At 41.9% G+C, this 227,066-nt stretch overlaps 2 protein-coding genes across 10 annotated transcripts; one reads left to right on the top strand and one right to left on the bottom strand.

The window, feature by feature from the left end:
• Positions 1-7,853: 7,853 nt before the first annotated feature.
• On the top strand, positions 7,854-193,928 carry HELZ (helicase with zinc finger). Of its 9 annotated transcripts, none has more exons than XM_059149520.1 (34): positions 7,854-8,001; positions 29,653-29,708; positions 30,636-30,728; positions 34,960-35,016; positions 57,752-57,979; positions 60,578-60,614; positions 72,022-72,146; positions 73,766-73,822; positions 78,940-78,991; positions 80,609-80,684; positions 82,737-82,935; positions 83,380-83,487; positions 84,541-84,838; positions 92,708-92,975; positions 106,422-106,755; positions 107,637-107,767; positions 113,431-113,610; positions 114,174-114,278; positions 120,291-120,469; positions 123,290-123,408; positions 124,621-124,766; positions 126,470-126,617; positions 129,667-129,850; positions 134,224-134,452; positions 142,031-142,235; positions 148,893-148,944; positions 149,724-149,914; positions 151,681-151,888; positions 158,634-158,713; positions 163,124-163,694; positions 164,099-164,339; positions 165,546-166,062; positions 182,807-183,059; positions 188,905-193,928. In XM_059149520.1, exons 5-34 carry the CDS (start codon positions 57,770-57,772, stop codon positions 189,237-189,239), a joined length of 5,838 nt encoding a protein of 1,945 aa, XP_059005503.1. In that variant the 5' UTR covers positions 7,854-8,001; positions 29,653-29,708; positions 30,636-30,728; positions 34,960-35,016; positions 57,752-57,769; the 3' UTR covers positions 189,240-193,928. The 9 variants fall into 9 exon arrangements, with proteins under 9 accessions (XP_059005503.1, XP_059005505.1, XP_059005506.1 ...); XM_059149525.1 differs by lacking the exon at positions 7,854-8,001 and adding an exon at positions 28,215-28,271 and having other exon boundaries at positions 114,177-114,278; XM_059149519.1 differs by lacking the exon at positions 7,854-8,001 and adding an exon at positions 28,215-28,271.
• Positions 193,929-205,501: 11,573 nt separating this feature from the next.
• CACNG1 (calcium voltage-gated channel auxiliary subunit gamma 1) lies at positions 205,502-217,960 on the bottom strand. The gene is made up of 4 exons (XM_059149915.1): positions 217,535-217,960; positions 208,356-208,430; positions 207,342-207,479; positions 205,502-207,034 (listed from the first exon to the last, which is right to left on the bottom strand). The coding sequence occupies exons 1-4, from the start codon at positions 217,767-217,769 to the stop codon at positions 206,808-206,810; spliced, it is 675 nt and encodes a 224-aa protein (XP_059005898.1). The 5' UTR covers positions 217,770-217,960; the 3' UTR covers positions 205,502-206,807.
• Between the last annotated feature and the right edge of the window lie 9,106 nt (positions 217,961-227,066).

Raw genomic sequence — 227,066 nt, 5'->3', positions numbered from 1 at the left:
ATAAGACTTCTTGTAGCTTAAAAAATTCATTAGGGGGGCACCTGGGTGGCTCAGTGGGTTAAAGCCTCTGCCTTTGGCTCAGGTCATGATTTCAGGGTCCTGGGATCGAGCCCCACATCGGGCTCTCTGCTCTGCGGGGAGCCTGCTTCCTCCTCTCTTTCTGCCTGCCTGTCTGCCTACTTGTGATCTCTGTCAAACAAATAAATAAAATTAAAAAAAATTCATTAGGTAGTTCAGGGGCTGACCCTCACTCCTATGAGCTGTCTAAGAACCTACAAAAAGATTTGAGAGCTAAAACGAAAGGATTGGCTTTAAACTGTAAAAACTTACTGAAAATCTAATGCTGACAAAATATGCCAATGCCAACGAACCCATGAAAACCAACTCACGTAATGCTAATGTAAATATGTATCAATTGATGTAATTATGGGAAGTGGGTGTATTTCCCATTGGGCACAATGCCGAGGGAGACCTCCCCAGGTAGGTGCTGGGACCATGAAGGTCTTGGGATGGGAAGACTGACTACCAGCCAGTTCTTTCTTTCATTTTTATTTTTATATATTCGTTTGTTTTCACTTCTTTCTTTCCTTAAAGTGAGATCTTAGCTAAGTCTTCTGTAGTTCTCTCCTGTAGTCTTGCCCCGGGGTAAGTTATTTTAATTTACAGTGTTCGTGGAGACGGTCACTATTTGCCCGGATTTTTGCTTTCATGTTCTAAATTTCAATTCTTTCTTTTCTTTTCTTTTCTTTTTTTTTTTTAAGATTTTATTTATTTAGGGGCGCCTGGGTGGCTCAGTGGGTTAAAGCTTCTGCCTTCGGCTCAGGTCACAATCCCAGGGTCCTGGGATGGAGCCCCACATCCCGCTCTCTCCTCAGCAGGGAGCCTGCTTCCCCCTCTCTCTCTGCCTGCCTCTCTGCCTACTTGTGATCTCTGTCTGTTCAATAAATAAATAAAATCCTTTAAAAAAGAAAGAAAGGGGGCACCTGGGTGGCTCAGTGGGTTAAGCCGCTGCCTTCGGCTCAGGTCATGATCTCAGAGTCCTGGGATCGAGTCCCGCATCGGGCTCTCTGCTCAGCGGAGAGCCTGCTTCCCTCTCTCTCTCTCTCTGGCTGCCTCTCCGTCTACTTGTGATTTCTCTCTGTCAAATTAATAAATAAAATCTTTAAAAAAAAAAAATAAAATAAAATAAAAAAGAAAGAAAGAAAGAAAGAAAGAAAAATGTGGATTGTAAAACTATTTTTTTAAAAAGTTTTTATTTGTTTATTGGACAGACAGAGATCACAAGTAGGCAGAAAGGCAGGTAGAGAGATAGGAGGAAGCAGGCTCCCCGCTGAGCAGAGAGACCGATGCGGGGCTCTATCCTAGGACCCTGGGATCACAACCTGAGCAGAAGGTCCAGGCTTTAACCCACTGAGCCACCGAGGTATCCCTAAATTTCAATTCTCTCTCTCTCTCTCTCTCTCTCTTTTTTTTTAATTTCAATTCTTGTACATAAATCAAGTGGGTTCGAAAGCAAATAAATAAAAATTAAAAAAAATTTTTTTTGATTGTTCTTGGAAAAGAAAAACTTACGAAATTACTGTTGGGCAACCATCAGAGTAATAACTGATTCATATAAGAACCATCAGTGGTGTTAAAAAAAAAAAAAAAAAACCATCAGTGGATGCTAAACTTAGTGGGGAAAAGCTGGAGAATTAGCAGGATATTTAGTCTATTTAGTCCCAAAGTATCTTTCCATGAGATATTTATTAATTTTTCAAAGAGAAAATAATAACTTTGTGGTGGGGAAACCCAGTGGACACAAAACTAACCAGGGGTCCATGTTCACATTACGGGTGACAGGACAATTGCTACCATGTGACTCCTGATGTGATGTGCTGAGAATAATAGAACATTAGGTCTATGAACCTAATCATAGAAAAGCATTGGATGTTCTCAACCGGAGGGACATGTCACAAAATAACCAACTCCTCAAAAATGTCAAGGCTATGGAAGACACGGTAGGACAGATTTTTTTCCAGATTAAAGCGGAATAGAAAGACACGCAGCAGATGCAACATGGGATTTGGGATTATCTTTTGTCATAAAAGACTTTACCTGGGCAACTGGTAGAAACTGAGAAAAGTCTATTGGTTACGTAATAGTGTTGCACAAGTGTTAATGTTTTGATTTTGATCTTCTTACTGTGGTTATGTTGTCCCGTAAGCCCTATTTTTAGGAGATACAACTTAAAGTACTTACTGGTAAAGGGACAGCGTGTCTGTAACTTACTCTCGGATATTTCAGGAAAAAAATTGACATCCAGAGAATGATAAAGTGAATGTAGTAAAAGGTTAGCTGCTTCTTCTTCTTCTTTTTTTTTTTTAACGTTAACATTTGAGGAATGTGGGTGAAGGTTGTATGATAGTTCCTTGTACTTGTTTGTTTATTTATTTATAATGTGGGGCTTAAACTCATGACCCCAGGGGTGCCTGGGTGGCTCAGTTGGTTAAGTGCCTTTGGCTCAGGTCATGATCCCGGTCAGGTCGGGCTCCCTGTTCCTTGGGGAGCATGCTTTTCTCTCTCCCACTTCCCCTGCTTGTGCTCTCTTCTCTGTCAAATAAATAAGTAAAATCTTAAAATAAATAAATAAACTCGTGACCTTGAACTCAAGAGTCGCTTGCTCCACTGACAGAGCCAGCTGGGGGCCCCTCCTGGTACTACTCTTACAATTTGTTGCTATGCCTGCAATTATGCACCCCCAAACCCTGCCCCCAAAAGGTTATAGAACGTTAAAATATCTTCTGCTCTGGACATAAAGGCCATATTATTGCACTTCATTTGTGACACTGAGGGCATCTGATAAACCTAAGAAAACTGGTGAAAAGAATTTTGAGTCATTAGAATTTCTTACCTTTATATTTGTTCTCCCCGCAAGGCCCATCCTTTTGCATGGGTCTACATACATTTGATTTATATGCAACATGACTTTATAAATTCCATATGTTAGGGGCGCCTGGGTGGCCAGACATGAAGCGTCTGCCTTTGGCTCAGGTCATGATCCCAGGGTCCTGGAATGGAGCCCCACATCGGGCTCCCTGCTCGGCGGGAGGCCTGCTTCTCCTTCTCCCACTCCCCCTGCTTGTGTTCCTGCTCTCGCTCTCTCTCTCTTTCTCTGTCAAATGAAAGAATAAAATCTTTTTTTTTTTTTAAAGTTTTATTTGACAAAGAGAGAGAGAGGGAGAGCACAAGTAGGCAGAGCGGCAGGCAGAGGGAGAGGTAGAAGCAGGCTCTCCCCGCAAGCAGGGAGCCAGATGTGGGGCTCGATCCCAGGACCCTGGGATCATGACCCGAGCCAAAGGTAGCCGCTTAACTGACTGAACCACCCAGGTGCCCCGAAAAATAAAATCTTAAAAAAAAATCCCATATGTTAGAATGTACATTTGGCTAAACATATCTTTGAAAAATAATAGTGACTTAAATATGATAGAAGTTTAGCTTCTCCCTCGGCCATCAGTCCAGGGCTAGAATGGAGGCTCCCCCAATCAACAGAGACCAAAGACCCTCCCCCACCAAACCTCCAGTCTTACTGCTCTGATGCTTGGTGATCAGCTTCATGATCCAACCTATGGCTACTCAGGCTCCAGAAAACACATCCATATTCTAGTCAGTAGGAACCAGGAAGGAGCAAAGAAGGGTGCCCCATGCCACCCTTTGAGGAATGTTTTCTAGACATTCCACACAGCCGTTCTGGTTCCACCTCTTTGTTCAGGGCAACTTCCAGCCGCAAGAGAGGCTGTGAATTGGCCTCTGAGCCCGCATGTTCCATCCAAATTTCAGGAGGAGGAGAATGGATATTGGGGCGTGTGATAAGCCTGCATTCCAAAGCAAGGAGAAAGTAATCCGTAAGGAATATCCGACAACCCAGACTCAAGGGGTCGTCTAGGGACTCCCTGGTGGCATCAGGGACACTAGATTTGGGAGTGGGTGGACTCGGACATGTAAAGGGTGACAGGAGATGTTTGGAAAGAGAAAGAAATGGGAGCAATCCTTAGGATGTTCTGGAGAGTAGGACGGAGGACAGTTCAGACCTCTGGTTAGGAGCGGTGGTGTAAGTAAGACTCCAGCCGCACAGGGAGGAAGGGGGAGAAGGAAGGCAAGAAGAGGGGAGAGGCAGGCAAGAAGGGATGACAGCCACCAAGCAAGGGAGAGACGTCAGGAGTGACAAGGGAGAAAGTTCAGCTGTTCTAGTTGGCCTGAGGCTGGCTCCTTGGTCTCTGGGGCTGTGGCTTTATCTGGTGCTGTGAACCACCATCAGGTGAGCAGACTTGACACAAGGATCAGAAAAAAAACAAAAAAACAAAAAAACTCAAAAAACTAGACCACACCGAAAAGAAATCTAACTGTGTGCTAGTAGGAATTTTAATAACGACTGAGAAATCAACCTGTGGCCCGGCTGCTCAACCCCAGGGCTGTGTATTATGGTAGGTTCCATGGTTGTGGCTCCTTGGAGGCTGGCTGAGTACCGTGAAAGCTGGTGATAAGATTTTGGGTCCAGAAGTGGTTTTTTTTTTGTTTTTTTTTTTTTAAGTTCCCTTAAAAACAAAAACAAAACCTGCCTTACATCCAATATCGATGTAGTTCCTTTCTTGTGAGAAGAATCACAAGGGATATGATACCCAACCTATGGAGCAAAAAGAGGCATTGAGGTAAAATTAGGTTCTTGAAGTTTCTGAGGGAATGGGCAAGTGTGTTCACAGAACACTTCATTTATAGTAAATGTTTACATTATAGCATCCCAGAGCTGAAAGGGACCCTTTTCTTTGGGTCTAAATATTTCTACAGAAGGCTGCAGGGGGAAACAAAAGAGAGGGGGTGCTGCAGAGATGGGAGTTTGCTTTGTTTATAGAAATTTACTCTACCCCTCTCATGAGAATTTCACGATTGCAGACACGTGCCTGTGCCAGTAATTTCAAAATCTAAAACTGGTGAATTCTTGCAAGTTTTGCAAAATATTTTGCAGGGCGGGATGCGAATTCCTTTGAAGAGTTTCGGTCATGGTCAAGGGTCTCAGGAACTCACTCTCCTGAGTCCCCCAGATGGTTCTTTAGAAAGGCAGAAGCAAAGCAAGATACTAACCAAAGCAATGACAACACAGTGGGAAAGTTCTGGTGTCTCTGAGTCCAGACCCAAGCATTGTCATCAAATAAACTGCTTGGCCTATTAAAAACACACTGAAGGCAACACATTTTTGTTTCGCAATATAGGAGAGGGCAGGTTGCCAAGTACTTGGTTATGAATGTGGAATCCATAAAAAAAAAAAAAAAAAAAAAATCTCTGCACTTTGTCACTCTCCTCGTACTGGATTAACTCATTGCCATCAGCAATGGCAGAAGAAATTTACTCAAGATGTTTGAATGGGGAGCTTTCTTTCTTTGCAGTGGCTTTATGTGAAAATGGGAAATCAGCTCCCAGCAAGCCTTCTCTTGATAACTGGCCTTAGATAAAAAGTTTGAGGAACCTTGGACCTTTCTTCTGAAGAGTTACCTGCTGGAGAGAAAGATTACAATTAAGTAGAACAGAAAAAGCCTAAAGGTTGTTTTTTTTCCCTTGAAGCGAAGTTTGACTTATAATTAAAACACACTGTGTTTTTTGTTTTGTTTTTTTAAAAGGACTTGAGGGGCTTTTTATTTATTTTTTTCCCAGCTGGTTCTTAGACAAAACCCTCATGACTACCTTCCTTTTTTTTTTTTTTTTTGGTGGTGGAATTAGAGGAGTGCGATCCTTATTCTTTGACCTAAAGATCAATTAGTCCAACACCCTTATTAACATTTTTTTTCCTTTTTTCCTTTTTTTAAGATTTTATTTATTTATTTGAGGGAGAGAGAAATCACAAGTAGGCAGAGAGGCAGGCAGAGAGAGAGGAGGAAGTAGGCTCCCTGCTGAGCAGAGAGCCGGATGCGGGGTTCGATCCCAGGACCCTGAGATCGTGACCTGAGCCTGAGGCAGAGGCTTAACCCACTGAGCCACCCAGGCGCCCCCTTATTAAAAAATTTTTAAAAAAAATTTTAAGTAAACTCCACACCACATGTGGGGCTTGAACTCACAACCCTGAGATCAAGTGTCACATGGTCCCCCGACTGAAGGAGGCAGGCCTCCCTCCAACACCTCAACTTGATAGTCAGGAAGGCCCAGGGAAATGAGTAATCAGTCCAAGGTCTCATGGCTTCTCCAGACCTAAGCCATCCATCTCTGAGTGGGCACTTTTCCCAGGCCCTCCTTACACTTCTAAAGACCAGGCTTGCTCCATAAGGATTCATCCCTGAACTGTACATTCTTTCTTTGTCTTTGTATTTTTAAATTTTTCTAAATTTTTTATTTTTTATTAACATACAATGTATTATTAGCCCCAGGGGTATAGGTCTGTGAATCGCCAGGTTTGCACACTTCAAAGCACATATCTTCCCCAATGTTCATAACCCCACCACCTTCTCCCTACCCACCTCCCCCCACGGCAACCCTCAGTTTCTTTTGTGAGATTAAGAGTCTCTTATGGTTTGTCTCCCTCCCGATCCCATCTTGTTTTTCCTACCCCCAAATCCCCCACAGTTATCTTTCTATTTTTAAATATTTTATTTATTTATTTGAGACAGAAAGTGTGTGAGCATGAGTAGGGGGCAGAGGGAGAGGGAGAAGCAGGCTCCCCACTGAGCAGAAAGCCTATGTGGGGCTCGATCCCAGGACCCTGAGATCATGACCTGAGCCGAAGGCAGTTGCTTAATCCACTGAGCTCCCTCCACCCCCAGGTACCCCTGAACTGTACATTTCTTGCCATGTCAGCTGAAGGACAGACTCCACTCTGAACATCCAACTACTAGAATATGGGACTTGGGCTTGTGACCCTCAATTCCAGTTGCAACAGGCTCGGATGAAAATGTCCTCAGACCTCACCCTATCCGGGTGCCCTTTCCCTATGGAAGGAATCTTGGTTCCATTGCAAATGCCAAAAGTAGGCCAACAGGGTTTTTCTGGTTTGCTTCGTTTGTTTGCTCACTTGATATTAATTATTAACTGGAACAGGAGTGAGGAAGGCAGGAAGAAAATAAATGGGTATTTTCGAATTCCCTACTTTCAAAATGAAACCTTTGAGGGGTGCCTGGGGGGGGACTCAGTCGGTTAAGCGTCTGCCTTCATCTCAGGCCATGATCCCAGCCTCCTGGGATTGAGTCCCACATTGGGCTCCCTGCTCAGCGGGGAGCCTGCTTCTCCCTCTGCTCCTCCCCCTCATTGTGCTAACTCAGGCACAGACTCTCTCTCTCTCTCTCCCCCTCCCCAAAATAAATAAATAAACAAATCTTTAAAAAAAAGAAAGAAAGAAAGAATGAAAATGAAACCTTTAAAAGTAATAAGAGGTAACCCTGTTACATACAGACTTACTCTAATCAGCCTTATGGATTGAGATGCCTATTATACTCACGGCCATCAATGGGAAAGGCTACTTCATCATTCCCATTTTACAGATGGGTTAACTACAGCGGAGAGAGGCTAAGGGCTTGCCCAGCCAGTGTCATTTGATCATAGGAAATGGCACTGCTGGGGTCTTGCTCTGGAGTCTGTGCCTCTATCCACAGATGATGGGACCCAAGCATAGCAAAGTTCACTCTTTTCTGCCCTGTCCTAAGAGGTGTGGATTCTGCTTTCAAGTTGTCTTCTTAGTCTCTGACAGTTCTGTGGCCTTTATTTCCTTCCTGCTCTGCTGATTCAGGACCCCAGGAAGCCTTGCTTCCTGTCCTGATCAGTTTGAGGACTGCCTGCAGAAATGCAGACTCAGCAAAGCGGGGCTCACTGCAGAGAGAGCCTGCCAAAGGTCAGAGAACTCAAGGCAAAGGCGGCCCCACAGAGGAGCCTGTGCATAGCCATACACTAACTCATGGAACATACCTGACTGGCAGAGAGAAGGGAAGGTGCTGGAAGCAGGACTGAAAAGCAAAAGCAACATGGGAGAACCTGGAGGGCGTTACGGTAGGTGAAATAAGCCAGACACAGAAAGATAGATCCTGTGTGAGCTCGCTCATATGTGGAATTTAAAAAAATGCTAGACTCCTAGAACCAGAGTGGAATGGTGCTTGCCAGGGACTGTAGGCAGGGTGGGGGAAGTGGGGAGATATTTGTCAAAGGGCATAAACTTTTGCAAGTTTCTTAAGATGACTAAGCCCCCGGGATCTGATGGATGGCGTGGTGGCTATAGTAACTAAGACTACAAAGTGTTATTTGAAATTTGCGGGGCACCTGGGTGGCTCAGTGGGTTAAGCCTCTGCCTTTGGCTCAGGTCATGGTCTCAGGGTCGTGGGATCGAGCCCCACATCGGGCTCTCTGCTCAACAGGGAGCCTGCTTCCCATCTTCTCTATGCTTGCCTCTCTGCCTACTTGTGATCTCTCTCTCTCTGTCAAATAAATAAAAAAAAGAGAAATTTGCTAACAGAGTGTATCTTAAGTGTTCTCACCACCATTGCCCTTCCAAAAAAAAAATGGTAACTATGTAAGGTGGTAGAGTATTAGTTAACTTGATTATGATATTCATGTCACAATGTATACATATATTAAATCAACACAGTGCACACTTAAAAAAAAATCACCTTATACAGCCTTTAAAAAAAAAAAAAGCAAATTGGTAGGTTTAGGGATGCCAGAAACTTTAATTTTATTGATTGATTGATTATTTGTTTAATATTTTATGTGTAAGTGATCCTTACCACCCAACGTGGGGCTCAAACTCATGACCCTGAGGTCAAGCACCGACTGAGCCAGCCAAGGGTTGCCAGAAACTTGAAAAGTCTATTTATTTCCTTTTAGAAAGTTCTGTCTTTATTCCAAAGGAAAAATACGATCTTTTGCTTGTTTGTTAAGTATGTCCACTGAGTTTTACATTTTTTACTTATTTAAAAATTAGGATAAAATTGACATAAGATTAACCATTTTTAAATATTTGTTTCTTTATTTGTAAGATTATTTATTTTAGAGAGAGAGCGAGCGAGAACACAAGCAGGGGGACCGGCAGAGCGAGGGAGAGGATCTCAAGCACACTCCCAGCTGAGAGCGGATCCTGACATGGGGTTTAATCCATGACCCAGATATCAGGACCCACGCCAAAACCAAGAGTAGGCCGTTTAACCCACTGAAACTCCCAGGTGCCCCAAATATTTGGTTAAAATATTTTATTTTTTCCTAACTTAAAAAAAAAAAAACCCACCAGGCTTTATTTATTTTTAATTTTTCAAAGATTTATTGGGGCACCTGGGTGGCTCAGTGGTTTAAAGCCTCTGCCTTTGGCTCAGGTCATGATCCCGGAGTCTTGGAATGGAATCCCGCATCGGGCTCTCTGCTCAGCAGGGAGGCTGCTTCCCCCTCTCTCTCTCTGCCTGCCTCTCTGCCTACTTGTGATCTCTGTCTGTCAAATAAATAAATAAAATCCTTAAAAAAAGAAAAAAAATTTTTCAAAGATTTATTTATTTGAGAGAGAGACAGAGAGGGTGAAAGAGAGCGAGCAGAAGCAGGGGTAGGGGAAGAGGGAGAGGGAGAAACAGACTCCCCGTGGAGCAGGGAGCCCAATGTGATGCAGGGCTCTATCCCAGGACCCTGCTACATGACCTGAGCTGAAGGCAGACGCTTAACCGACTGAGCCAGCAGGTACCCCAAGATTCTATTTATTCATTCGAGAGAGAGAGAATGAGAGAGAGAGAGAGAGCACAAGCAGGGGGAGCAGCAGAAAGAGAGCTCTCGGCTGAGCAGGGAGCCTGACTTGGGGCTCAACCCAAGACCCGGAGATCTCGACCTGAGCGGAAAGCAGACACATAAAGTACTGAGCCACACAGTCGCTCCTAAAGATTTTATTTTATATTTTTCAATTTTATTTATTTATTTGACAGAGCGAGAGAGGAACACAAGCAGGGAAGTGGGAGAGGGAGAAGCAGGCTTCCCGCAGAGCAGGGACCCGGATGTGAGGCTTGATCCCAGGATCTTGGCGGAAGGCAGACACTTAACGACTGAGCCTCCCAGATGCGCCAAGATTTTATTTTTAAATAATCTGTACACCCACTGTGGGGCTTTAATTTACAACCCCAAGATCAAGAGTTGCGTCTTCTACTGACTGAGCCAGCTTACTGGTTTTGTCCAACATTTGGCTATTACAAATAAGGCTGCTATGAACACTCTTGCATATGCCTTATGTCTTTTGATAAAAACATATGGTCTTTTTTTTTTTTTTAAGATTTTATTTATTTATCAGAGAGAGAGAGCAAGCACAGGCAGACAGAATGGCAGGCAGAGCAGAGGGAGAAGCAGGCTCCCTGCGAAGCAAGGAGCCCGATGTGGGACTCGATCCCAGGACGCCGGGATCATGACCCGAGCTGAAGGCAGCTGCTTAACCAACTGAGGCACCCAGGCGTCCCAAAACATATGGTCTTTAATGATAAAGACACATTAGGTCACTTCTTTCTTTCTTTTCTTTTCTTTTTTTTTTTTTTTTTTTTAAAGATTTTATTTATTTATTTGAGAGAGAGAGAGACAGTGAGAGAGGGAACACAAGTGGGGGAAGTGGGAGAGGGAGAAGCAGGCTTCCCACGGAGCAGGGATCCTGATATGGGGAACAATCCCAGTGAGGACGCTGGGATTGTGACCTGACCCCAGGGCAGATGCTTAACAACTAAGCCACCCAGGCGCCCCAGTTCACTTATCTCTGCAGTGGGGTACTCCTGAAGTGAGATTGCTGGGTTATTGAGTTAGATTCAACTCTAGCAGATACTGTCAATTTTTCAATGTGGTCATACCAATTAAACTCCCACCCAATTGTGTCTGAGAGCCTGTCCCCCATTCTCACTGCTGTGTGCACTAACGATTTTTTAGATTTTAGACATATGTCTGGGTGTGTGATGATGTCTCATTACGATTTTCATTTGCATGTCCCTGACGAGAATGAGATTAAGGGCACCTGGGTGGCTCAGTGGGTTAAGCTGCTGCCTTTGGCTCAGGTCATGATCTCAGGGTCCTGGGATCGAGTCCCACATGGGGCTCTCTGCTCAGCAGGGAGCCTGCTTCCTCCTCTCTCTCTCTGCCTACCTCTCTGCCTACTTGTAATCTCTCTGTCAAATAAATAAATAAAATCTTAAAAAAAAAAAGAATGAGGTTAAAACACTTTTTTTTTTTAAAGATTTTATTTATTTGAGATCAAGAACAAGCAGGGTAAAGAGCAGAGGGAGAGGGGAAAGCACACTCTGTATTGAGTGTGGAGGTTCTCCAACAGTTTTTTTTTAAGTTTATTTATTTATTTTTAGTAATTTCTACACCCATGGTGGGACTTGAACTTTTTAAGTTTATTTATTTATTTTTAGTAATTTCTACACCCATGGTGGGACTTGAACTCCCGACTTCAGTATCAAGAGTCTCATGCTCTTTCCACTGAGCCAGCCACGAACCCAGTGGTTGAACACTTTTTTTTTAAAGATTGTATTTATTTATTTGACAGACAGAGGTCACAAGTAGGCAGAGAGGCAGACAGAGAGAGGGGGGAAGCAGGCTCTTTGCTGAGCAGATAGCCCAATATGGGGCTCCATCCCAGGATCCTGGGATCGTGACCTGAGCGGAAGGCAGAGGCTTAACCCACTGAGCCACCCAGGCGCCCCCCCCAAACACTTTTAAACATGTTTATTGGTCACTTGAATATCCTTTTTGGTGAACTGCATGTTGAAGTCTTTTATTTACTTTTCTTTTGGGTTGTTTGTGTTTTTCTTATTGATCTATGGTTTTTTGTATATTCTGGAAATTAGCTCTTTCTTTTTTTTTTTTTTTAAGATTTTATTCATTTATTTGACAGAGAGAGAGGCAGCAAGAGAGGGAACACGAAAGAGGGAACACAAGCAGGGGGAAGTGGGGGCAGGAGAAGCAGGCTTCCTGCTGAGTAGGGAGCTAGATGCAGGACTTGATCCCAGGACCCCAAGGCCAAGACGATGACCTGACCTGAAGGCAGAGGCTTAACCCTTTGAGCCACCCAGACACCCTGCCTCTGTGCTTTTTTAATGACATCTTTAAATGTACATAAATTCTAGGGATGCCTGTGTGGCTCAGTCAGTTAAGCCTCTGCCTTTGGCTCAGGTCATCCTGGGATGGAGCCCCACATGGGGTTCCCTGCTCAGCAGGGAGCCTGCTTCTCCCTCTGCCTCCCCCCTCCCACCCCGCCACTACTCATGCTCTTTCTCTCAAATAAAATCTTTTTTTTTTTTTTTTTAATTTGACAGAGAGAGAGAGAGATCACAAGTAAGCAGAGAGACAGGCAGAGAGAGAGGGGGAAGCAGGCTCCCTGCCGAGCAGAGAGCCTGATGCAGGGCTTGATCCCAGGACCCTGAGACCATTACCTGAGCCGAAGGCAGCAGCCCAACCCACTGAGCCACCCAGGCACCTCTCAAACAAATAAAAATCTTTAAAAAATATACATTTTAGGGGGCACCTGTGGGGCACCAGTGGGTTAAAGCCTCCGCCTTCAGCTCAGGTCATGATCCCAAGGCGCTGGGATCGAGCCCCACATTGGGCTCTCTGCTCAGCAGGGGGCCTGCACCCCCCCCCCCACTGTCCCCTGCCTGACTCTCTACCTACTTGTGATCTCTCTCTGTCAAATAAATAAATAAAATCTTTTTAAAAAATTTAAAAAAATACACATTTTAGGGGCGCTGGGTGACTCAGTGGGTTAAAGCCTCTGCCTTCGGCTCAGGTCATGATCCCAGGGTCCTCTGATCAAGCCCCATATCAGGCTCTCTGCTCAGCAGGGAGCCTGCTTCCTTCTCTCTCTCTACCTGTCTCTCTGACTACTTGTGATCTCTGTCTGTCAAAAAAATAAATAAAATCCTTAAAAAAAAATACACATTTAAAAAAGTGTACATAATTCTTAATTTTAATTAGCTAAAGTCAGTGTTTTCCTTTTGGTTAGTGTTTTTTTGTGTTTGTGTCCTGTTGAAGAAGCTCTTCTTATCCTTGGGTTGTAGAGAGAGTTTTGGGGGTTATCTTCTGATTCTGAATTGTCTGATATGGTAGCCATTTGTGACTATCGATATGAGACTTAATTAAAATTTTTAAAAAATGAAGAAAAAAAAATCTGTCTCTTTGTTCTCTATCAATCTGCCCCATTGAACTTCTTGTTGGAGCTGGTGTCCTTCTGACTTGCACATTCCTTAAGGCCTGGTAGACAGTGCGTCTTGTGAGCCTTTCTGGTGAGTGTAGCTCTTCAGTGTTCCTACTACCCTCAACCTTTCAATTCACTTCACCTTCTATCTTGGCAGTTCTGGATCCTTACCAGAACATTCCATCCTGTGTCTCAGCAGAGGCACTCTCAAGTCAATAGACTCCTCGTCAGCCAATTTTGTATTTCTGGTCCCTTTGATCAAGCACTCCTTGAATGCAGCTCCTGGCTGCTGCCAGCGACTCCTGGTGAGGTCTTGCCACCCACTTGTGGGGTGCAGTCCCTTTGCGTGTCCCTGGCTGGCCTCGGCTGTGGTAAGCTAGTTACACGCAACATGGCTGAGGAGGCGCGGTTTTCAGAGGGGCTTCTACTGTGGTGTTCCAGCAAGCAGGAGTGCTAGCTCTTCCAGGGGGGTTGTTGGGCATGACTGGCCACTTTGGCAGGATCAGAAGGTTCACAGGATCAGAAGGTTCACTTTGGCAGGATCAGAAGGTTCACAGAAGGTTCATAGGTCGAAATCCTCAGAGCCATTGTCTGGATGTCTTCATCTCCACTAGTATCTTGACATAACAGACTTGGCCTTTGTTGTGTGTTTAATGTTCTGTGGCTTGGTCCTTGGCTTTCTCTGCCTTGATGCCTCAATGAGAGTTTCCTTGCATGCAACCCAGGGGGCTGGTTTCCACACCGGGCTTTCCATTGCCTCTTACCTTCTTTTTTTTTTTTTTTTTTTTTTTTAAGATTTTATTTATTTACTTGAGAGAGAGATAGTGAGAGAGAGCATGAACGAGGAGAAGGTCAGAGAGAGAAGCAGACTCCCCATGGAGCTGGGAGTCCGATGCGGGACTCAATCCCGGGACTCCAGGATCATGACCTGAGCCGAAGGCAGTCGTCTAACCAACTGAGCCACCCAGGCGTCCCTGCCTCTTACCTTCTGCTGGTTGTCGTCTTCTTGTGGAACTTTCACGATGCTTGTGAGTCGGCATCCAGATCTGTTTTCTCTCTAGCAACCATCTCCTCTGGAAGTCTCAAGTGCCTGAGATACCTCCTGCTAGTGCTTTCACTTTGACCTGGACACACTTCTCCTCAGGTACCAATATGAAGGCCGTGAGCCACTGAACCAGCAGCTCGTGCCAAGGGCAGTCTTGAGACCCACCAACTTCACACCCATGATGGGGACCTCCTCGCCCGCAGGTTCCCAATCCGTCTTGTTGCCTGCCCTCGAAAAACCCGGGTGTCTGCTGTCATGGGTCAGATTCTTGGGAAGCAGAGGCAGGGTCAGAGTATGGGGTGCGAGATGTTTATAGGGATTGATTCTTGTGGAAGGAAGGGGAGGCAACAAAATCAGGCAGAGGAAGGGCTCTGACGAGTGATACCGACCCAACAAAGCTTCAGTCAGTAATGCGGCCGGGAGTTGCCTTCAGCCCCCAAGGACTTTGGAGTGTCCTGTGTGAGGTCTTAATAGCGCTTTTATGTTCCTGTCTCATTCAGTCACTGGATGTGTGCTGTTCTGGGACCCGTGTGTGCCCCGAGGCGAGGCAGCTGTGCTGCTGAGACAGATCCTGAAGGAGCTGGAAGCTGGAGGGTTTGTGTGGACCGCATCTGCATGGCTGAGCAGAAAGTTCCTTCCTGAGGGCGTCTGGGTGACTTTTCCATGTCCGCCACACATCGTGTACTCCAATTTATTTAGGCTTTCCTTTATTTCTTTCAATAATGGTTAGTTTTACATAGAGCTCTGGCATGTTTTTCATTAGATCTGTTCCTAGGTACTTGGTATAATATGACACAGTGGTATCTTTTAATCTTATTTTTAAAGATTTTATTTATGGGGCGCCTGGGTGGCTCAGTCGTTAAACATCTGCCGTTGGCTCAGGTTATGATCCCAGGGTCCTGGGTTAGAGCCCAGCATTGGGCTCCCTGCTCAGCGGGAGCCTGCTTCTCCCTCTCCCACTCCCCCTGCTTGTGTTCCCTCTCTTGCTGTGTCTTTCTCTGCCAAATAAATAAAGTCTTTTTAAAAAGTTTATTAAGAAAAAATTTTTTTTAAAGATTTTATTTATTTATTTGACAGAGAGAGATCACAAGTAGGCAGAGAGGCAGGCAGAGAGAGAGAGAGAGAGAGAGAGAGAGGGAAGCAGGCTCCCTGCTGAGCAGAGAGCCCGATGCGGGACTCGATCCCAGGACCCTGAGATCATGACCTGAGCCGAAAGCAGTGGCTTAACCCACTGAGCCACCCAGGCGCCCCAATTAAGAAATTTTTTAAATTTGTTAATATATTTGAGAGAGAGAGCATGTGTAAGAGGGAGCATGGGTTGGTAGGGGCAGAGGGAGAGGGAGAAGCAGGCTCCCCACTGAGCAGGGAGCCCGATGTGGGACTGGATACCAGGACCCTGGGATCAGGACCTGAGCCGAAGGCAGACCCTTAACTAACTGAGCCACCCAGGGGCCCACGTGATATCTTTTTAAGCTTTATATGCTTCCCCCGATTATTGCTTTAAATGATATATGCTATTATGTAGAAATGCAATTAAATGTTAATATAAGCCACCTTCCTAAACTCACTTATTAATTCTAATTATGTGTTTGCGAGTTTTTCTACATACATAATCAGGTTACCTGGTGAAAAAGGATAGTTCTTCCTTTTCAGACTTACAACTTTTACTTTTTTCTTTTACTACTCACTGCCCTGACTTTGTCTTTCATTATGATGCTGGACAGGAGTGGTCAAAGCAGAGACACCTGGCTGGCTCAGTTGATGGAGCACACACCCCGTGGTCTTGGGGTTTTGAGTTCAAGTTCCACGTCGGGTGTAGAGCTTACTTAAAAAAAAAAAAAAAAATAGAAGTGGTCAAAGCAGTCATCCTTGTTCCCAATTCAAAGGGAACTCTTACAACATTTCACTACTTGGTATAATGTTTATAGGTTTTGTACACCTACACTTGGAGGTTTTGTATAAGCTTAGGTCAAGTTGAGAAAACTCTTTTCTATTCCTACTTTGCTAGTACATATATTTTTAAAAAGTCATAATTGGTGTTGAATGTATTCATTACATCTATTAAGGTGATCATAGGATTCTTCCCTTTTATTTTATTTATTTATTTTTTAAAAAGATTTTATTTATTTATTTGACAGACAGAGATCACAAGTATGCAGAGAGAGAGGAGGGAGCAGGCTCCACGCTGAGCAGAGAGCCCAATGCCAGGCTCCATCCCAGGACCCTAGGATCATGATCTGAGCTGAAGGCAGAGGCTTTAACCTACTAACCCACCCAGGCACCCCAGCTTTTATGAATTCTTATTGTGCCAGTTTGGTAAACTGTATCTTTAAGTAATTTGTCTATTTTAATCAAATTTTTAGATTTATTGGCATAAAGCCGCTTATGGTATTGTCTCATTATCTTTTAATGATTGAAAAATCTGTAGAAATGTTCCCTTTTACATTTCTTGACATTATTTGTGCTTTTTAAAATTAGTCTCACCAGGGGTTTATTAATTTTATTAGTCTTTCCAAAGAATTAACTTTTGACCATGTTTTCATTTATTTGCACTTTCATTGTGTTTAATTAGCTGTTCTTTTTCCAATTTCTCATGACGAATACTGCTTATTCTTGTCTTATTTTCCATTACATGCATTAAAAAATATAACTTTCCACGTTAGCATGGCTTTCACTACGTCTTAATTTGAGGATGTAGTAGTTCAAAAACATTTCAGTTTAAGATATTTTCTAATTCCCATTGTGATTTAAAAAAAAAAAAGATTTTATTTATTTATTTGACAGAGAGTGAAATCACAAGTAGGCAGAGAGGCAGGCAGAGAGAGGGCGGGAAGCAGGCTCCCCACTGAGCAGCCCCTGACCTGAGCCAAAGACAGAGGCTTAACCCACTGAGCCACCCAGGCCCCCACCCCCATTATGATTTAAAAAAAAAAAAAATCTACAAGTTATTTAGGAACATATAGTTTTCAACTCTGTACCTTTTTTTTTAACTTACCTTTTTTCTTCTCATTTTGTAGCTTAATTGCATCATTGTCTGAGAATGTACTTTGTATGATTTAGAGCATTTGAAATATGTTGAGACTTGCTATATTGCCTGGCATTTTCATAAACATTCCATGTTCACTTAAAAAGAATTTGTGATCTGCAGTTGTGAGTGCAGTATCCTCTATGTATCTGTTAGGTGAAGTTTGCTTATCCAGTTGTCCAAATCTATGTCTTACTACTTTTCATCTGTATGTTCTAACAGTTGCTCATACACGTATCTTCTGCTAGAATTGTAGTATTTTCTCACAATTCTGTCTATGCTTTTGCTTTATATATTTTGATGATATGTGTATTAGGCTCACAGAAATCTACAACTGTTATATCTCCTTGGTGAATTAAACATGTTATCATTATGAGTTGTTCCTCATGAAGATTTCTAGTAATGCTTTTTGCCATAAAGCCTGCTTTCTTTTGGCACGTTTTTGCATGGTTCGTCTTTTTAAATTTGTTATTTATTTATTTTAAAAGCTTTTATGTATTTATTTGAGAGAGAAAGAGAGAGAAAGGACAAGCTAGGGGGAGAGGGAGAAGAAGACTCCCTACTGAGCAGAGCTGGTGCAGGACTCGATCCCACGACCCTGGGATCATGACCTGAGCCAAAGGCAGATGCTTAACCATCTGAGCATCAGTTGCCCCTTAAATTTGTTTTTATTTAAAAAATTGTGGTAAAATATACCTAACATACAATTTCCTGTCTTAGGGCACCTGGGTGGCTCCGTCAGTTGGTAGAGAAAGTGACACTTAATCTCAGGGTTGTTAGTTTGAGCCCCACATTGGGTGTAGAGATGACTTTTTTTTTTTTTTTTAAGATTTCATTTATTTATTTGACAGATAGAAAGAGATCACAAGTAGGCAGAGAGGCAGGTGGGGGCGGGGAGCAGTCTCTCCACTGATCAGAAAACCCAATATGGGGCTCGATCCCAGGACCCTGAGATCATGATCTGAGCCGAAGGCAGAAGCTTAACCCACTGAGCCCCTCAGGCACCCCTATCCATTCATATGTTGACAGACACTTGGAATGCTTCACTGTTTTGGCTCTTGAGAATAATTCTTGTGTGAACATGGGTGTAGAAATACCTGTTTGAGGGGCATTTGGGTGGTTCAGTCATTTAAGCATCTCAGTCTTGATCTCAGAGTTTTGAGTTCAAACCCAACACTGGGCTCCATGTTGGGTGTGGAGCCTACTTGCAGATGATAGTAAGAGCAAAAAAGCTGTTTTTGTTCTTGCTTTTTGCTTTGGGTATATACCTGGTAGTGGGATTGCTGGGTCATATGATAATTGTTTAGTTTTTTGAGGAACTGCTATGGTGTTTTCCATAGAGGCGGCACCATTTTACATTCCCATTAGCAAAGCAAAGCACATGGTTCCTCATTTCTCTACATTTTCTCCTACACTTGTGATTTTTTTTAAAGTAATTTCTCTGCCCAATGTGGGGCTTGAACTCACAACCCAGAGATGAAAAGTCACATGCTCGGGGCACCTGGGTGGCTCATCAGTTGTGTGTCCATGTTTTGGTTTCAGCTCTGGTAGTGATCTTGGGGTTGTGAGATTGAGCCCAAATGGGGTTCTATGCTCTGCCCCTCCCCTGCTCTCTAAATAAATAAAATATTAAGAAAAAAGTCATATGCTTCACTGACTGAGGCAGTCATGCAACCCTTCTATACTTGAGATATATATATATATATATATATATTTATACACACACACATATATGCATATATATATTTTAATATATATTTTTAGGATTTTCTTTATTTATTTGGCAGAGAGAGAGAGAGAGAGAGCACTAGCAAGGTGGGGGGCAGCAGGCAGAGAAGGAGAGGGAGAAGCAGACTCCCTGCCAAGCAAGGAGCCTGGCTCAGGGCTCTATCCCAGGATCCTGAGATCATGACGTGAGCTGACACAGACGCTTAACCAACTGGTCCACCCAGGGGGCCCTGTATGTGTATTTTTTGATAATAGCTATCCTAAGGGGTTTGAGGTGATACCCTTGACTCAAAGAGTTGCCAAAAGGAAAGGGCTGTAGCATACAACAACTCTAAATTTCAGAATTACTTCCTTTTTCTGTCTACCCTGGTGTTTTCCACTTTTGTCAACCTTCCAGATGTGTTCAAGTAGATGTTTTTATGTATTGTCCATTTTGTTTGGGTTGTCCTCAATGGAGGGCAGAAGCAGACAGCAAGATTCCAAGAATTTACTTTTTTTTTTTTTTTTAAAGATGTATATATTTATTTTAGAGAGAGAGCATGAGTGGGGCTGGTGGGGAGGGGAGGGACAGAGAAGCCTTCTGCAGACTCTGCTGACTGTAGAGCCTGACACAGGGCTCAAACCCAGGACCCCGAGGTCATGACTTGAGCTGAAATCAAGTCAGTCGCTCAATCGAATGAGCCACCCAGGCGCCTGGATTTACTAGTCATTTTTTTACTCCATGTTACCTCCCACTTCTCTCTCTCCATATTTATTTATTTATTTATTTATTTATTTAATTTTTTAAAGATTTTATTTATTTATTTGACAGAGAGAAATCACAAGTAGATGGAGAGGCAGGCAGAGAGAGAGAGGGAAGCAGGCTCCCTGCTGAGCAGAGAGCCCGATGTAGGACTCGATCCCAGGACCCTGAGATCATGACCTGAGCCGAAGGCAGCGGCTCAACCCACTGAGCCACCCAGGCGCCCATCCATATTTATTTATAAAGATTCATTTTATTTGGGGGGGGAGGGGCAGAGGGAGAGGGAGCATCTTAAGCAGACTCTGCGGTGCCTGTGAAGCCCGACTTGGGGCTTGATCTCCCAACCCTGAGATCAGGACCAGATCGAGTTGGATGCTTAACAGACTGAGCCACACAGGTGCCCCTCCCACATGTATATTTTGGGTGAAAGACATCCTAAACTGAGTGCTCACTGGTCAAATCAAAAGGCAGTAAATTATTTTTTTTTTTGAATTAAGTTTTAAATTTTCACTTCAGTATAGTTAAACATACAATATTAAAAAAGTTTCAGGTGTACAATGTAGTGATTCGGCAATTCTATACATCACGCAGGGCTCAGAAGTGAACTCTTAATCCACATCACATTCCCCACCCACTTCCCCTCTGGTAACCATCCGTGTGTTCTCTATAGTTGAGTCTGTTTCTTGGTTGGTCTATTTTTACTTTGTTTTGTTTCCTAAATTCCACAGATGACTGAATGCACAAGGTATTTGTCTTTGTCTGACTTATTTTGCTTAGCACTCTACTCTCTAGCTCTACCCGTGTGGTTGCAAACGGCAAGACTTCATTTTTTTTTTTTTTTTTTTTTTTTTTTTTTTTTTTTTAAGATTTTATTTATTTATTTGTAAGAGAGAGAGAGAGTGAGAGCGAGCACAGGCAGACAGAGTGGAAGGCAGAGTCAGAGGGAGAAGCAGGCTCCCTGCGGAGCAAGTAGCCCGATGTGGGACTCGATCCCAGGACGCTGGGATCATGACCTGAGCCGAAGGCAGCTGCTTAACCAACTGAGCCACCCAGGCGTCCCAAGACTTCATTTTTTTTTAATGGCTAATAATATTCCACTGCATCTACATATCATCTCTTCTTTCTACATTTATCTATCGACAGATGCTTGGGCTGCTTCATAATTTGGCTATTGTAAATGATGCTGCAATAAACATATCCCTTTGAATCTGTTTTTAATTTTCTTTAAAGCTTTTATTTATTTGTCAGAGAGAGAGAGAACACAAGCAGGGGGAGTGGCAGGCAGAGAGAGAAGCCTGAGCAGGGAGTCTGATGCGGGGCTCGATCCCAGGACCCCGGGATCATGGCCTGAGCCAAAGGCAGACGTTTAACCAATTGAGCCACCCAGGTAACCCCGTTTTCATAATTTTTGGGTAAATACCCAGTAGGACTATTTTTGGGGGGAACCTCTATACTGTTCTCCAGAGTGGCTGTACCAGTTTGCATTCTCACCAACAGAACACAAGGGTTCCTTTTTTCCCACATCCTCCCCAACACTTGTTTCTTGGGTTTTTGTTTTTTTTTTAGTCATTCACAGGTGTGAAGTAATATCTTATTGTGGTTGCGATTTGCATTTTCCTGATGATGAATGAGGCTGACCATCTTTTCACATGTTTCTTAGCCACCTGTATGTCTTCTTTGGAGAAACTTCTGTTCCTATCTTCTGCCCATTTAAAATAATTAATTAATTAATTAATTAGACAGAGAGAGGAGAGATCACAAATAGGCCGAGAGGCAGGCAGAGAGAGGGGGAAGCAGGCTCCCCCGCTGAGCAGAGAGCCTGATGCGGGACTCCATCCCAGGACCCTGAGATCATGACCTGAGTCAAAGGCAGAGGCTTTAACCCACTGAGCCACCCAGGCGCCCTGCCCATTTGTTTTTTAAGATTTATTTATTTGAGAGAGAGAGAGTGGGAGGAGGGGCAGAGGGAGGCAGAGAGAACCTCCAGCAAACTCCCTGCAAAGCTTGGAGCCCAAAGTGGGGCTTGATCCCACGATCCTGAGACCATGACCAAAATCAAGAGTCCGATGCTTAACCGACCAAGCCACTGAAGCACCCCACTTGTGCCATTTTAAAATTGGATTATTTTTGGTATTGAGTTTTATCAGTTCTTTTTAAATTTTAGATAGTATCCCTTCATCTGCTATGTCATTTAAAGTATTATCTCCTGTTCAGTAAGTTGTCTTTTAGTTTTGTTGTTTCCATTACTGTGCAGAAGCTTTGTATTTTGATATAGTCCCGATAGTTTATTTTTGCTTCTATTTCCCTTGCATCAGAATTCACATCTAGGGGCACCTGGGTGGCTCAGTGGGTTAAAGCCTTTGCCTTCGGCTCAGGTCATGATCCCAGGGTCCTGGGATCGATCCCCGCATCAGGCTCTCTGCTCCGCGAGAAGCCTGCTTCCTCCTCTCTCTGCCTGCCTCTCTGCTTACTTGTGATTTCTCTCTGTCAAATAAATAAATAAAATCTTTAAAAAAAAAAAAAGAATTCACATCTAGAAAAGTTTTGCTATGGCTGATGTCAAAGACATTACTGCCTATGCTCTCTTCTACGACTTTTAAGGTTTCAGAATAGGCAGGAAATTCTTGCCAGATTCTGTGGGAAGAAATAGAAGACCATTCATGAAAGAGAAAGGGAGGGAGAGAATGAGGGAGGACTTGGGAAGAGTAGAGGAGAGAGTAGAGATGGATGAGGGTGGAAAAGTAGGAGTAAGAGGGCGCCTGCGTGGCTCAGTGGGTTAAGCTGCTGCCTTCGGCATCAGGTCATGATTTCAGGGTCCCGGGATCCAGTCCCGCATCGGGCTCTCTGCTCAGCAGGGAGCCTGCTTCCTCCTCTCTCTCTGCCTGCCTCTCTGCCTACTTGTGATCTCTCTCTGTCAAAAAAATAAATAAAATCTTTAAAAAAAATAAAAAAAGAAAAGTAGGAGGAAGAAAAGAAGAAGAAAAAGGTGAAAACAGGGAACAAAATGAACGGGAACTCCTCGTGGTATTTTTGTTTTTTTTTTTTTTTAAAGATTTTATTTATTTATTTAAGAGAGAGACAGTGAGAGAGAGCATGAGCGAGGAGAAGGTCAGAGGGAGAAGCAGACTCCCCATGGAGCTGGGAGCCTGATGTGGGACTCAATCCCGGAACTCCAGGATCATGACCTGAGCCGAAGGCAGTCGTCCAACCCACTGAGCCACCCAGGCGTCCCACTCCTCGTGGTTTTATCCACGCCTTGTAGCCAATGGTTCTCTCGCAACCCACAGTTTCTGCTTCTTTAGTCAAAACAAGCTAAAATGTCTTTCCTATTGTCCTTTCTTTGTCAATCATCTGCTAATTTTCATGATGGGTTGTGGAAAAAGGAATTCATTCACTCAACAAGTACTTATTAAGTACTTACTGTATGCTAATTCTTGTGGGCACGAGGAATAAACATACAAATGAACGAAACATATAAAAATGCTTTCCTTCATTGAACTTGCATGCTAGTGGGCTAGAGTAACCACGGTGTAGTCATTAACATGCTAGATGGTATGGCTCAGCTATGGATGCTAGAGGATTAATGGAATAAAGGTCTAGTGTCTGTTCGGCTTAGTGTCAGATGCGTGTATTTATTGTTATTATTATTTTTAGAGAGAGAGTATGAGAGTGCGAGTGAGCAAGACACGGGTGGGGCAGAGGGAGAATCTTTTTATTTTCTTAATTTTTTACAAACATTGTATTTATTTATTTGAGAGAGAGAGAGAGAGAGAGAGAGAGAAAAAGAGAACAAGCAGGGGAGGGGCAGAGGGAGAGGGAGAAGCAGACTCCCTGCTGAGCAGAAATTCCTGATGTGATGTGGGGCTCCATCCCAGAACCCTGGGATCACGACCTGAGCAGATGGCAGATGATTAACGACTGAGCCACCCAGGTGCCCCTTTTTATTTTATTTTTTAAAAATAGTTTATGTATGTGTATGTATGTATTTATTTATTTTAAAATATTTTATTTATGACAGAGATAGTGAGAGAGGGAACACAAGCATGGGGGAACTGGAGAGGGAGCAGGCTCCCAGAAACCGGATATGGGGCTCTATCCCAAGACACTGGGATCATGACCTGAGCTGAAGGCGGATGCTGAATGACTGAGACACCCAGGTGCCCCTAAATATTTTATTTATTTATTTGATCGAGAGAGAAAGACAGCACGCAGGCACAAGTAGGCAGAGTGGTAGGTAGAGAGAGAGAAGTAGGCTCCCCACTGAGCAGAGAGCCTGATGCGGGGCTTGATCCCAAGATCCTGAGATCATGACCGGAGCTGAAACCAAGTGTCAGATGCTTAACTGACCGAGCCACCCAGGTGCCCCATGATGCATGTATTTTTGATCTTGCCGGTTTCCACAGTCATCCTTTTGCTCGGAGTTCATCTGCAAGATGGAGTCACAAGGCCACAGTCAACTTCAAGGGCATGGCTGGGAAATTGGTTCTCAGCAGGAAACCTATGTCTTCAGTGATCAGCAAGCTGACTCCTCCCATGGATAGAAATAGACAAGAAACTGAGTAACTAAGCAAATTACCTATCGTATTAGGTGGTGATGAATGCCATGGAAGAAAAGTGGGGAAAGAAATAGAGAGTGTGTGTTCGAGGAATATTGAAATTTGAAGTAGGACAGTGAGAAAAGGACTCTCTGGGGTGAGCAAAGCCTTGAAGGAGGTGCGGGAATCAGCCAGGTGGATGTATCAGGGAAGGAGGGAACGCTCAAAAAGGAGGCCATCCAGGCAAAGGCAGAGCAAGGGTGAGAAAGGTGTGGGACTAGGTCAAAGAAAGGAGAGGAGGCCGATCGTGTGGGACTCTGGCTTTTCTTCTGAATGAGAGGCATGGAACTCAGAGGGTCATGTGCACAGGAGAGAAAAGGTTTGATTTGCATTTTATCCGGACCAGGTGTGGCAGCTTCCCTGAGAATGCACTGGAAGGTAGGAAAAGGAAGATGACTGTGGCGTGGACCAGAGTGGCAGCGAGGTGGTGATGATGAGACCAGGCAGGATTCAGGATACGTTTTGAAGGCAAAGCAGGATTTGCAGATGGATTGATGGGGGAGTCTGAAAGACAGGAGGGACTGCGGCCTGAGCAGTTTCTAGGATGGACTTGCCAAGAATGGAGCTGGGGAAGACCGTGATGGAGCGTATTTGTCGGGTAAGATGTTTCTGAGAGATCCAAGTGGGGAGGCAGAGATCTGAAGTAGGTTTAAAGTCCTACTTCAGGGTAAAAATGGTATTTAAAGCCTTATGACCGAGAGATGGGGGGGGGTCAAGGGAGTGTAGCTGGAGAGAGCTCTAAGGATCCTCTCGGGGTTGAAATGAGGGGTTGGCCAGTAAGAGGGATGCAGAGGAAGGGGTGGGGGAGTGGTTAGGGACTTAAGGTGGGGCAGTGTGTTTATCAGATCAGAATCACAATGGAGCACCATTAGGAGGTCAGAATGGCCTCAAAAGATGGAAGGCAGGGCCCTCAGCCCCTCATTCCATGCTCCAGCACTTTCACCACCACTGCCCTGCTCTGATAAATGTCTGCTCATTCAGGGGTACCTGACTGGCTCAGTTGGTAGGGTGTGACTCCGGATCTTGGGGTCATGAGTTTGAGCCCCATGATGGGGGCAGAGGTTACTTAAAGAAGAAAAAAAAAATCTTTAAAAAAATGTGTTGTCATTCATTCAACATCTTATATATGTGTCAGGCCCTTGTCTAGACATTGAGGGGACAAGCCAGATGAGGCCTGTGTCCTTGGGCAGCTTAGCTTATACTCTAATGGGGTTGGAACCCACAACAGACAGACATGATCATTTCTAATGAGGGTAAGAGAACAGTGAGTGACCTCTTTTGGTTAAGAGGATCAGGAAAGTCCTCTTGGAGGAGGTGACCTTGAGCTGGGAGCTGGAAAGATGATGCTTGTGAGATGCAGGGCGACCAGGTTCTCACTGGAAGGAAGTTTGGGGTGCTGCAGGGGAAGACAGGGCCAGCGTGCTAGATCATGGCGAGGGAGGGAGGGGGGCCGGACCTCCCCCTCTCCTTACACAGGAGTGTGTAGGCCACAGTGAGGGATTTGGATCTTCTTCCAGCTGTGAATGGGCCACCTCTGATGGGGTTAAGCATTAACATTTCAGACACGCCAGGGGGTTGGTCAGAGGGAGAATGGATTGCAGGGGGCAGAGCAGAAGCAGGGAGAAGAGTGAGGAGGGCACCTAGTTCAGGCAACGGGTCGTGTCTTGGACAAGGATGGACCAGAAGGCACCCTGGAGGAGATGAATGGGCCGGCAGTTACACAGTGTGAACTTCTCTGGGTCAAGGCCTCTGGGAGGCAAGAAAACGTATGTACTAAAGAACCCTTGGGGAGGCCTAGTTCTTGGTCGCTTGAGCCTGCCCGCCATTCAGTGGGTAACTACAGACAACTGAGACCACACACCTAAAATGCCCTGTAAGGACAGAGCAACCATTACATAAGTATATAAGGGTGTCGTCAGTGCACAAGGAGAACGGGGAAATGAACAACTAGGATGCCCTGTGAAAAGGACACTTTGGAACCTTCTTTAGATGGGAGGAGCAGCCCATGTTTCAGGGGGCAGCAGCAGAGGGTCCTCTGAGTCCTCTCCCTCTAGTGCACAGGTTCTGCGTGGCTGCATGTGCTGGAAGCTAAGAACCTGGCTGCAGGCTCCGGGTTTCCCAAGTGCAGGGTGACTCAAGGGAGGTCCCTCCCCAGCACGCCTAGTTCTGTGCTGGCTAGGAGTGACTCATTACCTTGTTCCCTCCCTCAAAGCTAACCCCGGGCCAATCCCTTAATGAGTCTACACCTCACTTTACTCCTTCAGTCCGCAGGGACAATTGCCTGGTGGATTTTTTTTTTTTTTTTTTTTTTTGTGCTCCCCGGGGGGCAGGGCTCTGGTCAGCAACCCCAGGTTCCTGGAAGGAAAGGCAGTGCAGAGGGACAAGTTGTCATAGGGTCTGGAGGGGAGCAGAACCTTAAGGATAGACCTAGGCCCCCGAAGAGGGGTGCTTTAATGCCCATGCATTCTTGTAATTTCAGAACCCTTAAACAACATTTAGTAGTGAACAGAGTTTCGCAAGCAGTGATGTCCTAGAGGATTTTCCCTTGGACACCTCCTTGTAAAAGCTTGCTTGGAGGGGGGGGGGGCGGGAAGCTACCAGAGCAGACTCCCAGTCTGCAAAGCGGGAGTACCAGAGTCCTTGGGAAGGGAGGGAGTTGGGGGACTGACCAAGCGGCTCTAGGGGTCATGGGACCACTGCTGAGGGTGCGGGCGAGTGCTGTGCTCGCCCGGTGCAACCGAAAAGCCCGCGGTGGGTATCAGGGAGAGCTCTGCGCTTTGCAAAGGGCCCGCGGGAGGGAGCAGAGCGCCGGGCGGCGTGCGTGGACTGCGGGCTTGCTAGCCCCGCGTCTCTGCGCCCCCTACTTACAGGGTACCCCGTGGCAGACAGGCGACTCCGGGCGTCCCCCGACAACTCCCAGGCGGGAGTGGCGCGGATAATCCTCCCCTTGCCCAGCCCCTAAGGTTCGCCTCCCCGCCGGGATCCGGCAGGTGGACCCAGGTGGGCGCACCCTCCTCCCAGCCCCGCACCCTCTCCCCTCTCGGACTCGCCTTACCCGTCCGGGTCGGATGCAGCAGCCTGAGCCCCTGAATTACCTGCCCCGGGAAGTTACAGTCCACATTCTGCCTGGAATGCGAACCGGTGGGCTCGGCAGTGACCAAAGCCACATTCCTAGGGGAGGGGTCTCCACCTAGAGGGTCGCGGATCCCGTTACCGGCGGAGGGGAGGAGCCAGCAGGAGGGCGATCAAATGGGTAAAAGTTGCATTTAGCTTGTTACTTCTTTCCCCAACCCCCAAACGCGCGTTGACGCCGGTTGACTCGGGGACAGTGTCCGCCCAGGTCCTGGAGCCCGACGGCCCCGGAACGCTTTGCCAGGGTAGAGGCACTTCTCCGCCCGCGGATGCGGGAGTCCGAGCGCCGACGGGTCTGCGGTGCTGCCAGGCTCCCGGGCCTTGCAGGCGACCCCCGCCTGCCCCGGGGCAGGGAGCCGGCCGCAGAAGCCCGCCGCCGGGCACTGAGGATCTAGAGCAATAACAGACGCATAAATGCGCATAAATAAATCAATGAGCAGCTCTCTGCTGCCAGCAGCAGGGAAACCTCGGGCTGATTAAATGCAGACGTGGGGTGTCTGCCAGGGCAGGAGGGCGGCGGGGCAAAGGGAACAGGCGTGGAGGCGAGGGGTGGGGGGAAGGGAACCCTGGGGCAGGAGCCAAGAGGAAAACCCAAAGCCACATTTTAAAAAATGGGGATGAATTTTAAATGCAAACAGCGAGGAGGAGGGGAGGGGGCCGGGCTGCAGGCGCCCGGGCCCGCCAGCCAGCCGGGGCAACTTTCCGGGCGGGAGGTGCGGCCGGAGGGGCGGCGCCGGCGGCGGGAGGCGGGAGTCGGGGGCCGAGGGGGGGAGTCACTTTAAAGGCTCTTTCTTACCCATAATGCTTTGTGGGGACGTTGACAAGTGGATCCAAGATGGCGTAGAAAGTAATGACAGGTAAGTCCTGACTTCCCCCTTCTCCGCTGCTGGGACCGCTCCGCGAGCTGCCGAAGCCCTCCGGGGAGGAGACCTGACTCCACTCCGGTCCCCGGGGCCCCGGGAGGGGCGGCCCTCGGACGGGCTGGGGACCCAGGCGGCCCGCGGCGGGGCCTGGGAAGCGGGGCTCTTCGAGGCGAGGCCCGGACGCTGGGGCTGTTTACAGCTTCTTCCCCTCCTCGGTCCCCTTCCCCTCCGCTGGGGGCCGCGGCGCCCGGGGCCCAGGCGGTGGAGGGGGCTTTGCAGACCCCGGCCGCGGGCCTGCGGGAGGTTTCTCCAGCCGCGGGCACTCCGGAGCGGGGTTGGGGGGGGGGGGGTCGAGCCGCCCTGCACGCTCCCCTTCTCCGGGTCGCGGCTGGGGGTGGGGAGGGTGCGGGCCTCCCACGCCCCGCTTGATCGCCCCCTCAGGGCTCGGACTTGCTGCGGTGGGGCGGGGGCCGAGGGTGGGCGTCAGCAAAAGTGGGTCAGGGGTGCGCCCCCTCTCTCCCCCGCCGGGGGCTGTTGCCAGAGCTTCACTTTTTCCCCCCTTTTCTCCGCCCCCTCCTCGGAAATTCTCATTGGCCCACAAGCGCATCAACAAAAATAAAAACAGACTATCTTTTTCTGGGAGATCTTTTAAGACTCCCCTTTTCTAGGGCTAGGGGACTGCAGTTTTATTTAGGGAACTTTGGTTCTTCTACCCCCAGATTATTTGAGCTTTCTGCACCCTCTTCTTCTCTGAGGATCCTTCAGACAGGGCTGGAAGCCCGGGTCTTAAGGTTCTTGGATTCAGATCCTCAGGTTCTGTTTGAAACTCAAAATTGTTATTGCTTCTCTCTCGCAGCTTAGACTTTTCAGGCAAATCGTTAATAAAATGTGTATAACTCTAGGGACAGTGGATGCCGGGTGTGGGTGGGGGTGTAGGGTTGAGCCGGGGAGGAGTTGTCCTGGCTAGTTTGTTCTTAATTTTGCCCTCTCTAAAACTTAAATTAATGAGGTTTCTTGTCCTTCATTTCTTTTCTTTTCTTTTTTTTTTTTTTTTCTTTTCTTTCTTTCTTTCTTTCTTTTTTTTTTTTTTTTTTGGTTTTCTTTTTTGAAAGTAAGATCAGTCAGTGCTGAAAGAGAAAGCTTTTTTAATGTTTTGGATCTTAAGAGCATTTTATAGTCTGTTCTTCCATCACACAGAAAGGAAATGTTTTTATTCGAAAGCAGAACAGTTCATTTACAGAACTGCATACTGTACCATTTTGGTAACTTTTTCCATTTGAAATTTAGAAGCCCTCTCACTTGGGACTGATGTAGTATTTGCTACTGATTGTTATTGGTGTTGTACAGACACATTTTACTTTTCTGTTTGCCTCAGGAATTGGATGAAGTAATTGATCACTAAAGAACTACAGTGCTGGTGAGATGTGTAAGGTGAGACTGCAGTTAAGAATGATTTCCCTTTTTCCTTTATTTTAATCAGTGCATAAGGGTCAGGCTGGGACTAAGTAATTTAATGGGACCCTCTTTATTTTCCAAGTATCTCAATCAGTCAAATGGGTCTGTAGGTAGGGCTAGCTTTAGAAAGGAAAAATGTGTCCAGCGTACAAAACTTTTAGGTTATTGCAGTGGTTCTCAACCATAGTGGAGCTCATCCAGAGCCAAATGTTATTTGCAGCTATCCCTGATCAGTATCTTTACCACCGGTAATTATATGTAAATTTCCTTGTGTAACTTTAATTGGATGTCTTAATTTCATATGTGTATTGGTGTCTATCACATACTCAACATTGAGTGTTAGTGATTGCTTATGTGGGTTTTCTATGTCCGAGTTACTGGGACTCTTGTTAAGAACACCCGTTCCATTGGAAAGATTGATTATAGGCATCAGTCATTCCTTTTCTTTTCTGAAAAAGTGGAATAGTATTTGTCTTTCCCATAGTTATTTTGAAATAAGAATGATAGTGTTGAATTTTGTTTAATTTATTAGGGATAAGATGGGTTTGTCATTATTTTCTGTTCATGTGGTGTGGGAATTTAAAGTGCTGCTTTAATCTAACTTCTAATGCTTTGGATTTGAAGGACATTATTGATAAAGTGTTAGTGTACAGTTAGTATTCTATAACAGGGAGGAGGAGAGGTTTGTTAATTTTACATTTTTCACAAGCAGTTTTCTCAGCTTTAAAAATATTATGATTTATTGAGAAAATGTAAAGTTATTAGGCCCGCTGCAGGTGTGTGTGTGTTTTTTTTTCCAAACAGGTATGGGTAACCTTTGGATTTTGAAATCCTCTCACAAAATTTTCCTATCTATTGGAACATCTGATTAAGAAGAATAAGCTGTGCTTTATTTTTTTCCAGATTGAGGCATTCTATTGACATTTGCCTTCCCCAAAACAAAAAACAAAAAACAAAACTTGGGAGAGGAAGGTGGACGTAAATCAAGATCCTTTTGTAAGTGCATATGCCACATTTGCTTGTGTTTGAAACTCAGTGCTTATGTGTATTATATATTTTTATTTTTATTTTTGGCAGAGCAGATGTGGATCTTAAAATTTATTTATTTCAGTGGCATATTCAATGCCTTAGACCTTCCAATCAGAACCTTTCCTTTTTATTTATTTATTTATTTGCTTAAATTTACAGATTACTTTGTGGAAAGGAACCAGTGATCTACTTCTTAGCCTATGGAGATGTTTATTTGTAGTCCAAAAATGAAATAATTAGAGGCATCTGCCTGGCTCAGTTGGAAGAGCATGAGATTCTTGATCTCTGGGTTGTGAGTTTGAGCTCCATGTTGGGTGTAGAGAATACTAAAAAAAGATAAATAAAAACTTAAAAAAATTGAATATTTAGAAATTGGTAATCTCTTGTGACTAGTGTTAATTTGGGTTGAATTATGTCAAGATATTTTCCACAATTTTTATGCATGTAGACCATGTGAAGTATTAGTAGTCACTTGAAAATGAAGTTAGTGGTTGGTTATCAAACAAGTTTGTACAAAAGTATTCTAAAATAGGAAATACCATATTATTAAAGGTTAGGGCTAGGTTGAAGACAGTGTCTTGTAGCCGAATAAAGACACAGCTTTTTTAGTCTATCCTTTTGGCTGAGAAGCTAGGACACTATTTTTAGGTAAGGCTGTAGTTTTGGGGCATCATTAAGTACCTCTCTGTCCGGTGGCAAACTTTGACTTTTGCCACTGTCAGGAAGATTTTTCATTTTCTAACATCAAAATTACTCAGTCCACATTGGAAAGTCAGTGTATATTTATGGACTGTCCAGTTTTTATTGAGGAGGGGAGCGATGCCGAAACAACAGGAGAGATCATTGCTACTTGCAGAGGGCCTTGTGTAGTTTAAAAATACATAGCATATTCATGAAAGGCTAAGAATATTACAGAGGGATCTACACATAAGTAGACCAGATCTTTTTTTTTTTTTTTTTTTAAAGATTTTATTTATTTATTTGATATAAAGAGCAAGAGAGCACAAACGGGGAGCAACAGAGGGAGAGGGAAAAGCACGCTCCCATTGAGCAGGGAGCCTAATGCGAGGCTCCATCCCAAGACCCTGGGATTATGACCTGAGCAGAAGGTACAGGCTTAACCAACTGAGCTACCCAGGTGCCCCAGTAGACCAGGTCTTATACATGCATTTTTATTCCCTGTTTATGAGGTAGTCTTGATATTAATATTCAATAAAAGTTAGTTTATAATTGTCAGACTGCATTTAAGATTCAGATACTGGCTCAGCACAAGAAGTATGGTTCTTTGCCTATTACTTCAGATGCATAGAGGATTTTGGGTCAAGTATATCAACTTGTTGATAAACAAGATAGGGTGAGGAACTACTTAAAAATTATAAGCCGCTGCCTTCGGCTCAGGTCATGATCTCAGGGTCCTGGGATCGAGTCCCGCATCGGGCTCTCTGCTCAGCAGGGAGCTTGCTTCCCTCTCTCTCTCTCTCTCTGGCTGCCTCTCTGTCTACTTGTGATTTCTCTCTGTCAAATAAATAAATCTTTAAAAAAAATTATAAGCAAATTGTTATGGTTATTTTCATAAACTTAGATAAGTGTACATTCAAATATAATTTGACTTCTAAGTAATAATTTGAGATGTTTTCTAGGAAAGAACTATGTTATGTGTGGAGAATGTGGCCACACCAGCTTACAGTTCATTTAAATTGATGGGTGTAGTCAGGATTTATGTAGCATTGGCTAGAAGCAACGTAAAATATAGTGAACCACTTCAGGAGTGGCTGAGATAATACTTTTGAGTAATCCTGAATTCAACAGAGTTAATATTCCTCTTTTAAAAATAATACTGTAGATGTAACATGAAGACTATTATATATATTAAATATATAAGTATGTATAATATAATTTTTAAAAGCTATCAATTGTCTAAAACAAATTGAAAGTTTTTCAACATACTGCCAGATAGTCATACCAACTTGTTTCCTTGTCTAAATTATACTGGGTCATTTTCTCTAAGAGCAGGAAGTTGTCTGGTAAAACCAGAGTTTGTATATTCATCTTGCTTTTGAGCCAGAAACCCCCTGATTCATCATTAGATCTTCAGAGAATGCATGGCATATTTTTTGACTGAACCATTCTGAAGTGTGAATGTTTGTGATTTTTTGTTATTTCTGTGCCATATTTTAGGTGTTCTCAGCACATCTGAATTTGCCTTTTTCCTTTCTTCTGTGGAAATTCTCCTTGTGGTAAAAATATTCCTGTAAGGTGAGCTTCCTGTCACTAGGCAATATGTATAATTAATATAGTTTTAAACAATTTTTTTATTTTTAAAGATTTTAATTACTTATTTGAGAGAGAGTGAGAGAGATCACAGAGGGAGAGACAGAAGGGGAAGCCAACTCCCCGCTGAGCAGGGAGCCCAACACAGGGCTTGATCTCAGGATTCCAAGATCCTGACCTGACCTGAGCTGAAGATAGACACTCAACCGACTGAGCCACCCAGGAGCCCCTTAAACAGTTTTTTTTTTTTTTTTTTTTTTTTTTTTTGGTGTGTGTGTGTGTGTAAGATTTTATTTATTTGACAGAGAGAGATTGCAGGTAGGCAGAGGCAGGCAGAGAGAGAGGGAAAAGCAGGCTCCCTGCTGAGCAGAGAGCTCGATGTGGGACTCGATCCCAGAACCCTGAAATCATGACCTAAGCTGAAGGCAAGAGGCTTAACCCACTGAGCCATCCAGGCACCTCTAAACAGTTGTTTTTAATACAAAAACTGATGTATGCTATGGTAAACAAAATTGAACAGTACTTAAGTACATAAAGTTAAAAAGATTTATTTAATATTTTTAAAGATTTTATTTATTTATTTGAGAGAGAGTGAGAGAGGGGAGGAAAAAGAGCATGAGGAGGAGGAGCGGCAGGCAGAAGGAGAGAGAGAACGGACTCCCTCTTCAGCAGAGAACCCCGTGCGGGACTGGATCCTGGGATCCTGACCTGAGCTGAAGGCAGTGCTTAACCGACTGAGCCACCCAGGTGTCCAGTAAAAAAAGATTAAAAAATAAGACTTTGTTCTTCTTTCCCCATCTTTAGTTGTGCTCCTCTGAGCTGACCATTAGAAAACAGTTGGTGTCATTTGGCTTCTGGAGGGTCTCTCTGTTGTGGTGTACACTAGTATTAGTGAAAGCAGAGGGAGAAGTCAAGGAAGGCCTGGGCAATGAACTAGTTCAAATGTTACGCAGGGTCCATTCTGCTCCTATTTCCTACGATGTTAAGTAATACTGATAATCTTTTTTTTTTTTTTTTTTTTTAGTAATACTGATAATCTTAAACTACCATCAGTTTAAGATAACTGTAATTAAGGGGCGCCTGGGTGGCTCAGTGGGTTAAAGCCGCTGCCTTCGGCTCAGGTCATGATCTCAGGGTCTTGGGATTGAGCCCCGCATCGGTCTCTCTGCTCAGCGGGGAGCCTGCTTGCTCCTCTCTCTCTGCCTTCCTCTCTCCCTATTTGTGATCTCTGTCAAATAAATAAATAAAATCTTTAAAAAAAAAGATAACTGTAATTGAATTGTTAGTGAAACAGTTAATTCCATTGTCAGATTGGTACAGGTTTGATTGTTGATATTTTAAGGAAATAAATATTTGAGAATCGAATTCGTATAATGTTAGGGCTGGGGTAACGGTGGTAATTACTGTCTGTAGAATTTTATGATAAACTGCACAGTATGTTTACTATAGGCTTTTTATAACTCATTATCTCTCCTTTAATTCTCATAACAACCCTAAGAGAGTTGTTATTTCCGTTTTGCAGAGGAGGAAATTTAGGCCAAATGTGAGCTAGCTAACAAATGTCATAAGACTGGTAAGTTGTGGTGCTAGTGTTTTGTCTTGGAGAGCCTGTGCTCTTTCCATTGTAATGTATTCTGCTACTTCTGTCTGGTCTGTTTTATTTTCCACATGAGGAAATTTAGGCCTGCAGAAGTCAAATGACTTGCCCAAGGTCACACAGCTAAGTAATAGCAACAATAAACCAAACTTCTATCTCTGGTCTCTTATCTCAGGACTTTTGGTCCGACTGGCTATGCTACATTTTACTGAAATACTATGGACCAAAAGACCATATGCCGTGAATACTGGATACAAGTGCTTCAGAACTGATACATCAGCAAAGGTGTTTTCTACTATGTATTTAAAAGCTTCCTTTTCTCTCTTTCAGAAATTATAAAGAGCTCTGATGGGCTATTTGGGTGATCCCCAGTGCAGTGAACTGCAGGTGAGTAAGGTTTAGGAGAGCTTTATTTAGAAAACAAGACCTTGGTAATGCCTGAGAAGGCAACAAGAGAGGCTTAATCTAGAGGGTGATTCCGTCCAGAAAGAATAAGGTGGGGGGGGGGTGCCGGTGATGCTGAGCAGTAGTGAGATGGAGGAAACCTGAGGATGCTGGTCCCGATGGATGGAATTGGCCACTCCTGGAACAGACTGGATGACGCTGAACAGAAGAGACTGTTTGCCGCTTTGTGGGAGTTTGTTTGGAGAGAAGTGAGGGTGGGTTAATCTTCCACTCTTGTTCTGAATGAGTAACCACATAGGGGCTCATCCGATCTGCATATGATTGGATCTTGAGAGGCCCTTCAGTTTTTGTGTCAACATTCTGAGTGGTAATCACCCTGTGCTCTGATGAACTTGGTTAAGTATGAATAGTTTGTTTACCCTGGTATCTGCTGCGTGTGTATTGTCATGAATGATCATATATATCTGCATTTTTGATACTGAGTCTAGATACTGAGAACACAGCAATAGAAACACAAGGTTAAACTTTTTTCCTAATGGTTCTATTTATTAGTCTTTCAAATTATTTATCTTTTGCTGAAATGCCCTTCTAAGAAAAGCAATGTAGTCTCTATTATTTCTGATTCACAGTAACTAAGTTTTTTGGTCCATTATTGTATCTTGGTCTTTCATTATTAAACTTAGACAATGGTGATAATACAGAAAAAACAATGAGAAGACTGCTTTAATGGCATCCTTGTGGGACATCAATGCTAAAAATTATGTTTTGATATGTTTTAATATTTAATAAAATGACTTGCTGTCCTGGCTTACGGACTCTGACTGCATGAGACTCCTGAGACACGGCCAGCTGCTTTTTACCCAACTTCTTTGTAGTTAAAGTAACTTTTCTTTTTTCTTTTTAACTGTACCTTGGTCTCCTGGCCCTTAGTTCCTTGATTTGTCTGTGATTCCATACTGCTTTTTAATTCTGGTATAGTCCACTACTCAGCAAGTTGGCTTTGAGAATCCTGGAAACCTTAATGTGACAGTACTATATACTTTCAGGGTTTATAATTGAATTTGGGCTTGGCTATTTGCTGATTGCTAAAGTAACACACAGTTGTAGGCATTCTTTGTTTTAGAGTTTATGTTATTGTTTTGCATGATTTGGGAGTTGAAAACAGTTGAGGTGGTTTGTTGGCCTTGGAAAGTGGGGGTCTGAGGGTGTCATAAAGAGGTCATTGTGATAAGGAATGCATGAGAGTTCTCAGTTAAGGCCAAAATGAACTGTAAAAGGGAGGGGTGAGCCTCTTCTTGAGGCTCTGCCAAGCTTGTATCATGGAACCCCTCTGTTTCCTCAATATAGCAGAACTTTCTTTTTAAAAAGTTCAGGAGAATAGGGCACCTGGGTGACTCAGTTGGTTGAGCGACTGCCTTCAGCTCAGGTCATGATCCTGGAGTCTGGGGATTGAGTCCTGCATCGGGACACCCCTGCTCAGCAAGGGGTCTGCTTCTCTCCCTCTGACCTTCCCCCCTCTCATGCTCACTCTCTCTCATTCTCTGTCAAATAAATAAATAAATAAATCTTTAAAAAAAATTTCAGAAGAATGCCTATTAAATAAATTGTTAAGATATTTAGATTATTACCCTAAAATGGTTGATTTTTTGTTTTGTTTTCCATTAAAATACATAGTTTTATATGTAAGCATATATAGGTATGTATATACACATATGTGTATTTTTTACTCATGTTAATTATGGTACATGTAATTTGAATTTTTTCTACTTACTAGATCATGGAACGTTTCCATGTTATAGGTGCCACAATTTAAATTTATATGCTTGCTTTTTTTTTTTTTAAGATTTTATTTATTTATTTGACAGAGATCACAACTAGGCAGACAGGCAGGCAGAGAGAGAGGAGGAAGCAGGCTCCGTGCTGAGCAGAGAGCCCAATGCGGGGCTCGATCCCAGAACCCCAAGATCATGACCTGAGCCGAAGGCAGAGGCTTAACCCACTGAGCCACCCAGGTGCCCCTATATGCTTATGCTATATGATTTATTTGTTGGAGAGACAGTGTGTGCACACATGTAGGCACGGGGAAGGGCAGAGGAGGAGGGAGAGGAGCAGACTCCCATTCATGTGAAGCCTGACCTGGGGCTCGATCTCACAGCCCGGAGTCACGAGCCAAAATCAAGAGTCAGATGCTTAATCGAATGAGCCACCCAGGTGCTCTTGTAGGAAAGGCTGCAAAATATTTCATGAAGTCATGCTCCCACAATTTACCTAATTCTTTCAGTGTTAGGTATTTATGTTGCTCCCTGGTTTTCACTTAATACTTTGCATTATTGTACATACTACTGGTTTTATTTTTTTCACTAATTATATTTCTAGGGTACATTTCTGAGTGTATTGTGTTAAATGGGATGAATGTTTTTATGGCTTTTTGTATATGTTGCCATACAGCTTTTCAAGAACGTTGTACCAGTTTTTACTTCTAACAGATAAAGGGATATACCTGTTTTGCCAGAGCTGGACAGAGAAATACAGTTTTTCATAAAAAGTTTTTGCTCATTTAGTAGTGTAAAGTGGCATTGCATTTCTTTGTTCTGTAATGTTGAATTTTACTTTGAGTCTCTTTGTGGTGCATTGTTTGTGCATATCCTCTGTTATTTTATGCACTACGGTGTTGATGTGAGCTTTGGATGGTAAGGCAAGTGTAGCCAGCTAATAAACCAGTGGTTATTAAAAAGATAACCAGAACACATTCAGTGGAAACGTTCAAAGAGGTCTAGATGGTAAGTGATCTTGGAGGTAGTGGTTGAAAGGGAACACATGGGTTATTCTCACTTCAGTTCAGCAACTGTTTATTGGGCATCCACTGTGTACAGGGTGCTGTGTTGCGTCCTCTGAGTGTGTCCAAGTTATCATTGCAGTGTGTACCTGGTTGAAGGAGGAGCCTACTTGAGAATGCTTGAGGGCTGGCCGAGATAGCTCAGTTGGGAGAGGGTTAGACTGGAGAATGCTTGCGACTTGACTGGTGGGGACTCTGCTCTGGCTGCTGAAGGCCCTTTGTGACTGCTTGGAGGGTTGATTACAGCCTGGAACATCTTTAACTTGCCACTGTGCCTTTGCACAGTCTTTGAGAAGCTCTGTTCTGAGGAATACAAAGATGAGTAAGACGTATTTCCTACTGACAAGGAACGAATTATCTAGTAGGGAGATTAAAGGCACCAGAAAATGAAAGGACTAATAGGTGCTATAAAAGAGGTTCAGCCCCAGTGCTTAGTGGTTAAGGAGAGGGTGTTATACTGCCCCCTTGGGGAAATAAAGAAACACTTCAGCTGAAGAAGTGGTATTTAAATGGCATCACCTTGAAGATGAGAAGCAGAGGGAAGAAGAGGGCATTCTGGAGAGAAAGAGAGCTTGAGCAGAGGTGGGGGACTGGTGTTGGAAATGAGGTTGACCTCAGGAAACTGCATGTCCAAACCACTTGGACCCTGGGATGCATAAGGGAACATAGTGGATGTTGAGACGGCTAAGAGGTTGGGACTGAGTTTTGGAGGGTCTTAAGTGCCAGACTGATGAGTAAGATGGATTGGCAGTGAGGAGAGATAGAGAGGGTTTTGTTTGTTTGTTTTTTAAAGATTTTACTTATTTGAGAGAGAGAGAGAGAGAGACAGACAGAGCGTGCGAGAGAGCATGAGAGAGGGGAGGGTCAGAGGGAGAAGTAGACTTAACACCTGAGTGGGGAGCCTGATGTGGGGCCCAATCCTGGGACTCCTGGGACTCCGGGATCATGACCCAAGGCAAAGGCAGACGCTTAACTGACCGAGCCATCCAGGCGCCCAAGAGAGGGACTTCAGTTGTATTCATGGTAGTAGTCCAAGTAAGGGGTTATGAGGGACTGAATTGAATCTGTGGCATTGGGGATGAAGAGGAGTTAGTGGATTAAGGAGATATTTTGGAGGCTGAGCAGAGAGACGTGGTAACTGATTAGATAGGAGGGGAAGGGAACAGTCAGTTCCATGTCTCAAGTCAGAGATGATGTTGAGGTGTGCATGCTCAGGCGGCTGGCAGAATTAGGCATCAGGAATAGGGAAGTCAGGAGGAAGAACAGGTCTTCGGGGTTTGGAATAGAGGAAAGATGAATTTGGTTTTGTTTGTTGAGTTCAGGGAGTAAGGAGAAAGCTGAAATCAGAATTTTAATCTTAGAAGGAACAGAGGAGGAAGTTTGGGGCCCAGAGGTACTAGAGGAACCAGTGAGGTCTCCTGCTTAGTAAAGCCAAGCACGAAGGAAGCTTCCCGATTCCCAGTCCGGTGTTCTCGTCCCTGCCTCTCACTGCAAAGTGCTGAAGATTCTCACGTGGCGTGTTTTCCTCACACTGGGATGTGCTCAGTAGAAGCTGGAAGTGGCAGAGTTTATGTTGCAGAATGAGGACTTTATCTTTTGGAAAATTTCTTTTCGAAAAAATTTTTTTTTTTTTTTTTTTTAAGATTTTATTTATTTATTTGACAGAGAGAAATCACAAGTAGATGGATAGGCAGGCAGAGAGAGAGAGAGAGAGGGAAGCAGGCTCCCTGCCCCGCTGAGCAGAGAGCCCGATGTGGGACTCGATCCCAGGACCCTGAGATCATGACCTGAGCCGAAGGCAGCGGCTTAACCCACTGAGCCACCCAGGTGCCCTCGAAAAATTTTTTAAAAAAGATTTTATGTGTCTGAGAGAGAGCACAAGGGAGGGGGAGGAGCAGAGGGAGTCGGGGAGGCAGAGCCCCACGTGGGGCACAGGGATCATGACCTGAGCCAAAGACAGACATTTAACTGACTGAGCCACCCGGGCGCCCCTTAGTTAAAATTTTTTATTATGGAACCTTTCAAAGGTTCCACATGAAGTGGAAAAAGAGTATAATCAGTCCCGCGGTACCCATTGCCCGACTCGAACAGTTGTTTGTGTTATGTCATGTTTCTTCCCTCCCCATCAGTTACTTTATTTTTTATTTTTTTAAATAATTTTACTTATTTACTTGACGAGAAAGATCACAAGTAGGCAGAGGCAGGCAGAGAGAGAGGGGGAAGCAGGCTTCCTGCTGAGCAGAGAGCCGGATGCAGAGCTCCATCCCAAGATCCTGGGATCATGACCCGAGCTGAAGGCAGAGGCTCTAACCCACTGAGCCACCCAGGCGCCCCCCTATCAGTTACTTTAAAGTAAATGGGAAGATGAAGTGTGTTGGTAACCTTGAACTTGGTGCATTTGCAGGTAGGGAGAATTTGAACAGTTTCGTAGGGTATGTTTTGAGCTACGTGGGTATGGTCTAGAGGGAAAAGAAGTAGGATTAACTTCCAGAATTATGTTCTGCCTCAGATTTTGTGTTTTGGGCAAATCACTTAAGTCTTTTGATTCTTGGTTTGTCTGTGATATGGAGATAAATGATACCAGCTTTGCAGAATCACCTGAGCTAAGATAGGTGTTAAAAAACCCCCAATGCTCTATGAACTCTAAACTTTGAAGCTAAACTGATGCAGGTTTTAGTTGTCAGTAATAACAAAAAGGTAGTGCTGTTTTACTTTGGGATTCTGTGTTGCTGGCATAAAATATCTCATTCAACAAATTTTTATTTTTCAGCACATACTTATGTCAGGAACCTGGGGCTTCAGCAGTGAACAAAATAGACAAAATCCCAGCTCCCATGGAGCTCATATTCTAGATTTGTGAGCTAATGCTTTTGTTCCCCCCAAAGATTTTATTTATTTATTTGACAGAGAGAGACACAGTGAGAGAGGGAGCGTAAGCAGGGAGTGGGAGAGGGAGAAGCAGGCTCCCCGCTGAGCAGGGAGCCCTATTCGGGGCTCGAACCCAGGAGTCTGGTATCATGACCTGAGTCATAGGCAGATGCTCAGCGTCTGAGCCATCCTGGCGTCCTGTGAGCTAATGCTTTTATTATAGTGGGCCAGGCACTGTTCTGAGTACTTTTTTTTTTTTTAAAGATGTCAGTTTTTAAAAAAAAAGATTTTATTTATTTATTTGACAGACAGAGATCACAAGTAGGCAGAGAGGCAGGCAGAGAGCAAGGAGGAAGCAGGCTCCCTGCCAAGCAGAGAGCCCAATGTGGGGCTTGATCCCAGGACTCTGGGATCATGACCTGAGCCAAAGGCGGAGGCTTTAACCCACTGAGCCACCCAGGCGTCCCTGTTCTGAGTACTTTTATAATTCAATTTATTTTAATTCTTGCAAGAGTCCTGGGAGGTGGAGATTGTTATTATTCCTATTTTACAGATTTGGAGATCAAGGCAAATTTTTATGTAGATTGTCTCTGGTTGCAATGCCAGAATTGAAATTTAGGCAGATCTGTTTTTAAGCCTGTATACTCTTTTTTTTCTTTTTTTAAAGATTTTACTTATTTATTAGACACACAGAGAGAGATCACAAGTAGGCAGAGTGGCAGGCAGAGAGAGAGAGAGGGGGAAGCAGACCCGATGTGGGGCTCTGTCCCAGGGCCCTGAGATCATGACCTGAGCCGAAGGCAGAGGCTTTAACCACTGAGCCACCCAGGCGCCCCAGTTGTAGTCTTTCATAGGAAAATATTTTTCCTCCTGACTTATCATAGGCTTGATATTATCACTTTTCTTGGTTTCTTTGGATACAAATGACTGCCTCAATGGAAAGAAGTTATTTTTCTGCTGACACTTGGGCAGAATCCCTTCTTCAATGAATCCCCTTCTTAGAATTCTCTTTTACCTTTTCCTCCACTTCCCTTCCCTTATCCCAGAAAATTCTCTTCTCTGATCTGTCCTTTCCATTATTCCCAGTTCTCACCAACTGTGCTGTCCTTACTAGTCTCATCAGCTCCTCTGTCCTGAGAGAGTCTCTGCTTTCTGCCTTTGCCTTCTCCTCCCTAGCCTGCCTCTAGCCAACTGCTCTAGACTTGCACCCATGTTTTGGCTTTTCTGAATTTATGTAGTGGGACTAATTTTCCACCTTTGGATCTGGCTCTGAGCTCTCAGTTCCTCAGTGGTGGGGCATACTGGGAAATGGGCAGTAAGGAGTCCTTAGGTTTGCATCTGGATTAGGATATGGGCCTCAGTGCTTATAAGGAGGGTATCAAGACTTGTGTGTGTGTTTTCTGTAGAAATTTTGGCTAAACAGGCGTAAAATTACCATGTTAGCCATACAGGTCAGTGGCCGGAGGTACATTCACATTATTGTGGGACTGTCCCCACCATCCGTCTCCAAAACTCTTTCATTGCCCCAAACTGAAACTCTGTACCCATTAAACAGCACCTCTCCATTTCCCCCTCCCTCAAGCCCCTGGCAACCAGCATTCTACTTTATCTCACAATGAATTTGGGTATTCTAGGTCCCTCCTGTACGTACAGTCAGACGTTGTCCTTTTGTGTCTGCCTCTTTTTCACTTAGCATAATGTCTTCAAGGTTCACCTATATTATAGCATATGTCAGCATTTCCTTGCTTTCTGAGGCTAAATAATAAGCCATTTTATGTAAACGGCACATTTTTAATCCATTCATTTTTTTTTTTTTTAAAGATTTTATTTATTTATTTGAGAGAGAGGGCATGAGCAGGGGACAGGGAGAGCAGTCTCCCTGCTGAGCAGGGAATCCCACCCTGGGCTCAATCCCAGGACCCTGGGATCATGGCCTGAGCGGAAGGCAGGAGCCTAATGGACTGAGCCACCCAGGCGCCCCTCCATTCATCTGTTAATAGATACTTGGGTTGCTTCCACCTTTCCGCCAATGTGAATAATGCTGCTATGAACATGGATATACAAGTATTTGTTTGAGTCCCTGCTTTTAGTTCTTTTGGGAATTAACCCAGAAGTGGAATTGCTGGGTCCTGTGGTAATTCTGTTTTTAATTTGTTGAGGAATCACCATACTGATTCTATTTCCATAGTAGTAGCATCATTTTATGTGCCACTAGCAATGTGTTTCTCCACATCTTCACCAACACTTGTTATTTTCTGGTTTGTTTTTTCTTTTTGGGGGAGAGTGCATGTGCGAGTGAGATGGTGGGCAGGGGTGGGGGAAGAGGGGTAGAGGGAGAGAGAATCTCAAGCAGGCTCCACACCCAGAGTCCACCTTGGAGTTGATCTCACACCCTGAGATCATTTCCTGAGCTGAAACCAAGAGTTGGATGCTTAACTGACCTAACCACCCAGGTACCCCTGGATTAGTTTGGGTTTCAAATCACTTTTTTTAAGTTAAAGAAAACCATTAGTTTTATTTATTTCATAGAAATGTTTATGCGTATAGGAAAGTTGAAAGACTGGTATAGTCAACATTCAGTTGTTAGCATTTGCCCTAATTTACTTTCTCTCAATAGAAGTTTTTTTTTTTTTTTTTTCCCAGAGCCAGTTGAAAGTTAGTGGCAGACATGTTGGATGGTACTTCATTCATATGGGTTTGAATTATGCAGGTCCATTTATACATGGAGTGTTTACAGTAGAGTAAACGTATTCTCTGTCCCTTCTTCTTCCTTCTTTTTTTTTTCTTTTCTTTCTTCTTTCTTCTTCTTCTTCTACTTTTTTTTTTTTTAATATTTTATTTATTTATTTGACAGACAGAGATCACAAGTAGGCAGAGAGAGAGGAAGGGAGAAACGGGGAAGCAGGCTCCCCGCTGAGCAGAGAGCTTGATGATGATGACCTGAGCCGAAGGCAGAGGCTTTAACCCACTGAGCCACCTAGGCGCCCCCTTCTTTTTTTTTAAAGATTTATTTATTTAAGTAATCTCTACACTCAGCATAGAGCTTGTGATCGAGACTGGCATGCTCTACTTGACTGAGCCAGCCAGCTGTCCCTCTTGTGATTCTTTTTTTTTTTTTTTTTAAATTTTATTTATTTATTTGACAGAGAGAGACACATAGTGGGGGAGTGGGAGAGGGAGAAGCAGGCTTTCCCCCTGAGCGGGGAGCCTGATGCAGGGCTTCATCCCAGGACTGGGATCATGATCTGAGCCAAAGGCAGCTGCCTAATGGCTGAGCCACCCTGGCACCCCTCTTGTAAATCTTATATTTATTTTTATTTTAAAAAAAGATTTTATTATTTATTTATTTGTCAGAGAGAGAGAGAGCGAGCGAGCACACAAGCAGGCAGAGTGGCAGGCAGAGTCAGAGAGAGAAGCAGGCTCCCTGCTGAGCAGTGAGCCCGATGTGGGGCTCGATCCCAGGACTCTGGGATCATGACCTGAGCCGAAGGCAGAAGCTTAACCGACTGAGCCACCCAGGCGCCCCACTTGTGATTTTTTTAATAATCTCTTTTCTCTAGTTTACTTAATTCTAAGAGTACATTGTATAACATACAAAGTATGCATTAACTGACTGTTAGCAGTAAGACTTCTGGTCAGCACTAGGTTATTAGGAGTAAGGTTTTTGGGGAGTAAGAGTTATACACAGATTTTTGACATCATGGGGGTCAGCAACCTGATGGTCAACTGTATCTCTAAAGTATGAGGACATTTTTCTTCATAAACATTATATCATTATCACACCTAAGAATTCAGTAATGCTAAGGGTTTTACTATCAGATATCAAGTCTATGGATGTTTCCCCATTTGTCCCCAAAATGTATTTTATTTCTTTAGGTTACTGTGTCTCTTTAGTTTTTTTTTTTAATTTTTATTTGTTTATTTGAGAGAGCATGTGAGAGCTGGGGGAGGGGCAGAGAGAGAAAGAGAGGGAAACCCAAGCAGAGCTTGGAGCCTGTTGGAGGGGATGATCCCAGGACCCTGAGATCATGACCTGAGCTGAAACCAAGAGTTGAGACACTTAACTGACCATGCCACCCAGGCACTTGTTTAGTTTTTTTAAAATCTAAAATAGTTACTCCTCCCCTTTCTGTTTTTCACGACAGTGAAGCATGGTCCAGTGTTGGTGACATAGTGGTCAGCATAGCTGCCTTCAGTGACAGTGAAGCATGTTGCTTGCTGAAAAATGCTGCTGAATAGAAAAATCCATAATCCACCAGAGATACCCACTTTATTAATTTTTTACTTTATTGTTATTATTATTTTAAGATTTTATTTATTGGGGCACCTGGGTGGCTCAGTGTGTTAAAGCCTCTGCCTTCTGCTCAGGTCATGATCTCAAGGGATCGATCCTGCATCAGGCTCTCTGCTCGGTGGGGAGCCTACTTCCCTCTCTCTCTCTGCCTACTTGTGATTTCTCTCTGTCAAATAAATAAAGTCCTTAAAAAAATCAAGATTTTATTTATTAATTTGACAGAGAGAGACGCAGCGAGAGAGGGAACACAAGCAAGGGGAGTAGGAGAGGGAGAAGCAGGCTTCCTGCAGAGCAGAGAGCCCGATGTGGGGCTTGATCCCAGGGTCATGAGACCATGACCCGAACTGAAGGCAGACGCTTAACGACTGAGACCCAGGAGCGCTCACTTAACTAATTTTTAAATAAACTTAAAATTTTGGAATAATTTTAGATTGACAGCAAAGTTGTAAATGTAGGCCAGAGTTCTCATGTACTTTATCCAGTTTTTCCCATTGTTTTTTTTTATTGTTTTTCTTTTAGTTTATACTTAAGTGGAGATTGCTGCTTATCTAAAATCAGGGTAAATATTCTAATTCACAGTCACTGTTCCTGTTATTTCTCTTTTGCAAGTCAAAATTTTCCTAAGAGGTAGTTCTCCCATTGTTAATGTCGTACATTTCTGTGGTACATTTGTCAAATCTAAGAAACCTTCATTGGAACATTAGTGTTAATTAATAACCAGATTTTATTTGGATTTTCCTAGTTTTTCTGTTCAAAGATCTATCCAGGATCCATGTCGAACATGGTTTTCATGTTTCCTGGGCTATGACCGTTATTCAGAGTTCATTGTTTTTTTTTTTGTTGTTGTTGTTTTGTTTTGTTTTTTTTTTAAAGATTTTATTTATTTGTTTGACAGAGATCACAAGTAGGCAGAGAGGCAGGCAGAGAGAGAGAGGAGGAAGCAGGCTCCCCACAGAGCAGAGAGCCCGATGTGGGGCTCGATCCCAGGACTCCAGGATCATGACCTGAGCCGAAGGCAGAGGCTTTAACCCACTGAGCCACCCAGGCGCCCCTCAGAGTTCATTGTTGAAGAGTCCTGGTCTTTCCTTCTTTCTCTCCTCCCTCCCTCCCTTCCTCCCTTCCTTCTTTTTCCTTCCTTTTTTTTTTTTTTGAAGATTTATTTATTTGAGAGAAAGTGCACCAGGGGTCGGGGAGAGGGAGATGGAGAAAAAGAATCCCCAGCCGGCTCCACGCTGGGTGCAGAGCCCTTCGAGGGGCTCCTTCTCACGACTCTGAGATCAGGACCTGAGCCAAAGCCAAGAGTCCAACACGTCACTGACTGAACCACCCAGGCCTTGGTCGGGTATTTCATAGAGTGTTACAGAGTCTGGGTTTGTCTGATAATTTTCCTCATAGTTAGATTAGACTGGAGCTAAGGGTTTTGGGAAAGAAGATAGTCACTTTTGATATTTTGTTTCATATCTTGGCCTTTTTTTTTTTTTTTAAGATTTTATTTATTTGAGAGAGAGAGAGAATAAGAGCGAGCGAGCATGAGGGCGGGAGGTCAGAGGGAGAAGTGGCATCCTGCTCGGCTGGATACCGGGACTCCAGGATCATGACCTGAGTGGAAGGCAGTCGCTGAAGCAGCTGAGCCAACCAGGCGCCCCTTATCTTGGCTTTTTATGTAACATATTCAATACATGTTTTATAAAATGGGATTATATACTGGATTATTTTATAATCTACTTTTTTTTTTTTTTACTTACCAAGACTGTTTTTTTCTTACATATGGGAGTAGGAAACTCCGTACTGAGTTTCAATCACCGACTTGAAAATGCAGTTTTAGAACATAGACTGTTGGTGTAAATTAGAGACAGCTTTTAAGAAGGATGATGGTGGTGGTGGTGGTGGTACCATTTTGTTTTAATTACGCAGTTGGCTTTTTTAAAATTGATTTTTGTTTTGTTTAAAAAGCTCAACTGTTTGGGATTATGATGTGTTTACAAGTCTCCACAGATAATCTAAAAGGGAAAATAAAGAAATACAAAGAATAGAAAATGTTTTTAGTAAAATTTTCTCGGTAAGCAGCGAACTTTTCTAGAAAGTCAGTCTTTTGATTTGATTGCTTCATAAATATGGGATTTAAGATATATGCATTTTTATTGATTAGTAAGCATGTTAGATGATTTGGGAGGAGGCTCAAAATTTTTAAGAAATAATTTGGAATTCTTGAAAGAAGTCTGTCTCCAGAATTGCTGGTAGTTCTGAAATATGGGTCAGGGGTGCCCTGGGTGGCTCAGTTAGTTAAGCGACTGCCATTAGCTTAGGTCATGGTCCCGGCGCCCTGGGATGGAGCCCCGCATTGGGCTCTGTGCTCTGCGGGTAGCCTGCTTCTCCCTGCTCCTGTCCGCTCTTCCTCTCTCACTGTCTCTTTCTTGCTCTCGCCAATAAATAAATTAAATCTTTTTTTTTTTTTTAAATTTTATTTATTTATTTGACAGACAGAGATCACAAGTAGGCAGAGAGAGAGGCAGATTGAGAGGAGGAAGCAGGCTCCCCGCTGAGCAGAGAGCCCGAAGCGGGGCTTGATAGAAGGACCCTGGGATCATGACCCAAGCCAAAGACAGAGGCTTTAACCCACTGAGCCACCCAGGTGCCCCAATAAATTAAATCTTAAAAAAAATATGGGTCAGGAAAAGTCAAATTAATAGATGGGAAAAACCCCCTCAATTTTAGCTATTGATACAACTTTTAAAATTTAGTTTTTTGGAGGCACCTGGGTGGCTCAGTGGGTTAAAGCCTCTGCCTTCGGCTCCGGTGTCCTGGGATCGGCCCCCGCATTGGGCTCTCTGCTCTGCGGGGAGCCTGCTTCCTCCTCTCTCTCTGCCTGCTTCTCTGCCTACTTGTGATGTCTGTCAAATAAATAAATAAAATCCTTAAAAAAATTTTTTTTAGTTTTTTTTGTTTTTATCATTTTAGTTACTAAGACAGATGGTAGAAGGTCCATTAGGATGTTTCTTTTACATATTTAAGACATTTTGCTTTGCTATATTGAATTCCATGCATTCTGGAATTTAGGAAAATTTACCTCTTCATGAAAGAGATTACTCATAATGGAATACGATTGATGATCTTAGTTTCTAGTTTTCTTCTCAATAGGCTTAGTCTCTCTTCTAATGCTTCTTGCATGCTCAGAGATTTTATAAGAGTTTTAGAGAAAAATGCAAGTCTGGGTGAATATTAAATATAGTACAATGAATAAAACTTTCTTTACTTTGCAGAATATTTTGCTTATATATCCCATAGAACCATGGCAGATTCTAGTTTTGGATAAAAATAGATAAATTTAAAGATAATACAGCATTCCTCTTTATGACTTGGAATTCTGATGAGTACTGAATTTGGTACAGACAGCTCAGTTCTTGGAATGCTTGGCATTCAGGTTATTTTAGGCCATCTCTTTGGGAAATTCAATTAAAGCATTTATTGAATGGCGTTAGTGAATTGAATGGTTGTCTTGGGGATATCAATGATATAAAATATGACCCTATTTATAAGATGGTTGTGTGGGCAGCCAAAGCATCTTATATGTTTAATTCAAAATAATAGATGATTTAGAGGCCAATCCTTCTGTAGGAAGTAGTGCTGGTTTAGGAGGGAGAACATTTTAGAGAAGTTAAGCCTGGGATCATTCATTTAAAACCGACTAGGAGTTAGGTTCAGAGAGAGGAGGGGAAGGACATTCAGGCGGTGGGAAGGGGCAGAGACTCAGAAGCTTGACTGCCCTTCAGGCGTGGTGAGAAAATTAGGCTCTAGACAGGCCGTGGGTGGCCTGGAGGTCTAGTAGTGAGCCTGGACACTAATTTACCGGCATTTCAGAACCACCGTGCTACCCCTGGAGTAATGGTTCCGAACTTTTTGTTCCCCGAGGAAGCATAACACACTTCTGCTGGCGTCACTGTCTCCCCACAGCTGGGCTGCTGGGTCTGGAGAAGGGGAGATGCTCTCATATGCTTTCCTTAATCCAAGGGGCTAGGTCATATGGGTTATTTTAATAATGTATCAATCTGGCTTTTCCTCTCTTGTCACAATACATGTACTTTCCAGTAGAGTCTTGTTTTCAGAATAATAGAGTTTCTCCTGGGAAAAGAACAATGCATGAGGCTGATTAAAGGCAAATAATTGACTTTGTAGAAAAAAAAGTGAATCTCTAATTCTTTCCTAGCAGTTCTTCCTTTGTTTAAATTTTTGTTTTGTTAAAAAAAAAAAAAATTTTTTTTTTTTGTTTTGTTAGTCATGTAAAGAAAAGTATTTTATTGTATGCATCTTTCAAGTTTTCCTATGGTTTTATTGCTTATATAGCTTAATAAATTAAGGCCAACTTGGAGTCTAATCGAGACCTGATTGTGTGGCTGTTCGTGATTTCTGTCAGAGTTAGTAGATAGTGTTATAGAGATAGAGTAGATGTTCAGCACAGCTCTTCAGTCTTCTCAGATCTCGACAAATGCAGTCCGATTCCTTCTACCCAAGTTACCTATGAGGAAGATATTTTTTGTTTGTTTGTTTCTAATGGGAACAAGTGTATAAGATAGAGATACAGAAATTCTCTTCAGTTTAGATTGAAGAAATTTTTTTTACTACTATTGGCTCCTGCTGTTTGCTCCAGTTGATTTTTCTTCTTTGAAGTCTGTTTGTAATCAAATAAGCTTTAGCTCTTTTGAAGTAAAAGAGGAACATAGCTACATTAACAAGAAAAGTTAATTTAAGGAAGATAACTGATTTTTTTTTTTTTTTTTCCAGTAAACCACATTTCATGACTTGATTTCATGGTGGTCGGATGGTTATTCTCATACAGTTACAAAACGAAGTCCACAGTGGGAAAAGAATGATTCTTTTAAAAATCACCTTCCTTTTTATCATCTGTTACTGAAAATGTCTTAGTCCAGGTCTGTCTCCCTAGCACCTTTGTGGCGCACTGTTGATTTCATTTTTCTCCATTATTTACTTTTGGTCCTGGACAAAGTACCTGGTGATAATGGAATTCTTCAGAAGTATCCTATATTTGATGCCAAGTGAGCTCAATGAGTGCTCAGTTTGGAGACTTTCTTTCTAAGCCTCCGTTCTTGCCTCTGAAACATACGTGGATGGAAAGGGTCATGGGCGTAGGTTTTCCATTGATTAACATACCCTTCCATATCTATTTCTTTACAGTTTTTAAAAACATGTTAATTGTGACATTGCGATTCATATTTTAAAAGTGATTTTAAAATTTTACTTTTAAATTATCATACTGTAAAAGTGGCTTTATTTCTTTTGGTAAGAAAATTTTTTCAATTTAATACACGTCTAGTTTGTGTAGCTTTCCCCACAGTCTGGATACACGCTATTATCATCCCAAAAAACTCCCTCATGCTCTCCTTGTGTAATTATCCATCCCCATCCCATAACCCCTGCAACCACTGATTTTTCCAGCCCTATAGTTTTGGCTTTTTGAAAATATAATACAAATGGAATCATACAGTATTAAACTTCTGAGACTGGGCTCCTTTACTCTGTCTTTCAGATTCATCTAAGGTATTATATATATTACAAATTTATTCTTTATTTATTGCTGAGTAGTTTTCTATCGTTACTCATTAAGGGACATTTGGATTGTTTCCAGTTTTTAGCAGTTATGAATGGAGCTACTGTAAACATCTGTGTACAGATTTTTGGGTGAACATAACGTTTTCATTTCTCCAGGTTTGCTGTCTGTGGGGAGAGGGATTGCTAGGTCATATAGTGAGTATATGTTTAACTTTTTAAGAAACTGCCAATCCTTTTTCTGGAGTGGCTGTACCATTTTATATTCCCACTAGCAGTGTATGAGAGTTCTGGTATTCCACATCACTGATAATATCAATATTTGCAATGTAGTCATTCTAATAGGTATCTAGTAGTAGTGCCTAATCATGGTTTTAATTTGCATTTCTCTGATGACTAAAGCCATTGAACATCTTTTTATGTGCTAATTTGCCATCATCATATTTTTGTGGAGTGCGTGTGGAAATTTTTTATCCAGCTTTTAATTTGGTTATTTTCCTATTACTGAGTTTTGAGAATTCTATGTCTGGATACAAATCCTTTTCCAGATATGTGATTTGCAAAAAATTTTCTCTTAGTCTTTATCTTTCTCTTCATTCCTTTAACGTGGGATTTTAGAGGACAGAAATGTTTAATTTTGATTAGGACTAATTTATCATTTTTTTCCCCTTTTTTTTGGTTGTACTAAGATTGATAGATTTTAAAACAAGTTTCTTTCCTATAAAGGTAGTGAAAACTAACTTAGTGTTAGGAATGGTCTCATAAAGTTGACTTTGTGGAAGGTGCAAATGTTATCATTTTACGGAAAGGTGGTGTTAATTAAAATACTCTGTAGTCTTAGGAACATCTGTGACTTTTGATTAACCGAAAGAGTTGATTGGCTTAGATTTGGGAAGATTTTCCTACTTTCTCTTCAATGGTAATCTCTAACATGGTTAATATACAGATACTTTTATGATGCAGAACTATGTAGGAAATCAGTCATTAAGACTGTGAAGATACTTTACATTCACATTTAATATTTTTGGAAGTGCCTGGGTTTGAGTTTCCACTCTTGGAAAGCATGGGAACCTCCATTGTGGGTTCAGAGTCAGTGTCATGGCTAAAAGCATGAACCGTGTCATTCTGTCTGAATTTGAATCCTGCCTCTGTTGTTTACAGTATAACTGTGGGTAAGTAACTTTTCTGTGCTTCAGTTTCCTTCTCTGTAAATGAGATTGGAAAAATAATAATATCCACCTTGTAAGGTCATTATGGGGATTAAATTGGATTATGTAGCTCATTTTCAACAGCATCCATCACAGAGTAAGCGTTCAGTAAATGGTTCTTATTATTGCCGAAGTAGCTTTATGGTGAAGTCATTTAAACACATGTTTTAGAATTATATTTTCAACATGCAGAATAACCGAATATCACACTTTTTTTCCTCCTTACACTTACTGTTATTAGTAATCAATAACTGTGGCCAGTGCTATTAGCAATCATGTGCGTAGATACTGTTTTATGAGACAATTACCAGCTCCTCTGTCTTTTACTTCCTGTAAAGTACTAATTAGATGTACATATACATCAGTTAGTTCCAATTGCCTGAAGCATCAACCTGAACTGTCTTAAACTAGAAAGAAATTTCTTGGCTCACCTAACTGCAAAGTTCAGGCATAGCTAGATGGAGTCAGGCTCAAGTCGTGACATCGAGACCCAGTTTCTCCCCTGAATCAACTCTGCCTTTTTCTAAAGTATAAACTTCAGTTGTAGGCACTATATGGTAGAAAAATGGCTGCAGCACAGTCATCCCCTGGAGCCTCAGATTTTAGGTTCAGCAGGGAAGAACACCTATCTCTTTCCCAGAAGCCTCAGCAAAAGTCTCATGTCTCATTGGTTCTGATGGGGTCACATGTCTTACCCTGAGCCAATCTTGGTGTTTGGGGCTGTGAGGCTTGGATTGGCCAGTCATGGTCACATGACAGCCTTAGCTTCCTTGGTGCAGTCAGCTCTTCAGGAACCACATGGATGGCAGTAGGGGAGAGGTGAATTCTCAGAGGGAGAGTACGGGCTCCTGTTACCAGGAAGAGGAATGGGTGCTGGGTGGCCAAACAACTAATGATATTAGTCTCTTTTATAGGTCAGCAGTGGATTGCAGGAGTTCATGGATGTGGATTGGAACCTTGGTTTCTGATTCCCACTTTCTTGCCTGGGAAGTTACATACTCTCAAGCTCATGTTCCCCACACGGGTTGGAGTTTGTAGAAAATTAGTGTTTTATGTTCTTTTTTTATGTTCTTTTTTATGTTTTTATGTTCTTTTTTAAGATTTTATTTATTTATTTGACAGACAGAGATCACAAGCCGGCAGAGAGGGGAAGCAGGCTCCCTGCTGAGCAGAGAGAGCCTGATGTGGGATCTGGTCCCAGGACCCCAAGGTCACGACCAGGCAGAGGCTTAACCCACTGAGCTACCCAGGCACCCCACAACTTGAATGTTTTTAACAGGAAGAGAAGAATCAAGGCTGGTAGAGGGTAGCTCTCACAGTAGGCAGATGGGGTGCTTCTTCCTATATTGATGTGATTCATGTGACTCAGCTCCTTTCCCTGGACCTCCCTGTCCCCATGGGAGAGGCTCTCCTAGACCCAGCTTGGTCAGTGTCTGCCCTTGGATCAGGCCGTTCTGGCCAGGCAGTGGATCGTATGCTATTGATAAGGCTGTATCTGTATCCCAGACAAGAGGGTCTGTCACCCCTACAGTGAGGTGTAGCTGGGTGCTGGCCTCTTCTAGTAGGAGTAGTTCCAAATCTCTTCATACATGGGGGTATAGCTCAGTGGTAGAGCATTTGACTGCAAATCTCTTCATACATATTTTCTACAGTCCATTTTAGCATGGCCTGAGACATTATCTCACTTTGACTGGCAGTTTTTATTTTATGTTTGAGAAAGCACTTCATCTTTAGGAGCATGTGTAACAAGGTCATGCTTTTTTCTGAAAAACCAAAGAAAACAGTTGAATAAGACCTGCTTCATCCTGATCCACTCTACAGCCAAGTACCCTAAGAGGTTCAGGTAGGACTTAGGTAGAAACTAATGATCGGGACCTGATTAATGAAGGTATTTGTGATAGAAACTTTCACATCCTCTTCTGAGGTTGGCACTTGAACCTAATGAATCAGATGTTAACTCCTTAAGTCATTGAGCTACAAAACTTCTGCCTCTAATCTCTACTTACATGTTAAATGTTACTGAGATTTCCCTGGCGAAAATGTTTGGTGGCTAATGTTGGTAGGAGTCTTTGTGATCTCCCTTTGTAGTCCCTTTTAGGGGTTATCTCATCTAAATCAGTGACATACAAACTTACTTACTTCTCCATAATCATCATCATTTTATTGAGATGGATAAAAGGGATGAAAATAATACCTCTGTTAAGTAAGTAAAGTAGTTAGGTAGAGTGCTGTTTTGTTTTCTATAAATACATTATTGTATGTTGAGATCAGTGCAGTGATTCTACTTCATTTAAATTGAAAACTTGGAATTTTATTTTATTTTAAAAAAAAAAAGATTATTTATTTATTTATTTCACAGACAGAAATCACAAGTAGGCAGAGAGGCAGGCAGAGAGAGATGGGGAAGCAGGCTCCCCGCTGAGCAGAGAGCCCGATGCGGGGCTTGATCCCAGGACTCTGGAATCATGACCTGAGCTGAAGGCAGAGGCTTTAACCCACTGAGCCACCCAGGCCCCCCGAAAACTTGGAATTTTAGGAAAATAACAATAGCAGACACTTAACTGAGCACATACTGTGCCAGGCATTTTTATAAGTATTCTATACATATTAATTTATCTAATCCTGCATTAACCATTGGAGGTAGGCATTAGTTGTTTTGCCATTTTAGAGGTAAGTTGAGATATAGGAGGTTAAGTCACTTGCCCCAGGCCATGCAGCTGGTGAGTGTCTGAGTGACAGAGTGACAGGACTGATGGTGAGTGGGGAGGCGGGGGTTGGTTAGTGAGAGGGGCTGGTGAGTTAGTGAGGGGAGCTGGTGAGTTTTGAATGCAAGTCCTCTGGCTCTAAGCCTATGCTCTGAATCACTGTGCTGCATTCTTTTCCTAAGAAAGATTTTAGCTTGTGGATTCTTAGTTTTTCTTTTCTTTTTACTTATTTTTGTAGTATTTTCTAGATGTGTGCTGAGAGTTTTATAGGAAAGATTTGCTCATTCTGGGGCCTCTGCCTCAGAATGATAACCGTGGTTTATCTACTTATTGTTGCTGTTTTCTGGCAAGCAAACACTATATGCTTGTTTGTGTCGGTAGTTCTCAATCAGGAATGATTTTACTCCCAGGGGACATTTGCTCCTGTCTGGAGACCCTTTTAGTTGTCATAGGGTGGAAGATACTACTGGCATCTAGTGGGTAGAGGCCAGAGATTCCATTACACATCTTAACAAAGTACAGGGCAGCCTCCAGAAACAAAGAACTATTTGGGCCATAGTGTCAGTAGCATTAACTGAGGTCTGTATAGTAAGTTAGTGGTTATCTTGTCATGCCATTCTTATGCTTAAGGGGCAAAGTCACTGTAGTAATATAGAAATCATTATTTTTGATTTTTGTTTGATAATTGGTTTTATCCAAATTAATGCATGTTTGTATAAGGGACATGAATACCAACTAGATCCTACATGTTTCAGCTCCCCTAAGTCACACTGGGTCTTGTGGTCCACTGAAGGAGGGCTGAGGTAGTTGAAAGGGAGGCAGTGTAGAGACTGAGGACACAGGACTCTAAATATCTATTGGATTATTTATTTATTTAAAGATTTAATTATTTCTTTTAGAGAGAGAGGAGGAGAGAGAGAGAGGGAATCCTCAAGCAGATTCCTGCTGAGTATAGAGCCCGATGTGGGGCTTGATTTCATGATGCTGAGATCATGACCTGAGCTGAAATCAAGAGTTGGACACTCAACCGACCAAGCCACCCGGGCGCCCTTATTTGTTGGATTATCTTGTGTAATTCACAACAAATACGGGTGTTTTTGTTTTTGTGGTTCTTGGTAAAAGTTAATTTTTGTGGTTCTTATTAAAAGTTAATTTGTTAAACGTAAACATTTAAAATATCCTGTAATTTTAAAACCGTGCTTTGGCATTTTTTTACTTAAAATTTCAAACGGAGGAAAGTAGAGAATATTGTATCCCATGTGCATACCAGCCATTTTAACAAATGTTAACAAAGGCTGAAGTCCTTTTTGACTCTTTCTTGGTCCATTCCTCGGAAGTTTCTACATTTTTTGACATACAGGTATCTCGAAGTTGAAGAGGCCCAGACCTCTGTGATGTCTGTTCTCCTGCCTTACTCGCTGCACCACTGTGTTTTGGGGGCCCATCTGCAGGTGTCTCCCCTCGGCTTTTGCTGCAGCGCAGAGGCAGCATGGGGCTGAGGAACAGCTGGGAGAGCGCGGGGCCAGGTGGTCATCAGAGCTGGAGAGGCCAGGCAGGAGCGCATGTGTGGGCTGGAGAGAGAAGAGAGGGACAGAGAAGTCCCTGGGGCCAGTTGGTAAGGTGAAGGTAGGGAGGAGCAGGAGAGCGAGTGGGGGGAAGCGGGCAAGAACAGCAATCTGCATGCTGACGGAGCTGGTGGCTAGAGGTCAGCCAGACCGACCCTGGGAAGCAGTATCGTGATTGTCGGGTCACGGGATTTTAGGTCTTGTCTGCCTGGCTTTTGTGCTCTTGCTGTGTGAGTGGTCCAGCCAGGGAGAGGCTGCACTTGAACCCTCAGTCTGTCTTCCTTGGACTGCCTCCTAGTGATCCCTTATCAATGGCAGTGCCTGCCAGTTCTTCACACGACTTCTATATGAGAGTCCTTCCTTCCTTAATTATTTTTATTTTTATTTTTAAAGATTTATTTAGTTGAGGGCGTAGCCAGAGAGAGGGAGAGAGAGAGCCTTAAGCAGGCTCTGCACTTAGTGCAGAGCCTGACACGGGGCTTGATCTCACGACCCTGAAATTACAACCTGAATCGAAACTAAGAGCTGGATGCTTAACTGTGCCACCCAGGCACCCCAGATTCTTTCCTTATTTAAAAATCTGTCATGCCCCATCGCCTGTGGAATAAAACTCTCACTTCTTGTGGCACGTGAGGTCATTCATCTCTCCTCCTCCTCTTCCCCTGACGCAGCTGGAGTTTAAGTCACATAGTTTCTCCTCTAGTCATTTCACTCGAACTCTTTTCTCTCTTAAAGAGCCCACATATACTTTTCCTATCATCTCTGTGTGGTGAACTTCTGTTCACCTTTTGAGGCCAGCTCATGCCTTTCGGCAGATGGAATAAGTCTTTCTTGTAATTGTTCATTTGTGCTTTGCTGCTCTTGCTAGAATCGCAGTTTCTTGAGAGCGGTGATGCCGGGCTCCCATCCCTGACTTCAGTGCTCTGAGCACGGGGCTTGGCCTCAGGAAATCCTTGTTGAATTGAATTAATCAGCAGTTCAAACTTGGACTTTAGCCTTTTTTTTTATGTTGGTGGAGAAAATCCTGCATGGTAGAGATTTCGATGCTCTGCAGTCACAGTCACAGAATTACAAGACTGAAATCGGGAGGTTTTGATTTGAAACATTTCTGTACCTTCTGGTTAAAAAAAAAAAAGAAGCCTTCATGGTTTGTCGCACTCTGCAATATTCAGAGTCAATGTGTCATTTATATATTTGCCTCATGTATACATTTGATGCATTGTTTGTATGATACTGACTTACGGTTGACATTTTGCTTGGATCTTGGTAAAGACTTCGTAAAATAGAAAAGAGAAGTACAGATTGTGTGGCATCAGTCACCCTGCTCAGCTGCAGCTTGATCAGAAGGTGGATTCAGAGTAACTTCTTAGATAGATAATTAAACCAGCGGAGGTAGGAATGAGGTTACAATTTAGTAAGATTTTATTTTTTTTTTAAATAAAAAACTTTTAAAAAAGATTTTTATTTATTTGACAGAGAGGGAGAGCACACAAGCAGGGGGAGCTACAGGCAGAGGAAGAGGGAGAAGCAGGCTGCCCGCCGAGCCGGGAGCCCGACGTAGGGCTCGATCCCGGGACCACAACCCGAGCCAAAGGCAGACCGCCAACCGACTGAGCCACCCAGACACCCCTTTTAGTAAGATTTTAAAACCTTCTCTGACTTGTTCTTTCTTCCTGTAGGATTTTTGTCCCTGAGTCATGGAAGACAGAAGAGCTGAGAAGTCATGTGAACAAGCGTGTGAATCACTTAAGAGGCAGGACTATGAAATGACCCTCAAGCACTGCACAGAGGCCCTCCTTTCTCTTGGCCAGTACTCCATGGCTGACTTCCCAGGGCCATGTCCACTGGAGATAGAAAGCATCAAAATTGAGAGTCTTCTTTATAGAATTGCCTCATTTTTGCAACTGGTGAGTAAACACTGTTGATAAGCCAGTTATGAACCATGTAAAGGGGACTTTTTCACAGAGTGGGGACAATCGTTGGTCGTAATCACCTAATTCTGGGCTGAGGAGATGAGTGACCTGGCTAGTGATTGCTGAATATGTTTAATTGCAACAGCAGTTTTTAAGCCTTTAACATTGTACTACTGTGTAACATTTTGGATTATTCACTCATTCAGCAAATATTTATTGAGTGTATACTATATGCTGGACACTGGTCTAGGTACTTAGTATACATTGATGAAAAAGAGAAAGATCTTCATGGTAATTTTTGTATTAGGGGACAGACAATAAACAACAGATATTATACGTAGGTAGACACTTTAGATTATTAGAAGGTAGCAATCTGCTTGAAAAAAAAAGATGGACAGGGCAAGGGTGATTGTGGATACTAGAGTTAGGGACGGTTTGCAGTTTTTTTTTTTTTTGGGGGTTGCAGTTTTGAATTGAGTGGTCAAGGTTGGTTTCACTGATCAGGTGATGTGAAGGAGGTAGGGGAGTGAGCCTTGTAAAAGGTAGGGGAGGTAGGGGAGTGAGCATTACAGGCAGAGGAAATAGTCCGTGCAAAGATCCTGAGGCAGAAGCCTGACTGGCATGTTTGAGAAATAGCTAGGAGGCCAGTGTGCTGGAGAAAAGTATGTAATGGGGAGAGGGTAACAGAGCTAGATCTTGTGGGGCCCTATATATATGTTTTTCTCCTACTTAAGACAGGGAGCTCTTGTGGTTTTTTAATTTTTTTTTTTTTTTTTTTAGATTTTATTTATTTGTCAGAGGGAGGAGCACTAGCATGGGGAGTGACAGCCCAAAGGAGAAGCAGGCCCCTCACTGAGCAAGGAGCTTGATGTGGAACTCTATTCTAAGGCGCTGGGATTGTGACCTGAGCCAAAAGCAGATGCTTAAGTGACTGAGCCACCCAGACATCTCTCTTGTGGTTTTGATTAGAGGTTTTTATTAGAGGATTTTGATTAGAGGAGTGGTATAATCTGATTTGGCAGGAATTCTTTGGCTTTTGTTTTGAGAATAGGCTATTGAGGGGTAAGTGTAAAGGCAGGGGACTAGTTTAGAGGCTGTTGGAATAATCCAGGCCCGAGATGATAGTGACTCAGACAAAAGGGTGGCAGTGGATCGAGAAGTGCTTTGGTTCTGGTTCTGAGATGAAGATAGAGCTAGTAAGATTTCTTAATACATGAATGGAGGGAGTGAGAGAAAAGGAGCAGACACAGTTTCCTTACCTCAGTGTTGTTTTGTCTGAGCAATAGGAAAGTGGGTTTTCTTCAATTGCGATGAGAAGGCTGAAGATGGGGAGCAAGTTTTACTGGCGAAGATGGGAGCTCAGTTTTGGACCTACTGAGTCGGAGATGTCATTTAGATATGTAGCTGGAGATGTTGAGTGAGCAGTCAAATATGCAGGTGTGGATTTTGGCAGAGAGGTCTGGGTCAAAGACACTGACTTCAGAGTTGGTGGCCAGTGGGTGATATGTATGTAAAGTCTTGAGCCTGGGTGAGATCACCAAGGGAACGTGTGTACACAGAGGAGAGGAGAGGACTGAGGACTTAGGTCTACGTGTTAGGACGTTGGGGAGAAGAGGAGGGACCAGCAGAGCAGCCTGAAGAGTGATGGAAGGGGAAGGAAGCTAAGGGAGGACGGTGTCTGGTAGCCATGTGAGGAAAGTGGAGCCAAGTGAGGGAGTGTTGAGCAGTGTCGGTCGCTGTGGATCGAGTAGTGGGAGTTGAGAGTTGGCTGGGGTGTGACAGTGTATCTGAACGGGAACATGGAAATGTCGTGTGTGTCTAACTGGATACGGTTCAGGTCACTGAAGACCTCCATGAGAGCAGCTTCCATGGAATGGTGGTGACTAAAGAAAGTTTAAGACCGAGTCACGGGGAAGGACTTGGCAATACATGAGTAAGACAGTTCTTGAGTTTTGTCCCAAAGGGGCACAAAAAGTGGGAGTGGTAGCTGGTGGGAGAAGTGAAGTCAAGAGAAGGATTTTTTTTTTTAAAGGTGGGTTGAAATAGCACTGTTTGTTTCTAGGACTGAACCAATAGAAAGCAAAAAAGCCAGTGATGTAGGAGAAATAGAGACAGCTTGCCGGAGTGATGTTCCTTGAGTGGGCCATAGAGCAGGTATGTGCAAGTGGAATGATAGGTTTGAGAAAGGAGACCTGGATGGCTTGTCTGGTGACAGAGGGAAGCAGGGTGCTGGGAAGCAGGAAGACCTGATGTGACAGTTCATGGAGGTTCTCGTCTCATGGCTTCGGTTTTCTCAGTGAAGACTTTAGCTGAGGGTGATCATGAAGGAGGAGGTTCTGGTGATGTGGAGCTAGAGAAAGTGAGAAGTGGTAGTGAGTAAATGGATGGGGAAGTGCAACGTTACAATGTTTATTTGTAAAGTGCTATGTAAACCTCAGAGAGCAGGTGACTTGGTTTTGCTCTGTGAATGTTACATTTGAAACATTAATAATTAAACTTTGAAACAAAGCTGAGCTTTTTTTTTTTTGGATAAAACCTGCGTTAAGCAGCCCTTGAACTACTTAATTTTATCTTGTATCTTTTATTTTGCAGAAAAACTATGGGCAAGCTGATGAAGATTGTAGGCATGGTATGTTTAAAAATGGGACTGTTTTCTACTTTGAGTATTTTGAGTTACTTAAATTGAGCGTTGTTTGAGATTTGATTTTTTTATATGCTAATTTCAAGAGAGATTGTAATATTTTAAACACTCCGCCTTACTGTGGTGCCTACTAATTCTGGATGACAATTTCCTTGTCTTGATGGTTATACACTCAAACATTGTTCCTAGTCATGAGTGGGAACATTGATAGTGTCCTTTTCAAGTTTGTATATTTTCAGTCAATAAGAGCTAAATTTTAAAACTGTTAACATGCATCAGTTAAATGTTAAGCTTGGATAAGTTGAAATACTTGCCTGTCCCTCCTAAAATGTGTTTTTCCCTTCAGTACAAAATTTCCCTTAGAGAGGAAAGACTAAGCAGGGTGCTCCTTGTGCTTTTTTCCTGTTTTCTTTGGGCAAGAAATTAATTAAAAAGATTTTTACTCTTTGGGTACTCATAGGATGGGAATCCTTTTCTTCATAATTGCTGCCAGTTCACTGGAGTGAATCACGAGGAGGAAGTGGGAGAAGGGGTTGAGCGTACATGCTCACACATCCTTGGTGGGATTTTTTGCACAGCTCAGTGATTTGAGTAGTGTAATGTTTCAGTTATCCAGAATTTGGAGGAGGGGTGCTGAGTTAAACGGAAGTTAAGCTTTTTATTATGCTTTTGTATCAGAACTTTTAAAAGTATTAACTGTTTTTGTTGTAAACTTTAAAGAACTATCTTACTCCTTTGGCATGTTGGATATAATTTAACCGTTCATTTAAGAATGTGAACCTTCTTTAATAAAGTCTTTACTACCTGTGGACATTTAAAGTTACCAACAAGCCAGATAATAAGAAGTCAAGTGATAACAGAGGACTATGAAGAAGGGAACCCTCTCGCTTCCCTTTTTACCCCACCTGAAGAGGTCGTTGTTATTAGTTTGCTCTATCTTTAGTACTTTTCTCTATAGTGAGAAACATAAATAATGTAGATACAGGTTTTCCTTTAAAAATTAAAAAAGATATATGTGATGAATACAAAGCATATTTCCTACGTGTCTACAGATCATGGGTGTCTTTTTAAGTTCCACTTGCCGCTTAATATTCCATATGATAAATGTTTCATATTTACTCAAAAATTCTCCCATTGGTGGGCATTCAGCTGGTTCTAGTTTTCTAGGTTGTTCATTATAATTCATCCTGTAATAAACATGTATTCTTTCTTACTGTTGTTTGTTTCTGTAGGACAGTCTTAAAAGTTGAATGTCTGGGCGAGGAGGTTTTTTTGTTTTTTTTTTTTTTTTGTTTTTTAAAGATGAATTTAGGAGTGCGTGGGTGGCTCAGTGGGTTAAGCATCTGCCTTCGGCTCAGGTCATGATCCCAGGGTCCTGGGATCGAGCCCTGCATTGGGTTCCCCGCTCAGTGGGGAGTCTGCTTCTCCCTCTCTGTCTGCCTGCTGCTCCCCCTGCTTGTGCTCCTCTCTTAGACAAATAAATTAAAACAAACCTCAAAAAAAAAAAAAAAAAAAAAAGAGATACAGGGATGGCTGGGTGGCTCTGTGGGTTAAAGCCTCTGCTTTCAGCTCAGGTCATGATGTCAGGATCCTGGGATCGAGCCCCGCATCGGGCTCTCTGCTCAGCTGGGAGGCTGCTTCCCCCTCTCTCTCTCCCTGCCTCTCTGCTTACTTGTGATCTCTGTCTGTCAAATAAATAAATAAATAAAATCTTAAAAAAAAAAAAAAGAGATACATTTATTTTTAGAGAGAGTGAGAGAGGGAGGGGGTCTGAGGGGTGGGTAGGGGCTGGGTTAGAGGGAGAGGGACAGAGAATCTCAAGCAGAGTTTTTGTTGAGTGTGGAGCCTGCCCTGAGATCGTGACCTGAGCCAAAATCAAGGGTTGGGCACTTAACTGACTTCACCACTCAGGCGCCTCTGGGTGAAGGAGTTTTAAAAGTTGGATATCTGGGTTAAAATTATATGCTTATAGTTTTTTTTTTTAAACTTTTTAAAGATTTTATTTACTTAATTGACAGCGACAGAGAGAGAATGAGAGAGAGAGAGAGAGAATGCACAGGCAGGGGAGCAGCAGAAGCAGGCTTCATGTTGAGCAGGGAGCCTGACACAGGGCTTAATCCCAGGACCCTGGGACCTGACCTGAGTGGAAGGCAGCCACTTATCCCACTGAGCCACCCAGATGTCCCAATATATGCTAAGAGTTTTAATAGACATTGTCAGATTTGTTTCTGATGCATACACACTGCAGCAGTATCTGAGGATGCCTGCGTCCATGACCTCAGTAACACTGGAACCCATCAGTCTTGACATTCTGCTAGTCTCATGTGTTAAAAACAGAGTCTCTTTTCTTTAATTTTCACTCCCTTGAGTAGTGAGGTTGGTACAGTCTTCTCATTTTGGAGGCATACAAAGTCCCAAAAGGTTAAATGACTTCTGAAAAATCACAGAAGAGTAATTGCTGTTAGTGAAGGAGCATATGGGAAATTTTTCTGTTGTTTTATTTAGCATTTTGAAGTTAGATACTATTTTACAACTACTGAATTCCTAAAATAAATGTTTAGCCAGGAAACATGGATATGTTTATTACCTATGTTGTGATGATAGTAACATGTGTAGACATGTGCAGTTGCCAAATTTATACATTAATTATATGCAGTGTTTTGTATACCAATTATTCCTCTAAAATGTTGGGGGGAAAAAGTATAACCGATGTCTAGGATAAAGTTGTAATGAAATGAGTATACTCTTATATTCGTGGAGTGTGAGGGAGAATGCAGCTTGGTAATATGTTTATACTTTTGACCCACTAATCTCATTTCTGGGATGCTATCCCAAGTAAATAATCCAAAAGAAGGAAGAAATTGTGTGTGGAATGGTGTTCATTGCAGTGGTGTGTGTGAAAATGAAAAATCAGTTGGCTTCCAGTAAGGGAGGACATCTTTAATTAAATTCTATGCATTCCTTGTTACCATTTAGGTGATATAGAAGAACATGGAAAATGCTTACTTTCATGTGAAAGCAGTATATATAAAGTTGTTTATTTGAAACAGATACTTGGGAATATTGGCCAAGTTTATATATATGTATTGCTAGTTGTAGAGTTCTGCTATTAGAGATGAATTTTTTTTTTTCCTTTTCAATTTTTTTTTCCTTAAGTAAGTAATCTTACTTAAGAGAAAATACCATGGTTAGGCAGTGAGTTAGTAATAAAAACAAGTCAGGAATCTCAGGCTGGGGCATCTGGGGGTGTGCTTCTCCCTCTAATCTTACCCCTCTCATGCTCGCTTGCTCTCTCTCTCTCAAATAAGTAAATAAAATCTTAAAAAAAAGAAAAAGAATCTCAGTCTGTTAGGTATTACACGGCTTTGTAATGTTGGAGAGCTCTGGACTAGCTCCTGTCCTACTGGCCCCAACCCTATGCTTCCCTTTTCTATACTGTATTGTGTTGATGTCTGTTCCCTTCCTGACAGGCTGTCAGTTTGCATTCCTTGCAACTCTCAACATGCCTCATTTTAACTACCTTTTCCCTCATTTCTGTTTGCTGCTTTGACTTTCTGATTTCACTTTCTCAGGCAGGGTTAGGAAATCAGCCAGCCAGTATTTGTTACAGAATTTAAAAATATTAAAAGTTTTTTGTTATGAAGAAATTAAAATATTTTCCCATTCATATTCTCAAAACCTAAATTGTAAGATTTTACCATGTTAATTTTTTTCTGAGATATTTGAAAATAATGACAGACATCATATTTACCCCTAAATATGTTAGTATCATCTCCAAAAGGAAGACCATAATTGTATAATCACAATTTTATTATTAACCAAATAAAATTGACAGTGATTCTCTAATATTACCTTAAGCCCAGTCTATAATCACATTTACTTGGGTTGTCCCCGAAATGTTTTTTTATGGCTGATTTTTTTCAAGCCAGAAATTAATTAGAATCATAAAATAATAAAGTTGGACTTTTACTTCAAAAAGAGTAAGGACATGAGGGTATCTTAAAAACTAACTACGTAGGCTTTGAATTCACGGACCTTAGTTCTGAGTTTGGTGTTGTGCTGTAGAGAGTGACAGTTGCCACCCTTGTGAGCACTGGATAAATGATGTAGGCAAGTCTGTTTCCATTATCTGGACATAAGTTTTGTTTGGTGTAACAGGATGCCTGTGAAATATTGATTATATAGGAAACTTACAGTTTTTATATTGACAAAATAGAATGATACTGTATTTTAACTAACTGGAATTAAAATTAAGACTTAAAAAGAACCAAAATAGGGACGCCTGGGTGGCTCAGTTGGTTAAGCCACTGCTTTCGGCACAGGTCATGACCCAGGGTCCTGGGATCGAGTCCCACCTTGGGCTCCTTGTCCAGCAGGGAGCCTGCTTCTGTCTCTGCCTCTGCCTGCCACTCTGCCTGCTTGTGCTCTCTCTCTGACAAATAAATAAATAAAATCTTAAAAAAAATTTAAAAAAAGAACCAAAATAGAATGAAATAAATGGCAAAAGTGAAATCAAAAGAAAATATTATCGACCAAAATTATGCTACAAATTCTGTCATCATAAACATCAATGAATGTTTTTCATAAGGCTGCCAGATTTTTAAACCCTAGCTGAGAATGTTATTACTGTTTTTTAAGTACTCGCTATATCCAGTGTGGGGCTCAAACTGGCAACTGTAAAGTCAAGATTTGCCTGCTCTACTGACTGAGCCAGCCAGGTGCCTGGTTATTAACTTTTTTTAATTGATGTGGAGTTGATGCACAGTATTATGTCATTTTCAAGTGTCTATAGCATAGCGATTCAACAGTTCTGTACTGTGCTGACCACAAGTGTAGCCCCCATCTGTCACCATACAACACTATTAGAGTTCCATTGGCAATATTCCCTGTGCTGTACCTTTATCCCCATGACTTATTCATTCCATAGCTGGAAAGCTGTAGTGTTGCTCCCATACCCCTTCACCTGTTTTGCCCATCGCCTCTCACCCCCCAACCCTCTGGCAACCATCAGTTTGTACTCTGTATTTATGGGTCTGTTTCTGCTTTTGTTTATTTGTTTTTATTTATTCATTTATTTATTTATTTTTAAAGATTTTATTTATTTATTTGACAGAAAGAGACACAGGGAGAGAGGGAACACAAGCAGGGGGAGTGGGAGAGGGAGAAACAGACTTCCTGCCGAGTGGAGAGCCCGATGGGGGGCTGGATCCCAGGACTCTGGGATCATGACCTGAACCAAAGGTAGCCGCTTAACGCGTGAGCCACGCAGGCGCCCCTTGTTTTGTTTTTTAGATTCCACATATAAGTGACATCATATGGTGTTCGTCTTTCTATGATTCATTTCACTTAGCATAATGCCATCTGGGTCCATCCATGTTGGCGCGAATGGCAAGCTCTCATTCATTCTTATGGCCGAGTAATATTCCATTGTGTGTGTGTGTTTATGTGAGTTTGTATGCGTGTGCACATGGCATCTTTTTTTTTTTTTAAACATTTTATTTATTTTAGAAAGAGAGCACATGCGAATGAGAGAGGAGAGAGGGGCAGAAGGAGAGAAAGAGGGAAAGAATCTTGATGCGGGGCTCAATCTCATGACCCTGAAATCAGGACCTGAGCTGAAATCAAGAGGCAGACACTTAACTGACTGAGCCGCCTACGTGCCCTTGTACTCCATCATCATCATCACCATTGTCATCATCATCATCTTTTTTTTAAAAGATTTTATTTATTTGAGAGAGAGAGAGAACAAGTGGAGGGGAGAAAGGCAGAGACGGAGGGAGAGGGAGAAGCAGGCTCCCCACCGAGCACGGAGTCCAGCACGGGGCCCGACCCGAGGATCCTGAGATCATGACTTGAGCCAAAGCCAGACGCCCAACCAGCTGAGCCACCCAGGCATCCCTGTACTGCATCATCTTAATTTTTTTTTTTTTTTAAAGATTTTATGTATTTGATAGAAAAAGCACAAGCAGGGGGAACGGCAGGCAGGGGAAGAGGGAGAAGCAGGCTACCTGATGATCAGGGATCCCAGTGCGGGGCTCAGTCTTACGACCCTGAGACCATCACCTGAGCTGAAGGCAGTTGCTTAACCCACCGAGCCACTCAGGGGCTCCTGCATCTACTTAATCTATTGTTGCATCAGAGGACACTTCAGTTGCTTCCATATCTTGGCTATTGTAAAGAATGCTGCAATAAACATAGGAGTGCATATATTTTTTCAAATTAGTGTTTTTGTTTTCTTTTGTATTTCTTAATTTTTAAAAAAATGATCTTATTAATTTGTCAGAGTACACGTGCATGCGTGCACAAGCAGAGGGAGCGGCACGTAGAAGGAGAAGCGGGCTTCACACCAAGTAGGGAGCCCAGTGCAGGACTCGATCCCAGGACCCAGGATCATGACCTGAGCTGAAGGCAGTGGCTTAATCAACTGAGCCACCCCGGCGTCCCTATTTCTTAATTTTTTGAGAAACCTCCACACTGTTTTCCTACAGTGGCTGCACTGATCTCCATTTCTACCAACAGTGCACAAGGTTTCCTTTTTCTTCATATCCTCATCAACATTTACTCTTTTTTGTCTTTTTGATTGTAGCCATTCTCATAGGTATGAGGTGGTATTTCACTGCGGTTTTGATTTGCATTTCCGTGATGATTAGTGATATTGAACATCTTTTCATGTGTCTGTTGCCCATCTCTATGTCTTCTTTGGAAAAATGTCTATTCAGGTCCTCTGCCCTTTTATTATTTTATTTTTAAAGATTTTATTTATTTTTTTGTCAGAGAAAGAGAGATAGAGAGAGTGCACAACCAGAGGGAGAAGCAGGCTCCCCACTGAGCAAGGAGCCTGACGCAGGACTCGATCCCAGGACCCTTGGATCGTGACCTGAGCTAAAGGCGGATGCTTAACTGACTGAGCCACCCAGGCGTTCCCTCTTCCCATATTTTAATCAAATTGTTTATTTTCTTGATGTTGAGTTATATAAGTTCTTCTTACATTTTGGGTATCAACCCCTTTTTGGGCATATTATTTGCAAATACCTTCTCCCATTGTAGTTTGCCTTTTTGTTTTGTTGATGGTTTCCCTTGCTGCAAAAGCTTTTTTTTTTTTTTTTTTTTAAAGATTTTATTTATTTATTCGACAGAGAGAGATCACAACTAGGCAGAGAAGCAGGCAGAGAGAGAGGAGGAAGCAGACGTCCTGCAGAGCAGAGAGCCCGATGTGGGGCTTGATCCCAGGACCCCGGGATCATGACCTGAGCCGAAGGCAGAGGCTTAACCCACTGAGCCACCCAGGCGCCCCGCTGCAAAAGCTTTTTATCTCGGTGTAGTGCCAGTAGTTTTTTTATTTTTTTAATTTTTTAATTATTTTTTTATTTTTTAAAGATTTTATTTATTTATTTGACAGAGAGAAATCACAAGTAGATGGAGAGGCAGGCAGAGAGAGAGAGGGAGGAGGAAGCAGGCTCCCCACTGAGCAGAGAGCCTGATGCGGGACTCGATCCCAGGACCCTGAGATCATGACCCGAGCCGAAGGCAGCGGCTTAACCCACTGAGCCACCCAGGCGCCCCCGTAGTTTATTTTTATTTCTGTTTCTCTTTCTTGAGGAGGCATATCTGGAAAAATGTTGCTAAGGCCAGTGTCAAAGAGATTACTGCCTGTGTTTCCTTCCAAAAGTTTTGTGGTTTCAATTCTTACACTTAGGTACTTAATCCATTTTGAGTTTATTTTTGTGTCTGGTGCAAGAAAGTGGTTCAGTTTCGTTCTTGTGCATGTAGCTGTCCAGTTTTCCCTACACCATTTATTGAAGAGACCGTGTTTTCCCCATTATATATTTATTTATTATATATATAGAGAGAGAGAGCGTGGGGAAGTAGGGGCAGAGGGAGAGAATCCTCTATTAAACTCCTCGCCGAGCACAGAGCCTGACTTAGGATTCAGTCCCAGGACCCTGAGATCATGACCTGAGCTGAAACCTGGAGTTGTACACCCAACTGACTGAGCCATCAAGTCGCCCCAGCTTAGTTTTTCAATGAAAGATTTTAGAGATAACTAAGGACTTGTTGAAAGAAATCATCTACTCTAGTGATGTGACTGAAAAGATACAGTTAGACTCAACATTTATTGTATTTAAGCCTTATTTTAAATCACCTTTCTCATTGCATGTAATTCTTTACAAGTAAAAGGAATTACATTTTAATTTTTGATTGTCTCCTTTTGATAGCCAGAGGCTATAGGACCCTAAGAGAGGCTATTTTGTTGAAATAGTTGAATGAATATTCCTTGAATATTACACATTTCAAGTAAGACATATACAAAAACTGAAGAATGAGAAGGGATGGAGACCTGACTCTAATAACAGAGGTGAGGTGTTCAGTCTCCTCCTTAGTAACAGTAGGCAGGAAGGAGCTGTTCAGTTTGGGAATACTTGTGTGCTCACAGTAAAATCTCACAGAGTTGGTGGGAAGAGAATTTTACAGTGCAAAGCATTGTAACATATTTACAGTGCTCATGATTAGATTATATTTTTAGTGTCCTCTCTTTTGACAAGTTCATTATTTGAGCAAAGGCAAGTTTAATAATACACAAGGCTATACTTTATTTTCTTTCAAGTTTTTTCAAGATATTACAGATAATGACCGACTAGATTGGCAATATCACAGTTTAATTTTGTTACATGATGCAATAGCAGGAGAGCTTTTTATCTATAATTGTTGAATATTTTTTGGTGATAATTCTTCATGTGGGATCCTGTAAGACAAACGGAATTGCATTTTAGGGCAACAGTTGGCAAAAAGTAAGTCAGTACTGATTTTTGTCTAAAAAAGGGAAAGAGAAAAAGAAGAAACATAATTTTGACAAATATTGAGGCCTTCAGACATCAGTATAATGCAGGAACTTTTGCAGAATGAAATTTGGCAAATACCTTGTACAAAACCAAAGATCTGCGAAAGGTGCTTGTAACTATGGTGTGATTTAATACTCTTTAAACCTGACACAATTTCCTGATTTTGAAATATTCTTAGATTTTTTTTTGTTTGTTTCTGTGAAACATTCTTTAATGCTTGACAGCTCGTTTCTTAATAGTGCAATTACTGAAAAGGAATTAGAGTATTTCCTTAGCAGTTCTCAATACTGCTGTATGATTTTTAGAAGGGGAAGGTCAGTAGTCTTCTGTGACAAGACTGTGCTAGATACTTACATATGTAATTAACACAATTAATCTTTACCACAACCTTCCTAAGTAGCTTCTGTCCCTTCCATTTTATAGGGGAGGAAGCAGTTTTAGCCGAAGTAAGTAGTCCAGCCCTTAGTAGGACTGTTGTTTCTTCTTCAAAGCATTTTATTATTCGATCCTTGCAACAGATTTATGTGTGTTTCTGTTTTATAGATGACCGCACTGAGGGCCAGAGAGATAAACTAATTTGCCAAAGGTCATATTTGAATAGTTTTAGGAATAGTAAGAGCCGATGGAGATGTGGGCTTACCAGGGAATTTTATAAGATGTTCAAGACATTCTTAATCATACTGTGCTGGAGTTCATCACTTACTGGAATTATCTGGGGACATTGAGTAGATCCATTATGTGGATGGAGTGAGACAACAGGTTGGCCCAAACTAAAAGTAATTGAATAAAACTGTCTTAAATACAGAGACCGCAACTTTCAGTTCAGTAATCTGCTTCAATGGGGATATATACATAAAGATGTTTATTGCATTGTTAGTTTCAATAGTTAAAAATTGGGATTGTTCTGGAGCCAGGGTGTAGTTAAGTTCCATACTTGATGGAACACCATATGGGCAATAAGATGAGAAACATAAACACTCTGAGAACCATGGAAGATACTGAATGTGCTGAGGGAAAATAAAGCAGAATACAAACTGTTACATTTATATCAGTTACAGTCATGTAAAAATTACACAAATATTGATGAAAATTGGAAGTGAAAATGAATAAGTGAAGGCAGTCTGTTTAGTTGAGTGATGAACTTATAGGGAATTTTTAGGTAGAATTTTATTAGTGTTCTTGTAATGTTATTTGTGTAATGGAAAAATTGAACAACATAATGAAAGGATGTGTTCAGTACAACCAAAATAAATACATTATGAACTGACCCAGTGGACTTTAAATATGCAGTATATTATACTGATATTTAAACATTTCCTTGGAAATAATTAGAAAAAAATGGGCGGTGCCTGGGTGGCTCAGTGGGTTAAAGCCTCTGCCTTTGGCTCAGGTCATGATCTCAGGGTCCTGGATCTCTGCTCGGTGTGGAGCCTGCTTCCTCCTCCTCTCTCTCCCTGCCTGCCTCTCTGCCTCCTTGTGATCACTGTCTGTCAAATAAATAAATAAAATCTTAAAAAAAAAAAAGGAATTTCCAAAATATTTTCTTTTAGCAAGTTACTTTCGTGCAAAGGAAGCTAAAGTGTGTTCAAACTAAAAATAGAATCTTGGACTTAGCAGTGAAGAGGAAGATACAGATTGTTTTACTAGTTGAGCCATTAGAAGTTGCTGTGAGAAATCATCTCAAATAACATGGCATAAAAATGAGGATATTCTGTATTGTTAGAAATGTGTGCTCCTGTGATTGTATTAAATCTGCAAACACATGCAGACAATTAGGTCAGCATTTTCTGTGGCCATGTGACAATTAGGTTCTTAGTTAATCTTGCTGGTTTTGATAAAATCTAATTCTTAGCTGCTTAGGAATACCACATGTGGAGATTTGCAGTTTCTATTCTTACGCATTTTAATGGCACTGTATCTCTTGTGTCACTGTTAAAAATGTGGAAACTTTATTCAGAAAATATCAGCGTTTTCATAGCCCTCACTTACCCAGGAATTACAGGCTGAATGGAATTTTTCACTGGAGAGAGAGGTTTTTTAAAAAGATTTTATTTTGGGGGGTGCGGTGGGGAGTGGTAAAAAAAAGAAGATTTTATTTATTTATTTGACATACAGAGATCACAAGTAGACAGAGAGGCAGGCAGAGATGGGGTGGGGGAAGCAGGCTCCCTGCTGAGCAGAGACCCTGATGCGGTCTCTGTCCCAGGACTCTGGGATTATGACCCAAGCCGAAGGCAAGAGGCTTAGCCCACTGATCCACCCAGGCGCCCCATAGAGAGAGAGGTTTAAGATGAACTCTTGTTCCTGTGACTTTGATGTGATCCTACCTGGCTATAGGCCATGGTGGGTTAGATATGTGGATTGACCCATGTTTCTTCTTGTCTTTGCGCATATTTTGGGACAGAACTGAACCGTCATAGCTTTCTACCAGTACTTGAAGTTCATTCTTTTAACGCATAAGAATTCATCTTTGTGATAGTGTGCTAATGTTATAATCAAGACAAAAATGTGCATTGAACGTTACATGGTTGATGCTGGCTATTCTTTCCTAACAGTGCTGGGAGAAGGCCTGGCCAAGGGAGATGGGGCCTTTCAGGCAGTGCTCTGCTGTATGCAGCTGAAAGGAAAGCTTCAACTGGTATCCAGCATTCTTGCCAAGTCACTGACAGGAGAGTCCCTGGTACGTTGACGAGCTCTAATTCTGAATGTGTGAAAATGGATTCATTCATGTGACTCCTTAAGCATATTGGGGGGGAGAAGGAATTAAGTTTGCATTTTTTTCTCTTGCTTCCTCCTATTAGAAATCTCATTTCTCTTCAACAAACTGATGTTGAATCATTGGGTTCTTATGGTGTGTGATAATATATATATAAGAATAACACGTACTTTTTAAAGCTTTGAAAGTATAGGATAACTAAATGATTTTCTTTAAAGATGTCATTTTATTAGAAGCTGGGAATATTTTGGGGTTTTAATTAATTAATGATTTTTTTTGGTGAGTAAAGCAATAGAAGTTTATTAAGTGAAGATACAGAAAAAGCTCTCAAGAGTGAGAGGAGTCCTGGGATGGCCGTCCTATTTATTTATTTTAAAAAGATTTTATTTATTTATTTGACAGAGAGATAGGCAGAGAGGCAGGTAGCGGATGAGGGAGAGCAGGCTCTTCAATGGGTAGTGAGTCCAATGTAGGGCTTGATCCCAGGACCCTAGGGTAATGATCTGAGCTGAAGGTAGCTGCTTAACGGACTGAGCCAACCAGGTATCTCTGATTGCTCTGTTTAATTGATTTTATAAGCAAGCTCTAGACCCAGTGTGGCACTTGAACTCAACAATCCTGAGATCAAGAGTTGTGTGAGCCAGTCAGGTGCACTCCTTATTTTGGGCTTTATTTATTTATTTATTTATTATTATTTATTTGAGAAAGAGAGAGAGGGAGAGAATGGGAGAAAGCAGGATGAGGGGAGTGGGGAGGAGCAGAAAGAGAAGCAGACTCCACGCTGAGCAGGGATCCTAACGTGGGGCTCGATCTCAGGACCCTGGGATCGTGACCTGAGCTGAAGGCAGACACTTAACTGACTGCACTACCCAGGCGCACCTATAGTTTTGGGTTTTATTTATTTATTTATTTATTTTTAAAAAATTTTTAAAGATTTTAATTTTTTATTTGACAGAGAGCGACATCACAAGTAGACGGAGAGGCAGACAGAGAAAGAGAGGGGGAAGCGGGCTCCTTAGTGAGCAGAGAGCCCGATTCGGGGCTTGATCCCAGGACTCAGATCATGACCTGAGCTGAAGGCAATGGCTTAACCTACTGAGCCACCCTGGTGCCCCTAGTTTTGGGTTTTAAAATGCTCCTGCGGAGTGAGCATTTTAATCATACAATATGATTGTATAGGGTTTTTACAATTGTAAGGGTTTCTTATAGTTGTTCTTACACTATACAATCAGCAGATTGTATAGTGTTCTTAAAATTTCTTAAAATTTATTTTTTGCTTTGCATATCCAATCTTGCTCTTCAGTGACACCTTTTGTGAATATTTTATTGAATTGGTTTTAAACTCTTATACAGGGTGAATAAGTGTTTTAGGCCACACTGTATATTTTGTCCTGTTAGCTTTTTAAACTTTCCTTACAGATAGATTAGCTTTATTATCCCCATTAATGATAGTGGGATGGGAGATGAGGACAGCATTGTCTTTTTACAGATAAACCTTAATTAGGAACAGTGGAGGAGTTGAGTGATGCCCCTTAGAACTAATATACTAACCGGGTTTTTTGTTTTTCATCCACCTTTTTCAGAATGGGATGGTCACAAAAGATTTGACAAGACTAAAAACACTTCTCACAGAAACAGAGGTAAGACTATTTTAGTGGATCTCTTTGGAAAGAGTTGAACTCAGTCTGGCTATAGTAAGTGTTCTGTATTAAAATTAGAAAGTCTTTCGGCATCAGCCAAGAAAGCAAGGCTGTTATGGTGGGGTTGTGGGATTTCCTGGCCGCCTTTTCCATCGCGGCCCCATCCCAGGAACTCTGCTTCTTCTCATGGATCCCCTGCACGCCAGGTCTTCTGCTCCTAATTCTTTTTGGTGGTCTCTGGCCAACGAGTGGAAAGATGATAGGGAAATTTTAGTGTTTAACTACATCTGGCTGTTAGAAAATACTGTCATTAAAAATGAGATAACCCCCAAGCCTTCTTTTTAAAGCAACTGAAGAGGTCTGTGATCGAAGGACCATTTTTAGGGAATGGAGTTTAGGAGATGGAAATAATGTGTATCAGGGTAACTGGTGAACAGAAACGTGCTCTGGTGAAGCACTTGAAGGGCACATAGAAGACCAGGGGACAGCAGTGGCATGGAACAGGCCCAAAGCTTTGTCAGTTTCAAATTTCTATTCCTCATAGAGGCATTTTTTTTTTTAAATTGTCTTTTTAATTTTTATTTATTTGACAGAGAGAGATCACAAGTAGGCAGAGAGGCAGGCAGAGAGAGAGAGAGAGGAGGAAGCAGGCTCCCTGCTGAGCAGAGAGCCCGATGCCGGACTCGATCCCAGGACCCTGAGATCATGATCTGAGCCGAAGGCAGAGGCTTTAATCCATTGAGCCATCCAGGCGCCCCGAGAATCTTTTTCTTTTAAAGATTTATTTATTTATTTGAGGGAGTTGGTACATGCGTGAGTATGCGGGGAAGCGCAGAGGGAGAGAATCTTCAAGTAGCCTCCCTGCTGAGTGTAGAGCTGGACTCGGGGCTTGATCTTACAGCCCTGAAATCATGACCTATGCCAAAACCAAGAGCCAGATGCCAGGTGCCTCTGATTGGCTTTCTTATTAAGGAAATTGGCACCTACTATGTGTTAGGTCCTATGTGCGGTGCTGGGAATACAGCACTGACCAAGACACCCATAGTTTGGGAGGTCAAAGTCTTGGGGAAGAGAGAGATAACAAATAAATTGGACAGCTATAGGTATAATTCACATTGAGTAAAGTTCGTATGAGGGGACAAAAATAAGCTTTCTGTGATGGAAACTATAACTGGATTGGGTAGTCAGAGGCTGAGCTAGCTAAGCGAAGAACTGAGGGGTAAGAAGGTGCCATTCCCATAGTGAGTGAGGGGGAGGGCGCTGCACGTGGTGCAGAGAAAGAACAGAGGCCCAGGCGTAGACTGTGACCTCCTGTGGCTTGCTTTCCTGTTCTAACTCTTATAATATGTGTCACATACTGACAAACATTAAGTAAAGACAGTCATCATAAATTGCATGAGCTGGATGAAGATACTGTTTGTTTTGCTGCAATTATAGAGGCTTTAAACAAATGTTATTTTCTTTGTCTTACTATAAATTGAGTATCAGTAAGCTCTAATTAACTTCAGAGCCATTTCCTTTCTTGTATATATGCAGTCTTTTTAATTTCTAAGGCTTAGAGGAGGACTGATAAATTTAGATTTTCAACATGGAATGTAAAATAAGATGACTTTTCATTTTATTAAAATTTTTGGCTGGCTTCTTTTTTATTGCCTTTATTGAATTACCAGCTTTACATCTGATAATCACACACAGAGATATATATTACGTATTTATATACAAATTTTAATTTTTAATATTTATAATGCTCTCACATGTAAGGCCTCAAGTATCACTTGACTCCTATTTTATAACTGTCCTTTTGGGGAGAAGTGACTTAACTTTTGTTTATAGTTAACTTATCTCTGTAACCAATGTAGTATTTTTTTGGCTAGTGAACTCATATTATTAAAAAAACTCCGTCTAGAAAAAGCTAACAAACAATGAAACCCTTATTATTGCACATGACGTATTAAAAAATTTAGAAACTGGGGCGCCTGGGTGGCTCAGTGGGTTAAGCCACTGCCTTCGGCTCAGGTCATGATCTCAGGGTCCTGGGATCGAGTCCCGCATCGGGCTCTCTGCTCAGCAGGAAGCCTGCTTCCTCCTCTCTCTCTCTCTGCCTGCCTCTCTGCCTGCTTGTGGTCTCTCTCTGTCAAATGAATAAATAAAATCTTTAAAAAAAAAAAAAAAAATTTAGAAACAATTTGTTTTAAAGATTGAACCGAGCTGGCATTTAAATGCTAGAGGATAAGGATAAAGACATGAACTCAAGGCTAACTAATGGAAACAAAACCTGAATATAAAGATTTAAAATATCAAATTAATAGATCTGATGGTAAATTTGTAGGCATTCTAGCAATATGAAATTTGGCCGCTTTTCATGAAGGTGTCAGTACAAACTAAAGATCGATCATAAACTAATTGATATTGCCTTTCTGTCTTGGGGTCTGAACATATAAAAAGGTGTTTAAAAAAAACCCCAAAACACAGTACTTTGGAACCTAAAAGCCATGGTGGCTAAATCCTAAGCCCGGGCCAAACTTCTCAGTCTTACGAGCCCTTGTGGGGCAGATGCACTGTTCTCCAAACCCCACCAGCCGGTGAGCTGCGGTGTCAGCGCAGGCGCGCCTGCTCGCTTGATCATCATTGCAGATGCTGACCCGGGAAGCATGCCGTGGCGTCTTCCTTCTACCTGTTCTCAATGCTTTCAGCTTTGTCCTAGGACTGAAATATGTTATTCCTATTTTTTTCTTGCATATTGGGTAAATTTATTTTGATAAAATTTTAAGACTTTTTTTTAAAAGTTTATTTATTTATGTAATCTCTGCCCCTAACGTGGGGCTCAAACTCACAACCCCAAGATTGAGAGCTGCATACTCCCATCGACTGAGCCAGCCAGATGCCCCTATTTTGATAAATTTTTTAGAGGAGGTACTTTAAATTCACACATGAAGTGAGCTTTTAGCTTTTATATTTATAAATTTGATGAAGATGAAATGTAATTTTTTAAAGATTTATTTATTAGAGAGAGCGAGGAGAGGGGTAGAGGGAGAGGGAGAGAAAAACTTGAGAAGGAGACTCCATGCTGAGCAGGGAGCCTGATGTGGAGCTCAGTCTCACAATCCTGAGATCATGACCTGAGCTGAGTGTAAGAGTTGAGCGCTTAACTGACTGCCTCCCAGGCGCCCCTGAGATCATATTTTAAAAAGCTGGTGTGGGACCTATGACACTTACACCTTGCTTGTAGAATTTAAAGAGATTTTTTAGTATGTACCTTTTTTGTGAGCATAGCACCCTGGTAATGTAAACAATTTCTTGATTTAGCTTACGAATTTTTTTTTTTTAAGATTTTTATTTATTTATTTGACAGACAGAGATCACAAGCAGGCAGAGAGGCAGGCAGAGAGAGAGAGAAAGGGAAGCAGGCTCCCTGCCAAGCAGAGAGCCCGATGCGGGGCTTGATCCCAGGACCCTGAGATCATGACCTGAGCCGAAGGCAGAGGCTTTAACCCACTGAGCCACCCAGGCGCCCCTAGCTTCTGTAGTCTTATAGTCAGTCCTCATTTTCCAGAAAGAATGGGTTGTCTTTAAACATTTTTAGTAAGTAGTTGGAGAATCAGGAGGCATCTTTCTATAGAAACAGTATTAATGGTGATTTAGTTCCAGCTCAACCTGAAAAGTCCAGTTTAATTAATGACATATGAATTATAATGATATTATTGTTTCAGTTATACCCAATTAGCATTTAGACATCATCTCTACAGTATAGACATTCCAAATTTCATGTTGGGATGCTGTATTCTCTGATTCAGTTTCATGTTTACTGAGCTCCTGTGCTGTTCAAGGATCTCTGGGTTTTGGGAAGCTGAGATATCTGTGAAAAACAACCTGGTGGGCCAGTTGAGATGCACATAGCTACTGTACCCATGGGGCAGGCTGCTTGTGGTTAGTAAGTGTGGCAATGGAAGTATAAGCAGGGAGAAGAGAGATTAATAGTCTGTGGGGAGACCAGGAAGGCAGGAGATTAAAGAATGGGGGTGCTAGGTAAAGACCTAGCGGTGACTTGGTACAGGTTAGCATGGTAGTCATTTGGTTCAGGGACAGATGAGAGCCGTGGCCAGGATAGTGGCAGTGGGAGTAAAGAGTATGAGACAGATTATGAGGGACATTCTAGACCTCGTTGGGCAAGATTTAGAGAATACTCAGGAGTAGGACAGAAGAGGGAGAGTTCAAGATGGCTTTCAGAATTTTAGTCTTGCTCTCCTTGGGAGTATTAACACAAGATAAGGAGCATGAGAAGGACAATGAGATTTGGGATAAAGATGATGAATTTAATTTTGGGCATACTTGTTTGAAGTGCATGGATGATCATCTGTCCATCCACCATCCCATCCTGGATGCCTTTACTGGGCACCCATTATGTGCCTGGTCCTCTATGAGCCGTGGGAATGTAGAAGGAGAGTCAGGCTGTTGGCAGTGGATCTGTGCATGGCTGACAGTGATCCGGCCTATAAAACGGTGTCGGTTGTTAAGAAAAGTAAGAAAAAGTGCTGTGGCTGGCACTCAGTTGAAATGGGAGGTGTAGAGTTTAGAGTAAAATTAGAACCAAAGGCGTAGATTGGGGATTTATGTGCACCAAGGGGACTTGAGTCAAGAAAGCCAGGGAGAGTGAGTGGGTCCTCAGCTCCATCATGGGAGAGGGGCTTATCCCAGAGCGAGGGGGACCAGCAGGATGTGCTCCATGCCCCACAGTGGTGGTGTTGCACTCAGTGCAGGAGAAAGGCACCTCTCTAGCTGGTCATTCTCTAGATGTTAGGAAGAGGAGAGTGAAATGAATAAATGAATGGAGGCGCTGCTCCGTGGACTTTGCCGTTTACTACCAGGTAGTTTTTATATAGGGAATCTCGATCCGTTTCCTTAATGAAGGCCACATAAGTACCTGTTTTCTGTATTTAAACATACTTTAACATAGAGCAGAGATGGATGCAAAAAATACTGTTTAAAATATTAATGTGTATTAAAATTTCTAAGTATTCAAGCTCAGCCTTAAAAAAAATGTTGAAAACATCCAAGTTTAATTCAACATCAACTGGTTATTTCTTATTATAAAAACATTTTCATTTGGAAAATTTCAGACAGCCACTAGTAACGTCCTGTCTGGATATCACGTGGAAGACTTGGAAGGGGGTAAGTACCACACTCGGTGTTCCTTCTAGCTGTAATTGCTGGCGTCACTTTGTTATTGGTTATTGGGAGGACATTTACTGAGTTACAGTACATATACGTGGAGGTTTGGAGAGAACGTACAAATTTAATTTCAAGAAGTAGGTGTAGATGAAAGCATTTTTTCCACTGGCCCCTTCTCATAGCATAATGGAGTCAGGGAGGTAGGAAGTATCCTTTTCCTGCCTCCATGTAGCTCAGTGTAAGTAAACCTCATTGTTAGCAATGTCAAGTTGCTACATTCTCCATGTAGTGGGGAGTCTTTATCTTGTTCTGTCCCAGGCTAGTCTGATTACTACTTTTTGGAAGTCCTGATCTGGAAGCTAAGTTGTTCCTGCCACAGTTAAAATCCACAACCTCCTCTTCTCTTCCCAGAGGAAAGGAAAGAGGGACCAACGTTCATTGAGTGCTTGTTGGATACTGTGTACCGTGGTAGCAGCCTTCACAAAAACATGTGTTGGCTTCTCCATCTTTTTGATAAGTGATGAAACTGATGTTTAAAAAGGTTCAGTAGTTTTTCCAGTTACACAGCTGGAAAGGGATGAGACATGGCTTTAAACTCATCCTGGCTGAATATCTTTTTTTGGGGTAGGGGTGGGGGTGGTGGCACATGATTTGTGAGGAAATAGAGAATGGCCATGAGGTCCTTGAAAACTTGATGCTGCTCAGCCTTTGTTGCTCTAGCCTTTTCTTTCGTTCTTTTTTTTTTTTTTAAAGATTTTATTTATTTATTTGACAGACAGAGATCACAAGTAGGCAGAGAGGCAGGCAGAGAGAGAGAGAGAGAGAGAGGGAAGCAGGCTTCCTGCGGAGCTGGGAGCCCGATGCGGGGCTCGATCCCAGGACCCTGAGATCATGACCCGAGCCGAAGGCAGCAGCCCAAACCACTGAGCCACCCAGGCGCCCCACTAGCCTTTTCTTTCTTAAGCCTTATTTTTTTTGGTTTAGTTGGAACTTTTACCTAAACGAATCAAAGCTCATTGTATTCAGAAGTAAACAAATGTTATTTTTTTTTTTTTTTTAGCTCTTATGTCAGAATTCAATGTTTTGAACTTTATGTCAGTTGTAAAAAAGGCTTGATTACTTGATACAATGACATGTGCCAGACAAATCCTAAAGAACATGGGTAATACTGTGGAACTTTTCACTCAATATGCAGTATTGAATTTGTTCTACATAATTTCCTTCCAGGTCATGATAATTTCCTCATTCCTGAAATAATTCTGATAGAGACACATTTTATACTTAAGAAATGACAAGCATGCCAGCATTTCCCCCTTTAGTTGTTAGGGAAGAGACTGCATTGGAAATATACCCACCAGTGGCTAGGATAGAGTCAGGGTCATCGACCCGATTTAGTTGCTGGGTAACTACTTCAGTGATGTCTGAGTTTCCTGTGGTTAATTGAATTTAACTCATTTGATTGGTAGATTACTTTTTTGATAGAGGCAAGTATGTCATGTCCTTTTTACATCATCTAGGATGATGTGTGTGGAGGGTTTATAGTATTTCTTACACACTAAAATATCAGAATTATTAGCAAGCCTCAAATGATAAGACTATATCCTGATTACTCTCTAGGATCTTGTAATGGTTGGCATTTCCGCCCACCACCTAGGGGAATCACAAGCAGCGAGGAATATACTTTGTGTAAAAGGTAACGTGATTTTTTTTTTTAAACCAATGACATGTCTTTATTCAAAGGATAGATAATTTTCCTTCACTTTCTGAAGAGTAGTAATTCCAAGTTAAAGAAGATAATCTGTGAAGGAAGAAGTATAATGATTGAGTAAAATGGTTTACTTTCAATGTGAAACAGAAGCCATAATTAATGGTCATTATCATTAAATAAAAGTTAAGGCCATATCAGTGAGCCTTCTTTTAATTACAAACAACAGTGATCTAAATTGGGATTGTTAAGACTTTGTATAGAAGTCTTTTATAAAACCAGTTGAATTATTGTGACTGAATTTAGTTCTGGTCTCTTATTTATGTGAAATGTACCTTTAACTTATAGTGATTGAATTGAAATTATATAACTTGAAGTAGAGCATAAACTAGATGAAGAAATGTTAAATTATTTTAATAACTTTTCTAAAAAAATCTATTATCTTCATGTTGTCCTTATATATAATTTATGAGTAATTTCTTTTTGAAGGGCTAACCTTTCAAAAGTCAATCGTTGTTAAGCTGGAAAGAATTATTAAAGTCACATTCTGAAAGGTACAGGTAGTAGTAGGGATTTTAGATGTAAATTCTCATTACTATAGGTTGTTTTTGATAATGAAGGAAATTGCATATATAGTTTTGGTAATTGAGTAGTCAAGGTCAGATATGATTTTATAGTAGAAATAAAGAAACTGAGTAGTAAATTTCAAAAATCCTGGCGGCATCATGTTGTAGTAGAGGTAGAACGGAGTCCTATGCAGAGGAAATGTGAGAACATTTATAGGCCAGTAAGAATATCAAACCTTTAGTATTTAAAGAAATAACTTAAAGCAGTAGAAAAACAAAGAAATATTTGGCTCATTAAGACGTACTTAAGAGAAACAAATATGTGATTTTTTGAATGTGTCTTAGAAAGCGTAAGAGAACTTAATAAGTAGTATAATTTAAGTTCCAGTACTTTGTATCATTAAGAAAAGCTTTAAGTACAGTCATCTTTTCAAATAGGATGAACCATTTGATAATTTACATTGTGCTGTGGTTCGTTTTATATTTCTTACTGTCCATATTTTTTCAGTTGAAAAAAATACATAAAATATTATACTTCTCATCTCTATTTTGCTACTTATAGTTTAATTTTCATTTTTTGTTCAGAAGATCTTTAATTTTTTGATGTTTCAGTTGTTTAAAAACTGGCTAAACCCATAATTTTGTAGGACATTTAAAACTTAAAAAAATGAACAAAGTTTTGCATTTTTATCTGTTTTGACCACTGAATTTTCAGTTGAATATTCTGAGTCATAAACACTGAGAAACCATTAACTCTGTCCTTTAATATGAACATTTAGGAATTTACCATTGAAGAATTTAATCTATTAAATTAATTGTGATTCTAATATAGAGCTTTTATTCTTAATTTATTTAAAACTCAAGCAAATGGATATAGTCCAGTATTTTCAATGAAATATAGGTGATAGTAATATAGAAAAGAGTAAAGGCATTACATTTGAAGGTGAAAAATAGAAGCCTTAAGATGATAATTTAATGCTATAGTAACATTTTTTTTTTTTCAGAATGAAATTCTAGTGTGTAGAGAATTGTCTTTAGGTGATACCATTTTGAGAAGTAGGGCACACCTGTGTTTGATGCATTGTTCCACTTGATGTCAGTGTTGCTTTAGGAAAATTCTGCTCTAAGAAGAATTGTCCAAATAGAGTTGTTATATCATGAAGGAGGAAGCTACCTTTTCGATGCCGGTTTTGTGGGCGAGGGGTGGTTATGATTGATTATGCTTTGCTTTAGCATCCTCGTATTCCAAAAAAAGAAGTCGCTGAGTATGGAAAGTTGCTGTAGTGATTAACTGTTATAAATGTTCTTGAAACCTCTTCTTCCTCCTCTGTTCAAGTCAGTGTGATAAATACGGCCTTTCAGGAGATGAAGTTTTGTTTTTGTTATTGAAGAATCGGAGGGCAAATGCTGGAAGTTTATCTTTTAAATGGTCCAACAAAGTATATGATAAAACAGTCTTTCCTATTCTACTTAGATTTTTAGAGCAAGGAATCTGTAGGTATGGTGCGCAGTGTACTTCAGCACATTCCCAGGAAGAACTAGCAGAATGGCAGAAAAGATATGCTTCACGCTTGATAAAATTGAAACAGCAAAATGAGAATAAACAGCTCTCAGGCAGTTACATGGAAACCTTGATAGAAAAGTGGATGAATTCATTATCTCCTGAGAAAGTGGTGAGGAAAATAAACTGCATTTTTTATTTATTTTGTTTGTTTGTTTTAAACGATGACCTTGTTTGAGTCTTGACTTTATTTTGTGCTATTTTGATTTATTTCCTTATCCTCTGTATGAAGAACTTGATTCTTGATAAAGTGTTTTTGTAGCAAAAGTAGACCCTTTTGCTAAAATAAAGAGCAGAACTAAGCTATTTGTGGAGATTTTCAGGTATTATGTTAATCTTCATTCAGGGAGTGTTTACTGCCATTTTGTTGTTATTAATTTTCTTATGTCTTGTCTAAGCTTTGTTGTATTTTGTTCTTATAAAATTAATGTATAAAAAGCATCTTTGTAAACAGTTCCATCAACATCTTTACTGTTGATAGTTATTTACCATGCCAAAAGTTTTTGTTTGTGCTTTGGGGACTAAAAATATAACATTAATTGCTCTCTATTTTCAGCTTAGTGAATGTATAGAAGGAGTAAAAGTAGAGCATAATCCTGATCTGTCGGTCACTGTCAACACCAAAAAGTCTCACCAGACATGGACCTTTGCTCTTACTTGTAAGGTATGAATTTTGTGCTAATTAGAGAATGTAAATTTTTTTTTCGATTTTCTTAAGGCTTTCTGTGACCTTTAAATCTCTGTGTTAGAGCACTGAAAATGTTTTAATCTAAGTACATCTTAAGTAGGTTCTGTATTGTGCTAAAGTGTATTTCTGTACTTTGTTCATTAAAGGTATAATATTTTTAGGTTTTGAGATAAAAATCTTTATAGATATTTAGATGTTTGCTAATTTACTAATTTGATAAAGTGGTCTTTGATATATTGTCTTCCAAAGTTGGAACATAGGATGGGGTTCATGGCTTATAATTGACTATTTACAAATTGAATTGTTTAATCTGGCAGTTCTAAGATATTTAAACAGTCACATCTTGTTTTTATATTTGATGAAGTCACAGATTCTGTAATAATGTGGTCTTAATATGAGACATTTTCTGCAGTGCTTCCTGTCTTGAATATAATATTACAAATTTAAGAATGAAGCAGAGTCAAACTTTTCTGTGAATGTGTGCAGTGGAAGAGTTCTGCGTACCTTTTGGTGGCATTTCTTCCACTGTGGCTTCTGCATCTTGGGATGAACAATCTGGGAACATTTAGCTTTGGCCTTGAACCCAATCCAGTGCCTTCAGAGATAACTGCTCTCTTATGAAGTCTTCCTACTTGAACCGAGATAAAACTTTTTTAGGCCAAAGGTATGGAAAGTTGGAGGTCAGTGATCTAACCGTGTGATAGAGCTTTTGCCACAAAGAAAGATGAGCATATCCTAGAAAGAGTAGGAAGGCTAGAGATGTAGCATAAATATATAATTTTTTAAAATTTCAGCTTTACTGAGTTATAAATGACATCATAAATATATAATTTTAACAACTGATTTTTTTTTAACCATTCTCATTTTTTTTCTTAAATGGCTTATAAACACAATTTGTACTTTTAACATAGTCTCTTAGAAGCATGGGAAAGTAAAAGTCCCTTATGGGAATATTTTCATTGAAGAGCCCAAATACAGCTGGATTTTTCACCCCCTTGTACTCAATGAATTATTTTAACTTCCTTGTAGCCTGCAAGAATGCTGTATCGTGTAGCATTGCTTTATGATGCTCATCGTCCTCATTTTAGTATCATTGCAATATCTGCCGGAGATAGTACTACCCAGGTATCACAAGAAGTCCCAGAAAACTGTCAAGAATGGATAGGAGGAAAGATGGCCCAAAATGGATTAGATCATTACGTGTATAAAGTCGGGATAGCATTTAACACAGAAATATTTGGAACTTTTCGCCAAACCATAGTTTTCGACTTTGGATTGGAACCAGTACTCATGCAAAGAGTAATGATTGATGCAGCTTCTACAGAAGGTAATATTTAGACTTTTTTCCCCTGATACGATGTATTAAAAGGCACTATAATGGCAGTATTAAAAGATATGTATTGGCCCCTAAATCTTCCATGGATAGAGAGAGAATAATAAGGAAAAAAATCCCAGAGCAATCGATTCATTTACTGTGTAATGGGATTAGAATGGTTCACATTGTGCCCTGGTTTGCTCTGCAGTCATCAGGCAAACTTGCTTTGAGCTTCCTTCAATTTGTATGAGTAGATGATCAGGTCTGTTTTGGTCTACTAGCTTTGTTTTTAAAGTAAGATGATTTTAGCACCATAAAACCTTTCAGTATTAATTTGGGTAGACCATTATTTCAGTGGTAATCGTGAGTACACCTCCAATGTCTGTTTGCATGTCTGACTGAGTCTCCAGTTAACTTTGCTGACTTTAGTATGGTATCTTTGAATGAAAAGCCCTCAGTAGAAGATTTCATAGGTTAGTTTTATATATTCACTGGTAAAGGAGCTGTGGTGCCTTTAGTAGGATCTGCTCTGTGTTCCTGGGAAGAGGGCCCTGCTTTCAACATGTAAACACCTACAGAAGATGATAATTACTTTGTACGTAGTTACATTACTGCCTGTTGCTAAGTTTTATGCCAAGCTCCAACGTGACAAGGGAAAGGGCACATTTCCCTGCATTTCTTTGGCTTTTGGTTAGATTATAGGTGCTTTTTTTTTTTTTTAAAAGAATACTAAATATTTATTTAACAAACACTTTGTGTGATACTTCATATTACGTAGACCATAACCATATTGTGGAGGGTGTTTTTTGCTATGTACCACCATGTCCCATTTATGAGAACCTAGGAGTTTTGTTCATGAGCAAATGCTAGGATTTTCTTTTTTGGACACAATGAGCAGGTGGAACTAGTTTTGTCTCTTTCTTTCCTTCAGCTGCTGGTAAGGTTAAAGCAACATTTGGGTCCAGATTGAACAATTAGGCATTACCTTCTAGTGTGTGTGCTAATATTACCCAGACTTATTTCAGCCTCACTTAAACCTTATTTCTTACTTATTTTGATCCCTTATACCTGTTTTTATTCTGTTGTATTGTGTTTTTTCATCTTCTCAGTACCCTTTGGAATCAGAATATGTTGATTCCTGTAGCCAAACAGTTGACAAAGTAAGAATATTTAATTTATGTTTGTTAGTATAGGAGCTCTTTGGCAATTTTTTTCTGCAAAAAATCAGATAGTCTTTTAGATGTTTCCAGGCAGATGGTGTTTGTTGCAACCACTCTGCTCTGCACCACTGTAGCTGATATGGAAGCAAATGGGCATGACTGTGCTCCAATAAAACTTTATTTTTAAAAGTGACAGCAGGCTGGAGTTACCTTGCGTGCTGTGGTTTGCCTACCCCATGGGAGGGCATTGCTTTTAGAGACTAGAACTTGAGAACTATTAGGAAGCACCCTTTTAAAATCATGAAGAGAGATTAACACTTATTTCCCGCTTTCCAGTGTAGTTCTCAGGACGTTCTTGGCTTCCATGTGTGTTGTATTAGAAAAGTTTGCTTTTAGATTGGTGTTTTGTAACTCGTGACTCATATTCCTATAGAAAGAAGTTTGTGTTGTCAAGAGCCTGTATCTTGTTGATGAAAGCCTGTGTAGTAAATAATACGTTACATGGTTGCATTAAAAAAGTAAGAGAAAATGATACTATTAAGGCAGATGAGGGAAGGGGGTGATGATGAGGATTTCAGGGCACCCTCATGGGCTCGAGAGATTCAGGGTACTTTGACTACTTTTGCCTCAGGTATGTGGTAGTTTTCTAGTTTGAGAAAAAGAGCAGTGAATAGACTTCAGAGTCAAATAGAATTAGATCTGAATCTTGATTTTTTCATTACTTTTATGACCCTGTGCAGGGTACTTGACATTCCTGAGTTTCATGTGGAAACCTCTATTAAGTGGGCCTAGAACATTCTATCTTAGAGGATCACCGTGAGATGGAAAATAAACCCTGTACAGTATCTGATACACAATAGGCATTCAGTAAATGGTAGCTGTTGATTTTATCATGAGCCATGATTAGGATAATTCCTGGCTTGTAAGTAGAATGAAGAGAGAAGGAGAATTCTTTTAGTAAAGGGAGGCATGGGGCTAGGGTGCATGCAGAGGAGGGACTGAGAAGACCTGAGCCCTTCAAACCATGGCACCTGTGGATCTTGGCAAGAGAATACAAGAGAAGTTTGTGGAAGAGAAGTTGTCCAAGATGACCCGTGTTTTGAGTGTGGGAGTTCCATTTCTTTGGTTTCTAATGTATCAGTTTGAAAATTTGATGAATTTGAGGCACCTGGGTGGCTCAGTGGTTTAAGTTTCTGACTTCAGCTTGGGTCGTGATCTTGGGGACCCGGGATGGAGTCCTGCATCAGGCTCCCTGCTCAGCAGGGAGTTTATTCTGCCCCTCCCTCTGCCCCTCTTCCCACCTCTCTGCTTGTGCTCTCTGCTCTCTCTCTCTCAAATAAATAAGCAAAATTTTTTAAAAAAGAAAACCTAATGATTTTATATTTTATACAGATATGGTAGAAGGAATTAATACAGTCAAGGCTATCCTCCCATTTGGAACTAATATGATGCCTTACCCCCTTTTTGTGATAGTTCCTTATATCCGTTTAGTGGCCACTTTGCAGTTTGTTATCTTTGCTTATTTCTAAAAACAAGGTTTTGCTTCTAAGTAGTTACATCATAGAAAATAATTGAAAAAAATTAAACATTTTCTTGAACTAATTTGGAAACAAAATAGTTTCACATAGTGAAATTTGTACTTCAAGGCCAGGAAAAACAATTATTACAAGAAGACAATTATATAGAATGTACAAAATGTATTTTCCGATAGGAGATTTTGAACATTATAGACAGAAAACCTTAAATTTAGGTTTAGGCAAGCTAGGCGACGTTAGGGCTGATGTTTCTGGTCATTACTGACATTAGCTGACCTGGTTGTGGTAATTTTTAGTTTTTTGGTGTTTTCCCTACTCTTTTCTTTTTTTTAATTATTTATTTATTTTAGAGAGGGAGGGCGATCTAGAGCACAGGTGTAAGTGGGGGGGAGGGGCAGAGGGAAAGGGAGAGAGAATATCAAGCAGACTCCCTGCTGAGTGTGGAGCTCAGTGGGGGCTCGATCTCACAACCTTGAGATCAGGACCTGAACCAAAACCCAACAGTTGGATGCTTAACCGACTGAGCCACCCAAGTGTCCCATTTTTTAAAGTATAATTTTCATGATACCTATTTCTTTACTTTTATTTTATTTTTTATTTTAGGTAGGTTCCACACCTACTGTGGGGCTTGAACTCACAGTCCTGAGATTAAGAGTCATAGGCTCTCCTGACAGAGACAGCCAGGCACCCCTGTTTTCATAGTATCTAAAGCATGCAAACCTTTTCTGTTTGTAGGCCATGTTTTAGTTGTAAATGACAATTCTGCGAACTGTTCAGGTAATAGGTATGACTTTAACTTTGCTTTTTTCCAGTGCTTTTTCCAGTTTTTTCCAGTGCTTTTTCCTTGTTGGGGAAAGGTTCAGGTTAGGCTTATGTTCAGCAAGAGAAACTGTATGCACTAAAAAATTACTGTGAATTAAAGACATGCCTCTCAGAAATACATGACGGGAGACCATTTACAAAAGAAGGAAGTTAGTGAGTTGTCTCCTTGCTTAGAAAGCGAACTGCATTATACACTTTATCCTATGACTTTGAGTAATGGGAAGTTTTTGCTTGGCAAAATTGATTTGGAATTCTGCTTTGAATATCTGGAAATTACATGTTGAAAATTAATTCTTATGTTTAAAATTGAAAACTCCGTAGTACACATTTCTCTCCTTTGAGTCTAGCAGTGTATGTTAACATTTACATTAAAATTTAGTATGACTTAAAAATTGTCTCCAAATGCCAAAGTTGGTGGTAAATTAAGGGCAGGTTATATATAGATGTAGCTCTGTCAGGATCGATATAGATGCTGATAGTATGAAAAGTCATAGAAAAATAGATTTAAAAAAAACTGTACTTGTCAATAGAAGATAAATATTGAGTAGAAGCATGTAAAAAGTAATGAAGTACTCCTATGCTGTTATTTTGCTGTTTTAAATTTTATTTGGTTTAAGAGATGGAAGATAGGGACAGACAATATGGATAAGCTAAGAGATGCTAATCTTGTTTCTCTGTAGCAATTTTTGGGAAAGAAATGTTACTGAAATGGATAGCTGAAAGGATGGTTTGGGATTACTTTCAGATTTGTAATTTTTTTGTTACTTTGGGCAGTTCAGACTTGTAAAGACATGACCAAAATGTTTCCTAAGGAAGAGTGTTTACTTCCGATTTCAGAGTTGAGAATCATTTCATCTCATTCTCTTTAATTCCTAATAAGTAGAGCTGTTCTGAATATATTCTGTATTTACGTGCATTTATTTATCGCACGCTGCTTCTACATCCACCCTTGTGCTAGGCGCATAGACACTGGATTTTTTTTTTTTTTTTCTCCTGACTTTTTCTTGTCTACTCTCCAGGTTCTGTTAAGGATAGTTTTCAAGTCTGCTATATTATATTCTTCAAGAGAAAACTAAATCAACCCTTTGGATGCTTTGTTAGAATAGTAACTATGTGGCCGAATGAGGAGGGCATTGCTGTTCTCAGTCAGCAGGACCAGGGAAGTTGGGAAGCATGTCTTGTGTCTGCTTAGGCATTCCAAGCTTGAATTCTGTTTGTGGAAGTAGCAACTCTTCCCTTATGTTATCTTCAAAAAATTAGGTATATTCTAATTATCTTTAACTTTTTCTTCTGAATTTCTCTTAAAGTATGTTTATAGCTTCTGCCTACCACATCTCAGCGTAACAGGTCCTACAGGTTTATAATTCTGTCAGATTTGCTTTGGGATTTATTACTGGAGGAGTTGGTAAGTAAGTCAGTGTTAAGCTCTCCATACATGGTTTTCTGAGTATTGATCCTTAGCCTGTCCACTTGTCTTCTTGGCAGAGTGTTTTTCACGTTAGCCTCATCTAGGTTGAAAAAAAGTACTTTCTAGGGATGGACTGGCCCAGCTGCCCCCAGTAGCACACATGCGTGGTTCAGACGTTGGCAGTTGCTGCCGCGTGCTGGAGGTGTGGTTGCAGCGAGGCCCAGTCGTAATGTTACCCATGGGGAACCCCTTCTCCCTCCTCTAGTTGCAAAGGGGCTTTTAAGGGGTACTTGGGTGGCTCAGTCATTTAAGCATCCAACTTTTGATTTCGGCTCAGATCATGATCTCTCAGGGTGGTGGGATCGAGCCCTGCATCAAGCTCTGTGCCCAGCGGGGAGTCTGCTTGAGATTCTCTCTCTCTCTCTCTCTCTCCCCCCCTTCCCCTGCTCTCTGTCTCTCCCTCTTCTCCCTTTCCCTTTCTTTCAGTCCCTTTTTCTCTCTCTAAAATAAATAAATCTTTAAGAAAAAAAGTCTTTGAACAGGGACTCTGAACACCTGAACCTTTAAGGACTGGAAGTTAGGTGGGTGTTTGACAAGGCCCAATAAACTGTTTCTTAAAAGTCAGAGGGTTGGAGGCAGAAAAGCTTGTCTCAGTTCAGATGAAGTAGGGAAAGAGCAGTAGCTTTGGCAAAATATGTCCTTAGTAGTTGCTGGCCACAGTTCATTTCTGATGTCTGAGTTTATGACTGAGATCAGTAATTTGTGGACTTTTTGATGTTGGCACACTTGGATGTTTTTCAGGGTTCTTCTTTCTGTTCCTTGAACCCTCCCCTCTCCTGTGGTATATTTACAGTCACTTAAAAATAAATTTAACATTGTTTGGGAATTGTTTTGAAATTGTGCTACCTGCTGGAGACACGAATTTTAATAATTTCATAAAAACAGGGTGGAAATCATGGCACTGTCTAGGTAAGATGAGAAAAACACTGTTTCTTACGCCACTTTTCCCGGAAAGACTGAGTACTTGTAGTCCAGAGTAGAATGACTGTCTGTGTAATTTGCTTTGCATACTAAATAGGTGACACAAAAATGTTTTTAAAAGGAAAGCTCAATTATTTTCGGTTTCTTATTATCCCAGTTACTTAAAATTAAAATCAGTTAGAAATAATTAGTGGCTTTTTAAAGAATATGAATGAACATAATATTGATCAAGGCATAGTCTGATTCAATTTCTTATTTAAAATAAAATTATGAAATACAATTGCCCTATCTCCAAATAGTGGACATCCTTTTATTACCTATTACAGTGATTCTTTGAGAGTACATGGAGTTTAGTTTTTATTTGTAAAGAGTTGGTGTTTTGGTTTGTCATACTATACCATTGCTGTTTCTCTTGACTTTTGAATTAAGGAAAATAGATTTTTATGTACATCCTTGTTTTTTGACAATGATTATCATCTGATTTTTAGTGATAGTATGATCTCGTAGAAATGTTGGCATTTGTGTAGCTTAAATATTTTTTGTACCTATGATTTAATGAACGAAAGAGCAGGGTCCACATTTTGGATGATTTAGGAAGAAAATATGGTTAGTTTACTTTATGAAACTTCTACTTTTGAAGCTGTTGCAAAAACACCATTCTCATCTCATCCAATGTATTGTAAGAATGTAGGCCATCCTAAAGCTTGATGATTATGGTTGTATTTATTTTATCTTTTGAGAAATAATTAAAAGTAGCATCTAGAAATACCTTTTCAAGGAGCAAAGGCAAGAAATTGGGTCCTTTGCATTTGAATCTTTACTAAGATATTAAGATAAACTGTTTTCTAGTATTGAGAAATATCTTTTGGATGATTATGCTTAATATGTTTATAGTTTATATATAACATTTTAATATAGGAAAATCTCTCACTAAGCCGTACATGGCAATTATGTATTGTTCTCTCATTGCAAAGATAGTACAGGGTAATTTATTTTTGTGTTTTGAAGACCAGCTGATGTCTCTTTAAATTTCTTATTGTATCGTCCCAAATTTTAACCTCATTTGTGAAGCCATCTTTTCAATTATGTTACATTAAAACTGGATCTCAGCCTAATGAGTCAGTCAGGCAACTTCTTTTTCCCCTTTTAGTTACGTTTCATATTTACAGGGATATGTATGTTCCACCAAATAGAAAATGTCACACGCACTGCAGTCAGAGCGCGTCTCCCTAGGGCTCAGAATCTATGTTACGATAAATTTCATCCTGTGCTGGTACTGTGCTACAGTTTTTTCCCAGAGATGTCAGAACTTGAACAGTCATTCATTTTGACATTGTGTCAAATGTTACATTGTATAATGTAACTGAGGCTAAACTGAATTTTTCTGAAATGGCATTTGAATGCTACATCTTCTCATCTTTTAATGAGGAATTAGCAGTACTTTTACATGAATATTTCCTAAAAGGTATTTGTTTGTCATAAGTTGACTTTCAGAGAGTTTCACTGCACTTTACTACGCAAGAAAAGACACAGTTTTCTGATCTTGTCTTGCTGTCATGGGCAGGTATTGGTTGTAGGAGGGGAAAAGTGATTTGTCACCTGATAGATTTTCTCTCAGGAGGACTTTATCCTGCAGTTAAGATTTCTTTTGACTGTCAGTGAATTTCTAAATGTTAATCAGTATTTTCAATATGTTAATGACTATTTTTGTTACATTCTACCCTAATGTTAAAAGAAAAAGGTGTTTTTTTTTTTTTTTTTTTTTACATGGGTTCCTATTAATGTTATTTTGTTAAGCTAGACAAAAGATTTCTGATACGGGGAAGATTCTCTGTCAAATGGGTTTTTGTATTGTTCTGTTTTTAAGAATTATGAGCTCTAGCATATAAAATGCTCCTACCAAAACGTGTAATGTATTATTTAGGAATTTTAATGTTGTGTTCCTTTATAAATGTGTTTTTATGTTTCCGTTTAGATCTTGAATACCTGATGCATGCAAAACAACAGCTAGTAACCACAGCTAAGCGTTGGGATTCTTCTTCTAAGACTATTATAGATTTCGAACCCAATGAAACTACTGATTTGGAGAAGAGCCTTCTTATCAGATACCAAATTCCTCTCTCTGCTGACCAGCTGTTCACCCAGTCTGTTTTAGACAAATCGTTGACCAAGACCAACTATCAGTCACGGCTGCATGACCTTCTTTATATTGAGGAGATAGCCCAGTATAAAGAAGTCAGCAAGTAAGTTACTTCAGAAGCACTTTGTTTCCAAAGAAACCCCTCCCCATTCGATGGTATTTTTTTATTTTTAAAATGGAGATGTGCCTAAGTGAGGCGAGGTAGTAACGGTTGTTATTTGATAGCTGTTGTTTAGTGCTGTGTCCTGTTCGTCTCGGCCTCCCTAGTGCACAGTATATAGTTCATTTCTGCAAGACTGCCCTGTGCTGGGATGCAAACATACGGTCCCTGCTGCACAGGAGCTTTCTGTTAATGATAGTCAGAGTGTGGGCTCGGTGAATATTTGTTGAATAAATGTACAAAAACTGAAAGAGACTACATATTTTGGAATGTAATTTTATGAATGAAATGATTGGGGACGCCTAGTGGCTCAGTATGTTGGGCTTCTGCCTTGGGCTTGGGTAATAATCCTGAGGTCTTGGGGCTCCTTAGGAGCTCAGCGGGGAATCTGCTCCTCCCTCTCTCTCTGCCCCTCTCCCTGCTTGTGTGCTCACTCTTACTCCTTTTCTCTCCCTCTCAAGTAAATAAATAAAATATTTCAAAAAAAAAAATGAAATGAATTAAATCTTCAGGAAAACTATTTGTTAATAGTAAAATACTTTTTGAGACACTTATAAATGCTTTAATAAACATACTTTACATTTTATCCATATGCCACAGGTGAAGACCAAGGGTAAATCCAAGAGCTTATTTGAGGGACACCTGGGTGGCTCAGTCGGTTAAGCGGCTGTCTTCGGCTTAGGTCATGATCCCGGAGTCTTGGGATTGAGCCCTGTATCAGGCTCTCTGCTCAGTGGGGAGCCTGCTTCTCCCTCTCCCTCTGGCTTGTGCTCTCTTCCATGCTCATTTAAGGCTTATTTCCATTTTATTGAAAAAGTGGAATGCTACTACCAAATGTAGTAGCTCGTTCTCTCTCAAATGAATAAATAAAATCTTAGAACAACAAAAAACCAAAAGCTTATTTGAGTCATTATAGGAAAAGTAATCTTAGCAATGAAATTTTGGGGCACCTGCGTGGCTCACTTGGTTAAGCATCTGACTCTTTTTTTTTTTTTTTTTAAAGATTTTATTTATTTATTTGTTAGAGAGAGAGAGGGAGAGAGAGAGTGTGAGCACAGGTAGACAGACTGGTAGGCAGAGGCAGAGGGAGAAGCAGGCTCCCCACCAAGCGAGGAGCCCTACGTGGGACCCAATTCCAGGACGCTGGGATCATGACCTGAGCCGAAGGCAGCTGCTCAACCAACTGAGCCACCCAGGCGTCCCTAAGCATCTGACTCTTGATTTTGGCTCTCAGCATGGTCTTGGAGCTGTGAGAGCAAGCCTTGCATTGGACTCTGCACTCAGTGTAGAGTTGGCTTGAGATGCTCTCCCTCTGCACTCCTGCCCTTGGATGCACGCTCACTCGCTCATAAATAAATAAAATAAATTTTAAAAGATTAAACAAATGAAAGTTTGAGTGAAGGAAAATAGTAATGAAGTCATTTGGTAGTAGCATTCCACTTTTTCAATAAAATGGAAATAAGCCTTAAATACTGAACCATAGTTATGAGACAAATATATATATTTTTAAATTTATTTTTATTATTTGACAGAGATCACAAGTAGGCAGAGAGGCAGGCAGAGGGGGAGGAGGAAGCAGGCTCCCTGCTGAGCACAGAGCCCGATGCGGGGCTTCATCCCAGGACCCTGAGATCATGACCAGAGCCAAAGGCAGAGGCTTAATCCACGGAGCCACCCAGGCACCCCGAGACATAAATGTATTTTTTATAAGTAGTTTTCTCTTTAGGTATAGCCTAACCAACCTATTTTTTTTCCCAAGATGTCTTATTTTGGTACCTTATCATTAATATTATTAATAGATACTGAACACTCATTAAGGAATATATTCAGAGAAAGAAAAGTAAAAAAATACCCGTGTTACTCTATTTATAGATCTAGCTTTTGGAACATATCTAATTTGAAATTAAATACTTGTAAAATTTACAGTGTTATATAGAATATATTTTTCATTACTCTTAAGACTTCAAATTATGGCCACTGGTGGTCTCTTACAGGACTTTTATTAACTGTGTCCATGTACAGTTCTAATGAAATAGTCATACTAAATAACGAGGACCAGGCAACCTTCTCGGGTCCCCTCCCTCCTCAGGAGCTTTGTACTATCACTTTGCTATCGCTCAATAAACCTTGAAAAAAAATAACAAGGACAGTGGCTTGTATCATGTATATTCACATTATTAATAGCATATATGTTATTTACATGGTCATAGGTTTCCTTTTCCTCAGTAAAGAAAACATTGATTAAAAAATTGTGAATATTGGGATGAAATGGAGTTTAAAAGCTTACCAGAGTCTTAAGAGACTATTCTGGAGTACCATATTAGAAATTCAGAAAACAGGGGTGCTTGGGTGGCTCAGTGGGTTAAAGCCTCTGCCTTCGGCTCAGGTCATGATCCCAGAGTCCTGGGATCGAGCCCCGCATCGGGCTCTCTGCTCAGCAGGGAGCCTGTTTACTCCTCTCTCTCTCTGCCTGCCTCTCTGCCTACCTTTGATCTCTGTCTGTCAAATAAATAAATAAAATCTTTTTTTTTTTTTTTTTTTTTAAGATTGTATTTATTTGTCAGAGAGAGAGAGAGAGCAAGTACAGGCAGGCAGAGGCAGATGGAGAAGCAGGCTCCCCGCTGAGCAAGGAGCCCGATGTGGGACTCGATCCCAGGACGCTGGGATTACGACCTGAGCCGAAGGCAGCTGCTTAACCAACTGAGCCACCCAGGCGTCCCTAAATAAATAAAATCTTAAAAAAAAAAAAAAAAAATTCAGAAAACATTATGTGTTAACTTACACTTGTTTAAATGTAACAAATAAATATTGTTTGTTCAAGTTTAAAAATTATTCCATATATGTTTTCTCAGAACTTATAACTAAAGATCAATAAGCTTATGGGTTATTACCTTAAAATAATTTTTTTTTAAACAGAGATTTGGGATATCTGGGTGGCTTAGTGGCTTAAGCATAGGACTCTTGATTTCAGCTCAAGTCATGATCTCTGGTCATTAGTTAGAGCCCCTGTTGGGCTTTATGCTGGGCATGGTGTCTGCTGGAGATTCTTTCTCTTCCTCTGCACCGCCCCCCCCCCCCCCACTTGCTCTTGCGCTCTCTCCCTCTCTTTTAAAAAAAAAAAAAAAAAGGAAATTTGAAAAGATAAAAGAATGAACCCTACAAAATTGTGTAGATCAGATTCTGATTATGAAACTAAGTGGATGAAAGTTCACTCCAAGAGTGCCTTGTAAGGGCTTCTTAGAGCCCATACAAGGGACATCTAGGTGGCTCAGTCAGTTGAGCGTTTACTCTTGGTTTGGGCGGGTTGTGGTCTCAGGGCCGTTGGGTCGAGTCCTGTGTCAGGCTCTGTGCTGAGTGTGGAGACAGCTTGCATTCTCTCTCCCCCTCTTCCCCTCCCCCTGCTTGCTCGCTCTCTCAAATTAATAAGTAAAATCTTTAAAAAAAAAAAAAAGCCCATATAAGAGGGGTTTGGAAATACCTGCATACATGCAATGTGAAACGAACACCCGTGGCAGACTCAAGTTGGTATATTTCTGGAGGAGGTTTTTTTTTTTTTTTTTTTTTTTTTTTTTTAAAGATTTTATTTATTTATTTGACAGAGAGAAATTACAAGTAAGCAGAGAGGCAGGCAGAGAGAGGAGGAAGCAGGCTCCCTGCTGAGCAGAGAGCCCGATGCGGGACTCGATCCCAGGACCCTGAGATCATGACCTGAGCCGAAGGCAGCGGCCCAACCCACTGAGCCACCCAGGCGCCCTCTGGAGGAGGTTTTTAAGGCAGTTTATATTAAAGGTCTTTAAAAGGTTTGAACCTTTTGGTGTAGTAATTCTACTTTTGAGGAATCATCCTGAAGGAAGAATCAGAGGTGAAGTTAAAGATGCCTGTGCGTAATTGTCTTTCAAAGAGTAGTGAAAATAGGTAAATTATGATATCGCCATATAATCCAGTGTTCTGTGACTACAGTTGTTCCCCCTCATCCGTGATTTACCTTTCCATGGTTTCAATTGCCTGTGATCAACTGTGGCCCAGAAGCATATGCTGCTTCTTGAGATCTGTCATCAGAGGGTCAGTGACAGCTTAATGCTACGTCACTAGGTTTTGTCATTGACCTTACTTCATCTCATCACCCAGACATGTCATCATCTCACATCACAGAAAGTGTGAGTACAGTACAGTAAGATATTTTGAGAGAGAGAGAGACACCCCACATTCACATGGCTTTTTTTTTTTTACATTATATTGTTATACTTGTTTTATTATTATTGTTGTTAACCTCTTTTTGTACCAGTGTATAAAACTTTATCATAGGTATGTATGGTTAGGAAAAAGCAAAGTATAAATAGGGTTTGGCACTATTCATGGCGGGTCTTGGATCATATCCCATGCAGATATGGGGGGACTACAGTATTGAAATTATGTTCTTGAAGAATTTTCAAAACGGTAAAGATGCTGATGATACGATATAAAGGGAAAATATGCTAGTTATGAAAGCATCAACTGTAATTCTAATTTTGTATGAGTGTATATAATGCATATACATGAACATATTTGTATATAAAAATATTGGAAAGAGTTAAAGCATTATGTGTTCTGGTTGATGAAATTATGAGTAATTTCTATGTTCTTTTTTTTTTTTTTTGGTCTGTTTTTTAAAGATTCTGTTTATTTGTCAGCACACATGCGTATGAGACAAGCACGGGGGAGGGGTAGAGAGAAAGGGAGAAGCAGGCTGAGCAGGGACCCCAATTTGGGATCTGATCGCAGGATCCTAGGATCAAGACCTGACCTGAAGGCAGATGCTTGCTTAACCACTGAGCCACCCAAGGGTCCCTTTTTTATATTCTTTTTATTTTTTTTTGAAGATTTTATTTATTTATTTGATAGACAGAGATCACAAGTAGTCAGAGAGGAGGAAGCAGGCTTCCTACTGAGCAGAGAGCCTGATGCAGGGCCCCATCTCCAGACCCTGGGATCATGACCTAAGCCGAAAGCAGAGGCTTAACACACTGAGCCACACAGGTGCCCCCCTTTTTATGTTCTAATGTGGTTTTCTCTATTTTTGAAATGTTGTATAATGACCATATGTTACTATTATAATATGAAAAAGCAAAGAAATAGAAAGAAGGTTAGGATATTATCAGTTGCAGTACTTGGTGATTCAGGTGTGAAATTGCCTTTAGAGATGAAAGGAAGTAGTAAGGAACATCTGAGCTTTCTCTCTCTCTTTTTCTTAATCTTTAAAATTAGGTCTTTAAAATAGTTACTGATTCAAATAGGGATGTTCACAAATTGAATATAAGTCTATAGGATCACTTTTTATATTTATGCTAACTACACAAGAGTTAGAAGGATCTTAAAGATGGAAATGAGGGGACTCCTGGGTGGCTCAGTGGGTTAAGCCTCTGTCTTCGGCTCAGGTCATGGACTCAGGGTCCTGGGATTGAGCCCCACATCAGGGAGCCTGCTCCCCCCACCCACCTGCTGTTCTGCCTACTTGTGATCTCTCTCTCTCTGTCAAATAAATAAATAAAGTCTTTATTAAAGGTGGAAATGAGAATTTATTGCTGCATGTCTAATGTGACAAGTAGATAGTACTATGTTAGAGAATTTGAAAATTTCCAGTGGTTCTCTCACCCAGAGAGGAGACCCCCTGGATGTGAAGACTGGTAAATTACACTTATGAATTTGACAGGCTTGCAAAATTTTGGGAAGTACAGCATAGAGTTTGTGCACATACTAAGAAGCAAACCATCTTAGTTATTAGATGGAGTTCACAGAGGGTGTCTGTAAGCAGATGGACGAGGGACAAATAACAGATATAAACTGAAGAATTTTGAAAAATTGTTGACGAAGTTTTATATTACTTAAAAAAATTGTATTTTCTGTTTTTTCCTTCTTTCCCCTTTGAACTTAATATATTAATTTTATTGTTGCCTTGAATTTAATTCACATTTGATTGTTAATTCTTTAAGCACAAATAACGTGAAAGATGTATTTAAAAAATGAATTTGAGGGGCTCTGTATGCAGCTACTAAACTATTTCAGCAAACTTTTTCTGTAAAGGTCCAGCAAGTAAATATTAAAGGCTCTATGGACTTGGTATAGTCCTTCTTGCATAGCTTCTTTGTTTTGTCTTGTTTTATTTTTTGTTTTTGTAAAAACTGTTCTTAGTTAAGGGCTATACAGAACAGGCAGAAGGTTGGATTTGGTCCTTGGGCCGTTCTCTAGTGTGTCTGATTGGATCATTTTACTTGTCTGTTTTGTCAACACCAGTCATCAAAGCAAACCCATGTCACCATTAGAATGGTGAAAAATGTTTTGCTGTGGATTGAGACTCAATTTTTTTTTTTTTTTTTTTTTTTTTTTTTTTTTTAAAGATTTTATTTATTTATTTGACAGACAGAGATCACAAGCAGGCAGATAGGCAGGCAGAGAGAGAGAGAGGAGGAAGCAGGCTCGCCGCTGAGCAGAGAGCCCGATGCGGGACTCGATCCCAGGACCCTGGGATCATGACCTGAGCCGAAGGCAGAGGCTTAACCCTCTGAGCCACCCAGGTGCCCCTGAGACTCAATTTAAAGCCAGAAGACAGTGGCTTGGGTAAACAGAGTCCTCCCTCTAAATGACTCGGATGTGTATTGACAGTAGTAATGTATTCTGTATGCAATGGTATGTGCCTCTTTGAGATGCAGTGAGACTTAGCCATGATTAGTAGGGTATTTCCTAGGACCAAGCGAATGTATTGGTCATTTGTGAACTTTGACAATTAAAAAAAAAAAAGATTTTATTTATTTATTTGACACACACAGAGAGCATGAGCTGGGGTGGAGGAAGAGGGACAAAGGGAGAGGGAGAAACAGGTTCCCCGCTGAGCAGAGAGCCCAATGCAAGGCCTGATCCCAGGATGCTGGGATCGTGACCTGAGCCAAAGGCAGACACTTAAACTGACTGAGCCACCCAGGTACCTCAGAACTTTGACAATTGAAATAGAATATTGCTCATCATGAAAGTAATGTCAAGGTTTTTACATCTTAATTGTAAAGTTTGGATTATATTTTTACATGGTTACCCTTATCATTCCTTCCTTGAAAATGGGATTGAATGAAGCCTCCCAAGATTAGACAGAATAGGGGCTCCTGGGTGGCTCAGTGGGTTAAAGCCTCTGCCTTCAGCTCAGGTCATGATCCCAGGGTACAGGGATCGAGCTCTGCATTGGGCTCTCTGCTCCTTGGGGAGCCTGCTTTCTCCTTTCTGCCTGCCTCTCTGCCTACTTGTGATCTCTGTCTGTCAAATAAATAAATAAAATCTTTTAAAAAAAGACAATATATTTTGCCTTGAGTTTGGATGTAGTAATCAAGTTTATCTTTTTATTTTTTTTTTTACTTTAAAGAAAGGGATGATTTTTGGGCGCCTGGGTGGCTCAGTGGGTTAAAGCCTCTGCCTTCGGCTCAGGTCATGATCTCAGGGTCCTGGGATCGAGTCCCGCATCAGGCTCTCTGCTCAGCAGGGAGCCTGCTTCCTCCTCTCTCTCTCTCTCTCTCTGCCTGCCTCTCTGCCTACTTGTGATCTCTCTCTGTCAAATAAATAAATAAAATCTTTAAAAAAAAAAAAAAAAAAGAAAGGGATGATTTTTTAAAGCGGTCTGGAAATTAAGATTCCTTTTTATGTTAAGTTCTAGTGTGAGATGTGTGGGGGTGAGAAGGACAATACTGAATTTCATTTAAGTTTTAGAAAATGCCCTTCAGTTCTTTCAAGATTAAGAAAAAAAAAAAGTATTTCTCTTGTCTTCAGCGACATGTTGATATGCATTCAATTATGATTCTACCTTGAAGTGAAAGCTATCTGATTCTTAGATGCACATTTTCAAAAGAAATTGACTCTTGGCTGAAGCTGTTGTGTCCATTAAACTGTGTAGCGGTGTGCCTAATCAGGTAGCCGGGGCTTCTCGGGGCTGACAGCTGGCGTGACAGGCCTGGTGTTTGGATGTACATTTCGTCATTAAGATGGGTGAGGTGAGGCCTCTGTTTGGTCTGCCGGAGTTCTGTGGCTCTGCCTCAGTAAATCCAGGTATTGGCTTATTACCTTGGTTGATTTTTGTTACCATTCATTTAGTCAGAAATTGTGTGAAGTGAAATTCTGCATATAGCTTTGAAAGTCTTTTAAAGTTATACTCGAGAGATATAACTGTTGCTAAGATTGATAGAGCCATATTTCTTTTAGCTTATATTAAATTGGTCCAAATTTGCTTGGCTGCTATTCTGCTGTTTCCCAAAATGTTAGAAATTGTATAAGCTTTAAGGTTGATTTCAAAATGTGGCAAGCAGTAATAGAAAGATGGTTTTTCTTTTTATTAAGAAATATCTTTGTTAATTGTATAATATATTTTGTATTCTAGGTATTTCTGAGTTATTAAATCTTAAAAATATATATGCTATTTTAAATACTTAAGATATCTTACTAATATAATTTATTTTTAGGCTGTTAATCTTCTAGAAAATTAAATATTACTAGCTGTAACTTCTACCAGAAATTCTATTATGTCTGTATCTTGAACATATGATGTATCTTCTGGGGGAAAGCTGTATTTCTTAGTACTTTTATTTTCTAGTGCCTCTACCTTAGGAGTTGTGTTGTAAGGTACAACTAAATGTCATAAGAGGATTCTGTTACTGCTTTAAGACTGAGGTGAATTTTTCATGCTTGCTAAATTGTGATCAGGTGTTTTGGGAAGGCAGATTCTAAAACGGATGCAACAGAAAAATTTTAATATATTGCCTTAGTTGAGAAAATATTATACAATTTCTAGAATTTATTGGGGAATAGTATAAAGTAGTTGAAATAGAAATATGTTGCCTGGAAAAAATCAGGTTATTATGAAAATGTAAAAGTAACTCAATGAACAAATTTTTTTGAGTATTTAAAGTGTTAGGTTCTAGACTGGCCACTGCTGATTCTAAGGCAAACACACTATGTTTCTTCCTCAAAAGTTTGTAATCCATGAAACGAATATAACACTGTATGTTAACTAACTGGAATTAAAATAAACTGAGAATAAAGTTTGTTACCCAGTGAGGGAGACAGACCTATAATAGAGGGTTGTAATCCAGTGTAATAAGCACTGTAATAGAGGAAAGCACGAGGGTCCCACAGGAGAGCATCTGCCCCACAGTAATGGGGAGAAGGAGGATAGTCAAGTCAAGGAGGGAATGAAGTCGGCTTTTGGGAACAAGATGGTGTTTAAGCTGAAATTTTTTTTTTTTTTTTTTTAAAGATTTTATTTACTTTAGAGAGGAAGTGTGAGAGAGTGCTCTCCTGTGCGCATGTTGGGGTATGGGTAGTGGGAGAGAATCTCAAGCAGCCTGCCTGCTGAGCAGGGAACCCGATGTGGGGCTCTATCTGATGACCCATGAGTTCATGGTTCATGAGTTCATGACCTTAGCCGAAACCAAGAGTCCGACCCTCAACTGACTGAGCCACCCTCAACTGACTTCAGCCACCTTAGGCTGAATTTAAGACAAAATAAACAAGAATAAAACAAAAAAACAGGTAAAATTGTCAGATGAAGAATACAAAGGTATGTTAAGGTTCTTACATCTTAATTGTTGGAAGGAACAAGATTTGAGAATAAGAGGATAGAATTTGGGGGGAAATTGCAAGTTGGTCATCATAGCTGTAATGGAGGGCTCATGCTGGGTTGGGTGGAGTGGTGAGAGAAAGCTGTTTAAGCCTTTTACTTAGAGCCAGAGGAAGCTGCTTATCTTCAGACTTACATTTTGCAAAGTGGTGGTGGTATGAAGTATAGATTTGAATCAGGAAGTCATGTTAGGAGTTTGTTACGTTTATCCATGTTCAGAATGTTAAGATGCAGACGAATTAGGAGGAAGAGGACTCAGCAGGGCTTGGTGAATGTATGATGGGGGATTGAAGGATGGTGACAGACACAAGGTCAAGGATAACATGGTTTCTGTCTTGAACACCTAGGTTGATGAGAGCGCTGTTGCCTAAGATATATAATACATGGAAAGACTAGTTTGGGGTGACAGAAGGGGACGTCAGATCGTGACTGTGTTTTGCTTATACTGACTTTGAAGAGCATATAAGCGAAGGTGTCTGTTTGATGGTTGGGTTTACAGCCCTGAGCTGAGAGATCTAGGAGAGGGTGACCTCACCTGATGGGAACCTACAGAGTGAGAAGAGGGCAGGGTGGACTTTTAGCAGGTGGCCAGTGCTTGGGTGGAGGATGGAGGAACTGCTAGAAAGGTAAGAAAACTAGAGAGTATGACTTTCGGGAAGTCAATAGAAGAGGGAGTTTCAAGAAGTGGAAAGTGGTTGCAAAGTTAAAAAAAAATTAAAATTGTATATCAACTTTAGCAGTAAAGAGACTATTTCTTCTTTCCTTTTTTTTTTTTTTTTTTTTTAATTTGACAGAGATCACAGGTAGACAGAGAGGCAGGCAGAGAGAGAGAGGGGGAAGCAGGCTCCCCGCTGAGCAGAGAGCCCGATGTGAGGCTTGATCCCAGGATCTGGGATCATGACCTGAGTTGAAGGCAGATGCTTCATCAACTGAGCCACCCACGCGCTCCCAAAGAGACCATTTCTAAATGAAGAATGCACTATAAGAAATTTCTTTCCTCTCTGAAAACTTTTAATGACCGTAAATCTCATATATGTGGAGGAAAGGAAAGTAAAAATTTAACTGTATTTGAAAAACCGTGATAAACCATGGGCTCCTGTTCTTTTTTAAAGCATATGTTGTATTACAAAAAAAAAAAAAAAAAAAGGGCAGGTCAACATAGATTATATGTAAACTGGGGAGTCTAGTATACTTTTATTTTCTTTTTATGTGAATCTTAGTGCATGTTCCAGTCTTTAAAAAGAGTCAAATATAACTAGATAACATACAAACTGTATTTCTTTAAATTATCATCCTACTTTTCTGTTTTGGATCTAGCAAAATATGCACAGAGAATGAGAAAAATATAACGTGATTTTTTAATAATTCCACACAAATGGCAAATACTGCTAGAATTCGTTTAATCCTCATTAGAGCCGGATCATTAAATACTAACTTTAGTATATATTTATACATGTTTTTGGAGTTTAAGTGTTCTGTTTTTAGGTTACTAATGGAACTTATAAGCTCTTATTATTTATTGCATGCGTAAGTAGCTATTCAGATATGTTATATTACTTAAAGATTTCTGTAACAGTATTTCTCTATCCTTACGCTTTTCTACTTTATTTTTTTACTTTTTACTTTTCTAACTTAAAGTATATAAATGGACATTCAACATTTTAATATGGTGTTTTTCTTTTCTTCTTTTTAAAGATTTTGTTTATTCATTTGAGAGAGAAAGAAAGAGAGAATGAGGGTGGGGAGAGAGGCACAGGGAGAGGGAGAAGCAGACTCCCTGCTGAGCAGGGATTCCCCCCCCCCCCCCCCACGGGATCTATCCCAGGACCCTGAGATTGTGGCCTGAACTGGAGGCAGACACTTAACTGAGCTACCCAGGCACCCCTTAATATGGTGTTTTTTTTTTTTTTTAAGATTTTATTTGTTTATTTATTTGACAGACAGAGATCACAAGCAGGCAGAGAGGCAGGCAGAGAGAGAGGGGGAAGCAGGCTTCCTGCTGAGCAGAGAGCCCGATGTGGGGCTCAATCTCAGGACTCTGGGATCATGACCTGAGCTGAAGGCAGAGGCTTAACCCACTGAGCCACCCAGGCGCCCCCAGATGTTTTCATTAAGAAAATTTACAGTGTTTTTTTTTTTTTTTTTAAAGATTTTATTTATTTATCATGGGGGGGGGGAGAGCGAGGACAGGCAGACAGAATGGCAGGCAGAGGCAGAGGGAGAAGCAGGCTCCCTGCTGAGCAAGGAGCCCGATGTGGGACTCGATCCCAGGACACCGGGATCATGACCTGAGGCGAAGGCAGCTGCTTAACCAACTGAGCCACCCAGGTGTCCCGAAAATTTACAGTGTTTTAAAAAATTTTTTTTTCTTAAGAATGTGTAAGATATTCTTAGCATCATGCATATAAAAGAAGATTTGAAAAGAAGACAGTTCAGTAGTACCATTAAAAAGTAGCCTTTTCCACAAATGGATATTTAGATTTTAAAAGAACTTAGTTTTTTTTTCATTCACATAATTTGAAATCTTCTGAAGAAAAAGTAGAAAATGTTACCTTTCCTCTTTTACTGCTTTGTCTTCTCTCTGCTGCACCGTTTCAGAATGGCAAAGGAGAGAGCTGTCCGTTAGCTTAAATCTTTCTTCCACCTCCTATTTCTTGACCAGGTAGCTCGATTCTCTGTACTTGTTTGTCACACACATTCTTTCTCACACTCGTGGGTACACACGGGAGTGCAAGTGAGTGCACCGGCTGTTGCCTGACAGTCTAGCTTTTAAAACTTCATTTCATTCCGCATGGGATCTGTCTCAGTGTAGTCATGAACAAAAGTTTATTCTGGATGTTACTCGTTAACAGCATTGAAAGAAAAATTTCACAGTTTGAATCTATTGTGTACTTGAAAAGCCTCAGTTTAATGAAGGTCTGTTTTAGTTTCAGTGCTGTGTTTCTGTCTGGCTTTAGGGGATTTTGAGGTTTTAATGGTTCTAGGAAATGTTCAAGCAGACTTCTGAATTAATTAACATGTGATAACATTTCATTTTATTAAAATACCATACTTGGGACGCCTGGGTGGCTCAGTTGGTTAAGCGGCTGCCTTTGACTCAGGTCATGATCCCAGCGTCCTGGGATCGAGTCCCACATTGGGCTCCTTGCTCGGCAGGGAGCCTGCTTCTCCCTCTGCCTCTAGCCTGCCACTCTGTCTGCCTGTGCTTGCGCTCTCTCTCTAACAAATAAATAAAATCTTTAAAAAAAAAAAAATAAAATAAAATACCATACTTAGCTTTATTTTAAATGTTTAGGTTTTATTTTATTTTTTTAAAGATTTTTATTAGAGAGAGAGTGAACGAGAGAGCACGACTGTGGGGCGAGGCAAAGGGAGAAGCAGCCTCCTCACTAAACAGGGAGCCCCATGCAGGGCTTGATCCCAGGACCCTGGGATCATGACCCAGGCCGAAGGCAGATGCTTTAACCGACTGAGCCCCCCAGGTGTCCCTTAACTGTTCAGGTTTTAAAAATGTTTGTTTTCTTTAGCTCAACTAAGTAAATGCCTTCATGTAACTTAGATGAAAGTTTATTGACTTAAAAAAAAGTTTTGTTGTTTCCAACTTAATGGCAGAAAGGTAATATATGGTTTGTAGCTCGATGGAATGGAATTGATGGAGTTTTAAGTGTTTGTACGTTTAAATTTGATTTATTTTGTTCTGCTCTTCTAGTTTTTTTGTTTTGATGTAAAGCATTCAGACTCATTTTCTACTTTTGATTTAGGTTCAACCTTAAAGTGCAGTTGCAGATTCTAGCAAGTTTCATGCTCACTGGAGTTTCTGGAGGTGCAAAGTATGCTCAGAATGGACAACTTTTTGGTCGCTTTAAGCTTACTGAAACACTTTCTGAAGATACTTTGGCTGGACGGCTGGTGATGACCAAAGTCAATGCTGTTTATTTATTACCAGTCCCTAAAGAGAAGTTAGTACAGACCCAGGGAACCAAAGAGAAGGTTTATGAAGCTACTATTGAAGAAAAAACAAAAGAATATATATTTTTAAGGATATCCAGGGAATGCTGTGAAGAACTTAATCTTCGGCCTGATTATGACACACAGGTGTGTTCTGAAGTGAGGTAACTTAATTATGGTTGTCTGTAATGTCCTTGTCAGCTGATACTGGTTTGATTTTCCACCTTCTGTTCTAACCAGAAATGCAGTTGATTTTGAAGTGTTATAGAGGTAGGTGGAGAATTAGACCTCTGGTAGCTCTCGGAGAAAACCAGTTTGGTGATTAAGTAACATCTACAATGTTTCAGTCTTACATGAGGCCAAACTTTCTGATTAGAATTTTAAATCAGCAATAGAAGAACAGATTAAAGGAAACTAAGCCACATTCAGGGACAGTTCTCATTGGAGGTTGTATCTGCTTATGTTCTCCTCTCTTTGTGTAGGTGAACTGTGTGTTCACTCTGCCATATTTAACTGGAGAGCCAATCTTCTTTAAAATTTTATTTATTTTTCTTTTTTCTTTTTAAACATAAAATTTGGTGTTTGTTATTTATTCATAGTAAATTGATACAGTGTCCTGGGCCTGATTTTTTTTAACCACTTAAGAGATAATATCTCACAGACGTTCTACGGATTTCATCAAATATAGTATTTATAGGAATATGGTGGAACAAGATAACCTTTATTTAGATATTAAGTGACTCATAAGTATTTCATTTTCTTTAGATGTTAAATAAGGTTAATAATGATATATACATCATTGGTACTAGTAAGTGGATAATTTATGTAAAGTGTACATTACAGTGCCTGACAGTAAGTAAACAATGCAAATATTAGCCATAATAATTCTTATTAAAATAACATTGCACTTAAGAGAATCTCTAAACTTGGCTTCCCAAAAAGGTTATCTCCACAAAAATTTTTAGCAAGCTGCAAGCATTGATGTTTGCATTCATGCATTTAAAATTTTTTTTAATTTTGTGTTTCAGGTTGAACTTCAGTTTCAATTAAATCGATTACCCCTCTGTGAAATGCATTATGCGCTAGACAGGATCAAGGACAACGGGGTTTTGTTTCCAGACACCACTATGACTCCAACCATACCTTGGAGTCCTAACAGGTACAGAAAAGGAGATGTCTCACTAGAAGTGAAATTGAATTTCTGTATCAAGTAATGCCAGTATAATTTTTAAAGCAAATTTGCCATACTCTCCAGGAGCCGTGTATTAGTGGAGAAAGGGGAGTGAAAAAGCCCTTGAAAGGAAACCTTTGAGTTTCATCATGTACTTTCTTCACTTTTCCTCAGAGTCTAAATGAGTTCCGTTGCTTTTCTCAACAGCCTTAATTTGATAGAATGCCAAGCGATTCAGGAATATTTCTGAGTATAAGTTGAATGGGAAAATTAGGATCTTTTAAAAGTGGTTCAAACAGTTCATTTAAAATGATTTTTATCATAGATAATATTTCAGAAACTGCTCTCAGGTTAAGGGTTGTATAAATATTTTCCTGCTTCAATTCACTTTGGCACATCTTCGTAAGTGCCTTTATAAGGGTACTTCTGATTTGTTTCCAGACTAACCCCGATGGCTGTGTGACTGCATCGTTCTTCTCGTCCTTTTCCCTGAGTTTTTATCTTCTTGGCCCCTGCTGCTGCCCTGCTCATTCCACCTTTTATTCCTTTCTTTTTTAATCTCAGTGCCTCTCCACAATAGAAGGTTATTTATTTATCACTTGTGTCACTCCAGTCATGGTCGGGTGGCCCTGCTCCACCACTGATGGAGGCCCTGGTATCTTCAGTAAGTGGTTTCCATGGTTTCACCCCGTGTGTTGACATCCAGCTGGCAAGCTGGCAGGCAGGGGAAGAATGGCCACAGGGGATCACGTAGGAAAGTTTTATGGGCCAGGCCTAGAAGTGGCCTATAGCTCTTCCCCTCACATTCTATTTCTTTCGGTTCTAAAAACAGAACAAAGCACAAGATGCCTTACAACAGAAAACCCAAATCATTTCTCCCTTGTTTCACTTACCCTTAACTATCTTTTTTGCATTCTTCATTTTATTGCCAAAATTCATGAGCAGGAGTAGTTTATGTATTTCTGCTTTTTTGTATACTCATCCTGTGATCTCCGTTTTCCACTTCCTCACTGTCCCGGAAGTAATCAGTGATCTATAACTGTAAAACTCCAGTCTTCTCAGTTCCCATTTGGTTCGCTTTCTTTGAACTTTTTCCCTCCTTCCGTTCTTACAGCCCGTGTATAATTTAGAGCTGGGATACATGAGGAACCTTATAGTCGGTCTCCTGTTCTGTAGTTTGTGTCTCCGTTCTCTGGGCCATCCCGCATATTTCTGCCACAGTTAGTTTGCTGAAATAATCATTTCATTTCAGTAGTTACATATCTATGAGGGTGTCTCCTTGATATGTGGAGAGTCCGAGCGGCCGAACGCCATCCTCTTGTTATGTGGCCCCATTGACAGGGCTTTCCAGCCATAGCTTCAGATTTCTTCTACATTTTTCTACTTGACACCCCCCCCTTCCCCCTCTAAATCCCCATCCTCTAGCCATATTGAGTTACCTTAAAGTTTCTTTAATTGGCCCTACACTTAATTTCTTTCTTTCTTTTTTTTTTTTGATTTTATTTATTTGACAGAGAGAGACAGAACGAGAGAGGGAACACAAGCAGGGGGAGTGGGAGAGGGAGAAGCAGGCTACCCATAGAGCTGGGAGCCCAATGCGGGGGGACCTGATCCCAGGACCCTGGGATCATGACCGAAGCCAAAGGCAGATGCTTAATGACTGAGCCACCCAGGCACCCCAGTTTCTTATCAATTTTTAAAAAATTGTGGTAAAATTTACATAATGCAAAACTGACCCTCCAAACCCCTTTTAAGTATATAGTTGAGTATTGTTAAGTATATTCACATTGTCATGCAGTCATTCTCCAGAACCTTCTCGTCTAGTAAAACTGACACTGTCCACCCATCAAGCTCAGAGTTTCCCCCTCCGCCATTTTTATCTGTAAGTGATTTTCTTTCCCTGAAATAATCTTTGCCCAGTGTTATCTGTTGATCCACCTGTCCTTTAAGATTCAGTCCAGCTGGGGCGCCTGGGTGGCTCAGTGGGTTAAGCCGCTGCCTTCGGCTCAAGGTCATGATCTCAGGGTCCTGGGATCGAGTCCCGCATCGGGCTCTCTGCTCAGCGGGGAGCCTGCTTCCCTCTCTCTCTCTCTCTGCCTGCCTCTCCATCTACTTGTGATTTCTCTCTGTCAAATAAATAAATAAAAAGTAAAAAAAAAATTAAAAAAAAAGATTCAGTCCAGCTCAACTGCTCTCTCCTTCAAGGAGATGAGCCTGACCCTTCCATTTTCATTTTTCCAAGAAAAATACCTTGAGTACCTTCTGTGGGTTAGATTCAGTTAGTTTTGTGCTTTCAAGTACAATTATACTCAAATTAATTTTTGTCACTTGTGTACATTTTCCCGGTTTTGGTACACTCTGAGGTCTTTGAAGGAAGACACTGCGTCGCACTTATCTGTCAGTCCTCAGCACGGCCTTACACATTATTAATGTATGACATATTCAGCTGACTTAGAGTTTCAAGTTTAAAGAAGGAAATTACGGTTTCAAATGTGAGAGCATACCAGTAAACTTTTCGGCATATACTTGATATGTTTACTTCTGAAAATTATATTGTACATAACGGTATATTCAAGTACAACTGACTGCAAGGGTTAACTGCAGGAGTAACTAAGAAAATGTCAGGTATCAGAAAACATCTGAGCATGAAGAGATTCCATACCGCTGTAATTTAAATAGTAACTAAAGGTGTCTGAGTGGGGGAATATACTGAGAAACCATTAGCCGTATAAAGTCTTTTTGGGGATAAGGTGGAATACAGGTAGATAAATGAGCATGTGGTCTGTAAACTAATTATAAAAATGCATTAGACCAGGGGGAAAAAAGGACTCTGAATTAATGTGATTCAGGGTTTAAGTAATTTTTATTCAGAATGAGCTTGAAGAGACTATGTTATTTTATTTTAAAGATTTTTATTTATTTATTTGAGAGTGAGCGAGTGAGCACTAGTGGGGGTGGGCAGAGGGAGAAGCACACTCCCCACTGGGCATCAAGCCTGATGTGGGGCTTGATCCCAGGACCCCGGGACCAAGACCTGAGCCGAAGATAGACGTTTCCCCGACTGAGCCACCCAGCCGCCCTGAGACTGTTCTTTTAAACTGTGAAAATCGAGATGGGTCTTACTGGCACATGTATTCTAAGTCCTCTTCCCTCTGTTGAGCAGGTGGCACACTAAAGACAACTTGTGCTCATTGGCCTTCCTCATTCATGACCTGAAACTGTAGACGTGACCAGCATTGATGGTTTCTGATCTGCTCTGAAGCATTTATTTATACTGAAGCAGTTGATAAGTAGAGTGGGCTGTATAAATAAAGAGATAATATATTTTAGAGCTATACCTATAAATTCGTCATGAATGTCTTAGATCGATACTTTTATATATAACTTACTGTTTGTCTCATTTATAAGTTCATCGAAGTCACCACATTTGAAGAATTAGAGCATTTTTTTGAAAACTTGTTTTTGGAAGTGTGTATTGGTCAAGTAATATGTCATTTTTCTGAAGTCCTCAGTGAACGCGGTGATAGAAACTAATGTTAATTGAGCACTGACTGCTCAATTATTTTTCTAAACAGCACCTCATTTGATCCTAGAAAGACCATCTGATACACAAGTCATTATCCCCATGTATAGGTAAAGGAGCCACTGGGGTCAGGTGTGGATGCAAGTAACAGTTTACTGAACTAACTATGGCTTAAACAAGTAGAGATGGACGCCCAGAGGTGGGTAGGTGGTCCAGGACTTGCAGGGGCTCCGCAGTACCATCCAGGACTGAGGTGTCCCCGCCTCTCCACCTTAGAGCATACTAGTTTTCTTCATGCTGGTTTTCTTCCTGACGTCTGTTACCTCTTGATTATAAGAGGGCAGCTGCAGTTTTGTTTACAGGATCTCTTTCCAGCCATGTGAAGGAGGAATGCAGAGGGGCAAGAGGGCTTCCTCCTAGTGAGGGAAGAAGCCCTTCGGAGGGGCCTTTTCCTTTAAGCTCATTGACCAGAGTTGGAGCACCAGCAGAGGAGGGAGGGCAATTGAGTGTTTTAGCTGTCTAGGCTCAGTAGCAGAGGAATCGTTCCACTGTGAGTAGTCGTTCCACTGTTTTCCACATATATTAGATCTGGATTTAACAATTACCTAAAGTAATTTCCTCTTTTACAGAAAATGGAACATTGCTAGGTGCTGGCAGAATTATGAATAAATAAGCTGTCTAATGATGAGAGATTCTTTGAAGTCAAAAGTTTGATCTTTAGTCAGTGGTTTCCAGGAAATCTAGTGCCATTGGTCAGAGTTCTTTTGTTTTTTACTTAAAAATTTTAAGTTTTGAAAAAATAAGTAATGGCGTGTTTATATAGTTAAAAGTTTATTTTTTAAAGTTTTACATTTCCTCAGAGACTTCTGTTTGTTTGAAATTATCTGTCCGAATAAAGCATTAGTTACACTTTTTAAAAACTGAAAGTATTAAGATTTTCCAGGAATAACTGGTTTCTGATTACTGTAGAGTACAGCCTCAGAGAGAAGGAGTTTTCCCATCCAAACTGCGTCTTGCAGGAGTATTTTGTTGGCACTTGGAATGTAAATTTTCTAAGCATCTCCTTACACACCCTTCCTATTTTGGTTTACATCCTTATCATTTTTGCCATAGTTGTTGCAATATTTAGTATTTTAATTGTAGTTGTGAAAAAGAATGCTGTTGATTCTCCACTTGGTTTGATCCCTTGTAGCATCTGCTATCCATTTAAATCCTCGAAACTTAGCCAAGTCATAGAAGGGACACTCGTAAGATCCCATTACAGCAACCATTTGTGCTACTGTGACAGGTGTTCTCTGCCCTGAAAAATAGGACATCAGTACATTATGTGTATGGGGGAAATAATAGAAAACATTCCTTATTGTTTGGCCTTTGATACCTTTTTTTTTAAAAAAAGATTTTATTTATTTATTTGAGAGGGAGAGAGAGAGAGAAACAGAGATAGTGAGAGAGCATGAGCATGGCAGAGAGGGAGAAATGGACTCCCTGCTGAGCAGGCACGCTGCCGTGGGGCTCGACCCCAGGAGCCTGGGATCATGACCTGAACTGAAGGCAGATGCTTACCCAAATGAGCCACCCAGGCATTCGTCCCTCTTTGATATCTTTTTTTTTTTTTTTTAACTGCCGTTTTCTGAATTAAGAACTTTGTAAACATTTAATAATCTCTTGTTTTCAATTTCACTAAAGAGAGCGTTCAGTGGACTAGAATTTGAAATGTGGTTTGTCTCCCTTTTGCATTTTACTTGCTCTGCAAAGAAACTAATACTTCTTTATTACCAGAAAAAAAGTTTCCTGATCTTTTATGTAACAGGGAAATTAAATTTTTGAGACATTGCCATTACTATTCATAGACTTGGTAGCAGCTAGACTAGAAGTGTGTGTGCCTTCTTTAGTTATCACAATCTTTTTGCACTTGGAATCGGACAAAATAATTAAAGTGAGTTTTGATCAACATAGTGAAGCACCCTGCACGGCTCTGTTGGGTATATTTCTGAAAGGAAGTTTTAGAATAAGTGTTTGTTTTTGTAGGTGCTTTGTTTCTTCAGTATTTTTAATGGTTCAATAAAATTTAGGCTTGTGTTTTATTTGTAAAATGCATGTGTTTACAATAAATTTTTATTTTCTGTAGACAGTGGGATGAGCAGTTGGATCCTCGGCTAAATGCAAAACAGAAAGAGGCTGTCCTGGCCATTACAACTCCACTTTCAATACAGCTGCCTCCTGTTCTCATCATTGGACCCTATGGGACAGGCAAAACATTCACTCTAGCTCAGGCCGTCAAGCACATACTCCAGCAGCAGGAGACGAGGTGAGGTGGTGGTATGTGTGCTCCAGTTTCATCATTAGGCCACAACCTCTGTCCTTGTTGTGAGTACAAAGCTAAGGCTAGCAAGACCATATTAGTTCAGCTTGGAAAAATTAAAACAACAACAACAACAACAACAAAACAAAACAAAACAAAAAACAACAAAGGAAAAGAAAAAGACCCACACCAAAACCCGAAAGGACTAAAATTTGAATTCTTTTAAAACATACTGTCTTTAAAAATTGGCAACATAGAAAATGATAGCTTTTAAATAGCCATCTGAACTCCCAAGTCTGCTAAGGAATTGTGATATACGTTAGAGCCGAAAGACTTGGGTGCATAAAGTTCTGTGTGTTAGATTTAAAAGTAATTTGGGGGAAACTTGTTTCCTTTACAGCTTAGAGAGTTATAGTTTCCTGAAAACATCATTGAATAATATGTTGGAGATTGATGAGTAGGTTGAGGGAAATGTTTGATATTAAGATGGCCACTGCTTTTGTTTGGTATTATACTGCTTGAGTAGTTTTGTGTTTTATCATTCTTTTTATTTGCACCATTTATTTCAGCAGGATCCTCATTTGCACCCATTCTAATAGTGCTGCTGACCTCTACATAAAGGATTATTTACATCCATATGTAGAAGCAGGCAATCCCCAGGCAAGACCTCTCAGGTATTTTTTAAGGCTTATTATGTATCTGTGTCATACTTTATTATTCTTAAGAAAAGGTGTCTTTAAAGATTTTAGTAACTTGGAGAACACAAAATCTTTAACTGTATATTGGCATTTGGAGGTGATGCCTTTTGAAGCAGTCATTTAAAATTAAGGAAAAATTTAAAAAATCTTTGACCATTCATTTCTTTAACATTAAGTAAAGAGAAAGACATCCTTTTTTAAGTTTCGTATGTAAAAATGTTGTTACAATCTGAGCAAATTTTGATGTGTACCTCTAAGAGCTACTATGATGAAATAATATAAAAATGATTTGCTTAAATCAAATCTAATTGAAATTCCAGCATATTTTGCATGGCTGAGTAGTCATGCAGTAGATATAAAATTTTGATTGTGATCATGCAGGTAATTTCATAGAAGTTACACTTTAGAGAAGCATGAAATATTGAAATGATTTCTGCAACAAAATGTAATTCACTGCTATTTACAACTTTTTACTATCATATAAGAGACAAAGTGTCAAAGAAAAGTTTATGTTGATATAGAAAGGTCGTTTTAAGTGTATATGGATATGAAATGTACCTAAATACGGATTGTGGGGGAATAAAATCCTTTTCTTCAGAAAACAATAAAGAATCATTAAATGGTTGTTTATACACCATTTGCTTTCATTGTTATATGAATTAATGTTTGGTTTTGCCATTTTACAAACTAATATGTCATGCCCTGTGTTGTTTGAATACAATTATTGCTTACAAATTAATTTCTAACCACACTTTTGAATCATAATCCACTAACTTTTTATTTCTAGTTGAGTCCAGGCATGGAAAAGTGAGATTATGCCATTTACTTCTTAATAACCACAACCAAAGCCATTTGAATGATTTTACAATTGCATTAAAAAGAACAATAAAGAAAAAGGTGGTGTGGTCTGCTAACACAGGTTTTTATGCCATACTTTGTTTCCACTCTGGAAGATAATTCAGAGCAGAAATAATTGTTTCAAGTAGAATCCAGTTGTATTTAGTAAGAAAATATCACATATGTACAATCTCTATAAATGAAAATGTGGTATTTATCACTGGATAAGTTCATCAGTGACTAGTGTGCTTCAGATTCTGATCTTTTTTAGTCATAAGTAAAAACTCAGCAGCTAGTAGCAGTTTTGCTATGAGTGTTCTTACTTTGGTGGAGGTGTTTCGTTTGCTTTTATTGTGTGTGTTTCTGTCTGTGTATGTGTCTGTTATGTAGGAACTGTGACAACTTCAGTTATCATGGTGTACGTGGGCTTGGAAGCAATGGAGTAGCCCCCTCACATCTTGATTGACCTAGGATATAGGTCATTTGATATTTGGGGCTAAAGAGCTCTTGTTGATTAACATCTGCCATGTGACTAGCATTATGTTTAACTTTTCCCATGTAAAATTATGTTTTGACGGTTATAATCTATCTAGATATGTAGTATTAATAAGTTATGTCTCAGTAGGATGTATGTGTAGTTGTAGTGCTTCAGACACAGAAACTGGCTCTTTAGCAGAATATCTCACCTCTCTGTAAGTCTCAAGGGTGGTTCAGTCAAAAAGCTTGGAAAGTACTTAAATTTCTAGTTACTGCATTTAGTAAATGGTATAAAATAAGAGGTTTGACTTTTTCTAAATCTTTTCATTTTGTGGTCCTATATTTTCACCATGGTTTTTCTCTTTGGGAATGGTGTTAACTTGTAAATGTATTTCCTAGGAGGATGGTGCATTGAATTATTAAAATTTATTAGTACTGTATGTTATTACATTAATTCATATTAATTTGTAATTATCCTGATGGACAACAAACATGAAAGATATGAGAGATGGGATAGAGGAAATTAGCATGACTGAGCACTCGGGAGGGATTAGCTTTATCTGTCCCAGGATACAGGAGAAGGAACACAAGGGGGCACTAAGTGTCTGCGTGTGACTTTGAAGATTTGCTGTGTCTGTGGTGTAAGGTGGTTGAAGTTTGCCTTCTGCATCGTGTAGTCTAGAGTAGGCCATGGTAGATGCCATAACATGTGAAAATGGTCATAAGTATTAAATAGTTTATTACAGTACATATGACATATGTTTAAATATACACATTTACAATTGAAATGTATAAAATTATATTACTTGCTGGGAGTTGAGCTTAAAATATTTGGGGTTGGAGATTTTAGAAACCATTTCAGATTATATTTTATTTGGCTTTTACCTCTTATTTCATCAGAATTAGTAGACCTTAATTTGGACGAGAGAGGAAAACACAGTTTCTGTGTAGGGTTCTGAAGATCAGTATCTGGTTCTGACAGAATTATTACTTAGTAGATAGAGGTTATCCATGGAGAGAGTCTATAGTTATTGCTTTCTGGACAAATAGAAGGTATTTGTTTTTTATACAGATCTTCAGAGTAATAGATTTTATTCTGGTATCAGGTATTTCTGATTCTGTAGTAGCTTGTGTAGTAACATTTTGGAAGGGTTGTTTATTGTTTATGAATTCAATACATGAATAAAATTTCAGTGAATTAAAATTATGTATTACCAGACAATCTCCTACTTTAACAGTCATAATTCATGTGGGATCTGTGGATAGTTTGTTCCTAGAAATATGTAAATTACTTAGTTGGTGTCACATTTAATACTATGAGCTTGAAGGTGTCACTTGTCACTGTTCTCCAATATTGAAAAATATTAGTTGTGTTTCAAACAATCTTATAGATAGTGTCTACCTTAAATGTTGCACAAAACGAAAGCACAAAGAAAGTATTTAAACTTTTTGAAGTCAGCACCAGAATATTTACTTTTAAGGAAATATATTCTTAACAGTCAAACTTTGTCTTCTTACTAGTTTCAGCTTGAGGTGGTTTTCCAAGGTAATTGTAAAAAAAGTCAGTAGTGAGCCTTAGAACTTCTATTTTTTATTTTTTCTTTGAGTAAAAAGTGGTGCTTGGCATTAGAATTGATGAGTAATTTGAAAAACCATTTTTCCAGTTTTATAATGTGAAATGTTCATTTAGGAAAGTATGGAAAATACAGAAAGGAACAAGGAAGAAAATAAAATTATCTGTAATCTCAGCACACAGAGATAAATACCACTAACATTTTAGAGTTTAGTTTCTAGTAATTCCTTGGTTTAAATGCATGTACTTTGGTTAATATTTATGGAATCATAATTTTATAAATGATTTTTTTCAGATAATTTGTAAAATGAGATTTTTTTAAATGATTTTTTAAAAAATTTCTTTATTTAACAGAGAGAGAGATCACAACTAGACAGAGAGGCAGGCAGAGAGAGAGAGGGGGAAGCAGTGTCCCTGCTGAGCAGAGAGCCCGATACAGGGCTTAATCCTATGACTCTGAGATCATGACCTGAGTCAAAGGCAGAGGCTTAACCCACTGAGCCACCCAGGCTTCCCAAGATTTTTCATTTATTTTAAAGTAAATTCCACTTTGCTGATCTGATTAAACATTTTTTTTATTAAAACCTAAAACTCTTCTATTATTTATGTTTTATTAAACTAATATTTTTATTATTTATTTGTTTACTTAAAAGATTTTATTTATTTGAGAAAAAGAGAGTGAGTATAAGCAGAGGGAGAGGTTGGGGGAGAGGGAGAAGCAGGCTCTTTGCTGAGCAAGGAGCCTGATGTGGCCCCTGGGATCATGACCCAGGCCAAAGGCAGACGTTTAACTGACTGAGCCACCCAGGTGCCCCCATTTTTGCATCTTTTAGAAGTGATATTGGTTACTTCTATCAGGTTTACAGTCCTTCCTATCAGAGTAATGTTTTTAAAAGATATTTCTTGACTTTTCTTATTTATATTTAGTTATATTTATTAAATACTTTTTTTATTGCTTTGCTGAAAAGTAATGGTCAGTTTTAAGTGTTTCATGAGAAGTGAGAACACATTTTAGAAGATCATGAGATTCGGTTTTATGCACATTACATTTGAGCTGCCTTTGAAATATCCTGAAGGAGACATATGTTAAATAAAAAGTTGATATGCATTCTGGAGATGACAAGGTCTTGGCTGGAGAGAGAAAAGTGTGTTGAGTCAAGAGTATTGGTGGTGATTGAAGCCATGGGCCTGGCTGAGATGGGCCGGGAGAGAACAGAGCCCGAGAAAAGGAGTGTGCTGTGTCAGCCGCGGGAACCCTAACCTAGGGAGGAAGAACGAAGGCCAGGAGCGGCTGAGTCATGGGAGCCGAGGGCGGGGAGTGTGGCTCGCAGGGAACAACAGCAGAGCTGGGTGCTGCTAGTGGTCAAGCACCACGATGGGCCTGGAGAATAACCAAAAGATTTAGTAACACGGATGTTTGTATCCCTTGACTGGAGCCCATGCTCTCCTGAGTTCTTTTTTACTTTGACTGCTTCTTGCCAGTTTCCTTTACTGTTCGCCTCTTCTTTTCCCTGCCTCTAGATATTGGGGGTAACCGTCAGTCGTTCTCCCAACTAGTTTCTCTTTTATCTACACTTACTCTCCAGCTGATCTCGTCTAGTCCCTAGGCTTAAATATTATCCCAGGTGTATGTTTCTTGTCCCAGACATTCTCCTGAGCTTCAGACTTCTATATCCTCCTGCTTATTGAATATCCCCACATGGACGTCTGCTACTGAATTTGTCCACAACTGAGTTCTGTTCTCACTTCAAATCTGTTCCTCACTTTCACCATCTTTGAAAACACTGTCATTCATCTAGTTTCAAAGGCACAGAATCATCCTTTCTCTAAAATTGCACATCTGGTTCACTAAATCCTGTCAGCATTACTCTCTAAATGTTTAGTGAATCCAACCATTTTCACATCTTTACTGTTACCACCCTGATCCAAACTGTCATTTTTTTCTTGTCCAGACCGTTGTAACAGCCTCTTAACTGTTCTCGCTGCTTCTCTCCCCTGCCCCTGTCCAAGTCAGTTGTGTGTTGCAACCAACTTGTAGTGGCTTGTGAGACCCAGTCATGTACATGTCTTCCCAAGTTCATGTTCGGTGACATCATGTTGGTAGCTTGAAATTGGCCATGGTAGTGGATTTTATTCCACGGAACTCAGCAAACACTACAGATCAGCACCACCCCTCCCCTCCAAGCTGGTCGTTCAACATTTACCAGCACACCACTGTCCAGCCCCCCCCAACAAACTATATATTCTGTTCAGAGAAACAGAGTGGTCCTTTATCAGCATAAGAGCATGTGACCGCCCTGTCAGAGCTCTCTGATGGCTTTCCATTAAAATCAGAGTAAATCAAAGCCTTTATGAAAGCTTGGAAACCATGTGATTTGTCTCTGTGCTGGAACGTAGCAGACACCCAGTATATCTTTGTTGTACTGAGTGGGTGGATGGATGGATGCCTTGTTTCTGTACCATTTTAGTAGTCTGTCGCATGAGGCCTATTGGTATTTTTCTTTTGCAGTTAATGGAGAGATGCTCTTAAGATTTTTTGATTGTCCAAAATTTAAATTTATTTTTAAATCTCCCTTAGATAATATAGATAAACCTCCTTTAGATTTAAACATGGGTGTTCAGAATATATTCTGAAGTGAAATGCAGATAACTTTTAAGTTTCTGTTGTAGGTGTGCAATTCACTATTTTTTACTAGCATAGGTAATTACAATATTAATTAAGTGTATTTTTGTAAGATTATTCTGGAAAAAAAGTAATTCCTAAATGGGAATGTTTTGAACTTAAAAAACTATATAGTGTTTATGAAACTGTTGGTAATTCTGTTGTAAGATTGATCTGAACACTTAAAAATAATTAGGTATTTATTTTATGATAGTGCATATGCTCTCTGTTTGAATCCGTTTTTGGTAGGGCATAGTCACGTACATTTATATGTAATATACAGTTGTATGTTAAATTCTAACTCAGTAGAGTGTTAATGGTTACCAGATTTATTTGTTAATGTCCAGATATGGTAGTCTTAACACAATAATGTTAATTTTTTGATTATGCTGGTAAGATGTTAATAAATATAAATAGGAAATATTATCTTCTTTTATAGGGTATATTTCAGAAATCGCTGGGTAAAGACTGTCCACCCAGTTGTGCATCAGTACTGTTTGATCTCAAGCGCACATTCCACCTTTCAGATGCCACAGAAAGAAGATATTCTTAAACACCGAGTGGTTGTTGTTACATTGAATACTTCCCAGTACCTCTGTCAGTTGGACCTTGAACCTGGTATGCTGACTCAAGACACAGATAGGGTGTCTCTGAATGCATAGGGCTTCTGCATTCAGTTTAGACCAGGGGTTGGCAAACTATATAGTCTGTGGGCCAAATCTGGCCTGTTGTCTGTTTTTATAAATAAAGTTTTATTGGACGGAACACAGCCATGCCCATTTATTTACCTATTTTTTATGTATGGGTGCCTTTGTGCCACAGTAGCTGAGTTGAGTAGATGCAGCAGAGATTGTATGGCCATCAAAACCTAAAATATATACTGTTTGGCCTTTTACCAAAAAAAGAAAACAAAAACAAAAAACCAACAAAGTCAACCCCTAGTTTAGACATTTGAGTGACCACTATTCTGTTTGTTCTCTTATCAGATGGTATTTACTTACTATTGGCCATGTGAAAAATTCAAATTTGGATAGTATGTGTTTTTTTTTTAACAATTTTTTCAAGTTTTTGTTTTAAAATGCTGTGTGTTATACAGTGTAGAGACAGCAATCATGATAGGTTTTTCAGACATGTTATTAAGATTATTATATTTAAGTACAGTATCTGTAAAATCAAACTAATATTATATGAAGTACAGATATAAGATGACAAGTAATTCTGATAACTGTGGGAGAACTTAACCATCAAAAAGTGGTACCACTTTAAGGTATTTGCTTTGGAAGAATATTCATTTATTACTGCCATATTATAATGGTTGACATTGCTCAACACTTTTTTGCTCTCTTCTTTTGGAATTGCTTTCAGAGCCAGTGACAGATTCTTTTGAACTTTCCAGTCCCTGGAAGGTAGATACTGTTCTCTTCACCTTGAATTCCTGGCATCTGGCCCAGGGTATAGACACCTGGAGGCCCTTGATAAACCTCTCTTTATCTTAAATGAATGAATGGTGGCCAAACTTTCTTTTTTGAGGGTAGATTTAATTTTAGAAGAGCTTCAAAATCTTTCTGAGCCACGTCTGGTAAATAAGGTAGGTGATCAAACTGAGCAGTGCCATTAGGAGTAAAAAAAAAAAAAAAAAAAGGAGAGAGACGTGCCTCTCATGTAATGAGACTTATTTTCTTGTGCATACAGCTCATAGCTGGCTGGTGAGGGCAGTTACAAAAGCAGAGTTTCAAAAATGTTTTGAACAGTGACTGCATCATTGGAGTGAGTTCTATTTCCTCCCAACTGACTTCTTTGAATGGAACAGCACTTATTTGAAATGTAAATTTTGGTATGTTTATTTAACAATCAGTCTCATTACTTCATGGTTATACTCTGCCTTTTTGCCGCTTAGATGAAATTCCCAAACCTCCTAGACAGTATACTTTTGTGGGAAAGTGTAGAATGGCTTTGAAGAGCCAGAATATGGAAGAATACTTAGAAGTTGCCCATGTGCTTTGTTCTGGGCTTACTTATATTTGATTTCATTTAATTCTCATATCAGCCCTGTGGAGGGAGGGTTCTTTGGCAGAAGAGAAAACCAAGGCTCAGGCTAAATCAGTTTGATTAATTCAAGTTCTCTGTGCTAGCTTAAGTGATAGCTCTAACAGTTTCATGATATATCCAGTTTCATGATTCAAGCTAGCTCTATTTAATTAAAATGTCATCTAATGAAAACAGTGGTTTTCAAGTAATTAGTTTTGTAGAACAAAAAGCACAGAGTTCCCTTAACAGGGAGAAAAATGTACAAGGCTCTGTCATGTTTGGGCCACTGTCAGGAAATAAATAAGTTGTTGATACTTACACTATCAACCGTAACCATAACCTTTTGTCTGAATGATGGTGGTCATTACTGCTGGTCAGTAAGATTTAGAAGATTCCCAACCTAAAAACAAGTTGCATAAAAAATGGTTTGGGACTTGCTGATATTCGTAGACATAGGTATAGAAACGGAGGTTTGGTTCTTGAGCCCTCCTCCCAGGAGACTCATCAATCCAGAGTTTTATAACTGTCATTCTGTTGAGAAACTGCTTCGTTCTTTTGCTATGCTAGTAAAAAGAAGGCCCCTTTCTTCCTAACTCTGTGTATTGGCAGCAGGGGAGAACTTTTTCCTTCTCCGTATTGAGACCGTAGGATTTTTGCCTCTTTCCCCACTTAGGGCAAAAGGACTTCCTCCTCCCTCTGGATACAGAATCCTGTGCTCCAGTGCGAGTGGCTGTAGCACTAAGATGTGGGATGCCTCTTACTCTAGATGGTTGGCTTCTGTCTGTTCCTTTTTGCACGCTGGTGATTTTGTTTTTCAGCCAGAGTAGGCTCTTAGACAAGTAATTTTATAGATACACCAGACACACACAAAACCCCCTAATAATCAGATTAGTGAATCTGCTCATCGACATTCCCTTTGTTTTAGTCAAGGTTGGATTATAACTTTCTCCCTTATATTAGATTTCAGGTATGATTTTCATTAATATTTAATATGCACAATAAAGCTAAAGTTACTTATAAACTGCCATTGTTTTATTTTTGATATTTCATCACACAGATAATGAAAGGACTATCAGTGTTCAGTTGCTGGCCCTTCTTTTTGCTGCAAAGCTGCTATCTTGTACTTTAAACATCTTTTTTAAGTGTACTCAGTCAGCTGTTCTTCCGGGGGCCCTTAGCACCAGATGCCATTTCATATCTACTAGTGGGTAGAATAGTTATTTCTTTCCATCTCTGTTCTTTACATAATGATTTAAATTAATGATTTTCTAAATTGGGGATGGGCATTGAAAGTACTCCTAACTCTGAAATCAGCACACTGAACTCTTTCCTTAGCAGAAAAGGAAAGAAGTACTGCTGCCTTTATTGCCGCTGTGAGATGCTTTACTGTGTTTATACTGTACTTTGTAGGGTTTTTTACACACATTCTATTAGATGAAGCTGCCCAGGCCATGGAGTGTGAAACCATTATGCCTCTAGCATTAGCAACTAAAAACACTCGGATTGTCTTGGCTGGTGACCACATGCAGGTATGCGCCCTCTGAGTCATCGTATGGAAGGAGCTACTAACTATGTTTTAATGTTTAATACTCTGTTTTCTAAAACGTCCTACGAAATTGTGCCCTGCATTACAGTATAAGTACTTTAAATATTTCTGTGCTAATAATGAAAAATACTGCCTTTTCTGAAGGAAAATTACTATCCCACTGTTTTTTTCCTTCTTTGGATAGAGAGTGGAATGAGTGAGTCTGTCAGTGTTATATGTCATGCTTTTAATTTGAAGACCAGCTTTCTAAGTGTGAAATTTGATTTTTACTTTTCTTTAGAAAATAAATTTAAGTTGACCTCCCTACAGTTCCCCAGTTCTTGTCCCTAACATTTGTTTTCATGAAGGGTTGATTTTTTTTTTTTTTTTTTTTTTTTTTTTTTGCCATCATGGGAAACAGCGTACTTAATTCAGAATAATCTCCCACATCTCAAAGAATGTGTTTGAGTTTATAGATTTCAATACCCACATAAGGAAAGAGAAATAGAATTTTTCTGTTAATCTTTGTTTTACAGAGTTGTGGTTTGAAGTTCTTTCTCTTCTGCTCTGATCGAGGTTGAACCTATGTAGTATTGTAGCTCTGACGACATCATGAAAGAGTTGAATGTAGAGGAGGAAATTCTGTTTATGTTTCTTTGCCAAGAGCAGTTTAATTTTGTTCTCTAGTCATCAAAAGTATGATCAAGAATGGCTCCTTATACTTTATGAGATAAAAAGCATTATTTTACTGATTATTCCATTAAATTTTTGAACCATAGGCTGTATATCCTTCCAGCTCACCCTTTTAAATAGTTGATCAGTTTTAGTGAGATAAGTGCCTCACTCCCTCAGTGGTGCAGTAGGGTTGCATCTCTGAAAGGCACTGAAGTAATAGCTATTTATTATGTTGGGGGAGCCCTTCATTAACCTATGTGTGGAAACCCTGTGCTGTGTTGATATACTGAAATGAAGATTTAGAAATTTTAACCCACTGAGCCACCCAGGCGCCCCAAGAGTTAGAAATTTTAACCCAGTTCTTTATGGTAGTAAAATTGTTCAGAGAAAGTATTTTCGATTCTGCTCATTCCAGCATTTGGCATGTTGAGATTTAGTACATCAGAGGTTTCAGGATAGTGGATTTTTTTTTTATAAGTAGGTTAAAAAAGTGCTACTTGCATATTTAGTTAAATTTTCTCTGTATGTTTGTCTGTTACAGCTCAGTCCTTTTGTTTACAGCGAGTTTGCCAGGGAGAGAAACCTTCATGTTTCATTACTTGATCGACTCTATGAGCATTACCCTGCTGAGTTTCCATGTAGGATCCTCCTCTGTGAGAACTACCGCTCCCATGAAGCTATCATCAAGTAGGTGTGCCCCTCGTGTATCACACTTCCTGCAGTCTCAGGGGAGGGAGCTCACTGTGGCTCTGGAAACGAGGGACAGGCTATTCCCAGCACAGTTACATGGTGTCCCTGACATTGCTAGTTCGATGAAATATTATTTCTGAAAAAGAGTGCCTCAGAGGTCAGCTGTCATGTTCCACAAAGTAGGGCAATCCTGGAAACGAAAATTTTAGGTTCTACCAGTCAGGATGTTTTTCTGTGACTAAATATGTAAGATGTATGTAAAACTGTATGTCAAATATATTGACAGAACATGTAGTAGTTTCGTTTATGTCTGGCCGTGTTATACAGGGCCTTTGTTTTAAAAGTAAGAAGGGAGGAAGCAAGCAAGGAAGGAAAACCTGTGAAACTTAGTCATGAAGTTTTTTTTTTTTTTTTTTTTTTTTTTTCTTAAAGATTTTATTTATTTATTTGACAGAGAGAAATCATAAGTAGATGGAGAGGCAGGCAGAGAGAGAGAGAGGAGGAAGCAGGCTCCCTGCCAAGCAGAGAGCCCGATGCGGGACTCGATCCCAGGACCCTGAGATCATGACCTGAGCCGAAGGCAGCGGCTTAACCCACTGAGCCACCCAGGCGCCCCAGTCATGAAGTTTTTAAAGGTTTCTATTAAACACAGTATGCATCTATAAAAATAAAAATATCGTAAGTGATAGCTCAGTGAGCAGTCACGAATTGAACATACCTTTGTAACCCGACCTCCAGATTAAGAAACAGAACATTAGCAGCACTCTGGAAAGCCCCTTTTGCTCCTTTCTGGTCACTGCCTCACCAAAAACTTAAAAAGAGTGTTTTAAAGGTTTTTTTTTTTTTTTTTTTTTAAAGATTTTATTTATTTATTTGACATAGAGAGATTACAAGTAGGCAGAGGGGCAGGCAGAGAGAGAGGAGGAAGCAGGTTCTCCGCTGAGCAGAAAGCCCAATGTGGGGCTCGATCCCAGGACCCTGGAATCATGACCTGAGCCGAAGGCAGAGGCTCTAACCCAACTGAGCCACCCAGGCACCCGAGTTTTTTAAAGTTTAATATAATTTAATAATATTGATGATGTTAGTGAAAATCGTTTTTGGGTTTCTCTGGAAACAATAGGGTAGGTATAAAAATAAATTTAGATTTAACTATGACCTTTATCAGTCTCTCAAAATGTGAGTCTCTTGTTGCCAGTCATTTGCTGTAGTCAGTAATGAATCAAGTACTTAGTATTTTCATCTGTAGAAAGTATTCTTTTTGCACCTGAAGACTTCAGTATCCTTTGGATGTGTGTGTTTCAGTGTCTATATATATCTTTGTGTTTGCATGTATAAGTAAATGATCCATATAAATAAAAATATGTGTTAACCAAGAAAATAGCTAGTAATTTCCACAGAGAGCAAGATCCCATCTCGTATTGAACTATTGTCATTTCTTCCTTTCCTTTCTATATTCTGGCTTCATACCTGACCAGATTCATTTAGCAATGGTATACCAGGAGCCTACCCTGTTGTTATTGCTGTGGTTAATTTTTGGGACAGTCTTGCCCTCAAAGGTGTTAAATGTTTGAATTAAAATCAATCAAGGACATACAGCAGCATTATTAGAGTTGACTGATAATTTTTTTTCTTATGGGTGAAGTTAATTTTGATGATAAATCACTGTCTATTTACTTATTTATTTTGGTCTTTTTTGGCAGTTACACCTCTGAGCTCTTCTATGAGGGCAAATTGATGGCCAGTGGAAAGCAACCAGCACACAAGGATTTCTACCCACTAACTTTCTTTACAGCACGAGGGGAAGATGTACAAGAAAAAAATAGCACAGCTTTTTATAATAATGCAGAGGTACCTTAGTTTTTTGCAGATTGTTGACATTTTCACATTCACATGGTCTGTTCTTGAGTGTTTATTTATAATTTTGTATGTCATTTACATGAAAATAGTATGTAAAGTTTATTCTTTTTGTATTACATTTATTTGTTAAAATGAATCTCCTGTAGAAACAAAAACTGATTTACATTTTGATTACATTTGATTTACATCTTTTTTTTAAAGATTTTATTTATTTTTTTTATTTATTTGACAGAGAGAGAAAGAGAGAGTGGGAGCGTGTGCACAAGTAGGCGGAGCATCAGGCAGAGGGAGAAGCAGGCTCCCCACCGAGCAGAGAGCTCGATGGGGGGCTCTATCCCAGGACCCTGGGATCATGGCCTTAGCTGAAGGCAGCTGCTTAACTGACTGAGCCACCCAGGCACCCCTTGGTTTACATTTCTTTCTTCCTTTATTTTTTTTTTTTTTGGTTTACATTTCTTATGACAAAATACAAAATACATGACTTTGTTTAAAAGAAAAGCCAATATTATTTTCATAGATTATTATTGTTAGCTAACTAAAATAGACTGTATTTCATAGTACATACTCAAATGAGTTACCATTTTAAATGAGACTTGAATTGCAGAATCCTGTGCTGCAGATAGATTATACAGGCCCGGTTGACAGTGTTCCTAAGCCATTATGTGCTGTAACTTGTATGTTTCTCTTACAGTTTCTGACTTTTTAAGTTTAGAGAGAGTGTGGGTAATACGGTCAGATCAGGCAGCAGACAAAAACCTCTGAAGTCTTTAAGGGTCAGCAGGCCAGAGTCTCTGGGGTTAGGTACAGGGAGTGGAATTCTGGACTTCAGGAAACCCAGAGGAGGGGGTATGGTTGGTTGGTCATTAGAGGAAGGGGTCTTGATCTGGATCTCCATTTCCCTTTCTTCTCTTGAGTCCCATGCTTTGCTCATTTTATTTACAAAGAAATGCATCTTATTATGTAACCGTAATTCATCTTTCTTTTTAAAAAATTGATCAGAGGTCTATAGTTAGAAGGCAGTACAAGAAAATCAACTGCTATTAACTGTTCAATATAGGTCTTCTGTGGCTTGGAGCTGTGGAAAATGGGATGTGATGCTCACCAGCTGCCAAAACCACCTGGAGTAACTCTTTCAGCCCAGGGAGGTAGGGGAGGTCAGAAGTGCCTCTCAGCTACTGAGATAGCCTTTCTGTAGGAGCTGCGTGGGGATGGCTGCATCCAGAGTTTGAATGCTCTGGCCTCCCTCTTCTGACTGAGTTTCTGTACACTTTGTTGAATAAATGCTTCTCAATTTCTTGTAAAGTCTTTGATCAGTCTCCAGAGACTGATTGCTGATTTTGCCCAGCTTAATAGATGTCTGTCTGGGAGAGAAGTTTCCCCAAGCTCCTACGTCACCATTCTAAGTCTGTGTATTTTGACTTCAGTTTTAGGCTTATCCGTTCACAGAGGGATGAGGTAGAGAAGTGATCCTATATTGCTTAGTGGTAGGAACTCTGTGTGTGTGTTTGGGTGGGGTGAGCAGTAGAGGTGTCTCCCCAACTTTCATCCACCCCCATATTTAACCAAGTGGGTGAAAATAGTTTTTTCTTATTCTTTATTGCAGTAGACTCTGGCCCACCTTTCTTACTCTTTATCCTGACAGCGCCATGCCTTCAGTCTAGCTTACTCTTCAGAACCCTTGGACAGTCTGTATGTCTGAAGCACTTCATGTTAAATCATCATAACAGTGGGGAGACCCTAGTCTCTACCACTGTCATTCATTGAGTTTGTATCGGGCAGTGAGAACTGAATCCTAGCTAATAATCCTCAGGTTCTTAAAAGGAATAAAAATACTGTCAAATTTTTATTAAGTATATTTAACACTGTAAATATAAGTACATATTTTTAACCAATATTAAATAATGTTATTTAAAACAAATTTAAGAGACTTTATTCTCAGGGCACCTCAGTGGCTTAGTCGGTTGAGCGTCTGACTTTTGGTTTCGACTCACGGCTTGATCTCAGGGTTGTGAGATTGAACCCCACTTTGGGCCCTAAGCATAGTCTACATGAAATTCTTTCCCCCTTCTCCCCTTGTCCTCTGCTTCTCCCTCTGCTCGCCTGTGCACACTCTCTCTCAAATAAATTAATAAAATCTTAAAAATGAAACAAACAACTTTTTCTCTATGCCCCTAGAGTCTAGCCTAACCCTCTGTTGAGCTTGCTGTTTCCAAACACACACACACACACACACACACGGAATATATATGGAATCTGTTTTCTAAATATACAGCAATCACTCAGCAGGCAAAGAACATGTTTTATTAATCTTTGTGTCCCCCACTGTGCCAAGCATTGAAACTTTGATCAGTTCATTGTATTAAAATAGATTGAATAAATTCAGTTAGGTAAAATATGGTGTTACTTTATTGTAAGGTTAATGAAATGGCTTGAGCAAACTTGTACTACCAGAAGGCAGTGAACTATGGAAGTGTCTCTCCAGTCCAGATTTATCTCAGTCCTAGCTGTGGTTTGGTGTTAGCTCTTGGCTGCTTTGCTTAGTTGTATCAACTGGGGAGGGTGACAGTTCCAGATCTTGTACTGCTGAGACTTCATGATGGCACTGACTCTTGGAATCTTTCAGCTGGCTGTTCATTTCACTGGCCTGATACAGGCTGAATGGACGGAGAGATCCTGGGAATGTGGGGAATGGCTTCCCTGACTCCCTCGATGGGGTTGCCGGTTTCATGGCCCTTTCCCAGTCCTCCTCTCTACCTAGGAAATTGAAACAGGCCCCATTTAAGAATGGAGGCTGACTGAAGGGTGAGGGCCAATAGCCCATTACATTGTTTCTGACATTCATGTTTTCACAGGGTGCATTTTACTGGGGTAGAATTTTACTCTTTGAAATGTACATAAAATTTTTCTCCTTGTGTTCATTCCAGCAAAGCGTTACTTCTATTTAGAGGACATTTTTGAATGACATTTGCTAAAATGGCATCCTTCCTACATCTGTTTCAGTTACCGTATCTTTAATATGCATATGTGTGTGTGTTTAAAGGTATTCGAAGTGGTGGAACGTGTGGAAGAGTTGAGAAGGAAGTGGCCAGTAGCGTGGGGGAAGTTGGATGACGGCAGTATTGGTGTGGTCACTCCATATGCTGATCAAGTGTTCAGGATACGTGCTGAGCTTCGAAAAAAGAGATTATCCGATGTTAATGTAGAAAGGGTGCTAAATGTTCAAGGTATGTATTAATTGAAATGAATTAACATATTCAGATGCTTAAATCTTAAAGTGTGTACACATTTGATTTTTAATTCTCCAGGTCTTTTTTTGGACAAGCGGTTGTGTATTCATTTCATACCAAGTTCTTTATCTTTAATGCCAAATTTGGCAATTAAAGGTCAAGCTCATTTACATGTTTATTAAGTTTTTGTATCCAGATGAAAGAAGTAGGAACAAATGGATTTTTTTAAAAAAAGATTTTATTTATTTATTTGACAGACAGAGATCACAAGTAGGTAGAGAGGCAGGCAGAGAGAGAGGGATGCTGGACTCGATCCCAGGACCCTGAGATTATGATCTGAGCCAAAGGCAGAAGCTTAACCCATTGAGCCACCCAGCGCCCTGGAACAAATGGATTTTTTCAGTGATCGTAATGGTGTGAATGCTACACACTACATCTGTGTGCAGTAGTTGTAATCATAGTATTGTATAACACCTATGTCAGCATACTCTATCTGAAGAGAAATTTGTTCATAAAGGTTTTAAAAAACTTGTACCTATCAAGCATATTCTGTTTAAATGCATTTTTAAAGACACAGTTTGTTTTTTAACCTATAGACGTTCCTAAATGAATAGTTACCAGCAGCTCATTTAAATTGCCTTCATGTAATTAGTTGCTATAGAGTTTGTGCTTTTATTTTTTATAATTTTTTAAAAAAGACTTTATTTATTAACAGGGGCGGGCAGGGGTGGAGGGAGAGGGAGAGGGACAAGCAGACTCCCTAATGAATGTGGAGACCCACGTGGGTCTCAGTTCCAGGACCTGAGATCATGACCTGAGCTGAGGTCAGACGCTTAACTGACTGAGTCACCCAGGCACCCCGAGTTTGTGCTTTTAAATATATGAAGGAACATTATCACATGAGTGCTGGAAAAGTTCAGTACAATTACAGTTTTAGATTTCTCGGGAATGTGCAGTGGTAAGAGCAATGCAGTTTTAGATTATGGGGACAAAATAGTTCCACTATACCATGTGTTGTTCAGATCCCTCAGATTCTGGGCATTTGTTTCATTATTTATTTACATTTTAGTTAACATATGATATAGTACTGGTTTCAGGAGTCAAATTCAGTGATTCATCACTTACATGCCTTTGACAACAGGTGCCCTCCTTAATACCCATCACCCGTCTAGCCCATCCCCCGCCCATCTCCCTCCATCAGCCCTCAGTTTGTTCTCTGTCATTAAGAGTCTCTTATGGTTTGTTTCCCCTTCCTCCACCTTCCCATATGTTTACCTGTTTTGTTTCTTAGATTCCACATGGCATTTGTCTTTCTGTGATAGACTTATTTCCCTTAGTGTGATACATTCTGGTTCCATCCCCATCATTGCAAATTGCAAGATTTCATTCTTTTGGATGGCTGAGTAATGTTCTGGTGTGTGTGTGTGTGTGTGTGTACACGTGCATGCGTGCGTGGACGTCCATTGTGTGCATACAAACTTCTTTATCCGTTCATCAGTTGATGGGCATTTGGGCTCTCTCTAGTTTGGCTGTTGTTGATAATGCTACAGTAAACACTGGGGTGCATATACCCCTTGGAATCTGTATTTTTATATCCTTTGGGTAAATACCTACTAGTGCAATTGCAGATTGTAAGTTAATTCAATTTTATTTTTTTGAGGAACCGCTGACTGCTCTCCAGAGTGGCTGCACCAGTTTGCATTCCCACCAGTGTTCAAGAAGGTTCCCCTTTCTCCACATTCTCGCGAATACCTGTTGTTTCTTGTGTTGTTAATTTTAGTCATTCTGACAGGTGTGAGGTACATGGTTTTGATTTTTTTCTTTTTAAAGATTTTAGTTTATCTATTTTAGAGAGAGCCCGTGCACACATGAGTGGGGAAGAGGGACAGAGCGGGAAGGAGAGGGAAAGGAAGAGAATCTCGAACAGCCTCTGTGCTGAGCACGGAGCCCAGTGTGCAGCTCAGTTCCAGGACCCTGAGATCATGACCTGCGCTGAAACCAAGAGTTTGGTTTCTCACTTACGACCGAGCCACCCTGGTTGCCCATCATTGCGGTTTTGATTTGTATTTCCCTGATGATGAGTGATGTTGAGCATCTTTTCATGTGTCTGTTTGTTGAAGAAACTGTATTTTTTCCATTGGACATTCTGTCCTGCTTTGTCGAAGATTAGTGGACCATATAGTTTTGGGCTCATTTCTGGGTTTTCTGTTCTGTTCCATTGATTTGTGCGTCTGTTTTGTACCAGGACCATACTGTCTTAATGACTACAGCTTTGTGATATAGCTTGAAATCCAGAATAGTGATGCCTCCAGTTTTGTTTTTCTTTTTCAGAATTGCTTTGGCTATTTGGGGTCTTTCGTGGTTCCATACAAATTTTAGGATTATTTGTTCTAGGTCTGTGAAAAATGCTGGTAGCATTTTAGTAGGGATAGTATTAAATATGTAGGTTATTTTGGGGTAGTATAGACGTTTTAACAATGTTTGTTCTTCCAGTCCATGAGCATGGAATGCTTTTCCATTTCTTTGTGGCTTCTTCAATTTCTTTCATAAGAATTCTGTAGTTTTTAGAGTACAGATCTTTTACCTCTTTAGTTAGGTTTATTCCCAGATATCTTAGTTTTTGCTGCAATTGCAAATGGGATCGATTTTTGATTTCTTTTTCTGCTGCTTCATTTTTGGTATATAGAAATGCAACAGATTTCTGCACTTTGATTTTATATCCTGAGAGTTTGCTGAATTCATTTATTAGTTCTCGCAATTTTTTGGTGATGTCTGACAGGTTTTCTGCATTGAACATCATGTCTGCAAATAGTGAAAGTTTGACTTTGTCTATCCAATTTGGATGCCTTCTTTTTTTCTTTTTTCTTTTTTTTTTTTTTTTGTCTGACTAAGGCCAAGACTTCCAGTATTATGTTAAATAATAATGGTAATAGTGGACATTTGGGCATTTGTTTATTTATTAAAAGATTTTATTTATTTATTTGACAGACAGAGCACAAGTAGGCAGAGAGGCAGGCAGAGAGAGAGAGGAGGAAGCAGGTTCCCTGCTGAGCAGAGAGCCCGATGCGGGGCTTAATCCCAGGACCCCGAGATCATGACCTGAGCCGAAGGCAGAGGCTTTAACCCACTGAGCCACCCAGGCGCCCCTGGGCATGCATTTAGAAGGAGTATTACCAGTGAGGTAGGAGGCACCCAGAGGAGACCTGGGATAGGTAATGCACGATCTAAAAACTGCCACTTGGGACGAGTCAGAAATGAACCTGGGTTGTTTGGCTAGAGAAGACTGAAGATTGATATTAAAACTGTATTCAGAAATTTATAGATTTGCCACAGAATGAGGGAATAGATTTGCTACTCTAAGAAAGACCATAAGAAAAAATGCTGTGCAAACTAGATTCTCAGTAAGCCTTCCTTACAGAATCCGCTGTGTTTGCCTTGTTTAGCAAGAAGGCTGGTCCAAGGAATGGGCCTTGCATGGAGTGGGACTGTAGATGAGATTAAGTCTGGTTCCAGAAATAATATTTTTAAAAGTTTAATAAGATTTATCATTCTAATCATTTTTATATGCTCATTCTGAAAGTAGCTCTCCAGTTCAAAAATACACAAAATACCACTGTTCATTGGCATTAAGGATATTAACCTCATTGTGCAGCCATCACCACCATCTGTCTCCAGAACTCCTTTCATTTTGTGAAACTGAAACTCTGTACCCATTATATGAAAACTCCCTGTCCCACTTCCCTCCACCCCCTAGCCTCTTGGAACCACCATTCTGCTTTCTCTCTATGAATTTGACTACTCTAGGTACTTCATAGAAGTGTGGTCCTGTGGTATTTGTTCTTTTGTGACTGGCTTATTTTATTTAGTGTAATGTCTTCAGGGTTCATCCGTGCTGTAGCGTGTGTCAGAATGTCTTTCCTTTTTAAGGCTGAATGATATTTCTTGGTATGTATACACCGTGTTTTTTGTTTATCCACTTATCTGTCGATGGACACTTGGGTTGTTTCTGCCTTTTGCCCCCGTGACTAATGCTGTTATGAACACGGATATATAAATATTTTTGAAATCCTGCTTTCAGTTCTTTTGGGTAAATGCCCAGAAGTGGAATTGCTGGATCCTGTGTTAATTCTATGCTTCATTTTAATTCTGTGTTTTAGTTTTATGTTAATTGTTTTAGGAGCCGCCACACTACTTTCCAGAGTCTTTGGCATACCATTTGCCATTCCCACCTGCAGGACACAGGAGTCTCAGTTTCTCCACAACCTCACCGACACTTGTTACTTAGCAATAAGATTTAAAAACTGAAATGCTTTTATTGTATCAGTGGTTCAAAGTAATCTTAAGTCTTTCATTCATTTATTTTTTTATAGGAAAACAGTTCAGAGTTTTGTTTCTTAGCACAGTGCGTACAAGGCATACTTGTAAACACAAACAGACACCGATTAAGAAGAAAGAGCAGCTGCTGGAAGATTCCACGGAGGATTTAGATTATGGTTTTCTCTCTAACTACAAACTTCTCAATACCGCCATCACAAGAGCACAGTCCCTGGTTGCTGTGGTGGGCGATCCCATTGCTCTGTGCTCTATTGGAAGATGCAGGTAATTCTGTGTTCCTAAAACACTAAAGGGGAAAATGTACAGTAATTCATATCCCTATGTATATACTTATTTATATGACCTCTTGTCTAATTAAAATCAGGTTCAGTCACCTGATACCAGTGGGAACACAAAAATATATTGCTTTGGGTCTCTTCATTATGTTCGTAATTATGTATTCTTTCATTCAGTCATCATGCAGCAGGTATTTCCTGAGTGCATGCTATGTTCTAAGCGCCTTTCTAGCCACTAAGAATGTATCAGTGACAGAAATGAATAAAAATCTCTGCCTTTATGGGCTTTATGTTTTATTGGGGAGGAGAGGAAGACTGAGATTAAACAGAACAAGAATACTGTATATGGTAAGTTCAGTGAAAGAGAAATAGAACATAAGGGAGAATTAGGAGTGATGGGGGTGCAGCAGGCTGCTTTGTGATTTATGGAGTGTGGTCAGAGCTTCCCTCACTGAGAAGCTGACTTTGAAGTGAAGGAGCGAGCTATGCTGATATCTGGGTAAAAGTGTTCCAGGAAGAGGGAATAGCTTGTGCAAGGGTCCTGAGGTGGTTTTGTGTATAAGTGTATCTTTGATGGAGATTGAATTTTTTATTGATATTATTTCATTTTTCCCCCTTCATTATTGTGTGAGCTTGTTTTTGGTGAATTTTTTCCCCCTTCATTATTGTGTGAGCTTGTTTTTGGTGAATTTCCTTCTCTACTTACTTTCTCTCAGGGCTTCTCAGTGTAAATGATTCTTGGTGTTTGGTTAATCCAAGGGTCTTAAAATTAAGGAGGTTAGGAGTGGTTATTACTTGTGTTTGAATAGTGTTGCTAGTATTCCTATATTTTCTACTAAAATGTAGTTAAAATATCAAAATATTTTATACACTTCCAGGTAATAGGAATTTTAACTGTTTGAGGCTAGTAATATGAGGCTTGGTCTTTATAGTGTTGAAACTTATTGTTACCATTAACAAAAAACAGTTGAACTGAAATTTATAGCCTATATTATTTATGGAAAAGAATTACAGTAGGGATTAATTAAAGTTGTGGAAGTATTCTGGACCTGTTAACGTAAATTCAGATAGTAGAAAGCGATGTAGACAGTTCCGAATATGCCTTGGGTAATTATTTCTTTTTGATAGTTAGAATTAAAGTAGACAGAGCTGTTAAGAAGTGGCCTAAACCACCTTTTCTATTGCAATATAGATATGGCAGCGTTTTATTGTCTGTTTTCCTGTTTCAGCAGGAAGAAAAATTCTATAGGGAAAGGAAACAACTGGGACTTTTAATAATAATCTGCGTGTATTAGAGTTTAAGACTCCAGAAGAAGTTAATATACTTTATAGGGGAAAGCCATTAATAAAGGAATCAAGTAGTTTTAATTTATGATTAGGTTATAAAAAATAACTTTTATTTTAAAAAAATCCATGGGACTCCTGGGTGGCTCAGTTGGTTAAGTGACTGCCTTCATGGTCATGGTCCCAGGGTACTGGGATCAAGTCCCACTTGGGGCTCCCTGCTCAGTGGGGAGCCTGCTTCTCCCTCTGTCTCTGCCCCTCCTTCCCACTCATGCTCTCTCTCTCTCTCTCTCTCTCTGACAAATAAATAAATAAAATCTTCAAAAAAATAATGAAAAAATTTAAAAAATCCACAAAACTTGAGTGGTCCATGGCTTATTTATGCATAGCTAAACAGTCCTGTTGTAAAATCTCTTCTTTTTTTTTTTTTTTAAAAAGATTTTATCATTTATTTGAGAACGAGAGAAAGAGAGGGAAGAGAGAAAGAGAGGGAAAAGCAGACTCCCCACTGAGCAGGGAGCCCGATGCAGGGTTCGATTTCAGGACACCAACATCATGATCAGACGCTTAATCAACTGAGCCACCCAGGCACCCCCAAAATATCTTTAATTTCATACTTAAAAGATGGATTTCTGTTCATTTTTAGTCACTAATGATGAAAAGTTGGGGAAAGGAATGTATTAATTCCAAGTTACAAATGAATAAAACTAAGTGTAATAATTTAGCTTTTCTCCTAAGAATTTTAGGCGTAACTTTAATTAATATTTGGTTAGAATATTGCTGTGATATTTACCATTTTGTTTATATTTATCATTAGAAAAATGTGAGAATACATCACTTTGGTTAGAATTTAATAGATTAAAGCACATATAAAATAGGACAACTTATTAAAAAAAAACTAGGGGAAAAACAAATTAGAAACTACTGGGGGAGTAAGTAGATATAACAATAGCCTTGAGCCAGATTTGTTGTAGACTCCTTTTATAAATAATGTCAAACATTTGTCAATATGAATATTATCTTTCAAAAATGATTATTCCTTTTGTAGAGTTGTATTATGCTCTGAATTCCATGAGATAAGCATTTTTCACCCCTTCTGTGACATAAATTGTTATTTTCTCAGAGCAATTAGGTGAATAATTCTGAGGCCATGTTGTCAGGATTATCTAGGGCTAATTTTTAACTTGTAGCCAGGCCTATTGTTTGCTTATTTCTTACTATACAGCGGAGTGTAAGAGGTTAACTAGGGAGAAAAAAATCACGTGATGTATAGCTAATTTGGAATGCTGGTTATCTGTGTTATTTGGACAGTTTAATTAGGGCTTTAATTCAAGAGCTGATAGTTGAAGTGTATGGGTATTTGTGCTTTAATCTTTTAAATTTCATTAGAAATTAATTTAATCTCATAATACAAGTAAACTTGGGGGACATACATGTTTTTTTTTTTCCTCCAAAGCTTTCAGCTTTTCACTAAGTATTTCAGCTTTTCAGCTGTGGACTTGTTGTATATGGCCTTTATCTATTTATTTTTTAAGATTATATTTATTTGAGAGAAAGAGTGAAGGAGAGCACGAGAGTGGGGTGAGGGGCAGAGGGAGAAGCTGATCCCCCGCTGAGCAGGTTGCCCAATGCAGATTTGCAGGGCTTGATCCTAGGACTCTGGGGTTATGACTTGTGCCGAAGGCCCAAACTGACTGAGCCACCCAGGTGTCCCTACATGTATGATTCTTAGGCACTGTAGTAACAGAGGAATGGATTCTTTGTAGTTTGAGTTAATCAGCCACGCCCCCTGTGTCCCATTCAGTATTTGTGAAAAACTAATATGTTTCCAAATATTTATTAAATTTTCAAGGAATAATTATGGTATATAGTATACCAGTGTAGATGGCAACTGTTAGGGGCACCTGGGTGGCTCAGTGGGTTAAGCCTCTGCCTTCGGCTCAGGTCATGATCCTAGGGTCCTGGGATCAAGCCCCGCCATCGGGCTCTCTGCTCAACGGTGGGGGGAGCCTGCCCTCTGCCCCCGCCCCACCTTCTCTCTCTGCCTGCCTCTCTGCCTACTTGTGATTTCTGTCTGTCAAATAAATAAATAAATAATCTTTAGAAGGCAACCATTACATAATCTTTTTGTTGTGTTTTCTTTTTTGGGGGGGGATTTTATTTATTTATTTGACAGAGAGATAGCACAAGCAAGCAGAGTGGCAGGCAGAGGGAGAGGGAGAAGCAGGCTCTCTGCTGAGCAGGGAGCCGGATGTGGGACTCGATCCCAGGACCCTGGGATCATGACCCGAGCTGAAGGCAGTTGCTTAACCGACTGAGCCACCCAGGCACCCCTTTTTGTTGTATTTTTAAATAGAATTTATCTGTTAACCTAAAGTGAATGTAGTGACCTTCCTCCTCGCCAGCTCGCCAAGTCAACGAATAGTATCTGCTGTTTACTGACAGCTTTCTCTTGCCAGGTGCTTGGTTAAGTGCTCTGCACACTTAGCCTTATTCAGTCATCCCAAAAACCCTGCAATGTGTGAATTTTATTTGCATTTTAAATGGGCTGTCTGATTCAAAGAGTTTAAATTACTACCCAAGGTCATTTACCTATTAAGTGGTTCACTCAAACAGATGTCACACTGACTTCAAAACCCAAACTCTTCTCTCTGGCTTACCCTGCCTTTCCCAGGAACTGAAGAAAATGCTTGTATAAATCTACAGCGTATGGGGAGGGCCGGGAGGAGTCATACATTTCTCCAAATCAGTGTGTTGGGAAGAGGTTTTCCTGTGAACTGGATTTCTTCATTAGCAAATTCCATTTACTGAGTGAGATAAAATTGTATTTCAGATGTATGTATATGTGTATGTATACATATGCACTCTCTATAACTTAAGGATGCTCAGTGATTTTTCACTGTTTTGTCGGTGATCTTAGAAGCAAGGTTAGCATAAAAACAAAACCAAACTTTGTTCATGTGGTAACTAAAATTAAGGTTATCTTCTTTGAAATACTTGTAATTATATTACAATGTAGAAACATACTTGGGTTCTCTAGTTCAAATTGTTGTCATAATAATATGTGAAAATTTTAGGGATGGGCCTCAGAATTAGTGCACCCTATGAATAACCACAGTGGTGAAGTCTTCTCAGTCTGAATATAGTTGAAGTTCTCAAGTGCCTCATAATACCATACATAGTATTTAATAAAGTATTGTGGAGTTCAAGGGCTGTGAGCCTACATGAAAAGAGAAAAGAAAAAAAATTATTTTTTTAAATATTTTTAAAATTTATCTGACAGAGAAAGAGAGGGAGAGAGGGAACACAAGCAAGGGGAGTGGGAGAGGGAGGAAGAGGCTTCCTGCTGGGCAAGCAGGGAGCCCGATGTGGGGCTTGCTGGATCCCAGGAACCTGGGATCCCCACCTGAGCCGAAGGCAGACACCCAATGACCCAGGAGCCCTAAGAAAAGGAAAATTTTCAACTTTAAGAATTTTTGAAGGAAGGGCACCTGGGTGGCTCAGTGGGTTAAAGCCTCTTCCTTTAGCTCAGGTCATGATCCCAGGGTCCTGGGATCGAGCCCCACATCGGGCTCTCTGCTCAACGGTGGGGGGAGCCTGCTTTCCTCACTCTCTGTCTCTGCCTGCCTCTCTGCCTACTTGTGATCTCTGTCTGTCAAATAGATAAATAAAATCTTTAAAAAAAATTTTTTTTTGAAGGAAAAAATACATTTCTCTGAAAATTTAAAAGTGAGAAAGTACAATAATAATACTGTTGGTGTCTTATTTTACACATGTGGAAATTGAGCTACAGAGAGAGATTAAGTTATTGAATTGCCTTAAGTTACACAGCTGAATGACAGAGCCATGACCAAAACCCCAGAGCGAAGTTCTGGAATCCATGTTCTTGACCACTTCCCCATACCAGTGGGTCATTCAAAGGATAAGTGAGATTTAAAATAGAGATTTCAGGTTACTTTCGGAACTTGTTTAACTTGATTAACTTACTGTGTTTATTGTTCTGAAATGGTGTCCATTAGCTCTAAGCCTGTGTCTTCGAGATCCCTGACATCTTGTAGACCAAGACTGTCACTGAGCTACTAGCTTCTCTTGAACTGTGGGGTTGTTGGAAGGTTCTGCTTAATTAACTCTGTGTAACTCCAGCTCTTGTTCAAGAGCAGCTGAGGTCAGTGAGGCCGGTATAGGAGCAGGGTATGGGATTTTAAAAGGAGCTTAAACATAGAACAAGTTCTATGCTGGAAATGAAAATCTGTTATAAAAAAATGGTATTAAAAACTTAGAGTAAAAGTTGCTGTGTCTTAAATTTCAACCCAAATATGAAATGCCATTTTATGAAATTGATACTTTATCAATTAGACCAAAGAAACTTCTGAATGTAGCATGTAGAATCATGTTGATAAATGTTCCCACAGTTGAATACTGTGGCTTTATTTAAATCAAAAGGGCAGAAAAGTTTATGGATTTTAGCTTCTTAGTGCTATATTAAAGATAATCCAGGGTACCTAGGTGGCTCAGTTGGTTAAATGTCTGCCTTTGACTTAGGTCTTGATTTCAAGGTCCTGGAATTGAGCCCTGCTTCTCCCTCTCCTTCTGCAGCTCCCCCTGCTTCTGCTCTCTTTCACACACTCTATCTCTTTCAAATAAATAAATAAAAAATAGAAAGATAGTTCTTCCTTAGCTTATCTTTCTTAGCTGTGAGAAAAAAGCCTTGATTCCTTCAGAAGGGTTCTTTTTTCCCCCTAAGGTCACATACATTTATGTATGTATGTATGTATGTATGTGTATGTATGTATGTATGTATGTATGTTTTGGGGGGGGGAGAGAGAGCAGGGAGGAACAGAGTGGGAGGGAGCGGGGCAAGAAGTCTCTGCAGTGAGCCTGGAGCTTGTCGTGGGGCTCCATCTCATGATCCCAAGATCATGACCCGGAGATCTTGACCTGAGCTGAAACCAAGACTCAGCCACCCTGGCACCCCCAGAAGGGTTCTTAATAAAAATAAAGGTTACTAGTGTGCATTTCTTAGCAACACATACTTCCTGTAGCTGAATGACTATTTTGTTATCCTTTATATCTTATTGTCAGAAATGCTATTTAACATTTTGTAATACTTGTTGTTGACATATAGACCTGAAATTTCTTTTGGATCCATTTCTTAAACTCATCTTTAAAAAAGCATAAAAGACATATGTAAGAGAAACATAGTTCAAAATTAAACCGTGCGAAGTTTTATGAATGTATGAATAACCCATTTCCCACTCATATACTAACTTTTATAATATAAACCTTTTCATTTATGCTTCTTGAAGCTATCTTGATTACTTCTTGTCCACCTGGACACAAGGATACCAACTTGGGAAGAAACCATTTCATGTATCTTTTATAGTGTAATAAAACATTATTTGAACCTCATGTTAAAGATAGGTATGCATATTTATAATAGCCATTTAAAATTTTTAAAAATTTATGTTGTCTTTTGTAATATGTATTTAATTTTTTTGATATTTAAAGATCAGTTTCCAAACCTGTAGGAAGACAGCTATCCAACTGTAACAAGTTTTTGAATTTTTTTCCCTTTACTATTATTAATTTGATTAGGAAATGAATAATCAACATTAAAATTCACATCTAACTTCCTGCATTTTTCATAATCACCTTAACTCTCTTAGTCAGTTAATGTTCTGTGTTCTGCTTGTGACAAGGCATCTGTTTAAGTAAGAGAAAATACAGGAATAGCTAGTTATTTCTTAAGTATCTTCCTTGAGGATTATCTACTTTGTGGTTCAGATTTATGTCATGAGTTGGCTTTTCTTAGTCATCTAGCACCAGGTTCCTTTGGCCCCATAATTCAGATTAGTCTGATTTATATATGTCTATATTTGTGTGTGTCTATAACGTATATGTAAGTATGTATTAAGTACAAATCATCTGTAAAATGAGTTAGCATCAGTTTTGAAATCCTTACTTATGTAGATAATAAAACTGTCATTTTTAGATTAGTGTGGATAATTGAGCATTGACCACATTACTTGCATTGGTCAGGCAAAATTAATTGAGAGCATAATTTGTATTTTCCACAATATTTGACTTGACTGTAGTTTCAGAATCGAATTTCTGGAGTCTTGTGATCTGGTAGAAAGATTATACCTGAATCATCGTCAGGTGAATGTTGATCTGAGGATTTGGGGTGGGAAGAGGGAATTTGAAACTATCTTTAGTTGCTTATGTTCTTTTCTGTGATTTTATCCACTGAAATTGTATACTGATCTTCTAATCTTTTCTGTAGGAAATTTTGGGAACGGTTTATTGCCCTGTGTCATGAAAATAATAGCCTACACGGAATCACTTTTGAACAGATCAAAGCTCAGCTAGAGGCTTTAGAACTCAAGAAGACGTATGTGTTGAATCCACTGGCACCTGAATTTATCCCCCGGGCTCTACGACTGCAGCATTCAGGAAATACCAACAAACTGCAGCAGTCACCCCCCAAGGTAAAGCCTGCTCTCGGAGTCGAAGAGGGTAGAGGGAGAGAACAGCACAGAATGGCCCAAGGTTCACTGGGCTGCAAGTTTCTTCAAGTATTGGAAATGAAGGTTACATTGGGTGGCAAGCAGTCTCTTCAAGGAGCTTGTTTAGTTCGGATATGCACGTGACAATACAGTGTGGTGTGTAGCCATGCTCAAGGTCATAATCATCCTCAAAAAAGTTTCCAAGTATCTGATTGCTTTTGTGTCCTTTGTATGATACCTCCCTGTCCTCTCTGCTGATAGGCGTTTATTTAGCATGATGTGAATACAACAAAGCAGTTTAAAAGACTGTTAACACTCATTAAAAAGAGCCCTCAGAGCGTATTATTACAAGAAATAATATTATATAATAGTGTTTGTCGAAAACAGTTCCTAACCTGTGTTGATCAATTCATTTCAAGTAATATTTGACCCAGTGAGAAAATTCGGTTGACTTCTTGAGGATTAATTGACTTGACCTATATTTGTTGTGTAGGAAGTAGTCCAGTCAGGAGTGGAGGTGAGTCAGTCAGGGCCATGTCTGCTTTTGAACCAGTTATTTTGGGCAGGGACAGCTGCTGTGTTTGCTACAGTGCCTGAAAAAAATAGGCTTGCACCTACCATCTAGAAAAGAAAGTTATGAGAATAGCGTGTTTAGTATCTGCTCTGGTTTTTTTTGGTGTGTTTATAGTCATCAGTATGGTATGAAATTTATTGACAGGAATGAAGTAAAAGAATATGTCAGTTTGGGGCTTCATTTTTAAAATGTAAAACCTGATATGTGAACGCTAATTAATGGTTTAATATCTTGAAAATCTTTGAGCTGAATAGGTATTAAGCTGAGAAGAGAACTACTTCTGTGTTAATATACCATTGTATATTATTAAATAAAAATGGTCCGAATGTGCAGTCATGTTTTACTGATTTGGGATTTCTAGGGGATTAAACATCTTGTATAAACAAGTCTTCTAGATTTCTAAACCTTTAAAATATTAATTAATAATCAACTTATTTATCAGATAGTTAAGTTGCTTCTCTGTGCCAGCTGCTGGGGTAGGTGTTAGAGAAGCATAAGGGAGCACATGAGGCCCCCTGAGTCCTTTGTGGCAGATGTTGGAGGATGATGGTCAGAGGAGGCAGGTGGATTCAAGGCAGTTTCCACCACAGAGTTCTTATTTAGCAGTCCACTGAATAGAGGGGGATAGTGCTAGACTGAGCAGACATTTCAGAAACTAGGATATAAAAGCTCCGTCAGGGCAGAGATTTTTGCCTGTATTACTTACTGCACTGGCCTCTGTGCCTAGAACAACACTGGCTCATCACAGGTGCTTCAAAGAATTTTTTGAGATGAATGAATGAAGCTTAAGAAAGAGCTTATACAAAAGGTCAGAGGTGTGAGAGAGCGGGCTCTGCAGGGACCAGCGAGGAGTTTAGGGTGTATGGGGAGTGGGGAATCCAGGTCGAAATTTTTATATTTTACTGTTTTTTTTAAATTAAAATATTGTATTCTTTGCACATCCTTAACTACAATAGAGTAAAATCTTCTTACGGACTTGGGAGTGGAAGCATCAGTTTACGTACAATAGGTCAGCCAGATTCAAGCCAGGGTCCAAACGTGGACTGATTGCAAGCAAGATCCTGCAGTTTGCTCTGTATTTTTCTTGTAAAAGTGAAGTAAATAGAATATGTTCAATCCACTTGCTTTTCTAAAAACCATAAACTATCTGAAGGCAGAAATCCAGTTCTGTATACTTTTTATGGCCCCTTATGCCTTGCCCCACACTTTGTATGTAGTGGCTGCTCAGTAAATATTTGATAAGTGAGTAATGGTTACGGTGCATTCAGGAAAGTGTAGTGTGGCCTTTCTCTCTTTCTCTTTCTTTGTGGCTTTTCTCTTTTAATAAGAGGATTGTGTAATTAAAGGCCAAAGCAGCCATCGCCCAGATTTGATTTTTTTTTTTTTTTTTTTTACTTTTTAGAAAATACTCTTCACTGATGCCACAGATACCATCTGTTGTTTCTGTCACTAACACAGCGGTTCATCAAATTATTTATACACCTGGCTATTTAAAAATATTGATTATTTATAGCATGTCTGAGAATACTCAGTAATTTTAAATAACTGAGGTGTAGTAAGCAAGAGGTTGTTTTTGTCACTTTATCTCCTTCTCTCCCCAGGATTTTATTTTACTTCCATTAAATTGTTTTGAGGTTTGCATTTGTACTAGAGTCTTGTTTTATTTCACTTTCTGTTGTAGGAAGTTTCAAATAATCGTAAGTAGAATAGTATAATGAATTCCCTCTCCTTTTTAAAAATTTTATTTATTTGAGAGAGAGTGAGTGCACATGAGCATGACCATTAATGGGGGGAGGAGCAGAGGGACAAGCAGACTCCCCGCTAAGCACGGAGCCCAACTCGGGGCTCAGGCCCACGACCCTGAGATTATGACCTGAGCCAAAGCCCAAGAGTCAGATGCTCAACCTACTGAGCCCCCCAAGTGGCCCTCTGTCATCTAGGTTTACTAATTACCAACTTAAACTTATCTCATCCCCCCACCAAATCTACACACTGGAAAATTTTGAAACAGATTCCAGATATTTTATTTCATGTGCTAGAGTCTTTTGATGAATGGAGATATACTTCATTATTAGAAAAGGATGCTATTTATGAAAACGTGATACTAAACCATACAATTTCCCCTTAAGTTTTCCTTAATGTATAGCTTTATATTAAAAATTAGTATTGTTGATGTTAGACTATGATTTAAGTCCCAGTCGGATTTCCTGGAGATGGAGTCATCAGAAGCCTGGCCGATAGTTGAAAGTTCTCCAGGACGTGCTTGCTCTGGGTTGTGTTTGGCGACGAAACATGGCCCGAGCTGTTTAGCAGTCACATAACTTTATGCTAAGAGGTCCGTTCTGTGATGGTGTTAGCAAAGGTCCAGAATGTTTGGGCTCCAGGAGCCACTTGTCCGAGCTGGCCCTTTCTTGCCTTCCTCTCTGCAGGCATCATTTATTGCCAGGAGACTGCAGAATTAGCACAGAGAAAAGCAATTTGCCTGTTTTCATTCCACTTACTCTGAGGGCATTTGCTGGGAGCAGCATTTGGAAGCTTTGCTAAAATGGAACAGATTCATTTGCACACACTCTGAAAACCAGTCGGAGCAGAGATAACACTCAGAAATGGATTCTTTGAAAAGACCATAGCATTATTTTATAGATTTTAGTTGGGAGTTGTTTTCATAATCCGTCCCTAGCTGCTCACTGTCCAGACATCAGAAAACATGTCAGTCTGTGTACGTCAGTAGCCTCAGTGCCCATCCAGGGGTAGACGTGTGTTGGGCCTCATTAACATTTGTTGAATGCGTAAGTGGAAAACGATGTGTAAAAAAAAGAAACATTTGACTTAACAATGATGGAGTAAAAAGTCCATATGAACTATATTGACACGAGCTGTATTTGCTTATAAAAATCCTGACATTCTACTAAAGGTACACAGACTTTATTATTGGAATTATCACTGTGGAATGACTTTCATACATAGTTCGTGCTAACCCTCCTGCTACGTTATTATTTGTTTATAAGCTACCAAACACCATGTGATTTTTCTATGGACCAAGTATACTTACTGCCCTACAGCTTCATGCTGAGTCAAAGAGTCCGAGGAAAGTTTCTCCTGCACTGAACCATACAGAGTGCTGAATTATACTTGTAGAGGTGCATATCTTTTTACATGATAGGCCTCAGTTGCTTCTTAAGTTAGCTTATCCCCCAACCCTGAGTTCCGATGCATGTTGTCTGGCCTGCTTCCAGCTTCACAGTGTAGGATTAACCTAGACTGTGGTTGTTCTTTGTGTTGGTTTCCTCTTGTGGCTGCAACAAATCAGCACAAACTTAGTGACTTAAAACAACACAAATGTATTATCTCACATTTCTTTGGGCCACATGTCCATGCTGCCTTGGTTGGTTTCTTGATGTTGGGTCTCGAAAGGCCAGGATCAAGCAAGGTGTGGGCTGACTGGCCCCTTATCTGGAGGCTCTGGGAAGATTCTGCTTCAGAGTTGACGAAGAATCCAGTTTCTTGTGGTTACAGGACCAACATCCTTATCTCCTTGCCTGCTGGAGCATTCTTAGCTTCTGGAGCCTTCTCTCCCATTCTTGGATTTGGCTCTTGTGTTGTCTCAGAGTCACCAATGATGTATTAAATCCTTCTCTCCCTTGGAATCTCTGACTTCGTCTTTTTGCCACATCTGTCTTATTCCAGCTGGGGAAACTTCTGCTTTTAAGGCTCATGTGATTAGAGTGGGTCCACCCAGGTAATCTAGGATAACCTCCTTATTTCAAATACACCACTTAATTATATCTGCCGCATAACATGGCACAGTCATGGATTCCAGGGATCAGGGTGTGGATGTCTTGGGGTGCTGCTCGTACCACACTGACTGCATCACTGTTTTCTCTGCATGCTGCACAATCACCCCTGCTTGATGGTTCATTAGAGGCTAAGAAATCTAAATGGTGTGCTACCCTTTTGGAACAGTCTTACCTCCTTTCTTCTGTCCCTGTATGTGCCCCAACTGCTCTTGATGTCACTTCTGATTGCTTCTGCTTCTGATCTTCCCACTTACCCCTGCCGTCTCTGCTGCCTGCCACGCTCACCTTTTCGTGGTTTCTTCTTTCTTCTGCCCTGCTTTTCTTACTGCTCCTTTATTCCTCAGAAGTTTGTTTTTTCTAGCTAGTGCCGATCACTGGGAACATTCTCCGGATTAATGGACCTACTGTGATTCTTAATGGACTGGCTGTGATTCTTTTTTGAGTGTTTCTTTCTGACTCTCTAAGAGTTGGAGCTTCCTTGCCCTAGTCCCCTCATGACAAGCTTACCTGACCACATGCCTTTAATGTTTAGTGCTGACCTGAATAATTAACACTGCCGACAGATAGGGAGATAAATGAAGTGTCACTGTACTTTTGCTTTGGTCAGGAAGAAATTTCTTTTCCTGTTGTAGATGTTATCCACCCCTCAGATGTTAGGTACAGATAACAGATTTGTATCTGTCTAAGGGTAAGTTGTATAGCATGCTACTTGTGTTGTATCATGGCTTTGTGTGTTACATGGAGCCAATAGAATGACAAATTTTTTTAAATCCAGAAATTCAGAACCATTGTCTCTTCAAATACTGTTTCTGCCCTAAAGTCATCCCATTTAATGGTACATGAGTCTAGCATTGCTTATTTAATAAATCTTCGGATGATGGACATTTAGGTTGTTAACATTTAACACACATATAAACAATGCTGTGGTGAACATCTGTGCCCAAATCCAGTATTACTTCATTTGGATAAATTCCTGAAAGTGCAATTATTGGGTTAAAACATGTGTACATTTTTGATGCTTCTGGTAATGTTGGCAAATTGCTTTTTAGAACATTTGTACGCTCTCTTAAGCAAATTGTGCCAGTGTCTTTTCCTGTTCCTTCAGTAAATTTTACACTTGAAGTTGCCATGAATCATGCTTGAAATATCTTTTTTTTTCCCCCAAAGATTTTATTTATTTATTTGACCGAGAAAGATCACAAGTAGGCAGAGAGGCAGGCGGGGCGGGATGCAGGCTCCCTGCTGAGCAGAGAGCCCGGATGCGGGGCTCGATCCCAGGACCCTGGAATCATGACCCGAGACAAAGGCAGAGGCTTTTACCCACTGAGCCACCCAGGCACCCCCATGCTGGAAATATCTTAAGTCCCAAACCCATGTTTATGTTCACATGGTTGTTTTAAAGGTTTTCATCCTCAGGAATTGAAGACTGATTTTTTTCCCTTGAAAAGCAACTTTTCTTTTTTTAAAGAGATTGTTTATTTATTTATTTGACCAAGAGAGACACAGCGGGAGAGGGAACACAGGCAGGGGGAGTGGGAGAGGGAGAAGCAGGCTTCCTGCCCAGCAGGGAGCCCAATGCAGGGCTTGATCCCAGATCACTGGGAACGTGATCTGAGCTAAAGGCAGACACCCAACTACGGAGCCACCTAGGTGCCACCTAGGCGTCGTGGATAGCAACTTTTCATTTCATCATTTAATTAATAGAAAATTTGTAGAGAAGCTGTAAAGGAGTAGAATTTAGTTTCAGTCATATTGATTGCTTATTTCTTTTTATTTAAAAAAATAAACATTATTTATTTATTCATTATTATTCACTTAAGCAAAGAATTTTAGATACCCTTAATTTGAAAGCTGAGAAAATTAGAGGCCTAGCACCATGACTTAATATTTATTTATTCACTTTTAAAAATTTTATTTATTTGAGAGAGTATAAGTGGGAAGGGGGGCAGAGGGAGGCAGAAAAGCAGACTCCCCACCGAGGAAGCCTTCATGGAGGTCGATCCCAGGATCCTGAGATCATGACCTGAGCCAAAGGCAGACACTTAACTGACTAAACCACGCCAGGCACCCCCGTGACTTAATAGTTTAAAAGAAAGTTGGCTCAAAGCAGTCTAGTGGTTATTAATTACAAACTCGCAATCTTTGAGTTTTAATTGTTGCTGTATATTTAATTTGCATAGGATTAGGAAAGTGGTTACTGTTCTCTTAATATTAAATGTGTTTAAATTATTACAATTATTATAATTCTGTTTTTTTTTTTCTGTAAAGGGGAAGAGCCTCCATCATACCCAGAATGATCATTTCCAGAACGATGGAATTGGTAAGTGGAAAATTAGCTCTGTGATAACTTGCTTTTATTGTATAAGAGATTTACCTCCAAACTTCATCACTAGAAAGAATAGGATTTAGAGTGGGATGTATGCACGTGTGTGTGCGTGCGTGCGCACACACACACACACACACTTTGGAACTCACTGAACTATTTTATTCAACACAATAAATTCAACACAATGTAAATTCTTTGTTATGCTGTTACTGAAAACATGTGATTTGTACCTAGAAGTTTGAGGAAAAACATTTAAGCCTATGCAACAAACGTTTCTGGAACATATTTATATTCTCCAAATGTTGGGTCATTGAAATTTCAAGATGAAGTTTATTTAAACAATTTAAAATATTACGGAAGTATGCTTTTAAAATAATAATTGCTTAGCCTTCATTTTGTTTGTGGCTATATTATAGCTGTAAGCCAAAACTTTGTTGTGAAGGGTTGCATATATTTTCCTAGTCTTAGAAGAATGTTTCCCTGAGCGTGTATGGTTTTCTCGAAAGATATACCTCTAGCTTCTTGGAAGACATTTACAATTACACTAGTTTACAAAAGGAATACTTTGTATATCTCAAGCTCATTTTAGGGAGCCTTATAAAATGGTAATTTTTTTAATATGCTTTATTCTTCCACATTGGTATATTTCCTCGATTATCAGATACCTTATGGCCAACCTGGGAAATGTATTTTGCTGTTGGTGATTTAAATTATTCTTGTCTAGAGAAATGTGAACAACTACTGAGTGCATTCTCTCTCTGTTTATATTTCAGTTCAGCCCAATCCTTCTGTACTTATTGGCAATCCTATTAGAGCATATACTCCTCCACCCCCTCTTGGACCTCACCCAAATTTGGGGAAATCTCCAAGCCCTGTTCAAAGAATAGATCCTCACACTGGGACAAGTATTCTTTACGTACCTGCTGTCTATGGAGGGAATGTAGTTATGTCGGTGCCTTTACCTGTAAGTGGACATTTGAGATACTTTTTATTGAATAAAATAAAATAGGCTTCACTAAATTAGTGACTATCCCAGATCGTGTTCTACCTTTTTAAAAAAATTTTTTCAATACCTGTAGGCTTTTAAAGCAGCTCATTCTTTAACCATCGGAGTTTGAAATGACCAAAGAAATATGAATTGTTGCTTACAGTTGGTTACTTGCCAGTGGCTATGAAGAAATCTGTTAATTGACTGTTTTGATTGAAAAGCCTTTGTATTCTTTTAGAATATTTTTACTAGGAAAATTGACCTGAAAGTTAACAGAGCTAGTAAATTGGTCTCTTGTTTTATAAAGTGATGCTTTATTTTATCTTTTACTTTTTTATTCTTACATAATTCACTAATCCTTCCTAAGAAATAATAGTTTTTCGGAGGAGGCAAAGAAGCTTGGGTTAGTCTAGCTCTCGATCTGAATTTATCTGAGAAATTTCCCTCCTTATGAAATCTTACTGGTACTTAAAAACATTATTAAATCCTTTCTAAGAAAATAGGTATTTAGAGGGCTTGAATCTTATGAATGGATAATGGAAACACATTTTTATTCCTTTAAGATTCTTTAATATTTTTGTAATTTTGCTAGTTTGCTAATATAACATTTCTAAATTCAGGAATTTTAGCCTAGAAAACGTATCTTTCATTTAAGGTAAGTGTTGTAATTTCAGGCAGAGGTGATTATTGCCAAAGATTTTTGGCACTCCCTCCCCACCAAAATGGAAAAATGCCATGATGTAAACCTTTCTCAGCCATATTGATCACAGTAGTTTACAGTTATAGCAGCCAGTGAATTGTCAGTAAGAAATACGTAATTCATGCCCACTCCGCATAGACCTTCAATTTTAGCTGACTTATTTCTTCCCAGACAGCCTGGCAACATTTTATCATTTGCTTTAAATAGTAAGTCCCTTAGGATTTATATTTCATTTTACTAGGTCAGGAGGCTTTTATTATAAAAGATTTTTTTTAAGAGTCTGCATGTAACAGTTACATTACTGTAAGATGGGGCAGTAGCTTAGATGTCATTGTTTCTCCTTTTGCATTAGTGTGCAGAGATTATATGTTTAGATACACCTAAAGAAATGTTCTATTTCTGTGGTTTAAGGGAAGAGGAATTAATCAAAAGCATTAATTTAACTAACAGACTGTTGGAATTTTGCCTACAACAAATGAACATGAAATGATTGGGTTATTCCTGTAAAGTGGAATATGTATATTATGCATTATGTGTATTCTGTATTTTGTGTCAAGACACCTTAGACTAAATTCTAAATTCTTTCTGAAGTTTTCCCTTGTTCTTTCATTTAGTTTATTAAACTATGTAACTATGTGGTTATAAAAGGTGATTTTCTTGGTAATCTATGGCATGTATACATTCATATTGAGGAGAAATGATTCAGGATAATAAAATGATTTAATGTGTCAAAGAATAATTATCAATTTTAAGTCTTTAGTTTCTTCCAAACGCGAAAGATGATCCGTTTTCCCTACATCCTAAAGAATCAGGGAGCCAATTATTATTTTTTTTTTAAGAAGCCAGTTTTTGACCAGTTAAGATGTTGGTAGTAATTCTGCCAATTGCTACAATTAGCATTGACTTTGTAGTTCTTCATTTTGATAAAATTGACATCTGTGTGTGTGTGTGTGTGTTTGCTTTTCCCTAATCAACAGCCCTGTGGCAGCTTGCCTTTGAGAATGTACTTAATGCAGTTATTTTATTTCTTGTAATAACCTAGGTACCATGGACAGGGTACCAGGGCAGATTTGCAGTCGATCCTCGGATCCTTACGCACCAGGCAGCGATGGCCTACAATATGAACCTCTTACAGACACACGGACGGGGGTCTCCCATACCATATGGCCTTGGGCACCACCCACCTGTCAGCATAGGGCAGCCGCAAAACCAGCATCCGGAGAAGGAGCAACATGAGCCAAGTCGAAATGGTGAGCTGCTCGGCTGTTCTCAGGTTCCCAAATTGATCATATGCCTGCTTGTATCAATATACAAAGTTCTTTTAACAGTATAATTATTTTTTTAAAAAAAATTATTTATTTATTATTTATTTAGAGAAAGCATGGGGAGGGACAGAGAGAGGGGGAGAGAATCTCAAGCAGACTTCCTGCTGATTATGGAGCCCAACACAGGGCTCGTTCTCACGACCCTGAGACAGTGACCTGGGCCGAAACCAAGAGTCAGTTGCTCAGCTGGACTGAGCCACCCAGGTGCCCAATATTTCGAGTGTTTTTAATGATAATTATTTACAATTGAGACGGAAACTCCTCTCCTGTTAACATTTTTATTGACTCCTTTACTTTTGTGCTGTACTAGAAACGAATGCTACTCTTTTTTTTTTTTTTTTAAAGATTTCATTTATTTATTTGACGGAGAGAGATCACAAGTAGGCAGAGAGGCAGGTGGAGAAAGAAAGCAGGAAGCAGGCTCTCCATGGAGCAGAGAGCCCAATGCGGGGCTCGATCCCAGGACCCCAGGATCATGACCTGAGCCAAAGGCAGAGGCTTAACCCCCTGAGCCACCCAGGCGCCCCACGAATGCTATCTTGATTTAAAGTAGTCCTTATGTAAAGCGCAGTCCCATGTCTATTTGAATTATAAATAAGGGAAAAGGACCCAGTCTGTTTTTTAAAGTCAGGTTTATTGAGGTATAATTTATATACAGTAAAATCCAGTTTTAAAATGTACAGTTGATGTGTTTTGACAAGTACAGAGAGTTGTCCACCACCACCAACATCAAGGTACAGGATATTTACATAACAGAATGTTCCCTCATATCCCTTTGTCGTCTGCCTCCTTCTCCAAGCCCCAGCCCTGGGCAGCCACTAATTGTAGTTTTGTCTTTAGTATGTCATGTAAATGGAATCATAGAGCATACAGTTTTGTGTGTCTAGCTTACATATTGTCTGGAGGTTGCCTAGGCATTAAAGAGTTCTGATGGACAAATCATTTACAAAACCACTTAATGCTTTTGAGATTCATTCATGTTGCCTGTGTCAGTAGTTTGTTCCTTTCACTGTTGGTTACTATTCTGTTATATGATGCACCACAGTGCTTTTATCTACCCATCAGCTGATGGGCAATTAGTTATTTCTAATTTTTGGCTCTTATGGATAAAGCTGCTATGAACACATGTATGAACATATGGTTTTCATTTCTCTTGGGTGTATACTCAGGAATAATATTGCTAAGCATATTATAAACACATAGGTGACTTTATAAGACACTGCCATGCTGTTTTCCAAGTGGCTAATCCATTTTTTATCTCAGCTAGTAATTTATGAGATTTCCAGCTGTTCCACATTCTCATCAGCACTTGGTGGTGTCAGTCTTTTTAATTTTACCCTTGCTAGTCGGTATCTGATAGTATCTGATCATAGTATTAGTTTGCATGTTCCTAATGACGAATATTGTTGAATATCTTTTCATTGGACTTATTTGCCCTCTGTATATCTCTCATGAAGTGTCTCATGAAGTAGATCTCTCATTCGTATTTTTGCCCACCTTTTTTATTAGTTTGTTTTATGAAGTTGTAAGAGTTCTTTATACCTTCTGGACACAAATCTTTAATTAGGTACATGTTTTGAAAATACTTTCTCTGAGGATATGGCTTGCCTTTTCATTAACAGTATCTTTCACAGATTATAAGATTCTACTTTTGATAAAATTCAGTTGATCATTTTTTTTCTTCTTTGAGCCATGTTTTTGGTGTGGTGTCTAAATTTCTTTGATCTATGTTTTGTTTTATTTATTTATTTATTTTTTCCCCTAAAAGCTTCATAGTTTTAGCTCTCACTTAGGCCCTATTTAATTATTTATTTATTTATTTGGCAAACAGAGATCACAAGCAGGCAGAGAGGCAGGCAGAGAGAGAGGAAGGGAAGCAGGCTCCTTACAGAGCAGAGAGCCTGACGCGGGGCTCGATCCCAGGACCCTTTTTATTTATTTATTTATTTATTTATTTATTTGGCAAACAGAGATCACAAGCAGGCAGAGAGGCAGGCAGAGAGAGAGGAAGGAAGCAGGCTCCTTACAGAGCAGAGAGCCTGACGCGGGGCTCGATCCCAGGACCCTGGGATCATGACCCAAGCTGAAGGCAGAGGCTTTAACCCACCGAGCCACCCAGGTGCCCCACGTAGGTCCATTTTGAATTAAGTTTTATATGGTGTGAGGTAAGAATTGAGGCTTTTGTTTTTGTTTTTGTTTCTGTGTGTGTGTATATGTATATATAGCACCATTTGTTGAAAACACTGTCCTTCCTCCGCTAAACGCAGTGGCTTTGTTGAAAACCATTTGACCACATATATTAAGTCTCTATTCTGTTCTGTTGCTGCATGTGTTTTTGTGTATGCCAGATGTGCTGTCTTGATTCCTGTAGCTTTATGAAAGCCTTGACAGTAGGTACTATGAGTTTTCGAGCCCTGTCCCTTTCCAAAAAAAACTCTATTCCAGCTGCTTTGCATTTCCACATACATTTTAGAATCAGCTTCTCAGTTTCAACAAAAAAACCCTCCTGGGATTTTGATTGGGACTGTGTTGATTTGTAGATCAGTTTAGGGAGGATTGATATCTTAACAGTATTGAGCCTTTTTTTTTTTTTTTAAAGTTTTCGGTATAAGACTCTTGCACATACTTTGTTAGAGTGAAAGCTTAAATTAATATAGGTATTGAGGGTTACAATTTTCCTCCTTAGTAGTGTATCCCACAAATTCTGATCTATTTTCATCAGTTGCATACACTTTCTAATTTCACTTGAAATTAGGTCGATGGAATATTTAGAAAGGGGAGTTTTAGTTTCCAATTACTAGGGATCGTCTAAAAATTTTTATGTTACTGATTTCTACATTAATTCCATTGTGATAAGAAAACATATTTTATATGACTCAAACTCTTATTTAGTGAGATTTGTTTTATGGCCCATGATTTGGTGTATCTTTGCAAATATTCCATGTTTACTTGAGAAGAATGGAGTGCTCTGTAAATGTTACTTAGGTCAAGTTGATTGATAGAATTGTGTAGATCTACTATATTCTTGCTGATTTTCTGTCTGCTTTTAAAAAAAATACGTGTGAGAGGAGAATATTGAAATCTCCAAGGACAGTTGGCATTTGTCTCTTTTTTCTTTAAGTCTTACTTGATTAATTTTGAAGTTCTCCTATTAGGAGCATCAACATTTAGGATTATATGCTCTTGATTAATTAACTCTTGTGATTTTGGAATGACTTCCTTTATCCCTGGTAATAGTCTTTGCTCTGTGATCTACTTTGCTTAATATCTAATGTAATCACTTTAGCTTTCTTTTGACTAGTGATGTCATGGTATATCTTTTTTGACCTTTTTCCTCTTTTCTTTCTTTTTTTTACCTATTACTTTTAATCTCTTTGTGTCTTTATATTTAAAGTGCATTTTGGGGGCACCTGGGTGGCTTAGTTGATTAAACTTCTGACTCTTGCTTTTGGCTCAGGTCATGATCTCAGGGTCACGGGATTGAGCCCGGCTTCAGGCTCTACACTCAGTTCAGAGCCTGTTTGAGATTAGGATTTTTTCCCTCTCCTTGTCTTTCTCTCATGCATGCTCAGTCTCTCTCAAATACATAAAATCATTAAAGTGCATTTATTTTATTTATTTATTTTTTAAAGATTTACTTATTTGAGAGAGAGAGAGAGAGGTGGGGTGGGGCGAGGAGAGAGAGAGAGAGAGAGAATCCTAGGCAGACTCCCATCCGAGCGTGGAGCCCTATGTGGGGCTCGGTCCCACGATCCTGAGATGCTGAGATAATGACCTGAGCCAAAACCAGGAGTTGAGTGCTAAGCCCACAGAGCCGCCCAGGTGTCTCTACAGTGTGTTTATTTTAGAGGGCATATGGTTTGGCTGTTAGTCCAATGTAACGATCTCTGTTTTAATTGGGGTTTTTAGACCATTTGTACTGTATGTGATTACATAGTTAGCCTTAATTTCATCATCTTGCTATTTTTAATTTGTCCAATCTGTTTTTTATTTCTCCTTGACTTTTTTCCTGCCTTCTTTGGATTAGTTGAATATTTTTTTTTATTCCACTTTATCTCCTTTTTTGGATTATTAGCTATAACCCTTTATTATTTTAGTATTTGCTTTAGAGTTCATAGTATACATCTTTAACTTCTCACAGTGTAATTTATGTTCTTTCTGATGTATATTTTACCACTTCATGTACAGTAAAAGAACCCTATAATATTTTAGTTTTTCCTCTCCTGGCTTCTATGATATTATTGTCATGCATTTTACTTTTACATATGTTATAAGCCCAACATTGTTATTATTTTTATTTAAAGGGCCAAGTATCTTTTTAAAGAGTTTTAAAGAACAGTAATTTTTTATATCTATCCATGTAGGTAGCATTTCTGGTAATCTATTTTTTTCTGTATATTCATGTTTTCATTTGATAGAATTTTCCTTATGCCTGAAGGGCTTTTCTTTTCTTTTTTTAAGATTTTATTTATTTATTTGACAGAGAAAGCGAGAGCACAAGCAGGCAGAGCAGCAGTGGGAGAGGGAGAAGCAGGCTCTGCACTGAGCAGGGAGCCTGATGCGGGGCTTGATCCCGGGACTCTGGGATCATGACCTGAGCCGAAGGCAGACACTTAACGACTGAGCCACCCAGGCGCCCCATGAAGGACTTTTCTTAACATTCCTTTTTCTTTATGCCTCTTGAGTTTGGGGTTTTGTAGAACTTCTTAGATCTGTGGATTTGTAGTTTTCATCAAGTTTGGAAAATTTTGACCTTTATTTCTTAAGATATTTTGTGTCTCATCTCCTCCTGGCTTCTTCAGGAATTCCAACTACTCAAATATTAGACTGATTAAAGTTTCCCCACGGTTCGTGGATGCACTTTCTTTTTTTCTCTTTCTTTTTCTTTTTTCTTTTTGTGTGGTCTCTGTTGCATGTGCCTCAAGATCACTAAATTTTTATTCTACAGTGTCTAATCTGCTAGTTCCATCCAGTGTATATCTCAGACATTGTAGTTTTCATTTCTTGAAGTTTAGTAGTAAGCATATTCTGGCATGAAAATTCATTTTATAAATTTCTAGTGGCTTTTCTAAAAGAGTGATGTATATATGTATGTATGTATGTATATATTTATAAGTAGACTTCATGCCCAGTGTGGAGCCCCATGCAGGGCTTGAACTCATGACCCTGAGATCAAGACCTGAACTGATAACAAAAGTTGGATAGTTAACCAACTGAGCCACCCAGGTGCCCCATAAAAGTGTTTTTTTTTTTTTTTTTTTAAGATTTTATTTATTTATTTGACAGAGGGAGACACAGTGAGAGAAGGAACATAAGCAGGGGGAGTGGAAGAGGGAGAAGCAGGCTTCCCACTGAGCAGGGAGCCTGACGCAGGCTCGATCCCAGGACCCTAGGGTCATGAGCCGAAGGCAGATGCCCAATGACTAAGGCACCCAGGCGCTCTTGCCCATAAAAGTGTTTTTAACCAAGAACTCAAATCAGGGAGTTTTTTTCAAGGAATTTAAAATATTCAGCAGTTAATTCTTAAGATTAAAATCCTTTTACATGTGTGGGGTGCCTGGATGGCTGTCGGTTAAGCATCCGACTTGATTACGGCTCAGGTCAAGATCTCAGGGTCCTGGGATTGAACCTTGTATCAGGCTCCGTGCTCAGCTCAGAGTCTACATTAGTTCCTCTCCCTGTGCTCCTCCCCTTGCTCACTCGCTCTCTCTGTCTCTCTCAAATAAATAAATAAAATATTAAAAAAAGAAAAACAAGATCCTTTCACGTGTATGAAATTTATTTAATTCTATTATAATTGTGATTCTTAAAAAAATCTTCAGAGAAAGACCATTATCATATGATCTCCCTGATATGAGGAATTTGAGAGGCAAAGTGGCGGTTTTGGGGGGTAGGGAAGGAAAAAAAAAACAAGATGGGATCGGGAGGGAGACAAACCATGAGACTCTTAATCTCACAAAATAAACTGAGGGTTGCCACGGGGAGGTGGGTAGGGAGAGGGTGGTTGGGTTATGGACATTGTGGAGGGTATGTGCTCTGGTGAGTGCTGTGAAGTGTGTAAGCCTAGTGATTCATAGACCTGTACCCCTGGGGCAAATAATACATTATATGTTAATTAAAAAAAATAGAAAAAAAATCTTAATTTGCTTCCTTTACTATTTATCATCCACTTGTATTTAATTTGCTCTCTATTACTTTTAAGCAATATAACTACATCCCTTTCAGAATATCTGTTCATTTAGATTCCTCTGTTCAATTGGGTTGGCATATTATTTGGATTTTGCTTAATTGCATTTGTGAATGACCAAAGCATTGAGCCTTTATAAACAGGCAAGAAGCCAATGCCTTTTGTGCATCCAGTTTAAGAAAACAAGGCTCCGAATTCCTGGAGAATGGACAGTTATCTTTGAAGTTATTTCATGATTTAAGGTTATTCCTTTATTTACGCTTTTGTTTTGACAATGAGGTTTGCTTTAATTATAAATTTTCTTTCTTGCAGGGAAACTGCAACTCTGAAACTTTAGAGAAAGCAAATCCCAAGCAGTAGTATAAATCGAAGTAATGGGTGAACAATGTTCAAAATATTCTGCTTCTGTCTAATAATTGTTAGTCACTGGAAATGTAACATCCATTGGAAACAATTTATAAGAATTTTAAAATATTTTCTTAGGTAAAAGTGATACAAATAATCCTGGAGCTGAAATTAATAAGATTCGAACACCAGAGAAAAAGCCTACAGAATCAAAACAGGTATGCTGCTTACATTTGGTGAATGCATTGTCCTAATGGATTTAGTCTGATTGATCACCTTGGAATCTTAATGTTTTAAAGAAAATTTTCTATCTTTTTATGTGTGTCTTTTATGTTTATTGTTTCATGAGGATCTGGTGGGTTGTGTCATGCCTCTCTCCCTTGACCTTTTCTTTGTGGCTACATTATCTGATTTATTTGTATACCTTCCTCACATTGTGTTATTCAGTGATAGACTTGAATTTAGAGCCTTTCCGTGACAAAGTACTAAGTGAAGACACAGCTTGCAGATGTGTCATTGAAAATAATCTCAGCATGCAAAGAGTTGTTACAGTGAAGAAGGAAGACTTCACTTCCTTAAGTAGCTTTAGCTTATCTTGTCCTCTCAGTACACCTGCTGTGTAACTCCTTAACTTTTTTAAATGAAGTATAGTTGACACACAATGTCACATTCATTTCAGGTGTACAACATAGTGATTCACTGAGTCTGTATGTTCTGCTTACTCTTCATAGTGCAATTACATCTGTCACTGTACAACGCTATTATAATACCACTGATTATATTCCCTATGCTGTATCTTTTATACCCATGACTTATTCATGTCATCACTAATCCTAAACTCTTTACCCACCCATTCTTCTACTCTCCTTGCTTCTGTGCTTGTGAATGAATTAGGGACAATCAAACCATTGGTTGAATTAGTGCCACTGGAAATCTCTAAGATCTTATTTATTTATTTGAGAGAGAGAAAAAGAGAGAGAGAGTGCACACAAGTGGAGTGAGGGGAAGAGAAAGGCAGACTCCCAGCTGAACAGGGAGCCTGATGTGGGGCGCAGTCCTGGGTCTGTGGAATCATGACCCGAGCTGTAGCAGATGCTTAACCGACTGAGCCATCCAGGTTCCCCTCGGGTGACCAACTCTTAGGAACCCACTTAAGCTGTAGTCTTACTTGTCTTTTCTGCGGTATTTGTTACTATTTCCTGCTTCTTTCTTCTTGACCATCTTGTTTCTTTTGGTTTCCTTGACATAGATTTCTACTTTTCACAACTCTAACATGACCTGTCTCTTTTCTAAGTTCCTGCCCGCCCCCTTCCCATCTGTCCCTAGTCCTTATGTTGGGGTTTCCCAGGGTTCTGTCACTGTCCTACACGTCTCTGCACTCTATGATTCCTCACTATAAGCTAGGTCAGTTCCATGGTTTTAAATCTCTGCTGCATGATAATGACTTCCAAATCTGTATTTCCAACTTCAGCTGGCTTTAAGCTACGGTTCTCTATGTTCAGTGACTTATGTCCCATCAGCAGCTCTGACTCACAGTTTCTACAACTGAGAAGACTTAGTGCCTGCCCCAGGAGTACAGATGAGGCAGCCAGTGGCACTTCCTGCAGAGTCCGAGCGGAGCTGCCGTCCAGTGGAGGTTCTGTGTGTGTGGAAAGGGACGCAGGGAGAGACCAGGCGGCAGGGAGGATGCTGGGGCAGCCCTTGTGGTCGGAGGTAGCGTAGGACGCAGTCTCCCACAGGAGCCTTGGGTGCCATGAGAGCAACCGAAGCCCAGGTAGCCAAGTGTCTCTTGTGTCCTTGTTTTAAAATTTCTCATGATCTTTCCCTGTTCAGGAACTAGGCAACCTGGTAGATGTGTTTGATTTTCTTTTCATACTGATGCTTTGTCCTAGGGCCTTGGGGCAAGCCACTTCCTAGCTCTCCTTGACTCAGTGTCTCAGTATTGAGAGGGAAGTGATGGAAGATAATGTAATTCTGGTAGTAATCTAATTCTCAGGCTCCTTCAGCCAGTACAGCCCTCTATGCTGCTTAGCCCACTGTAGTAGCATAGAGCAGCACAGTGTGTTCATTTATTATTATTATTTTTTAAGATTTTGTTCATTAGAGAGAGAGGCAGAGAGCACACAGGGGGAAGAGCCAAGGAAGAGGGACAAGCAGACTCTGTGCTGAGCACAGAGCCCAATGTGGGGCTGGGTCCCATGCCCCTGAGATTACGACCTAAGCCAAAACCAAGAGTCAGATGCCCAACTGGCTGAGCGACTCGGCGCCCCGAGTATCATAGTCTTTGTATTTTCTTTTTACAGATTTATTTATTTATTTTGGGGGGGGTCAGAAGGAGAGGGACAAGCAGGCTCCCAGCTGAGTGGGGAGCCCAAGTAGGGGCTGGCTCCCGGAAACCTGAGATCGTGACCTGAACTGAAATCAGGAGTTGGCAGCTTAACTGACTGAGCCACTCAGGCGCCCCACCGAGTAGCACAGTCTTGATTTAAGCTTCTGTGACCGGCCTAGCTTCTGGTCCATGTCAGAGTCAGAAGTGAAGGAGGCAGCTTATCCACAAACAACCTTGACATCTAATCACGATCTCCCCAACGTGATCTGAGTAAGCTTTCCAACAGTATCTTATAGAAAGATGCATATCCCAGCTAAATGCAGCATCAGTCATCAAAAAGATGAAGATTTATGGGGGACAGCGTTTGTTTGTAAAGAGCCTTAAGTAGGTTCTGAAACTTTTTTTTCCCTTATTTTGCAGATAAAGTGTAATGAATTAATATATGAAGCTCAAATCTCAGGTCATTGTAGATTAATGACAACTCATTATTGAAGACCTCCATGTTTATAATGTCACTGTGGGTAATGGGCTCTGAGACATTCAGAGAGCAGGCACTGCAGCGGCTCGGGAAGACTGGGATGGAATTGTCATTCTTCTCATTTCATTTTCTAGACAGTTTCTATACACCCAGTCATCTTAAGGACCTTATTGGCCAAATTCAGTGGCAGTCCATGGGAGCTAGTGATGAGAGATGAAAAGGCCCTGGAGGCATGATGGGCTCATCTCCGCCATTGGTGTGATCGCTTGGTTGCCAGGGGCACCTCAGGGGCAATTCAGGAACAAGCTGCTTGTTCTGGGTTCTTGACAGCGGTCAATTCCGTGTTCAGCTTGAGAGCCTTTGGGGAGGCAAGTCCTCTGCAGTCCCCAGTGACGATTTTCCACACTGAAACCTAGAAGGAGATTGATATACCAGAGCAGCTCATTGAGTGTTTGGACAGAGATGGGAAAGAAAAATTGCTTCTTCCCACCTTATATTTCAGTTTCCACATTGTCACCACTTACGATCAAACTTAGGTTTTGGAAGGATGACAGCACTCCCTGGCTTACAAATCTTTGGTAGCTTACCACAGTTTACATATAGGATTAAAAATGTTTATTCTCAGCACTGAATCATTCAGGGTCTTATGTAATTGGGCTCTAGCAGTTTTATCTGATGTCAGGAAGGGGAAAACTCACATCTTAACAAGTGAAGTTGTAGCTCTGTGTGTATACAAAGCTTCTCGTGCTCCTTAAATCTGCCATATTTTTCTCCTTCCCCCTCTCCTTGGTTAAGCTGTTGCCTTTACCTAGAGTGTCCTTCCCTCATGGGTAAATTCCAGCTCTCTGTGCAAGACTCAATTCAAACGCCATAGCCTTTGTGACACCACCTCTCATTGTCTGAGGCAGTAGGATCTCCGATCACATCCTTTCGTGAACACCTCTAATTTTGTGTTTACTTGTGGGTATCTTCTACCAGACTCCAAGCCTGGGCTTTGCAAACTTTTCCTGCAAAAGGCCAGATAGTACATCTTCAGGCTTTGTGGCCGTATGGTTTTTGTGGCGGTCTCAGCTCTGCCACTGTGGAGAGAAAGCGGCCATAGACTGTACGTCAGCAAATGGGGGTGGCTGTGTTCCAGCAAAACTTTCACTGCAGAAATCTGGTGGGCTGGAAATGGCCTGGGGGCCATCATTTGCCAGCCTTTGCTATAAGCTCCTGAGGGTACAAACTAAGTCCTTTTACTGCCTTCTTAATCTCCAGCACAAGGTCGAGTGCCCTGGGTAGGCTCTCAGTAAATCTTTGTTGAAAGAATAAATGTCAGTACCACATGGCAAGAATTGACAATCAAACTGGTTATACAAAGGTGATGATAAAGTACTTACTTATTTGTTCACTTCACAGTTGTTTAAATTGAGAGAAGTCTTTTTAAAATTAATACAGATATATTTGAAGAGAGAGATGTATAAAAACAATAAAATTGAAAGGAAAGTACACATTTGAATGAAGGTTATCTTTCCAAGGAAGAAAGTGTGAAATTAAAAATAATGTTTTTTAAAAGAATGGAAGTGGGTATGTTAATAAGATGGCAATATCTCTTCTTATGACTCAAATATAATATGCCTTTTTTTTTCCTGTTTCATCTTTTCTAATTTAAAAAATATTTATTCCCTCACTTGATTGTCAGAAGGTGATTGGGCCCCTGCTCTGACTGGTGACTGGTAACAATCTATCCTACCCTGTAGATGTGCTAGGGGTGGAAAGGTGGAGAGCCACAGGACCCAGATCTTCCATAGTTAAGAAAGACTTCTTATTTTTTTCTAGATTGATTTGGAATCAAGTCCACAGAACAGAAGTCCTGAGTCGCGTCCTGGTGTTGTTTATCCCAATACCAAATTTCATCGCAAAGATAATCTCAACCCGAGACACATAAATCTTCCTCTCCCGGCTCCCCATGCACAGTATGCCATCCCCAGTCGTCATTTTCATCCCCTTCCCCAGCTACCCAGACCACCGTTTCCGATTCCGCAGCAACACGCCCTGTTAAATCAGCAGCAGAGTAATTTGCCTGAACAACCAAATCAGATGCCACCCCAGCCAAATCAGGTAGTCCCGCCGCCGAATCCGCTGAACCAGCTGACTCCGCAGCCGCCGCCTCAGCTTTCTCCTGCCTATCAGGCAGGACCCAACAGCGCTTTCTTTAATAGCGCCGTGTCTCACCGCCCGCAGTCCCCACCCGCAGAGGCTGTGATCCCTGAGCAGCAGCCGCCTCCCATGCTGCAGGAAGGCCATGGTCCTCTGCGAGCCATCGCACAGCCCGGCCCCCTCCTTCCGTCACATCTGAGTAACTTCACTGATGAGAACCCCCCAGGATTGCCTGTAGGGGAGGCTTTAGGTAAGTTCTCCTGTCACTGCGGGACGTGACAAAGTCAGAGATTATTTCCTTCAATTTGCATGTACTGTGCAATATTAATTTGGGTCAGGATTGATTCAGTTCTTCAAACAGTGGCAGCAAAAATCAGTCGCTTAGTGTGACAGGCAGAACCTTGTTCCAAACGCTGTTTGCTGTCAAGCATCCAGGTGATGCCAGTCTCCGGGATCACGTAGGTAAGGAAGAACCTCGCCACCATTACCATGACCTTAGTTACGGGCAAATTTAGGAAATACCCAAAATGGTGGGCATTTCTTTGTCTCTGTGAAGAAAATCTAGTTGTAAAAACACTTGAGTAGCTTGAAACCCCAAATGAACCCGAAACCCCAAAGGCATGAAAATTTAAACTCTTCCCAAATATCTTGCAGATCGTATGCACGGGAGTGTAGCGCTAGAAACACTAAGGCAGCAGCAAGTGAGGTTCCAGCAGTGGAACGAGCATCACGCCTATCTCAGTCAGGGCAGTATTCCGTACCCGCACCATCACCGCCCGCATCCGCACCTCCAGCACCTTCCTCAGACGCCCATCGGATTGCATCAGCCCCCAGTGAGAGCAGAGTGGAAGCTCCCCAGCAGTGCCGAAGATGAAGCAGAAACCACAGACTCCAGGTACTTCCGCAGAGTAAACATAGCCTCGGAAGCATGGCCCACGCCCCCTCCTCCCACACACTGTGTTCTTCCTTGGGTGTCGTCCTTTTAGCCTCAAGTTGGGATATTGTCCCAAAGATGCTGGATGCTGGCCTTCTAGGCACATGGTACGCCGTTCTAATGATTGATTCTAAAAGATAGGGAATCGTTTAGAAGTAACTGGGGCAAATCTGTGTATGGACAGTCCGTTGTGGATTGAAAATTAATGTGGCCCCTTGCTTTGTGGCTCTCCTGAGAAAAATAGACCGTCGCTGTATGTTTTTCCTACTCAGTAGTCATACATGAATGGACACAGAAGTAAGTTAAAATGTTAAAAAGGAGAAGTTTGTCATCAGTTTTTTTCCCCTGCCTGCACAGAATTCTGTCTTTTTAAACTGTAAACACTTATGAGTGTTCAGTCCTTAGTGCAAACTTGTTTTTATGGGCAGTGTCATGTGACTGCAGTGAAGTGTTTCCTGATCCCTCTGAACAAGGCCCACCACAATGGTGACTTTTCGTAACCGCCAGTTATCAAAGACATGTAGACGCAAGGACAATTTTTTTTTTTAAAGACTTTATTTATTTGAAAGAGAATGAGAGAGAGAGCAAGCAAGAGGCAGGGAGTGGCAGAGGGAGAAGCAGACTTTCTGCTAAGCAGGGAGCCTGATGCGGGACTCCCAGGACCCCAGGATCATGACCTGAGCCGAAGGTGGTTGTTTAACCGACTGAGCCACCCAGGTGTCTGAGACAAGGACAGTTTTTAATGCCAAGGGAAAAGAAAGAAATCAGGTACTTGGACATATTTAGTGCCTCCCACTCAGCATCTATTGCCTGTTAATGATCACTTTTTTTTTTTTTTTGGAAGACTTTATTTATTTATTTGAAAGAGAGAGAGAGCCTACATGTGCAAGCGAGGGGGAGAAGCAGAGGGAGAGGGACAAGCAGACTCCACACTGAGCGTGGAGCCCAACATGGGGCTTGATCCTGAGCTGAAACCAGGAAAGAGTCTGACCAAATGAGCCACCCAACTGCCCTTTGATGCTCACTTTTGAGATTAATTAATGTTAATTCTAACGAAGTATTCTGATTTTGTCTGTAAAAATTAACATGTGTAGTTGACTAAAGCTCTCCTTGATGTGACAGAGCTTTTTTGTTTTCTTTTCCTCATATTTCATCGTCTTTATGTAGGTTTCAAGACTTAATCAGAGAACTGTCTAATCGTGATCAAAGTGAAACACGGGAACTAGCTGAAATGCCACCACCTCAATCAAGACTTTTGCAATATAGACAAATTCAGACTAGGAGCCCACCAGCAGTCCCATCTCCCCCATCCAGCACAGACCACAGTAGCCACTTTTCTAACTTTAATGACAACAGCAGAGACCTTGAAGTAGCCAGCAACCCAGCATTTCCACAGCGCCTACCGCCCCAGATATTCAGCTCGCCTTTCTCGTTGCCATCTGAACACCTTGCCCCTCCTCCCTTGAAATACCTGGCACCTGACGGAGCATGGACTTTTGCTAACTTACAACAGAATCACCTAATGGGGCCGGGTTTTCCCTATGGCCTACCTCCATTGCCGCACAGGCCACCGCAAAACCCTTTTGTACAAATACAGAATCATCAACATGCCATTGGTCAAGAGCCATTTCACCCATTGTCATCTCGAACAGTATCTTCTTCTTCGCTCCCTAGCTTAGAAGAGGTAAATATCTTTCTTTTCCTTTTTTTCCTTTTGGGATTAAATTTTTGTGAAAAGTAATCGTATATATTGATTTGATGAGCATGGTGAACAGGTCTTACTGAATTTAAAAGTCTTTTCAAGATAATCTTTTCTTGGAATTTATTTTAATTTGTCCTTTTATTGTGGTATTTCAGGCTTTGTAGAATCGTCATTATTGTTGAAACATGCCCCTTAGATTCTTTTGTTGCTGTTTTAGAACATTCAACATCTGATTGACCTGAGGAGGCAGCTTTTTGTTCAGTCTAATCTGGGCAAATGGTTTCTGGTGATTGGTCTTTTTACTTAAGTTACATTTGTCAGTTATAAATGTGTTAATTAAGCCTTAAGTAGACGCTGGCTTTTTCAGCCAGGGGTGAATTCCTAGTGCGGTGCTTCTCCTGGCACTCACTCTGGTGCTTTCTCACTTAACCTGGGGCAGTTGAGACGTGTTAGTACTGATTCCCGAGTGTCAGAATGGGCGGTGTATTTAACGTGGAATCCACTCTGCTCAACTAGGCATTTTAAGGTAAACTGGATTTTTATCTTAAAATAGTTAGGTATTTCTAGGGAGCATCTATATGGACCTTCACTGATATGAAAATCCTACTAATCCCAGGTATAAATCTTTCAAAATGGTACCACTGATGTAGACTATAAACATGTTGTCTAGCTGGTCCCCTTAAGTTTGCAGTGATTAAAGATGGGAATGTGGAAAGCTGGTTGTGGTCCTTATCAATCACACATGTCTACTTATTAAAATAGGGTAAACATTTACAACTTTGATACGTGAAAGATATCTTTTTGACATTAGCTTTATTTTGGCTGTTCCCTTGTTGATTTCTAAAGGCTTTTAAAAATAATTCTTGTGTTTTGCAGATTTTTCTGCTGTACCTGCTGATTAAAAAGTCAGGTTTTGATAGGGATGGTTCTGTATCTTATTTGTAGAGTTTTGGAGGTAATTTGTTTAAGTAGTTCCAGTAGGTATTGTTTGGCTCATCTGGTTTAATAACTGTTATGCAAACAACTTACCTGCCACCTTGGGCTCCTAATACAAATTGTAAGCGATCATTTTAAGGTACTATTTAGTGGGTTTTAATACATATACAATGTCGTGTAGCTGCTCTCTTAATTCCAGATCATTGTTGTCACCCAGAGAGAAGCCTCTAACTGTTAAGTAGTGGCTCCCTAATCCTCCCTGCCTCCCATCCCTAGTAACTCATAATCTACTGTCTGTCTCTGTGGAGACATTTTATATAACTGGAATCATCCAAAATGTGGCCTTCTGAGTCTGGCTTTTCCCTTTAGCATGTTTTTGAAGCTCGTGCCCATTGTAGCACGTGTCAGTACTTCATTCCTTTCCATGCCTGAGTTATATTCCACTGATGGATTTGCCACCATTTGTTTATCTCTTCATCGATTGATGGATATTTGATTTGTTTCTGTTATTTTGCTATTATGAGTAGTGCTACCGAACAAGTTTTTGTGTGAAAGCTTATTTTTTGTTCTTTTATTTATGTACCTAGAATTCCTGGGTTGTCTGGTAACTCTATGTTTGAGGAGATGTCAGGCTGTTTTCCACAGGGCCTTGTACCATTTTTACATTCCCAGTAGTGATGTATGAGGGTTCCAGTATCTCCTTTTAAAAAAAAAAAATGATAGCTGTTAGGTGGGTGTATAGTTCTATCTCTGTGGCTCTGATATGCATTTCTCTAAGGACTAATGATGCTTAGCGTCACCGTATGTGTATCTTCTTTGCAGAAATGTACATTCAAATCCTTTACCCGTTTAAAAAAAAAATGGTTGGTTGCCTTTTTGTTACAGAGCTTTGTAAGAGGTTCTAAATACCTTCTGGGTACTTGATTCTTATCACACATAAGATTTGCCGTATTTTCTCCTTCGGTAAGCTTGTCTTTTCACCTTCTTAATAGTATCCTTTTATACACAAAAGTTTTTAGTTGGGAAAAGTCCAATTTATCTGTTCTTTGTCATTGTTGCTGTTCTTGTTACTGTGGTTTTGATGTCATACCTGAGAAACTGTTGCCTAATCCAAAGTCATGGAGATGTATGTCTACCTTCCTTAATTTTATAGTTTTAGTTTTTACATTGAGTTCTTTGACCCTTTTTGAGTTAGTTCTTGTGTGTTATATAAGGTGATGACAGATCCATTATTTTGCATGTTGGTTATCCAGTTTTCTCAGCACCAGTTATCGAAAAGACTTTTTGTCCATGGCAAAAAGGTCATGGCAACCTTGTCAAAAATCAGTTAACCGTAGATGTTTGGGATTACTTGTAGGCTTTCAATTTGTTCATTATTGTCGATGTCCTTATTCTCTACTGCACTATCTTGTATACTATATCTTTGTAGTGAGTTTTGTATTTGGAAGTATGGTGTTGTACTTTGTTCTTTTTCAAGATTGTTTTGACTGTTCTGGGTCTCTTGAATTTCTATATGAAATTTAGGATCAGTTTGTAAATTTCTGCCAAAAAAACCCCCCAAAACCAGCTGGAATTTTAAGAGAGATTGCTTTAAATCTGTAGATTAAGTTGAAGACTATTGTCATCTTAACAACATTAAGCCTTCTGGTACCTGAACATGGGATATCTTTACATTTATTTAGGTCCTTTAAAATTTTTCTTTAACAGCATTTTGTAATTGTCCAAGTATAAGTCTCACACTTCTATCTTGAAGTAGTTTACTTTTTTTTTTTTTTTTAAAGATTTTATTTATTTACTTGACAGAAAGAGATGACAAGCAGGCAGAGAGGCAGGCAGAGAGAGAGGAGGAAGCAGGCTCCCTGCTGAGCAGAGCCGAAGGCAGTGGCTTAACCCACTGAGCCACCCAGGCGCCCCAGTAGTTTACTCTTTTAACTGCAATTGTAAACAGAATTGTTCTCTTAATTTCAGTTTTGAATTGTTCATTACTAGTGTACAGAAATACAATTATATACTTATTATATATCTGCAAATTTGCTGAACTGTTAATTAGCTCTAATAGATTTTTTGTGGATACCTTGGGATTTTTTTGTTTGTTTGTTTTTTCGTATAGAAGAAAATGTCTGCAAATATATCTTTGTTCTTCCTTTCTAATCTGGTTGTGTTTTCTATTTCTTGCCTAATTGCCCTGGCCAGAACTGTAGTATAATGTTTAAAGTACTTATTTGGTAAATTAGAGAAAAGCAAGTATATCAAGGGTGAGATTTTCAAATTTCCTTGTGTTTTTGATTTCTGATTTCATTCCTTTGTGGTTGGAGAATATAGTTTCTGTAATTTTAATCTATTAAAATTTATTGAGATTTGTTTTATGGTCCAACATACTATCTTTCCTGGAGAATGTTTCAGGTGCATTGGAATACCATGAGTATTTTGTTCTTGTTGGTTGGAATGTTCTATAGTTGTGTTAGGTCTGTTTGGTTTGTATTTTTCAAATTTTCCGTTTGCTTTGGATCTCTCTCTGTCTAGGTTTTATATCTACTACTGAAGGTAGGGTGTTGAAATCTCTCAACTACTAATGTTGAATCTTCTGTTTCTCCCTTTCAGTTCTGTCAGTTTATGCTTCATGTATATTGGGGCTCTGTGGTTAGGTTTATACATGTTTATAATTGTTAGGTCTTCTTGACGGATTGGCATTTTTATCGTTACATGATTTCCTTTCTCTCTTACAACAGTTTTTGTCTTGAGTATGTTTTTTTCAGATGTTTGTGTAGTCCCACAGCTCTTTTTGTTTCAGTTTGCATGTGATCTCTTTTCTCATTCTTTTGTTTTTGGATTTGGTTGTCATTTGTTTAGTGACTTCTCTGATCTAATATAAAAAATAATAGTAAATTAATTAAAAATTCCGAACCAATTACATATTTATTTTTTATTATTTTTTTAAAATATTTTGATTATTGGGGTACCTGAGTGGCTCAGTGGGTTAAAGCCTCTGCCTTTGTCTCAGGTCATGATCCCCGGGTCCGGGGATCGAGCCCCACATCAGGCTCTCTGCAGAGAGCTTGTTTCCTCCTCTCTCTCCCTGCCTGCCTCTCTGCCTACTTGTGATCTCTGTCTATCAAATAAATAAATAAAATCTTTCTGTCTGTCAAATAAATAAATAAAATCTTTTTTAAAAAAAAAGATTGACAGAGATCACAAGTAGGCAGAGAGGCAGGCGGGGCGGGGTGGGGGATGATACAGGCTCCTTGCTGAGCAGAGAGCCCAGCCCGATGCAGGGCTCAATGCCAGGACCCTGGGATCATGACCCAAGCCAAAGGCAGAGACTTTAACCCACTGAGCCACCCAGGCGCCCCCTGAACCAATTTTTTTAAGTTTGTGGTTGTCATGTGTCACCTCTGAAGTCTTTATGCTGTTAGCTTCATGGTCAACTAATCATCACGCAGAGATGCCCTTAAATGCCCAGGACTAAAAACATGGCCCAATTTTTGCAGAAGTGTCTGAGTGTGCATTTGGGTGCAACCCCCACACTCAGCCAGGCAGTTATATCTTCGCCTTAGTCCTAGCTTCCTGCCTCCGCAGAGCCTCCAGATCAGCCAGAGGTAGGAACTTTTCAGGTCTTTTCTGAGCAGGTACACAGCATGTGTGTGGCCTTTTAGATTCCCAGGGATGTGTCAGAGCTCCTGAAAGCCCTTACTTCCTAAGCATCTTATTCCTCGCCTTTCCTCTGAAGCTTTTGGTTAGTCTGCTGTTCTGTCCAGCTGTTAGTCCTTTGTGTCAGGCAGCAGTGGCTAAAACCTTTGCCTATGAATGTTTTTGATACGGCCCTCTTAGTGCTGGTGGAGTTCTCAGACAAGACAGGGCAAGGGTTTTTGAGCCAGTCTTCCAGGGACCACCAGGTCACAACAAAGAATTACACGTCTTTGAGAATGAAGCCTGTTCTGCACCCTCTGGTCCTGGGGCTGGAAATGCCAGGTCTTACTTATATTCAAGGCCACCATTGAGCTGGAGGGAAGGGTTTGGGAACCAGAGTAAGTTAAAATACCAGAGAGCTCACTATACTTACTGAATTTTCTATTTTTCTTGATGAACTGCTCTTGGTTGCTGTAAGCTTTAATTTATCAAATTTAAGAAAGTTGATGGTGACAGTTTTGCCAATTTTTTCATTGCTTTATCGAGCGATGGGCTTTGGAATTACTTACCTCCGCCTCTTGTGATTTTTTTTTTTTAAATATTTTTATTTATTTGTGAGAGAAAGAGAACATGTACACACAAGCGCTGGGGAGGGGCAGAGGGAGAAGGAGAAGCAGACTCCCCGCTGAGCAGGGAGCCCCATGTGGGGCTTGATTGCAGGACCCTGGGATCATAACCTGAGCTGAAGGCAGTCACTTAACTGGCTGAGTCACCCAGGGGCCCCTCTTATGATGATATTTATTTAACTTGCCAAATGAATTCATAATATGTGGAGGAGACAATGTGCCAAAGGCTTTATAGGGTTCTATAAAGATTTGTACTTTACCGTATAATACTCAGTACTGAATAATGTACTTTAATCTTTGATGTATTTAAGTATTATTTAGTTTTGGAATTTTAAGTTCTTTTTACCTTCAGGCTCTTAACATTTGATACTACTGTTTAGCTGTGTGTGAGTAAGTACCTTCAATTGTCACTGGGTCCTTAGAGTGAAATTACTTTTGCAGAACTATTTGGTCACCTTTATTCTGATGCCTAAGATTCTCTTAATGATGACTAACTTGGAACACTGAAAAAGAATACCTTGACAAGGAAAATATTATTTCTACCATATTACAGATTTTGACTTTTTTTTCAAGTGCATTGCGATAACTTTTGTGTGTTATGTGGTACAAAATGATTTTGCATGAATCATCTCGCAGAATGAATAGTTTATATATTTGGTGTTTTTATTTCTGGCCTTTTAAAATAATTTCTTATATTAATGATTTAGAAAAATGTCTTATTTCCTTCTGTACTGTGAATTCTTCTATTGCTAGAAACCTTAATTGATTAATCTTATGTGAGATGAAAAGATCTAGATGTTAGCTTAACAGTTAACTTGAACAGAGGTGGTTTTTCACATTCTGTTTCATTAGTATTTTCTTTTTTATAATAATTTCCATTTTCTTTTGACAAAGTACATGCTCAGCATGGAAAATGTAGCAACTAGAGATATTATATCTAATTTACTATTCAAAGATAGCTACTGTAACATTGGGCTTTTCATAGCATTCATAGAGATGAACATGCTATTTCATAGCATTCATAAAAATGAACATTAGGTGATTATTTGTTGAAACATTGTTGAAACAATTTTTTCCCTTAATTTCTGTGCTCAGTTTTATTACCCCATCAAGCCTTTCTTTCAGGCCAGGGTGCTTACATGGGATCTTGATCCTATTCTGTAGTATATTTTGCTACTTAAAATTTTTAGAGTATTCTCATCTAGGGCTGTCTTAAATGCAGTAGGTTTTCTTCCCTAGCTTGAATGCAGCCAAAGCCCTGGCTCTTAGCCAGGCTGGGGCACTGTGGTCTGGCAGTGGTGCCAGCACCCTCTCCCACTTCTAGTTCTTTCTGATGATGGGATAAAGAAGGGAACAGAGGGCAGAGGTGCCACCCTTACCCTGGGCCAGGTAACAGACATTCCTGATTGGAAATAGAGTGATGAGTTGCTCCAGTTTGATTTCAAATTTCAGTATAAATTGGGATTATGATTTAATGTTTCTCTGAATATTTAGCCAGTTGTCTTCATACTCGTTAAATTACTGCATTGTCACTAAAGAGAATAGTAGCTTTCTTGTCCAATACTAATTCTTTTATAATAGCACTGTATCATGTTTGCATGTCAGCTAACCGCTGTGGGGCGTGGGGAGAGACGGAATGTAAAGAGAATCAATACAAGATAATTCTTGGCTTCGGAGCTTGCAAGGGGTCAATTTCTCATAATTTTGGCATGATTCACAATTTTTCAAGGGTAATTTTTTCTATATGAGATCTCCTACTTTGTATGACAACTTTATAACTTAACTCCTGAGTAGGACGCTCTTTTTCAGTATACACTCAGATCTGTTTCCAGACTTTCAGTTTTTCTCCTCATCTAGCTATATTTATTTTTCTGTACCAGAATTGAACTCTTAATTTTTAAGGCTTTGTAGTATTCTAATTTGATAGTGTAAAGTCTCTCTTACTGCATTGTCCGTCCCCGCCCCCCCCACCCCCGCTTCCGGGGTGGGCAGAAGAACGAAGTTATTTATTGGTTTTTCTACCATAACTCTTTGTGAACTCTTCCTCCCCCCACACAGCCCCCCACACCCAAAGAAAAACCTCTCTTGGGTTGTTCTTTTTTTGTTGTTTGTTTTTAATTACATCAAACGTGTAGCTTTAAATTAGGGGAAATTTTGTCTTTACAGATTTCTTAAACCTCTCATTTAGGAATTGGTACAGTCTTCAGTATTTTAATCCCCCTCCCCCGGCCTCTTTCCCTCCCTTCCTTTTTTATTTTCTGAGTGTTCCACTGTAAAATTCAGTAGTAGCTTCACTCTCGGGTAAATTTACATTGATTGTTCCTTGTTTTTTATTATGAGTGGAGTCCCTTTTTTTCCCCCATTATACGTTCCAGTTACTATATCTTGAGGGACAAATCCTCATTCTTCTTAAGCAGGCTTAGTTTTATCACATTGAAAACCTTCATTTAACATAGAACCAGCAGTACTGATCCTGGTACAGAACAAATGTTGCCAGGTAGGATGTGCCGCACCGTGAAATAGTGTGGTTAAAAGTGCTTATGAGGAATGCGTGGAAAATTCTTTTTTTAAAAGCTTCGCTGGAAAACTCTCAGAATTTGAAACCGCATGCTTTTGTGTTGCAGCGGTGGTATTGTTGTGATGGCCTTCCGATGAGAACAGATGCTGTAAGTCGCTCACCTTGACCAGTGTTCAGTCAGTTGCATTTACCGATGCCATTTGAGACATGACATGTGTGCCTCTGTGATGAATCTGCTTTGAAACATCTCTTGTCTTCTGTGTTGGTTTTTTTTTTAAAGATTTTATTTATTTATTTGACAGAGAGAAATCACAAGTAGATGGAGAGGCAGGCAGAGAGAGAGAGAGGGAGGCAGGCTCCCTGCTGAGCAGAGAGCCGGATGCGGGACTTGATCCCAGGACCCTGAGATCATGACCTGAGCTGAAGGCAGCAGCTCAACCCACTGAGCCACCCAGGCACCCCTGTGTTGGTTTTTGAACAAAGACACCTTCGACTCATCTATTAGTTTTCATTTTTTCCTTCAAAGAGCTCTGGTTTTGAAGTTAGTCGGTAGTTTTGATTTTGATGTTGTCTGATTACCCCACGCCTTCACGTTCCCTTCTCTGGCGCCAAGTCTTGTACAAATGTGGCTTGAAGATTCTATTCTTGGCTGATGGACATTCTGCCTGTTCTGACTTTAGAAGTGGGTGAGGACAGCTTGTGATTTACGTTGTGTAACCGGGTGGTAATAGCGCCATCTTCATAGATCATTAATGTATGGTATCTAATAAGCCATCTGATGCACATAACAGAGACAGTTAATCAACAGATTAATAAATTAGACCTCTATTCACGCTTAAATTATCAAAGCTAATCATTTAAATGAGAAGTTCTATTTTAATGAACGTTCGTGGCACCATAGTTAATGACACTTGGAATTTTCACTAGAGCATTTAGCTCTTCCTTAGTGATTAGCTTTGATAGTATAATTCTAAATAGAGCACTAATTAACTTAGTTGTGACCTTTCCCCCAGTTATCTATTTATACATATACTTTTGAGATTTTAGCATTATATTTTGATATTTAGAAAGATCTATATCAGCACCAGCCTTATTAGAAAATGACGATCATTTGTTTAGCAACAGAACGGTTTCACGGCTCAGCGTCAAGAATGTAAACACAAATGCACGTGGAGTTGATGCCGAACCGAGAAGCGAAGGTCTCTGACAGAATAAAATGAGCCTTTAAGCAATAAATAATGAAATTATTTAGACCCAAGAACTCTAATATGAAACTAGAGTGTTGGACATTGGTTGGGCTGCCATCTAAAAGTAAAGGAATAATCTGATTGGGAGGAGACAGATGTAGAAGGAAGAGTGTCTTCATGAAAGAAACTGAGAACAGTGCAGAACAACAGGAAACAAAATGTGGTCAAGAAATAAGGACGAAGGGAGGGAAAGTATGGTTTATATCTTTAATTAGCCCACAGGGCCCAAGTATAGGTGGAAATCCAAAGGACATTCTCTGTTGGAATTTTTTTTCTTTTTCCCCAGATAAGGAAGCTTTCTCTGAAATTTGTAGCTATGGGTCCTTGTCTTTCAATGTAAATTTCATAGAAATGTCCCTCTGTGGGGGAGAAAAACTGAAATTTTAAACTCATTGCCCAGAATGCATTTTATTGTAGTCAGTTAGCATGCTGTATAGTTTTTGGATTTAAATAACTTAAATACGCTTATATGTGGTATCACATTTGAACTGCTTTAGCAGATAAGAGCATATTCTTGATGGTTGTTAAAGTTGTTGATGGATTATGTTTGGACTTTTTTTTTTTTTTAAGATTTTATTTATTTATTTGACTGAGAGAGAGATCACAAGTAGGGAAAGAAAGGCAGAGAGAGAGGAAGGGAAGCAGGCTCCTTGCCTAGCAGAGAGCTCGATCCCAGGACCCTGGGGGGCTCCATCCCAGGACCCTGGGATTATGACCTGAGCCGAAGGCAGAGGCTTTAACCCACTGAGCCACCCAGGCGCCCGTGGACATTTTTTTTTTTTAAAGATTTTATTTATTTATGACAGAGAAAGGTAGTGAGAGAAGGAACACAAGCGGGGGGCGGGGGGAGCTGGAGAGGGAGAAGTGGGCTCCACTCTGAGCAGGGAGCCCAATCTGGGGCTTGATCCCAGGATCCTAGAATCATGACCTGAGTGGAAGGCAGATGCTTAACCGACTAAGCCACCCAGGCACCCCTATGTTTGAACATTTTAATTAAAAAGAGTTAAGCAGCACCTGGGTGATTTAGTCAGTTGGGCATCCAACTGTTGATCTCAGCTCAGGTCTTGATCTCAGGGGTTTAAGTTCAAGCCCCACATTGGGCTTCACTTTGGGCATGGAGCCTACTTTAAAAAATAGTTACAATATATTCTCATTGAGAAGGACTCTGATTTATTGAAGACTCTTTTCAGAAACAAAACAGAACTTTGAAAGTAGTTGAGGCCTTGAAGAGCATTTATTCTCACTCCTCCTTTTTAAAGGAGACGGAGGCACCAAGATATCGAGGGACTTGCAGCTTAAGCAGTTTTACCAATTAAAGTGGATCTGAGACTCCAGACTCCCAGGCCTCCTCAGCTTCACACTGTTCTTCAGCTTTTTATGCCATGAGTTAGGTGTCTTCCTGGAAGACAATAAGTGATTGCGATTACATGAGGTAGAGATGTGATGGGGCAGCGAGTACCACATGATGTTCCTGGGACCAAAGAATGAAATCTTTAGCTCTGTGAGGTTTTCCTTTTTGGTGGGGAGGATGAGAGGAGGGATGGTTCATTTAGAATTCTTGATTTCCACCCCCCAAATTCTTGATTCTTAAAAGCTGTCTGGTTCCAGCTGCTAAATGTTTGACTGTTTAAATGATTTATTCAGAAATTTCAAATACCAGAAAATTAACTATGAGAAATGTACTACGCTTCTCAATCTTCTTTTTTTTTTTTTAAAGAAAGGGAGTAATGGTAGGGGGCGGGGCAGAGGGAGACAGAATTTTTTTTTTTTAAAGATTTTATTTATTTGAGAGAGAGCAAGCGAGCGAGCGACGGGAGGAGGGAGAGGGACAGGCGGACTCTGAGTTGAATGCAGAGCCTGACACAGGGCTGGATCCCATGACCCTGAGATCATGACCTGTGCTGAAATCCAGAGTTGGATGCTTAACTGACTGAGCCACCGAGGTGCCCTCATTTCTCAGTGTTCTTTAAATATAAAACAAAAATTCTCTGGCATTACCTTGTTTTTTAAAGCTAGGAAATTTGCTTAATTATGATAATTACGGTTCTTCAGAGAAAATACAAATAGTTATGAGTTAAAGGTAAACTTCTGTGGATATTTATTTCCTACCTAAGCTGACACTTCTCACTGTGGGAGGCGTTGCAGTCTGTAATGGATAACTTGACTGTTTCATATTCAAGAAGAGTAAACAAGAGCCAGATAGATTCAAGGTAGCTCAAAATGTCACAGCAGCAAATCTGACATTTCTCTCTTAGATGTAATATTGCATTCATTCTAGTACCTCTTCTATTACCTTGTGTTTGGATGTAGGAAAATAATACTGCTTGGTGGGAAGATACTATTTGCAAATTTTAAGTACCTTCGCCTGTGAGCTGCTTCTGACGGTATTTTTTCTTTATTTAGAACTAAATTGATGTTAATGCACTTTGCTACAAAGTCACATTCATTTCAGTATACCTTTCTTTTAAGAAAAACAGTAACAAAACCCAGAGAGAAATGTACCACGGTTTGAAAAATTAAGATAAATTTTGCTTCTATTGTTATGATTGAATCTTATAAACCTAATGTTGACATTAAAGTTGTTTTTAAAGTTATGCTTAGATAATGCATTTTATTTTAAAAATAATTCCTTTAAAATGACATAAAAGGTATAATGTAGAGTGTCATTTGTCTGGACAAGGGAATGATGGCTTGGATTATGATGTAGCCGCAGAATGTGAGATGTAAATTAAGTCAAGATCTATTTGTAGTTAAAATCTACAGGAATGGGGCACCTGGGTGTCTCAGTCGTTAAGCATCTGCCTTTGGCTCAGGTCATGATCTCAGGGTCCTGGGTTTGAGCCCTGTATCGGGCTCCCTGCTCAGTGGGGAGCCTGCTTCCTCCTCTCTCTCCGCCTGCCTCTCTGCCTACTTGTGATCTCTCATTCTCTGTCAAATAAATAAATAAAATCTTAAAAAAAAAAAAAAAACCTACAGGAATTCCAGATGGGTTAGATATTATTAAGATGAAATGAAATAAAATAATCTGTTTCTTATTTCTACTAGCCACATTTCAATTGCTCAGTAGCCACATGTGGCTAGAGGTCACCTTATTGAACGGTGAGGGTACAGAACATCTCCATCATCACAGAAAGGTCTTACAGACAGCAGTGCTCTAGAGAAAGACTCATATCCTTCAGCTCTTTGAAATTGTCTTACATTATATTTTTGATAATGTTCTATCATCTCTTTTCTCTGTGTCTCTTTCTAAAGCATTTGTTAGACCTCCTGGACTCTCCATATCTTTTTTGGTCCTGTCATATTTTGGTATCTTTGTATTTTTTCTTACTTTCTGAAAGATTTTTTAAAATTTAATTTTATCTACAAACCCTCCTATTGCATTTCATATTTGAGCCCACAAATGTTTTAATTTCCAGGAGTTCTTTATTCTCAAGCTTTTCCTTTTTCATAATGTCTCACTTTTGTTTTTATAAACGTAATGCCTTTTTCGAGGAAACCAGTTGAGGGTTTGTTGTTATTGTCTTATTTTAGAATTTTAGTAAGAACTAAAATAATATTCCAAAAATATTTTTAAAACATTGTTGTTACTTTTTTCCTCTGGGCCTCCCTTTTCTTCTGTTTGCTTACCTATGACCATCTTTTGTGCTGAAAACTCTCCTTAAATGTCTAGTAACCTTCAATTGTCTATGTCACTAACGAGCGACTTGGGAGTTTTATTCGCGTCTCAGGACTTACTGCCTGGCAGGCTTTTCCCTGGGGATCTTTTAATGCTTGAATTCCTCTGGTGGTTGGGGGAATGCAGAGTGAGACCAGCTGTTCAGCTGCACCGACTTTCATTTAACACCCCCCCCCCATTTTATCCCTTCATTTTTCATGGTAGCTGGTGTTTCTGAGGCTTGAGCCTCTGTGGAATTCTGCAGGGTGAATTGGTTCTCATCTTAGTTTGTGGCTCTAACTCCATCTTCTTTCACAGATACTCTTCCTCCTTTGAGTCTCCATATAGCCCAGAAATTGTGTCCTTTATTAATGCTGGTCATTTGGTCCTGATTGTTGTGGGTCTTTTATATTAATTTATTATTATTTTAGTGGAGTCTTGGGCCAGTCTCCCTCACTAACTGGGAATCATGCCTTTAAAAAAAAAAATACTGTTTTATAATTTATCAAGTCCTTTTTTTAAAAAAAAAAGATTTTAAGATACTACCCCCCAAAAAAACCCACAAAGCCACATACATTTAATATTATATAATATCTGTGATGTATAAAATCTCTTAGCAAACTAGAAATAGAAATTCCTCAACCTGTTAAAGAGCACCTGTAAAAATCCTACAGCTACCATCATATTTAATGGCAGAGATTGAATACTTTCTCTCTAAGACTAGGAGCAAGATAAAATGTCCACTCTCAACACTCCTATTCAACATTGTACTGGAAATCTTAGCCAAAGCAATATGGCAAGAAAAAGAAATTGAAGGCATAGGGATTGGAAAGGAAGACATAAAACTCTCCCTATTCAAGGATGACAGGATTATCAATGTGGGAAAGCCCAAGGAATCTATCCAGAAAACAAACCAACAAGAATCCTCTACTAATATGAATATAACAAGGTTTCAGGATATAAGATCAACACACACAAATCAATCTCATTTCTATATACTAGCAATGTATAATTGGAAACCAAAATGTACAAGTCAATATCCTTTACAATAGCTTAAAGAAAAATGAAATACTTAGATATAAATCTAACAAAAACTGTACAAATCTGACGCTGAAAACTACAGAACTGCTAAAATGTAGTTTATTTGGTATATGAACCAATTTTCACTTGTCATCAAGATTTCTATCTCTTTACTCAGATTCCTTTGAGGATAGATTCGAAAGTAGCAAATCATATTTTCATGCATTACCTTCATCTGTGTATACCAGCAGACTTTTTAAAAACAATTTCAAGTTTTGGTTCCTTTTCTGACAGAAAGGATCAATTATATTTATGATGTGATTTGAAATTGAATTTCATATTTCATCTGCACATTCATCTTTGTCAATAGCTGCTTAGGAGCTCTTATAATAAGTATGTTACACAGTACTTCCACAGTTCCTGCTGTGCATGTCAATTGTGATTTTTTTTTGGATTTCAGTTGAATGATACAAATGATACACATTTTCTGAAAAGCTTAATTGAGTATTGTCTCCTTTCATTTCAGCTTTCCCTCGCTTTCTGATTTTTAGTTTTCCTCATTTAAGTTTTGAGGTTTATGTGTATCTGTTCATCGTAAAAAGATGTTTTGTTTCTACTACCAGCATACATATGCTTAGTATTTAATGCAAAAGGGCTTGTAAAGCAAATGCCTGAAATTTATATAAGTTTATTTAGTGTTCAGTATCACCAGGGTATATTTGATTATCATAACCTCTTCTTTCTGAGGCCTTAACAGATGTTAGTTTTGTATTTACATATTCACATGTAAAGACTTTAGAATGTGATTCCCGGCAGATTGTGACTGGGCTTATTACTAAATACTCTGGGCATGGTGATACAAAGAAACACTTCATTTTGATTCTAGGAGCTGATGATCTTGGTGACAACCCTTGATAAAGAAGACACATTGCACAGGCTATTGTAATCAGTCATTCAGGGATTACCTAGCCCTAGGGAAAGTGAAGCAGTTTAGGAGGGTTGGTTATTCTACCGAACATCATAATTTAATCATCAAATATGCTGATTAAATTCACAGGTGGCAGTTATATTCTAGAAAACTGGAATCACATTCAGAATGATCTTGATCACTGAAAACATTCTCTTAAAACAGAGCAAAATTAAAGGTGAATTTCGATATTATACTTAAGGACAGAAGAGCAATAAAGATATACGAAAAAAAGAACTAGCCAGATGGAAGGATAACTCTTGCCTTTGCCATCCAGTAACTAAAGTTTAGAAATGAAGAAACAATCTGGAAACTCATCATTTAATAGTGAGAAAATTGCTCTCCTCCTGTCCTTTCCTGCCTTCTGAACAAGGGCAGACAGTCCAAGCCCATTCCCTCTCCTGCCTTATATCCTAGTGATTCATCTGGGATGACTTGACCCTCACAGTGCTTATATCCAGTGTCTTTTGTTTAGTTGGCTTGAGAATATCAGTTTGCTGCTGTTTTATATTCCCAGCAAACATCCTGTGATTACTGTGCTAATTCATCTCTCGCTCTCTCCTTTGTAATCTAATCTCCTGTTCCTGATTTCCAATTACTGCTAACGACAGTGGCAAAAGACAGATTCCTCAGAACCATAGTGATCACAAGCTAAATAATAAATGTTACAGTTGGGGAGGCGGGAGAGGAGTGCAATAGTCCGTCAGTCTCATTCCATCATTTAAGATCTACGTGGGGTCTTATCTTTATATGTTTATTAAAACACTTGTATGACAACAAACCCTTCCTATGTGCCGGAACAGTGCTTAATGCTGTGCGTGCTGAACTCATTTAGTTCTTACAACAGTCCTAAGAGGTAGGTCCGGTGGGTAACGAAGCTCCGTTTACAGATGAAGTTCCCAAGAGGTCGGGCCACTTGCCCAGGTGACAGTGCTGGCTGGTAAATCGCATCCTGAAGTCTAACAGTCTGGCTCCAGGCTGAGGCTGCAGACCTCACCGCCCCTCATGCGGCCTTGCCACCAAGACAGAGGCGGAGTGTTGGTCACAGCAGTGAGGCAGGAGGGAATCGGAGAGTCCGTGGGCAACGGTAAAAAATCTTGAAATGGCTGGCTGGTGGCTCTTGTTGAGAGCATTAAAGGGATCTGGGCTGTGCAGTTTAGCGAGGAGAAAATACAAGGAGTAAGTTAGTTGGGTTTCAGATGTATAAAGGATGTTTTATTTGAGAGAGAAAGAGGCCAAGAGCACAAGTGGGGGAAAAGGGAAAGAGATTGTCTCCTCCAATGTGGGGCTTGGTCTCATGACCCCAAGATCATGACCTGAGCTGAAACCAAGAGTCAGATGCTTAACTGACTGAGCTACCCAGGTGCCCTAAAGGAATTTTGAAAGAAAGATTATATTTATTTACTGGAGAGAGAGAGAGAGAGATCGCGCATGCGCACACACATGAGCAGAAGGGAGGGGCAGAGGGAGAGGGAGAAGTGTGGCCCAAGACGGGGCTGGATCCCAGGACCCTGGGATCATGACCTGAGCTGAAGGTAGACGCTTAACCGACTGAGCCACCTAGGTGTGCCCCTTAAGGAATTTTTTGAGGAAAATAATGTTCTGTGTCAGTTGAAGACTGTATGTGAAAGGATGCGCAGAGAGTGAGCCCAATCAGGAGCGCTTCACGTGCGGTTGGGGGAGTCATGTCTTGCCATCAAGTCTATGGAATAATAAATCGGAAGAAGTCGAGAATGGGATACTGTTCAGGGCGGCTATGGTTCAGTTGACTGTGATGTAGCAGATACCTTTCTTCGTTCTTAATCTTATGTTACCCAAGATGGCAATAGAGTTTTAGAACCAAAGACAGGTAGTTGAGCTCTGTATCTTACAGATAAGAAAACAGAAAGTAGACGTGTGTTGTCCTAGGACTGCCTGCTAAGGGCCAGAACTGAGTTTTGAACCCAGGTTTCCTGAACACTGTGTCCAGAGCTCAGGCTGCTTTTCCGGGCAGGGTGGTAGGGAGGGGGTCATCGTCACAGAGGATAGTATTTTGAGCATTGCTGTTTAATACAGTGCGTTGCTGTGTACCGAAGAGGGGCGGGGGTGTAGGTTTCACTGATTTATGAAATGCCCTTTTTCTTTGTGTAGTATGAACCCAGAGGACCTGGTCGGCCCTTGTACCAAAGAAGAATCTCATCTAGCTCAGTCCAGCCTTGTTCTGAAGAAGTAAGCACTCCTCAAGACAGTCTTGCTCAGTGTAAAGAGCTTCAGGACCATAATAACCAATCTTCTTTCAACTTTTCATCCCCGGAGTCCTGGGTAAACACCACCTCATCTGCCCCCTATCAGAACATTCCGTGTAATGGATCCAGCAGGACAGCTCAGCCCAGAGAGTTGATCGGTAAGATGGAGTTGGTGGGTTCTTCAAACCGCAGTCGTAACTGTCCGCTCCCGGATGCTGGAGTCCTTCTTCCGCTCCTCCAGCCCCTGTTGACACTATTGTCTTGGGATATGATCGAATGCTCATAGCTCATGGGTGTGTCTCAGGCGTACGGTGTTAATTTAATTCAGCACTACGTTGAGTCCATGTTTATGCTCTGGAAGGGGAGTAGATCTGTCTCTGGGAGCTCATCACTTTGATCATTTTGACCTGTGGATGAATGAAAGAAGTCGTGGAATTTAAACTGCATTTCTAAATAGAGTCACCTTTGCTTGGGAGAAGTTTGTTTTCTGGCTTTTGATCAACCCCCCTCCACCCCCACCCCCACCGCCACCCCCGCCCCAGCCTCTCCCCAGGATTAGGGGCAGGAGGAGTTTTTTGGGTCAGCATCAGTTTTCAAGGATTTATTGTCAATAAAGTCGTTGACAGTTTGCTACACAGTAGAGTTTGGCCAGGAGAGAAACTAATAAAGTCCAACATTTTGAGATCTAGAAATCTTGTGTTTGTTCCTTGTATTCTAATGGACTGAGAAATCTGAGGCTAAAGAGGTGGGGAAACAGGCATAGAAAGGCATGGGAATGGCCCTCTACTGGATAGTTCAGTGAAGTCTGAAGTCTTTAGCCTTGAATGCAAGTAAATGCACTTTCATCTTCCCTCTTTTTTTTTTTAAATATTAAATGTGAGGAAACAAATGGTATTATTTGAGTTCTCCAACCTGTAGCCTTCTCTTTATAGGCTGTAGACATTGATTTTTGTGAATAAGTCTGCGATCTCTTTTGGATGATTTTCTGCCCTGGTGGCATCAACCTTTGTATTTGAATTTAATTTTGTTCATCTTTAGAATGTGAATCTGTTGTTTCTGTAACTGGCCCATTTTTGAGTATGTGCCATGTAAGCATATTTTTAGAACAATAGACATAGTAGGACAAAAGCATTAGAAAGATTTTGGTTTTGTTTCCTGGCAAGAGACATTGTTGTCATTTTAATTTGTAAACGTTCATGAATATCTACAATGTATAAGCAGCTGTATTTTTGCTGAGGTTCCTTTGTCATTTTAAAGGTGTGACATACATACACTCATATTATCATACCTGAATTTCTTGAGAAACATCTCAATTACAAATCAGTGATAAGGACTTGTTCATTTTTAGTTGTTTTGTTTATTATCATTTATATTTTAATTATAATTTAGTTTTTATTTTTAAATTTATTTTTATTTTTTTAAATTTTAAATTTAAATTCAATTTATTCAGCATATACTGTATTCTTAGTTTCAGGGGTAGAGTTCAATGATTCAACACTTGCACAGAACACCCACTGTTCATTACATGTCGTGCCCTCTTTAACCCTCATCACCCAGTTACCCCATCCCCCACCCCTCTAGCAACCCTCAGTTTATTTCCTAGAGCTAAGAGCCTCTTGTGGTGTGCTGCCCTCTCTGTTCTTCTCTTATTTTATTTCTCCTTCCCTTCCCCTGTGTTCATCTGTTTTGTTTCTTAAATCCCACGTATGAGTGAAATCATATGGTATGTTTCTTCCTCTGACTGACTTATTTCAGTTAGGATAATACATTCTAGTTCTGTCCGTGTCATTGCAAACAGCAAGATCTCATTCTTTTTGATGGGTGAGTAATTATTATAATTTATTTTAAAGACAACATCCTTTCTCTCTCTCTTTTTTTTTCCACCTTAAATTATAGGGTAAGTTTTAACCAGTAAAAACCTGACTTGAACTGATAAGGTAGAAAGTTTCTAAATAACTGTCCAAAGCATATGTCATTTTATGGGGTCCTTTCCACAAGTACACAGTTACTATTTTGTCATAACTAGCAGACAAATTGTAGTATTCTTTAGCAGAAAGTAACAGTTAAGTTAATAAAATGAACTCAAGACCACGAGTTTCCTGAAGCACAACTTCCTGTCCATTAGTATTTATTTATTTATTCCTTTTTAGAAGAATGCAGCCTTAGCCACAGGGGAATCAGAGGGAAAATAGTCCCCGCGCGGGCAACTTCTTTCTGAAGTTTGAGACTTCTTCAGTTAAAGAAAACTGTTTATATGGAATTGGTTTGGTATTTAAAAGTGGTCATTGTGTCTGATGTGGTCATATTTTCTCCACACTTGAAAGTCTGAGAGCAGAGAATTGTGTCTTTGACTTTTCTGAACTTTGGATTTCCTGTTTTGTCACTGATCACACGTCCTGCTCTTGGAGAATGTCTGCCGAGGAAGAAGATAACAGGTTTTGTGTGCTTGAGGACCTGGGGTCGTGGGCAGGCTGGTCACACAGGCTCAGCCTTTACACCTAGTGGTGTCCCCCCCACCCCCGCCCCAGGGACGCTCTAGTGATGTGTGACATTCTCTAGTGATGTTTGGGTGAAAATGTAAGATTAGCTAGAGATACGCACTTTGAAAAAGATCATTGGGTGTCAGATTAGTGATTCTGTTAAAGCATAGTTTCTCTTCTTTGGAGAATATGTGATAAGTCACATAAATAGAGATCTCAGATTTGTGGTTCATTAAGTGTGTAGGCATTAGGTGCAACTGCCTCTGGGCTTATTTTATAAGTATTGGTTATTTAGTTGAAAATATTTTATACTCTAATTATATTGTCACAAAAATGAGAGCATGGTTAAATAAATCTTAGTGAATAAGAACAGTAAGTTTTTGAACAACCAATAAAATATGTTATAGTAGCTAGTATAGGCCACTGTTATAGTGAAACGTTTGGCTTTTTTTTTTTTAAATGTTTCAGGGTTTTATTTAAATTTTAGTTAGTTAACATACAGTGTAATACTTGGTTTAGGAGTAGAATTTAGTGATTCATCATGAAATGTTTGTTAAACTAATGCTCTTAAAAGTAATTGTTTTACAAAATCAGTGACATCATCAATGGACAAGTGAGAAATGTTCTAAAAATATGTTAGGTGGCTTAAGCTAATTTTTTAAAAAGATTTTATTTATTTATTTGACAGAGACACAGTGAGAGAGGGAACACAAGAGAGGGAGAAGCAGGCTTCCCGCTGATTGGGGAGCCCAATGAGGGGCTCACTCCCAGGACCCTGCGGTCATGACCTGAGCTGAAGGCAGAGGCTTAACCCACTGAGCCACGCAGGCACCCCTTAAACTAATTTTTAAAAAAAGATTTTATCAATTTATTTGACAAAGAGAACACAAGTAGGCAGAAAGGCAGGAAGAGGGAGAGGGGGAAGCAGACTCCCTGCAGAACAGAGAACCTGATGCGGGGCTTGATTCCAGGACCCCGAGACCATGACCTGAGCCAAAGGCAGAGGTTCAACCCAGTGAGCCACCCAGGCACCCCTTAAACTAATTTTTAAAAAGATGTTATTTATTGGGGTGGGGGTAGGTGAGAGAGCATGAGCGGTGGGGGGAGAGAGTGAAGCCGACTTCCTTACTGAACAGGGAGCCTGATGTGGGGCTTGATCCTAGAACCCCGAGAGCGTGACCTGGGCCAAAGGCAGACTCAACCAACCGACTGAGCCACCCAGGTGTCCCTAAACTAATTTTGGACAATGTTATGAATTTTTTAAAAACATTGAATTTATTTATTTGTTTTTAAAGAGAGAGAACACAACCTTGCGAGCAAGAGGAGGGTAGAGGGAAAGGGAGAGAATCTCAAACCCGAGCTGAGCACGGAGCCCAATGTGGGGCTCTCTCCCGTGACTCTGAAATCATGACTTGAGCCAAAATCAAGAATCAGATGCTTAATGAATTGAGCCACATAGGTGCCCCTGAACAAATTCATTAATTTCTTAAGTTTTAAGGTAATACTATGAAATTAGCATGTTGATTCAATGAAATGCTAAGACTAAAAAATGAAGTATTTTCACTTACCATCTCAGTGCACAAATAGATAGATAATAAACATAGATAATAAAAAGAATCCATAAATATCTGTAATCAAAGACATGCAAATTAGAGCTACAGCAAGATATTTATTTATAAAATAGGCTAAGACTGAAAACAAAAAACAAAAACCACACAGTGTTGTGACGGGGTAGGGAAATGGGCAAGCATTGCTGGCAGAGTGTAGGTAGGCAGTATCTGTCTGGGGGGACGTTTGGCTGTAGTTATCGAAAGCTGTAATTATATATATATACCTTAGGACTCAGGCATTATACTTCTAGGGGTTTATCGTAAGGAAATAGTCATGAATATTTAGAAATATTTGTCTGTAATATCACAGTATTATCACAGTATTTAAAGGTGTGAAAAGTTGAATATAATCCAAATTTCTAAAAGCCAGAGGTTACCCAAATAACTTATGAAATATCTGTGTTACATGATGTCTTTAGGAAGAAGCACACCAGGTTAAGGCTTATCTCTGGTATAGGAGGTGAATGACTTATTTTCCTCTTTGACTTTTTCTGTAGTTTCCAAATTATCCTCCGTGAATATGTATAATCCAATAAGCCAAGGGTTTTTTAGCATACCAATTATCTTGGGCTGATTATTTTTAAGAAACTATAGACACAGAAGCTCTGAAAACTGGGTGAAAGTTACCATTTTGTAAGAGAGACGTACATTTACAAGGGAAATCTCTATTTGTAAGAATATCTCCCTTTCTGTACCAGGAAGAGGAGGAGGAGTCTAACTTTCTGGAAAGTATACCTGGAGAAAACAACAGCTGACCCTTTAACTTAACCCTGCATAACAACTTTTCCCCTTGTTCAGTGGGCTTTTCCTGGCAACCTTGCATAACTGCCCTCTACCCCCAACATCTTTTGCCTTTAGCTGGAGATGTTATTTTAGTTGCTGGCTTGGGCCATTTCAGGGAGTTATTCAAGTTTCCTGGATCTCCCTCACCATATAGAAGGTGTACATGTTTATTAAACTTTGATTGTTTTTCTCCTGTTAGTCTGTCTTAATATAGGGGGTGTCTCAGCTAAGAACCTACAAGAGTAGAGGGAAAATTATTTTTCCTCCCCCCACTTTAGTTAAACATTTAAAATATTGAAAAAAGCAGTGTTTAAAAACAGGTCTTGGTTTAGTGGACAATAAAATTAGGGAAGAGTGGAGTCAAATCTTAAAGGATGTTAAGAATCAGGCAAATTACATATAGGAAATGTGAAGAAAAATTTATAGCCATTTTTCCTCCACCATATTCTGTGTTTACTTATATATTAGAAGAAAAGAGGGCATTCTTAAGAAATGGAATCCAGGGATGCCTGGTGGCTTAGTTGGTTAAGCCTCTGCCTTCAGCTCAGCTCATGATCTCAGAGTCCTGGGATGGAGTCCCGAATTGGCGGGGAGCCTGCTTCTCTCTCCACCTCTGCCTGCCACTCTGCCTGCTTGTGTGCTTTCTCTCTCTCTCTCTCTGACAAACAAACAAACAAACACACAAATAAAATCTTTACAAAATGGAATCCAGTAGTACTGTTCCTTAAGTTAATCATAAGAGCTGTTTGATCAGAAGTCCATGTATATAGATCCTTTCTATTTAAAAAAGAACATGTATATTCTCGTTTTCAAAGTTGAGCAGTTACTATAATAAATACCACAGTGTACACATGTAAAACAGATTTTTGAAGCAAACCTTCGGCTTTGACCTCTAGTTTTTATATGTTAGCTCTTCTCATTTACGTAGTTAATTCTTTTGCAAGTGTTATTAATGATTTGATTAGATGTGTTGTGATTTCAACATTCTGTGGCAGAAGTGGTCCGTCCTCGTGGCTATACTGTCCCTGAGTTCCTGGAGATGAGAACCAGTTGTGACACCGTGAGCCGACGAGATGCACGGATGTTGCGGGGCGTGCCCTCAAATCCTCATTACTGTTCTCTGCTTTTAGTTCCACCCAAGACCGTCAAACCCCCTGAGGATCAGCTGAAGTCTGAGAACCTCGAGGTGTCCAGTTCCTTCAACTATAATGTGCTGCAGCATCTCGGCCAGTTCCCCCCTCTCATGCCCAACAAGCAGATCGTGGAGTCGGCCAACAGCAGTAGCCAGCAGAGCTCTGGGGGCAGCAAGCCCGCCATGTCTTATGCCAGTGCTTTGCGGGCCCCTCCCAAGCCCAGGCCCCAGCCCGAGCAGGCCAAGAAGAGTAGCGACCCTCTGTCTCTGTTCCAGGAACTTAGCCTGGGGAGCTCATCAGGCAGCAATGGCTTTTACTCCTATTTTAAATAATCACTTTTTTTCCCCCTCAAGGGAGAATGTTTTAATTTCTGTTTGTATCAGTAGAATTAAGATAGTTGGACTTCATCTATAGATGCACAGTTCCCTTTGTTTTAATATTAAATATGTTCTCACTTACTTGCTTTGCTGCTAGACTTGCGACTAATTTTTTAAAAGTATATTCCATTATTTTGCATTTTTGACGTGAGTCTTTTGACAGCTTTTATGTAGAATAAAAAATATTTTTAAATTTGTGTATTGTTACATATGTTTGCATCAAGCTAGCAGCTAAGAGGTTAATTGTGCAACTATAAAAAAAAAAGAAAAAAAAACTTTGTCTAAAATGTATTTAAAAAGAAAAAAAATTGTAAGTAGCATTTACATTTATTCAATAATATTACCATATGCTGGGTTTCTGTACCAGAAATGGCCAGTTGATGTACAAATGTATGTTATTTTTGCTTAAATTCATTTAAAATTTTTTAAAATAAAGGGGCAGCATCTTCTAAATACTTTAAGTTTTATCAGCTTTTTTTTTTTTTTTTTTTTGGTGACAAGATGCTGCATTCTAAAACTTTTATAGTTTTAGACTATGTATGATGTGCTGTTGTAATCTCCATCCACTGTAGGATAGAGTTAAAGGCATTCTTTGCAGGTATATTTTGTATGCCACTGTTTTTTGTAACATGAAAAAACATTGGCATATTTAGTTATTTTTTGGACAAGCTATACTTCAAGCTTGTTTTTAACGTTAATTTGATAGTGTGTGTGTGTGTGGTTTTTTTTTAAACAAATCATGAAGCTGAAAAATTTTTAGGATTGTTGGTGCTTAGTAGACTTGATAACTATTTTAAAAATGCGTGAATTTAGTAAAATCCTTTTTTTCTCACTATGCATGTGTAAATGTTTGTAATCTGGCTTCCCTCCCTCTCCAGTGGTATAAAGAATTGTGCCGCTTTAAGGTTTGTTTTTTTTTTTTTCCCTCCAGTAAAAATTTTGGTACCTTATTTGATGTTTACATTAAAATGTGACATTATATATGGCAATTCCAATATTTTGCTAACTGTTTTGTTTTAGGACATCATTAAAAAGAAATATAATGTTTGTCCAAAATGTATCAAAATTCATCAAAATCTGGGGCAAAAAACTACCCTTGTTTTTCATGTCTTTTGATTCTTATAAAATAACCCCACTGAACTTGTATAAAAATATAAAATTTAAATAGCTATCTTAATTATCCTACAGTCTTAAAATTGTTTTGAATGAACTTTGGTAAAATCCAAAGCAAAACATTTACCCTCTTGAAACTTGTGGTCTTGTAACACATTTGAAACAATGCATGTCCTTATTGATTTCCTGATTTGGTAGTACTACTTTTCTACTTCAGAGATATCTTGAAACTACAATATAACTTTTTTTTAAAAAAAATAAGATAAGGTTGGAAAACATTGCAATGAACCAATGGATCCTGATGATCCTTTCCAAAATAGTTTTTTGGAGGACTACTTTGAATAGGCCATCCTGTATTCACAGTACATTTTTAAAAATGGGGTTGAAAAGGACCAGGAGTACAGAAAACTCCTTCCATCTCTGCTGGGTCTGGAGTTTAGTTGCTGGCGGCCAGCTACAATGCCCCCCCACCCCATCATCCTCATACAGTTTAGGAGAAGATAATGCCTTTCGTTCAAGGTTAGCGAGCCTGCAGGACAAACAAAGAGCACCTCCGTTCTTCCGATCTGTCCTTCTGCTCAGAGTGGGTGCCCGTCATTTGCCTGTGGCTTTCCGTCAGGGGCCACGAGTCTCCGTGTGAGGCAGCAGATGGAGACGTGTCGACTGCAGACGTGTTAATGGTTAGTATAAATCACAGTTGGAAAACAGAGTCGGCAAGTTCCAGCACCACGTTTTCTCTGGCTGATGTCAGACCGCCGCATTGAATTAGGTCAGATATTGCTCGAGATAACTTTAGTCACAAGAAAAGAAGAAAATGGTTCGCCACATAGCTATGTATTTCCGATTCTCTGACGAAACTCAAGACATAGCCCAAACGAAGATTACATCTCCCTGATGTGAGGATGTCTGGGAGAAATCGTTTTTTTCAGTTGTGATGATTTTCTCTACACACACCAGCCCCCCTCCCCACCCCCGGCAGAAATGTTCGGGAGCGTTTGCGAATAGGAAGACAGAACTAGCACGTCAGGGCTTTCAGATAATCCTTTGCTGTGGAGTGATTGCCTAATTTTCGGTTTTCCGTTCTTAAACCTTTAAAAAGCATTGGTTTAAAATTACTTGTATTTATAGTTAACGAGGTCAAGGGCATACCCCACCGCTTGACATAAATACACCGACACTGGAAGCTTTGGATAAGGAAGCTGCTAAGTCGTTGTGACAGCCTTGTTTCAGCAGTTATTTCCCAAAACCCTAGAAATAATAGCTGCTTCTCCGTCCCGTCTGCTGTGTCCAGGTGTCCCTCATTTCCTTACTGTTCCCGCAGCCAGTCAAGGATTCGGGTATCGCTTCCATCTACTGCCTTTTTAGATTGTGCCTCGAGTGCATGTTCTAGCACACCTGCCCTTCCTCGGCATCACTTAATGCCATCTTCCCAACCATAAATAATGGTTCTGAGCAAGTCTTACTGCAGGAATCACTAAATTTCTCTTGAAATGAGGCGTGACTTTTGAGGGCCGTTTCTGCTGTCTGGGTAGTACTTAGGTAGTAGTAGCAAGTACCCAGAAAGCAGACTTAGAAACAACGTATGTGCTGGGTTCAACCCTAGAGTTGAGATGGAACTCTTTTTTTTTTTTTTTTTTTTAAAGAAACTCAAGTTTCTTTTTTTTTTTTTTTTAAGAAACTTGATGTTAACTCTTGGATGATACTACCTATTACCAGCTTCCTTTTCTTCCAGAACAGATTTCTTTTCAGTGAAGTTAATTGTTCACACAATGTCTTTCTACTTCTTTGTTCTTCGTATCACTCTGAAGTTTTCCTTTTTTCTTGCCAGAATCTTTTTTTTTTCATCTCCCTTTTTCATTTCAGTGCTACTTGAGATTTTCTTTTTGTTTCCTTTTTTTTTTTTTTTTTTTTTTTACGTTAAAGAAATTCTTTTGGGTGGTAGCACTTGTAGAGTATCTATGTTCAAGGTTTTTCTCCTGATCTAAAAATGAATTTTTGTTAAGGTTCGAAGAAGGAAACTCATTCAGTGTAACTTGGGTATTTTCTGGTGTGTTTTTAAAAGGGGTTTTGGCTGCCAATTTGGCACACACTTTGCCAAATTGTTTTAGCAGAGCTTTGTTTTTGATTAATCAGTAGTTAATTATTGACCATTTAAACTAACATGACCTTAATTCTCCTTTCCTCAGACAGATAGGCTTTCTATGCAGGTCATTTTGCGTATATGAAATGAAATAACAAACTGCTTTGTGTGATTTTTTTTTTCGTGAGAGATTCTAGAATAAGTTCAGGTTCAGTGTAAACATCAGTTGGTCTTTTCAGTAAAAAGAATTGCAGAATAAGTAAAATAAGCAGAATTCCCACTGAATAAGCATTACCTAATTAAACATAGCAATCTCTAAGACCTATTTGCGAAAATAGTTTCCTTGTTTATGGAGGCATTGAAATTGCTGAGAAAGCTAACTGAATTTCCTCACTTTGAGATAATTAATATATGTTATTATCTTGCTCTAGTGTAGCTACCTGACATGTTTAATATTTTTCATGTATATACATCTTACGAGCAAAACTGTAAACATAGAAGAATGTATCTCTAGCCACCTTGGCTAGAGAGAGCCACCCTTGCCTAAGAGCCAGGGGTGTGAAAAAACAATTTCAAGTTAAAGTTTAGATATCAGCTATTGTTCTTAAAAAAATTAGATTTACTGAAATAGTCATTTAAAAAGAGACACCAGTTAGATAGCATTGTTTTATATCATAGTTGTCTCTGAAAAGGGAGTCCCAGAAAAAGTATAAAAATACAAGATTAAAACTTTAAATATATTGAGACATACAGATTGCTGCCTTAAAATGTAATTTAGGCTACCATCCATTGTTTTTTTTTTTTTTTTTCTTCCTTCTAGCTCCACAAAGGTAGTAATTTGTCCTTTATGATTAACCAGACACCATTTCTTAGGAGCCATCCCCCCCCCCGCCCCCAACAATACAAAAACCCTTAATTTCTACCACCACCCTCCGTGTCTTCCTAAATCTCGGAATTAAATGTGTTAACCTGATTTTGCTTTCCCCTTTTTGCCGTCTGATCCACAAACTACCCAGCAATTAGGAATAATGGATAATGTTCTATGATTTCTTGTTCAAAATATCACGTAGTGATGTCCATCATATTATAAAGATACGGTCATGAAAGAGTACGTGGCATGCTCGTCTTCAGAGTTCTCATATATTAGGCGTCTTGCCTTTCCCTTCTACTTGAAGTTGGATATTTATTTGCTGAGATTTTACTGTAAAGCTGCTAAATTCACACTTAACTACTTTCATACATCTGTTCAATTAGCAATCGCAAGACCATTGTTAAAAGGAGTGAATCTTACTAACGTTTAACATTCTTATAAGACACATTCAGAAAATGTATTGTTACTACTTTAAACTAGAATATCAAACATTAAAAATAAGACATTTTTAATGTAACATTTGAAATTTTTGAAATGATGGAAAATATCTACTTTGGAATAAACTTCAAGGAAACAGTCACAGGAGTTTCTAAATTTTTTTGAAGGGAGAGATCTGATAGAAGAATCTAGACTTAGTAATGTGAGCTGCGGTTAAACCCCAAACCCAGTTATACAGTTGTCTGAAGCTTCTAAAACTAGAGCGTGAAGGAAACCCAGAGACATTCATACACGTATAGTTTCAGCAATCAGTATTAGACCAGACTTTATTTGCAATTTGTTCAACAGAGAGATTTTATTTTGATACAAATATTAAGCATAAAGCATAGTAAGTTTTATATAATTCTATGAGTTCATTAAATGATATTATGGAACTTTCATTATGTTCTTGGGGTATCTTTTTAGCTATTTCTGCCCCTCATAGAGGAGGCCTCTTCTGTATTTCATTTTGCATACTAGCATGTGACTGCCTGCCTTAGAACTGTGTCTAGGAGGGGAAATCTATTACTTTAAAAAATACTTGGTTTGTGCAAATAAATTTTTTCATTAATACCTTTTTTTGATATTTGAGAAGTGTAGGGGATGGAAGGGGTAGCCAATGACATAGCTTCAACACAGAAGTCCACCAGTAGTATCTGTTTAAAGATCTGTCTTCTTTTAAGATTTTAGAAGCTCGAGCAGGGAGGAACGGTGGTTCTCAAACTTCAGCTAGCATCGGAGTTACCTGGGATCTTCTTGAGACACAGATAGATGGCTGGGCCCTGCCCTGGGGTTTCTGATCCCAGGCTGAAGCCTGATCATTTGCACTTGCAACAAGTTCTCAGGTGACGCTGATGCTGCTGGTCCAGGACCCACACTTTGAGAACTGCTGGTCTGGAGAAAATCCGGTGGTCTTTCCAACCGTGCATGTCTTTGCTCAGTGTAAACAACTTACCATGTGAGAAGTTTTTAGCAGTTAACGATGCCATGAGTGGAACATTCATGGAGAAAGATCTCTGTGGAGTGATGAGAGCCTCTGGGCTGGCCACCGCCATCGCTCCCCCGCATTGCCCACCCCCAATACAGTCTGTGCTACTCTCCCGCGTCAGGGTGCAGGAGCTCATTCGTTTCTAGGCCGAGATTGGTTTTGTGTACCCTGCAGCCTGGGCTTTGTTCTGGAAGCTGTGCATCTGTTTGGTGGGCTTAGCGTTGGTCTTGGTCCCTACACATGGAGACAAGGATTGTGAAAGGGAGCCATCAGAGTGTCACGGTACAGGAGGCCCAGTCCTACGATGGATGGCAGTGATGTGGAGCATTAAAAACAACAAGTAATCCCCAAATAATGTGTTTGTGGTTTTTACAGCTTTTTTGGGGGGGGGGTAGTGGGCTGTGGGGCTTCAAAGGCAAAGGATTTGCTTTTCAAATGATGCATTTCTCAGGTTAACAAAGTTATGCTGGATTCTCTGCCAGCAAGCATTAGGGGAGCCTCAAGTGTTGTAGATGGCAGAAAATTGGTAATTGTCTCTGATTCCTTTCCTACTTAAAACAAATCTACATATGTTTGCAACAACAGTCTGGGGGGATCCACACCGACGAAGCATGAGTTATTCATAAACCATAGGTGCGCATGTATGAGCAAGGTATTTTTGAGAAAGAAACTGAGAAAGTCTTTGGATATTTAAAATAATTACATATTATTGTCGTTGTTGGTAATGTTCCCCCCAGACTGCAGCTTGAGGGGTATCGGGCTCTGACTCTGGCTTTTAGTTTGGCTTTGAATTTACTGAGATACTAGGAGGAGAAAAAAAAATACTTTGAAAGCAATAGAGTTCTAGAATGACTTAGGTGTAGAAGTACCCATGATAAGCATCAGAGAACGCACAGCTTTGGAATTCTTCAACCACAGCACTTCCTCCTTGAAAGGCTTGATTACCCTTCTGCGGAGATGGTGTCCACGTTCAGCACAGTTTCCTTTGTCCGTGTCCAGCCCACAGGGAGCTCTGGTTGATTCACATTTGGCTTTGCATGATGCCGTGTATGCAAAGACCTCTCTCTTCCTAGGTTGAAGTCCCAACCTGTGGGTTCCGCCTGAGAACGTTTCTCAGTCCTCCCCTCCCATCCAGAGGAAGGGTCTTGGATTTCCATAGATCCAGACCATGCCTGCTTCCTGTCAGTTCCTGTATAGGACACTGTACTGTAGCCGCTTTTTCTGTGCCCGTCATCTGACCTGATTCTTTGGAACCCATGAAGGTACTGGTTACATATAGTAGTTGTATCCTAGGTAAATATGGTGATGAAAATACCTCTCCTCTAAATTATAAAGGTAATGGGTTTTGCATTTTGGAATGGGTCCTGTTATTAGTGACAGGTGTGTGTGTGTGTTTAATGCTTCAAAAAATACAGTTCTTATCTGAACTTTGTTTAGCTAATGTCATGCAATCAGTTACTTAGCAAATCCATACGGGGTCTTATTTTGGCAAGTCTTCCAGAGGGAGGCTTTATAAAACTGAGGTGGTCTGTCTAAGGCTCTCCCCAGGCCTGTTTGTGCAGCCATCTAATAATCTTAATTTCTGGCAAAATTATAATGATTATTTTTTTTCTTCACAGTGAATGATACCTCATCTGAGAGGTTCTAATACTTAAAGAGTTTATCCTTTAAAGTGAAAATGACTTTGTACCATAAAATAGCCCCAAAGGCACTCTCCAGGGTCTTTATTTTCTTCCTTTTTTGGGGGGAGGGTCATTTTCTTTTTTTTTTTAACCTGGTTTCGGAATTACTTTATCCACTTTGGTTACTTCGAACAACTTTTCCATTTTGGGGTGGGGGGGTGCGGGGTCTACACTTCTTACATTGTGATCATTGTCTCAGTGAAGTTCTTTTGTCTTAAAAGATTCATGGTAACACAAAATGTATTTTACTGCTACAACTAAAATGTATTTATAATAAAATGCCTTTTTAATAATTTGGAGATTGGTTTATTGCGTGCGAACCACAATTCCCTGCTTTCTTTTACTTTTAGGATCCAAGATCTGCCAGAAGTTAGGCACGGCACCTTGACCTCGTTCATGATACTAGCCATGAAACTAGCCGCAGTAACAGCTCAGTGTTCATTTGTAAAATTCGAACCAGTTTCTGGAAATCTGTGACTTGACTTAAATCTCTTAAACCTCAGCGGTAGCAAAGGCCTGTCATATTTATGAGGGCCTAAGGTGTGACAAAATGTACCGGTCTCAGAGAAGTTGCCATTCAACGCAGATCTGAGGAACTGGGAAGAGTCACCAAGGTCGCTTGTTAATGCTGGGCTTGTGCAGCCCAGAGTTAACTACAAAACTTATAAACCTAGTTTGCGTCAATATATGATATGGGTGTAATACTAATACATGACAGAGTGGTGTGACAAGCATTAATCCAACTATCCCCCGAACCCCCAAATGCTGGCTGTGCAGAAAATCACCCTGAGTCAGGGTCTTCTTTTTCGCTGGGGGAATAACTCTTTGCATCAGCCATGATGCGATGTTGAGAAGCATTAGCAGGTCGCAGAATGTTGTGGGCCCTGGCTGTTTTATTTTTAACATCCTATTAGTGTGGCACCATAAATCTCACATGACTACACTGTGCTTGAAGTTTGTAAATGTTTAAGTGGATAGGACCCTCAGCCTCTCCAAAGGACAATTTATAATCCTTACTCATTGCAGCAAATCAGTTTTTAAGCTGGGTATCTTGCTTTCTTTGAGTTGCACTGATACCACATGACATAAATCGTCTCTGGATTTTGGAAAGAGAAACACCTCTTTACGTATAAATCAAATGGATTTGGAGGACTCCCCGAGCGGCTGTCTGCTCTCGTTGAGGTAAGCCGGGCCCCGTCTTCAGTGGGAAAATGCAAATAAGACCCCCAGATGTTAATCCCTGTGTCGCTTCGGTGCTCTAAGGATATTGTCCCGAGAATGAGATTAGTGTGAAAGTTCGCGGGAAAATACAGTTTCATCACCACTGCAAGGTGGGAACATGGCATAGGGAGAGCAGGTCAAGCACGGAGACAGGAAGGAAGTTGGCTTAGCGGTCCGTGCTGGGCGCAGGGTTGTCTGTCTGCCCTTAGCTTGGTTGAACTGGCAGCATCCAAACACCCATGTGGGTGGTTCCAAGTGGCTCTAGGTCCCTTGGTCTGAAATGGACTTTGCTGCTTGGCCCACAGAGCATCCTCCAAATGAAACAACCCCCTGGTGGACCGAAGTCCTTTTCTTCTGGTTTGAAGAACCCTGTCCTGCCCCAGTGCGTCCTGCCCACCACAGCCAGGCTCACTTTTCTGAAGCAGACCCATTCGTGGTGCTCTTTTTCTGACAAGCCCTCAGTGGTCTGCTGTGACATCCTGAATTTCTTAATTGGACTTTGGAGGCACCTCCCCATCCCGACCCCGTCCTCCAGGCACCGCATAGGGCAGACCAAATCAGACCACTTGCCATTCCCCCCCACACCCCACCCCCCCAGGAGGAGCCCCTGGCATCCTTGCTTCTGTACTTTGGAGCATGCCTTTGGCACTCCTGCCTCCAAACCCAGGTCCCCTTTGCGGCGCTCCGCTTGCTCGAGACTCTGCAAACCCCAGCAGTTGGAATCCGCCCCCTTTTCTCACTGCATGCGATCGAGCCTTCCCCTTCTGCTATCCCAGTGTGTGCTTCACAGGCAGGGGGTTGTGAGTTTGTGGGTGACAGAGACAGTGTCCTGTGACCTCTCCACCTTCAGGCCCTATGCCTTTTACATAACAGGCCCTCGAGCACTCGCAGAACTGGCCGGCTCCCGGGCTTCGATCCGAGCGGCACTTCGAGACACTCCCCTCTGCACTGATGTCCTCTGCCAATGCAGCGCAGCCAGGTGACAGCTGGGCCGGAGTGATGGCCTGGGGAGCTGGAGGAATGAGCTGTCCTGCGTGGTGACGTCCCCACCCGCCCCACACATCTCCCAGAGCAGGGACAAAGCAGCAGCATTCACCAGTATTTGGTGTCTTAGCAGGTAGGACTGTCGGAACCTTTCCTTTGACAACTTCACCACGGTCGTGTCAATTATTTATTTATTTAAAAGATTTTGTTTATTTATTTGACAGACAGAGATCACAAGCAGGCAGAGAGGCAGGCAGAGAGAGTGAGAGGGAAGCACGTCCCTGCTGAGCAGAGAGCCCGATGTGGGACTCGATCCCAGGACCCTGGGATCATGACCTGAGCCGAAGGCAGAGGCCCCAACCCACTGAGCCACCCAGGTGCCCTGGTCATGTCAGTTTTGATGGATGCTGCCTGCTTTAGCTTGTCCCAGTCCGCCAGCGCACAACGGCCCTGCAGAGCTGGGGGAAGTGATGAAATGCCCTGTCGTCCAAAGCCAGCTCTGGTTGGTCATAAATCCACAGAGGGCGGTAATTAGATTGAACAGAAGCTACAGCTTGCAAAATCCATGGCATTATCCCACTCTTAGCTCATTAAAACTGCTGCCCTACAAATTGATTTGAGCCACTGTTTCGGGAAACTGTGATGCCAATCCCCGGGAAGAACGTGGCTCTGGCGAGGTGCTCGGAGGAGCCAACAAAGGACTCTGGAAGGTGGGCGTGGCTGGCGGGCTTTGGGCTCCCCGGCCAAGCAAAGGGGAGGAGAAAATGGGTGTCTGCCTTTTGGTCGCAGTCTCGAGGCATCTGGCTATGAGCGGAGCACCTGGCAATTTGGAGACCTCGCAAGGGGAACTTGGAAATGTTCTAATTAGTCTTTAGGGTCTTGTTCCCTTTGTGTGCGAAAGACTTGAGAGGGAGCCAGGAGGGGAGGGGCCGAAGTCAGGGAGTGGGTGGCTCTGTGCCGCTCCCCCAAACCCACCTGCCGCTCAGGCTTTCATCCGTCTGGAAGCCAGACGTGTCCGTGTTTTTACAAAGCTGAACGGGAGTGGGTGCTCTGGGCGGAGGCGCTTCTAAGGGAAGGTTTTGAGGGTTCAAATCCTTTTAGCTTCCTGACCGGGCTGAAAGCCGGTTACATAACCCGAGACAAAAGTAACGGGGAATGGCTGGAAGGTGGGTAAGCCGGGCTTTCTCTGATGACTCAGACCTCCTCCTCCTCGGGGTGACCCTGGAGGCCTGTGAGGGCTCACATCATCCCCCTGGGCCGCTGCTGCTAACAGGGCAGAAGAGAAAACTATTCTGGGAGGGTGGTGGGGAGCGGGGATGTGCGTGATCCAGCGTAATTACAAGTAGTTTTGAGCCTTTCAGTCAAGCGCTTCTGGAAACCTGTCTGTTCCCCGGGGCTGCCGGCTGCAGGGCTCTGGCCCCGACGTCCCCCTCCACCCGGAGCCCCGCAGCCTGGGCCGAGCGCGGGGACCGACCACTCCGGCTGCGGACACCCGAGGCCCGGGGACCAGAGCTCTGCCAAGCTCTCTCTCACCTCGAGCGGCTCCCTGAGGCCTCCCTGTCCGTCTTCCTCCGTGGCCTCCCCACTCTTGTCTCCCTCACCAGCGCGGCCCGGGGGTCACCAGCGCAGCCCAGGGGAGTGGGCACCGAGCATGGTCTATGGGGCACTACGCGGAGGAGGGTTTGGAGGAACGGCTGTGGGGAAGGTTCTAGCTGCTGGGAAGGTTCTAGCTGCTGGGATCATTCCGAAGAAAGTAGAGCCCCGCCCTTTAAAGAGTTTCTAACCCGCCAAGGCACACAGACACGGCAAATTGCTCGGAATGGGGTAAGTCATGGGACCGTGAGTGAGCACAGGGTCAAGGGCACAAGAAGGAGGGAAGCATGAATTTTGCACGAGGGAGAACATGCCACCTGTGATGTCTGAGCGGGCCCTGTGGAATAGTAGGTTCAGGAAAGGGGCAGGCCCTGCGCCTTCTGTGCTGCCGAGACCGGCCCCAAACCCCTGGCTCTTCAGTTTTAAATCCTCCACCATGAACTGTCAACTCCTGAAGGACAGGACCGGACGCGATCCCGCCTTCCCGCTGGCACGCAACGGCGATGACCGAATTGTGGTCCCCCAAAGATGTCTGCATCCGAATCCTCACGCCCGGAGACCCTCGGCCCTCCTCCTAACCCCAGGGACCTGGGACTTTTTGTGAAAGAAAGGGACTTGGCCAATGTGATTTAAGTTAAGGATCTTGAGATGGGGAGATTATCTTGGATTATCTGGACGGGCCCAGGACAAGCGCAAAGGTCCTAATTAGAGGCAAGCAGCGGGAGCCAAAGTCAGAGAAGCAGACGTGATGGCAGAAGCAGGGGTCGGAATGACGCACACACCAGGGAAGGGAGGCGGCCTCTAGGAGCTGGACGTCCCCACCCGGACTGCCCGAAGGAGCCAGCCCTGCCAGCACCTTGGTTTGGGCCGTGTAAGAGTCATTTCTGACTTCTGCCCCCAGATCTGTAACAGAATAAATGTGTTATTTTTAGCCATTGAGTTTGTGTGGTTTGTTACAGCATCAGAAGGAAAAGGAGACGGTCTGGAAGCGCATACTCGGTTAAGCAAAGGACATCGCGTATGTGAGAGATGGGGACGGCCGGGTGTGTCTGGAAAAGTCTCCCTTGGTGGCCACTGCTGAGCACCCAGGGTGGCGGAGCCTGGCCTCAGGCGGCCCCGGGCGGCCACCAGGGACCAAGACGAGGGCTTGGGCTTGGGAGTCGCTTCAGGAGGAGGGTCTGTGAAGCGGGCTTGGTGAGCAAGCCGGGGGGCTGTCCGGTGAGCAAGCCGGGAGTCTGTCCGAGGATCGACAGCAGTTCGTGGCTTGGGCGGACGGGTAGGCAAGACGCCATCCAACGGAAGCAACAAAAAATGGAGGGGAGGTTTGGCTAAGAAGCGAGCGGTTAGGTCTGGACATCTGTGTCTGGGGTGCTCTGGAGGGTCTGGGGTAGAGAAGGAGGCACAGGGCCGGGGAAAGGGTGAGGAGGCTGAAGATGGGAGACTTGGAAACCCGCCAGCGTAAGGGGTGGGTGGGAAGAGCAGGAACCCTGTAAAGAAAAAGAGGGCAAAGAGAGAAATACGGGGAATTCTAGAAGGAGCAGAGGCTCAAAGTACAAAATGCTGCTGCAGGAGCCATGCCTTGTGTGGGGATGGATTTATGGCCTCAGAGGCTGCAAACAGGGGTCACCATGAAATGTGGGCAAGAGGGGGCTGTAGGCAGCTGCATCCCTACCTGAACAGCAGCCATCAGTGTAATGGATACGTTCCCCGTCGTGGGTTTCTTAGTCCCTGCCTCTGCTTCAGATCTTTTCTGAAGGTGGGCAGGGTATAAATTAGAAATGAATTTGTAAATAAAATATTTGATCCAAATGGGACAGGCCACGCTGGCAGGGGAAATATTGCTGCAGGATGATGGGGTTAAAATCCAACTTTATTGTGGCAGTCAGGAAAAATAGAGGTAGACCCGGGTCCTTGAAAGTTTTAGTCTCAAGGAGGGATTAGTAAGCGCCAAACCGCTTGGCCAGGACCTTCTATGAGTTAGCCAAAGAGAGGGTGAGATGTCTCCCCTCCCCTGCCCCGGTTACTGGACAGAGGTCAGGTGAGGACTGACTGGTAAAGGGTCCTGGTTAGACATTGGCAAAGCAGCAGCCTCGCTTCAGTTTTCTCCTGTGTACATGGGGACTGTTGTGGCTACTTTCCCCGTGATGCCACGCCTCACGAGCATGACAGTAGGACAAAGCAATAATTTGGATCCCGTCTTCACGTAAAGCCTCAATATAATATTCATCATGGATATTTTCCAATAGTTTTTTTTATTCCTTTCCTTTTTTAAAAAAAATTAACATAATGTGTTATTTGCTTCAGGGGTACAGGTCTGTGAATCATCAGTCTTACACAATTCACAGCACTGCAATGGTTTTGACTTAAGAAATGTCACACTTGGTAGATATCCAGAAGAATTGCAAACAGAGTCATGAAGACACACTTGAACACCCATGTTCACAGCAGCATTATTCACAAGAGCCAGAAGGTGGCAGCCCCCAAGTGTCCATTAGTGGATGAATGGATCAGCGAAACGTGGTAGAATCAGCCATACAATGGAATACTACTCAGCCTTGAAAAGGAAAGAGATTCTGATACAGGCTCCCACGTGGATGAACCTGGAGAATGCTAAGTGAGATTAACCAGACAGAAAAGGACAAAAACTGTATGATTCCACTGGAGTAGCCAACTTCATAGAGACAGAAAGGAGAATGGTAGTTACCCCGGGCTTAAGAGGGGGGAGCAGGGAGTTGGTTAGTAGAGGCAGAGTTTCAGTTCAGGACAATGGAGAGTTCTGGAGATGGGTCACATGACAATGTAAATGTGCTTAACGTTACTGACCTGCACACTTAGAGGTGGCTAAGATGGTGGGGGGAGTGCCTGTCGGTTGAGCGTCCGACTCCTGGTTTTAGCTCAGGTCGTGATCTCAGGGTTGTGAGATGGAGCCCCGTGTCAGGCTCCCCGCCCAGTGCAGACTCTCCCTTTACCCCTCCCCACCACTCTTTCTCTCTCAAGCAAATGAGTCTTTAAAAAAAAAAAATGGTTAAGATGGTACATGTTATGCTTTGTGTATTTTACCACAGTTAAAAAAAAGAAATCTCACACGCAAATATTTCTCCATAACCGAATGGCTAGTCCTGGGTCCTCAGGGAATCCAGTGAATTCTAAAGAGCCGAGAGAGTGAAGGTGTGTGAGACCTTGATCCGGTGGCGGTGACATGCACACAACCCAAGGGAGGGGGTGGAAGCCCTGTGTGATAGCTTAGCTTGGGGGTCCTCAGAGCGTGGTCTGACTGCACCCCAGGGGATACCCTGCAGGGTCCCCAGCCGGACCCAAGCGGAGGAAGATGGACCGACTACCCCTTGTGGACCGACCACCTTCCTGGCAAGTGTAGGTCAGTGGGCCGGGGAGAGAAGCCCGTTTTCCTTCCTTGGTTTGGTGGCTCTGCTTCTCTTTTGGCATAGGGCTCTGTTTTGCCTTATTGTGACATACTTCTCCCCACGGCAGAAGCTGGAGCAAATGCGATCATGCGTGGGTCTCTGCCAGCTTCCCTCGGATGCTTTTGTGTGCAAAGCAGTTTCGGGCGCATCTAGGAAACTCTCGAAAGAGTTCAAGTCCTGGGAAACCAAACGTGATCTGTTCGGCTGGTATTCCACTCAGAGGGGGTCTGTGGTGCGGAAAACACGGGCGCCCACATAAGGGTGTAAAATGCACACCGATGATAACACTGACTTCCAAAATGGAGTTTGTGGGATGAGGTCATCTGTCTTCTTTCCTACTCCTAAACTGCGGCCCGAACTCCCTGGCTGACCCAGACTTGCGTTTTCCCGTTCTCTTACCTGCAGCATGTTTGCTCTCGGGTTCTGTCTCTGCCTCTTTGGGACAGTGACCCACGGGGGGCTGTAGGGCCACGTGGGGCCATGCATTGTCCTCCAGGACTCACCTGCCCCCACCCCCCTTCTCTGCAGGTCCCCGCTTTGGCTTCCTGACATTTTGTCACCCTGCTCTCTTTGATCCTTTTGCTTTCACAATCATGTGCCAGCCATTTGCACCGCCCAGGGCTGCAGAGAAGGCTGGGCTGTGCTCTCTGTCCCCCAGGCTCCCGGGCCAGCCCCTCAAGCCCAGCCCAAACCCCCGAGACAACAGGAAGGCATCTGGACAAGCCCTACCACGAGACCCGCCAGATGTCCCCAGACTCATGCTTCTTCCTTTATTTTTTTTTAAGATTTTATTGATTTATTGGACAGAGAGAGAGATCACAAGTAGGCAGAGAGGCAGGCAGAGAGAGAGAGGGGGAAGCAGGCTCCCTGCTAAGGAGAGAGCCCGATGCAGGGCTCGATCCCAGGATCCTGGGACCATGACCTGAGACGAACCAAGGCAGACGCTCAACCAACAGAGCCTCCCAGGCATCTTTGAGTCACTTTTTCCTTGACAGTTCCAATAAAACTTTATTATACAGACACCGAAATGGAAGGACCCTGGGATCATGACCTAAGCTGAAGGCAGAGGTTTTAACCCACTGAGCCACCCGGCGCCCCTAGCTTCTTCCTTTTAAATTGTTCTAAGAACGAATAGGTCTCTTGGCTCTCCTGTCACCGACGGGAACAGCGAGAGGTGAATTAGCTGACTGACGAGTGTACGGTTACTCCAGAAAAGGGTTCAGCAAACTGTTTCCAGAAAGGGTCAGGTAGTGTGAGCCAGACGGCTTGTCACGGTTTATACCGGATTCTTCCCTATTGCAAGAGTTTATTACTGATTAAAATACGCCCTTACCACTTGAGTGATTTGTTTTTTCTTTTCTTTTTTAAAAGAAGATTTCATTCGTTTATTCATGAGAAACAGAGAGGGACAGAGAGAGACAGAGGGTGCACAGGGAGAAGCAGGCTTCCGGCTGAGCAGGGAGCCCGACGCGGGGCTCGATCCCAGGATTCTGGGATCATGAGCTGAGCCAAACCAAGCTAGACGCTCAACCAACAGAGCCTCCCGGGCATCCCTGAGCAATTTTTTCCTTGACAGTTTCAATAAAACTTTATTATATGGCCAATGAAATGGAAGTACTTTCCAAATATCATAAAATATTCTTCTATTGGTTTTTTTAAAAAAGATTTTATTTACTTGACAGAGAGAGATCACAAGTAGGCAGAGAGGCAGGCAAAGAGGGGGAAACAAGCTCCCTGCAGAGCAGAGAGCCCGATGTGGGACTCGATCCCAGGACCCTGAGATCATGACCTGAGCTGAAGGCAGAGGCTTAACCCAATGAGCCACCCAGGCGCTCCTCTTCTGATATTTAAAAACCATTTAAAATTGTAAAAACCATTCTTAGTTTGCAGACTATATCACAGCTGGCGGCAGGCCAGGTGTGGCCCTGCCAGCCAAGTTTGCCACCCCTGCTGTAGAGGAATGAGGGCTCCCCAGGACTGCTGGTGCGTGTTCAAGGCAAGGAGCATGGGGATCCCCTCTGCCACCTGTGTCTGACTTCCCATTTCTGAGGGTTGGGCGAAAAGGATGGGGTTTGGAAGGTAGAAAGTGTAAATTACGACACTCCGGGGGACCCTAGGTGTCTAACTGCTAAGCCCTGCTTCCTGATGTTCATTGCAACAAAAATCCAGCATCTGAAATCAGACCCGGGTCGTGCTGCCGCTGGAGTGCTGTGTTAGCACTTGGAGGCTGGCATGCTGGGGCTCTGGAAATAACCCCTCCTTATTTTTAACACCCTTGCCTAGTCAGATTGTCTCTGGTTTCTCCCAGAGAAAATCCCAGGGCCCAGCGACCCAAGCTGGAATTCAGAACCTCTAAGTCTTACTGGTAAACAAGACCCCGTTATCCCGTCACCCCCCCTCCCCATCATGCACCTGCTTCCCTACAAAAGTAGGGAACAACGCCAGGGGGACATGCTTTTCTTCCCACGTCAGGGTCATGGGGCCCCTGGGCCATCTAAGGTCAGGAATCCAACCAAGCAATTTGTATGCGAGGCGCAAGGAAAAGGTAAGTTTTCAAAGAGCTTTTATTTCAAACATAGTCAGACTCTACCCAGTTAAAAAATGCTCCTCAGGTGTCTTGGAAACCAAGGAGGGAACGTTCAGTTCACTGGAAAGGGTGTCTTGTCCCAGAGAAGGAGGGAGGGGCTGGCTATTTGCACAGGCAGCACCGGGACTGGCAAATGAGCACAGGGCGTCCCTATAGGGCTCAGGGAGGACACCTGGACCCTGCTTATTAAAGACAGCTGGCCCAGCGAGGCCCACGTGCAGCTCCAGGGGAAGGTGGGTCCTCACCAGACACCTGCGCACCTGCCAGCCCCGCTGTCCCCCTCCCACCCCGGGCAGGTGTGGATCATGTCCACTTGCTGGATTCCCAGGGGAGCCTGTCACAGCCCAGAGAAGGGCTCAGAGATGGAAGCGGCAGCGGACGTCGTGGGGTAGGTGGGACCGAGGACGGGGAAATCTCCCGCCGCCTCTCTAGAACGTTCTGGGCCAGGCTCAGCTTCCCGAAGGGAAAGCCCCAAGGCGGGGCTGCGGCTGGGGCTGCGGGAGGGCTAGTGCTCAGGCTCGGCGTCCATGCACGACTCCCAGGGGTTCTGGGGCATTTGAGGCAAGGAGAGGAGCAGGAGAGCCAGGCCGCCGAGGAAGAGGAGGACGAAGGCGGAGCAGGCGCAGGCGAAGGACCAGGAGTAGGAGTACTCGATCCACACGGTGTGCTCGCTGTCGATCATGCGCTTCACCGACTGCCGCGTCACCTCCACCGACACGAAGATGCACAGGCCTGGGGCGGAGCGGGACCTTCAGGGCCGGTGCTGAGAGCGCCCAGGCCCAGCTCGGAGCCGGGGTCCCGCCCGCCGCCCGCCCCGCGCGTGAGCCGCGTCTCGATCCTTCCGGTCGGTGCTGGCGACCAGCCTGGCTCTCCGCGCCACCGATGCCCGCGCAGAGCGCACAGGCGGCCCGGATCGGCGGCCCCGAGGGGACGGGGGCTGCGGTTCGGCCCGGCTGGCTCCCCACCCCCTGGTGGCCGCAGAGCAGAGCCGGCGGCCGCGCTCCCTTGCCCGGGCCGGTGGGGAGGGGACCCGCGCTACCTGCGAAGGCGTAGAACATGGACGCGGGCCTCAGCAGGTAATCCCGCTTCTTCCGGAAGGACAGCAGCGCGCACGTGGTCCCCATGATGATGAAGCCCAGGCAGAAGACGGCGATGGCGGCGGCCGAGATGCTGTATTCTGCGGGACAGGGGCGGGCGCGGCACCGCGGCTCAGCGGCGGCCTCTCGGCGGCCTCTCGGCGGCCGGACGGCTGGTGCGGCGCGTCCTTGTGCCCATGGCTCTCGGGAGCCATGGTCCCCAGGGTCCGCGACGAAACCCCAAACTCAGAGTCACACAGCGGGGACAACAGGCCCCCTTCCCACTCCTGGAGTGGGGGTAGTGGCGAAGCTACAGGTTCCCCCTCGGTGGGGGACAAAGGCCTGGCAGCAGGCGGTGGGGACGGGGGCGCACGTGGCCGCAGACCTTTCTGGAGCACAAAGCTTCTTGGGAGCCAGGGAGCCTCGGGCGGCAAGCAGCCGCAGCAGGTGTGGCTTGTTCCAGAGCCCTGTGCGTGATCGTGTGTGCGCGCGCGCACCCCGCATGTGCAGAGACTGACCGAGCGGGCATGCTCCTGTGTGCGCGCTGTGTGCCCACAGCCGTGCCGAGAAGGTCCCTGCGGCACATGCGCTCCGAGACCCCCTGGACTGCTCCCAGGGTTCCCCCCATGGGGCGGGGTACAGGCAGGCGACAGAGGGAATCAGCTCCCCGCGGGCTCTGATCCGCCCTGAAGACCAGCACCGGGCGCTGGAGTCCTGTTCCATTTCCCGGTCACTCCGGCCTCCCCCAGGCCCGGCAGGAAGACGACTGCGGGGCCTTCCAGGAAACGTCTCCTTCCAGGCTCCCTCCGGATTGCCGGCCACTGGGGTTGTGCTCTCAGAGCGCAGAGCGTCAGGCTCAGCCGCTTTCCCTCTCAGGTGGCGAAGACAGGGCTTTTGGGTCAAATGACTTTGTGGCTCAGCCGTCCGGCCTGGGGGCTCTCTTCCCGACCCTCCCTGCTTTCGCCCACCCCACTCACCTTTCTGAGTAGTGACTTCGAAGATCTCCGAGGTCTCGCCTGGGTTAAAATGCCTGAAGTAGGAACAGTTTTTCTCTGCAAAGGAGGGAGACAGCCTGTGAGTTGAGCCCGAAGGCCGGCAGACCCGCCAGAGGCTCCACCAAGAGAGAGTGAGTGTGATATCACCGCCCCCCCCACCCCAGGGGCCCTTCTCACCCTAAACCCAGAATCTGAGCCAAAACAAACATCTTTCTCCACCCTTACACCAAAATTTCAGTAGGATAAGGGGGTTTCATAAGAGGCTAGGAGATCTTCAGGAAGCAAAGACTGATGGAGTGGAGAGGGCAGAGTACTGGGGGTAGTGAGCCCATTAGGCAGATGGGATAACTGAGGCTCAGGAACAGGTTTTTCCGGGGAGGGGGGCAGGGAATACCAGCTACAAAGGGCCAGATGGTGGTTCTCACCTGGGCCTTGTTGGGGAAGGTCTGGAAACACATTTGGAGTCACAACTGTCAGGGGTAACTTGGCATGTAGAGGATAGAGGCCCGGAATACTGCTAATCACCCTGCAACTTCAGGACAGCCCCTCACAGCATAGAATTAACTGGCTTCAGTCTATCAGTAGGGCTGAGTTTGAGAAAGCCTGATCACATCAACATCTAGGGCTGTCTTTGCTATGGATATCCGGGCCCATCCTGATGCACTGGGTGTGACCGTGAAGCAAGTGATGTTTTTCAAAAGCTTTCCAGAAGATTCTGATGCTCACCCAGTTTGGAAAGCTCTGCTCCAGGTTTCTTAAAATGCCCCACAGAGAGATTTTCTGAGTGGACCAATGGATGGATTTGGGTGGAGGGTAGGGAACTTCCATTGAAGGGCCAAATGTGAGCGACCATTATGTAATTTCATCAGACCCTTCACACCTGTGACCAGACACAACCTCCCTTGGCAGATGCTTGTTCTAGCGGATTAGTGTCAAAAATTCTATAGAAGATGTGTGAACAGCAGGACTAAAAATCTGGATTTGATGGGGCCCAGAGGAAGGATTCAGAACAAAGAGATTCATGCTGGTTTTAAACACAATTTCAGGCACAATTTCTCTTCCATTTTTCACCCTTAATTTCTCTTGTAACTTGACATCAGAGGATATTCATACTGCTTATTGAGTACAGTTTAATATCCTTTACTCTGTTTTTAGGAAGTAGGTGAATGGTTGTCTTAAAAATATATATTATTTTATGTTTCTTTTTAAAAAAATTAAATTGGGTTGCTTTTTATTTGTGTGAGGCCCTCCATTGATTTCTTCTTCCTGTGGGTCCATGACGCTCCGTAGAAAACACCTCCACTCCTCGTTTAGATGGCCTCTAGGTTGTGCATTCATTTCTTCACTTTCAGGCTATGTTTAAATTACTGAGATGATTATTGATGCTGGGTGTCCTTTGGAAAGTTACCAGAGGTGTTGCCAAATCATAGCTTTCATTGGTCTGCAGGCTTTCTTCTATGTGACCTAAGTCATCTTATTGCCACTTAAGCCTATGGCCTCCCAGTCCTCCCTTCCCCCAGTGTCAGGGTTGCTGCTCCTCCCATGATGGAGAAGGAAATGACCCCTGGAGATGAGCCGGGTTTAGCAGCAGTAAATATTCTGCGAGATAAACAGCCATCTCTCTGAGCTTCTATATTTAAATCACTTTCCTTTCGAGCAGAGTTACCTGGAGTGTCTGAATGCCGGGCGGTGATGTCAGATTAATGCTGTTCTTTTCTCTCTCACAGCTTCCGGTGCTATTTTAAAACATAATGCAGCTCTCTTCTATTCGTTAGATTATTAGCTCTAGATTCTTTAAAATCACTGCTTCAGAATGGCTCTTGCTCTGTCGTAAGGCGCCATGTGTGTCTCCCTCTGGACAAAGGACCGTTTCTGTTTCATTCTTTAAGGGCCAATTTCAGTTGTCATTGAAAACCCTCTGAAAAGAATTGACTGGATTCAAGTGTATTTCACGGTCAGCTGCCTCCCTGACTACTCGCAATCCGGGAGTTAAAAGCTTTTGGAGCCAAGGGCCGTGAGATGAAGGCCCATCAGAGTCCAAAGCATGGAGCTATTGGGCAGCTCCGGGCTGCTGGGCTGCTGTCGCCGAGGGAGTGTTGTCAGCCTCCCCCCAACCCCAGATCGGTGGCAGGCTCCGGCCTGACAGACCGCCGTATGCATGAAACCCGTCTTAGCTCGGGTTATAGTGGGATGCTGCATGTCTGAGGAAGCCTGCCTGTGGATTTTCTTGGCGAGATTTTCCCCTTCAGTGACCCAGGGACACTCCTACTCCCTCTCCTCCCCTATTACATGATATCACGTTGTGTGGAATAGGAGACACCCAATGGGAGGGATTCCCACACCAGGCATCCGGAAGGCTCCGCTGCTCTCTGATCGGGCTGAGCTTAGGGCAAGAGAATGGTTGGGCTAACCCTGTCCCCTCTCTTGAACTTAGCACATGAGCTAGGCCAGTGTCTTCTGCCCTGAACCTTGGGGTAACATCAGCTCGAGGGCCCCATGGCTGCCCATATAAGACCACAAACCCCTTCATGGTCCCCGATGACTCCAGCAGGGGTTGGGGGACATGTTAGACCCAGGTACCATTTCAGACACTTCCAGCACCAACAAGATGCTCATTCAGGAAAAATCAAGCTGGGCATCTGCCCGTGTCACCAAAGGTTGCGCAGTGTCCTGCTGAGGTGGGCAGACCTCGCTTCTGCCCCTTTGTCTGCAGCGTTCTGGGTACACTCAGCATCGAGAGCAGCTTGAAAAGGAAGGACACCAGAGACAGGTCTGGTGTGGGCCACTTAGTCACAGGTGAGGGGCTTGGAGGAGAAGGGCAGTGGTAGCTCTCTGACAACTATGTAGGTTCTGAGTCCTCCTGCTTCTGCCTTTCTGATGTCCTTCCATGCCTTTCCTGAGCTTCCGTCAGAACTGTACAAAGCTCAGGGCTTTGAGCTTGGTCTTCATGGATGATAGCCCCTTCACTGGGGGCTTGCCAAAGAAGCAAGTGCTTTGGATCAAGTCAGTGGCGATTCCAATGTCAGGGTGATGATCTCGGACTAATACTCAGGAAGTTGAAAGTTCCCCCGGCTTCCTTTGTCTCTGCAAAGGGCCCATGGCGACTCTAATGTTTGTATTTCTATTTTTCGGTATTCCAGAAATGTCTGTCATACACCATCATAAGACTCAGTGGTCTAAAAATTTAAGTAGGTTATTCCTTAAAAAACATGGTGAACTCAGGGCACATGGGTGGCTCAGTTGAGTGTCCAGCTCTTAGCTTCTGCTCAGGTCATGATCTTGGGGTCACGAGACTGAATGCCATGTCCGGCTCTGCACTGGGCTTGGAGTCTGTTTAAGGCTCTCGCTCTCCCTCTGCCCCTCTCCTCTGCTTTCTCTCTCAACAAAAATAAATCTTTAAAAATAATATGGTGAATTCAGCTATTAAGCTTGACTGTGGTTGGAGAGTCCTGGCTAAACAAGCATTCTGGTTAAGGGAATGATAACACACAACAATATCTAACTGCCCATTTGAAACAACAACAACAAAAGGCATGTTTGACTCTAACCTGAACTTAAGTTAATGCAGGTTTCCTCTGATAGTTGGGATAACTTCTGTGATTAAGGGGTACTTCTGGGTTATCACTGAGAATGTATCAGTGTACCCAGTGCTGGTTGATGCAGACTTTAATATCTTTAAAAAAAAAAAAAAAATACCTTGTTGGTTGACACAAAACTAAGGGAACTAGTGACTTAAGCATTGGAAAAAAAAAAAAATAATTCACTTACTTATTACTTGCATCAATGCCAGGGCTGTCTTCACCCTTTTCTGTAAAAGTAGTTCTTGGTGCTCCCGATAGTGGTTTCTCTGTGCTCTGTCCCCCTTACCACTCAGATTGAGAACTTTTGTCAAGTGGATTGAAGAAATCCCCAAGACCCAAGCCCAGAAGGTCAGAGCATTGCTGTTCTATTGTGGGGGGTGGGGGCGTCTGGTTATGGCCTGGGTCTCTAGCATGGGCTCATGTGGATGGGAAAGGGAGTCCCTGAAATTCTTCATGCTCTTTCCTATGGTTCCAGTTCCTGCACCAGGTACTGGAGAAGAGGACAGGCCATATGGGAAGTGGGGTACTGGGGCAGTCTGCTGCCTTAGCCTGGAGAGATAGAGCCTGAGACAAACAGCATTCTGCCCAACCCAAAAGCAGGGGATGTCCCCTCTGGGGTGATTCACTTGGGCTTTCAGACAGACAGCCTCTCCTGACAATGGGGTAAGGCCCTACTCTTACTCTGAAGGTGTTAGAATTAACCTCAGATGTCGATCTTTGCATGACCGTTCTTCTTAAGCTCTTTGGGTCTGTGGGAAAAACCAAATTAGACAATTTATGTCCTCAGAGCCTCCAGCGTTCTGTGGCTCAATGGGACCTTGGAAAGTCTCCTCTATGGAACCAGCTCCTAGTTGAGCATCTTTCAAACCATGTCATGTCAAAAGTTGACCTCCTAAGTGTTTGCCTGGATTGGCAGCTTTTTGGAGTTGTGTTCGTATGTACCGTGGGGGGTATTGTATGGCAGTGGGCTGGAGAGACAAGGGGCTCTGAATCTGAGCCCTGGGTGTTGAACTTGTGACCAGGTTAGCTTTGGGAAGGCCACTCTGAGTCTCAGCTTTTGCACAAGTAGAATGAGAACCACCTGAAGAATGTGAGCCTCCTTACTGGGCTGTTGTGAAGTAGTCTAATGTAGTGACCAAGAAGCAGAATTTTAGGGGCATGAACTCTAGCTGCTCTGCCATGGTAATTGGGTGACCCCGGTCAAGTGACTCAACCTCTCTGTGACTCATTTTGTTTATCTGTGAGGTGGAATGATGATAATAGTACAGGTCTCATAGAGGATTTTGTGAGGATTAGTTGAGTGCATCTTTATTTCTCTTTGTCATCCCACTACCTTCTGGCCTCCATGGTTTCTGGAAAAACATCAGCTGTAAATCCTACCTTAATAAGATGTCTTGTATGTGATGAGTCATTTCTTGCTACTTCCAAGATTCTGGGTCTTTATCTTTCAGCAGTTTTGATCATGATGCCTCTAGGTGTGGATTTATCCTACTAGAATGCGTTAAGCACCATGGATTTATAGATCAATATTTTTCATCAAATTTAGAAACTTTTCAGCCATTATTGTTCTGCTTTTCTGCTTCCTCCTGCTTTCTCTCGCCCTTCCATCTGGGACCACCATTATGCATATATTGCTCATTTGATACTATCCGGCAGGTCTCTGAGGCTCTGTTCATTTTTCTTCCTTTTTTCCTGTCTATTCCTCACACTAGCTAATCACAATCAATCGATCTTCAAGTTCACTTATTCTTTTTTGCACCTGCTCAGATCTGTGCTCGAAACCTTCTAGTGAATTTTCCATTTCAATTATTATAGTTCTCAATTCCAGAATTTCTATTAGGTACTTTTGTTTATTTTCTTGTGTGTGTGTGTTCTTTTTCAAAGATTTATTTAGTTATTAGAGAGAGAGCACACAATTAGGAGGGGCAGAGGGAGGGGGAGAGAGATTCTCAAGCAGACTCTGTGCTGAGCGTGGAGCCCAATGTGGGGCTTGATCTCATGACCCTGAGAACATGACCTGAGCTGAAACCAAGAGTTGGACACTTAAACAACCACCCAGGCACCCCAAAGTATTTTTTTTTAAGTGACTCCATGCCCAGGGCAGAGTGCAACATGGGGCTTGAACTGATGTTATTACATCCTTTTACAGTAATTTCTATCTCTTTATTGATAATTTCTATTATGAGACATCATTCTCATATTTTGTTGTTTAGACTTTTTCTTAGTTCTTTGAATGTATTCTGATTTAAAGTCTGTAGGTCCAACATCTGGGCTTTCTTAAGGATCTGTTGATTGGTTTTATTCCCCCTTATGTATGGGCCATACTGTCTTACTTCTTTGCATGTCTTGTGATTTTTTTTTTAACTTTAAATTCAAAGCTGGAATATTTAAACAATATGATGAGCCACTCTGGAAATCAGAGGCCCACCTTTCCCTAGGGTCTGTTCTTGTTGGCATTTGCTACTGTTTGTTGAGCAACTTTAATTAATTTTGTAATGTCTGTTTCCTTTGTCATGCTGGACCACTGAAATCTCTGCTCAGGTAGTTTGGGAACCAGATCACATTTTGTAAAATGCTTGGAATGAATCCATCTCCCAGTCTTTACTGAGGGGCTCTGTGCTAAGCAGAGAGCTAAGTGCTCCACTCAGCAGCATATATTTCTGCCTTAGCTTGCACTTTCTGCTTGCCCACAGCCTCAAGATCAGCCCAAGGTGAGAGCTTAGGACCCTCTCAGGCCTTTCCTTGTACACCATACAGCATGCTTACGCACAAGGCCTTCTAAATTCTCAGGAACATGGTGGAGCTTCTCAAAGCCACCTATGGACATCACATTCTCTCGCTTTTTTGGTTAGCCTCCTCTTTGCCCTAACTGTTGTATAATGCCTCAGGAAGCAATGTTAAACAGCTATTAAACAATTAAACATTTGTTTAATTAAAAATATTAAACAATTCTTTCTAATTGTTTTTGACAAATACCCCCTGAGAAAAAGACTGTTTCCACTGATTGAGCCCAGTGTCAAGTCGAATAAAGACAGCCTTTCAAGGGAGAGACTTCCAGGGAACCCCCAGACAGATCAGATAATGACAGTTCTCCAGGAATGAGGCTTTGAAAGGGCTCCAGCTCCATCTGTCCCCTTTGGGGGCTGCCAGGCTGCTAAACTTTCAGCGTTTGCAGGCTGTTGGTTTTCAAGCCTATGCCAGAGTTGGGGAATGGGGAGCAGGAATAGAGCAAGTTTAAGTATCACAGAACTCCCCGTTCTTACTGCAATTCACCTATTTTTCTCAAAGAAGCACTCGCTGGATTACTGCAAGGCTGGTTAATTTCCAGCGTTCTGAAAGAGTGTATTCTGACCAATTTTGCCAGAGTTCTCCTTGTTTTTATGGAGAAGAGGGTTTTTGGAGGTTCTTACTCTGCCATTTTTTCTAGTGTCGTTCAAAGTTAAAATGAAGGCACTGAAAGCAGTATTTGGCAGATGGTGCTAGGTTGGTGTTTGTGGTTATTACTGCCGTGAATAAGATTTGAGAGAACATGTATGAACCCTCTTCCTCCCTCCAGCAGAGAGTGATCTCACAGAGCACAGGGCAAGTGGGTAGGGAAGGAAAAAGGTGTCCATCTGCAGAGAAAGGAGAGGGGAGAAGGCAGGAACATACTTCAGAAGCTTGTCGCGGGGAGGGGGCAGGTAGGGCCGGGCTCACAAGTGTGGGAAGGAGGGTTCACTCTGGACCAGGGGAAGAAGGCATAGAGAGGGACTCTGGTCAGGCTCAAGGCCAAACCATGCCTGCTGGTCCTCTGTCGCTAACCTCTTGCTTGTTAGTCTCTTCCTTGTACGGGCTTGCCTCAGCTCCCTGCTCATCTGCTCTATAAACTCACCAGATTTTTAAAAGGCAGGTGCTTCTTTTTTTTTTTTTTTTTTTTTAAAGATTTTATTTACTTATTTGACAGAGAGAAATCACAAGTAGATGGAGAGGCAGGCAAAGAGAGAGAGAGGGAAGCAGGCTCTCTGCTGAGCAGGGAGCCCGATGTGGGACTCGATCCCAGGACTCTGAGATCATGACCTGAGCCGAAGGCAGCGGCTTAACCCACTGAGCCACCCAGGTGCCCAAGGCAGGTGCTTCTGAGGACAGGTGGACTGGACCGGAGCAGTGCCTCCCCATGCATGGGCCAGCAAGAACCTGCCTCACCCGGCCCTGCCCTGCCCTGCCCATGGGAGTTGTCTGAGGGATGCGTCTGTTTACGAGCGTGCTCGGCCTCGGCTGAAAGCGTGGGCATGGGAGCTATGCGGATACCCTTCAAGCACATGTCCATGTCCGTTAAAGCCCTCAGCCCCGGGACTCAGTGTTTCTAAGACAGCTGGGTATTTACGAGGCTTCCATGTATCTTAGGGGGAAATGAGCAAGCCTGGAGTTTTCTAGAGCCAGCGGGAGGGAAAGGAGGAGGAAAAAGACAAGTGGAGGAACGGGGCTTGGGCTCCTTTGTCCCACACACACACTGCGAGATCTCCAGGGACTTAGCACCAACTTCCGCAGAAGGCAGCCTTCAAGGAACACCCAGTCTGATCGCAGGGGGAATGATTCTGGAAATCAGGTGGGTCCCAGTACTCAGGCTGGTCCACTGCCACCTTACAGTGACATCGGGGAGCCCTGGAAGGGACTTGATGTCGCTGAGCCCAAGCCCTGGGTTTTACAGGACGCAGCAGAGGCTGCAATGGGCTTTGTTGACCCCGGAGTCACTGGGGGGCTGTGGGCATTGCGTGACAGAGCCCAGACCTCCCATTCTCCATGCAGGGCTCTTTCCGCAGCATGGGCTCTGTCTGCTGTGAATGTGGGGGGCTCCCCATTTGCAGAATTGTCTGGTCACCCTCACACCAGGTGCTCCCGACAAGGAGCCCACCTTTGACGTGCCGTTCAGTCCCCTGGGGGTAGGGGGCAGGAATTGAGGAACTCACTTAAAATTTAGCAGCAGCTATGCTTCCCAACCCCGCAGGGGTCTGAGCTCAGAGAATGCACTGGAATGATGGTTCGGACAAAAAGCAGGTCTAGGAGCAGGTCCTGCTTCAAGAGGTGTGGCCTCTGCTGTCAGGCGAGAGCCCTCACCTGGCTGCAGCCTTCACCGTGGCTATCCTGAAACTCTCAAGAACAATCCCCGGGAGCCCTGCGTTTCCCCTGTGTGCCCCACCATATGCACTTTCTGGCCGATCCAGCCTGGGGGCACGGAACGCAAGTGCCCATGGGTCCCTCCGGCCACTTAGCCTGTCCATGCAGGGAGAGAGTGGATGAGAGGCCCCCACGGGGGGCAGAGCCACGGAGTCTTTCCTGAGCCTCTGGTCCCACCTGCACAGCCCTGTGTTTGGGGCGGAAAGCCGGAGCCCTCTGCAGTACAGAAAGAGCTCGAGGCCAACGGTCTCAGTTTACAGACCGGCTCTGGCCTCCAGTTCAACGCACACAGTTCCGATCTTCCTCCCCCCGCACAGAGGGCTGGGCGGTGTTGCTGTCCCAAGGCAGGGGGACCTGCCCTCTCTCCCACGGGCAGCTTTCCCAGGGTAGGGCCGGGCTCAGACAGGATCAGAGTGGGTACGTTACCCCCAGGCAGGGTGATGGGTCCGCAGGTCTTGTCCGTGCTGTCAGTCATGACAATGCGCTTGGTGCAAATCCGCCAGAGGCCAAAGTGGGCCGCCTCGCAGGTGGCATTGTGGTGTTTCACCTCGGGGCTCAGCACGGCCCAGTGGTCGGTCACCACGGCCACCATGGCCAGCACGATGCCCACCAGGATGCAGAAGAGGGTGGCGCGGACCTTCAGCGCTTTGGTCTGGGACATGGCAGTGGCTGAGGAGTGGGTGCCCTGGGCACGGTCTGGTGGCAGTGTCTCCCAGGCAGGTGGCAGTTGGGCTGGGGAGGTGGCGGCGAAGACCGAGTCAGGGGTAGAAGCTAAGTTTAGTGCATCCGGCTGAGCCAGAGGGGGCTGGCCTCGGGGCTGAGGGACACCAGACGGGGCCGAGCAGCTGCCCAGACGTGTCAGGGGCCTGAGCGAGGCTTCTATTAATGCGCACCTCAGGCATGTCACCAAGGATAGCTTGTCCTCAGGTTTCAGGGCTTTCTTTCCCTCTTGGGACCTAAAATACCTCAAGGAGGGGCCAGGAGAGAGGGCTCTAGATGGTGGCTTGAGACCTCCACAGTGGGCAACTCAGGACACCTGAGTTGGAGGCAGTGAGGGTTAGGACACCAGGACACTAGGTGTGTGAGGATCTGCTTGCTTTGGGCTCCAGGAGGAGGCGGCCCTGCTGGGTGGGGGTAGGGGACCCTGGGGTTCACTGGTTCCACAGTCTAGTGGGCGCTCACACTCAACAGGCCAGTCACCAGTGGGGGCGGGTATGAGTGGGCCTTTGTCCTGGAGGCTTGGGGGGACTCAGGATCCTGCCGAGGGACACCTTGGGGATCCCCTACCAGAATGTCTGGAGCCCTAGTATGTCCCCAGACTGCAGGAAGATTTCTGGTCATTCCTGGGCCTGGCATTACCCAGTGCCGTGCCTGGCGTGGGAACGCTCTTTCCTTTTCTTTCTTGCCTGCTTTTTTTTTTTTTTTTTTAAGATTTTATTTGCTTTTTGCGAGAGAGAGAGAAAAAGAGTGCACAGTGGGGCAGGCTGGGGCAAAGGGAGAGGAAGAAGCAGGCTCCCCACTGAGCCGGGAGCCCAACACAAGGGACTCGATCCCAGGACCCCAAGATCATGACCCGAGCCCAAGGCAGATGCTTAACCCACTGAGCCACCCAGGCACCCCCGGCTTTTTCCTTCTCAGTTCTCCTCCCATACCTCCAACTGGGTCCGGAAGGAAAACAGGCGGGTGGGGGGCAGTCTCCGCTCACCCTTCACGGTGCAGACCAGCCTCCCCATCCAGGTGCTGAACCTGCCAGAGCACCTCCCTCAGCCTTCCGCATCCCTGCCCTCCCTCTCTCCCTGCCCCCTGCCTCTGCTCCCCCCCCCACTGCCCCCAACCTCCTGGCCTCAGTCGGGGGCAGGCTTGTGCAGCAGGGGGAGTCCTGAGTCCTCCAACCCAGGGAGCAGAGCATTAAAGACGGATGGCCCCTTCCTCTTGACGTGGCCTTTGTGTGTAAACCTGCCCCATGTGGGCAGCTCCAGGGGTTGCAGGCGAGTCGTCCTCCCCAAACTCCTCCAAATAGACCACGTCTGCTCCTGGAGGCTGCTGCCAGGCCGCCTGTGCTAGGCTGCTCTCTAGAACCTTGCTGGGCTAGTGGTTGCTGGAGTTTGCTGGGAGGCGGGGCTGGGGGACAACCGCACCTGCTGCAGGGGCCCTCCCCTTCCCAGGGCAAGGAGGGAGGACAGCGTTCTGGGGAACCAGCCTGCAGGGGGGGTGGGGGGGAGGGGACGAGTGGAGTGGCCAGTCATGGATCAGAGCCTGCTCTGCCCCGCTGGGCTCTTCAGCCTCCCTAAGCTGCCTTCCTGCATCTTAAATGAGGGCAGTGACGGCTGGCTGGGGAGCTGGCGAGCATCATCGAGCATCGGCAATCATGCTCTTTACCAGCGTAGCCTGTGCTAGGTGCTGTGGGCAGAATCATATCCCCCCTCAATTCAGATGTTGAAGCCCATACCCCGAGGTGAGGCTATTTGGAGCTGGGGCCCTTTGGGAGGTGGTTAGATGAGATGAGGGCCTGGGAATGGGGCCCCATGATGGGATTAGTGTCCTTAAAGGAAAAGATACCGGACAGCTTGTTCTGTCTTTCTCTCTGCCACGGGAGGACTTACGGCGGCAAAACCCAGGAGGAGGGCTCTCACCAGAACCCAAGGGCTGGCACCCGGATCTAAGTCTTCCAGCCTTCCAGAGTCAGGAGAAGGTACATTTCTGTTGTTTAAGTCATTCTCTGGTATTTTGTTATCTGAGCTAACAGAGCAGGCTGTCGTGGACGGCTGGTGATCTTACTATTACTTACAGACCACAAATGTATCAGCTTTCTCTGATGGGCGATAAGCTTCTGGAGGGTAGAGACAACATGCTCATTCTGGGTGCCCTTAGAGAACACCCCCAGATTTGAGCCCAGGATGGAAATTCATGTATGTTTGTTGAATGACTAATGGATGGCTGGGTGGACAGATGAACTGAAAGAAGGAGACAGAAACTCAAATAATTTACAATCCAGAGGACATTTCTATGTTGTTCAAGGCCATAGAGACCTTAACAGTGGCACCTGGGGCAGACCCAGACCGCTTGGACCAATGGTTACTTTGCCTCAAGGTGCAGAGGGACACCCTGGGAGGGCATCATCATTACCCCTGCAGTCAAGTTCAAAAGGAAGCAGCCTCGTGAGATCCAACATTTTCTACAATCTTTAGATATATCACACTCAGCGAAACGGGGGTTGTCTATATTTTACTCGTCCAGATGAACCAGTTCTCATGTGTCCCAAATGACTCCTCTTTCCCCAGGAAGGGCCAGACATAACTAGGGGAAGGAAGGAAAGATCTCCCAGAGGTGGACCTCATTTGGAGTTGGGGCCAGGGCACACCTGGGAAGGGGCCGATTAAGTCTTCCCCAGCAATGTGCTGATCTAATTTTGAGCTCAGCCTTAATTAGGCTGCGCCATGGCCTTGAGCATTTGGTCTTAAGATACTATAAAAAAGCACGGCGCCACCCGATTGGTCCAACCTCTTTACACCACTTCATCTGCCTCCCTCCACTGTTCAGTTCACACCCTCTGTTGCAGCAGGCTTGCTGCCCCCAATTCCATGCTATGATCCCAGGGGACGGGGAGTTCTTCCATCTTTGAGGCCCAGGATGGTGCCATGCTGACCTCTGCTCCTGTCATCATGTCTCCTTTGAGGCGCTAACTCCCTCTTGCCTTTAGATGGACTCTTGTGATGACACTGGGCCCACCCAGCTAATCCAGGAACAGCTCGCCATCTCAAGACCCTTACTTGAATCACATCTGCCAGGTAAAGTGACACATTCGCAGGTCCAGGAATTAGGACTTGGACATCCTTGGAGGCCTTGGAGGTCGCTCTCTCCCCACATGCGTGTTGGTTTACGATTTGCTTCACTTTCTCTGGCATCACCGTGCAGCTCGGGTGCAGGAGAAGATGGGAAGTGAGATTAGGAGGCTTGGGGTCTTTAAGGGGGAAAAGCTAGAAGGAGAAGGGCCCAAGGGAATGGAGGGCGTTGGCAAGGATGACCTTGAATGGTAACTCTTGATGGCCCTGCCACCAGGGAGGCTGATGCATTGGGAGACTATAGAGCAGTCAAGGCCCTTGGAGGCTTGGAGAACAGGTAGAGTGGTGGTGAGGGAGGGAAGGCCTGGAGCCCTGGCTGCTGGGGTCAGAGAGGAGGGCGCTGTCCCGGAAGATTACACGGGGCGGGGGGACAGTCAGAGGTGCTGCCAAGATCCAGGTTAGAGACAAAGGTCTTCCGAGGCACGAAGGAAGGAGAACTGTGGGAGCAGGGAGTTGGGGTGGCCGGCCCAGGGATGTTGACGGTGACCAGACGTGCAGTGAAGAGATGGCGCTTCTGGAGAATGTGAAGGAATGCTCAGGAAGCGTTTGAGAGATGACAGGAGAAGGGGCTCGGGGGCCCACCGCAGGCCCTCAGAGAAGGCTTTTCCCCAAGGAAGGTGGAGGAATAATGGTCCAGAGGCATCAGCATCCCCCAAACTCCCCTCTCTTGCTGCTGCAAGTCCAAGGACATGAGTTCATACCCTTCTCTGACCACAGACTTCTGTTCCTGAGGTCGTACCCGCAGTTTTGTTAGAAGCTGCAAGTTTAAAAATATCTGTGTCGGGCGTGGGGGCCCCATCTCCCTCCGGACCCTAAGGTCCCTTGGATTCCCTTTCTCCCTTTGCATCCTCACCTCTCTTGGGTCTGAGTATGGGGCTGAGCACAGCCAAGAAAGTCATGTTGGGAACCTGGGCAGGGGACTCCAGCAGGAGAAGGGACAGCTTTCACCGGGAGGACGGGGTGGGGGGAGGGGGGAAGGGGAAGGCGTGTGCTTAGGAGGGAGGGTCATTTCATGTGTCCCAGGAGGTGGAGCTGTGGGGGGTTCCAGAGGGCATGGTGGAGACAGAGGTTGGAAAGAAGCCTGGAACCAAGCAGGGTACCCAAGAGATGGGGGTGAGGGGAGGGGAGATTTCATTTTCTGAAAAAATGGCCACGGAAGTATTTCTGTGCCCACGTGTTCTTCCAGCACCTTGTCAAAAACGTGGGACTGTTTCTTCTCTCCTTCAGCTCAAGTGGGCTTTTCTCTGTCTTCACCCTTAACACGCAGTGGAAGTGACTTCTGAGACTTCCAGCTTTCTCTCTTGCTCTGGGGACACTGGCCCTCGAACACAGCCACTGTGCTGTGAGGGACCTCAGGCCACACAGAGAAGCCGCGTGCAGACATTCAGGCTGAAAACTGCAGCTAAAATCTTTGCCAATAGCCAACATCAAGTGCCAGACATGTGAGCAAATAAGCTTCCAGATGATTCCAGCCCCCGGCCATCGAGTCTTCCAGAAAAGGCCCCAGACACAGTGGAGCAAAGATGAACCACCCCGATCCTCTCTCTCTGTCGAGCAGAGATAAGAATCCATGACCATATTTCATGGTTGTTTAACGCCCCTCAGTTCTGGTGTAATTTGTTACGTGGCCCTACTAACTGATCTGCTCTGAGAGAGAAGGAATTGCCTTCAGCCCAGCTGAGGATGGCTTGTTGCGAGGTCTGGTGGAATGAAGCAGCCCTAGCCTTTCAAGAGGAACTTGTCATAAAGCTGGGGAGGGGAGGCTGTTATTCCCCCAGCCCAGACATGCAGGTGTGCGTAGAGACGAGATCCTGAGTGTCTTTCGGGGTGCACAAGGAGTCTGACCTTTTCCTCTTCCTCTAGGGCAAAGCTGAGGCAGATGTTTATAGTGAAAAGTCACCAGATCTTAGCCAAATGCACCCTGAGGATCCCAGCACTTTGGCCCCATTCAGACGCTCTCTAAGGTCTAGGGAGCAAATAAGCTGTGTCCAGCCGTAGGACGTGAGTCAGATAAATGACATCTCTGTTTGATGCAGCCGTTAGAGACTGAGGTTTCGAGGAATATTTAAAGACACGGGGAGGGACATCTGGGTGGCTCAGTGGGTGAAGCATCTGACTCTTGGTTTTGATGCAGGTCGTGATCTCAGGGTTGTGGGATAGATAGAGCCCTGCGTGGAGCCTCGGCTGGATTCTGTGCCCAGTGGGGCGTCTGCTTGAGATTCTCTTCCTCCCTCTGTCCCTCCCCTCACTTGCATCCATGTGCTCTCTCTCTCTCTTTCCAAAATAAACAAACAAATCTTAAAAAAAAAAAAAAAAAGACTGGGTTGCCTGGGTGGCTCAGTGGGTTAAAGCCTCTGCCTTAGGCTCAGGTCATGGTCCCAGAGTCCTGGGATCGAGCCCTGCATCGGGCTCTCTGCTCAGTGGGGAGCCTGCTTCCTCCTCTCTCTCTCTCTCTGCCTGCCTCTCTGCCTACTTCTAATCTCTGCCTGTCAAGTAAATAAATAAAATCTTAAAAAAAAAAAAAAAAAGACCCAGGAAGATTCCCATGATGCGAAACAGTGAATAGAGACAGCGTATTAAGCCTCACCCTGACATGCCTTGGGGTGCCCTGTATTTTTCAGATTTTTAAAGGTAAAAAGGAATGCTCTTAGGATTTGGAAAGCATAGTGATTTGTTTTAAAAAGGACCTAGCTCTTTGCAATTTAATTTGTGGTTCCTGGAGATCCCACAGGGGTTCGTGTTTCTCTGAGACAACTTATCAGGGGACAAAAGTCAGGAAGGAGGTCCTTCCAAGGTCCCCGTCCTGCGTTGTAAGCAGAGGGAGAAGCACTTTTAACCCTCTGCCACGGCAGACTTCTGTTCCTGAGGTTGTACCGGTGATTTTGTTGGAAGCCGCAATTTTAAAAATATCCGTATCAGGTGTTATTGGGCTCCATCTCCCCCTTTGGATTCAATGTCCCCGAGCGCCTCTCCTACCCTCAGTCCCTCACCCCACCCCTCATGTCCAGGGCTGGGCAGCTGGGGTGCTATATTAGGAACCAGTGCAGGGAGCTGAAGTCATGTGCTGGCTCCGAGCTCCCTGCGGGGAAGCCTCCCCTCCCCCAGCTTTACCCTCCCCGTCCCGTGTCCCAGGCCTCACCTCCATGCCAACCTCATGCTAGGACCCCAGACCTTCTGGTGTAGCCCGGGGGCACCTGAAAGTGGTCAGGCCTGGGCTCTTGCAGCTGACATGGCCTGTGAGGAACGGGGAGGGCCCAGGTAAGGTTTGGGGGCCTGCAGAAGCTGCAAAGAGGGCAGGAGCCCTGTGGCAGCCGTGCCAGTGGTGGTCTGGAGGCCAATTCATGGCCTGGAGACCACTGAAGGTGGGAAATGAATGGGCTTTTGCTGGAGAAGCAGCTGCGGCAAGAACCCGCTCTCTAGGGGCTGGATCGGGTAGATGACAGGTGTCTCCCAAACCAAGGTGCAGTGGGCACGGCACCCTATGGGCCTGGCTCCCAGAGAACCACCTCCAAGGGCTGTTCTAGAACAGTCCACCTGGAGAAACTCCTTGTATGTTGTCAGTCAACAAACAGTCCTGAAAGCTCACTCTTAATGCTCCTTGCTGAGCTGGGGTATTTATGTACATTTCCCCATTTGCTGAAGTTTTATTCATTCTCCCAATTACCCTGGGAGGGAAGGGCTCCCTCCCCATCTGACCCAGGAGGAGGGAGTGGGGGCTCCGAGATGTTGGGGGCCTTGCCCAGGGCTGCCTGCTGGTAAGTCGGTCTTTCTGGCTCCAGGCCTGGTCCCTGCAGCTGCCGGGTGGACGCGGGCCGGGAAGGGCTCGGCAGCTGTTCCCTCCCAGCCTCAAGCTAGGCTAGGCTTCTACTCTGGTGGCCTGTTTGGTTGGATTCCATCAGCCTTTTCTGCCTGAAACCCAAGCACCCCCACCCCACCCCACCCCGGACAAGCGTCCGTTTTCCCATTTCCTTCTGCCACAACCTGACTGTTCCCCAAACTGCCGGCTCAGAAGCGAAGAGGGAAAAGGCAAAACTCAGAAAGTGTGGCAGGGCACGGAACCCTAGAAATAAATGAACGCGTTCTCCTAATATGTCCACAGCGTTGAGGCCCAGGGACCTCGCCCGCCGGCGCCTTTGTCTCCCTCACTGTGGAACCAGGCCTGTGCGCGGGGTTGGGCATCGACATTTTGGACTAGGTCATTTCTGGTGGGCGGGATGAAGGTGTGGTGTGCTGAGCGCCGTCCCTAGCCGCCACGCACTAGATGCCAGGACCGCCACCCTCTTCCAAGTTGTGACAGCCAAGAACATTTCTAGACACTGACAAGTGTCCCTTGGAGACCAAAATCACCCCTGCTTGAGAACCACTGGGCTCGTGGCCACTCCCTTTCATGAGTGTTGCGAACATCTTCAAAAAGGATTTTTCTTCCTTCTTTTTCTTCCGTGAGTCCCTCCCTTTCTCTTTGGGCTTATTTCCTCTCCTAGGATGAAGGCATCAATGAGAGGGTTCCTACAGTACCCATCCCTCCTGCTGGGCATGATGTCCAGCGTTCTGTGGTTTTCTGTCTGGATCGAGGTGCAAACTCAGGCCTATTCCTCTAAACTCCGGGAAAAGGGAGCCTGGGCCCATTTTACAGATGGGGCGTCTGGGGCAGGGTAGAGGCCAGGCGTCCCACTGGTGCTGAAGGAGGGCTCCGGCCACACAGAGGTGGATGCAGTCCCAAAGTCAGTGTCAAGGGGGCATGTCCCCCAAAGACTGGTGGTGGGGGAGGCGAAAGAGGGAGGAACTGAAGGAATAGACCAGACCAGGGAGCTGGGACTGGCCAGCCGCTCCCCTCACCGGTTTCCTCCCTGACTCTTAGCGATGTGACTGTGTTATTGAATTCTGGCCAACGGCACATGAGCAGAAGGGAAAGTCACAGCTTCCTGGTCCATTAAGCGTCCCGGCAAGTCTCTCCTCTTCCCAAGATCGCCTGCCCTCTGTCTTCTCCTTCGGGCTGCTGGATGTCGATGCCAGGGTGACGTCGGAAGCCTAGGTCGAAGATGAAGGAGCCTCCCCAGGATGGGCTTTCCCTCTGAAGGCCCCACCCCCACCCCGCCCCGTGGGTGGGACTGGCCATGAATGAGAAGGAAACTTTTATTGCATTAAGCCATTCTACGATGGGGCACGGAGGAGTTCTGGTTATGCTGGTGGTCTGCTCTCAGTGATGCAAGTGGAGGGAAGAATGGGGGGGCCGTTGTTGGGTCAGTTCTTGACTGCTGCAAATGAGGGGGGGCTGAATTTAAGTTGACGGAAAGCCGTGACCACGTGAGCCCCATGTTGGGGGCATCGCATCCAGAGACCGCTGCGGGGTTCCACCAGAATGGCTGCAAAGCTCGTGCTGAGCCAGAGTTTCCTGAAGGCTAAGAATAAATAGGAGGCAGGGACATTTTGGCTCGTGGGGCTTGTGCTGGGCAGCATTGGCCCAGCCTGGCAGAGGCATCGGCCTGAAGCTTGGCAGGGGCCCAGTCGGTGGGTGTGGGAAGTCGAATACCCCTGGCCCCGGGACCTGGTGGCTTGTCTGGGACCTCCGTCTCCCCATGTATCTATATCAGGCAGGAGGACGGAGGGTCAGAAAGCCAGGGTTGAAAGATCGGACCCGCTGGGAGTGGTTTCTGCAGCCATCGGAGTGGGGACTGGGCACCCTCGCCCTCTCTTGGCTGGGACCAGGGTGAGAAAGGTCTTCTTGAGGCTCAGAGTTTAGTGCTTCTGGGTTCCAGGAGGAGCAGCAAAGCTTGGGGCTCTAGGAGGAAAACCCGCAGTCTGGGTCCTGGAAGACAGGAGAAGATGTACTTGGATGTTGAAAGCCCGGTGGGCTGCCGCTCGGGTAGAATGGGGGTGGGGACCCCAATCATCCCCTTGTCAGCTCCCGAGAGGGAGTTTGAGAAGCCAAACCCGCCAGTGCTGGTCTGTGAGGGTGAAGGTGCTGGGACCAGACGGAACTTGTGACAGTATGTCATCATTGCTCTGATCAGAGGGGTCACACCGTTCCTCTCTCTGACCCTGACCTCACTCCTCAGTGGCTGGGGGTAGTGGTGGCCAGCTGCTGGGCCTGGGATTAGGTGGCCTGGTCCCATGTG

The sequence above is a fragment of the Mustela lutreola genome, chromosome 15 (assembly GCF_030435805.1).
Source record: "Mustela lutreola isolate mMusLut2 chromosome 15, mMusLut2.pri, whole genome shotgun sequence".
NCBI lineage: Eukaryota > Metazoa > Chordata > Mammalia > Carnivora > Mustelidae > Mustela > Mustela lutreola.
This window is presented reverse-complemented; position numbering and strand designations above follow the sequence as displayed.

Coding starts and splice junctions, on each gene's coding strand:
- HELZ (XM_059149522.1), top strand. CDS start 57,770: ATGGAAGACAGAAGAGCTGAGAAGTCATGTGAACAAGCGTGTGAATCA. Junction 57,980..60,577: donor TTGCCTCATTTTTGCAACTG/GTGAGTAAACAC, acceptor TTTATTTTGCAG/AAAAACTATGGGCAAGCTGA. Junction 84,839..92,707: donor TGATGCAGCTTCTACAGAAG/GTAATATTTAGA, acceptor GTTTCCGTTTAG/ATCTTGAATACCTGATGCAT.
- CACNG1 (XM_059149915.1), bottom strand. CDS start 217,769: ATGTCCCAGACCAAAGCGCTGAAGGTCCGCGCCACCCTCTTCTGCATC. Junction 207,480..208,355: donor CGAAGTCACTACTCAGAAAG/GTGAGTGGGGTG, acceptor CCTGTCCCGCAG/AATACAGCATCTCGGCCGCC. Junction 207,035..207,341: donor CATGTTCTACGCCTTCGCAG/GTAGCGCGGGTC, acceptor GCTCCGCCCCAG/GCCTGTGCATCTTCGTGTCG.